Source organism: Cydia splendana, chromosome 4, assembly GCF_910591565.1.
Source record: "Cydia splendana chromosome 4, ilCydSple1.2, whole genome shotgun sequence".
NCBI lineage: Eukaryota > Metazoa > Arthropoda > Insecta > Lepidoptera > Tortricidae > Cydia > Cydia splendana.
The window spans coordinates 18182930-18387039 of record NC_085963.1 but is presented as its reverse complement, the minus strand read 5'-3'; the positions used below and the strand labels follow the sequence as shown (position 1 = coordinate 18387039).

At 38.3% G+C, this 204110-nt stretch overlaps 8 protein-coding genes and 1 non-coding gene across 10 annotated transcripts; 4 read left to right on the top strand and 5 right to left on the bottom strand.

Moving 5' to 3' along the window:
* Positions 1-5128: 5128 nt before the first annotated feature.
* LOC134790079 (lipid scramblase CLPTM1L) lies at positions 5129-25304 on the bottom strand. Its single transcript, XM_063760842.1, has 8 exons — positions 24947-25304; positions 22874-23063; positions 22255-22391; positions 21183-21465; positions 20431-20619; positions 12510-12709; positions 7901-8152; positions 5129-6983 (listed from the first exon to the last, which is right to left on the bottom strand). The coding sequence occupies exons 1-8, from the start codon at positions 25213-25215 to the stop codon at positions 6890-6892; spliced, it is 1614 nt and encodes a 537-aa protein (XP_063616912.1). The 5' UTR covers positions 25216-25304; the 3' UTR covers positions 5129-6889.
* A 792-nt stretch (positions 25305-26096) lies between these two features.
* On the top strand, positions 26097-36975 carry LOC134790146 (uncharacterized). Its single transcript, XM_063760939.1, has 2 exons — positions 26097-26203; positions 26361-36975. Exon 2 carries the CDS (start codon positions 26479-26481, stop codon positions 34246-34248), a length of 7770 nt encoding a protein of 2589 aa, XP_063617009.1. The 5' UTR covers positions 26097-26203; positions 26361-26478; the 3' UTR covers positions 34249-36975.
* An 8-nt stretch (positions 36976-36983) lies between these two features.
* LOC134790179 (microspherule protein 1) lies at positions 36984-66791 on the bottom strand. The gene is made up of 8 exons (XM_063760999.1): positions 66609-66791; positions 66197-66527; positions 64829-65047; positions 64280-64436; positions 63351-63462; positions 62638-62788; positions 37716-37931; positions 36984-37106 (listed from the first exon to the last, which is right to left on the bottom strand). Exons 1-8 carry the CDS (start codon positions 66701-66703, stop codon positions 37017-37019), a joined length of 1371 nt encoding a protein of 456 aa, XP_063617069.1. The 5' UTR covers positions 66704-66791; the 3' UTR covers positions 36984-37016.
* Positions 66792-67184: 393 nt separating this feature from the next.
* Positions 67185-67590, top strand: LOC134790215 (large ribosomal subunit protein mL42). Its single transcript, XM_063761050.1, has one exon. The coding sequence runs from the start codon at positions 67234-67236 to the stop codon at positions 67573-67575; it is 342 nt and encodes a 113-aa protein (XP_063617120.1). The 5' UTR covers positions 67185-67233; the 3' UTR covers positions 67576-67590.
* Positions 67591-67700: 110 nt separating this feature from the next.
* On the bottom strand, positions 67701-83456 carry LOC134790204 (dual specificity protein phosphatase 13B-like). Of its 2 annotated transcripts, XM_063761038.1 has the most exons (5): positions 83298-83452; positions 82862-82948; positions 79213-79343; positions 71737-71963; positions 67701-71237 (listed from the first exon to the last, which is right to left on the bottom strand). In XM_063761038.1, the coding sequence occupies exons 1-5, from the start codon at positions 83313-83315 to the stop codon at positions 71041-71043; spliced, it is 660 nt and encodes a 219-aa protein (XP_063617108.1). In that variant the 5' UTR covers positions 83316-83452; the 3' UTR covers positions 67701-71040. The 2 variants fall into 2 exon arrangements, with proteins under 2 accessions (XP_063617108.1, XP_063617109.1); XM_063761039.1 differs by lacking the exon at positions 82862-82948 and having other exon boundaries at positions 83298-83456.
* A 316-nt stretch (positions 83457-83772) lies between these two features.
* LOC134790153 (lysine-specific demethylase 6A) lies at positions 83773-125377 on the top strand. Its single transcript, XM_063760953.1, has 12 exons — positions 83773-83961; positions 84320-84425; positions 86702-86810; positions 88529-88637; positions 111653-111960; positions 113176-113401; positions 114383-114640; positions 115252-115447; positions 116587-116646; positions 116792-116906; positions 120538-120679; positions 122119-125377. The coding sequence occupies exons 1-12, from the start codon at positions 83897-83899 to the stop codon at positions 123647-123649; spliced, it is 3225 nt and encodes a 1074-aa protein (XP_063617023.1). The 5' UTR covers positions 83773-83896; the 3' UTR covers positions 123650-125377.
* A 4404-nt stretch (positions 125378-129781) lies between these two features.
* LOC134790078 (SHC-transforming protein 1) lies at positions 129782-143203 on the bottom strand. The gene is made up of 8 exons (XM_063760841.1): positions 142798-143203; positions 142603-142673; positions 141976-142374; positions 139880-140014; positions 137637-137737; positions 136767-136924; positions 134784-134906; positions 129782-129936 (listed from the first exon to the last, which is right to left on the bottom strand). Exons 1-8 carry the CDS (start codon positions 142891-142893, stop codon positions 129805-129807), a joined length of 1215 nt encoding a protein of 404 aa, XP_063616911.1. The 5' UTR covers positions 142894-143203; the 3' UTR covers positions 129782-129804.
* Positions 143204-161558: 18355 nt separating this feature from the next.
* On the top strand, positions 161559-203221 carry LOC134790077 (serine/arginine repetitive matrix protein 1-like). The gene is made up of 7 exons (XM_063760840.1): positions 161559-161997; positions 190524-190798; positions 197182-197423; positions 198029-198285; positions 199099-199304; positions 200997-201212; positions 203024-203221. Exons 2-7 carry the CDS (start codon positions 190538-190540, stop codon positions 203111-203113), a joined length of 1272 nt encoding a protein of 423 aa, XP_063616910.1. The 5' UTR covers positions 161559-161997; positions 190524-190537; the 3' UTR covers positions 203114-203221.
* On the bottom strand, positions 196300-196503 carry LOC134790239 (small nucleolar RNA U3). The gene has a single exon (XR_010144171.1). It is a non-coding gene; the product is annotated as a small nucleolar RNA U3 (small nucleolar RNA).
* Positions 203222-204110: the final 889 nt, after the last annotated feature.

The following is a 204110-nucleotide window of genomic DNA, read 5'->3' as shown; positions in this document are numbered from 1 at the left end:
GTAGTAACTAATACGATAAAATATTAGGTAGGTAGGTACTTAGGTACCTAATATGTATTTATTTTGGGTAGATGGGTATTAGATACTTGTGGGTACATCCCATCCTACGTCAAGAAAACTTTACTTATTTTAAAAGATAAAGAAAACTGAAACAATAAAGACGCATTTACATTGGAAAGCGCAAACGAGTTCCATACAGATTTCTTTCAACAGATGCGTTTCAACCAATGAACGGAACTGTGGTTTCAAGGTATGTACCTATAAGATACGAGATTTTTTATTTTACCCACGGGTACAATATACGAAATAAGAAGTCTATAAATACATTCAATATCCTTGGATGATAAAGACTGGAGTAAAACTGCAAGTAAATAATATTCGGGCATTTTTTTACAAAATCAAGAACATTTTAATACAGTCATGTAAGTATTTTGGTTACGATTAAATAAATATAAATCCAGCAGAATATATTATAATACGTTCTAACAATCTAACATCAATGTTACAAAGCAAGTTTATAATTACATAAGTAAATTAATTCGTTTATTACTCCTAAGTTGGGTAGGCACATCAATCAACTAAAGCGACGCTAAGCCACCGTAGGACAATGTTAAAATCACGTGTTATAACTAAAACAGAAAATCTTTCTTTCTGTTTATTTGTAGGTGTTCCATTAGTTCAGTTTACCCGGGTTCAGTGACCCTGAAATACAGTAACATTAATTAGAAAACATTGTCTTATAAATTATAAATTACTTTGAGTTATTTTTCAATATAAAAGGTGGCTTTTCAAACTCGCCACCTATAAAACTCGACATTCAGTCCTCGTTCAAGGTGTTGTGGCACCTAAAGGATGTTCAAAAACATGGGACATTCTCTTCTGAATCAGTTAAATATTTTTGCGTGTGGACACAATAAGAGTATAATCAATTTGAGTCGTAGAAAAACTTAGCCCATATATATATAAATTGTATATAACCTTTACATTTGAAAAATATATAGGTAATATGACATTAACGCCGCTAAATAGCATCATTAATAGTGTACCTCCATTGCGTCAGGAATCGGATCTATAATATATATATATATATATATATACATCTATAAGTTAGGTATATATACCTAACTTTCTAAACATTACAACATCTATAACTAGCATTCGATTCATCCAACTTTATAAGAAATTATTGGTTGTATTTTTCGAACACATTTGAGGACTACCTACAGCGCATCAGCCGGCCTAGCCAAGGTTACAATCGCTATCGCTTCGACAACGAAAAGCATTATGTCTCTCTATCACTCTTCCATATTAGCGCGACAGTGACAGTTGCGTTTCGATCGCTACGGAGCGTAAGCGATTGGCATCATGGCTACGCGGCCTGTACAGTCGGCATTAAGTAGGTACCTATAGTGACGGCCTAAGTGCCCAAATATGTGGTTTTCCATCACAGAAGAGTCCTTATGCTTCAAGTGCAATAAGGACGTTTCCATCTGAAATTCCAATAGAAATTCTGATTCATAAGATCCTTCTCTAATGGAAAGCCTTATATATCGGTACACGTCCTTATTTCTATGGTAAAAAACGTGTGTTAATGGTAAAAAACGTGTGTTAGCTACTACGATATATTGGGCCACTTTGGCCTTCACTATTTGATGCTGACTGTACATACTTACAAAAAATATATAATATGCGGAGTTATCAAAATATACATATAAAATATATGAACAAGAATCTTACATCAAAGTAACATTTAAGCGCGTGGTTGTTTTATGCGATAAACGCAGCGTTGAACTGAGCGTATGTGCGTCAATGGAATGTAGGAAAAATGTCAATGCGCTTGCCAATGAAAAATGGCATTGCGTTTAAAAACGCTACGTTTATCGCATAAAACAACCGCGCGCCTGCACAATACCTGTATAAATAAATAAAATAAACAATTTTACTCTCAGAATCTTGGAGGATATCACCAAATGGAGACCCTTGTCTGTAATTTTCTGTACAAAACAGTCTGCCGAATTTTGCGGGGAAGGGCCACGTCAAATGTATACGTAAAGTAAAAATAGCCATGTCAGATAAACGTCAGTTCATACAATGTGTATGACCATTGGTCATAGAGTTTCGACAGAGGGGAACGCCTGTTAATGTCCACTCCGTTTGGTTATTTCCTCCAAGCTCAGAATAAATAACTTACCTGCTTGCCGTTTACTACTACTACTAATTCCATTTCAATTTAGAAAAATCTGATATACTGAATCCAGATGGTGAAGTTAACTATTTTTTTTTTTGATATATCCAGAATAAGATAGAGTAGGTAAGCTGACGGCACTTTGACTTTTTTACAAGAGGCCCAATTAAAAGTAAATTACTTAGTTTCTAGTTTTCCCTTCAATGGACTGGTTAAGGAAAAAATACAAAGAGAGGGTCAAAGTTATGTCCAGTATTTTGAACTTTGCCGAATTAAGTGTTAATTATACGATTTACAGTTACACAATAACGCAGTAATGTCATGAACCACACGCCCACAACTGTACGTTTATACGGAATATACTATTAGAATTTTGAATTGACGCTAAGTCGCAAATTTATCCATTAGTTAACAACTGGGCCATTCCATCTGAAATCGACAAATGGGGTGCGCCGTGTGATTATTAATATGAATAAAAAACGAAAACATAAGCCACCACCATTTTATTTTTTTTACCTTTTAATTTTAGAGTAGTGCCCATTCGAAAGAAAAAATCGGGTCAAATTCCTGCGTGTACATAATGTGCTCTAACTTTTGATGTAGAATAGGTAACCAAATAAGTCTTTCTTTATTTGATTAGGTATGAAATGAGCATTTAATATTGTATAACAAAAGTTAGCTAAACTAACTACAAACAAAATGGTGGCCATCTAAAATGTTCACGCTTTCGGTCCATTTTTACGATTTTCAAACATTTTCTATGGCAACCCTATTTCACATCAAGAGTTACTTTTTTCTAAAATATAATGTCCTTGCCTTTCTTAAACTGGTAAATAAATTTCAGCATCACAGAATAATATCTTCAATTAGAAAAGTAGTTGTGAATATTAAGAATTTCGCAAAATGGTCAACCCTTAAAAAACCCATGTGGCGGAAAAAATAAAAATCTGAAATTTTCTGAAAATATAGTCTACGTCTTCGTAATTACAAACATTTAGTGTTATTCTGTTATTTTCACTCATTTGGGAAATATGATTTTTTTAAACTGCTCACCTCATACAATAATCGTATTCATATAATTACTAATTATACTTTAGAAACTCTTCTATTTATGGCAACTGTTGAAAGAAAAACATTAAATATAAGCCAAAAGTTTCTAATTCACTATATTTATTAAAAAATATGACACTATTTGGCAACTTTTGCTTTTTCGAAGTTTTCTGAGGTTGAAAAACGTCGCACTTTCAATTCATTTTTTAGAGATGGGGACGAAACTACATACAGTGAAACCTGGTTAATTGGCACCTGGATAAATGGAAAACCTCAATAATTGCAATCAAAAGTCCCGTCCCGGTCCCTTGAGACCAAAAGGCCTCTATAATTGAAATTTAGGAACCTCTATAATTGCAATTTAGATTTTAGTGATTTTCGTAATTTTGCCTCTGTAATTGACCACATCGCAACCAATTTTTTCCGCCACATGGGTTTTTTAAGGGTCAAAGTTGACCATTTTTCGAAATTCTCAATTTTCACAACTACTTTTCTAATTGAAGATATTATTCTGTGATGCTGAAATTTATTTACCAGTTTAAGAAACGCAAGGACATTATATTTTAGAAAAAAGTAACTCTTGATGTGAAATAGGGTTGCCATAGAAAATGTTTGAAAATTGCAAAAATTTGCCGAAAGCGTGAACATTTTAGATGGCCACCATTTTGTTTGTAGTTAGTTTAGCTAACTTTTGTTATACGATATAAAATGCTCATTTCATACCTAATCAAATAAATAAAGACGAATGTGGTTACCTATATTCTACATCAAAAGTTAGAGCACATTATGTACAAGCAGGAATTTTACCCAATTTTTTCCTTTGAATGGGCACTGCTCGGAAATTAACCTTTTAACCGCCAGCAATTTTTGATCGAGCGTGCTCGTGTCGCCACCGACAGTAATTGTACCACGCAGAGTAAGGTTGGCATAGTTACGGAAGTTATAAATGGGCTGTAAAAACCAAATCAGATCTTTGTCTTATTTATCAGACTGTGGCGAAATGAGCTGGATATGTAATGTCTTATATATCAGACTCTCGCGGTTAAAGGGTTAAAAGATAAAAAAAATAAACAGTGGTGGTGTAACACTTCTGGTATCATAAAGGTTATCCTCAATTTTTTTAATTAAATCAAAAATCATGCGGCACAGTTTTTGTTCCAAATTTGTCGATTTCAGATGGAATGGCCCAACTACGAATAATATTTCACAACAAAATATTGTTACTTACTTTTTAATTTTATATATTAATTACATAAAAAAACAAAAGGATTTTTAGCCGTTTCACATAAAACAAAAAAGTCGAGTCGGACTCGCGCCCGAAGGTTTCAAGTACCATCGTACAATTTTTTTCCTTGACCTACTCGCACTGGGCCAGTTTTTACTGTTTGTTGTTATGAATTACTTATATAGTTGCAACCCACAGACAGACAAACGGACGACCAGCCGGACAGTGGATGCTTAGTAATGGAATTTTGTTTGTCTCCCTTCGGGCCCGGAACCCTATCAACAGCTAGCTAAAGTAAGGACGCTAAGCACGCAGAATTTCATACATTGACCTGACATTGATCTCTATCGCACGCGCATAGGTGCTGTCCCGCCGATGATACCAGCGGTCACTGTGTGAGCGGTACAGCAATATCATAATGCGCGTGCGATAGAGACAGGAAATGGCCGAACAATGTACTAAATTCTTCGTCCTTATAGCGTTCGCGCCCTTAAGCCCCGTCTCCATATCGCGCGGCAAACTATCGAACATTGGCTCGCGAGGCAGCCGCGCGCAATGGATATACCGGGCTGCCGCGCGAGCCAACTCGATCTGATCGAGCCAATGTTCGATAGTTTGCCGCGCGATATGGAGACGGGGCTTTATATAGTGAATATTAAACTCTAGGCTACTGGACAGCATATGCTATAACAACTTAAATTTCAATTAAAATTTCAGGTATTCTATGCATTTATAATAATAATAAGTAAGTTATATCGTTGCGCTATTTACTAAAAATACACATTAGGCATTTCAATAAATTATTTTTACCATATATTTAACATAGTTTAGCAATTTACTTCCTAATTTTCTTTATACACTCAGACGCTAGTTCAAATTATTGCTCCGAAGATATTTCTAAATACTATTAGGGCTTATTCTAACGTTATGTTTACAGGAGTTTTGCGAATGATCAAGTAAGTATAACATATGCGTTAATCATATTAAACAAATAGTAATGGTGCAAATCTTTTTAGCACCTTAGACAGCCTCATTCACAGTTCATTGGAGAAATAAAGCTAATCTAAGCATAACCTTAATTAATAATTTCATTTTTCCAATCGTTTTTAGTTCATTGCACAAACTCAAAAAGTTTTCCTCTGGCACCATAAAATGTACAGTCAGAAACAAAAGCAGTTACAAAAAATGCTCGAAATATGTGCAGATTTACATTGTCAAGAGAACCCACTAATTCATAAAACTTAACAAGCCTCTATTACTTAGTTTAAAGTACCTTATTGTCTCTTTCTAACAAACACAAATGTTAAAGTGACAGACACAAGAACCAACTAACTATAGCTATTCGAGGTTTGCAAGGCGTTTATGAATAAAAACACTTTTTTTATACCACGTCGGTGGCAAACAAGCATACGGCCCGCCTAATGGTAAGCAGTCACCGTAGCCTACAACTTCAGACTCAAGACTTGTGCTATTAATTTTGAGCATATTTGAGTTATATTGCGTACCAATTTTGTTTGGTGACAGAACACGTACCGTAAATACAGCAAATAAATAACATTAAAACAATACAGTTTCGCTTATTCAATATTCATATAAACAAGCAGCCGTCTCCAATATTATAGGAATAACCAAATAACTAGCTCCTCTACTAAATTACATATTACCCAAGTCCGTGAGATGTTCAAAAAGCCATGGACGGCGTTCTTGAGTAAAAGGATCATTGCATGAAATTGTCTACCGTTTGTCCCGTACAAACGCAAATTTTCTGAGGATTTGCATGTATAAGAGTTTTCTTTTCTATGACAAATGGCCAAAAATATGCACAGAAAAATAATCGCCTGCTTTAAATGCCGAAAAAAAAGTCGCAACACGGGAAATAAAATGCGTTTGTACGGGACAGCCCGTGGAATGCTCCAAAAGAAAATTAATTTAACCACAAAGATAGTATTATAATTACCATAATTGACGCAGTTATATGACTACCTACCTTATTGCAATTAAATAAGGTCTACTCCGTCAGTCAAGTGTGCTGCTGTTAGTGCGAGAGAGCGTGAACGTCTTCAACAAGGGAGCTGAAACAGTCGCCGTTACCGAAACTGGCCGAGAGAGACAGAGTATAAACTTTAGCCATTCGAACACTTGATTTTTTGAACTCTATTACCTAGGTAATAAGATTGAAAATTGGTACCGGTACCGCCCATGATGCCGGCTGTCAATGTGCGAGCGTGATAGCAATCTAAATGCGCGTGCAATAGAGATAGCAACAAGCAGGTCAATGTACGAAAAGCCTTGTGGGAAGCGTCTTTTCTATAATATTATTATATTCTGTTCTGTGACTTAAACGTGTAAAGTGCGCCATGCTCAAAATGGTTTCACCAAATTCAAAATGATTTTTTGAACATCTCATGGACTATTTGGACTAATAAACCTTATTCGGCTTTTTCTTTCAGCGGCTCCAACTCTTCCGGGTTCTCGTCCATACTGACAGCCGAGTCTGTTCGCGATTTGTCCACCGGGTATAACCTAAAAACAACACAATGTCAAGCGAATACTTAAAACAGGCGTAGCTTATTGATGGAATGGCGTGATGAGGGATTTTTTAGCTTAGTACGAGTGCGCCGCGACAATCTCGCGGCAGAGATTGACTACCTGTTTTTTTATCTGTAGTTAGTAGAGGACGGGTAGTCGTTTCCCTCGCACGAAACTTGCGTTTGAAGGAATAACCATCGCGCGAATGGACCCTTGCAAATATCGTCGTGTTTCTGTGTGATTTTTTATGGCATTTCACCTTAATTAAAACTTGTGAAAATTCAATAAAAGGGTCGTTCTTAAATTATATGACTGCCGTCTGCCTCAACTCCGTCAAACTTTTCATACATTTAGTATGATTTGATGGAGTGTAGACGCAGGCATAAATCTGGAGAATGACCCAAAAAACATAATTCTCGCAAGCGTCCTCTTAAAGGGCTTGTACATGAAGGCGCGCCAAGGTAGGGCCACCACGGAGCTTAGATAGAGTATACATAGACTACATAGAGTAATATTTCAACCTACTTACCATCGTTGGTACAAGTACACGAGAAACACCAAGTCATCTCTAAAGCAAGCCACTCTATGCGCGGTCGGCATAGTGATGATGAACGCAAACACATCATCTATGAACGTGTTGAACGCCTTGTACATGAAGGCGCGCCACGGTAGCGCGGCCACAGAGCTTAGATAGAGTAATATTTCAACTTAGGTACTTACCATCGTTGGTATAGATACACGAGGAACACCAAGTCATCTCTAAAGCAAGCCACTCTATGCGCGGTTGGCATAGTGATGATAAACGCAAACACATCATCTATGAACGTGTTGAACGCCTTGTACATGAAGGCGCGCCACGGTAGCGCGGCCACAGAGCTTAGATAGAGTAATATTTCAACATAGGTACTTACCATCGTTGGTATAGATACACGAGGAACACCAAGTCATCTCTAAAGCAAGCCACTCTATGCGCGGTCGGCATAGTGATGATAAACGCAAACACATCATCTATGAACGTGTTGAACGCCTTGTACATGAAGGCGCGCCACGGTAGCGCCGCCACGGAGCGCAGTCGGTAGTTCACGAAGAGTTGGGGAAGCATGAAGAGGAAGCCGAACGCGTACACGCCGTTCACGACGCTGTGGAGCGCCCAGGAGTACCAACTGAAACAAGACGAATAAGTATGTGAGAAGTTTTTCTTTATACCACGACGGTGGCTAATAAGCGTACGGCCTGCCTGATGTTAAGCAGCCTCCGCAGTCTATGGGCGCTTGTAACTCCAGTGGATTCAAACTTCATGGCCTAGGCCGCATCCGGCACGCCGAGGCTGCACTCACCTCTTATGGGGCTCGTAAAGCAGCGAATAAACGGCGCCGGCGAGACAGCGGGTACAGCAGCATGGACGGGAACTTCACACGAGAGCGCGTCCGTCACGTTGTACCTTAACCCTCTACTAACTAATCTACTTTAATAAACTCAACCAGAATGGATTATAAATTAAGAAAAATAGATTAATTTGGCCATGTGATCGTCTAGTGAAATGAACCTTAGTACCCCTCGTCTTTTATGTGCAGACTGATTAGATTTGGATTCAAAATATTACCCCTAAAATACCCTATGTAATTGTAAATATTGCTACTGTAATTTATATATTATAATACGGTAGTGACCGTATGAAAAACAAAATCATATGAAGAATAAATAATAAATTATATTTTTTAGATTTTATCTCCTACCGAGCCCTACCGTGACCAGTTACCATGAACAGTAGTATAAGCCCTTGTTGTTTGTAATTATATTTTCCTTTTATATCCATTCGCTAACCTAGCTAGCTAAAGGAAAATATTTATATGTAAATGATGCAAATATTAATACGTACAAACACGCTTTATCTACTGTCACGCCTCGGATGAAGACGGGTCTCTAAACTAAATAATACCTATTTTATTTCGTTTTGTTTTGAATAGGTATTTCTAAGCACTATGTAATATTTACTTTTATCTGCGTTTCGGAACCTATTTTCAGACAACAAGAAACGCCAAGAAACTCATCTGGATATTCTTACTATAAATGTATGGAATATTGAAGCAATCGTCTATTAAACATGATTTAATACCCTTAGTTACCCCGATATAGAAAAGCTCAAATTGTCACTAGTGAACTGCTTCGCCTGTCACTAGCTCCCTATAACAAAATTATTTAGTATGTCCTCAAATAACTTTGTTCCCCTATCTCACCCAATATAATAATGTATTACCTTTAAATCATATCTAATGTACGAGCCTCAGTAACCCATCCATATGCTACTGAAACTAGACTTTAATTTTATTCTGTATTTTAAAACAGTTAACACTCTAATGATTTTAACACTGTGTGTAACCAAAATATATGTGAGAGAATAAATAATAATAAAGAAATAAATAATAAATAACCCTAACTCCCAAATAATGACTCTACCCTAACTCTACCCCAATGTCCCTATTCTAATGTGTAAATCTAGAGGCGAACCTCTATCTTTACAGGGAGGAGTGTGTGTAAGAGGGACCCTAATTTAAGCTGTAAACGTTCGGCCGACAAAACCGAGGTATTGCAAACCCTAGTGTCTGTGTGATTGCCTCCCTCCGCAGTGTAGGCCGTAGCCAAGGGTACTGACGAATAAGGCGCCCTATTCCAAATATAAAATGTGAATATATAAATATATATAACAAGACCACGCTTCTTCAATTACCAACAGATTTCAGTGAGTAAAGATTACTCTTAATGATCCACACGTGAGATCCTCACATCCCTCTGTCAGACCTTGAAGAGAACGTAAGAGGTATAATCGTCACCTGTGTAGGTAAAAAGGTTGACGCCAGGCCCCTCTCGCGACCTGGACCTAACACTCTACTGGATTCCCGGAAAAGCCTGTTTATCACCGCTAGGTTAGGCGTTTCCGGTTGATTGACCGTGCAATCAGACACTAATCTGGCTCTAAAACACAAAAAACACCAAAACACACGTAAGTATTTACACTGAACTAACAATTGAACAGTCTGACAAAAAGCAGCATAGTAGCTACGTAAAGTCAAACATCCAATCGTCAAAATAACACCTTTGTTTTAACGTCTACGGGCGAGCCAGAGATCGTGACAATCCGACGGACAAAAATAGAATAACCAGTTCCCAGCTTGGCGTGGGGGTATTTATAACCATAAAAGACATTAACGAAACGCGTTTGACGCATTTGACGCGTTAGGCGCACTTCAATATAAGATCTTTGTTATTTATTTCCTTTAAACTCGAGTACCAATCTTGAGTAGTTTTAGCAAAGAGATGTGCTTTCCATAAGACAAGTAAAGTCAAAAGAAACCCCTTGCCTCGGAAATCAAGACAAAGTTACTCTCTAACAGATGGCGCCACTCCCTTGATATTAAACAATTCTAACTCACATCAATGTAAAAAAACACGGATCAAAGCACATGACGATCCAAAATTAATAAAAATCATTTATGTCTATATGTAAATATACAGGGTGGAAAGGCACGACGATCCTTCCCGGAAGTATTAGGTCGTTTAAGTGATACAGAGACGATTGGTAATGGTAAGAATCGTTAATTGAGTAAAAAATAAAAATAGCAAATTTACTACTTTTTAACTGTGGTGACAACCCTATAGCATGTGCACATCACGGCTATAGATTAAGGATCTCCGTCGGGAAAGCTCGGGACTTTACACTTTTTTCCGATCGTTGACAGAATCGCAATGATGTATGAATGTCGCATAAATGTCAAATAAATCAAATGAATGCAAAAATATTATAAACAATTTTATTACTTTCTTAGATAATTATTTTTTGCCAATATTTAACACTATCTTCTCTTCACATACGGTGTTCAAATGTACCTCCGTGTCTTACAAGGCCGCCGCAGCCCGTTCCCGAGTATGTCGATGCACATGCGATAGTGTATGCTCTTCGTCATTTTTCCTCCGCAGATTGTCCTCCGCAGAAAGCACCAATTAGCCTTTGTCTCATTTCGTCCGCAGTTTCACATTCCGTTTGGTACACCATATCTTTTACACAGCCCCACAAATTTAAATAGCCACGAGCGTCTAACAACGGCATTTTTATTTGAAAAATATGACATTAAATAAGTAAAGTTCAATGAAAATTTAATTTCAAACTGATGTTTGTTTGACGTCTGATGACGTCTTGTCTTTTTCCTACCACGCAAGAAGGTTTGTTAGTTTGGTATTGAAGAGTATTTATTCTTGATTTATTCTAATGTTCTGTTTTGCACTCGGGTTTTGCATGTACATTTGGTGCATCAAACACAACCTACTTATAATAAAAAAAATTTTTTTTATTATTTTAGACAGTTTCTATTTATTCGATAATAATTTTGTGAAACGTGTTAAGAAACTAAAACCTTTTTATCAGTCAAGGAAACCAGAGATATTTATAAGACGATTGCGTACTTTTGAGTGGTTGTCAATGTCACCATTTGAACTGTCGTTGTAAACAATGTTGTGGTTAGTATTATTAATATTAAGGAATAACATAACTACTTCATTCAAGTATTGAACAAGTGGAACCACTAAGAAATCGAAAATCCTGCAACGATTCTTACCGTGTTGTAAGCAGACCTAAAAATGGTTAGATGGCAACAAATTAGCATAATTTCCTGTCGTATACTGATTGTTTACAAGTAAGTTCATTGACCCTGTCACCTGTTAGGGTTAGAACAAAGTAGTTTTTTGCATGGATGTTTAAAAGGCCATATTTATAAACGGTTGCCCATATTAAAATAGTTTCTATGGAGAAAATATAGAGCTTAGGCTAAACTATCTCCCATTTCCGGAAAGGATCGTCGTGCCTTTCCACCCTGTATAAGTTTTATGGATATTTTTATACATTTTCATCTTTAGTTTCAATACTGCGTCAACAGATGGCAGCATAACCTTCGCGACTACAAAATTCACCGACAGTAATTCTCTATACACATTCCATTCTCTTTGGTTTCAGCGAATCACTTTTTCTGATTAATGGCCCACTACGAAACTTGACTCTGTTAAGTTTTTTGTTTGTTGTTTCGGATTTCTCGTGAGAATGTTTTGTTTTTATTTAAAATTAATTTACTGAATGCATACATTATAGTTACTTACATGTATTTATTTTAATTAACATTTGTACATAATAATTGAGGTTTTAAAGTTTATGAAAATATTATCGATTGATCAGCTGTGTCAATCATTATTTATGTTAACTAGATCAGCTAGTGCGTCTAGTTACAACGTCGAGGCCGCACTCACCTCTTGTGGGGCTCGTAAAGCAGCGAGTAAACGGCGCCGGCGAGACACAGCGGGTACAGCAGCATGGACAGGTACTCCATGAGGCCGCGTCCAGCACGTCGAGTCCGCACTCACCTCTTGTGGGGCTCGTAGAGCAGCGAGTAGACCGCGCCGGCCAGACACAGCGGGTACAGCAGCATGGACAGGTACTTCATGAGGCCGCGTCCGGCACGTCAAGGCCGCACTCACCTCTTGTGGGGCTCGTAGAGCAGCGAGTAGACCGCGCCGGCCAGACACAGCGGGTACAGCAGCATGGACAGGTACTTCATGGCCTCGGCGTCGGCGGCGGCGGTGCTGCGCTCTGCCGCGTCCGGAACGTCGCGCCATACGCGAGGCCGCCAGCCCGACCAGGAGACACGCACGTGGAGGATCTTCGTCACCTTCCATAGCTGGAAATGCAAACAGTGCCGGATTAAGACATTTTGATGCAATAAGCATTACTAACCACACAATTTACACACACAACAGTTACAGGGATCATTCATTTCATTCTAAAGTTTTTGGTAGATCATATATGTGGTGCCATAATCAACTATGTACTTAATTTGCTTATTTATGAATCTGGCAATCATTGGAAGTATTGAAACCAGAATTAATGTGCGATTGCATAAATTATTTGCTTTTCTAACAGTATATTCCTTAACCGTCAGCATCATTCTAGCTCTGCGATATTAAGTAGTCTTACTTTTACCTATCATTTCATTCATTCATTGACTACAGCAAAGCTTTCGATTCTCTACTACATAATAACATCTGGGAAGCATTAGTAGATCAAGGGATTGAACATAAATACATTCGACTGATCAGGAACGTATATAGGAATAGTACAGCTAGAATCCAATTAGAAAAGAAAGGCAATCCATTCAAAATAGGAAAAGGCGTCAGACAGGGAGACCCCCTATCTCCAAAACTATTCTCGGCGGTACTAGAATCAATTTTCAGACGACTTAATTGGCAAAATCTCGGGATTAATGTGAATGGTGCATTGCTGACGCATTTAAGATTTGCTGACGATATATTCGCTGAAACACCTGACGTCATCAATCGAATGATAAAAGATCTTACGTTAGAAAGTGGAAAAGTAGGGTTAAAGCTAAATCCCGAAAAGACTAAGATGATGACAAATGGAAACAAAATTACGATACAGTTAGACAACACCGAAATCAAGTACACCGATGAATACATATATCTGGGGCAGCTCATAACACAAGAAGAACCTATGCGCAAAGAAGTAGAGCGAAGAGTGACGAACGCCTGGAAAAGATACTGGAGCTTAAAAGAGGCTATGAAAGACAAAAATCTGCACATAAACATCAAAAGTCAACTATTTAACACGTGTATACTACCCGTCTTTATATATGGCTGCCAATCATGGAATTTAAATCAGGAAATGACCAGAAAACTCGCAACCTGCCAATACGCTATGGAAAGGAGTATGCTAAGTGTCAAGAAATCAGATAGACTGGGAAATCATGTCATCAGAAATAAAACAAAAACCATAGATGTAACACGGGAAATGAGAAGACTCAAATGGAAATGGGCAGGGCACATGATTAGAGGTAATGATAAATGGAGTAAGAAACTGACAGGATGGTACCCCAGGAACAGCAAAAGGAAGAGATGTAGACCACGGAAAAGGTGGGACGATGATATTAGAAAAGTGGCAGGAGTAACATGGAACAGAGTGGCTCAAGATAGATCGGAATGGAAAAGGTTGGAGGAGGCCTTTGCCGATTGGCAAACAGATCTACAAAAAATAAGCAAGAAGCAAATACTAGAATAAGTTTTTATGTTTATCTTTTGTTTGAATCAGTTTAATGTTATTAGGTTAAGTGGATCTGAATAAAAGGCTATATTATATAATTATTATATTCTCTTTATTCAATTAGGGTCTTAGGTTAGGGTTTTACAATGTGAGTATAAAAGTAAAATATAAAAACACTTACAAAACATAACAAAAATATATAAACACATTATAAAAAACCTAACCTAGGGTGCCGCCGGCAGCGGGGCAGGGTCCAAGCTGCCGGTGGTCAGGGCCGCAGAGTGAGAAATCGACGTACTATACGCGCCGTGTCCAAAATTACCGCCTTCTGCATCTAACCCTTGATCCAACCACCCAGCGAGAGTCTCTCTAGGTGTTGGTCGAGACTCTTCGCTATGAGACCGTTCGCTGACACGACTATAGGAACAATGATCGTCGAGTCAACATCCCACATAGCGGTTATAAGTCTAGGTCTAGGTACTTGCTGGACTTGTCCTTCTCGGCCTTCACGAGATTCTCATCATGGGGGATGGTGACGTCGACGAGCACGGTCCGGCGCTGCGATCGATCTATCAGCACGATGTCAGGCTTATTGGCTACAATAGTCCTGTCAGTGATGATAGATCGATCCCAATAGAGCGTGGCACGACCATTTTCGAGAACTGGCGCAGGTGAGTACTTGTAGTACGGCACTTCGCGGTCCACAAGGCCGTATAGGAGGGCAAGCTGCTGGTGAATAATTCTGGCTACGAGGTTATGTCTGTGCAAGTACTCGCCGTTAGCAAGATGAGAACAACCGGAGATAATATGCCTGAGTGACTCTCCGGGACGGCGGCATGCCCGACAAATGTCGACCGTACCGTCCTTCAGGATATATCTCCGGTAGTTATTCGTCATGATAACTTCGTCCGCAAAAGCACAGGCAAAACCCTCGGTTTCTCCGAAGAGGTCCCCGAATCGTAGCCAGTTCACCGACGCGGGTAGGTCTACATCGGGTCCCATGAGGGCCTTGTAGAACCGCCCGTGTAGCTGCTTATCCTTCCATACCGCCTTGCGGTCCTCGGTGCTTAGTACTACTGCTTATTATATTATTATTATACTTTTACCTTTTTATTATTATATTTTTTTTTATAGGTTCAAAATAATGCGTGTGTAACCAGGCGGTTAGCATAAGTTGCGTTCTCACGCGCGAGTCCATACCTACTTGAAGTTGCGTTAGATGTATGGAGTCGCGCGCGAGAACGCAACTTATGCTAGACCGACAGGGAAGACTAATAGGAAGGGAACGGGGAAAATAAAAGTTTCTTGGGTGAAATACCTATCTTTGTTATCTTTGTTACCTATCTTTGCCCGGTGTAGAGAAAAAACTTACCTATTAACTACAGCAGACTATACCTACTAACTACAGTCAGTAGCAGAAGTAGCTAAGCAGGCTGCAGGGTGCACAATAGTAGATTGTTAACCAAGGGATGAAAGGCACTCAATTACTGCCGAGGTAGTTTGGCGCTCGAACGCAGTGAGAACGCCAATAGTCCGAGGCTGAAATGATGCCTTTCACCCGAGTTAAACACTCTACTTTTCATTTCGAATACGAGGAAAGTAAAATGCATGTGTTTTATTAATAACATGACTAAGTATAAATTTTTATAGTATTTTTGAGGGTATTTTCAATTAACAATTTAGGCAAAAGTATCGTTATTAATGGAATGGAGAGTCAAATATCAGAATGGAAATTGTATAACAAATCCATTTATACCCAAATTTCAATTGCTTATCGTAAAAAAAATTATAAAATCATACTTGGAACCTAAAATGCTCTAGTGCAGAAACGTATCATTTTCTGCACACCTTTTAGAACAACAATGACCCTCTTGAGTCAACAATGACGCATGAGAAATGAAAAATAAATAGAATACAACTTTCTTTTTAAGATAATAAGAGCGCGATTGCCGATTAATTACTTGTACGGCAGACTGTATTTTTTCTATATTACCAGCACGTCTGTATTTGATTTAGTTGCACATGTAGAGCAGCGACAGAGTTGATTCATACAGAGTAATCCATCTTCAAACTAAGACGCGAATTATACGAGTACGATGCACGCTACTCTCCGCTGACTTGGATTTGTGACTGCTAGACTTATATCGACCAGGATATGGACCGTGATTACCTTTTGTATTGTTATTGAAATATCGGGACCTCGAAAACAATACAAAAGGTAATCACGGTCCATATCCCGGTCGATATAAGTCTAGTGAATCATTCAAAACTATTTGTGACTGCTCGTAGGAACCAGGTGCGTTCGTATGTGACGTGACGATTCTTAAACAGCCTGAGATATGTTACTGCAATTGTTCCTATACTATACAGTGGCAGCGACAACTGATGCGTGACGTATATGACACGTCGGCCTGAGAAAACGGTTTTCATGGTGGGTAGCGATGTAGGTCATATCCCATATAGGTAGGTTGTTCTATACGTGAGGTTTAAACAAAACAAAACATTGGAATAACCCTTTGTATTGAATATATCGCTCCTTGAGAAACATAACGTCATTATCCGAAAAATGGGGTTTTTGAGTTAGTAACGCCATCTAGTTCATATAATCGTAACGCACGCAATACGAAGACACCTATCGCCCTAGCTCTATTAGAACCGCCAGAGGACGGTAATGTCGTTATGGCGAATAGAGGGAATACCTATGCGCCTGCCTCATAGGAACAATGTCATTAAAAGGAAGAAATTTGTGGAAATTTGTAATTTTTTGCTTAGTGACGGTTTGCTATGAGATTCAATGGTAAGTACGTCAATTTTCATAAGAAATAGTGTATCTATACGTACTATGTCACTTTGAACTTATAATATGGTATCAAAATCAAAACTCAATTTTAAGCAATATTGTACTTTTCCCTTTAAGGACACTTGTACTTTTGCATTTTTTAACGTTTTGAAATAAGTAAAGTGACATTATACCTATAATGACAGTATTGCTTAAAACTCAAAGCCATAATGCTAACTAAAAATAAAAACGTACTGTTCTTTTTCTTTAAGTGACATTGTGATTTTAAGAAACTGACGGGAGTTTTAGCAGGTCGTTCGTCATTATCTGTGTAGTGTCAATTTGCTAGCTTAGTTTACCATAGCGACACTTGGTGTGCTTAAGTGAAAAATGTCGTTTTAAGCTTAAAGCCACTACAACTGGTACAAAACGCTTATAACGGTGTGGTTAATGAATGTCACTCGTTGTTTAATGTCACTGTGTTGTATTTGTTCAATAAGGTTCATAATGGGGTTGTATTATGGGTACCTACTAGACGATTATTTATAATTAGATAGATATAGCCACATTACGAGCCCTATTGAACTAACTGTGTATGTGTAAGATTCCCATATTTATTTATCCCATACAATATTATTTATGTGTTGTGTGATACTTTTTCATTAATCAAAAATAGCAAGTTATTTTTGAGATGTCTATTATGTTCCAATTTTATTTCTGACAAGGTGTCACAAAACACACATTAATTATTATTATCACTACCTATTAATTACCCATAAAACTATTGTTCTGTTACAGTAGAAAATGTCTCAACGCAATTCAAGACAAAAAGGTTTAAAGCTATTTTAATAAAGTTAAAACTACTCTTTTAGTTGATACTGTTAATAAAGTTAATTATACAGACGATTACGAAGAATTCGTACCCCCTTCAGAAGAGCTAGTTCTAATAATGTAATGTGTCGCTTGTGAGTTTTTTTGTTGTTGTTTTTCCGGGTTGGTTTCATTTTTCTACTGGCTGTTTCTAAAATATTTATAATATTGTTATTTTGAATTTGAACTTCTGAACAGGGCCGTCTTAAACTGTGTTGGGGCAAGAATTTCTTTGGAAACTAAAGAAAGCGAATTAAACTAACATTTCTCTACCATGCTCTCCTATTTTTTATAGGTAATCAAATAAATATGTTAATGTCTTTCCTTCGAGGCCCCCTGAGGATAGGGCCATCCTACGTCGGCCCCGTGTGCCCTTATGGTAAAGACGGTACCGCTTCTGAATGTGTATTTGTGGTATATTCTTAGAAGGTGTCAAAATTACTTCTTAATTCTAAGTTAAACTGATCGTGATTACAAATAAGAGTGTGTCTCTGTTTAGGTGTTTTACTTTTAAGTCTTAAACTTTATTTTTGCTCTCACGGGTCTGTGATCGGAACTAAATTTAAACCTATTGATTGTACGTACCTACCTACATAAATAAATCTCTATTCAAACTTTTGTTAATAAACTTGTGTAATTAAATTTTATAAGTAGTCAATTTCGTGTGTGATATTCCGCCAGGTGAAGCCCAGGTCCAGCGACTTTGAGGTTTTTTGAGAAAGAAGGAATTACTTACGTTCATGTTTTGACCGAAAGCAAATGGAATAGGCCGAGAACTACGGTCGTTTCTGCTGCCAAGGCCATATGTGGTCCAACTATGTCGGCATTATCCAATCTGTGCTTGATCTGACTTTAGCGTTGAAATCACCAAGGACAATGGTCCATGTTTCCAGCTTTTCGTCGCTAGATTTAATTAGAGGGTCATAATATCGTAATGCTCTTCAATCTTATCATGGCAATGTGTAGATGTTGATGCGTAGGTTTTGATTGGGGTTAATGTAGACTTTGGGATTTGGGATATACTTAACGTCACACTGCAGCCACCTTGTCGGAGTAATTTGATAATCCGACAATGTTGTCCTTCCACTTCTTTTTGATGTTTTCGGGGGCCCTTGCGGATACACTTCGACCCATAGGGATCTTTTTGATGACAAACCCTACTCCATATTGTCCGCTGGCTGTTCCAAAATGGTAAACGGTTCACGCCCTCTCGTCGAACTTCTGACAACCCCACAACGTCCCATTAATTTCTTTTATGCCGTGTTTCAGTTCAGGGAGACGCTCTTCGTTTATCAAAGTGCGGCCTTTATAGGTGTTGGAGTTCTTTTTTCTTGCATGGGTTATTAAAATCTTTTTGTGGGTAGGATCTTCCGTCCGGGGATTCTTAGCACCACTTTTACAGGGCACTTAGCGCCGTAACGAGGAGTCGTACATGTCAAATGAGATTGGACCATAAGCCCATCATGCTGGTCCAGTGCGGGTTGGTGGATCGCCAAAGGCTCGTTTGTTATTCAACAGGGTGACCACGAGCAGGAGAGGCTGGCTTGGGATCCGTAACATGTCATTACAGCCCCTTACATCCCATCCCCCGATTATCATCCTCCCCTTTGTTTATTTACTTTGGTAATTTTTGATCGTAAAAATATGCCCAAACAAAACAAGCTAAGAATACTATAGTTTTAAAGAAAAAATAGTCTGGTTTTCTTATTTTTTTGGGACTGAAAGTCGCTTACTGTAATAAATATTAATTGGCATCTATGTAAAATGGTTCTACTTGCGCTTTTTCATTGAAATAAAGGTTAAGTTACTTCAAATAACTGGATATAGTGTCACTTTTCCAGAAATTTAATTAATATTGCGAAGCGGTCATGTGACATTAAGCAAAAATAAACGGAAAAGTGACATTACAATTTTCTTTTAATTGAATTATCTCAGAAATTAAACAAAAAAACCACAGTTTACTCTAATGGCTAACAAGCTTAGTTAAAAATCTAACAAAACATAACAAAATAATCTTACTTTTATCACTAATACGGCAGTTTTAGACGTTTGAAGATTTCGAAAATTTTAAAGCTCTGTACCCAAAAAACACGTTTTTCGCTTAATGACACTGTGTGTTTCTCAAGGAGCTATATGTTATATCAATTTAATTAATGTAAATAAATACTTCGCCGTTTTATTTTTTCGTACAGTCTCGGACTTAAATTATTTGAACCATTTAGGATTTACGCTACTTTGGTAGTTTTATAATTACTTAGGTACCGACATACGCCATGAAATGCCCAATATAAAGAAAACCCTAAAAGGCTTAACAATTTGTTGTATGTATAGCTACTACTTATGTAACTGGTGGTCTAATTTTGAAAGGATTTTAATAATTCGTGACTGTACGTACCTACTCTTAACATCGCATACCGATTTACGTAACTTATACTTACAACAGTGATTGAATATCCAATATCCTCCTGACCCCAGCTAGCACCAACAATACCATCAGCAGCAGGTGTGTTCTTCTACTTCTTCTAGAAGGTAGAAAATGAGGAGCTGCGAGAACGGCAAGCTGGATCAGACTCACCTCAAAGACCGCGCTGAATTCAGCCGGCACCAGCACCAGCAGCGACGTCTGCTCGTCCAGCAGATAGAAGATGACTAGCTGCGACACCACGCCAGAACACAGCGAGCTTCAGTAGTCTCACCTCAATGACTGCGCTGACGCCGGCCGGCACCAGCACCAGCAGCGACGTCTGCTCGTCCAGCAGATAGAAGAAGATGACCAGCTGCGAGAACGCGCGCCATAGCACGGTGCGAGTTGAGAGCCCGCCCAGGGAGCGCTTGCTTCGCCAGAATGACACATCGTTCTTGAATGACAGGAAGTCGAACAGTAACTGCAGGGAGACGTAGTCTGTTATATAAATTTCGTCATCTTAAGATAACGAGTATAAGATATACGAGTATATACATATATGTTAATTGGGTGGACATAAAAACATCTAGAACAGCATATCAAAGTCAAAGGGAAATATTTTATTGCATGCATGTATCGGGTCCAATTTAGAGTGTTGGTTGTTGGTGTTGGTGAAAAACGCCTTTAGTTGTCCTTCATTCATGAAGGTAAGACAAGAAAAAAAGTGTCAAGGCGTCGGTCCAACACATGGTGAAAAGTATATCAAGGTGATAAAGTTGTGGTTTTCATTATTATGAACGCATAATTAAACCATGAGTAATGAAATGACGTCAATTAAAATTATTTGATCAACTGATCCATATTACTCAAGTATATTTTTCAATAAACACATCCTATGTTTGCATATTATTAGGGACGTAAAGAGGCATCTGAATAAGCAACTATCATCTGCAAAGATGCTGTGGCCAATGATGAAAGTGGCATCTGAATAAACATAAGATAATAACAATGTTACAAACAATACTAATGTCACAATGTACTTACATGACAACTAGCAATCAAAAGTGTTGCAGACAGCAGGTACAGGTTGGTATCAGCGAAGATCCCCTTAACATCATCAACATCTTTGTCAGTAAATCCTAGGTTATGTAGTTGTTCCAAAGCCAGGCGGACATGTAGGGCCAAACGTAAGGAGCCATATGAGGACGGTGACACAGTGACAGTTATGTTCACTTCAGAACTGCTGCTGTTTAATGGCTGAAGGTTTGACAGTCGAGATTTCAGTACGTTGTGCTGAATAATCGGCAAGAACTTACGGTTGCGTAACCTGAAAGAAATGTGAGATTAAGGGTCGGTTGCACCAAACCATCTGTCACCGTTAAAGCGTTTGCTAATATTATTGTAGTGTTTCATAGTTGACTGCTGAGTGATGTTAATCAGTCCGCTAAATGTGGTTGGTGCAACTGGGCCTAAGTTGATGATATTTCACACTTTGTTTACCTTAAAAGTAATTGTATAAAATACCTTTTAGATTGTTGATAATTCCTGACATAATTTATATTTCTAGTGGATTAAGCCTAGTCATGAGATAAATAAATAAATGATGGACAATCTTACACAAATCATCACTAGTCCCACAGTAAGCTCAATAAGGCTTGTAAGGGTACTAGATTATTAATTACTAAATAAATATTAAACAAAAATCAACCTTATTTAGGTATTAATATGGTACTATGGCTATTAACTTGTGGTAGTAATTAGCCAGTTTTGCTTGTCACCTGACGATATATGATATATAGATACATATAGACACTTATACACATAGAAAACACCCATATCTCAGGAAGAAATATTGGTAATAAACAAACACACAAATAAATGCCTTCTCCAGAATTCAAATTGGGGACCTCCACCTCTGTAGGCAGGGTCACTATGGACTAGGTTAGGTTAGAAGTCAGATACCTACTGAGATATTACTAAATATGTTACTTAGTTACTTACTCATTTACTTAGTTCGTTACTTACTCATTTACTTAGTTAGTTACTTACTCATTTACTTACTTAGTTAGTTACTTACTCATTTACTTACTTAGTTAGTTACTTAGTTACCACTTACCTTATGTAAGAGTACAATTCCCCAGGTATTTTGTTAGCTGGAAGATTTAAGTTGTCTGTAAGAACAGACAGAGGAACTATGGTGTTTATATGAGCTATGGGCTTCACATTTTGAACCTTTGGTTTTTTCTCTTCAGTCTGAAAATTGAAATATAATCAGTATTTTACAAAAGCGAATGTCGGAAAATATTTTTACAATGAATACAAACATAACTATAACATACATACAAGCAAACCTAAAAAATATTGTAGCTCACTGGCTGAACTACCAAGTTACAAGGTTTTTTTTTTCAAACTTTAACTTTCAAAGATTTTAATGAATTAGGTACTTAATAGAGAGAAATAAGTAAAAAATTAACTAAAGCCACTCTTGTAATTAGTAGTCAAGTGTTACGATAGACATTCCATATTTGGTAATATAATGCAAATTGTAATAAAATAAGCAAAATTAGTTATCAATGTCAATTCATTCACTACATACAATTTTGTCAACTTTACACATCTACATTCAAGAGTGGAATTACTATTTTACTTATACTCAAGAGTTTTTAAGAATGATTCAAATCTATCAAGCTATCTATTCAAGCCTTCTAAGAAAGCTGTATGCTTAAGTCTCTTACATTTTTGTTTAATAAATTAAATGTGGCAGCTTGTGGTTCAATAAATGTGATCAGTGGCAAGGTATGCAATGTTTCTGTTCTAACGATGTCATCAAACTGCTTGTACAACCGGTCTTCATCAAGGAGAACCGCATGCATGAACAATGTGCCATTATTACGGGTTCTGCGAGGAATTATCAATGTGACATCACTGTAAAACAAACAATGTTTTGTTAGTTAACAGAGGGCAGTTATTCCACTTTCCATTAAAATTTTGTATAAGAATTTTGCTGAAAGTAGTTAGGTATCTTTGTAGGCTCTAGTGGAATATGCAAAACTTAATTGGTTAATAATGAGCTATAATTTATGTACAACTAGCAACCCGCCCTGGTTTCACACGGTTTAACAAATTATACACCTAAAGTACCTAAACCTTCCTCAAGAAACACTCTATTGATAGGTGAAAACCGCATGAAAATCCGTTAAGTAGTTTTTGAGTTTATACAAAGAGAGGGACTTTATTTTATGTGTGTACAATCAGGGCCGGATTAACCCTAAGTCAAAGTAGGCAACTGCCTAGGGGCCCCGCCTCGGCTAGGGGGCCCCGGCGGCTCAGCGCACACCAAATAAAATTTTGTACCATAGGGTCAAAATTCATGACTAAATGTTTTATTCTTATAATAATGAGTATGCTTTGTTATTGTTTTTTTCGATGCATTCTTTAAATTAATGAAATACTGTAATAAAATTGAAGCAATACGTTACAGTTTACGGTACTGTTGTAAAGTTGTAATAATAGGGGTTTTCAGGAAAAATGGTTCACTTTTTTTCGAACAACTAACAACTTTTGGGTTATTTTGACTCAGAATCACGAGGACTATTGATTAAAACAAAGAAAAATAAAGAAGACGAAAGTGTCCCCAGTTTTTCATAGGAATGCTCGACCAGCCTCGCTTTTTACCTAAAATTACCATTGGTTTGTGTTCCACATCTCCTCTACTTCAGCTTAGCCTTTGGTCTCGCTTTTTAATACAATGGACATTGGTTCGTGTCTGTACTCAACTATTTATCCTAAAGCCTGATGAAGCACGGCTTTGACTTCGCATGAAAGCTCGCCTCACTGGGGAACTTCGGACTTTTAGGCTCAGATGAAGATCGGTACCCGGCCTTTTAACACGCTTTCACAATATGCGATATTGTTAACAAAAAATTTCGCGCTCGCTGCGCTCGCGATTGTTTTTGGTTCTTTAATTGACCCTGTATCTACATGTTAGCTTGACTGGTGAATGAATAGAATTTGACCAAGAAAAGTCCGCAATGATTTTGATAGCATACGCAGTGCAAGTGTTATTTACAGTTTAAATTCGATTGTTATTTATACATCATAATTTTCTTAGAAGTTTTGACGTTTCGCGAGTGCTATCAAAATTGTTGCAGGCTTATCTTGGTCTAACTCTAGTACTTAATTTAAGTAATTTTAACATATGGGAATTCTTTATTATTAGGTTGATTCTAATCATGTGGCTCGGCGTTTGGTCTTATGGTCGCACAATCGCTGTTCAGTCTCGCAAAATATTAACTATTGATAAAATCAACTTTGCGGCACCAGTTGAGCTTAGCCTTTAGCCTCGCTTAAAATTTGCCATTAGAGGTAGGTAGGAAAGTGACGCTGAAGCTTACATCTTTGGTATTCCACTGGGAATTGGCCTTAAGCCTAAAGGGCTATCCCCACACTTGACGCGACGCGGAATCCGCAAAAACCAATAGAATAAAGCTTTATGTCCACGCAATAAGAGCGAAAAAGACATCGTTCGATTTGGATCGGCTCGGCCGACGCCTGAATATTGAAATTAAAAACGCAAATATATTTCCCTGTACTGAATATGCTGTGTGCAGAATTGACTGTAGGGGGCCCCGAGCATCGCACTGCCTAGGGGCCCCGGCATGCTTAATCCGGCCCTGTGTACAATAATTATTGGTTCCATTATCCGTAAATATATTTATACAAAATTGTTTATTAAAAAAAAATTGGTTTCTCTAACTTAAGGTTAAAAACAAACGAATAACGATGATTAAGGATGTTTAAACACTCACATAGAAGCCGAATTCCGGTAGTCGAAATTCACCGAAGTATGCACCTTTGTCACCGCTTCTGTGGCGGGATCACCCGCGTGCGGATGTTCTCTAACAGAGGTGTAAAGAACTAAATGCTGTACTGGATCTGAAGCTAAATAGGAACTAAAACATCGTTCGCCACGACTACATTCGGGCGGTATGAATATTTCGGCTAGAGTCCATATCGTATTAATAACATATCCAGCAAATATTAAAGTTAATATCAAACTAACTGAGATGTATTTCATCACGAAATAATTTATAAAACTATTACTATACAATTGAATTTAATTTAGCAGCCTCTCGCTTTCTGTATGGATTTGTCAAGTTGAATTGAAAAAATTGACATGACATTATTGACGATTGAATTGACGTTGGTTGAATGACAGCTTTAGTTTGACATTTCGGGTACGTTCGCAATGTTCGCATATCAAAAAAAGTGTTATTTAAGGGTGAGTTATACTTTCTTTAATTTAGCATTTATTATAATATTTATAATTTTTACAATAAACCTGTTTAGAAAGTGATATGAATTATGGATTTTACCATTATTATGTTAGTTCGTAAAATCTGAAAGTATAACGCTTAATTTATTTATTTTTAGTGTATCTTAAAATTGTGGTCGCCCTATTTCAAGTCTAAACAAATATCCAAGGAATAGTCAGAGAATCGCGAGAATCTAAAATTATAGTTCTTTATCGTTTGAATATGCAAGAGCGCTAGAGAGGCAGGCAACGAGCAACGAGTAGTATAATATATGAGGCAGGTACCGAAACTTCGATTTCATTTTTTGCGGTACGCCCTCAGTGGCCTATTTTATAAAGCTACAAGTTACAATTTACAAGCGGAAGTCTCGTTCTAACACATAGGGTTAGAAAGAGACTTCCGCTTGTAAATTGTAACTTGTAGCTTTATAAAATAGGTCACAGGAGTCGCGCGTACAATTAAATAACAAACGCAATTGTGAAAGAAAATTCAATATTTTTTTCTTTAAAATTTAAATATTGTTTTGTCATAAATACATTATAAATTTTATTTATAATATGGATTCACTTTGGATACTTTTTTTGAATTACTAATGTAGATGTATAATATGGTACACTGATCACATCCTTATTATTGTTTTGGTGACAAGCAACACTCAACTCAACTCTTGTCTGTGCATGGACGACAAACGTAGGAACGTAATAAATCGGTGTCTCCTAGGAAATATTATTGATGTCTTAGGAACTTCAGGTAAACTAAATGTGTACTATAGCATTTTCATTGTAAAATTGTGCTTTAATTATTTATTGAATCCAAATTTACAAGGGGTATGTGGCACTGTGTTTTGACAGTTGCCAAAGTAGTTAGGTATCTGTGATATTGACTGGTATTTTGTTTATATTTTCAGGACGAGCACTATATTCATATTCATTATGTTGAGAGTGTGAAATAGAAGTAACGACGTGCAATAAAGTATACGTAAAAGATGTTATCAAGTAAGGTCCATTGTGGAATTCGGGTTGGCCATGGATGCTAAGGACTCGCGGGCTGAGGCAGCGCTGACGGAACGTAGCAACGATGGCGGCGCGAAGTTCACGCTCCAGTACGACAGGAGCAAGAGTCACGACGCCGGAGCGAGCGCATTCAAGGGGGACACGGCGGGTGTGCGCCCGTGCGCCGTCATAGGCCCCGACCGCGTCGTGCCACCCTCGCGGGACGGCCCCAAGAAGACGCCAAGCGAGCCATGGCTCGCCCCCGACCCCATCTACCGGCGCATGCCTGATTACCCTTACAAGATGCCCGACCACAAGGATCCCACCAGAAACATATCACCACGACAAACATTCCAAGAAAATATGCAGCGCATTATCATGCCACCTGGATATAATTCTACTAAACTGCATGAAGATTCCCCGTTTGCATCCAAGAATACAAAGTTGAATGTGCCCACTGAGGTAAAGTATTGTGAAGTGCCTTATAATATTAATCAAGTAAGTAGTGACCAAAAACATAATAGGAATGCTGATCATAGTGCATCAAATGTAAACCCATTGCTTATGAGAGGAGTACCTCATGGGTGGCCTGCGGGTAGTGTACATGTACGCCCACTGAGGACATATGGTGCTCCGGAAGTGCTGCCATATCCAGATTACGCCAACTGTACTGGTCCCCGGCCAGTGCTTACCAGGACTCATGAAGAACCACTGTATCCGGATTCCTATTACCATGAGAGCAACATCCGCTTCAAACCCTATCCCAACATCAAGGAGAGATACCCACAGAGCAGGTATGAATATCTAGGAAATTATCCAAGTCCTTACCATCCCCCCAATCCCTTTGCTCATAAATATGAATTACCAAAGACAATGCCGCCTCACTCATATCCTGGCTATCCCCAAGTACCTAAATATACTGAGAGGATATCTGAGCCTCTTATGGATGGTTACCAAAGAGCCCTCAGTCAACAAGGCAATTATGGTGTTCCCATGCGTAACCCTGTTATTCATTCTTCTTATAGACCTGTGCCTGGGAACCATATGCAAAATAAATTGAACCCATACCCACTAGATGCGCAACATAAACCAGTTCCAAACAAACTGCCTTATGACCCTGCAAGTAAGATGTACCTTGATTATGATACCCGTTCAAAGGCCATGCCTATGCCTGATAATTATTACCTTAATGATGTGCCTAGGCCATATCATGCTAAAAACACTATTGTTGTACCAAATTTTGCTTCTTCAAGCATGCACGGAGTAAATGCTCATCCATATTATATTAAAGAGAATATGTCATTGAAAAATTTTGAATATCCTCGATATAAAAACATGGATCCATCTATGATAAATCATCCTCTAACAAAACTACCACCTCAGTTTTCCCCCAGTACCTTAGCAATATCACCAGCAGATTCAAATGCTAGCAATGAAACAGCACTGACTCATGGAACTTCTCAAGAAGACTGTGGATATGTAAGCCAATCCTCACTGACAAGTGTGAGAAGTATAGAGAGTCTAAACAGAATTCCAATGGATCCTTATGGTAGATATGACTACAGATATGGTCCAATAGTAAGAGCTTCCCCACCAACCAAACCAGATCCCAGCAGTAATCAAGGGTCAAAATCTAAAAAAGATATAAGACAATTTATATCATCCTGGAGTGAAGGAGATGATGAAAATGCTGAAAACAGTGCTAAAAGAGATGGTGTTAAGAACATTACTGATGATAAACATACTTTTAGTAGGCAGTGTGTTAGCAATCAGGAACAACTCTATGTCCTTGGATTAGTCAATGTCCCAAGTGAAGAGCTCAGCAAATATGAACACATTCAAAAAGTATCTAAATTACCCGAAAATATTAAAGGCTATAACAGTCTTGAATTGCTCAATCAATTTGAAGAAGCTATAGAATCTTCAAATATTTCCAGTGTTAAACCTCCTACGCCAAGGACAATACAAATGCCGTTAAAAAGCGTTTCACACAAACATGAGCCAATACCTCGTGCTTTGTCACCATTAGATGTTGAAGCTAAAATCAGTCAATCTGTTATTCATAAAGAAGTTGGCTGTAATTTCGAAATTAAGCCATGTAGCCCGAAAATGTTGAATGTCGAGGTGGCCACACCCATGCAGATGCTCAATGAAAGAGTTATTGAAAAAGTGGCTAATCCACATAATGTAAAGTCACCTATAATAATACAAGCAGTGGATGACAACTTAGACCACACTTTACTAAATAAAACAATAAAATGTCCCATACCAAACACAGCATCAAGTTGCAAAATGATAAGCAGTCAACATCTATCTAATTCACCTACCATTGATCATTTAAAAACAGGTTATACTTTACAAGATTTAGAAAGTAATTCAGGTGTATGTTTAGCTTCTTTACCCAGACTAGACACAGATATAGAATTGAATTTCCCTGAAGTAAATCAACAATTTATTAACGCAAACAAAACAGATTCGGTCATAACTACATCTTTCACTAAAGATCTTCCTACCTTGGATATGGACCGGTCTGCTATTGCCACTACTGAATGTGATATGAATTATCAATATTCTCCTAAAACTGAAACTGAAACAGATTTTTCTCGATTGAGCAAATACAGAAAATTAAAAAAATGTGTTGCAGATGAGAATGATACAGAACCAGCAAAAGTTCAAGCTACAAGAGTAGATAGTGTAATTATAAAAAATCCCGATAACACAAGAAGTCTTGAAGAAAGCAATGATAATTCTGGGAGCGGTTTTAAAGATGACCTTCAAGAATTTGCTATGAATTTAGTGTCTCAAACTAAAAATACAAAACAACAAAATGATGTGGATAAAATGTTTGACCCTTCCACCAACTCCACTATCACCGGTAGATATGATGATGTTAAGACTAATTTACCTGGCACTTTTATCCATCAAACAAGTAATTTATCAAACAAACATTTTAACGTGAATGAAGATACCAACCGTAATAATTCTGTTCACGCACAAACAGAAGATTGTAATATGCACAGTAGAGATATTTCAAACCAATATTTAGAAAAGGCTGCTTTGGACATACCAATGAATCTGTCACCACAGGCAAGATATTCGATGGTTGAGGTAGACGAAGAATGCAGAAATACTGAAAAGGGTGATAAAACCTCTGTTTTAGAAGAGAAGCATCAGTTTGCTGTAGGTAATATTTGCGCGAAGAAACAAATAAATATCGAAGAAAATTGTATTAGTGGTGTTAGTGTAGAAAAACCCGACGACATTTTAATGGATTCACAAAACGATACATCTGATAAGCAATATTTTAATACTCGTGAGAAGCCGCTTACGACTCCAAATAACCATAGCAATAGTCTTACTACTGGGTTAAGCAAAGAATGCGACATACAAAAAGATGAAAAAGGTAATTCAGTTTCGCATATAGAAAATCAAACTTCATATTCTCCAAAAATGGAAACTGAAACAAATAATTTCGTTTCGCATATTGTAAATCAGACTTCATATTCTCCAAAAATTGAAATTGAAACCGATCATTCAGTTTCGCATAGGGAAAATCAAACTTTCCACACAACAAATGTAGATTACAATAAAGAGAAAAAAACGATTTTTGAAAAAGAAGAAAAGGTTGCTTTGAATGAAAAAGCACTAGTTAACAATACAATAAGCATAATAGACCGCGTGGAAGACATTTCGGAAAATAAAAATGAACCCAAAACCATGTGCGATAAAGTAAACAATAAAGATACGCTTTATTTGTTGCAAGAGGAAAATAATATCATTTCAGAGCAGTATCGCAAAACCTACGACAGTATAACGTATGTTCCCAAACTAAAGAGAAAGAAATTTAGGGGTGAGGCCAGTCATCGAAAACGAAGTTACGAAAATAAGCCCGTAGACATTGTAGAACAGAATGTTGTAAACAATAATGAAAAACAGCATTTTTTGTTTTCTTCCGATAAAAAAGAATCTGGAGGACAACTAATACAAAAACAAGCCCAGATTATACCAGGAAACGTTATAGCAGAAGAAAATATCAAAACACGGGCTCATTTGATGAATATAAAATGTACGAACGTTAATAAAAATGGGCCTACAGAAACTGTAGCATATAATGACATTATGGAGAAAATTTCGAATAATTTACAAGACGATATAAATACCAATAAGCCAGTTTCATCTTCGCCTATCATAGGCAATTGTTTCGAAGAAATATGCGAATCTGAGACGAAATCACTACAAAATAATTTGTCTTTGGATACTGATAGTGACACCAAAAAATGTATTAAAAACTCTGATTCGACAGTGAAAAATAATCCAATTTCGGATAATCCAGTAGAAAGTCAAAGTAAGTCATACAAAGTTGTTGACAACGATGCGTTAGAGATTTCCAGTGATTTAATTGAACAAAAAGAAAAGTCTTTGGAGCACGCAAACGCGAGTATTAATCATGAAGCAAAAGAATTAAAGACGCTGGTAATGTACCATCAAGATGAAACTCAATCTCCAAATCAATCAATAGACATTAATTTTAAGAACAAAGATTTCAATCCACTGGTTAATTCTGATATAAAAGAAGAAGAACTCGAAGAAACAATAAAAGATTACACTATGAGCTCTGTTACCAAGAAACTGGATCCGCTCAATGTCACTGATCAATGTGTAGAACACGGCGTAGAATTGAATGTAATTAAAAGTACTTATTTTGAAAATGAAAACATAAATACTTCCACTAATGTACAAAAAACTGAATATCAATCGCAAAAACTAGAAAATGTTGAATGTAAAAACGAAGGCCAACATCATGATGTCCAAATGCGTATTAATAGAGATAATCTCGTCTTGACAGACTTCGAACATGATATTCAAAAGAACTTTTGTCAAGACGAAACAAAAACTAAAAACGTCCCGGCGTGTCATGCATTCGTAAATAAAGAGCTTTTTTCTTCTCGTTTTCAGAACTTACTTTTTTATAATGAAAATTTTGACACCTGTTCTAATACTGGTGAATACAAGGTAATTGATAAACAACCTACAATGCATAATAGTTTATGTGATCATATGGCCAATAGTCCAAAAACTGACGACGTTGATATAAATATTGAAAATAAAATTAGTAGTGATCAAAATATTAGGGATTTGGATTCGTCTGATCGAATCGAAACAATGGATGAAGCCGCTACGAATGAGGAATGTGGTAACGGAAATCTTGGTGAAGAAATATTTGACGCCACTTCTTCGGAAAATAATAACATAAGCAATGGTCCAAAAAACGAGGATAATGTTAACAAAAATTGTATTAAAAACGATAAAGAAAGTAGTATGCCATCGCCAGAAACTCAAATAAAAAGTTTTGATAAAAATGTAATACATACTGTCACAGATACTGTTGAAAAATCGGTGGGTAGTTCGGTTTCTAAGTCTTCTTGCCAAGAAATAGATATAGCATGGAGAAAAGATTTAGAAAACAATAGTGGTAAATGCGGATCAGATATACAATACACAAATATAGAAACTTTTTCAAAATCGGTGGACAACTCCGGTTATAAGTCATCTGGCATAGAAATCGTTGATGAATGTGTAAAAAATTTAGAAAACGACAATGCCGCATGCACAAATAAAGATACGTTTCCAAAATCAGTTGACGATTCTGGTTATAAGTCACCTAGCCAAGAAATGGACGATGAATGTGTTAAGGATTTAGAAAACAATAACGGTGACTCAGATTTACAATTAATTAATAATGTCGAAAGTGATGCTTGTCCCACTAATATTATAGTAATTGAAAATTCTATAAGTGTGACACCAGAACACTGTAACGAGTATAGTAAAATTGGCACACCTGTCGAGAATGAGTTGGATAAAAAAATAGAATCTTTCGTTGAACATTTAAGCACTCGACCACGTTTTTCCCTCAAAAGATCATTATCTGACTCTGCTTTAAATGCATATGATGATGACGTAGACGAGTGTTCATCAAAAAGATGTATCTTGCCCAAAAGACGGAAAAAAATCTGTGACATCAGCAAAATAGACGAATCCCATTTGCTGAACATAATTCAAAGTAGTAGAAGAAATTCTGTGTCAACACTTAGCAACGAAAATTTTTCGTTTTGTATACTGATAGATGATCATTGTATTGTCTCTGATGAAAATTATGAACAAGAAAATTATATGCAGTTTGAAAACAATTTCTCAAACCATTCGCTTAAAGATCCTGTAGTGGATGAAAAGAGTGTATCTCCAGCGTATAACTTAGAAGACCAGAACGAAAATACTTCTGACACATACATAAGCAAATATGATGAAGAAAAAATTTGGGTCGAAGACGTTGGCTGTGAAGAAACTATTGAAACCGAGGACATCGCAGAAAATATCGTTATTGGTGATCCAGCTTCTCCAAAGGATACGGATTTAACCGATTATGAATCGGACGATGAAGACATGGATACCTTAAGTAATGAAGACGCAGATCACACGAGCAAAGTTAAACACATATATGGCGATAACATGTGCACAAATGATGCTCAATTAGTTGACGCGTTGTACAGAACGCCTCAAATGGATGTTAATAAAAAACTAATGGATAAAGAATCTCATACAACCGAGAAAGGTAGTAAATATTATGATAGCGATTCATTAGAAATGTTATTAGCTGAACCTGTTGACAATATCCCTCGTGCGGTTACAGAGTCAAATATAAATTCTATCAGCCTACCGATCCGGCAGGGACCTGAGGCAGGCACTATGAACAAAGAAAACCTGAATTCAAAGTGTTTACAAGTTCCCTCACCTCTTATGAATAATATAAAAAATATACTGATGATTGACGCTATCCCAAATGAGAAGTATATAGAATCGATAAATAATGATACGGAGCCACCTGCTGATAATAATTGTACTGATACTCAGGACGGTACAATACACTCATGTGAGTCAAGTTTAGACAATGTATTCTCTTACGTTGATAAAAGGAACGGTATACATAAAACTTCTAGTTCACCCGAAGTTTCGTCTACTACATCTGAAGAAAAAAATTCAAGTATATTACTTAAAATTTCTAACTTCAAAGGTTCACGAATATCTGAAGTAAAAAACTTAAGTTCCGATAAGCAAGAACACAGTAGCTGTAAACGTACTACCACCGAATTTTTTAAACCTGATTACAGCCATGGTACCACTTCAAAGCGACCATTGCTCACGAAAGCTGCTCAAAAATATATTCCCCCGCTTAGAGAGTCTATTCCTGATCTAAAAGTAAAATTGGCTTTACCACAACAAAGTCTACTGAAGTTGCAAAAGAACAAAGTAGCCAAAGAAGAACCAAAGTTTAGCACTCGGAATATTTATAGTGATATTAACAATATTAAGCTAAAAAAAGAAATCCCAAAGAAAATTAAACCTAAATTTGAAGATGTTCTTAAAAATATTGATGAAGCTCAGTTTCAAATGCACAAAGCAAAGACTAAAAAATCAAAAAAGTACATTCCTAAGGTGGTTATAAAAAAGTCCGAAAATGGGTCACATTATGCCAGTAGTTGCGCAAAAGAAGCATTCAATCCAGATTTGACTGGGAGGAAATGGCAGCCATGGGTATTTATTGAAAAAAATAAATTTATTGACAACATGGCACTCAGAAACAAGACAAGGGCTGTGTTCAGTCACAGAAGGAAGTCCTATGTCTTGGCTGAGAAATTTTGCAAGTACAAATCAATTAGTACTGCAAAATTTGTCATATCCCAACCCAAATTAAATGATTTTTCTACAGGAAATCTAAAATACACAATAAAATTGAAACATAGGTAGCTACTAAAGTAAGAATGTTTGGAACTGGTTTTTTAGGATCTGCATTACAAATGTATCTGCACATCCAAGACTGGAGCCCACCCAAATTAACATTCCTTCGATTCCAAATAATTTTATTTAGTTAGGATGTTAACCGTTTAGTTCACTACCTTGTGACAAAGCCAAATTTTCTACAGTGTGATATGAGAAATAAAATTATTTAGGTACTGTATAATAAACTAGTGCAATTTGATCTGATCTGTAATTTGTTACTGTATTACAAAGTTTATTAAAATTGTTTTTCTTAAAGTCATTCCATTTTATAGCAGAATTATAAAAAATATATATATCTGCACTTAGCACTTTATAATAAGCCATAAATTAGTATTAATTGTTTATTTATTGTCATAATTTAATATTGTTTTTATTAAAATTTAGTAAGTTATATTTATATGTATAAAGGTTTAGGTTTGTTAATAAGTACTGTTTTATGATTGTTTAGTGTTGCAGGGAGTAGTTTCATAAACATTAAATAACACTTAGTGCAATATAAACCTTAAGGTTGCACACAGATAATAACCTGTATGTACCTACACAGTCATAAACTACATTGCAATGTTGTTTTTTTTTAATAATTTCGTTATGACGGTACTGTCTACATGAAATCGTAATTTTAATATCTACTTGTTATTTCTACTAGAAATATTAAGTTACTGTTGCACGTATTTATATTTTAACTTCTACTAGTACGTTGGACACTAAACTTTTGCCAGCGGTTTGCGATATAACTTCGAACCGTATGATTTGGAAGTAGAGGGCCTACAGATCATTGGGCCTACCGCGAACCACGTTCGACATGTTGCCTCCCTGTCACACTTAAGTAAGAATTTACAAGTGCGACAGATAGGCAACACGTCTAACGTGATTCGCGATAGGCCCTCAGGTCCTATAGCCAGGGCAATGGATACCGCCGGCGAACGTATTATACGAAACGGGCTCGCAGAAAATGGGGTTTTAATTTTATAACAAACTGGTCGTTTTCATGAGATCATGAGACACCGGTAAACAAATAATTAATTATATACTAAGATTGGTTAATTGTAAATGAAATGTGAACCTATCTACTACTGTTTATAAAAATTAGGATGTAATTATTTATAAGACCAAACAACCCTTGTTGATATGGTTAACAATTGCTCACGTAAATTCTAAGCACCATTATAATATATGTGTATTGCGAGAAATAGGTGTTACTTTAGGCTCAAGTACAAAGAGTGCGTACTGCTGTTATTGATGTCCTATACTGTATTGTGTATTTATAAACATTATGCTTGTTGTCGCTTAATGTTGTCTGCAATGTTGATTTAAACGATGTAGTACAACGGCATAGTGTAATGAACTTTCTGCGTGAAGCAAGCAGAACCAATACTCAGACGTTATATATATATATATTGGAAAAATAACTAGCTTTTCTATGTAATATTTTTATATTGCTCTGTTTTACGCTCTTCGACTTGCGATGTTACGAGCGGTGTATTTAAATATTTGATGGGTCTTGCTTGACCCGTAATTTCCTAATGTTGTCCTTATTAGAACCAAGTGCCTGATATATTTCGTTTGCAGTAACGTAATATCATATATTATATATTTCGAAAATACCGTATACTCGCATACATATGCTACAGTGCCTTTAGCGTTTGAGCTAAAATTTTACACCACCGTAAAATGCGGAGTACCTAATATTGTAATGTAATTACAGTATGTGTAATTGTGTATTTATACACAGACACTTCAGAAAATGGTGTATTTACTGATCTCATAATCAAGGCACTCGCCATTAAACGTTTTAGCCTGATTGTGCCTAAACCGTATTAAAATAAAATAATACACTATTTTTATACTATGTACAGGGTGTTAAATAAATATATACCAAATAAAGTGCTTTTATTAGAGTCCTGCATACATTTTAGTAGCAACCGCCGTCTCGTATATTGTAGAAATTAGTTGTTAAGTATGTATATGTAACTTAAAATTAATTTTCCTTGTATTGAGTGAGTGATGCTCATAATTGTATAGTGGTTTGAAACGGTTTTATATAATATAAATATATTTATAATAACATATTTTAGGCTAAATGTTGCATAACTGGGGTAATTTTATGAATACTTACGAAATGTACAAAATAAATAAGTATGGATATGAATGATGTGCTATAAATATCTGCATAATTTACAAGATGTTTTGATAGTTTTGAGGCTGTTCTATTTAAAAGCAAATTCATGGTTCCTTTGGGACAGTCCGACTGATTACGCATGTTTGTTATTTTACTAATTGCTATGTTGCGTACGTTGTTGAGTTTTGTATATTTTTTTCTATATCCTAAAAAAAATCTTTGTAGTTTCGCACTATTGAGTACTGTTTGAGAGTTTTATTTTACAGCACTGTTGGTAATTGTTATATTTTAAGCGCATAGTAAGTTTTATTGCATTAAGGGTTATGGAATAAGTTATAAGAGATCGTAAAATATATGTTTTGCGTTTAATGTTAAATGCATATCGTTTAATGCCAGTAACGCACGTGATAGTGTTTCGTGATAGATGTAAACCAAAAGGCGCGCGCTCGCTCCGCGGGGCGGTCTGTCGCAGGGAGCAGTGCGCTATTTGTTAAAGGGAATATTAAGTTTTCGAGTGAAACCTAGTTTTGAGAATTGTTCTAATATTGACCAAATAAATGTGTTCTAAATAAAAATCCTTGAGTATGTATTAATTAATCCCCTTTATTGAAAACTTTTATACAGGAATATTAACTTTAACGGCTTCTTGGCGAATGGCGCTAATGAGGTCTTGGTTAATGAGAAACACGAAGCAGAGGCCCGCAATCTGTGAATACAAATATATGAATAAAATATACATATATCGGACCGCTAGCAAAGGGAAAAAAACTTTTACATTTTAGCTCATTAACAAAAACGTAAAGATATACAAAGGTAAGTATATTGTAAGCTGATCGAATGGGTTGTGGCAACACTGGACTTGCTGGTATCCGGTCCATAGTGGATCGTGACTTAGCTTGAACAATGGTCTCTGGCGTCAGCATTAGAAACAACATACCAATTTAACTTGGACGAAACAGTGTTTGCTAACATATTAATATCGCACATCGTCTACCCTTTCTCATTTATCTTTATGAGTATCTAAGATTTACAATCGATTGCCATTTTTAACTGAAATTTATTATAGGTACCTACTGAACGGCTTTCCGAACGTCAGAAGCGGTTAACTATTTTTAATTTAGGAAGGTAAGCATCAAATCAATGGAAGGTAATGATTGTTTTTAAAACAAGTCATATGGCAAACTTTAGGTACAATTTAGAAATTCTGTCCCGAGCATAACTAGGTAGATTGGCTAAAAACCCAGCGTTAACGAGAAACAAACGATAAATGCTAACTTGACAATTTCGATAATTTTTAAACTGAGTGTATTCTCACCTCAATAACACTGTTATGATTGAGCTTCACTTTATTCCCCTGAAGAACGGGCCGCCCGTCGACGAAGATCGGCCGCTTGCCCTCCGAGGACATGAAGAAGTCACCCGTGTTCCTCAAACGGATCGTTGCCTGCTTGCGGGACACTTTGGCGGCGGGGCCTTCCAGCGTCAGGTCCACGTCGATCGTGTGGTCGCGGGTACTGCGTCCCACTGCGATCTGCCGACCAAAACACTAATCAATACACAATATTTTTTTTATCAAAACTGGTAAGGATTCACGACTTGTTGCAGGTATATTTCATTCGTTTTGGAGTTATGATGCCACGATACACATCTGCTATTATTATCCCTTTGCATCCAGGTTCCGATGACCCAGAACAGTTGACACAATTATTAAACAAGTCCCTAGATCCTTTAAAGTTGCTGCGTTGTTCGACGGGCTCGATATTGAACTAATTAATGCCAGTGTAGGCACAGCTGTTAATTAATACGCTTAATTAAACCACCTAGTTGGATAACGAAGGCGATAGCAACCTTGCATGGTTAAGTATGCAACACACAAGGTCGGGGAAAGAATCCTTTTTACGCTGACAACAGAAACAATATATGTACCTACATATATTTGGTAGTCATGTTTAAGACCTGCAGAGTACGTGCCGTATCAACACAGCTAAAATAATATAAAACGAAAACGTGCTCAGATACTTAAAGTATTAGAAAGACGACAAACGCACGACTAAACAAAATAATAGAAAATAAGCCTGTGCGCATAAAATTGAGATTCGTGTTAAACGTAACTACGTCGCAATTAAAACTGCTGAAATCGGAAATTATATTGTTATCCACTTAAATACGATTAGATACGATTCCAATTTGTACCTATTATGTGCAGTGAGTACCCACGTACCTACGTACTTAATTTATAAATAGTGTTTTAGACTGTGCAAGTACCCTCGCAAATAGAACGATATAAGTTCCTACCGTCAGCGCAATAGAAATGCAAGTTCCTATGTCGGGCGACCCGTGTTATTCAGGTAACTTCAAAGAACTAAATGTGTGACCTTATAAGACCACATTTTTTTTAACAAGACTAACATAACTGAGGTTAGCGAAACCCAAGTTTGTCGTTACTTATAACATAAACTAGAAAAAAGGAGGATTGAGGATATCATTATTGTGTACCTAGTAATGTCACTTCACATTTTCCCGGAAAAACGAAGAGTATAATATGGAACAGTTAGGTAATTTATTATTTTATAATTAATGCGTAAATATGAATAATAAATTAAATAGGTGCTTTACAAAAACATAATCATAACCTACCAATATCAACGACAGAAATTAAACACTATATTTTTTTCCGACCGTATTGTAAAATATCTCGTTATTGTACCTAATAACTATTGTAACAAGCAAGATAGTGTTGTTGACATGACAATTCCTCGATAACGCTATCAGTACTGCTATTCCTGCTTGCTGAGCGAGTAGCCTCAGGCCAACATTTAAAAAGAGACCTCTAAATTTGTAACAGCTAAGCGTAATCGGAGGTCAAACTTATTATTGATGCATTTGAGGCAACGTGGTTGGTGAGCAAAGGAAGTAGTCTGGTTGTGTGTGTGGTGCGCTCTGTACCACCAGTACCCAGTACCCTTTGCACAGCGTTACCTAGCTATTAGCTATAGTACGTACTGTATCTCAACAAGCTACTGTTTGCACACCATTTTAACGTTTAACATTCGAGGCCGTGAGTTTGCACGATGCATCGGAAGGATTTAATGGTTAAAATTGTTTCACCGATGCAAGTTAGGTAGGGTGGTAGGTAGGTAACTAATATAAGCAGTGGTAAATATGTAATTATTGTTGTCCGGTACTAGTTGTACCTATAATACGCTAATTGAACGCATTTTTTTGCAATAATTGCATCGTAAAAATAGACATGCAAGTGATTTACCTAGCAGCGAATTGTAAATAGCAGAAGGCTACCGCTACACTCGTGTCAATTTGTTATTTTGAGTTCCCGATATTTCTGCACTATTGCAAATGCCATTGTAGAGTTTAGTCACGGAGTACCTAACACCTAACAGAGTCCCGACTTGGTAGGCTATAAGAGTGCAAGTAAAAGTCTTGTAGAGTAACTATCTTACAATCTGTCCGATTAGGCGGTAAGTTAGAGTTAGATTTTGATAGCAGTGCAAGTGTTAATTATACGTCATAATTTCATAGAAGCTTGACGTTTAATATAACTCTTGCACTGCGTGGGCTAAATGTACCTATATCAAAATCGCTGCAGACTTTTCTTGGTCTAACTCTAAAAAGAGGTTTACCCTTGAATTGCCGACAGACATTTCATCGAATGTTATTTCGAAGACAACGTTTCAAGTATTTTCATTTCATCGACATGTTATTGCGTCGAAGAATCGACACTAGTAAATTTAAATCGGGGACTTTTAATTGGTACTTGAGTTATTTTGCATATAGTTTATATCGTGGTATTTCTTTACGGGTTTTCTTATTTCATATTGTATTTAATAAAATTTATTTCGCGTAAAATTATTTCAATTTGTAATATTTCGTTATCGAAACTAAAAGCAGTCACGTCAGTCGGCTCACTCTGCGCGACTATAGGTATGTGGGTAGTTTAAGATATAAAATTGTTTTTCTGGACATACATAATTTTGAGAAAGCGGCAATTTTAAGTTTGCGCTCTAATTTTGAAGATATAATTTTACACGGCTGCCATTTTCATTTTGGGTAAATTATAAATAGGTTGGTAACAATAATATAAGCCGTTCATTTATGTGCAGGGTCGCAGTTCTAACCTAACCTAAACCTACTTTGAAAGCCGTTCGTTTCTGAATGGGGTCGCAGTTCTAACCTAACCTAAACCTACTTTGAAAGCGGTTCGTTTCTGTGTGGGTCGCAGTTCTAACCTAACCTAAACCTACTTTGATAGCCCTTCGTTTCTGTGTGGGGTCACAGGTCGCAGTTCTAACCTAACCTAAACCTACTTTGAAAGCCGTTTGTTTCTGTGTGGGGTTGCAGATCTAACCTAACCTAAACCTACTTTGAAAGCCGTTCGTTTGTGTGGGGTCGCAGTTCTAACCTAACCTAAACCTACTTTGAAAGCCGTTCGTGTCTGTGTGGGGTCGCAATTCTAACCTAACCTAAACCTACTTTGAAAGCCGTTCGTTTCTGTGTGGGGTCGCAGTTCTAACCTAACTTAAACCTACTTTGAAAGCCGTTCGTTTCTGTGTGGGGTCGCAGTTCTAACCTAACCTAAACCGACTTTGATAGCCGTTCATTTCTGTATGGGGTCGCAGTTCTAACCTAACCTAAATCTAAAATTCTTACAACAGAAAAATGTATAAACGTGTAGTACGACATATAAAAATGTATTAAAGTAATACGTCGAACAAATGAATTGCAATGTTTAGTAGTTGTGCCAATTAAAATAATTTGAAACGAATTAGCGATCAAGTAATATTCGTAGAATAGTATTTCTACGTAGTAAGAAAAATTGAAATAAATTGTATATGAAACAAAATAACGCCAAACAATATTACTAGTACTAACGTTTCGATGAATCGTTGTAGATGAAATAATATTCGATGAAAAGTTTGTCGGCAGAACAAGGGTACACCCTAAAAAGAATCGACTACGCGGCGTGGCCAATCAACCAATGAGGAAATACCACATGTGCAAAAGATAATGTGATTGGCTAAATGATGTAGCAAGTTAAAAACATTTTAACCCAGTTATTCTGATTTAACTTAAATATAGGGTTTTAAGAATTTATTTCTCATAAGAATTGTACAATTCTCTTACATGAGAATTAGAAGTTAGTTAACATTGTTCGGGTGAGCGCATGCATGCGTACTTACATTCACACAACACAACACAGTTAAATTAACTAAAAACATACACTTAACTTAACTAAAAACATAAAAACATACTCATAGCACCTTTAGTGGGATGTATCTGAGTGGTAAGAAAATGTGTGTGGTGGTATTGGGCGTAATTAATTTTATTACCAGTAAGCGTTTCTAAAAAAAGTTAAGAATCACGTCTGAAAATGTCTAATTAGGTACAACTTCGTCTCGATATAAGTTTTCGAGAAATAATAATTAATGATCACTATCCTCACTACCTACCTATAACTTTTCCCACAGGTCACTTGGATGAAAAATACTAGTGCCGAGCGATTTGACACGCCACTTAATACGAGTATCTACTATCTACCATATAATTTAACTCAAATAATTACCAATTCAAATCGCTCATATCTACACCTATGTATTTATCAGGGTTTAATAATATATACCCTTAACATTCATAGGTACCTACTAAAGTACCTCATGTTCTTTTTAAAGAACTTTCGAAAAAGCTTGCCGATACTACCGGTGACCAGAGAGCTGGCAGCTTTCTCTCGCAACGCATTAGTATTGCCATTCAGCGAGGGAATGCTGCCAGCATCTTTGGCACAATGCCGCTGGGGCCTTTTTTAGATTTATTTTAATTTAGATTAGTTTAGTTTGTAATCTTAGTTTTAAATTTTAGGTAGTTTTTAATGTTAGGTAGTTTTTAATTTTAGGTAGTTTTTAATTTTAGTTTTTAATCTTATTGAATACCAATGTTATTATACTGAATACATATTAAAAATAGTTCAAATATATGAATAAAAAATATATTTTATTACTCTAATAAATAATTAAATATGTAAAAAAAAAAGTACTAATATTATAACTGTGCAAGTACGACTTTTTACGACTACACCTACCTAACTACAGTAATATTAAAATTTGACATGCAAAAATACATACTTCGGGCACTGACACAGGGCAGTTTATTTTGAACATAAGAGGGGGAAATTATACGGATCGACTCTAACACGGGTGAAGTCGCGAGCACGCTAGTATAGGTATGCCTAATAATAAGAAATTAAACGCATCGAATTATAATGACCTACCTCTTTTATCGTACATAGTATACATTGTACATATTTATACTACAAGAGAAACGGTTCTTATCAACAATTTATCGAGTTAATTAAACATTTAGCTATCATTGCCAGTGTAAGGTAAGGGTCTGAGGAAGCGGGAGGGTCTACACTGCCAGCATTTGTACAAGTGGAGATTCAATTCGTCTCCTCGAACCTAGTGCGCCAACTCTACCTAAGTACCTACCTACTTGCGTGCACAATGCACATGTACAAACTCAAACACATCGAAACATATCTAGCCCTGGCATCACGTGGCACACGATTTGTTTTATTGCGATACTTTAGTGAGTAATAATTAAGTTTAATGTCAATAACACACATTTTTCTGTAATATCACTACTTAGTTGTTTATTTTTGTCACCAACTTTACGAACGTACCACCGATCAATATGTTCAGTAAGTCAATTATTTTGATGAACAATTAGATTCATAAATATATTAGTGAACACTTGAACAAGTTATGAGGACACGTATATTTACGCAATTTGACTGGCTCAAAATACCTATAGGTAGGTACACTACAAAGTAATGCAACTGCAAACTACAATGTCAGTTTTAGCACGAATTGTTTTCAGATTAGTGTTCTTTTTTTTTGTTCTAAAATAATATAAATTCAAACTTGCAACACTTTACTTAAACCAAGTATTTTTACTCAAAATTGTTTACACTTAGAGATCAGATTGGGCCGCGTTAAGGACAATGTCAGGCGTGGCTCACTCCGCGATTTCGTCGCTTTGCCACAGAATAAATAAAGGTCAAAAGGCATAACATTTAACATAACTACAAAAAATATATGTATATTTGGCGACATTGTCACAGAATAAATAATAGTACTAGGTACAGAAGACTCACTCTAACAAAACGCGTCTGTTACGATCAGCACAGATATGGCCGCTAGGTGGCGACAGCGTCAATGACAATGTCGCCAAATATACATATATTTTTTGTAGTTATGTTTAATGTTATACCTTTTGACCTGAACAAAAAACGGATTCGCCGAAAACGTTATCAAAATAACTTGATAATATTTCACATCTGTTCTATCCTGACACATATAATATATAGGCATTGAAAATTTAATCACAAATTGCGTAATATAGGTAGGTACATTACGGATTGAGTATTGTCACAAATATCGACAACGCATATCTACTAAAAATTTACTGTAGAGCTCGACGTTGTTATGGAAATGACAAAAGTATGTAAGGCGGGTTGAAGAAACTTCAGAAATTTCCTGTGTTTGGAGATAACGGTGGCATCAATTATCATACGGGTGAAAATTCTACGAATTCGAGTACTGTCAATATGGTGCGCTACAGTTAGCTGCCATTCGTCAGTCATACCAAAGCATAGCACATTGGAATTGGACAGAAGTTAAAGCTTAAAATGAACCAAATATGTAAAAATTAACAAACCATTTTCGAAAACAAACTACTAAAGCCCTCTAAAGATCGCGATTCAAATCCGCAAACAATAAAATAAGGAAAACAAAAATAAATAAAAAATGCAATATAAATTAAAAATATTTCCTGTAAAAAAAAACATTGTTAATATACGAGTAGGTACCTATGCTAATATTGCCGATTCAAGGAAAATAGGAAAGATTTCAAAAATCTGCGTGTTATCAGCTAAATACCCTACGATATTAATATTAACAACAAAGCTTTGTTTCACCTTGTTGCGGCATTGTTGCCACGTTGCATCTTTCGGTATTTTTAGTGTTCCGTACAAAACTTTGTTCACGGAACACTTACGGGATCACCTCGGTCTTGAAATCAGTATTTTTGTATTATAAAGTTTTTAATCTTACTTGCAATGTGCCCCGTACTCTGGATTTTTTTATCTGGCACTTCTGGCAGTGCATTTCTTTTCTAATACGTACAGTCTTGTAGGTAAGTAGATGTATGATGGTAGAACAGGTACATGTTCTGCTTGCATATTTTATGATATTTGACAATTATACCTAAACTGCTCATAAAGATAAGGCAAGCAAAGTTTGCTCTGCCTTAAAATGCCCATGCATCTCATCTCTAATCAGTGATCACAATAACTTGTAGCTTGGGGCTTCAGTATGAATTTAACTGAAAACCCAAATAAAAACGTAGAATGTAAATAGGGTGCCGCTATTTGATTTTTATTATAGTCAGACCGTAAAAAGTCTGCAGCGATTTTGATAGCCCACGCAGTGCAAGTGTCATTTTAAAAGTCAAACTTCTATGAAATTATGACTTATACATAACACTTACACTGCGTGGGCTATCAAATCCGCTGCAGACTTTGTTTGGTGCGACTATAGAGGTTTTAAGGGTTCCGTACCCAAAGGGTAAAAACGGGACCCTATTTCTAAGACTCCGCTGTCCGTCTGTCTGTCACCAGGCTGTAAGTCATGAACCGTGATAGATAGACAGTTGAAATTTTCACAGATGATGTATTTCTGTTGGCGCTATAACAACAAATACTAAAACCAAAATAAAATAAATATTTAAGTGGGGCTCCCATACAACAAACGTGATTTCTTCCGTTTTTTGCGTAATGGTACGGAACCCTTCGGGCGCGAGGCCGACTCGCACGTGGCCGGTTTTTAAAGTCTTTAATTCTAGTAGTTTTGTACAATTTATCTAAATTTGGTATAACCATATACCGTTTTTATCAACAACAAAGACTTATTTGTTTTGCGTCTGGTTAAATAACGTTTAATTGTATGTCGAAGGATAAACGATAATAGTTATTTTCAGACTCTGACTAACACTGATTTCCCTATTAATTACTGTTATAATATACCTACCATTAAACTGTTTCCTCAAACTTCGTGTTGTTCCTGGATTTAATATATTTTATTGGACATTCTGTTCTGTTCTGTTTGTTGTTGGTCTGGTCAACCGTGAGTAGTAGGAGTGCTAGGATTAGTCGGTGTGTTGTGTACCTAATAGTTACGTACCTATACTTTCAGTTGTACTGAATTATGTTATGTTTTGTTACATAGACATAAGCTTTGTGTTACCATGCCATCGTTCTATTATTTGTAAGCCTGTTCTATAAAACGTTTCCAATGGCTTACAAAGACGAAAAATTGCTTTATACAGGCTCGGTTACAATTATATATTCGTCTGATATAAAATCAGAGTCTATTTAGTTTTTCCCTTTTATTCAAGGTCACTAAGATATTTTACAATATTATAACTTATAACAACAATAATGTCACGTGGTCGAGTTCAACAAATTCAGATCTAATTACGGTCCAAATCAACTCGGGCCATTCCCAAGTAGCACAGATTAGCTGTATAGCAGCCGCATAATGAAGTACGAATACGCTTGAAGCTGGAATATAAAAGCTGCATAAGAGCTGTATAAGCGTCTTTTCAGCTTTTATAACTCTTAAATGGGCACAAATTAGGCAGCCTTAAGTTCACATAGCTACTTAAGAGCGTTGTAGCAGCAATTTAACGGAATTATAAGGGGTAACAAGAGTTATAAGAGGTGTATATTGGCTGGGTAAGAGACCACCAGTTACCCTTTATTCAGCTAATATGTCACATGTGCGCCCTAATACCGGGAAAGATTGACGTTAGGCTGAATAAAAGATAATTAATAACATACTTTTACACCTCTGCCTTAAAAATCAGCTATTATATTTAGTATAGTGACGACGAACGCAGAGGTGAATATATTTATATTGAAGCAAAAACGTTAAGCGCAACGACACCATAAGTCATTTTGTTAAAGTGTTTAGTTAAATGTTTGTACATGATCTTTTATATATTAATGCGAGAAATATGTTTGGGAATGCAAGTTTATTGACATTATATATATATATTATCTAAGAAAATTTCAGTGCGCCACGAAAATAATCAGTATTTATTTAAATTAATGATATAAATAAGCTATGTGTAAAAACTATTTCAGTGGTTTGGACAGAGTTATGAGATAAAAAGTTAATAATACGTTATAGGAAGTACTAAACTAATGATTTAGGTTAAGAACTCAGGCACAAAACCATATTGTTACCCTTAAAAGTTGGAAAAGTAATTTCAATTTTGTAGGTTATATACAATAAAATGGCGGTCAATGTTAAAAAGCAACGTGAACCGTTAAAATTCTTATATGCAGCATACGACTGTTATATATCTGATAAAGATACTTAAGTGAACCACTATAAAGTCCAAGCCGTTATTTCGAAACACTAGTTAACCTCTAAACAGTTATAAGGCATCTTATGAACGTTTTAAAAGCCGCTATGCAGACAGTCCCAATGGTAGTATAATAGGCTGCTTAGCGGTAAACATGTTCAGCGCTAAGCCGTATTATGCGCCACATGTGTTCGATTATACGTCTATTGGTTTCATAATAGTTCACTCGTTCTCCCTTATAATAAGTCAGCGAAATAAAAGCTGCTTTAGCGGTAAACATGTTCAGCGATAAGCTGTATTATGCGCTCCATGTGTTCCATTATACGTCTATTGGCTTCATAATAGTTCATTCGTGCTTCCTCAAAAAGTCAGAATAATAAAAGCTGCTTAGCGGTAAACATGTTCAGCTATAAGCTGTATTATGCGCCCCATGTGTTCCATTTATACGTCTATTAGCTTCATATTAGTTCACTCGTGCCCCCTTAAAAGTCAGCGTAATAAAAGCTGCTTAGTGGTAAACATGTTCAGCGATAAGCTGTATTATGCGCCACGTGTGTTCCATTATACATCTATTGGCTTCATAATAGTTCATTCGTGCTTCCTTAAAAAGTCAGCGTAATAAAAGCTGCTTAGCGGTAAACACGTTCAGCGATAAGCTGTATTATGCGCCACATGTGTTCCATTATACGCCTATTGGCTTCATATTAGTTCACTCGTGCTCCCTTAAAAGTCAGTGTAATAAAAGCTGCTTAGTGGTAAACATGTTAAGCGACAAGCTGTATTATGTGCCACATGTGTTCCATTATACGTCTATTAGCTTCATAATAGTTCACTTGTGCTCCCTTAATAAGTCAACGTAATAAAAGTCCACAATTACCTCCTTATACAGCACATGGCGTAATTTTATCCACTAAACAGACCTTATAACGGTTAAAGCATTTGATAACCCTTAAAGCTGTATAGGGTCGTAGCAAATATACCTTTATATCACTCTTTGCGTATTAATGGTAGTTTTCAGAGCCGTAATGCAGCTTTTAATCAGCCCTAAGCTATATAAATATCACTGAGATCTATTATACAGCTGTAGGACCACGAGTGTGCTCTTATAAGTGTCTTATTACGCACAGAGCGTTAGATAGAACTAAAAGTGAGTAGTTATAGAGCTATCTGTGCTACTTGGGTTGTTAGTCGCTAACGACGCGTGCAAACATTGGATATATTATAATGATATTAGTTTATGTTTCGAGCAAACAACAAGTCTGATGTGTTTGGCCATTATAAAAATGTAAATAAATAAGGAACTTAGTTCCAAAAAAAAAAGCCTCGGCTTCACTTTATTCAGGTTGTATAGGTTTGATTGAAAGTTAGGTGAGGGGGTGTCAGTATTTTGTGACTTTTGGAGCAATCATTTCCGATATTATTTACGGTACTCAACAATATAAATAAATATTTTAAAACCTTTAAAATTAGTATGTTCGACAGCCACACTAAACTAATGATGTGCCACGCCATCTATATGTTAATGAACGTTATTTCACCTATATTATTTTCAGCTGTCTTTTCCTGATTGACTACCAAACATCCAAACTCCAATATATACACTCTTTTACATACATAATACTAATATGATTTTAATTATAATTACAAACTGGCTATGAGCCGCTAGAGAGACAACATATCAATGGACATAGTTGTAATTCAAAGGTTATATTCGGATATTTAATTGCCTTTTCAGTTTCCACAATCGACCTTCAGCCAAAGCTGATCTAAACAGGCGTATAATGCAAGTTCTCTTATCAGGACAATAAAAACCGCATGTGCAGGATTCGACAATTTCGAAATGGCAAATTGATTGAATTTGAGTAACCTTCGGTAATAAACTTGGTAGGTATGTGTATAAAACAAGCAGGTAAATTATGTCTATGTACATTTCAGTCACCATTATGCTACCTTGTTCATATCGAAATGGTTCAGCCATCACCATCAGGTTGATAAATAGTACGTAGGTAGGTACTTATGGAAGCAGAATTTTAGAAGGGACTTCAAGCCTGATAAATATTCCTATTTAATCCGACAACATAAATATTTTCAGATTTTTTAAGTTTACAAACTTGCAAGGGTCTGAAGCTATTATGCAGTACTTAAGAGGAAAGGGGACGGCCGCTTCTCCATACAAATGTAGTCCCTATTTTCCTCTCAGGATATACATCAGTCAAATCTTACAATAAAAAAACAATGCGTGATGTAGTTCTGTATTTTTTGTATATTGTTTGGAGTCCTTGGAGGAATGTGAGACTATGTTTTGCAAGCAAAAAAAAGTTGTGCTCTCTGCGTAATTTGCGAAAAACTCCAAAAATTTCGGACTTTTTTCAGATTTTACGGTTTCATTATAAAACTATGGGTTTTTGGTCAAAACTTGCTGTGTAATGTTGAAAGTATATTAAATTTGGAACAACTTAATACACTTCGCATAGCAGGTTTACACATTTTTAACCGAATGATACTTTTGCATAATTGTATAATTAGCATAACTGCCCAAGTAACATTTTAGTCCTATAATTTTAGTTTTTATCGCTAAAAGCTTGTATAGACGTCGTATTAAGGTTTCAGAGATGACCACCTGTCGTATAAAAGCGCTTGGCAACACCTTTTTGCTCTATAGGCTTATACAGCTAATATATTCTATAAGCAATTGATGTAAAGGTTTACTTCATCATTTTATAGAGCCGTTATAGGCGTATACTATAACAGGTTCAAATATAATCACTATAGAGCAATATTACTGTATAATAGTATTTGGAATCACTTTTATGCAACTAATTTGCGCTATTAAGGTTCCCTGCCAAGCCGCTATAGTTTTGTGTTTTAACAGTGACACAAACCCAACTATACAACGATTTTAGGATATAGTGGCTTTAGAGATGACTGCTATAGTACATAATACTTTATTAGTTTGCGCTATTAAGGTTCCCTGCAAGCCGCTATAGTTTTGTGTTTTAACAGTGAGAAAAACCCAACTATACAATGATTTTAGGATATAGTGGCTTTAGAGATCACTGCTATAGTACATAATACTTTAGTAGTTTGCGCTATTAAGGTTCCCTGCAAGCCGCTATAGTTTTGTGTTTAAACAGTGACAAAAACCCAACTATACAACGATTATAGGATATAGTGGCTTTAGAGATCACTGCTATAGTACATAATACTATAGTAGTCATATGAACACTATTATAGAACTGTTTTGCTCTATAGTAGTGTTTTTGGGACATATTTATAGCGTTAAAAAGCGCTTTAGTATTTTTTAAATCCCTATTATATCTCATCGCTGTAAACGTCACAATGACTCTTTTATATCACAAAACTGTTGTATAGTGGTTTTGTTTTTTCTTTTAAAAGACAACAGCGTTGTAGCTGAGTTTTTATGTCTTTTATAAACCGAGTTAGATACATAAAGGTAGACAACGACTACTTGTAAATGATAAATTTGATCTGTAATGGCTACTTATATCTTGCTTATATAAGTTCAGGCCTAAGCCACATAATGTGGTTCCGTACAAAATATTTTTATATTTTAATGAATTGATAAAAAAGACCCCAGTGATATTAGTGATTGTAGGTGAGATTTATCATCAATGATTTAATACAAGCATAAAATCGTGACGGTTTAGATATTTATCGACATCCATTATTAGCACATTTTTTTTACCAATCACATTGAAAAAGGAAACAACAGTAATGACTACATCTAAATTAAAAAAAAAACCTATATCTTTCTAAAGAGTTTGTAGGTGCAACTGGGTCACAGCAAAATTCTTTTGGAACCCTAATTTTAATCTGATGGCGGTGAATATTTCGTCGTAAGTTGTATAGTTAGCCTATAAAAGCGTCGGATTTACTTCTTGGCTGTATAGTAGTAACTATGGTGAATATCATAATATTTTATTAAATTATTTTATTAAAAACATAAATAAATCGAGGGGGCATTCCTCATTAACCTAATACTATTCTAACGGTAAAACTTCCGTCCCATATACTTTTTGCACTAAGGACCGAATTATTCGACATCTAAATGGCGCATATTAATATAACGTCTTTACTTATCACCATTTTACTTAGTACCGTTTTTGTGAAGTAAACACATAACAAAACCACTCACAACAGTTGATGGAAAACTTGATAGCAAATTTCTATAGTATACTATAGTATAAAACAAGCACTATAATGGAATCTCAAATGCTACTATAGTATAAATTAATACTATAATGGCGTTACTGACAACAAATTAGCACAAAAGTGATCATCACATCACTTTTATAGACCTAAAACGTCACGACTGATACTGCTACAGGTCTACTATATCACTGAATGGCACATAAGATGCGCCATTTCGGCTTTATACAATCTTCTTAGGTATTTTATAGGACCTTAGGTGGTATTTGGGAAACGTTCTATCGACTACTATAGAACCACAAATTGTTACTTGGGTGTCATGTCGCATAACATTCATTTGGCAGAATTTTGAATAGCAGAATACTAATATTGTCGATTTTACATACGCAGAATTGTATGAAGCATAAATTACATTCCACCGAATTTCTTATGGCATATTGCTCATATTGCAGACTTGAATTTCGCAGAATAATACTCATGTCGCTAACTGAACCTACACAAAAGGAATTGCTGCCAGAAATACAGAATAGGTTAGGTTAGAACTGCGACCCCTACATAAAAGGGATTGCTGCCAGAACTATAGGTTAGGTTAGAACTGCGACCCCTACACAAAAGGAATTGCTGCCAGAACTATAGGTTAGGTTAGAACTGCGACCCCTACACAAAAGGAACTGCTTCCAGAAGTGTAGGTTAGGTTAGTACTGCGACCCCAACATAAAAGGAACTGCTTCCAGAACTGAAGGTTAGGTTAGGTTAGAAGTGCGACCCCTACTCAAAAGAAACTGCTTCCAGAACTGTAGGTTAGGTTAGGTTAGAACTGCGACCCGTACATAAAAGGAATTGCTTCCAGAACTACAGGTTAGGTTAGAACGGCGACCCCTACATAAAAATAATTGCTGCCAGAACTATAGGTTAGGTTAGAACTGCGACCCCTACACAAAATAAATTATTGCCAGAACTGTAAGTTAGGTTAGGTTAGAACTGCGACCCCTACACAAAAGAAATTGTTGCCGGAACTGTGGGTTAGGTTAGGTTAGAACTGCGACCCCAACACAAAAGGAACTGCTTCCAGAACTGTAGGTTAGGTTAGGTTAGAACTGCGACCCCTACTCAAAAGAAACTGCTTCCAGAACTGTAGGTTAGGTTAGGTTAGAACTGCGACCCCTACATAAAAGGAATTGCTGCCAGAACTACAGGTTAGGTTAGGTTAGAACGGCGACCCCTACATAAAAGGAATTGCTGCCAGAACTATAGGTTAGGTTAAGTTAGAACTGCGACCCCTACACAAAATAAATTATTGCCAGAACTGTAAGTTAGGTTAGGTTAGAACTGCGACCCCTACACAAAAGAAAATGTTGCCAGAACTGTAGGTTAAGTTAGGTTAGAACTGCGACCCCTACACAAAAGGTACTGCTGCCAGAACTACAGGTTAGGTTAGGTTAGAACGGCGACCCCTACTCAAAAGAAACTGCTTCCAGAACTATAGGTTAGGTTAGGTTAGAACTGCGACCCCTACATAAAAGGAATTGCTGCCAGAACTACAGGTTAGGTTAGGTTAGAACGGCGACCCCTACATAAAAGGAATTGCTGCCAGAACTATAGGTTAGGTTAGAACTGCGACCCCAACACAAAATAAATTATTGCCAGAACTGTAAGTTAGGTTAGGTTAGAACTGCGGCCCCTACACAAAAGAAATTGTTGCCAGAACCGTAGGTTAGGTTAGAACTGCGACCCCTACACAAAAGGAACTGCTTCCAGAACTGTAGGTTAGGTTAGGTTAGAACTGCGACCCCTACTCAAAAGAAACTGCTCCCAGAACTATAGGTTAGGTTAGAACTGCGACCCCTACACAAAAGGAACTGCTTCCAGAACTGTAGGTTAGGTTAGAACTGCGACCCCTACACAAAATAAATTATTGCCAGAACTGTAAGTTAGGTTAGGTTAGAACTGCGACCCCTACACAAAAGAAATTGTTGCCAGAACTGTAGGTTAAGTTAGGTTAGAACTGCGACCCCTACACAAAAAGTACTGCTTCCAGAACTGGAGGTTAGGTTAGAACTGCGACCCCTACATAAAAGGAATTGCTGCCAGAACTACAGGTTAGGTTAGGTTAGAACGGCGACCCCTACATAAAAGGAATTGCTGCCAGAACTATAGGTTAGGTTAGGTTAGAACTGCGACCCCAACACAAAATAAATTATTGCCAGAACTGTAAGTTAGGTTAGGTTAGAACTGCGGCCCCTACACAAAAGAAATTGTTGCCAGAACCGTAGGTTAGGTTAGAACTGCGACCCCTACACAAAAGGAACTGCTTCCAGAACTGTAGGTTAGGTTAGGTTAGAACTGCGACCCCTACTCAAAAGAAACTGCTCCCAGAACTATAGGTTAGGTTAGAACTGCGACCCCTGCTCAATAGGAACTGTTGGAGTAGGTGTTCATTGGTGGAGTAGGGTACGGAAAATATTATTCTCATCAACACTATGCCAATGAATTATTCTGCCAAGGAAATTGTGCGAAAAGACAGTATGCCAAGTAAATATTATGCGACGCAATTTTTGGCAAAACAATTATTCGATTATAGGATTATTCTTCTAATTGACATTATGCCATTGCATTATTCAGCTTTACAAAATTGTGCGAAACAACAGTATGCCATGAAACTTATGCAAAAAGTAATTCTGCGAAATGATGATTCTGCCAAGGGTTGCTATGCGAAAGTAAAATATGACAATAAATTTTATGCAACATATTAGTAATCCGTCGGTCTTAGGTCAATCAATCAATCAGGTCCGTAATTTTAACATATTAGCTGATTTCAATAGTAACTTTGTAATAAATTTATCTGCCTGCACCTACCTAAGAACCTAGGCTCCGAAGCAGAAGCTGAGATAGTATGTGATAAACGCTAAGATGATAGAGAATAAGAGAACACACTTGTCTACAAAGGTGTTTAAATATATTTGTTACTTTAAAATTCCAAATTATTTGAATATCTAAGTATGCTTGTAATACACCTGACAATATCCTAAATAATTCAATAAGTGGTAAATCTAAACCATATTACAATGCGACAACGATACTCTGTGCTCTCCTCATTGCAGAATAGGTAATACATATTAATATAACAATAAAATAAACACCCCATTTAATTTATTGGTATTGATTATTTTGAACTAACACCATTAAGGAAATTGAGGAAAAACTACTGGCTATGTAGGTATCTCTCGCTAGAATATGGCTTTATGAAATATTAGAAAATTGTATTTTTGCTAACCACTATCGCTTATTTTCGCATCGTCAAATCTCGTTATTAGCCTGGTAATCCAAACTACGTACCTACATTTTTTAATGTAGCAAATAGGAGAAGGTATGTAATATAGTATTATAATACTCGTATTAATGTACGGAACAACATACAAAATGTAGGTAATTAGTTTGAACTGCCAGTCAGATCTCTCCACCTTTGCTACTATTGCTTTAAAAATATTTTATTATTGCACCCATCATACTTTCCGACTAAGATACACATTACACCATGCAAGAGAATGGATTATGCTCGACCAGCAACTTCACTCAAACTGACACCGACTGATTCCCCGAATATGACGATATTCTCCGAACAGTAACGAAAGACTTCTTATCGGTACATTAGCAAACATTTACCTCACTTAAGCACTAAGTAATCAACGAAGAAATTACAGCATCACTCAAACCTGGCACGGCAGATCCACCGGACATGAACCAATTTCCTCCAGTATTCCTTTCAGGCTACTCGAAATGTTTTGAATCAATGCGCGGGCTATAGCAAAACAATGGTCGTGTTTTAAGTGGTATTGTGTAAACATGCTACGTTTAGCACTCCGGCTCGCAAAACATTGACACAATGGAATTACCTGTCGTCAATAACCACTGCATACTGTGCTCAGTCATTTTTGTCGCAAGCGGTTCGAATCTTACAAGACTTAGCGGTATGGAAAATAGGTGCAGATTGTTAATTTGATATCATATATTCAAGTGATAATAGCTGATAAAAACCCATAGGGTATTACGAAGTCTTAGATAAAGGCACGGTGTCACAATCAGAATATATATTTAAGCAACTGGTCTTAGAATAGATGAATGGGAACGAGGGCAATCAATACGTATATTGTATCGATGCGACTGATAGTGAGCGACAAATCATACGGCAGAACCATTAGGGCTGCGGCCTTGAGCCGGGTGTCAGGGGTAGCACGAATGTAGGTACATTAAAAAGCTGTACCACTTTTTCATTATTGTCCACGCGAAGCATTGATCGTGAGGGTTTAACGGCATACTGGAGCGAAATTGTTTTCATGAAATGCCTAACACAGTACCTAAAACCTAGGTAACACGATTGAGTGATACAGGGCAAGAATGACAAAACTAGCACATGAGTTATTACAGGTCAAACCTACTAGTTTCAATTTAAAGAATGAAAAATTGTATTTAAATACTTACTGGAATCGACGCTAATAACAATTTTGGTAGAATTTTTATTTATTTATTTTAGTTTTGTTTTGAGTTTCGTAAGGCTCAAAATGTCATGTTATTCAATTTTTTAACAAATTTTTTCTCATAATGTGTATATTCCTTATGTCGGTTATATTCTTAATATTGTTTAGATATCATAATGTTAAGATACGATAAGAAACATAGGTACAGTCACCTGCAATAATATGTTACTCTTCGAAGGCCGCAAAAATATGAGACACGCTTTTATGGCTCTACAAATAAGATCGTGTCAGATATTTTTGCGGCCTTCGTTGTGTAACATATTATTGCAGGTGACTGTACAACAACTAAGCTTTAAATTATCAAATAATGCATTAGTTTATCAAAATGGAGTAGATTACAAGAAAGTACATGCCTTACGTTCATTAGGAAATTGTTAATTAAGGTTTAGCAGATAAACACTTACTGTCGGATAATGATACTAACTGATTATCAACAAGATAAGAAACCTGTTTTGTTGGTTTTCTATATCAATGGTACGTTTTTAATATTGAATATAATTTAAATATTACAATTAAATAGTATTACACTCAAAAGTACTACTAAACGCACCCGTTGTTAATGTACATTTCAAGTTATTGATTAGGTAGATACTATAGAAAACATAAATACGAACATTTGTTATAAGTACCATATGTACCTATTGTATGTTAATGTTATGTAAATTTTCTTAACTGTATTATTTACCATTGACCTAATGTAATAAGCCAGTTTTTTTTACCACAAGCACGTGTATTCAAATTTGAGATTTATATTTCAGATGTCACATACGTGTTGCTCATACTTATTAAGGTTTGCTTTATTGACAGCTGAGGGTCTACCGCGAACATCGAAAATCGAAGTTTCGTTTATTTGCATCTCTATCACTCCAATATGCAAGAACGATAGAGGCAAATAGACAAACGAATGAACTAAGTGGTTCACGGTAATAACCCTGGTCTCTCACCCTCAATTATTCTTCGGGAGCGCTGGTATTACCATTATTATTTGAAAGAACAAAATAAGTAAGTAATTACGATGTGGTCTCTCCTGTAAGGTTGAGCATGGTAAATGCGTACTTAACTTAAGAGCTATGATCTTTTCGGTGAAGTAATGGCCAATCTTTATTGCCAGTCTCTTGACTTCCTAGTAGGACGTGGCAGCAACTGGCGGCCTAAACAATCGCTTGCGCTTCGCTATCGAATCGCTTTGTGTCTCTCTATCACTCTTCCATATTAGTGCGACAGTGACAGTTGCGTTCCGTTGCGGAGCGTTAGATTGGCATGTTGTTGATGTTGTCTACGGGGCCTGATGACGACCGGTTCAGCCTCTTGTTACTGCACTCGCAGCTCGCAGCACTCATCGCCACGGCATTTTCTTGCCCGATGACAATAACAGTTAAAGAATTGTTTGGCATTTTCTTTACTCCGAATTTGTGGACAGTTTAATGTGGTAGTATCTTCACTTGCTTTCCACGCCACAGTTCAGAAGCTAGGTGTCCTTATGATGTCTATATACCTTTTACCACGCTGACATTTAAAAAATGACAATCGAATGTCAGTCTTACTCATCGAAAATAGAACACATGTTTGAAGTGCCGTATGTGGGAAAAATATATCCCTTGGACAGGTAAAGGGATAAATGGCCTTCCATCAGAATCCATTTCTTCGGTCTTCTCTGCTAGTACTAGTATCACTGCTGGTGCTGCCTAATACTAGGGAAATGCTTAGTTACTGGTGGCATTTCCTCGCCATGTCACAGGGCGTTCGAAGGACCATTTCTGGATTTTTAATGTACCGCACAAAACTTTGTTCGCGGTACACTTATGGGATCACTTCGGTCTTGTTTATGGTAAGGTTGTCTGGGTAAAGGCGTATCCAGATTAGTAAATTTTTCGCCAATCTGATTAAATTGCCCGATTGAATCAGGAGGTGCGGACGCAAACGGCAATTTGGCTCGCTGATTCGATTGCCCGATCAAATCAGGAGGTGCGGACACAAAAATGCCAATTTTCGAAGTTAGTATCTATGGAATGCTAGGATCTGTACGTGCGTTTGTTTATGGTTCTAAAATTGGTGATTAAATTGTGTACGTGTGGACGCTAGATGAGATTGGCGCCAATTATTTTCCTGATCAAATCGACCGATATGATCAGACCCGTCTGGATACCACTTAAGATTGAGTTAGGTACTTTATAGGTCACCAGGAGCGTTGAGCACCTATTCATGTTACTTTTATTTAGGTCGATAAGTAATGTTGCTTAAATATCTTAAAACAGGTAAGCACCTGATAGGAATCCGGTTTCACCGAAACTCGTCGGTGTTATTTTTGGATATCGGAATCAATACCTATGTAGAGGACGAAAATAAAACAATCATACAATCAACGTTCTAATGGTAACTCATTATAGTTACTATAGTTTTATTACAAGAAAAGTCACTGAGGTCAGCGTGGAGAAGACCGGCTTAAAAATAAAATAAATAAATAAATATTATAGGGACACACAAATTGACTAAGTCCCACGGTAAGCTCAAGAAGGCTTGTGTTGTGGGTACCCAGACAAAAATATATGTAATATACAAATGCTTAAATACATAGAAAACATCCATGACTCAGGAACAAATATCTGCGCTCATCACACGAATAAATGCCCTTACCGGGATTTGAACCCAGGACCATCCGCTTCACAGGCAGGGTCACTACCCACTAGGCCAGACCGGTCGTCAAACATATATGTATAACATTTTTGTGAAAAACATCATAGGGAATTCTCTCGTATTTGAATACGTACTTCGCTCAGACACGATCAGAAAGGCAGAGCTGCTCCTTCTGCTCTACCGACCTTCTGTGAGTGAAGTAAGTATGTGTACTAACGCAAGAGTTAGATGCGACCAAAGAGCTTGTACACGGCCTTCGCCACATTGACTTCATTTAAGCACCTAAATGTATAGCTTTTCCTGCAATACCAAAGTATGGTAGTTTTTTTTTACTTTTTGACCGATTTCTAAAAAAAATTCTATCCTTAATCCAGAGCAAAGCAATTGACATCAACATTTTTTTTGCAAAAAAAAATGAGATTTTTTTTACGTGACTTTTCCATTTACATACTGTTTCATTTTTATTTATTCTTAGAAAGAATGGAATAGTATTTCCTTTTAACCTAAAAATAAGCTATCTCAACGTTTTCATGTACTTCATTCTTCAAGGTCAAACGTACCACAGATATTTCTATCCTGCAATTCGTGCAAGTGCATGCAACATTAGTGATCAAGATCACTAGTTCACAAATATGGTCACGGTCCCGCCCTAGTGGCATACTAACACTGTTCATTGACCATATATGACCCTTATGTCTTTACAAGAAGGTATACTATATGTCAGTCAACCAGGTGGGGTACCGCCATGGCAACTACCCCACAACAGACAGGCGATGTCAGGCCTTGACGTGACGCGTGATTAATTGCTTCAACTATTTTAATTTACATTATCTTTGAAAAATATTGACAATCATCAGCTTGATTGGGGCGGATCCGAGTATGTGATGGCAATGTGTTTATCTAGAACTTTCTACGGTATGTTATTCCGTGGGAGAAGCATGCCAATGCAATGAGAAATAAATTGATACCTGATAATACTTATTAAATCCAATTGTTTTTATTTGTCTACCTACAGTTTGTTAAAAAATTAGATTTTCACTCCTTATAGGTTTAATCCGAAAACCGTACAATAATAAGATACAAGCCCATCGGAAAGAGTTTTGTCTTTAAATGAAACTACTGTAAGTTTTTTCTTATTTGTCGTATCCCCATGGCTGAGGGACGTGACGACTGTGGACACTCATTACCAGTGCTCTCCTAGCCGCTCTATCATGGGCCCGGTGTACACCTGTAGCCTATGTTTCTTTGGTTGAACTATGTAAGTACTGTCCACGCCGTACTCTTAAGCACAGGCTTCATAATAATCAAAATTATATTTTATTATGTACGTTGGTACACCCATCTCGTCCCAGTCAGGTAGGTATAAGGGTCCAGGTTTGAACTCTGCTAAGTAATTTTTAGGTTTCTGAACCCGATAGGTAACAACTAGATTCAGTTAAGGGGCCCACTGGTTAACAGTCCGCCGGACGGTATCGGCCTGTCAGTTGTTCGGAACTGTCAAAATTTTGTTCTAACTGACAGGCCGATACCGTCCGGCGGACTGTTAATCAGTGGGCCCCTTAACAGATTCCTAAATACATATTCAGTAATGAGAACATTATTTTGCTGGTTGACATCTATTTTGAGGTAAGTAGGTACTACATAGCTATCATCATCTTGATCTTGCAAGTTGCTAAGGGCATTTTTTGCACTTTGCAATGCCAGCGGAGGTGAGTGAGTGACACTGGTCGAGCATGTTTTATTGAGAAGGGTAAACAAAATCGCAAACACCTAGTTACCGCCACCTAGCATGAAATTGAGTCAGTTTTTAAAATACCGCATGTCGTGTTTAGATTGACACGTTTTAGACAGATGGCGCTGTAAATTATAATGGAGTCTGCGAATAACAAAATTTTTGTTACAGGTTTTAATTTTTTTGATATTTTTTGGACCGACGTTTATAGTTCGTTTTTTTTAGCATTAGAAAGAACTTGAAAGAAGGTCAGCGATCTTGACATGTCTTTTAATTGAAAAACGCTTTTTAAAAATCAATAACTATTACTTATGAAAGCAGAAGAATATAAATGATCGTATTAGATTCATAATTGTTACATATTTGCCGTAAGTTATTTTTAAAATGTGTTTTTCAATTAAAAGACACATCAAGATTGTTTACCTTATTTCTAATGCTAAAAAAAACGAACTATAGGTCAGACGACGGACATTTTTTTCGACTTTTAGAACAATTAATAAAAGAAACTGACTAACCTCTAAAATCTAGCTTAAGAAACTTGTTAAATTTAGATTGTTTTTAAACGTGACAAGAGACCACGTACGTTACCCTTTTGTTTTGCTGCGACGCACACAGCATTCCATTTGTTTGAATCAATATTTATAGGCTGCTATTTAACTGATCACCAGATATAGTAAAATTTAACACCAAAAAAATCTATTTTACCACCCTAAAATAATAAATGATCACCAAAATGATACCTCCATTTTAATGTGAAATGATTGCCAATTTTATTACATTTTGCTATCCTATTAAAGGAAATGACACCAAACTAATCATTATTAACCCAAAAATAGTAAATGATTACCAAATTTCAAACCCCATTTTAATGTGAAATGATAACCAAATTTTTACCTCTTGCTATCCTATTAAAAGAAAATGACACCAAAATAATCATTGTGAACCCAAAAATAGTAAATAACCACCAAAATTAGAACTCCAGTTTAATGTAAATGTACATATAACCTAATTTTTAAATATTGCTATCCTATTAAAGCAAATGACTCCAAAATAATCATTGTAAACCCAAAAATAGTAAATGACCACCAAAATTGTAATCACATTTTAATTAAAAATGTGCAAATATTTAATATATCTTTATCTTATTAAATTAATTAATCCACTTATCCACTTCGTCACCTTTTTCTAGTAGCATTTAATTTCTGTAACAGTCGCAGTTCTAACCTAACACACTTTTCTAGTAGCATTTCGTTTCAGTAAGGGTCGCAGTTCAAACCTAACCTGACCCACTTTTCTAGTAGCATTTCTTTTCTGTAAGGGTCGCAGTTCAAACCTAACCTAATCCACTTTTCTAGTAGCATTTCTTTTCTGTAAGGGTCGCAGTTCAAACCTAACCTAACCCACTTTTCTAGAAGCATTTCGTTTCTGTAAGGGTCGCAGTTTAAACCTAACCTAACCCACTTTTCTAGTAGCATTTCGTTTCTGTAAGTGTCGCAGTTCAAACCTAACCTAACCCACTTTTCTAGTAGCATTTCGTTTCTGTAAGGGTTGGAGTTCTAACCTAACCTAACCCACTTTTCTAGTAGCATTTCGTTTCTGTAAGGGTCGGAGTTCTAACCTAACCTAACCCACTTTTCTAGTAGCATTTCGTTTTTGTAAGAGTCGCAGTTCCAACCTAACCTAACCCACTTTTTAGTAGCATTTCCTTTCTGTAAGGGTCGCAGTTCTAACGTAACCTAACCCACTTATCTGATAGCAGTTCGGTTCTGTGAGGATCGCAGTTCTAACCTAACCTAACCCACTTTTATATTAGACTATGACTATGCGGTGCAGTGTACGGGGGGTTGAGCGGGAGGGGCTAGTAAGTTTGGCATCATTTTACTTTATTTGGTAATATTTATACATTTTTTGATAATCGTAGTGGTTTATTTAGGTGAAAATATCGCATTAATTTGGTCTTCAAGATTTGGTGATCATTAATGATTTATGGTGATCATTCAATATATTTGGTATTTGAATACAATTTGAAGTGCAGTCGTTATTAATATGGTGGTACTTTTGTAATTTTAGGCCTTACTTTTTTGGTGTTCAGTAATTTTTTTTGGTACGACAGATTTCTTTATTTAGGGTACCAAAGTATTTATAAAGTATTTGTAAAGTATTTTTTCTTTCTTTTTCTATTTTTGTAAAAATCTGTCAGACTCTTATTTGTGTTTGTATTTTCTGTTTTTTCTATTGATTGTCTTTTTTCTCTTCTGTCATTTTTGTATTTGAATAATCTGTGTGTATTGTGGCAAACAAATAAACAGATTATCTATCTATCTTACGTTGTACACGTACCTGTGATAGTCTGATGAGATGAAAAAGTCTAAGATGAAAATTGTGCCATACGTCATGCTACGTTTTTTGGGATTTGGTATCTATGATAGGCAACAGACACGATTAATAGTGAGACATCGAGGTGATTTGGTCCAGCAGTTAAACCATGAAAAGGTAACAATTAGACGGAGCTCTCGAAATTATAATATAAATACGAATGGTGACATGTATGCATGTGACGTCCCCGCGCCTCAATCCGCGCGTCCGCTGTATCCTGGCCTGCGCACCAGTAATAAACGAGCTTCCATCGTACGCACTTGTTTTATTGTTAAGTACACCTATCAGTCGCGACTGGCGACGAGGATGGGATCAAAGACGAAGTAATTTTTTTATTATTTTTTACTAACCTCCCTGGAGCGCATGAGGTAGCGCACGCGGCGGCCGCGCAGCACGGCCAGCGTGTGCTTGTCCAGCTCCCCGCCGCCCGCCACCGACTGCACCAGCACCTGCCAGCGGCTCAGTGATGTTTCTAGCAGGCGGATGTCTTTCTTCTGTATCCTATAAGGTATGACATCGGGTCATTCACGAAATACGCGTGCCTTGACTCGTATTGTCATGTTATTAAAGGTAAGATTTGACAAATCTGCGCGTCATCGTGAATGACACGAACTATAAAGCGCTTGGCACGGGACACCTATAAAGACCGCGTGAATTACATACTGTGTAATACCATGTATGTAATTAGGTCGCTCACATCACAACTCACAAATCTAATGTGGGAATTGAATACAATAATACAGTTGTCAGTCTCAAGTCATTAATATGTTAATATAGATGCAAATGTTTTTTTTTGTAAATAAATGCTGTCATGTGTAAGCCTAGGATAACATTTTTTTATAGGAAAAAAAAACTATTCATACAAGCGGAACTTTGATCCACAACCTTAGTTTCTCGAAGGTTAATATTCTTGATCTTGACTATAAATTATAATATAATGAACCATTACAAAATTTAATGGCAATGGCGAGCATCCAATATCATAATGGAGCAAGAGTACAAATTTCCTTTATAAAGATAGTCAAGATAGTCATAAATAAAATTAATAAAACACGTGATTTACCTGTCTGCTAGCTGCATTTCGACGTCAATACCATCTTCCTTGTAATCTGGTAATTCTGAGTCATTCATTGTATCTTCCGCGTCAGAAAATGTCAAAATATTCTCATCAGTGCCTGAAATTAATAAAGGTAAAAACAGAATGAGAGAGCACGTGTCTTATCTCGTCTTGTGTAAAATTAATTTTCATAAGAGGTAACTTCTGTTAAATGCATTCCAGAGAGGTATAAATGTATAAAACAATGTGGGAACATCTGTGTTAGTGTTAGAAGTTAAGCGTCGAGACTTAAAGGCATTTACAACAACACAAGCATTCAGTAGTAGTATCAAAGCTAATTTCCTCATCTGTCAAAATGTATTATTGAATCAGTGACCTTGATTTTTAAATTAATGTCCAAAGGGTTGCATCGAGAGTTGTATTACGTGGCAATCAGAATAGATCAGGGATGGTCGCAGTGATACATAAGCTGTGGAGCCTTATATAGCCCCTAAGAAGAAGAAGAAAGGGTTGCTATGGATACACACACTAATCTGGGATTTGTACCTAATAACTAATAAACTTATTCCAAACAGCAGACCATTAAAGCGTATCCAGATTAGTCAATTTTTCGCCAATCTGATTCAATTGCCCGATCGAATCAGGAGGTGCGTACGCAAATACCAATTTGGCTCGCTGAATTCAACCGCCGATAATTACCGATATTACCGATAAAATGAGGTGCGGACGCAAGAATACCAATTTGTGAGGCCAGTATTTTCGTACTGGGGCATTTTTTCAATTTAGAGGGCTCTAATATCACCATAAATCTAAAATTGGAGATTGACGCCAATTTCATTTCTGATCACATCAACTGATTTGATCAGTCCCGTCTGGATACCACTTTATTGTGACAGTTCATAAAAAATCCACATTCAATAAAAATCCAAACATACCTTTAGGCAGTGGTGTCACAACTTGGTCAGGCAGCAGTTGGTACTGCTTGAGAAGTTGCCAGTGTGCCATCAGTGACTTGGCAGTCCTCGACGGGTAGAACACATGCGGGTTCTGTTCTAAGAGCTCCTGGAATCGCTCCACTGTAGGTTGAGAGCTCTGGAAGAAGAGATATGGATGTTATAAGACAGTGTGAACATTTGGGTAATCATAGCAACATGATAAATAAATTAAATAATTATAATACAAAGATTTTAATATGAGTGACAAAGTTTGTCTCCAGTTTTGGTATTAACTGACCTTTTTCTGTAAGACCAAAAACAGTTTGTTAACATCCTAAATCTATCATTACCCAGTGTTCATAGGATTGTCAAAGCTGTTCATTGTTATATAATTAAATGTGCCAAGTTAGACCAAAATCTGTAATATACACATTTTTATAGCAAATAATTAACCATTATTTGCAGTATTCTAACCTTCACATTGTTAATAAATTATTTTCATTTTGCCTAAAACCTCGTCTCTACTTTTTTACAACATTTAAAGCTTACACTATTCAATGTGCCAAGTAGATCTTCCTCAGCAGTTGAATACAAAGCCTGCTGCTGTACAGCAGACACCAGGTCAGGGTGAAGGTTCCTCATAGCTGCTACAGCCACTCGGGAGATCTCGGTGTTGTACAGCAGAGCATACCAGCGGGACTGCAGCTCTCCTAGGGTGAAGCGGCAGGAGAACTTGATGCCTCGGTGGACTATGCGCAGGTCGTTGGTCTGCAATAAAATAGTGTTTTGTGGTTTTTTTACTTTAGCGATTGTCAATTATTTGCTTGTTGTCATCCCCATATAGCAACAGGGGGAGAGGGGGTCATGCCAAATGTGACAGAATGTATTAAACATGGTCTAATAAAACATGGTCTTCTATTCCCAGAGTGACACGGGCCTACGTCACAATAACATTGCCACTTTATTTCAACATAACATGTTACATGGGTACATTATACCTATCGTTAATAAGTTAAAATATTTCTTTATAATTTTATAATTTTCATTTATATGTATTTTATCTTAAATTTTACAATAACACGTCATTTTTAATTATTCGTTAGCAATATCTTCCGATTCACGACAGAAATTTCAGACGTTCGGGTAATTCTGTTTACACTACTGACAACACAGGATAGCGCTGTCACATTTGACAATTCGGATCTAGATAACTTCATGCCCTGACCGTCATCCTTGTTGAATGCGTGTTAATTGTTATTTCCTTCTCGCTCAGTGTCAGCAGTCGCAGTGTTTTCCAAACTTTTCACGCCGTAAGCTTGGTAATTAATGTGTAACTGTGAATTAGTTTTTCAAATGTTTGTCTTGTATAGATAAATAAAGTTTAATTTAATACATTAGATTTGTTTTATTTTACTATGTTTCTACATGAATAACTTAAAATTAATGCCATTAACATAATTTTCACCGTTGGTTAAAATTCTCCCACATTTTAAAGTTTGAGAACCTGTAAACAGCATGATGACGTAGGCCCGTGTCAGTTAGGCCATACGCGAATCTCGGAATAGAGTACCAGGCGGAGTATATTATTATACCATGGTATTAAAGAGATAGGGAAAAAGAGTGACATGGGGTCCAAAAAATCAATTCTTTTTTGTGATGTAATAATATGGATGACACCATATTAGAAACATTTTTGGTAACAAATATAACAATTTAGTAGTAATCTGGCCCTAGCCTGCCTCAATTTAAATAAGTTAATTGAAAAACACTTAGTTAGGGTTCTGTTATCCTCTGAGTTACCTACTCACTAATTCATTCATATAATGTGTGTTTTATTAGATTAATTGCACATTATATTAATAGAAATTTATTTAATATAAAGTAGTTAAATATGACAAGACTGTGGCCAAGTAGTACCTGTTGCACTCCCAATATCAGTGCCAGATCGTCCGTAGGTTTCCATCTTCCAAGATCCTTTGTAGACAACTGACTCAGCTGTCCCTTACGCCTCGACTTTTTAGATACACCCGGGCCCAAAGACAGTTTTCCCGAGCCACGCCGGCGGTCTGGCGGCGTCGGCACAACGGGCGTGGGGGGCGCACTCACTAACGGGAACTCCGGCAAGTGACTGGTGTAGGATTGTGTACGCATTCGCTTCTCACTTTTGCCTATCGAAGCCCCTGGAATGCCGAGACTATATTCCACCAACTCATCGTCGAAGCGTCGACGCTTTATCGATCGAGATGAACTGAAACAAATAAAACTTGAATAATCTGACACTGATATCAAAGTAAAAACGGAACATTGTGGAACCATAATCGTAACCTACCTTCGTCGCTTAGTATTGTCTTGTGCGTCAAAAGAAGGCGGAATTCCAGGATAGTCATTGCTATCTGAAGGAGACGGTGTTGGTGGGAAATCCATATCAATAAATCAGTGTTTTGAGAAGCATTTATCAATTTAATTAATTTCACCACACCAATGCTGCGTTACAAAATAAAAATATGCATTGGATTTGACAGTATTGTTTCATTATAAGCAGAAGTTAATTGTAATACTCTAAACCGCAATGTCGTCGTTAGTATACTAACGTGAAATGGAACGTAAAATACCATAGAGGGGCTACCGCGAAAACCGAAATTCGCAAATTGCGGGGATCTTACTCTTTTACTCCAATGAAGGCGTAATTAGAGTGACAGAGAAAAATGCCCGCAATTGACGATTTTCGGTATTGGCGGTAGCCCTACAGTTGCTTCGAAAGCTTGTTCGAGCTCAAGTTTTTGACGCCATGTTGATAATGTTTTTATTAATTTCTATAAGGATCGTGTATAAGCATCCTTATAGTTTGACATTTTTACAATTCTTGTCAATGTCAAATTGTCAAAGCAAATATGCTTTGAGGTTACGTTGTTTCTTTGGAAAATTCAATAAAATAAGAAAAGTATAAGAAAGCAATGGCTCATTTGATACGTGCGGTAGGATTCAAACCTGTTGGTGTGATAACTAGGAACTTTAACAAAATCGTAATTACGGACGACGGATCTACGATAGTTGCACTTCACAGAGACCAAGAATTCCCATACGAACATTCAAGACCTCTTCCTGATGAAGTTAAGGACGAATCTATCCTGAGAATGTCTGATTACAAGGAGGTGAAGAGAGTTTTCCATAATGTTAAACCGGAGATAGCGAGGCAACATTTATCTGCAATGACACTGACTACGAAGCACCGCTGGTTCCCGAGAGCGAGAGACAAAAAAGCTAAGAATACTGAAATGGACAGGCCATACTTGTAATTAAAGAAAAATAAACAAACATGAGTTCTAGTATAGATTCACTTAATAGAAAATACTTTAAGCTTTGAGAAGCATGCATTGTAAGGGAAGTAGCGGTAACATTATTTTAGGTGAATAAAAACTGCTTCCGAAATAAAATACTTTTATTTTCAGTACATATACATCATCTTGAATATATCATATCCTAAAATGTTAAGAATATATCCATCAACCTCAATGATAAACAGAGTATTATAGAATTATTCCTTTTACAGTTAAAACTCAGGTCCCTACTCTTAATGATATTAGTAGAATTTACAATAGATCAAACAGTTTACAAGACTAGACCCAACACAGGTAGTATTGTCACCAATTAAAACAAGTTATAGAAATGACATCACTCACAATTATCAATTCCTGATTTTCTGGGTTGATCAATTATTCCTTGTTATTCCATCCTGGCAGCCAGGTGATCACAGTAAGATTCTTAGAGAAATGTTTTAAGACAAAACTTTGCTTAGTAGCTCGTCCATAATTGAAGGGACTTATAACTGCCACAAAATATCATGTTTTTTAAATTATGACTTTTATTAAAGTACATCATAACAAGGGCATCACATGACAAGAAAATGTTGATTAGCCCAGTTTTAGACTTAAAGCCCTTTAAAATGTTAATTGAAATTTTCGATCTTAGAAAGCAAAGGAGGTAGCTTGCTATGAACAAAATCTACCTCTCGTTCCAACCCTTGTTCAAGAGGCTTTCTTATTGTTTTAGTTTAAAAATAAATAAAATTATATTGTATTTAACAAGCTCTCTTAGCTGTTTACAAGGCTGACATTTCAAAAATGACAATTGAATGTCAGTCTTACTCATTGGAAATAGAACATATGTTTGAAGTGCCATATGTGGGAAATATAATATAACCCTTCCTTAGCCTGGTAATGGTAGCCTACATAATTGGGTTAAGTTACCTACATAATCATAGCTACACCCCAGGGAAAAATTGTGATAGACAAAATACTAGCAAAGGCACCTTGGAAGTGGCACTTTTACTATAAATCTCAATCATTTATGCTTTAGCCTCTCCATTTTATGCAATTGTGATGCTGATGAGATGTAAAATGTTTGAAATTTTAACTCTATCCTCGTGAGTCCCCTTTGTCATTATTGCAGTTTTGAATTTGGAACCTTATTATATTCCATTTAGATTAAATACTTTATAAAGGCCTCAGGGACTCAGGAGGCCCACATAAAGTTCCACTCAGTTCCTATTTCTGATGCAAAACGGTTTTTGATCACAATTTGGTATATAGATCACAATGGCCCAACTTTTCAAATTTCACCTACAGAACTTGAGATCAGTGTATTTTATTAGGCTTTTATTAATGTCCATTACCACTTCCTAAGTATTTCCTCCATAACATTATAACGAGCCATAAAATATAATGTAAGAAGTGCCCTTATAAAATATCTTTTAACTAGGCTATGAGAAGTGTGTCGAACATTACTATAATATGGGTAAGACTTAAACCATTAAAGCAACCCACTTCCAGCTACAATACAATGTTTATCACAGTAACAAGCAAACTGCTTAACACTATCATACATCTATATTGTTCTGACACATCTTCGGCAAGATAAATAAATGTGTTAACAAAAATATTAGTCTGTGATTATAATCTTTATAAACATAGAAGTACCTATATATTTTCAAAATATACTGTTAAATTATTCTTATCAACTATCACATATTAGCTTCCCTTGGTGCTTTTGTAATGTAATATTGCACTGAAACTCAGTTTCATATTATAGAATCTAATGATAAAATTTCGTAAATAGGTTAAATAAGCAAGACAAAATAGCTTCAGTTAAAACTTAACAATTCAACAATGTAAGTTACAAATAATTAAACTTTGCACAAAAGACCAAATTGTACAATAAAACGCGGGCTTAAAATTTAAAATGTCTCACAGCATGCTATTAAGTGCTAACAGCATTGCCTATTACCGAATATTCATTAATTAATAATTATATTAAGATATATAAAGTCTAAAAAAATTATGCCTCCTGGCCTCGAGTATGGCGCTGTACCTGCATTTTTCAAACGTCAACGTTTAACAACCGGTATTACCGGATATTGTACGAAGCTGTATAGCGCTATCTATATTACCCGTTAAATTCGAAGCATGAATTTGTCTTAGACTTTACACATCTAATACAATGAATGAATCTTTGCTATTATTTATTCATAGGGCCAACAATATCCACGGGCCAACCATAGTGCAAAGATCTTGATTATGATCTGTTTCGTGGGATCTAAAATAGAGCTTTAACGACACGAATGTGCAGCCAACTGTCACGCTGGCAGCGGACAATGTGCCCGCGCGCCGTGACACTCGCCGAGACAATGACACGCTGAACTAAATACTGTTAAACACGTCCATTACTTTAGACAGCTATTGTGTTGCACAAGTGCCCAGTTCCAATATGTCCCGGCTTCACAATTTATGGTTGGGTCTTCTTGTTTTTCTATATACACTCTTTCCCTGATGTCACTACCATGGATGGAAATTATTCCTATTTTCATGAACACCTGCGTGTCACTTCCATTTGAGCAAGTTGAGTTCTATAACTTCTCATCTAATCCATAGCTTGTCATGAAATTATTTGTATGTCTTTTCAAATCATTGCAAAAACAGAGAGCGGCATTGGCAGCGCCCAATAACCCTTTTATTGGCAACGTATCTTACAAGATACATAATTTTCCTTTTGCGTTTTTTTCGTAATGCATTTTTTTGGTCTATCAGCGAGGTTGATTGCCCACGTGTTTTTTTTTAATTTGCCAAGAAAAAGGTAGATTACATAGGTGTTTATATGTATACAATGACATGAGCACATTCAATGCGAAGACGGGACAAATAAGATAGGCCCCTCAATACCCAGTCTTGGAGCAATAATTTAGTGCTATAAAAAGAAACTTGCCCTTAACAAGCGCATATATATTTTCCATACAACATATAAGAGTCATTTTATGACTTAAGGCTAGAAGACTTGTACTATTTTGTTGAATAAATATCATTTATATTATAATTTACTCAAATTTAAAGAAGCTTTAACATCTTATATAATTTACTGATACTGGACATAACTTTACTTATACTACAACAGATCATACTATAAAAATAATTACCTTTGGCTCAAAAATAAAATGGCATACGATATCAATGCTGACTCTAAAAATCACAATTCAACTCTAAAAATAGAGTGCACGGTTCCCTAACATGGACTATGTTAATTCGAATTTATGAAACTGATAAGATAACAGTTTAAATCTCCATTAAATATCTCACAATCACTGGTAAAATCTCGAAGTCCAGTCAAAATTCGCGTTAATAGTGATGGCTGTAGGAGCGGTCGAGGCTCCGGACGCGATGAGGCAGCCTCAGGTCGCAGGAGAGGCTGTGGTAGGCGAATGGGGTTCTGGGTCAGCGGAGGCGGAGGCGAAGGTCGCGGTCAAGCGCCTGGAGTTGGCGCAGGAAGCCCTCGTTGGGGTGGATGTCACGGCGCGCGCGCACGGTGGCCAGCGCCTCCGTGAGCGACATGTTGCGCTTGATCATGAGGAACGCGATGGCGCAGGTCGCCGACCGGGACACGCCCATGAAGCAGTGAACGAGCACGCGACCTGCACACACGGGTTGATTACTTTCGCTGCCAAATCGTTAGGCATTTAAAGAATCTTGGCTCTGAGATCTGAGACATACATTTTATATGATTTCCCACTCAAATTGTACACGTTTTCACTCTTCAATTTCAAGTTTAAAAGTGAGCAGGTTTGGAAAAGGTACAGTGCGCGAAGTATAGGCAAAAATGTCTCGTACAAAACGTTAAACGATTTTTCCTCAAGGCACCTAGTGTAGGTACGAGTACCTGTAACTTCTAGCAGCATAGAGAACATTCTATTTGGAAACAACAGTTCTAGCAGGGAAGCACGTTGTGCTCGTGTGTCGACTACTTAATTGCGATCTCCATCAACATAGGTACCTATCTACAAAAACGACAGATTATAATTGCAGTTAGGTAGCAAAACCATATTACGGTAGGTGAATCTACCTACTCTTCTGTTACAATTAGCATATTACGCTAGGAATGGGGATTATCTCATAATATAATAATGAACTCACCTCCTCTAGAAAGGCCCTCGTCAATAAAGTTGGCAGCGATGTGGAAATACTTGGATATGTCTGTGGTGGGCAAGTCCATCATCGGGAAGCCCTTGTACCGCAAGCCGGGGCAGTCACGGTAGTAGAGGTGGTCGGTGTCGACCTGTGTGTACCGCTTGCCCTCGGCAGTGTTCAGTACGTAGGTGATGCCCATCCGGCGGAGGAACGCCTTGTCTTTTGCGGCCACCCTGTATACAAGGATATTTTAAACGAGGAATTTGAGAAGCGCCGATAGCATTTACGGTTGGAGAATTACACTTTTACTATGAAAGCATTTACATACTGTTCGAGAGATTAGGATTCCTATCGAGCAGGCAGGCAGCAGGTATACCTGCTGCCTGCCTGCTCGATGTCGTTTTATCGCCGCCGTAGGAATCCTACCACTACGTACCTAACCTTTATCTAGGTGTAATATCTGGGAGACCGAGCTTTGCTCGGAAAACACATAAAAACTCAAAAATTCAGAGATAAGACCTAGCTAAGTAGATCGATTTTTCACCCCCGAAAACCCCCATATAGCAAATTTCATCGAAATCTATACATACAATACTTACAGTTACCTATTTGAAAATATGTTGATTAAGAGCCCATCAACGTGCACACTAGCGCCACTGCTATATAATCGTAATTTTTTAAATTTAACGAAAGATATTGAAAAAAGGGGGCCGCTACGTACTGTATTGTGTATTTAAATTTAAGTACCTTTTGAATACATCAAACTAGTTTTTATGTTGCTGGATTCGTCAATCTGTGCGTCCAAAGTTAAAACGGCCGTTTTTGTATTGAGTTCCTAGATCGACGAAGCCAGCAACATAAAAACTAGTTCGATGTATTCAAAAGGTACTTAAATACACAATACAGTACGTAGCGGCCCCCTTTTTTTCAATATCTTTCGTTAAATTTAAATAATCACGATTATTTAGCTGTGGCGCTAGTGTGCACGTTGATGGGCTCTTAAATTCGGAAATTGTATCTAATATCGTACCTATACAATAATGATGATGTAAACGTTTCTGCTGTTTCATTCATTGAATTTCGGTAGATTCCGTAGCTTAAATGACATTAGAATCTGAATTTTAATCAATATTGAAACCTAAATGTTGTCGCAACTCGATAAGTATTTTGGGAATGCATTGCGACAGTGGTCTGGTATTCAGGGTGGCAGTTATTTCGGGAATCTGCTTTCACGATTACGATTAAAATTAGTAAAGGAATTAGTAAGCGGAATAAGAAACGCTGGAATATCTTTTCACTAATTGAGTTCCGTTAGACTGGGGTAAAATTGATTAACAATTTTTAAATTAAACTAGGTATAAGAAATAAAACGAATGAAACGGATTATATCGCGTACCTATATTTAATTCATACTACATCAATACACGCGATATAATCCGTTTCAATAGTTTTATTTAAACTGGGTATAAGAAATAAAACTAATGAAACGGATTATATCGCGTACCTATATTGAATTCATACTCATCATCATCATCATCATCATCTCCTAGCCGTTTTCGGCTACAGCGACTGCTTTGCTACAGCTGAGAGCGTCGCTGGTGCGCTCTCAGGTGACTGACGTAGCCAATCTTTGCAGCAAATGTGCGGCCACATTCGCTGCATGTCAGCACCCCTCCGACGTAATTATACGTGATGGCCACAGGTGGTCTGGCCTTTAGCTCGTCACGCTTAACGTCGAGCTCTGTGCGTCGCCTGGCTTCAAATTCACGCACCTGCGTCTGCACAATATGTCTCCACTGTGGACGGTCACCAGCTAGTGTCTCCCATGTTAATGGCTGTATATGAGCTCTTTTCATATGCCGCTTCAACACATCTTTGAACCGCAGAAACTGAATTCATACTACATCAATATACGCGATATAATCCGTTTCAATAGTTTTATTTCATGAGTAACTATCGCAGTAACCGAAGACAATATTAGGTACAGTCGCCATCAGATATATCGGAGCGGCCAAGGTGCTCACAAATATCGGAACACGCCTCTATTGTCAGGGCGTTAGAGCGCGTGTTCAGATATTGTGAACACCTTGGCCGCTCCTATTTATCTGATGGCGACTGTACCTATAAGAAGTTTTTAAGAATTTATTCTTATAACCATAAGATAAGGTTGCTAACAGAAATACATTATTAACGCGTTCAGAAACAAATCTCTTAGTTAAAAACTCGATGAAAAAAGTGAGTGAAGTACTGATTCGAATACTATGGGTTTCTGTAAAAATGCTTGTGATATCAATAAATAACAATGAGCTGAACAAGTTGTACTAAATATAAAGGAGTTTGTTATTTCTACCTATGTACCAATTATCATGTTATATCTAAGATCAAGCCACCTTTGTAACCAAAAATTTAGTAAAAAATACGCCCATCTTTTTGGAGGCTGTACCGCGAACAGACGCAAAAATTAGCACTAGCCCCAGCAAAGTTAAGTTACGCATTACGCACTAAGTATTACGCCCGTATGACGCAATATAATTTTCCGGCTGTCTAACGGTAGAGTAGTTTATTATTTGCGCAGCGGGAAACGTGCGTGGGCCGACTAATCCGACTATACGTGGATGGTGAGCTATATCAGCAATATTGAATACTTTATAAGGAATGCCTCTGGGGATGCATATTAGAACAATAGAATTACGAGTACCTAATGCATGGATTAGGAGAGGATGTATAATCTTTGAGTCATCACCATACATAATTATTACCTACATTGGCTTTTACGGTTCGTCCATACTACATACCTTAAAAGGAAAAAAATACAGTAAAATTGGTCTTCCATAGATCACAAGAAAACCTATAAAATGGACAAGCGTGAATTGAAATTACGAAAAAAATATTATACATAGGTACCACGCTACTTCTAAAATCCGAACTGTGATTTCCGTGTTTTCTAATTGTCATCTAACAAACATGAAAATCCCCTAGTTGGCCCTAAGGCCTCTCTTCGCTCGGTCGATAAAATCTAATGGTCAGTCCGATGAGGACGCACTTACTTAGATACCTAATGCTGAACGGTTAAGGCAAACTAACAATTTAATTTAATTAACGATCTACAGGTCCCCCGGTTATCGTTATCTTGTTAATTACCGTAATTGCCTCGGCCTGAGACTTGGCTTTGTTTTCAGTCGTGCACACAGTACACTATGACTAAAGCTACGTGGGCAGCCACCTACTGACAGATTCATCACGAGATTTATTTATATTACAACGAGTTTTAGCACGTGGACAATGGTTAAGTACTTACAAAACCATGCACTGCTAATTGCGTTGACCAGCTTAAATTTGACCTACGGTTATATTTAATTATTAATTGTTACGAATCTAGCGGCCAAATTACAACTGTGACTGGATGAAGATATGTATGAATATAGGGGAAAATCTATTGTTAGTCGCACAGTAACAGAGACAAAAATATTAAATCTGCCTCTGCCATTACCTAAGTATATTTCAGTCAACAGTTCGGGCGATTGTGACGTCATATCCTAGACTAGACGCGCATAATACCTAGGCATCGTTTTATGATCGACCTCAGTATTTTCTAACTACAGAACTATTCAGAATGAGATTGAGTAAAACGACGTTTTTGCCGAGAATTTATATAATATAATAATATGAATACCATATTATTAAACTTGCACTACTTGCATTTCTAACACTTTTTAAGTGACTTCAAAAATATAAGAAAATGGGGATTTGTTTTTTTACGTATGTCCTAATCTCCTAATCCTACCGAAAATACCGCCTTAGCCATTCAAGGTTCAAGTTAAAAATATATATTATAAAAGTTTCTTATTCATAAACTTCATAAAACTTTAGAAGCCTCAATTAATTAATTAATGTTTTATAGCTTACTTACAAAAATACATTAAGGCGACGGTAGCGGTGGGTAAAATTTCAGATTCTGTCAATTTACCCCATTTCACACACAAGCGCACTTCACGCACACTACCTCACTTTACTGGGACAGGTCAGTGACCCATCATGTTTTTTTAAGATTGGACTTTTAGTTTAGTATTGACCACTAGCCTCCTTTGAGGGTAAAAGCGTTCCATTTAAAGATGAAAGAGAAACAATGCATTTAATCTTGCTTTCCTTGTCTGTTCATGTCACACGTGACGTACCTATAATTCATTTGATTGTTGACTGTTTTACTACCTAATATTGCTTTGTCGAGATACGCGTTTTGTACAATTAAAGCGAATAAAACAAGATGTCATTAAGTCAGATGTAAAATGTTATTTACTACTCTATACGGTTTTTCATAAGGTGCAATATCCATTCAATGGGAATTTAAATAAAGGCGGATAAAGCGAAACAGAGTAGTTCTAATCAGTTGAGAAATGTGATCTGCAAAGGAGAACATACAAAAGCATTTTTGCCCAAGCTGAAACGGAGACCTTTGCTAACGCTCGGCCAATGATGGTTTAGGTACACCTATAAAAAATGGTTGTCCCTGCTGTAATTTTAATATCTTTATATTTCAACCGGTATAGTTTTACCTTCAAAAATAATCGGTATCGCTAAACAATAGCGGTACCTTACTACTTATACGTTCACGAAATCGGTATCTGCATAACTTGATTGTTAGTAAACTAACCTGAAAAATAATCACAAAATCACCGAAACATTTATGTACAGTCACCTGCAATAATATGTTACGTCATTAGCGCCAACTTTGCCTCCAGGGAAACTTTGCCCAAAACGACAATTTTAAACAAATTCGTTAATGTAGAAAAAATTATAATAGTTATGGCCACCCTGCTATTTTTAGTAGAAAATAGGTTATATTTCTGACAAAACTATATACCAAACTTGTGCATAACTTGACTTGGGAATTTAGAGTTTGAGCGAGTTGTCTAATATAGGGTATATTTCGGCGGGCAAAAAATTGATAAATAATGAATGCAAGTAGAAAAAATTGAGAACCCTTTGACAAATATTTCCGGGTTTGAGTTATAACACATGAAGCATAGATTATGTCTATTGAGATTTAAACTAAAAAGGCCTAAATACACAAAAGTTTTAGCGGTGGGCAAAGTAATCCGGTAATTTGGCATCTATACCAACATTGCCCACCACCAAAAACGGATTAGCGTTGTCACTTTCATCTAATTTACCCAACTTCGCAAGTAAAAGAAGGGTATGTTTGTACACTAAAATAAATTTATAAATATATACTGTATTTAATTTGTCTTATTATCCTTTATTTAGATGTTTTATCCCGTTAACGAATGAAAAACACAACAAAAATCATATTTTTGGCCATTAAACTATTGTAACAGATTTTCTCAAAAGTGACAACCCTAGCTTTTGTAAAATGCTTAGGCGAGCCTTATTTGGAAATGGGCAAAAACGGGTAGGCAACATTGCCCAGCAAATTTATTTTAAAGTTTTTACACTTATCGCTAAGTTATTAACAATGGTAGGATTGCCCAAAACCTTTAAGTGATCCTTAGACATCATCATCATACGAGCTGTATTTGAATACCAAATTGACGTGGGCAATGTTGGCGAAAACCCCGGATATCTTTGCCCGCCCTCTAAAACGCAAAAAAATGAGTAAAAACACGATAAAATTTTTTTTTTTTTCAAATAAACTGATGCGTTTGATCACAATGGACGTGCTGAGCAAAAAAAGTCATATGATGTGATGTTTTTTGAGAAATTCGTTTTAAAAAATAAGCGGGCAAAGTTGGTGATAATGACGGTACCTACTCTTCGAAGGCCGCAAAAATATGTGACATGGTCTTATGGTTCTACAAATAAGATCGTGTCAGATATTTTTGCGGCCTTCGTTGTGTAACATAAATTGCAGGCGACTGTACATTTGGAATAATTATTTTATTTAGTTTTAACGAAAGTTTCAAGTTTAGTACGAAAATACTTCAGATATGCAATATGCACAAAATGTAGACCTAATCGAAATAAAACATTGCTTTTTATAGGTAATTTATAAAACATTCGATACATAGGTATACATAACAATAACTAGAGCGCTATTGGCCTGTAAGCTTCATCTCGGTCTCCAAAGCCGCAAAAACTCGCTAGTACTTAGTGCTGGTCTAGCCGTTATTTTTTCTTGAAGAATTTCAGAGAACAGCACGTACACGCATTATACATATAGACGGAACGAACCGCATAATCATTATCATTTATTCGTCGCAATCCATGGTATTACAGATCTAGGTACAAGACTTTCAGGTATTACTTATACGAATAACATAACTCTTCCTGTTAATAGGCATTATTTTAAGATAAAAGTTCTATAATATAATACAAGATTACAATTGTCATCAAAATTCATTGACGTACAGAAGTCAAATACGTTTTTAAACTGACGCAAAATGATACCAGCATAATAAAAATTGATCCCAATCAGTAAAGATGAGTCTTTAAACTTTTTTAATTTTAAGCGAGTTTTGAAGGAACATAATACTTAAATCGATGTAATCGTATTGTTTTAAGATAGTTTACTGCGGTTTTCAACCATTATAACAGCAAATCAAATTTAAATGAGACGCGAGCTGATATTTATGTACCCTATTTTATGAAATACAATTTATCTACTGGTATACTTTCTCGTGTGCGTATATGATTTAATGTCAATATAATTGTCAAAAGCAAGAAAATCAAGATGTCATTTTCATTTGAAGAAGTACACGTGTGCTCCGGTGTAGCCCCAACGGGCATCTGACTTGAAGAAGAATTTTGAGTGATGTCGTCAATGTATGGAAATTGTTCGAAAGTTTACATTTGAGATTGAATTTCTGTGTTGTCTTTGTGAGTAAAAATATAAATCGATAATAAATTGGTAGCTGAATTATCTAGCTTTCAGAATCATACAATAATTCAATTACTGTCAAAGACAAATTTGTTTTGCTTCCGTCTCAAACGGAACTCCATATTTTGATTTTTTGATACTTTTAGTGTCGATTTGTAGAGAATAACAGCAAATTAAAAATACAATGGCATGAAGAGTCGGTACACGGTTTCTTCGTGAACAAATTTACGTGTAATTTTATGCAATTATTAAACATTTATTGAACAAATTATGGTTACAAAGTGAGGTCTAAATCGAAAACGTCATATACCGGCCCCTTAAGTCAAAATGACAGAATTTTAATAAAAACATTTTTATTAACTAATTGAGGATCGTACCGCGTTTATGAATAACGCAAAAAATCTGTTGATAAATGACAGATTTTTTGAGGTAAACTGCAATATTATTATACCTGCCTTTTGGCTATTGTAGAATAAAATTCCCATCGCTTACCGAGTGTAGATGAGTCTAATGCTAAACCAATTGGCTTTTGATATACGAATCCCGAATCAGTTCCTACACAGGATCTCTTGAGCTGAGCATTCCACGCGCCTGTGTTATCAATGTTAGGTAGGTAGGACGCTAAACTATAAATGTTGAATACTCACCCATCCCCCACGTAGAGTCCAGGATACACCTCATTAACGTCCGGCGTGGGACTGTAGGAGTGCACGTCCATCGGCCGCCGGTACGCGCTCAGCGAGCTCAGCATGGACATCGACGAAGACGAGCCGAAACTCTGCACACGGGAGCCGCACGTCACACAACACAGAAGCTGACCCATCCCCGAAAGTGTGTCACGGACGTGAACGTTTGGACGTCGTTTAGCTAAAAGGACCCGCAAGACCGCTTGTATAACGTCCTGTTATCGCCGGACAATTGACCGTGTCAGGCGACGATGTCTTGTTTTCATGGGTGTAACTATCGGTATCCACATACGAAACTGGACGTAGTCGCTTAACACTGTCGTTTGTCCGGCGAAAACACAAGCGGCCTTAAACGCTTGACACACCTTACTTAATTCAGTAACTGACGACACGCGACAGGGAAGCAGCAATACGTAGAAGTGTCAACGTATAGCTGTCAGTTACTGAATTAAGTAGGGTCTGTGAAGCGCTTAACATGTTGCAATTTTATTGAAACCTTAAGTACCTTATGTTTAAAACAAAAGTATTCAATTGCAAATTCTTGCGGGTTAGATCCTTTTTGCGAAATTACGTCCTTTGGATTAAGAGGAAACGCGGTGGCGCCTGGCCATTTAAAGACTATATCTAAAATTCTAAATAACGTTTTGTAGTCTTCTGTTTCCATTTCTAAGGGTTTAATAAATAACGTCCTTTATTTAGGTAACTATGTAGTCTGAAAATGCCGACCAAGTAGAAAAAAATCTTAGTTTTCTTATGACAATAAACTGTGAGAAACATTTAAAAAATCCACAAACTTTAGCTTACGTACCTTTTCATAAAAGTTAGCTCTCTTCAAATACTCAGTGATCCTTTCACGGAGGTTCGCGAGATCAAGGTTGATCATGGGTTTTTTGACTAGGCATTCCAAATTATCGGTCTGATCATGAATTTTGTGACCGGGCCCAGACTCATATTGATAAATTGCGGTAAACAGAAGAGACATGGACGTGGTAATTAGAGACAATAGAGACGGCATTTAACAGCCGCCGCCTTTCCTCTTAAAAGACACCTTTCGGATCCGTCACAACACCAACGATAAATTATCTTTTACAACCACAATATAGGTACACGCTATCTTCCTAAATATTATTTACACAACACTTATGATTAGTTATGATGTTAAGAACGTGAAAAGCAAAATACTTGTGACGTTAATAAGCAGTATCGTACGATTTTGCTAGTAAATATTTACTTCTCTAAATATAAACAGTTTGTATCAATGATAAGAGGGTAAACGTTCATGTCATTGCACCGATCAATAATAAATATTGCGGGTAGGTAGGTACTTTCATTCAATATAAAAGTCTGTCCATGATAAAATCGATGCAAATACTGAGTTTATGGCTAGTCATGAATTAGATTATCGTATTAGAATAGAATAGGTATTTAATTAACGACTTAAAGTCGTAAATTATTGTAATGTAGGTAGATAATTGAAAATAAAACATGAATCACTAAATGACATCCGTTTATAAATAAGATTACCAGTTGACAGTCTGCTACCTACATACACTTATATACCTACAAGTGCCGGTAGGTACCATCATCGTCCACACTGTTAAGAGGAGGCTAATGCAAAATTGTAGTTTGTGTATAGGCTACATTCCTACTAGTCAAATCAGCTTCTTTTTTAGAACTGTCAAAACGATTTGCTAATATGGAATTTATGTGAAAACGAATGTAGTGACGTCACGGTAAACTCACCTACTTTTTATATTTCGATCCGATTTATTAAATACAAATTGTGTTTAAAAATAGCTGCTATCTATGTTTTTCTAATAATTATCTGGTGCTTTATTTCGTGCAAGGTTTTAAATAATTTATTTTAAGTACAGGAAACATCCCTATTGTACTGTTATACATTTTAAGTAAGGCCTTGAAAAACATCACTCGGAAACTAGATTATATCTATTAGCAAGGGTAGACTCTAACCAAAATCTAATAACTAGGTTAAAGTTGGCTGTATAGAAAAAAAAACAAGAAAATATGTCTAATTTAATTTCAGTTGTAGACCTTGCATATCACAGGATCACAGCAGTATAATTTTAGTATAAAATAACTAGTGAAGATTTTTTTCAGAGTCACTGAGGTATGGCGTTAAAACCCGCGCAATAGCCATATTATCCGCCGCAGGTAACGCAGGTTTCTACTAATTTCCAGGCTTTACGCTCCCTCTTAACTGGCATTTACTTATTTTAAACCATATTGCAAAAATATAAATAAGATCCACCAATGGTTGCATAAGTTATAAATTATTGACACACTTAAGTTGAAATTAGTTCATGTATAAATAAACCATTAATAAATACCACAGGTGTTTGAGTGGCAGGTATTATTTCAAACAGCAAACAGGGCCAGGCATAAAACCATTAATTATAGTTGCCAAACAGTCAATCAAGTCAGGTATGGTTCAATTAATTAATATTGAGTTCATATTGACATTCTTGACAGCCTAACAAGTTAGTCACACATTTTTCAGGCAATAATTTTTGATACATTTCATGTATTTTCGTGTATTTTCTGAATACCTTTTTTAGGGTTCCGTGCCCAAAGGGTAAAACGGGACCCTATTACTAAGACTCCGCTGTCCGTTCGTCCGTCCGTCCGTCTGTCACCAGGCTGTATCTCACGAACCGTGATAGCTAGACAGTTGAAATTTTCACAGATGATGTATTTCTGTTGCCGCTATAACAACAAATACTAAAAACAAAATAAAATGAAGATTTAAGTGGGGCTCCCATACAACAAACGTGATTTTTGACCGAAGTTAAGCAACGTCGGGCAGGGTTTTTTTTGCCATTTTTTGCATTATGGTACCTTCGACGCGAGTCCGACTCGCACTTGCCCGGTTTTTTATTAATTTAGGATGGATGACCTCTTGTGACCACACTACAACTGCCCATTGCCATGCTTTTAGAAAGCATACCATTAATTTTATCAATGTTAATAGGTATATGTATAAAAAATTTATTGCACAGTAACTAAAGGCTGGTACTGTAACATGCTGACTTATTTTAAAATAGTGATTTTTTCCAGACAACCTTTGGAATATTTTGTCATAAATTGAATTGTAAAGGCGATACCATGGCAATACATAAAAATAACTTAATAAAAATTGAATTAGATTATTACATTTGTCAAATCAATCTTGCACATCTGGATTCATGTTAGTGTGATGTTATGCACTCTGGGATGGCATAGTTTTCAATAATAATAAAAGGGCAATTATCTTAGGAATGGTGTTATTTACAGTGCTGGTGGTACATCAAATTGAATGCTAAGCATCACAGATGGAAAAAATATTTTGTTGTGTGTCAGAAGTACACTGCTTTTTTAGTTTTTTACACACAAACAGCTGATAAATTTGAATATGTTTATCATGTCCATCTTTAATGTAAAAAACGTTTCTATTATTTTGGTATTCACAAATCACAGACACCACAAAATTTGGCTTCATTTATGACAGCCAAAATCCAATCCAAAGTAAAATCAAATGGATAAAATAAAATCAAATTGATCAGCTACACTTAGAGAACACAAGGGACACACAAATAAACCAATTGATAAATACCATTAATGTTCGCAGGTAGGATCCTACCCGTTGTTCATTAGCAGCACAGTATTTGTGTCTCGGAAACAATGTGCACTGCTGAACAGCCTGAACACACCATCACTTTATTATTTAAGCCAGTTATTGCAGCCGGCAGAATCCGATTAGTATCAAGTCCAATAATAATTAAAAAAAAAAGCCAGACTCCCAAATTCAGCCAACTTAGGCAAACATCTTGAAAGCGACATATTATGGACGATTGCACATTTGTTATGAAAGCTGATATCCCGTAAGTTCGCATGAAATGAGGCGACCTTGAGTCCATGACTAATACTTTTGTATTAAAAATAGCACTTGTGTTGCTGACAACACTATCCCTGCCTTTATTATATTGTACTTTTCCAGTTAACACACAAGTAATAGTGAATATACGAAAATAAACAGTGCGCGTACTTACCGTATCCCTGTAGCTCATTTTTGTAGGAGTTATAATTTAATTTAATAGCTGAATGCCTTTTTATTTCCACAAGCGTCGACAGCGCGGAATTATGTATTACTTTATGAGAAAAAACTGAATATACTATTAAACTGATGGCAAATAATGTAAATTATCAATTACGGTGTGATAACTACGCTCCACACATACGTTGTGTACAATACAGCGTCTTCACTTCAATTCAATACATTGTAATAAAATAAATTAGGATGAATGAATGGTCAACGGTGGTTGGTGGGGGTGTACTATGACGTAAAACGAATGAATGAAATTATATGATGGTGCGTCCACACCGCGGTACAATATTGCCAACGTGACAAGAAGATGGATTTTTCTTATGTTGGGTGCAATGATTTCTTTTTCTTTTCTCAACTTTGACTAAAGTGTCTATGGTTTAAGTCTCCCGCTCTTTGTGTGTTCCTTATCTGGGGATAGTAAATGACATCAAACTTTGGAAAAAAGTCTTATTCTACTTTCCTCATAATTTCTAACATAATAATGTCTTCAGTGTGATAAAAACCGCGTTAAAACTATATTATTGATGATAAGCTTTCGGTAAGATGGACGAGAAGGAAGAGTTACATCTAACCTCTCAAGAGCTACAAGTTTTATCGGAGCTTGATAGGTAAGCAAGCTTTGAATGTTTTTCAGAGTTCTTAACATTGTAATTACTACACTGTTGTAGTTATTTGTAAAGTGTAACATGAGTTTTACACAGAACTACGTAGCGTACATTTGTGTACATAATACATCTACTGTGCGTCTACTCTTTCAAAATACGTCGGCTGTTGACATGCAGTGGCTCGTATTTTCATAATTTTAGTTAAAGGTTTACAGTAGGACGAGATTCATGAAGAAAAATGGTTTATTGAAGTAAACTTGTGACAAATAAATAAATACAATAACAATAGAGCTATAACTAACCTAACAAGAACAAACATACAGTGAACATCAATCATAATATTCTTTTCTCCAAATTTCAGTCGCCAGTTTGGCTTCCTAAAGCTTCGTGGCAGTGAACATGTTCGGACCAGAGCTCTTATTCTCAAAGCTGTCAAATATTTGGAGGGAATGTTGGTACAAGTTAAGGTAATGTTACATTTGCATACATACAGAAAGCTTACTGGTTCTATCATACTAAATTAATATTATCGTAGATAGCAGTTACTTTTAGATACAATTTCTATTTTTAAACCCATACAAAACTATAAAGAGTAGGTAATTTCCCATTTTGACAGACAAACTTGACGTGTCATTAAATGGAGCTGTCATAGATGTAGTAGACCAGGTAAAATGTCTCGGTGTGCGCATTGACTCCCATCTAAATTGGAAACATGAGCTGGAGGTTGTCGAGAGCTCTATTGCATCAGCATGCTATGCCTTACGGTGTCTCAGGGAGGTCATGGGAATTGATCAGCTCAAGACAGTCTATTACGCTTTGATAGAATCTAAGCTAAGATATAGCATTAAACTCTGGGGAAACAGCTACCAGTATAATATTAACAGGGCTCTTATAATACAAAAGAGAGCAGTTCGTACTATGTTTCGCATACCTCCTTGGGTTTCATGTAGACATTTTTTTAAAGAATTAGGAATTCTCACGGTACCTAGCTTGTATGTCTTGCTGCTGCTCACAAAGCTTCTTAAGAACGAGTCTTGTGAAGAGCAATATGAACGCTTACTTACGCGCACCAAAAATATGAAAGTTATGTTCTGTCCTAGACTCGAGGTTGCTGCGCATTCCGTTGCTCATCAAGCCATAAGCCTTTATAACAGATTGCCTACTGAACTAAAAATCATTACGGATCACTCGCTGTTTCATAGGGAATTGAAAAGATTTTTATTGAGAAGTTGCTTTTACACAGTGGATGAAATTTATGATAATGTTTAAGATTTAGGATTATCTTTACCTTTTATTAAGTGTTTAATAATTTTAGTTTTAAGCCATGTATTTCAAACACAATACCTGTATTGTTTTATTGAATAAATATATGACTATGACTATGACTATTGTGACGTCACATGCTAGTGTTTCATATAAGTAATTTCCATAGTAGCAAAATTGCTTTGACGGTTCGAAAAAAGAAACTGATCTGACTAGTGGTCAAATACCCTATTCCCATTCCCATTTTATTAATTTTGTGTGTTTTTATGTTTTAATTTTAATATTAGCTGCATGTTTGTTTGTTGTTGTTGTTCTTGTAGTTTTAAGTTATTTATAACATAATTCAAACACAATGTAAAATTGTTTTAGGGGTCATCCATTAATTACGTCACACGTTTAGGGGGAGGGAGGGGGTCAAGAAAATGTGACATATTGTGACATGGGGGAGGGGGGAGACACAAACTTTGTGACGTCACTTTAACTTCATCAGTAACCGAAATTTTTTTTTTTAATTATTTTATCGCTGTACATTTAAATAACAAGTTTTTAAAACGATAATCGTATTAATTCTTTTAATTTTCTTTCCTAAGCAGTTTTGGGTTATAAAATTACTAATATTTATATCGTCAAAAATATTTTGATAAAATATTAATAATACTTAGGTACTTACTTAATTGGATTTGGCGATTTCGTAGAAAAAATGTGACGTCACACTAGGGGGGAGGGGTTTGCCAAATGTGACCAAATGTGACAAGTGGGGGGGAGGGGTCAAAAAACCTAGAAATTCGTGTGACGTAATTAATGGATGACCCCTTATGAATAAATAAATGAAATGAATAATGAATATACCAGTAGAAATTTTATCAGTGAGGTTATTAACACTTTTACTGTTGCTAATTAACCTGCTTAGTTGGATTGATTTAAAAAAACTAGTAACATAAAACTGTTGTTGCGCTTCAAAATTCCACTATACAATCTGTAATTTTTTTTGAAAAGAAGACCTTATGTATAGTTTTCGTGGTTTAATTGTGATTTTCATAAATCAAGCCCATGTCGGAATTTACAAGCGCAGCAATAGCTTGGTTAATAGTCCAAGCCGGCTTGCACATTAGAGAAGGTGTGTGCCCAGCAGAGCTTAAGTCCCATATAGGCTGAAATATTTATTATATGTATATGCCAGTAAGTCGGGTTTTGGTTAGACTCTCAAATATATAAGCCTACAATTGGAGGGATGTTTACAAAAACAACATAACTGACTACACTGGTTGACACCTGAAATGATTAACAATGTTCTTAAAAAAGTGTTAACCGCTCTAAGCAGTCATGTTGTTTTTGTAAACATCCCTTCCATTGGCTCCCAAAATTATTATTAGTATTTAAAGATCATTAGTAACTGACACTCTTGTGGGATAATCCTCTACTATTCACAACATAATTACATACCTCTAACCTAAAACATACATATGTGTATTATCTTCAGGAGGAGGACAGAGCTAGCTCACCCGGAGCCCGAAGGGATATCTGCATAGATCCCAAGACGTACTGCAAGTTGGGACACTTCCATCTACTCCTAGAGGACTATGCTAAAGGTTAATATTTTTTTTTATAACGGGATGATGTGCAACCTATACTTAAAAATAATGTAGTAGGTAATACTACACTACTACATTATTACTATAGAGCTCATTATGGGGGTGACATTGTCACTGCGTGACGAACCCCATCCTTTAAAAAAACATATATATAAAAAAAGAGTTTATTCTGAACATTAGTGAAATATAGCCATCTTGCACACAACCTATATTTTAAGTAGTAGAAATAGATGTACTCACCACTCAACATTGGGTGAAATAGAAACTTATAATTGGTGTAGGATAATATAAGCAGATACTGAGATGGAGTAAAATTACAGATTACTATTACAAAATTAAATGTACATATCAACGCTTAAGAATCAATACTGTCTAAGTAACAAAAATACAATTTTACAAAATAGACTTTAATTTCATACAAAATTGTATTTTTGTTACTTAGACAGTATATTGATTCTTAAGCGTCGATATATTAATTATCTAGTCTCTAACAAAGTTGAGAACTGCAATTTCAAATGAATCCCATGTCCATCTGTGGCCAGGGCCGTCTTAAACTGTGCTGGGGCCCTTGGGCACAAGAATTCGGGCCCCTTTGGAAAGTAAAGAAAGCGAATTAAACTAACGTTTTTCTACAATGATTTTCTATTTATTATGGGTAATCTAATATACTGTTACTGTCTGTCCATCGAGGCCCCCTGAGGATGGGGGCCCTGGGCACGGGCCCCGTGTGCCCTTATGGTAAAGATGGTACTGTCTATGCCTGTAATTTTTTTTTCTAACTGGTGTAGCAATAGATAGTAGCTTGAAAGGATATGAATATCATTTGGTCTGCCCAAACGTATTCTGTTTCACATAAATTCCATGGTGGCTAGCTATAATCTAATCATTTTGACAGTTTGAAAACATAAAATAGAATCAGGGGTCTCTAAAACTATGGTCCAGCGCAGCGCCAAGCCGGCCGGCGATAAGAGCCCTATTCCATACAATCGGGCCCCCAAAAAAGGAAGCATGCGTGACCGTAGGCTTTAGAGCATTTAGTAACTGGAGACGTCATGGCTGTCATTTTCTGTACAAAAAAGTCTGCCGATTATGGCGGGGGAGGGGACGTCAAATGTATTGCTATTTCTACATGATTTCTACGTAACGTACAAATAGCCATGTCAGTCCATACAAAACATTGCACAATCGTGCATGGTTTTCGGCAGAGGGGTAAGCTCTTAAAGGCGACTCCAGTTATTAAATGCTCTAAGCCGTAGGTCTGGGGTCAAAAAGACAAAATGTTTGGGAGGTTAAATAAATAAATAAAACCCTCCAGAAAGTAAAATACCTCATGTACAATAGCGTTCAAAAGTGCATGGATAGATGTCGACCGTAATTCCTTAATATTACGGTTGAAACATCTCCATGCACTTTTGAACGCCAGTGTACATAAAAAGTATTAAAACTAAAAACAATATGAAATAAATCCAAGAAACAAAAAAGTAACTACATTTATATTGCAACTTTTAATGAGAACAGAAGAATCTTTAATACAGTTAAAGGAAAGAAATAAATGGAAAGCTATGGAGGAGGCCTGCATCAAAGGACGAGTTGAATGAATTAATATTTTCTATGTAACTGCAAACTTCTTCAATTATAAAAGCTATTTACAAATAAATGAATTGTCTCTGGTTCAACTACTTACCAGTTTTTAATAAATATTTGTTTTCCACCAGCCATGTCAGCATACCAGAAGTTCTACGCGCTGGAGCAGGACAACTGGAAGGACCCTTTGTTTCTGTACGGGCTGGGGCTCTGTTACTACCACTATAACGCCTTCGAATGGTAAGTTCATAATTTTTATTAAAAAAAAAACTACGGGTTGCACTCCGGGAGTGCCGGCAGAAGTGAAAACTCAATGACATTGTAACAGTTACATTGTACAGTTAGTTGCGTCTTACGTCAAAATATTAATAACAGCGCCATCTAGTGCAAAATGTCTGTAGCACTATGTATAATTGAGGTTACCGCCATCTAGCGTTATTTCGTCGCATTACTTGAAACCCCTAAGCACATCACTGTTAGTACTCAAGTTATATTAGTACCAGTTAGAGGTAAACTCACTAGATGGCATTTAAATCACGTAACGTTTGTTACGTGTCCGTCACACGTGACGTCACGTCTTACGCTCTCGCGAGTTTAATTTTTTTTCCCCATCACAAAAAGTGCACAGCGCGCCGCTAAAGAAGTTTTCACTTCAAAAAATACTTTCTGTAAACTCAGGCAAAGAGAATTTGAAATAGAGAGTTACTGTCATGGTAAATTATGTAGCTACAGTACATTTACTGCCATCTTTCGACAGACGATTAAAACTGTTAGAACGCCATTTGACTTTGATCATTATTCTTTCACTGATATGTGTTAACTTGTATTTAACAATATTGTGTATTTAATATTAACGCCATCTACTCCAGAGTAGGCTGAAGGTCGCTCGAAAAGATTGCACCATACCTTTGACCTATAGTCAAGTAGTTGGCGGTAATATTAATATTTAATAAGTTAACACATATCAGTGAAAGAATAAGGATCGAAGTCAAATGGCGTTCTAATAGTTTTATGTTCTGTCGAAAGATGGCAGTAAATTTACAGTGGCTACATAATTTACTTGGACATTCCGTCTCTATACGCTCTATTCTCTTTGACTCAGGTTACAGATGTAGTGCATAATTATTTTCCTTCGCATTTTCACGGAAACGTACGAACGTGTCTTGCTATTTCAGTCAGTCTCTGTACAAAAAGTACTGAGGTTGATTGAAGTAGCATGACAAATACGAACGTTTCCGAGAAAATACGAAGGAAATCAATTAATATCATACATTTATGGTCTAAATTCTCAAGCTCTTTCGTCCCTTCTAACTCTTGCGGTTATACTCACTTCACTTACAGAAGGTCAGTGGCGTAGCGTGAACTAATCTAGCCGTGGGCGAAGTCGCGTCTGCGAGGCCCTTTTCTTTCAATGTGTATTCCCAAGATAATAAAAACGGTTGGCTTACACAAGGCCCCTTTAAGTGCGAGACCGTGGGCAAGGGCCCACCGGCCCACGCCTAGCTACGCCACTGCAGAAGGTCGGTAGAGCAGCAGGAGTGAAGCCCTTCCTTTCTGACTGTGTCTGAGCGAAATACGTATACAAATATGAGAGTTCTAGGATGGTCTTCCAACCAAAAATTATATATGTCTTCTCCACATAATGTTAAAAATTATAAGTCGAATCCCAGGGATTTCCAAACTGGTGTGGTGAAAAGAAAGTTTATTTAAATGACTTGTTAATAATCTATGTTGGACTATAGTCGTAGTATAGGACTATGGTTACCTGAGTTTAGGGTTATTATTATTAAATAGATAGAACCGCAATTAGGTATGGGCACCAGATTTGATTTGAGGTCACACAAAAACTTATATCGGGATTTTTAAATGAGTGATTTTTAGGGTTCCGTACCCAAAGGGTAAAAACGGGACCCTATTACTAAGACTCCGCTGTCCGACTGTCCGTCTATCTGTACGTCCGTCTGTCTGTCTGTCACCAAGCTGTATCTCATGAACCGTGCGACGACAGTAGGTTATCTTTACCTTTACCCTTCCTATAAAATGATTGTTGATTATTTTTAGGATGAGAAGTTAAAATCTCGTACAAAAACCTCACCGCGGCGCATATCTTAAAATTTAAAAATTGCATTTTTTAACAATTAAAATTATATTTAAATGTGAAATTGTGTATGTTTTTTAAGTAAGTAATCACACAAAAACTAGGTAGTGGCTCTTGAGTTGTAGACCTCGCGAGCATAACTTAAAACTGAATGAATTTTGAAATGCCATTTTGAAAAAATCCAAAAATGAACGGACAAAAAAATCTGTTATACATCGAACTTGCTCACAAAATTTGACGAAAATCGGTCGACAATTGCGACCTGTACGGTTACCATCAGTTTGTCACTGACGTAAACGCCGTCGAGAACGTAATTTACTTTCTATACATCCCGTTTGCACTAATATGCGAGTGCGAGCGAGATGTATAGAAAGTAAATTACGTTCTCGACGGCGTTTATGTCAGTGACAAACTAATGGTAACCGTACAGTAGGGAGAACATCCAGTTCAGACATACGAAAGCATTTTTGCCTAAACCGGACTAACACACCATCCTTTTTGCCTTTATAAACTGAAATCAATATCATACACCAAAGAAAATGTGACCAAATCCACCGGTAGCCGAGGCGGGAATGGATGGATTTGGTCACATTTGCTTTGGTGTTTGTCTATTTCAGTTTATATTTTAAATATAGTAGTGTGTATCTACTTAAAAAACAAATCAAAATATTTTCATAAAATAATTCGCGATAAACTCAAAAACTACTGAACGGATTTTCATGCGGTTTTCCCCTATCAATAGAGTAATTCTTGAGGTAGGTTTAGGTGTATAATTTGTTAAGGTTTACTCGTGCGAAGCCGGGGCGGGTCGCTAGTAAGAAATAAACGCCATTTATTTTAAAACGTCTCACAATACTTTCACATCCAAAGTATCGATTCGTAACACGATATCCTCTTTCTATTAAATATGTATGCAGGAATAAACGTTCGAGGAAACCGTCCGGAAGGCAACCGGTACAAGTGGTATTTATAGAAAAGAAATGCAAGGGGAACCAACATCAGTTAATTATTTTAATGAAAGACTTGCGCGTTTCTGACTTGTTTTTGACTCGAAGTAATATTTTCTAATTAATCTCAGTGAAATGTCCCCTCGCGTATAAATCCCTAACAGGTGGTTAAGTCCCTTAAAGTTATGGGATGCATAAAGCTGGGGTGGATTTTATTGTATGCAGATTTTTCCGGAGTTCGCACATAATAAACTACTGCGCAGTACGCAACTACGCAGTGGGTTAAACGTTATTCAACTTCGAGCTTAATGTGATAAACTAAATTTTCACCTCAGCAACTCGAACAAGGGTACTTTGCTTCTTAAAAACAGTGAGCAAAATGCGATTTTGCTCACTGAGTCATTTTGTCTCACTCAGTGAGCAAAATCGCATTTTGCTCACTGAGTGTGTCTCAGTCAGTGAGCAAAATCTCATTTTGCTGAGTGAGACAAAATTACATTCAAGTTACCTTTATAGTCAAATGTCATTTCAACATGCGGGGTCTAATACAAGTTCGATATACTGGGGTTCTATTATCTCTGTCCCTCTAGGTATGTTCTCACTGCTTAGGGTGAAAAATTTTGTGTACTACACGAGATCAAAGTTATTTACATCTCGTGCGCTTTTGAATCCCTTACTACGCTCAAGATTCTAAATTAGATTCACTCGCTACGCTCGTGAATCTATTATAGAATCTTTCGCTTGCACGGGACTCAAAATAAGCACTCGAAGAAATATCAAACTTTGATCTCTTGTTGTACAAATAACTATTTAAATTTTTTATTTCTCTGCTGAAACAAAAATCTTCATGTAAGGAACACGAGATGTTCTTCCTAAAATATAGGATATTGGTTGTTGCAGTTCGTTGTACTTATTTTATAATTGTTGATGTACATATTATTATAATTTTTGCTTGTATGTAAATTCAATGTTGCCGTGTAAAAGTGCCCTTGTGGCCTATTTGATGAAAAAGATGTTGAAGTTTATTACTTATTAGGGTTTTACCTACATCTCATAGTACAATTTTGAGTTATGATTTTTTTAATGGAAGTAATGAGTTCCTTGCTCGCATTATGTTTGGGTCCTGTTTGTTTTTGTTGTTGGGTTTGGTGTCGGCACATCGGTCGCGCGGTCGCGCGGGCGATCCTAGGTCCTAGTCCTCGGTGCTCGGTCCTCGGTCGTCGGTCGACATTCGTGATTCACCGGACGTAGGACGCGCGGCGCGGGCGCGAGGGGCGTAGGGCCGCGGGCGGGCGGCGGGGCGCGGGGAGGTGCACGCTGCAGCGAGGTCGTCGCTCGCGAGCGCCGCGCGAGCCAGTCGGGAGCGGGATGCGGTGACGTAAGCTGCACCGGCGCGGGCCGCGAGCGTAGTGTAGATCGGGATTTGTCGTGATCGTATGTGACGAGTGCTGAACCATCCTGTGTGATCTGAGTCTGACCGAGTGCTTGTGCTGAATAACGACGACCCCGCTCGACACTACCTGGGCCGCTGCGGCCATTGCCACCTCCGGACCCCAGGATCCCCGAAATGGTGAGTGCGGTCGAAGCCACCGCTAGTTTGTTTACGTCGCTTCGTGACATCTCTTTCTCTCTCGCACGACCTGCCGCCCGTATCCCGACGTCGCGCTCGCTCACACGCGACTCCTTTCTATTGTTTTGTTTCTTCCGAAATACAGAGAGCAGACACCTACGTCGAGTCGGCTGCACGAAGCCTGATCCGACGAGAGGTCGCGTTTTTGTGCATGTGTGCATATTTTTTTGGGTGTATTTTCGCAGGTAGCCGGAGCCCTCAGTCATTCATCCCTACATGTGTTGGTACAAGGGAAGGGCAATGTGATTAAAGTTATGTACAGTTTTATTTTTATACACAATGAGGGTGATAGGGCGATCGTAGTCGTTTGTTTTTAGTTTCAATATTACATAACTTAGTACCTACCATTAAGATTGGAAATCCAGGGGTAGTGAACATGTGAGGGTGCGTGTGGCTAGTAAACAATAAAGCGGCACCGCATAAAATATAGGTCGGTAGTGTGGTCGGAACGGCACGCGATACTTGGCTTGCTAACTCGCCCTTCTAACACTCAAGTTATTGCACTATTGCATTATACTTCATTGTTCCCCGAGCTAACGGTCCCGGGCCCAACGGAGTAGCCGAACGGAGTAACCGGACATTCTTGCAAGGTTTAGCAACAGACTGAGCTAGCTTGATGAAAGTTAACTACGTGCCCATTTCTAGTACGGATGTGCATATTTGCACTCATTCTTGGCGATCTAAAAAGTTTTCTATGTCCTGACGTTAGTGGTTATTATTTGCTAATTAGCTACAGCTTACTAATATAACGTTAAATTTATAAATATCAGTCTAAAATCGTATGATCATCGCATAAACAAACATTACTATGTTGTCAAATTGCAACATTTTGTAGCCCGCGAAACTCTGTACTATTTATGACTTAAGCGTCATTCATTAATTCGACTTACTCATACATACAATGCGTGGTTTCTGCGTACTACGGACTAGATAACGATGAGTAAACCATACAAGGAGGACAATCCTTACAATTTGTACGTCAGCGTAACTCAGTGAGTCATGACCGTTCGCTAAGTTTTCGCGCACTTTTTCTTACGTCACTGCTCTGTTGACCGCGCGATGCAATATGGAAATCCATTATAGCTTAATTAAACCGTTCGGCACGTAATTCCCCGTTAAGGGAAAACCACAGTAATTCCAAAAAAATATCACAATGGAATCTGTGGGAAAACTTAGCGATTCACTTGTTTCATGGAACTAGAGTCAGATGTAGTGCATAATTGATTTCCATCGTATTTTCTCGGAAACTTCTTCAGTCAACCTCAGTACTTTTTGTACCGACTGACTGAATTAGCATGACACGTTCGTGCGTTTCCGTGAAAAAACGATGGAAAATTATTATTCACTACCTCTTGTACTTGTACCTACCTATTTCGTAAAATGAACGTCACAACCGTTTCGTTAGATTAGCTTTATCTTGTTCCTATGTTGTATCTAATATTACATTATATTATTATATTTATACCTGTATCGTTATCACGGTTCGCAACCGGTTTCCGCATTATCCACGCAACGCCGCGGCCACTAACGGTATCCTATTCCTACTCCGAAGCACTCCTATACCAGTATAGCAGCCAGATGGTGCTAGTTTTAGCGGAACTATTCTATAGCTATACTAGGCTAGTTTCCTTTAGGCTGTTTCACAGTAATCATGGAATTAATAGTAGAATGTTCGGAAAACAGGTCAAACTAAGCGCTTTCGACAATTTTTAAATTAGCGAAACTTATTTAAATGAGATGCCTTGTCCATAGCAAATTGGTACGTCATCGTATGTCTTTACTCTCTTAGTAGTAAATTGGTTCACCGATGTTTTATTCAAAAGAGGCTATTAGATTCATTATTCATTAAACCCTGACGTGGTTACATTAAAATATTTTATGCTTATACATTTCTTGTGTCAAGTTAGAAAAACTGTAAAACGATGTTCCGATTAGTCTAAACACGATAAATATTTTTCTTCGTATTATTATTTATTATTCATGTATTCGGTTCCTCTTCCTTGTAACATTATAGCTTCAGTATTCCCACATCGTCGTCAACGTCAATACTACATTTAGAATTCTACATACATAAACGTTGAATCCACGTACAAAAAGTTTTAGAATGCTGACAAGTACCTAATTAAAATTTCTACGCTCCATTTGGCTCGTAATATTGATGGTATACTCATTTCTTACATACCCATTTCTTGGGTTTATATAATATACAGTACCTATAAATAATATGCGTCTCAATCCCGTCTCACTCATGTCTGAGGATGGTGATTCATGACCATATTATTTGTGAGTGGATCGCCTCTTAGAGACTGCATGCACTCAGGATTGGGTCGCTTCAGCCCAGTGGCATTTTTTCATCGCGTTTGCCCTCCACAGATCCAAGTAGGTATAATTCGTTGATTCAGACAATGCTTAGGTCCATGACCGCACGATATATCCAAAGAAACAACCACATTAACCACAACGACCTATCACTTGACAGGGATCCCCAACTCGTTTGGAAATGCCGAGTTCCTTTAAATTAGGAAATAATACCTAACAGTCCTAGATACGATAGGTATATATAGAACACAAGATATGGCTGATTTAATGGATATTTTAGAGAATATCCATGAGAACGTGATTGTTTTTTCTGGCACTGCACACTTTCTGGGCGTCACATTGCTCGTATCACTAATGGCCTTACCGGTTACTTTATAGGCTTATTTATGACTTCCCAAGTCATTATTCAGCGTAAATTGCCACTATATTCTAGCAGCAGTTCATTAGCATCGTATAATTTAAAGTCCTGTGTGACATTTGCCAGTCAGCTGCTAGTATTAAAACGTAGACTGACCATAGGCATAGGATATGTAATAGCAAGTACATGGTTTAGCAGCTTGTGTGTAGCGCGTGCCACGGGCAGGTGTCTTGCCGGCTGCTTCCCCACCTGTCACTACAAGCTGCTTACTAGTCTTTGTTTCTACTTTACCACCCCGCCACCCCTGAGAAATCATGACCCTTCAAAGCGCATCTGTCCTCTTAAACCAGTTTCATAGTTTAAAGGATCTTCCGGAAGCAGTTATTTACCCGCATCGTGTTACAATTCCAAACTTGAATAATTAAAAAAAAAACGGATAATGAGTCCGACGGTCACTGGCTAGACGGGCTAGCTCGCATCATGCAGGCTCAAATGACATTTAATTAACTTATCGGTCAATGCTTGCTGTATCTACATGAGACAGAAATATACATAGTATAATTGCATACGTTACTACGCAGTGTAGTAAATAAACAGAGACGTAGAAAGCGATAAAATTTCCCGACGGCGCACGCTCGTTGGCGGTTTAATTGCATTTGGTGGGTAATTTCACCATTACCGGCGAACTTTTCCGGTGATCTGTGCCGTGTTTAACTCGTGCGCCGGTTTCTCTCAAATATTTGCTCGTCGGTCATGTTAAATTTGTGTTCCCCACGTGTTACAGTAACGCTCAACAAAATACATTGTATGTTGCCGTCGTATAGTTTTATTTTAATCCTTTTTGAAACGCGTTGATGCTCTATCAGGTGTGTGAAGCTTGTGTACAACTTGAAAAAGATCTGGGCCGTGTATTAACAATGGATATTTCAGAAATTTTCCCGGATCTGCGAGACATAGAGATGATGCTACATATTTTATTCCTGACGGTTATGTTGGGGATGTAAATAGGTAGGTGCTTTATATTCTCGAAGGTTTTTATGTCAGTAAAAGTATAGGTACTTTGTTTGGATAAATAATGTGACATTAAAATTGTAAATGTTAGGGACGGCTCGGCACGGGACGGTCTGGTATTTTTATGCGATTCGCGAATGGCAAGTTTAATGCACTTTTTGTTGGCGACGGCGCGTGCCACATTAGCGCGTGCAATTAACAGGATGATGCACTTTGCTGTTTACAAGTTTAACAACAGTCCCCAGGCCAGTTTTCTCGAGCAAACCGGTATAAGTGTGGTCTCCGGTTATCAATATTTCCTACGTATTTCGACTCCAATGTTAAACTGGAGACGTTCTTACAGTCGAAAAAAAAAAATGCTTAGGAATTAGGTAACTAGTGGCAGCTCATTTTGCAAATCAATGTCATTCTCGTTGTTTGTTCTCGAACTGTTTCTATATGTAGAAAATCTCAAATTTATGCCTATAAATAAAACATGCTTACAATATGGCCTCGAAATACCTTATAAATAGGAAACTATTGACGATAAAGATAAAAATATGTATGTGACATGTGTTGATCTGACAGCCCCTCGCTTACATAAGTTATATAGGTACCTATGTATCAGGTGCTCAAATATATTTTTTTCCCATTTCAAAACAATAATAAAGTATTTTAACTATTATTCTTATTCGATCATACTATGAAAAGTTTGAAGTATGAACTCTTCGTGTGACAAGTTACATAACATAACAAACCATAGATTTACACAAGGCAAAGTCAGTCAGTTAGCAACAGAGTAGCGGCAAAACCGGAATTTAATTACGGAGCATCTAACTCCGCCGGTATGCGAAAAACCATAACGCAACTATTATAGCGGTGCGCGAGTTCAATCTGTAGATGTAAATTAGCTTGGTGTAGTAGCTTTAGGGGGCCAGTGCATCTCGCGCGGGTGTGGCGGGCTCTTCGATCGGGCCTGGGCCAAGTCACGTACGCACTCGACGCACAAACCTGCGCGGGCCCGCTCGCGCACCGCTCACAGCCCTCGAAGGGCGTATGCATTATTAGCTAGGTCGCTGTTCTAATCGCTTGCAAAACCAGCATAACTACGCGCTATTTTCACACATTTCATAGTTACAGTTACACTGGTTAGTAAGAGTGTTTGGTTCGCCAGCGCTCGTCAAACATTAGAGAACAGGAACACACAGCCCGGCCCCTTCCACTCGGCCCGAATCTCCCTTCGCCCTTCGCGTTCGAGCTTAGCTCGACGTTCCCACACCCCGGTGTGAGGGGCGCATTTCTTCGACTATTACAAAACTCTAGTCCTGTGACGTAATTTGCGTTTTATTAAGAAGTGGGTCAGAGGAGGGCAGGCGTGCGGTCGTCGACACTAACGGCTCGCTATTTATACCTGCCGCGTAGTGCACCGGAACTCTGTGCACTCGCTGCATCCGAGCCGAGCGAGGCGCCCTGTCAATGACCTTACCACGAACGCGAGCTTCCTACATCACCGAAATAAAGCTCTCCTTGTTATAAGCTCGCTTAAACCCTTATGATATCCACGGTTACCTGATATATTCGACAAATATTTTGTATTTTCCTCTCTCTGAGTATATTTGCCACGGGATTTCAATATTAAGACAAAATCTTTGAGGAAAATTGAATTTGGGGTTTTTCATTATGAGATTATAGCGAATATAGCGGTTTATATAAGGATAAAGTAATATCTCATCCACGCGGTTCTACTTTCAAACTGAGTCAAAGTTGCCTATTATTCTCCTACACAAACGATATCGTAGCTGGTAGGGCGTCCATTGCGAAAGGGCATGCCGCAACCGGCTGCCCTTCGGCTTGGTTTACGTAAGAAAACTAAGCCCACATTGCTAGGCTGGCTGTATTCTCATTACTTTTCGAGTGCAGGCTTTTCGAGCTCTTGGGAAAACCATTGTAACAGGGTTCTCATGATCCATACCAAATTTGCATTATAAAGAGAGGACTCACACTGGTTTTTCTGAGCGGTGGACTTGACTAGCGGGTGTAATAGCACCCCTGAAGCCACCCACGCAGGGCGTGACCTCTGCGACCCACTTGCCCTAGTTTTTACACGTGCTAGGCAAACACGAGCCCTTTTTGTCTTTATAACGAGAATATTTCAGCTCCGAGCTTCCATGCCTATATTTGAAGACAGGAAATGTTTGCTAAGCCGACGATGACGTGCGATTAGGAATTCATTGTCAATTCATTGCAGGTGTGGCCACGATTATGACTACACCCGTGGCATTCATTAAAAAAGTAGTTCGTTGTGACTAAGCTAAGCTCCGCTTTCGTCACGTCGGTATGCTGAGAGCAACACTTAACTAAGAGTAACCCATCGAGAGCCATCGATATTTTCTAATGATTCTCTTTTAGCGTTTACTCCGGTTATATCCTCAGCAACTTTTCGACATTATCTTCTTCTTTAATATCATCATTTGTGAAACTATTCTGCCATTTATCGGGACATTGCGAAGGTAACAACCAAGCTATCGTTTCCCCAGTTTACATTGCTTCTTCGTGCTCATCTTCGCCAATGCTTGTATTTGTAAGTATAGTTTATATTTGGTATTTATTGCTGGAACAAACTTTTGAAGATTGTTTCCCAACTAACCTAACTTTAACAATTTTCCCCGACAAAATATGAACAACCGTACAAGCGCGAAACGCAGACGTTACGCAAGCGCGGTCAAATTCGCCAATTGTCTGAACGGTGTGCGTCCGCATTGCTAGGTCGCAATTCGGTCGCAAGTGCCTGCCGCGCTGGAATTTCCGCGAAATGTTGCATACGTCACGAGTCACGTGGTCGCGGGCGCGCCGGTACGTCACGCACAAGGCCGACTGACGACCGGCTAAATACGGTCATGACCATTAGGTACCTATGTATTATACTAATTAATTAGCATCACTTTCAATATTTAGAGCCCTGCTTCCTACAATTTTATTTTATTTATGCAATTATGGATGGATATTAGGGAACCCTTTTATTACGCTTAAACTGGTGGACAAATTAGGATAAAATTTGACATACCTATTTTATTAATTTAGATGGTAAACCATTATGGTTTACCAATTAAGATGGTAAACCATTATGGTTTACCATCTTAATTAATACATACGATCCTATTCATCTCGGGAAACATCATCTAAAGGGGTTTAACGGGTAATATGGAGGTGATGGAAATGTGCATGGGTGTGCTAAAGAGCGACTCGGACGAAATCGAGAGGAAAAGCTAATAAACAATATTACGCAAATAGGAGGTATGGGCACCTTTGCAAGTCAATTTGCAAAATAGGACGCTGAGAAGCGAGGGAACGCCGCAATAATACTTGAGCTGCAACACTTTCAACTTACCTGAAGTTTTGACACAAAATCGTGTTGCGTTTGGACTTCAGAGGCGTGTACGGAGGCCCTAATACGTAAAACAATCTCTGTTCCAAAGTGTTGGTCCGCAGTACGAACGCTGCACGAAAGGATCAATATTTCGCCCCATTATGCTAGGCTAGGATTCTGCAATTCATGCTGCAGACAAGTAAAATAAATGAAGCATGAATTTTCGTCGAACCATCAAATATTTACGAATTCCATTTACAGCACTTTACGCTATTAACTATTCTCTCGATGTTCCCATGGAAACTTCGCGGTAATATACGGCCAGCAAGTTTTCTTAGTAAAGTAGAATTGATTGTCGACTACTTAGCAACAGATTCACGTGCCAATAGTGTCTCTTATCCGGTTTTACGTAATACCGTATAATACTTAGTGACGTTTTTGCGTTTATCTGAAATGTACCTAATAAGTACATACAAAGATTTGTATAATTCATCAGTTTCATCAGCCTAAAGTGCAAATACCTACCACAAATATAATTACTATAGATTCTACTTCACCTTGAAACGTATTTTCTATGATAATGAAATGCCGAAATTGTAAAATGTCTGTGTCAATTATAATGAGTGTCTGACATTGTACCAACCCCTATTGTATTATGCTTCTGGGACTCATTGCTTTCAAAACTGAATATGGAATTATTGATTTGCGTTTACAAATTGTGCAAATTGACGCAGATGTGTGAGTCTTGTTTTAAATGTTTTCTGAAAAGTGTACTGTGTCTATTAATAATGCAAATAGAACGATTACATGCACGAATCGGAAATCAGTCATGTGAAACTGACGTTCATAATAAAAATTTAATCTGTTTCGTCACTGTAATTCACTACTATAAAGTTAAATTACCTAAGTAGGACTTTTAATGAGTCTTGCGTAGTTCTGACGCCGACTAGGGAAATACCTGAAAGATAACATGTAATGTAATAAATAACTTTCAAGTAAAAACTCGCGTTTACTTTTTTTTTTACAACCATGAATGGCTAAAACAATGCGATAACGCGTGTAGTAAAAAACGCTAAACGCATGCGATAAGCGAAAGATTGAGTTTTAGTGAATATTCCCAACTACTGCAGATACTGCAGTGCGTACGTGATCTCAGAAAGTTCTCACGGATGTCGATCCGTACTTACCATCTTACCGTCACGTTGTACGCACAATAGGCATTAGAAAGCGGCTTGTGACCGCAAAAAGGGAGCAAATGGAAAGGGCTCAGTGCCGCGCGAGTCGAAACATCGCCGTATTGCGAGATGAGGTTACGTCAGTATCGAGCGGCCCCGCCCCCGCGAGCCCCGCGAAGGGCTCTGCAACATTACCACTGTCTACCGAGTTGAATGTTCTGGATCACCAGTGTAACGATGACCTCAACCTACAATACAGCTACGCGTAATTAATCAGGGCTTTTATGCTGGTTTTTCTAAGCACGGTAGCGTTTAGAATAAGATCCATGCACGCACGATATGCGTGTGACTCTACTATCGTATGCTACTGCCCCGGCTTTTGTTTGATGAACAATCTATGACGTAAACCTAAAATTGTCGTCTACAAAGGGTTGAACCCTTCCGATGCCGTAGGGATGGGGCAGAGCTTTTAATTCAGCTGCATGTAAATAAGTATTGGACTTGTTACGACACTTGTGAACCGGGAATCGTATGGGGTAGTTATCAAGGGCACTCCGCCGTTGTAATGTAATAATAGCGCAGAATGTTCAGTTCTTTTGGTGTAAGGGGAAGTTCATTTTGCATAATTTCAAGCGCGCTTGCAGCAAACACTAATAAACTAATTCACGCATCGTTTATTAGGTAAAATACTGGCGTGAACTCATTAACGCAAACGGCATTCAAGTAATTAACAGTACGTACTGTCCACGCATTTCCTTAATTCATACTTGCTGTATCATTTAGTAATCATAATCACACAAAAACTGTAGTCGTTCAGGTTGTTTATCTATTATCCAACGTCGTGTGGCGCAGCTCCCATGGAACCTGTTCGTCGGTACCGTGGTCCGCATAATGTTGCGGTTTTTATTAGTGTCATATCATGCTGCGATGCATGTGCAGCTGTCGTCGCTTCCGCATAGCCGCCTCAAGGCGAGCACTCGAGAGTCGAGACGTTTGCTACTATTATTAAACTAACTAAATTTACACTATTTACTAGCTACTAGCGTACTAGCCAATGGATTGGAAAGATTGCTAAAACCCTTGTCAATCAAACAAGGAGTTTAAGAGTGTCCTCACAAACATGAATGAGATAATTTGGCATATCTACATAGAAGAATGAACATATAACGGATGCAGAAACATCTTAACACATCTTTCCACAACATCTTTCCTCCGTTGCAATTTTGTCATGGTTTCTACTAGTGTTGGTTTCAACTACATGACACGTATCCTATTCTCCTTTGATAGCTTCCTTGTGCGTTCGTTTAGCATATCGTCTGTCTTCAACTTTCCTTTGTCCTCAAGTCGCTCTATCTATTACTATATGTATTTTTATTCCTAGCTTATATCTGTGTCAGCTAGGTGTCAGCCAGTATAAAAATTCACGGACTCTTCAATTTATTTAGTATTATTACTTAAACTAAAACCCACCTTTCTACTCAAGATTACTCATTGTACCTATCTAATCTAAGTAGGTACGGTACATAACTGCTCTCTAAGGAACTAGGTACGTCTCATTCCATGCCTGACCTAGATGCTAAAATAGATAAGTTTAATACAATAGCTATACTCGGCTCAGGCATCTAGTACCGTAAGGATGGCCTCTGCAAGCTGCAGCTAAGACGCAAGGCTGCACTTATACAGGTTGACGATAACTAGCTTGTCTTGTTAGGTAGTGTTTCCTTACTTTGACGCTTCATTTCACAACGCTATAGCTATAGCTATGTTTCACATTCACATAATACGTATTTACAGTATTCGTAATTGTTCTACAAGTTACTACAAACAATAACACAATGCGCTAGGCAATTGGTTATCTGTAATGTTTAAATTATAGTCTGTATCTTTAGTTATTTAAAAAAGAGTAAACAAAATCTACCTTCAAATGGCTTCTTAAGCCGGTTGAGGGTAGATGAAAACATTACATGATCAAATAATGTAGGTTAAAGTCAGGTCGTTCAGTGACAGATCCAGGTAATTTTATATTTGGTTGGTTAGTCAATAAATGTTATAACTACCCGAAAATGTACAAATTATTTGTTTACTTTTATTTAAGTACCTAAAGATACAGAGTATAGAGATAGACATGAATAGCCTTTAAATGTGTCACCGCGGCTAGACTGAAATGAATAGGCCAAGTTTTTCTCAAATTAACCACTTCGTTTCAAAATAAACTGTGCCAATATTGAAAATAGCTGCACACATACATTGCATATTAGAGTTAGGTACTCTGTAAGTCGAATCGCACGAAAGTGGGTCAACTGGTATGACGCCAGCCGATAAACGAGCCCTCGCCCGACCATTATCAATTTTGTTCGAAGTACCGTGTGTTAGTCGTGTTTGCTTTCAGTTTGCAATCGCTTTAGTTTGCAAAATAAACATTGATATCTACTACGATCGAATCCAACTGTCTCTATGCCGGCTTGTTTCACATTCGTTTTATCCTTCACTATCTTTATAGTTTTTTTTACGTTATGAAAGCTACTCTTACAAACTATTTTTGAACTAGATGTGAAAGACAAGCATTGAAATACAAGCATTTTTATGACGCGTATGTGCTCGAAAAACGTTGCCAACGTGCTAAAATTATGAAACGTTTTCATTTATGATTAAGTAGCTAACACAATCCGTAAAATCGAATTTTACGCATATTTCATCAATTGCCTTGAAGAAACACATTCACATGATGCATGAATAGTAGGTAACTCTAACTAGGTACTACTTATAGTATACATGTTGTAGTAGCGGTACGTGTATCGTATAGAATGGCATTGCGTTTGTGGTGCATACAATTTGCGTTGCACTGTTGCCGTGGAGCCAAGGCCGTGATGCAATATGGTCAGGTGAATTGTGAGTTGCTGAGTGCATCGTATAATTGCATTGTACGAGACGGCGCTCTACTTTAGTTTTAGAATGTTTACTAACAAAGTTTAGTTTATTTTGGGTCACAGATAAACATATATTTCTTAATTTTATTCTAAAACAGCTCTTCTAACGTCGAAAAATTTGCACGATATCTATGGAATGCCTTTAGTGCTCTCGATGCTCTCATAATCTTGGGCACGCCAAATATTCGTGTTTGGGTGATCTATTCAGATTCATATAATTTATATTTATGTATTTAAATCGTTGTCTGGACTTCCTCGCAAGGATTCGTTCGCAATTCGCTAATTGTGTTAGTGTGTTCCAGTTTCGAGCGTCCTTGTTAATAGGGAAGTGGGTTATTAAGTGTCGCGTTGATTCGCTGGCGTGGGAATGTCTCGTGCGGATCCCCGTGTTATTGTGAGGCGTCACGTACTGGTACACTCAATACATAACGGGCGCAGGTGAATCTCTCAAGCAAACCAGTGTCTTGAAATTATTGAAAACTATATGCGACGTTAGACGGCCCAATGATGTGCTGATACGCCTGCGTTGATTGTCAATGGGAATACACCTGGGCGCAGCAGTACCTAGTGACAGCTTCAGTTATGTAAAGTGAATGCGATGTGATGACGACGGAACTATAAATAGCGGCCCGTCCTTGAGCCGCGGCGAGTGCAGAACTAGGTCAGGCCAGTGGGTTGCCATTGCTCACCCATCGATCGTAGAGCCAGTCTAACTGCAGCCGCGATATCCGCAACTGCTAGCGTATTCGGAACTCGCGCTTATATTGGATTTCTCAGACTGCGGTTGTTACGCCATAGGAATAACATCCCAGCTGCACCCCTCACCCCGATCCGCTCCGCTAAACAGCTGTACTTCTGCTTATATGTCTCCTTTCACATCAACATTTCTTATGCTCCACGTCTTACAAATTGTACATATCCCAGCCCTACATCTTACAAACCGAGCACGGAAACATAAGTTTACTTAAGAGCCAACGGGAGTGGTCATTTCTCCATACAAACGTACTCCTCGTTTTCCTCCGTGGTTTTTGAAGCTAGAGCAATGATTTTTTCAACACAGATTAATATTGTCAATATCTGTGTCGGACCGTTTTGCTTTTTTTGATATTTTTGTTTTTTAAGGCGCTAGAGCCCTTCAAAAATGGCCAAAATGGCCTAATTGACTATGCCGCAATGAGACGCGTGGCGTTCAAAACTGATATCAATTAGCCAAAAAAGCAAAACGGTCCGACACAGATAATTTCATAATCATTTAGATTTCCAAATTTGGTTACGATTGGTTAAGTTTTGGAGGAGGAAACAGAGGAGTACGAAACCCCGATTTTTGAGATTTTTACGCAGGATTTTTCGCCTTGTCCTTATCGCACTACTTTTAGGTGCCGCTTCCGTTAGCGAGACGGGTATATTTACCTAAAATATTTAAAACTCAGCTCCTGTTTCGTCTTAATGTTCATTCATGCCTTGAGCTCGACGTACCTAATCGATTCTTTTACGCTCCGCATTTGAATAGCAACGAGCGATGGAGAGCATTTCGGATGTATAAATAGCTGATAAATAGGGTACTGACTGTATACATAATTCGTTACCTGAGCGATAATGGCCGGGCAGGTAGCTTGGATTATAATCGATCCCTCTGCGTGTATGTATGCGGCTGTTTATACCTCATGTTATTCAAGAGCTTCGTTTTAGGGTTACGTAGGCAACCCTTATTTTACCAGTTCCGTCTGTCGGCGGCTTAGCTCAGTGACCACCAGTCACTAGTAAATACTAGAAATCTGTAATAAATTAAAAAATTGTGGAGTATTTGTATCTGCTAAAGAAATTAAGGGATTTTGACTGAGTTGACGTGAAAAGAAACTACTTATGCCCCTATCTCTAAAGTGTAATTTTATTAATATGCAGTGTTAAAGTCGAGGGCCTGATAATGACAAGTTTAACGATGAGCGTTTAACCGCATTCAATTACACCTTATTAATATGCATTGTTGCTCATTCGTTCTTCATTAGCCCGGGCCGAGTTCCTTGTGCATTCACATTGCATTTGTATGCAACTGGTGCCTGCTGCCTTTGTGTGCGTCAGGTGTTAGCACAATGACAAAGTTCTTTACACGTAATATCTGTTTAGTTTTGTTTACGTACCACCTAACTACAGTCCAAATGGACTAATTTATAACTTGAAGAGAAATGTACGGGTACGGGGTATCGTGATGTGTGATACCTAAAAAATACAATAACGATTTTAGATACGAAAGTGTTTTTTTTAGACAGAAGTAAGAAAGTTTTAACGTGTAATTTATATTAATCAAATTAAAACACAATTAGGGATTGGTTAGGCAAGTAAGAAGTTTTAATTTTGTTTCAATTACAAGAGTCAAACACGTAAGCGTTAGCTAAGCATCCTGATGAAAATATACGTAATTAGAGGAAATTTCCAATCTCGCCCAACAGCGTTTTGAACAAAGAAAGTATTTTCCACTTTTCGATTTTTGTGGCTTCCTCCGGTTTGTAAGTTGAAAATTACTTTTGAATGTTGCGTGACAGGACGCAATCATAAGTTATTACCGAGGAACAATGAATGCGAATAAGAAGCGAGCTGGAGTGTATGTCGAGCAGGGTCTGTATTCCCGTTGTTATTCGAATATACACGACATAGGTGAACCAGTACATGTGTGGTCTTCGATTCCGCGTACTTGTTACGAACCACAAGGTCATGCCTATAATGGATCGCCCGAGGTGATATAGTCGGTAAGAAATGGGGAAGATCAACCCAGCGCTGCGGGCGCGCGGTGAAAGCCCGGGCTCGTGTGTGTGTGTGTGTGTACGGTAATGATCATTTAATTTTAGTCATCGGTATCGGCGGCCACCGGATGCCATGCCTCCACCTGCCTTCTTTGTTTCTACATGCAAATGTCAGCGGAGGTCATCTAAATAAAGGCGATGTAGGCGCTACGACGGATTCGGCCGCGGTCTGTCTAGACGTTGCGTTGCATCGTCCGATCGATTGCACGGACGAGCCTCAGACGGTCACTGACCCCGCGCATCGGTGACGTTACGCTCCGCTGATGCGCTCCTAAATAACCTCACGGATGTTACCACCGCTCCAATTGATTGCATTCCTTTTCGACCCACCCTCGCGCGCTCTCCCCGGACGATGACTTACTTCATATAAATTTATCCGTAAGATGCCAAGCGTCTCACTTTATGCCTTATACACAACACCATGACCATGACAGATCAATTCAATTCAGACGTGCTTTTAGCTCACCTATCTTGAGCATTTTATTTTTTACTTTGCTTTAGTAGGTACAATAATCCAAGAGCAATACAATAAATCCTCAGCCGTAATGCAATCTCTTTCAATACCTCACAAAGCCGACCGGTTTAGGTTTTGGGTAGGATAGAAAGAAATCGTAAAAGTTTTTGCTTGAGCATTGTACAGCGTCCGCTTTCTTTAAAGGCTTCTCGGGAATAAGGAGAGCAAAAAAAGCAAAGTAAAGTTTTATTATCGAGCCGGAGTGTTATATGACCGTGTTGCAGTGAGCGTTTATTATGACAACAGATCGCCTGCCTCTTATTTACGTGTTGTCTAACCTTGGCGCGGTCAAGTTCAGCTGTTACTTTGACATTGTTTCATTTGTTTTGTTTCTCGACTTGCATTGTATTATGGATATTATGGACAAATGAACCACTTTACTGCAAACTATGCTTTCTTTCATACTTTGTCAGGAACAATATTGCTAAACAATCAATTTTCTTAGACAATTTGCGGTTTTTGATGCGCTTCTGTAGTAAATATTCTAACGTTGAATATATCTACAAAGTAATGAACAAATATGTACCATGTTTTAAATCGCCTAACAAGACATATTAACCATCAAAATAACAGTAGTGCCAGTAGAAGAGACTGGGTGTTGCTACTTAAACTTATGGTTGCCGGTCATGAATGTCATGATCATCACGTAGGTTATCGAGAAGGCCCAATTTATTGAAAGCGGAATAAGTTTGTAATTAACTAGTGGCTCTGTGAGCTGTAGACCTCGCGAGCAGAGTTTAAAACTGAATAAATGTATGGCTCCGTTGTTAAAAACTTAAGTGGCTAAAAACTTAACTATCAATTGCTTACAAAATTCGGGAATTGGTTTAGATATGCGACCTGTAGAGTAGAACATATGAACATACGAAACAATTTTTGGCTAACAGGCCAATTCAAACTTACACTGATATCAGAAAGACATCTAACTGATGTCATTTAGTTAACGTGCATTTCACTCGTTCTTGTCCGTACATGTATTGGCGCAAGCGAGACGCACGATGACTACTAAATAACATGATAAAAATATCATCCCGATGTCAGTGTACGGTCGATGCCCCTTAAGTATACACGTCGCCATACTAATTGTATAGAAAAGTGGATAGAGTTAGACCAAGAAAAGTCTGCAGAGATTTTGACAGCACACGCAGTGCCAATGTTATTTGTGCCAGTGTCAAAATCTCTGCAGACTTTTCTTGGTCTAACTCTACCTATGTTAGGAAACCAACATTACCTTTGAATTAACCTGTAAACTGCAACTAAGAAGCTTCGTGCGCGAGTATGGCCCATAATTTCCGAAAATCATTTTTTCTTCGAGGCAATTACTCCGTTCTCATATTTTGCGTTGCCCATAATTTCCCGAAATCATTCATTCTCGGTAGCAATTACTCCGTTCCCATATTTTCCCAATGGTTTTCTTCCGCAATCGCCTATTTTTAATATTTTTAAATTAATCTTTTCCTTATAGTTTTCAGTCTTTTAAATATCTAGGATAATATTTTCTTGTTACTGTATGTTAATGGTGTAGTAATTATATTTGTTACTTGTAGGCATTTCACATACAACAAATATCAAAAACACTAAAATTAAAACATAATCTAAAAAACTACAAGTAAAAAACCAAACGCTGTCAGCCAATAACTCTAACCATACCTATCTCTGGGAGCAGATTCGTTTTAGGGTCATCAAAAAAAAAATAACCCTAACCTACCTATCTCTGGGAGCAGTTTCGTTTTTAGGGTCATCAAAAAAAAATAAGCCTAACCTACCTATCTCTGGGAGCAGTTTCGTTTATAGGGTCATCAAAAAAAAAATCCTAACCTACCTATTTGAAAAAAACCTGGTTATTTTTACCACTAGCATTAAAAAAAAGAGAAAATGTGGAGATAGAGAATATTTAGTTAGTGAAAAAAAAACCTACTGGTTATTTTAACTACTGGGATTAAAAAGGAAAGGGAATAAATTGAGAAAAGGAAAATTTCGTTTATGAAAAAATGTACACGAAAAATTAAATAAAGCGAAGAAATTCCACTGGGAAAAAATGAGAACGGAGTAATTGTCTCGAAGAAAAAAATATTTGCGGAAATTATGGGCCATTTTAGCGAGGCGATCCAAATTAAAAGGCTCAAAGTCTAACTAACATTATTGTTAGTTAGACTTTGAGCCCGGGAAAGCGCAACGTACGAGCAACCTACAGCTAGTTCCCTGAGCCCAAGGTCGACCACTACCCTAGGCAATGTTAACCCCTGCGATTTATGGATGGTGACCGCCCATGCTATAAACGTAAGTGGAAATTGACTCCTGGAACAGCCATACCCTTGAACTAAAACCGCTAAAAAAATATTCAAACAAAAACTCAAACGAATACGCTTACCTCGCGCTTCGCGCTCGCTTGATCAATCAGCAATACGATGTTTAAGTGCAAAAACTAAATAAAAAAATTGCATTTATTGGGGATCGAACCGGGTACCTATTCCCATATCCTTGCTTGTAAGCGTCTTTCCAACTGCGCTATGATAGCATTTAGATGAGCTGACGAAATTTGGTTACTTGTTCTCGAGTAAGAATTTAAATATCTAATCTAAAGAGAATAAAGTGTATAGGGGACGTGCATGAACTATAGGGGGCAGCACAGGAGCCGTCAGATCTTTGGCGCGAAGCGTAGATGTGTAGTTTATGATTCGATGTAGCCCACGAGATGGCAGAACCTACTATGCACAAGGAAACGTACTTACGAGAACGGTAGATGGTAGCACTTGCTTTGGCAATGTACATGTGCACATATGTTTCCGATTCAGGCCACAAGATGGCAGGCCCTCCAACGCGCACGGTCCCTATAGTGGGCGTGCGTGAACTATAGAGGGTAGCATAGGAGCCGTCAGATTTTTGGCGTGAGGCGTAAATGTGACGTTTATGCTTCCGATGTAGCCCACAAGATGACAGAACCTACTATGCATAAGGAAATGTACCTACAAGAACGGTAGATGGTAGAACTTGTTTTGGCAATGTACATGTTTCCGATTCAGGCCACAAGATGGCAGACCCTCCAACGCGCACGGTCCCTATATGTAGTAGAGGGTTATTGTCATACTAAATTTTGTAGTCACAGTAAATTTACTGCCATCTTTCGATACAGGATTAAAATGAAAATGAAAAAAAAAAAATCAATAAATGTATATATGTATGGATAAATGATTTTTTTTATTTTTAGAACGCCATATGATTTTGACCCATGTTCTTTTACTGATATGAGTAAAAATTGTTAAATATAAAATGGTGTCGCCAGCTAGACGAGCATAGGCCAAAGGTATGGCGCCGTATATTCAAGAATCAAATTTTATTTAAAGCGCAAAAAGCCATCATCTGTTGCAAAAAATAAACGAATGCGCTTAGCCCGCGCTTGATAAATAAAAAATACGATTTTTTTCATTTTTTCAAAATAAAAAAATAAAATAAAAAACAACAAATGATACGAAATTTAAGTATAAAAAAATACAAAAAGTTATGTAGCAGCATACAATTACTGGGGATGGAACCAGGGACCTCCCTATTCAAACAAAAAAGCGAACGTTTGCAAAATGCGCCATGATAGTTCTTACTAAAGCTGACGAAATTTAGCTACTCATTCTCAAGTAAAAACTAAATATCTAAATACCGCCGAAACCAGTGATACAAATTTTCTGAATTTTTGGCCATTTAATCTATAAACATATATCAAAAAGAAAAAACTCTTATGATATCGATACGACTATTTGTTTAGGCGACAGGTATCACAACTCCGCCATTTTTAAAAATTTCCAAAAACTGGATTGACAAAAAAATTTTATTTAGTCATACAATTCGGTCACAAAATTTCACGAAAATCGGTTAAGAATTGCGACCTGTAGAGGAGAACATCCGGACATACGAAAGCAAAATGCCCGAGTCAAAACGTAGACCTTCGCTTCGCTTCGGTCAATTAATTAATCTGAGTCAAAACGGGGAAAAATATTCAAAACATATGTTGAACTACTAGATTAAATTATTTCTAGATGGAATATGTTGTCTTTTTATGCCTGGTTCGGACGAAAACACTGTCCTCGGACCACATGTAGTCAACGCTAACGCTAACCTTGCCCACCCTTAACACGTGTAGGGCGACCAAAGCGCTGCAGATGTCTCTGTACGTGTCGCCGGGGTTCTCCCGCGCCGCGGACGCGCACCTGCGGCTCGCGCTCATGTTCAAGGCGCGCCGCTACTGGGGCGCCGCGGCGGCCCACTTCCGCCGCGCCAAGCTTGCCCCCCATCAAGACGCTACCTTCACCCGCCTCGAGCTCAGCTTCCACGCCGCGCATCTCCTAGAAGCCAGAGGACTGAGGAAAGCGGCCAGAGACGCGTACACCAAACTCCTCAACGAGCCGCAACTCGCCCTCACGCTGAAAGCCGATATCTGTCGGCAACTTGGTAAGTCAAACTTTGTTTTCCTTTCTTGTTTACTTGAACAAAGCAATAGTTTTATGGGTCGGCAGCTCAAAGATGCTTCGGTTGCACTGTTAAGTAATATTTATGTCAGTTCAATAAAAACAAAACTACTTGACATTGAACGTGACTCAAAGGCCTATAAAAGAGTCTTGAGACAAAGAGGCACCCCATACTTGCTAAACAAAAGAGCAGACTCCATTGCATAAATGAATAGCGGCTCTAAAACGTGAGACGATACCGTGCATTTGTTTATTTTTGTTTTATGGGCAAAATATGTTCGCCTATTACTTTAGTACTTTAGTTGTACGGACATAAAGTGTTGAAAAGCTAATTTTCCATTTTACAGAGGTGATAAAAGTAGTTTAATAAGATGTGCAATAATGTATTGTTGTGGCCGTTTACCGCAGGCCGGCTATCTCTAAACGGACCGAGCGTAATGGTCAGTGCCTCGGCCAAACAATAAATAACGTTGAAACTTAATGCGAATGGAAATGAGGTTATAACCAGTTTCCCGAGGTTTGCACTTTGAATTTCTGTCCGAATGAAAATTCACAGAAATACTGATGTATTTCTATGAAGCTCAGGTTCACAGAAATACCGATGTATTTCTGTGAACCTTGGCCTATCAGATTTGCGTATTGTTATTGACATTGCTGTATGTACCTACCTTTCAATTGCGAGTTCTATTTTCTGTGTCCTTTGTTGTGCATTGCGTTGTACAGAGTCTATTGGAGCTATTGTTTTGTTAGTTCAATATTAAATGCAATAGACAGCTTTTACTTTCTGAAAATAGCTTTAGCCACAAATATTGATGTTTTAGCTCGATGGAAACCTTAGGATTGGACCTTAAGCTTTGTTATATTTTGGGTAGAGTTTTTGTATTGGGTTCGAATCCCTAATATGTATTTTTTTTAAATAGTTACAGTAGGTATAGTCGACTACAAAGAGATGTATCCACTGCATTGTAATAAAGTGAAATAATGGATACATCTCTTTGTAGTCGACTGTACTAGGTACCTGGTCAAATCAGCACGATGATCCAAAAGTGTTCTTCTCCGCGGGTTTCCTTGTAGAAATGAATCGACCAATAGGTTGTCGCAACTGCTGAGCATCTTTTCAGCCATTTGATGAAACGCTAATTTGGCACCCGAACTTCGCTTCGTGTTTCGTGTCCACTTTTAACCAAGAAGTTTCCAGGTTGGCTGTACCACCGCTGCGCGTCCCTGGGCGAGCCGGCCGCGCGGGCCCGCGCCGCCATCTGGTGCCTGAACCGCGCGGTGAAGGCCGAGCCCGAGTCCGGCGCGGGGCTCTATCTGCTCGGGCGCTGCTTCGCGGCCCAGGGCAAAGTGCATGACGCCTTCGTAGCCTACAGGAACTCGGTTGAGAAGTCGGAGGGCAACGCGGACACATGGTGCTCTATCGGGTGAGAGGAACTTTTATGTACCCTTTCTACCATCGCATAAATAACATGGGGCAATTTTAAAAGGAATTGATCTTGTTAATTAAATACATAAAAAGACACATGAAAACGTAGATCTAGGCACAATATTTGTGCTTACATCAAGCAAATTACCGAGTTAATTATGAACCAAAAGCTTACCAGAGTTGCTTCTAAGTAAACGCGTTGTCAAAATCTGATAGTTTTTTTTTCCCATAGTAGCGAATTAGCGAGGTTAGACTGGCAATGTCGCTGGTGTTTTCTGATCGCCGAGATTAAAAGTGAAAACGCATAACAAAAACGAACGCTTATATTTGTTGACTTTTTCTGATTTTCTATGTATTGTTCTAATTACTGTTTTATTATCAATAATGAGAATTCCCATGAAATTCCGCCGGATGTTTCTTTAGAGATAAACATATATAATTATTGTCCAATTTCCTGTGTTAAAAGGACAATGCTCTAGGAAAATCCATTGTATTAATTAGTAAAGCGAACTGCAATTATTTTGTGTTAATTAATAGGTAAAAGGCTAACGAGCTATAGTGAAAAGGTCATGGGAAAGTCAATACCAATTCACGGAAAATCCAACGCTCGATAATACGGTACCAATTAATTTACTTACTCAACTTACTGAGTAAAATACGAATAGAAGCGCCGTTCGAAGTACACGCAACGAAGCGCTTAACCATCGTAGTGAAACTCCTAACAAAGTTATTACTTCACATTAATCTTCACAGCTTCTAATCTTCACTTCAACATAAGATAGTTGCTATGATATGTGTACTTGGAAAGGTTTCCTTTTAGTCGTACCGTAAGAGACCAAGTTTTGTCAAGGCGACTTACCTCAAGATTTGGTGTGGGCACCTCACGATGTTTTCCTTCTATTGCAGACTCAGTTCTTGACCATTACTTGTTAAAAATTTACTGCTCGACTACCGTCACTCATCGAATATCCTTCTACAGGGTGCTTTACCAGCAACAGAACCAGCCTATGGACGCCCTCCAAGCGTACATCTGTGCAGTCCAACTAGACAAGGGACACTCAGCGGCGTGGACCAACCTCGGAAGTTTGTACGAGAGCTGTCAGATGCCGCGCGACGCGTTCGCGTGCTATAACAATGGCGGGGCCGCGGCTACAGCGTCGCATTCTGCTCTGAGGCAGCGTTTGGCGTTCTTGAAGGCACATTTGGCCCATGCGCCCCTACCTTCTGTGACTGGCAAGTGAGTATGCCGAATGTATCATTTTTATTTTCCTCATAGGTGGCTGATAGTGGTAGCAGAGATTTAAATACTTCCTTTCCTGATTTTGCTAGTTGGGGTATTACAAGGGTCTCTATTGTTTCCCATAATGTTTTAAGTCATATTGTATTGTTTGTCCACATTTTCGTTAGTCATAATTTGGTTTTTCTCAGAATTACCTTTTCAGGATTGCCATAAAACAAACCTAACCTAACCTATCTATAGGATAACCCTACGAAAATCCTGAAAAGTTAACGATTTCAGAATTATGACTAATGATAATCTGACAATCATTACATTATGACTTTTAATAATTATGTCCTACAAAGGGACCAATAAGTATTACAAATATAGTGAATAATCCTTTACCATCGTATTTTCACGGAAACGCACGAACGTGTTATGCTATTTCAACCAGTCTCAATACAAAAAGTACTGAGGTTGACTGAAGTAGCATGACATACGATAGTTTACGATAAAATACGATGGCAAAGACTTGTTCACTGTATACGTCGCTCTCATATATGGTTATGTCGCAGCTTTATAAAGTAATAGTTTATAGCTCACTAATATTCTCTTGATTTTTTTCCCAGACGACGGCAGCTCCCATCCATCGAAGAAGCGTGGAACCTACCAATCTCCGCGGAGATGTCGTCTCGCGCGCCCAAGTCCGCGCCGCCGCCGTACCCCGGCAAGAGGCCGGACGAGCCGCCGCCGCTCACGCAGCACCAGCTACAGACGCTGCAGTACTTGCAGAGGAACTCGCATAATCTGTCGCCGCAGCAACAAGTACGATTCTTGCGGTATATTTGTGGAAACTGGGGGTTGCGTTGAAAAAAGGGAAACTAATCCTTGGCGCCATCAGGAAATTTCCACGACCATCAACTTATTGACCATCAAGAACATTAAGTAGCTACTAAAGAAGAAGTGACAAAGCCAGTGGCAGAGGCCGACTTTTTTCTTTAGTGTATTACATCATTTTACATCTATTTCAGTTTATAATTTATATTTTATATATAACTACCTAGTAGTGTCACCTTAAAAAACACAAATCAAATTATTTGATAAATTAATTAGATCTGTTCCCATAAAGTTGCAACAACAACTTCCTATTCATAAGATACCTATTTAAAATTGTAAACAAAAAAAATATAGTTCTAAAAATGCACAGCTTTTCAAATAGCATACACACTGTGAGATCTTGCAAATACTCAACAGCATCTAAATACATATTATTTCCGCTGTTCTAATACCAGCCTTGATTTAAATAAACATTATATTTTCAATTACAATACCTGTTCACTAACGCACAAGGGTACAAACCAAAGTCCTCGAAATTAAGTTAAAACCATTATGAACAGGCGATCCCGAGGGGTCCGAAACCCGTTCCGCTGTGGGAAAAAAACTCCACTCAAATTGATGCAAATCGGAAAATATACACGAACGCATCCTCTGATAACGCTGCGCTGTACGGCTCGACGAGTATCCAAGGTTTTAGCGACATTGAAATATGTACATACTTGTATTGATCGCTGTTTTATATATGTCGGCGTGATTATAAATTATATACATGTTTGTGGCATGTGTACGTTATCAAATTATGAGACATAGTTGACAGAGCAATTATTTAATCAACGATTCTTTGTTTTAGGAAAAAATATTATATTTATATAAGTAATTTTGGTTACTAAGATGTGACTTGGTATGATAATGATTTTATTAACATTTACGTTTTTTTTACTTATTGATTATGTAGTTGGAATGTTGCACAACCTACTAAATTGACCAAGTAATATTTTATAGTCGCGTTCACAATAAGCAGGGTCCATTTTAACCTGTTAAAAAACAGTTTTATTACCCAATAGTTTTTAATTGGACAGTCGGAAGCATAAATAACTTGCACTTAATGTTCCTTTATTTTGTTTCAGGCATTGATGCAGCAGCTACTCTCCCAATACCGACTTTCACAAGCAGCGCGGGCGCGAGCGGTTCGTACTAGATTTAAACTCTTTTACCCCATTCCTATTCTCCTTTCGGCGGCAGGTCATAATATATCACTATTTTCCCAACCCTATTGGGTATTAGGCAAAATAATTTAAAACTAAAGGCTAATGTTTTTTTTTTAATTTGCAGGTGACGAAAAGTGAAGGCAACGCGAACGGCGGCGAGACCGCCGAGTCGCTCGCCGAGGACTTACTGAAGAGATTCTCCGATAATCCGCCTGAAATTAAAAAGGAACCCGTGTCAGGTAATGTTTCTGTTTCACTATTTTTTTACTTGGAAGTTGAAATAAAAAAACCGTTCAAGTGCGAGTCGGACTCGCGTTGAATAGGGAATATTAGGCAAAGCTCTGCGTAGATGGCACCTTTGTGGCACATACACATACAGTAAACAAACCACATTGTCACATCACACGTCACGTCAATCACATGGCCTACCGCGAAACAAGAAAATCTAAATTTCGTTATGTCACTCTTGCATATTCGAGCGATAAAGAGGCAGATAACTAAATTTAGATTTTCGCGTTTACCGGTAGGCCCAAGGGTTAACAAACCGCCTTGATGCATCAATGTCATATTTTATTGTCTGTGAAAGCTTGTCAAAAAACAGTTTAAGGCACAGTATGTATAAGTTAGTCTATGAATTTACTGAGTCGGTAGTGCTGCACTCTGGCGGCAGAACATTGCAGTAATATCCCCTATTACTAAATTTTTAACAATGTATTTTTTAATGTGGAACTTGAATGAAATTTCTTTAAAAAACCGGTAGGGGTCGGACCAAAAACTAAGTAATTAAGTCCGACTCACGCTTTACTGCACATTTCTAATAGGTGTTCTTATCATATAAAGTACTATTTTGTGTATATTTTTCAATATTTTGGACTCAGTAGCCAGAACTTTCGGAGATAAAGGGAAGAATGGTCGGACAGACAGACAGACAGACAGACGCACGAAGTGATCCTATAAGGGTTCGGTTTTTCCTTTTGAGGTACGGAACCCTAAAAATGGTTAACGTAATAGTACTCGGTTTTAATTTATCGCCACTCGTTGAGAATTTCCTACTTTACGCACTTGTATAATATACTATTTTGGAACGTTGTCTTAAGTATAAAGATGTTAATAAGTACAGACACTAGAGTTAGACCAAGAAAAGCCTGCAACGATTTTGACGTAACGTCAAACTTCTATGAAATTATGACGTATAAATTTGCACTTGCACTGCGTGTGCTATCAATATCGTTGCAGAATTCTCTTGGTCTAACTTTAGATACATTTCGTCTTTATAGGAACTCCAGGGGTCGTTCAAGTCTCACCCAAGACAGTAATTTTTCCACTTTTAAATTTATTCTAAGCTTAATAGCATCGTTCAGTCAACGGTAAAAATATGGGTGTACAAATCATCTCAAAAATATGTCCCATAACTCTTATGTCAGTGAATTAAGAACTATGGGACATATTTTTGAGTAAGTTGTCTACACCCATATTTTTACCGTTGACTGTTCGCAGACGTTTCTGCTTGTTAAAAATTAAAATTTATAGGTACATGTTTTTTTTAGAAAATAAGTTAGGACGGATATACAGAGAGTGCGTAGTATAGATAGAACCGTAAAATAGAATTTCAATTCATAACGTTGAAATGTGTAGAATGATTTCATGAGGTTCGTATGACCATTTAACTATCCATCAACCTTCATATCATTCGACCTTCATAAGGTTTGTTATCTAATAATTCCTTTATAAATAAATTGTCAATATGTCATGTGACTGAACATACATATGTCACCGTCAAATGTGAATGTTATAATTATTATAGCAAAAGTATTATTATAAGTTATAAAATGGTTAAGTACAAGAGGTATAAGGATAAATTGTTGATGATGACCCGGGCAATGGACACTGAAAAAAGTTAGTTTAGACAATGCTCATAAGCCATATTATAAGATTTAATCAATGCAGGGAAAATAATCTTCATATGCTATGATGAAAATATCATTTAAAAGATAAGATAGAGTCAGTGCGGAAAGAGAAGAGTCGTAGAATGTATTGCGCACATACTCTATATACAGTGGTACTACTAAACGATCTTAATAACTAGCTTAAATCTAAAATAGGCGCCCTTGAGGCATTGTACCAAGGATGCTGGCAGCATTTCCTCGCTGTATCGCAATGCTATTAATGTTGCTTGTAGAATATGATAAAGGACTAATCAAATTTGCTAAATCCTATTGAAGGTTTTGCTGTTTACGTGATGCTCTGATGCTTAAAGAAGCTTCCCTAGGGGGGGTATTCCATCTGTCCAATATTTTTGTCCAATGTGTATTGCGTCTCACATTTTGCTTTAATGAGAGTGTGAGACGCTATGACATTGGACAAATAAATTGGACAGGTGAAATACCACCCTAATGCAAATACATTACATACTTATACAATAATACAATTTTATAAAACACTGACATATTTGACTCATGAAATATAGAGCCTGCTACTTGCGTTTAGTATATGAACCCGCATTTAACACTTAACATCAAGAATTTTTTTTTTTTCATTAAGGTGTGTTCGGGAAATCCCAATCACTTTCCTATTGTCGGCTAATTCCGAAAATGGTTTTAGATATGATAGAATTATGGGTGATTTTCCTAATGGTCTAATATTCCGACGTGATTTGGAGTTACCCGCGTATACCTTAATATCCAAAGAATATCAACACATGGCTGACACTTTCGCTGAAATGCTCCAAAAAGAAACGTATTGCTCACTCCTACTTACGCATAACCAGATATGCAAGAGCAAGACGCATAACAGCTGGGGACATAGTATTAGTGGGAACAAATTTAGCTGTTCTTTCTCTTTTATCTTACGCGAGGGGCTCTTACGGGGCACTTAGACTCAGCAGGGCAATTAGTGCAAATACTCCACTTGCTCACACCCCAATCTTCATCCAAGTGTATGATGGGACGCAATTATTTTATACTACCTTGCCTACGAAAACTTTCTCAGTTTATTATGGTGCATTTTTATTTGAACTAGGTATAAAAAAATTAAAGCATCCTTTTGATATTCCAATTACTTTAAAGTACGATTCTTAATCTTTCAAAATGGAATTAAAATGGCTACCATCCATTTATATTTCAGCGAAAAAAAAGTGACTAAGTATAATCTATACGATTATTTCATGGTCAAACAAGTAATTTAGTTTCCCATACATTTATTGTCTGATAGGAAGTGACGTGAGCTGTTGTCACCATTTGGCATAGGGCGTAGGGGCGTTTCGAGCGCGTTCAACGAATACACGTATGATATATTTTGTACTGTTTTGACGCAGTAATGTAGTTTCATAGATAATTCCTCATAAAAAATGACACTAATTATACTGCTATAAATGGTAAAATCATAACCCTTCTCGTTGTCAAGTAAAAATACTTGGTTTAATTTTATTGTATTTTAGTACATACATGAAAAACCAACAGATATACATAGTATATCGTCGTTGAGAATGCCAAATCCGTTATGTGCACGATTTTTGATTGACAAATAGTTACCTAGCAACAAAATACATAAGGTATTAATTAATTTGATTAAAATCGCGCACATACCGGATTTGGCATTCTCAACGACGATATAGCATAATTACAATAGAATTACAAAGCCAATTACATGTTGTAATTTCTGGTCTTAGTCAACATGCAAATTTATAGGTCTACCACTTATTTTATCGCAGGCAGTTGTATACGCAATTGCTGGGTGATTTTCTAGTCGAAGGTAGCTGAGCTTTCGGATGCGTCGTCGTGTACCTTGCCGGAACGAAGGTTGATATTAGGCCGTGCGACTATCAGTTGACATCCTTGGCGGTCAAAAGGTTAACAAACCTTTTGTTTTCAGAATGCCCCGCCCCTAGCAGCAACGAGGCGATGCTGGGTGGGCGGCAGCCCGTGGTCAAGCTGGAGCCGCTGAAGGCCGAGCCGCTCAAGCCCGTCTCCTTCCACATCGGCATGAGCGCCAAGCAGATCCTAGAAGCTTGCAAGTGAGTCACACTTTACTTTACCTAGTACGAAGTAGTAAGAACAATCGCTGAAAGGAACACTTCAGACAAATAAAAAATTGTCAATAATCTTCTCGGTAAATATCAAATTTGAACAAATTAGACTTACAAACAATAATTTATGGTAACTACATTCAGAATTTCTGCGTTTCATTTTTGAACAGCAGTAGGTATGAGTATGAGACGTAAGATTTTTTCAAAGGAGTGACGATATTTAGTCCAGACTAAAATTAAAAGTGCGGAAGGATTGTTGAATATCCTTGTATTTGCTGAAATTTGTGTCTCGAGTGTTCTTTTTGGTTCCACTGCACACTGCACCGGACAAGCATGTGAATCAAACAACCAGGGAGCTCTGAGAAAATGTTGTTAGATTTTTTTTACTTGGTACGCTGAAAGATTATAATAATGCGGGAATGATTACATTAAACTTTTTTTTTTCCTCTGAAATAGTTGTGCGGTTGTTTGGTCCCCATATATAGGCATAGTTGCTTGTAAAAGTATTGATTAGAAATTGATCGTACTTTGCGGAACGTGATATTTACTAGTTTCTTCCTATAATCCAGTTTTTATGGTATCAAAGTTATTTTCCAAATTAAATGTAACCTTAATGGTGAATACATGCAAGTTTGAAGTTATTTGTAAATGTTGTTATTCTAAATATGTTTCTAAAGTTTTTCTGACGAGTTAAGTTTCCATTCTCCCACTTCCGTGTAATACGAAAGATTTCGAACAAAATGCTTTTAGAAGTAGTTATGCAATCCTGTATTTAACCTGCGTTAGATTTAGAAGTGAATGAGAAATAATTTCGTTTGGAATAATACAGCTATATAGTCTTATACGTTGCTGTACGGTCATCAAATTTCTCAATCGCTTACTTTTACCTTACCCTTGTGCACAAAATAAAAGATTTGTGCCAAAACAGGATCACAAGCCAGAGACCACAGCGCACCCGCGAGGCTAGCGGCGCGCCACTCGGAACGCAAGTAAATGGCCGCGGCCGGGCGCCTATTATGTGATCACCGTAGCTTTGTGCTCGTGTCAGCTGACGGCTCGGTACATTTTGGGTTTTAACCTTTAATGGAAGACAGCTTGTCAAATATTAATTGGAACTATTCGAAGGGAGAGATGATGAGTCGTCGGGAAAGATAAAGTACCGTTTCGTAAAAATAGTTTGCGAAAATCGTAAAAGTTTAAATATTTTAAATCAAAGTGGTAATGTTCGATTCCTCAATCTAGTATCGGGTTTTGTACTTTAATATTCTGGTATCTTACTAAGTATCTGCGTATGTAAAAACTAAGTCGACGTAACAACTGTATCGAGGTGACAGCCGACACGGGCACTAATTTACTGTGCTAATAGGCCGCTCGGTCTCGGCGCAAGTCCCCGAGCCGGTGGAGTAATGCGTGTTGTTATGTTGCAGACACGACGCCGGCAGCCCCTCGGCGTGGTCGGTGCTGGGCCCGGGGCTGGGCCCGCCGGAGCCGCCGCCGGTGCCGCCGCCGCGCCTCAGCGCCGAGCAGCTGGCGCCGCCCGCGCCCTTCGTCTACGTCGAGTCCAAGCGCGACGCCTTCAGCCCGCAGCTGCAGGACTTCTGCCTCAAGCACCCCATCGCCGTGGTGCGCGGCCTCACCGCCGCGCTCAAGCTCGACCTCGGCCTCTTCTCCACCAAGACGCTCGTCGAGGCCTGGCCCGACCACGCGGTCGAGGTGCGCACGCAGCTGATGCAGTCCGCCGACGAGAACTGGGACCCGACCGGCCGCCGCCGCGTGTGGGCGTGCGCCTCGCACCGCTCGCACACCACCGTGCGCAAGTACGCGCAGTACCAGGCCGGCTCCTTCCAGGAGTCCCTGCGCGAGGAGCGCGAGCGCGGCGGCGCGCCCGCGCCTGCGCACGGCGCGCTGTCGGACTCGGACGGCCGCGAGTCCGGCCCGGCCAAGCGCCGCCGCCAGGCGCGCATGCTGCGCTTCGGCACCAACGTGGACCTCTCCGACGAGCGCAAGTGGCGCGCGCAGCTCACCGAGCTGCAGAAGCTGCCCGCGTTCGCGCGCGTCGCCTCCGCCGCCAACATGCTGTCGCACGTCGGCCACGTCATCCTCGGCATGAACACCGTGCAGCTGTACATGAAGGTGCCCGGCTCGCGCACGCCCGGCCACCAGGAGAACAACAACTTCTGCTCGATCAACATCAACATCGGCCCCGGCGACTGCGAGTGGTTCGGCGTGCCCGACGCGTACTGGGGCGGCGTGCGCGAGCTGTGCGAGCGGCACCAGCTGTCGTACCTGCACGGCTCGTGGTGGCCCGACCCGGCCGAGCTGCGCGCGCACGGCGTGCCCGTGTACCGCTTCACGCAGCGGCCCGGCGACCTCGTGTGGGTGAACGCCGGCTGCGTGCACTGGGTGCAGGCCACCGGCTGGTGCAACAACATCGCGTGGAACGTCGGCCCGCTCACCGCGCGCCAGTACGGCCTCGCGCTCGACCGCTACGAGTGGAACAAGGTGCAGAACTTCAAGTCAATTGTGCCGATGGTGCACCTCACTTGGAATCTGGCTCGGAACATCCGCGTGTCGGACCCGCGCCTGCACAAGGCCATGCGCACGTGCCTGATGCAGACGCTGCGCGCGGCGCTGGGCACGCTGGCCGCCGTGCGCGCGCGCGGCGTGGGCGTGCGCTTCCACGGCCGCGCGCGCGGCGAGGCCTCGCACTACTGCGGCGTGTGCGAGCGAGAGGTGTGGCACGCGCTGCTGGTGCGCGAGCACGAGCGCCGCCACGTGGTGCACTGCCTGGCGTGCGCGCGCAAGGCCGAGCCGCAGCTCACCGGCTTCCTGTGCCTGGAGGAACACCACCTGGACGAGCTGGTGCAGGTGTACGACGCGTTCACGCTGCACCGGCCGGCGCCGCCGCCGGGCGCGCCGCACGCGGCCGTGCCTGCGCTGCCGGCGGTGCCGGACTGAGCCGGCACGGTCCGGCGCCGGGTTCCGTTTAGTTAGGCGGCGCCGGCCCGGCCGGCCGGCGTCGCCGCGCCTGTATTTATTTCGTGTGCGAGTGTATGGTAGTTCGGTCCGGTCCGCTTTCGTCGTTTCGTGGACGTGTTCCGATGCTAGTGTTGCGCGTGTTAGAGACCGTAAGATTCGTCGTTCGTCGGCCCCTCGTAATTTTGTTACTATGTTAGTCGGGTCGTTTTTATTATTATCTGAGACCATTTAAATTTAAAACGCGATGTAAATGTTCACGATCTATTTTTACTACGCCGTGTGAGTATAGAGAGTTGTTGACGCGACTATTTTTGGTGATATAAATGTAATTTTGTAAAAGATAAATTTTACAAGCTCCTCGATCACTTTTGTAATTGTGAGAGATATCGATTATAATCCGAAGTCAATTTGAGGGTATCGTGAGATAGCGGATTAGGTTAGTGTTCGTACAGTTTGTACTCTGACGTAGCGTAGCGAGGTACTCCTCGTGCTCAGGTGTTCACCGCGATATAAATGTGTTATTTTTGTATAGAGGCATATTTATTTATTTTACTGTGACTTAGTTTGATTTTCTAGTACATCTCTTAGCGAATAGTAGTGTAAGCGATCGCACGGAGTGGGGTCCTGCGTTTTAGCAGGGCCCGTTGAATAGTGCTGCAATGTCCCAAAGAATGTTATACTCGTGTAGGCAAGAGGATATCGAAGTCCTGATACATCGCATTTCTATGTTAAGTGCCTGAATCCTGTAATATTGGGAACTGACAATTTTCCTCTTATTGGCATTATTTAAAGAATTATTTGTTTACAAAATTGACATGACTGTGTTCTTAAATTCGAATTGGACTGTTTAAATTAGTGGTAATGAAATTGATTCCTCGGATTGATGTATAGTAGGATGGATTAGTGGAGTAAGCTCAGTGTGGCAGCGAGGCGGGCGCTCGCTGGTTGTTGTTCTCTTGGAGTTTATTCGTGTTGAGTGTCGACGGAGTGTTATGGCTGGCTTACGTTTTGAGAAGTAATAAGTGCGAGAATACCTGTGGCTCTAGTGAAAAAGTACAAGTCTCGTAGCTCAGATGAAAAAGGGTGTAAGTGATTGTAACCTATGCCCTTTTTCACCGCGAGACTTATGCCCCTTTTCACTAGAGCAACAAGTTTGTTACAAAACAAATGTATTTATTAGATCATTCTTTGAGCGTTTCATGATTGAAAAGCATTGCGTAGACACGTTTTAATGGTGACTGTCTCGACATTATGACATGACATTTCCGGTTTTCTAGTAGTCTCTGACTACTACCAAAGAACCAAAAATATCATCGAAATATATAGACGCTCTGTCATAAAATCATCCAAAGAAATGAGGCGACCGAAACACTTGTGATAATGACCCCTTTGATGACTTGCTGTAGATGTTTTTTTTTTTTCGTTATTGCTCATGTACCAGACAAATGGAGACGCCGTCAAAATAAATGGATAATTATAAAAATGTCGTCATTGATTCGAAAGAAACGCTGAAAGAATGGCCCAACTCGTGCTTTCACTTCTCAAAACGTAAATGAGTCTTTAGAGCGCCTCGCCTCGCCCGAGAGTCGGGTGTCGGTGGATGTAATGCCGATATTTATAATTAATATAAGAAAACATCACTGCCATGTATGACCTTACTGTTTATACTATAATATTAAATTTTTAATAAACAAATAATGTACCTAATTTCTTTGTTTTTCTTCGACATTTCTACCTTTCTAGAAATGAGGGAGCGAGGTGCGCGTTTACGCTTGTAGCTGATGTATTTTTTCCGCTTTGTAGTGAAAAGCGCCTACGAATAGAGAACCAAAAGTATATAAACATTCCAATTTTTTAGGGTTCCGTACCTCAAAAGGAAAAAACGGAACCCTTATAGGATCACTCGTGCGTCTGTCTGTCTGTCCGACCATTCCCCCCCTTTATCTCTGAAACTACTGGGCCTAAAATTTTGAAAAAAATACGCATAATAGTACTTTACCTATAGATGACAGGAAAACCTATTAGAAATGTGCAGTCAAGCGTGAGTCGGACTTATGTACGGAACCCTTGGAACGCGAGTCCGACTCGCACTTGACCGGTTTTTTTTTATTTAGAATAGGGTAAACAATCTAGACATGTCTTATTGAACCAAAATAATGTAAATATATATCCTTATTAAGTATTATAATTGTTAAATATTTTCTGTAACTTATTCTTCAACTGTTTCTACAATACAAAAACACGTCAAGATCGTTTACCCTTTTTCGAACGCTAAAGTCTAGTAATAGCGGGTCGCTGGTAGTGAATGTGATAGACGAGATAAATTCATATTTCAGAGGATGGCATTCCGTTGTTTAGGTTGGTATTCCACCTGCCCAATACCTTGGTCCAATGTGCATTGTGTCTCACTCTCTCACTGAGCAAAATCTGAGAAGTAAAAATAAATTGGACATGTGGAATACCACACTTACTCGTTGATGTTCTTACGCAAAAATGACAAAACAAATAAGATGGTTTAACGAATTATTTATTAAATCACATTCATATAATATATCTTCACATAAACATAATTTATATGAAGCCCAAGTATTTCTCAGAGCTAATCTTTGTGCGCTTGTAATAATACAATATAATTAATATTATTCACTAAATATTGAAAAGGGATAAAGAATTTTACGATAAAAATCATATTTATTTAAACTTAGAGAAAATTTAGTTTAAAGCATTGCGAATGACACATTTTATCACTTTAAATGGAAAAGATTTTTTTAGTCTTAAATAATACTACATAATATAATAGTAGTGTGATGGTTTATGTACAACTACCTATACTATACGCATAAATATACAACTAGGTTATTAAAATTGTTAACATCCATCCATAGTCATGTTGATGAGATAGATGGCGTTGCCGTCACTAGAGTGGTCTCGGAGTAAAAATACCTAAGGGTAATTCCATCTGTCCAATGTGTATTTTGTCTCACATTTTGCTTAATGACATAGTGAGATACATTGACATTGGACAGGTGGAATTCCAACCTAAAAAACACACAAACAGACCCACCATGTCAGTAGAAAACGGTGCGTAATTTAAATTTCCTATGGAAAGTCAACTCGTACTTTTTAATTTTGTCGCCTTTTACTACTGCCAAAATGGGTATGCCAGAGTTTAGCTTGCTGCTGCTTTCTGAACGTGTTAAAATATGTTGCGTTTTACCTCTTAAGAGCCCATCAACGTGCGCACTAGCGCCACTGCTAAATAATCGTGATTATTTAAATTTAACGACAGGTATTTAAAAAAGGGGGCCGTTGCGTACTGTATTTTGTATTTAAGTACCTTTTGAATACATCAGACTAGTTTTTTTGTTGCTCGATTGTGTGTCCTAAGTTAAAACGGCCGTTTGTGTTTTGCGTTCATAGATCGACGAATCCAGCAACATAAAAACTAGTTTGATGTATTCAAAAGGTACTTAAATGCAAAATACAGTACGTAGCGGCCCCCGTTTTTAAATACCTGTCGTTAAATTTAAATAATCACGATTATTTAGCAGTGGCGCTAGTGTGCACGTTGATGGGCTCATTTTTATACAGATTAACAATTCTAATTATATAAAGCTTAAAACTAAGTTCACATTCAATTTTAAGTAAGCCTTAATAGCACCTATGTTATATATTTTCGTTAAAATATAATATTACTTAATCGTAAAACATCGATCCAACTTATTGCACCGTATGTTTGGTAAAGGCGCACCTAAATTACTAACATTAAAAATAACATACAAAAATAGTTGTTTCGTAAAAACACAGAATATAAAAATCAAAGAGAATTTAGAATAGAGGAATATTGTCAAAGTAAATTATGTTGTCAGTACATTTACTGCCATCTTTCGACACTAATGATTAACACTTTTAGAACGTCATTTGACTTTGATCCTTGTTATTCATTTGTGTCGATAGATGGCAGTAAATGTACTGACTACATAATTTAGTTTGACAATATTCCTCTATTTCAAATTCGAGAGAGCGAATGACAATTAAAGGAAATAACAATCACAATCAACGAGCAACATATGAAGATTTCATTAGACTACAATAGATAATAAATGTCACAATGACATTTAACACACAAAACGTAATAAACAATTAAAGATCATTGCAGAGAGTCTGTTTACTAATATTGTCTAATGCTCTGGTTTCCTATGATAGCGGTGCCGTCATATAGCGGCCGTCTCCATACAAATACTACGACATCCATATTTAGCCGTATTATTTAGTATGGAGACGGCCGCTATATGACGGCACCGCTATCCTAGGAAAACCGATCTTAAGTGTTTACGTATTCAAAACAATTACCTTTTAAAGCCTAAAGCATACTAAATATATCTAGGACAAACGAATTATTGTACTTATGATATTTTCAGTGTCGATTATATTTTATATTCCACAACACCTAGTTACAATAGTACAATATTGTGTAATACAGTGCCATCTAGTGACGCATTGTGATAAGACATATGCTAAGTTTCAACAGTGGAACTAGAAGTGTGTAATTTTATTGTAATGTAGGTGCGTTAAGTTATATTATAATAGTGTTCAATACAGTCAATCAATACTTATATCAAACGGGGTTATTTAAATTAACAATTACGTTTTCGGTTCTAGGTTTTCCCTCTTTATCCCAGTGGCATTCATATTAGTATTAGAATAAAACAATCCATCCACGCATAGATTTACTGCACTGTAAAATATATGGACAAATAAAATAATTCAAGTTGCGTTGCGAACCTTCGACATGAGGTATCACTAGCGACATCTAGTATGTTTGACTGAACAACTTTACATTATTTTCGTGCAACTATTACACACAAGGATAAAGACAATTTTAATAAGCATGAATAGCATGATGATATAAAAAAGCAAATAAATAAATAATTTTGACAAATATAATTTACAGCTTTTAGGTAACAATGCTGACTTCGAGTATTAAAATTAAATGACTAAGTCGTCTGTCTTTGCGGAAAATCACAATTGGTCCAATTTGAATATCTGTAAATTTTATCATCATTCAGCGTCAATAATGTATACGCATCTCATTTTTTTATTCATATATTAACTATTGATGACATATACATAGAACTTTAGTGCCGTGTAAACTTACTAGTAAAATTTATTTGGAATAAATCAGTGGAACTTCCATGCACTGGCATTGTAAAATAATACCTAAATAATGTAGTTTAAAATTAACGTTAAAATGCATATCATAAATTTGCAGATCATTTTAGAAACTTTAACTCTCAGTCTAATATATTTCGTGTAAAAGTTGTTCGTAATGTAGTCATTACAGTGATTTATGTCAGAATTTTAAAGCAATTGCTTTAAAATTTAGACATAAATCACTCGTAGCACGTGTTCCTGCTATTACTCCTCGCGTAAGTATCAAGGTGATATCAACTCGGCTGCAGACTTTTCATTTTCTATATTCAAACATTGACTTACAATATTACTTCGTAGTGACGGGCCTCACAGGCGAAACGAAGTGGGTCAGTACATGTATTGGCCCACTTCGTACCGTTCGTAAGGCCATAGAGAAATATAGTAAGACAAGAGTGCTGACGCCATGCATCAGTTTTGGTACCAAAAAGACTATTATTTTCATAGTCGACATCGCATCGAGCATCGAGTAGCGGAATTATCAGTACTGCTGTACGGCTACCACCAGTTTTGACATTGACATAACGCTCACGTTTACGTAACTTACTTTCTATGCATCTCGCTCGTACTCGCATATGCGAGCAATAGTGGAAGCGAGATGTACAGAAAGTAAATTACGTAGACGTGAGCGTTATGTCAATGTTAAAACTGATGGTAGAGGCTCTGCAATTGTCAAGTAGCAGTACTGATAATTTCGCTACTCGATGCCAGATGTCGACTGTGAAAATAATAGTCTTTTTGGTACCAAAACTGATGTAAGGAGTGAGCAATCTATGTTTTTTTTTTCTCTATGGTAAGGCCCATCTTTTATACAAGTCAATGTATTCAAACGTTTGCATTCGGTAGTACATTTCCGTCGCTGGCCGTCGGGTGACGCGTCACACGTTGACCTGGTGGTCGGGCCGGCTGGGAGTGCGCCGGCCTCAGGAGTCTGGGCGCGGCACGGGGCGGCGCAGCAGCAGCGCGGAGTCGGCGGACACGATGGGCAGCTCGTTGGCGCAGTGGTACTTGATCAGGTGCGGCACGCTCTCGAACACGCGGTCTTTTGTTCGCACCTGAAATTGTAATAGAAAAGTTAAGCCCGGTACAGCTCTGGTTTTCTAGGATAGCGGTGCCGTCATATAGCGGCCGTCTCCATACGAAATACTACTCATCCTTATTTAGTCGAATTATTTTGGAGACGGCCGCTATATGACGGCACCGCTATCCTAGGAAAACCGAGCTTAAGTCTGTAAAATTCTGTATTAGGGTGGTATTCCATCTGTCCAATATACAGGGTGCAATCTTTTACGTGATACAAAATTAGTGTTTCATATACTTCTTCCCACAACTAAGAGGTCTTACAAAGGTCTCGATTGCTAACTTGCTTTATTCAGTTTTAATTTCAGTTGCAAGATATCCTCTTTTTTTTCCATATGAATGGTCATCCTACTTCTTTACAAATGAACAAAAAGTTTAGTATCAGTTTTACAGTAAATACTCTAGAGTGATAGGTACCATAATAATTTAAAACAAGTAATTTCGACAACTGTCGACGTGACATGACTTGTCAAAATAATCATCTAACTCAAAAAATGTACCAAGTTTTAAAAATGCCTCCTCCCTATCCTTTTACGCATATTGAGCGTTCGGATATGGTGTCGGTTTATTTTACGACCCATAGTACGGTGCAAACTCAGATATTGTTCCATGAAAAATATCCGGAACTTCCAATCCCGACACGTCGTCTTATAAACAGTACTGTCCATAATTTAAGGACTTATGGCCAGTTTACGGTCCCAGAACATGCCCGAGGCAGAGGACAACGAGCACGTTACGCGGAACCGTTCCGTACTCGAGTACTGGAGTACTTTCACCGCCACCCACAAGCCAGCACAAGGCAAGCCGCGGCTCGATTTGGAACATCCCATTTTTTATGTGGAAACTGTTGAATTCCCAAGGGAAACATCCCTTCCACTTTCAGCGTGTACAGGATATTGTTCTCGCGGATTACGGTAAAAGGACACAGTTTTGCCAATGGCTACTAGGTCACTTACATCTCAACATCTTGTGGTCAGATGAAGCGACCTTTACAAGAATAGGATTGTTCAACGTCCACAATGAACACTGGTGGAGTGATGTAAACCCACGTGTCACACGCAGAGATGCATTCCAAACTCGCTTTTCGCTTAATGTGTGGGCAGGCATTCTAAATAACTGCGTAATAGGGCCGCATTTTATTGAAGGTACACTAAATGGGCCTAAATACGAGGATCAGCTAAGAAACGTTTTACCAAGATTATTGATGGGAGTTCCTGATGAAAATCTAGAAAACTTACACTTTCAGCAAGACTCCTGCACACTTTTCACTACGGGTTCGAAACTACTTAAATCAGGAGTTCCCCGACCGATGGATTGGACGCAATGGCCCCATCGCTTGGCCACCTCGTAGCCCTGATCGCACCCCACTAGACTTCTTTTTATGGGGTGAGATTAAAAGGCAAGTTTACGAGCGAGAATCGCATACTGTCGCAGAGCTTCGCCAAAAAATTATACAGGCGTTTGATGTTGGTGGTTGATGAGAGCCAAGGAGTATGTACTTCGCAAACTTAGAGACAATTTAAGACGGCGTGCGGAGTTATGCCAGCAGGAAGGTGGTGGACATTTTGAACAGTTATTAAAATACGTTTGAAGTAAACTAGTTTTCGTTTTGTAAATAAATTTTGTCTACTTACTTCGTTTATTATTAACAGTCTTTATGTAGAAGTACAATCACCACACGGTAATGTAGAGCCACTCGCAAATGTTGATAACTTGGCCGTGTAATGCAATCAGGCATTATCGGTAACTTTTGTGTGTAATCGAGAACGACCGATGGTCCCATGATGTGAAATTTTGACGCTGAAAAACTGATTTACGTAAAAAAATGTCTTTCTCTACGTGAATCTCTAGGTGACAGATTTGTTTGTTAAACGCTAGATGTCGCTGTCCCCAGCGGAAACTGGGTAACGCTAGTCCCTCCAAGATTTCTTAAGAGAAAATTATTCAAATTGATAAGGCTTTCTTCGAATCGGTAATTAGGTACGGAACTTATCAATCATCAATAACAGTGATAAGATAATTGATAAAACTCGTGAAGTGTCATTGTCATAGAATGTAGGGTGTCCATACTTTGAGTTTGTGATTAAATTATTTGTTAGAAAAATATGAAGTTTTAAATAAGACTAATTTAAACAATTGAATAAATGCATTATATTCTCCAGCATCAGCGGAACTAGATACACTATTTTTGTATCACGTAAAAGATTGCACCCTGTATTGGTCCAATGTCATTGCGTCTTTCTTTCATTAAGCAAAATGTGAGACAAAGTACACATTGGACAAAGAATTGGACAGGAGGAATACCACCCTTACTTACTTTTGATTGTAAAAGAAATGAGGAATGCGAATATTTGAAGAAAAAATATTAGTTTTCAGAGCAATATTCTCGTTAGTGATTACCACTAGCGCCATCTAGTACGAAAGGAAGGAACTCTGACTTATGCAGCTATCAGTATTAATAATCAAATTACAATCGTGTTTAATTATTTCAGGCATATGTACAATGCGCTTATGAATGTAACAAAACGAATAACAGTTTAAAGCAAAAAAATCTTATGACCCCCCTATCCGGTGTAAAAATGCGGCGGAACTTGTGACGACTACCACTAGTGACATCTAGTAGGAAAATAGTGGACTACTTAATATAATCGACCAAAAGCATATCAAAAGAGCCATTTTTATTACACTTTTGGTTTTTGATATTTTTATGTAACTTCTACTTAGAATCAGCAACTCTGTAGATCCTAACATTCCTAGGTGGTATTCCATATGTCCAATATCATAGTCTAATGTATATTAACGTCTCACATTTTGCTTAATGAGAGAGTGAGACGCAATGCACCAAGTTGGACAGGTGGAATAGCACCCTTATGTGTAGCAATGGAGGGAGCATTCCATGAAATTGTCGTTTGTCCCGTACAAACGCGAATTTTCTGAAGATATGTAGGTATATGAGTTTCTTTTTCAGTGACAAAACAACAAATTTATTTTTATTTATTTATTTAGAAATTTAATTCAGGCAACAAGGCCCATATTACAAATACCTTACAGACTAACATACATATGTATTTTATAAACTTAAAACTAAACACTATTTAGTCGACAAAACGGCGTGGCTCCGTTGCATCGGCTGCTCTTGTGTCGGATTCGGCAGTTTGCCCCGGAACCTCCGAAACACGACACCTTTCGGCCAGAAGTCGACGCACTCGATGGTTCCCTGCAACGGTCGCGGCACGCGCACCACAAAAGAGTTGAAGTGCACGTAGTGGCGCGATCGAAGCTGGAACACCCTCAGCGTGTAGCCGGTCTTCTGGTGTACATACTCCACCACTTCAGCAGCCGTGGCGGTGTAATGCAGGCGCGATACGTACAGCGCCTTACTCGGTGTAGCAACCCGCAAGCCAGAATTAGCCGGTTCGGCGGTACCACACTGAGTCTTACGAGGCGCCGTGCGCGCCTTCTTCTTTCTTGATACCACTGTGAAATCCTCTTCATCCACACTGGTAACAGGGAGCTTCTCCTTGGGAGCCGCTCAATCTTCAGTACCCTTTACAGGTACACTAACCCGGTTCGGTGCGACTTTCGGACCGGCGACGACATCCGCGTAAACACGATGACGTGATTTGGAGGAGGCGGGGGGAGGGCGCGCGCGCGGGAGGCTCGCGGGCGGCGACACGGCTGATGCGACACATGTTACAGTGTCAGCAACTCGCAAACTGACCGACTCGGCGCTCGTGGCTTGCCGGTCATCGCACTTGAAATTCGACGCCGCCGACCGAGTAAGGGCACTGTTTCGCAAACTGATGACTTCGTTGCGTAACTCGGTTATAGTGACCTGGGCTGCATCAAACTTCGAAATGACATCTGCTAGACTTGTTTTTAGGGCCACGATTTCCTTCAACAAGCAGCTAACGTCGACATGATCCGGAATATAGGACGGCAGGCTGGAGGCACCCGTCGTCGTAAACTCTGGAATCCGATCTTCATTCTCCCTTAGAACGTTTATGATGTTCCGGAGGGTCTTCTTCCCGGTTTCATCTCCTCTCCGGTGAGGTACATACGTGCCGGCGCTCCCGAGGGACTCGTGCAGCACCTTCTTTGCTGTACAGATATCTTCGACGGAAAAACTCGACGAACAGATCTGGACAGCAGACACCGTGTCCATCACTCCTTCCAGCAGCAGCTTCTGTTGCAGAAAGGCGAGGAGCTCGTTCACGATCGGTGCACTCTGTCCGGAGGCACTCATCGCGTCACTTCGCTAGCTGCGGCCGAGCCGCGCTAATTTCGCAATTAATTAAATTAATTGATCATCTATGCGTCTATATCGCTGCGCGCATTGGACACGACTGACAAAAATATGCACAGAAAAATAACCGTCGGCTTTAATAGCCGAAGAAAAAGTTGTAATATCTTCTTCTTCCTCGCGTTATCCCGGCATTTTGCCACGGCTCATGGGGTCAGCTTGACAACTAATCTCATGATTTGACGTAGGCACTAGTTTTTAAGCGACTGCCATATGACCTTCCAACCCAGAGGGAAACTAGGCCTTATTGGGATTAGTCCGGTTTCCTCACGATGTTTTTCCTTCACCGAAAAGCGACTGGCAAATATCAAATGATATTTCGTACATAAGTTCCGAAAAACTCATTGGTACGAGCCGGGGTTTGAACCCGCGACCTCCGGATTGAAAGTCGCACGCTCTTACCGCTAGGCTACCAGCAGAAAAAGTTGTAATATATGAAATAAAATGCGTTTGTACGGGACAGCCCGTGGAATGGTCGTGAGGTGGTCCGCCGGTGCGGGGTGGGGTGCTCATGCTCACCACGCCGTGGGGGTCGACGAGCAGCAGGTGCTTGTGCGCGCCGCGCCGCGCGCCCGTCAGCACGAGCTGCCCCGCGCTGCCCGCCGACTCCCGCACCAGGAACTCGCCGTCCGCCGTCACCAGCTGGAAAATATAACCATTATTCATATTGCTATATAGATTTACCGCTTAAAGGTAACGGTTCGAGCAGAGTTTTGAACTCTGCAGAAGGAAACACAGCCACATCAAATATTTCTCCTCCATCCCTCTGCTAGGCTTTCGACGATATCAACTTGCCACTTAGTTAATTGGCTGGCGACGCCCTTGAATGCTTGTTGAGGTTATTTCATTATATTACTTCTACGAACTTTTTGCTAATGAAGAAAAAATACAGGGCCAAGATTTTTATATTTGAACTGACTTTATATGATTTATCTCAAACTTGACAGTAGTAGTGGTTCGTGCCTACAAATAATAGAATCACCAATAGATGTCGCTAGTAGTCATACGCATCCTAATGAAACCAAAATACATTATGTAAATGACATTGCCTATTTATCAACAAAAGTTTATTAGATCACAAATCTGATGAAGATTGTGAAATTCCAAACTTCTTTTACATTCACAGTAAAGTTAACATACTTTCTGTTTTCCAAAGTGTAATATTGTTACGATAGATGTCGCTAGGCGCCACCCAAAGACAAATATAAGGATATGGTGGAAATATTTACCAATTACTACTTACCGACGAGTAGGTCTCAGTACTATATTTTTATTATGGGGGTTAGTACCCCAAAGTCTTAAGACACACCCAAAGTGTGTAATCTACTTTTTCTCAAAAATGGACGGCAAAGTCGACTTTGCCGTTTAAAAAATAGGTCGCGAAGCGCGTAGTTTATGGTCAGTCAAAAATTAAAAAGGTAAAAACATTGCAGTCTCGATTTTGGGACTGCAATGTTGCATACAAATTCCATTATTTGTCGAGTTCCAAACTTTTTAAAAGTTGAAATGGCCATATCAAATGAAGGCACAGGCCCATTAAACAGCCAAACAGATGATTAGTACCGCGACTATTTAGCTGTCTCAAATAGGTTGGCGTATTTTCGGCAGAAAAATACACTTCTATTTTTTTATTAAAAAAATAAAAAGGCGGCAAAGCTAATTTTTCAATTGTTTCTACTTTTTTCTGTGAAAATATATACGTAAGAAAGTTGCTTTTGTAAAATATTTCTATGATATTTATATTTCTTGCACCATTTTTGAGAAAAGCACTATATATGACTCGGCTGGAAGGCTACTTGCTGGCTTCGGATTCAATTAAACGGACTCCCAAGGTCGTCCGTTTAAAACGAATCCTCAGCCTGCAAGTAGCTACTTCCGAGCCTCGACAATAATGTACTATTTCTCAAAAATGGACGGCAAAGTCGACTTTGCCGTTTAAAAAATAGGTTGCGAAGCGCGTAGTTTATGGTCAGTCAAAAATTAAAAAGTTTAAAACATTGCAGTCTCGATTTTGGGACTGCAATGTTGCATACAAATTCCATTATTTGTCGAGTTCCAAACTTTTTAAAAGTTGAAATGGCCATATCAAATGAAGGCACAGGCCCATTAAACAGCCAAACAGATGATTAGTACCGCGACTATTTAGCTGTCTCAAATAGGTTGGCGTATTTTTGGCAGAAAAATACACTTCTATTTAATAAAAAGGCGGCAAAGCTAATTTTTTCAATTGTTTCTACTTTTTTCTGTGAAAAAATTTAGTTAAGAAAGTTGCTTTTGTAAAATATTTCTATGATATTTATATTTCTTGCACCATTTTTGAGAAAAGCACTATATATGACTCGGCTGGAAGGCTACTTGCTGGCTTCGGATTCAATTAAACGGACTCCCAAGGTCGTCCGTTTAAAACGAATCCTCAGCCTGCAAGTAGCTACTTCCGAGCCTCGACAATAATGTACTATTCCTTTATTAGGCTCTAAAGTTACTTAGGTTCACTGTAGGTACCTTTTCAGCGGTGCTCCGTGCTATAGGTCCGTGGAACCAAGGCTCGCGCGCCAGCAACGCGGCCTGCTCGGCCGCTGAGAGAGGCTCGGGCTCCGCTGACGAGCTGGAGGTCGCCGAGGCGGTCGCCGGCGACGTTACTGGCGCCGCGGTGAACGGTTCTGAAACACGCAGTATCCATTTATCGTTACAGAATGCGTTAACAGTTGGTGTAATTATTTTAGAATGGAATACAAGGCGAAGAATTATTAATCGAATCTCCTTTTATTTTCTGGATGCCCCCTTGTTTTTAAGAAGTTAAATAACACAATAACTGGTCGCCCGCAAAATAAGGCTCACCCTAAGAAATTAGTGTGTCCGTGTATAGAATTCAGCTATTTTCGCGGGTGGATCCTTTATAAAAGAGGAATAGAGTGTATAGAGAATTACTGTTATGGTAAATTATGTAGCCACAGTACATTTACTGCCATCTTTCAACAGAAGATTAAAACTGTTAGAACGCTATTTGACTTTGATCCTTATTCTTTCACTGATATGTGTAAATTTGTTAAATATTGAAATTAACGCCATCTACTCGACAGTAGGCCAAATGTTATGGCGCCATCGCCTGAAAAGATTGCACCATACCTTTGGTCTACTTTACTTTGACAATCCGCCTCTATTTCAAATTCTCTTTGCCTTTACTAAGTTGTATGCGATTTGGATTTCTCTAGAACCTCCCATGCATATTAGGAAATTTTCTGAATATTTCACATCTAGATGTATAGCTTATAGCCTATAGGTCATATTGCCAAGTCACATCATGGTAAATTCTGCTAGTACAGGTCATGTTCACGCATGTGTAGAATATGCACTTGCTTAGCAGGTACTCACGCATGTCGAAGATGTCGGTGTGATGGTTGGGCAGCAGCGCCGTCGGCGGCGTGCGCGGCGGCGGCGTCTGGTTCACGTAGTGCCGGACACTCTCCTCGCACCTGTTACAACATACATATTTATAATATGTTTAAAACTAAGTTGATCACTGTAAACGTAATTTGGGGAAAAGGTTCCAATGTGACATGTTGTCTTGTCTGAAAGTCTATTTTTAGGGTACCATACTCAAAGGATAAAATGGGACCCCATTACTAAGACTCCGCTGTTCGTCCGTCCGTCCGACCGTCCGTCCGTCCGTCCATCCGTCCGTCCGTCCGTCCGTCCGTCCGTCCGTCACCAGGCTGTATCTCACGAACCGTGATAGCTAGACAGTTGACATTTTCACAGATGATGTATTTCTGTTGCCTCTATAACAACAAATACTAAAAAGTACGGATCCCTCGGTGGGCGAGTCCGACTCGCACTTGTCCGGTTATTTTTAAGAGCCTATATAGTGTCCCACTGCTGCTGCTGGGCAAAGGCCTCCCCCCTAGACTTCCAATCTTCCAGATTAACTGCAGCATCCGTCCAGTTGCTACACAGAACACCGCCTCTAGAAACCTAATATTGGCCATTTTGTTCCCGACGCAAATCACCAAACTGTGAGGTGCGGGAGGGGTGCTCACGGCGTTGTGATTGGTCGTTTTAAACATGGCGCGCTGACACGTGTAAATGTAGGGATGGGACATGTTCATTACAGGTAGTGGGTACTGCTACCAGTGACATCGAAATTTATTGTGGTAAAATTGTTACCAATTTAGTATACTTAGAGTAAACTTACTTAATAATTATACTTATTGATTAATTTAATATTTCATTAAGTAATTTAACAATGTACCTGAAATTTTTACTTAACATATTAGGGCATTTCTGTTTAAAGTACCCAGAACTTGAATTTTAAAGTTTAGAATTTTTATATTATTTCCACTCAGAATCGCAATCTCTTTCGATACGAGAAAAAAGTGTCGCCAAAATCTCATACAATTATTTTCTTTTGTCCGTTTTATTAAGGTCATAGAAGGTTGTATTGAAAACATATTCAAATGGACCAATAACATATGCCTATTACAAATCAACTGCGAGTTCTCTCGCACTTCTTTGAAGTTCATCATTAGGTCCATCTCGTGACATGAGACCTAACTGCTCACCTAGAGGATTCTAAAAAACCCATACAACATATGTCTATCACAAACCAACACCGAGTTCCCTCGCACTTCTTTGAAGTTCATCATCAGGTCCAAAATCAGGTCTAAAATGGTACAATACGGTATGACGAAGCACGAAGTTTCCGCAACTGAAAAACCATCATCGTCACATCACTAGTCGAAAGGGAAAGGGATAGCGCATTGCATTTTCAAGTTGACGAAAAGGGACGGACATACTTCGCCTCTGCTTACTGACCAGTATAAAATGAACCCCGCGGACAAGAAACATTATTCAATGAAATAATGAATTTCGCTTTCCTGTGGGATGTTATTCCATCTGTTTTGTAAGTAGAAGTCTTAGATGACTTGCCACACCATTTTACGCTGCAATATCCCATGATTTCCCAATGAATTCAATAGTTTACGATTTATTTTCTTAGACTCGTGCACACTGCTAACAGGTCGTAACCTTGGGCGCAACTGATCGGAGCGGCGCGCGAACAATCTTATATTTGACCTATACACCATACGGGCGGTGACCGCGAGTCGTCCTATAAGCTCGGTCTATAGGGGTTGGTCTGTGAGTTGCTATTATATTAAGAAAAATTTGAGGGTAACTTTTCTGCTTAGGCTGGTAAAAAGTTCACCTGATGCTCAGAGCTCATGCTCAATATACTAGGCCACTAGGAAACTACCCCGCAAGTACCACACAAAACTGTAACGAATAATGCTTCGGCCACGGAATGCGAAGTCTGAGCGTAGACCTCGCCGACCTCCATATATTTGTGGCATTAGAATTAAGCGTGCACGCTCCTGACGCTCTGAGTGTACATTTTGTGGCCCTCAAGTAAGTTAGGTGGAATATAGCAATATTATTAACTTACGAGGACATTGGCGGAATCGGCTGTAGTGGCGGCGGCGGCGGGTGGCGGTGGGACGGAGGCTCCGGCGGCATCTTGTCCGGCATGTCGTTGTAGTACTCGCGATCATCTAGCGGCCGGGAGCCGTTTAGATTCAGGCTGTGAAGAGTATGGGCATAGTCGGTAACATACTACTTACGAAGACATTGGCGGAATCGGCTGTAGTGGCGGCGGCGGCGGGTGGCGGTGGGACGGAGGCTCCGGCGGCATCTTGTCCGGCATGTCGTTGTAGTACTCGCGATCATCTAGCGGCCGGGAGCCGTTTAGGTTTAGGCTGTGGACAGGAGTGAGAACACAGTCGGTAACAAGGTCGAAGCATATTAATCATATATAATTTAACAGCCTCCTAGCCTAGTTGGTAGTGACCCTACCTACAAAGCAGGAGATTCAAATCCTGGTAAGGAAATTTATTTGTGTGTTCTTCACAAATATTTGTCCCTGAGACATGGTTTTTTTCTATGTATTTAAGTATTTATCTATCTGTTTATCTATACATATTTATGAATGTTTGTATGTATCGTCGTCTATAGTAGCCACATAACAAGCCTTATTGAGCTTACTGTGGAACTAGGACGATTTGTGTAAGGTTGTCCCATACTCTTTATCTTTATTTATTTATTTATATATTATAGTTAACAACCCAGTAGTCCAGTGACCACTATATATTAGAACAATCAAACAGTTTTGTTAGCATTACAGCTTTTATCTAAACTAGTATTATACAATTTTATGTATATTGTATTGTAGGAGCACATATGAATGGATTTCCTGAGGCAGCAAAGGAAAATATCCTCTTTGTGTATATATAACAATAGGGACATACATAGTAGATAAGACATAATAGTTCTAGGAAAAGTTATTAGATGACATAATTTCATTGCCTATATGAACAATTCTAAGTATTAACAATATAGCCATACATTGACTGTTATATTTATGAAACATCCACTTTAGCAGACCATTCTTTCCTTTTGATAAAGCTTATCTAGCTAACAGTCTAGCAATGTAACTTAATAAGTTTGAATTCTGGGCGAAAATAAATATGGTTTTCATTAGCATCAAAGTAGCTCAACTTCACGTGTTCGTGTTGTTACACAACTCCACATGCCTTGTTTCATTTTGGACTGTAATTTCCATATGCTCAAAAAAACTAACCCACTGAAGTCGCGCGACTAACGAGAGGTCATAAATGTTGATTTTAAGTCTAAGGGTACATATGTATTGTTTTAGTTAAGAAGCCGCCTCTGCAATCAAGTTTCAATTATAAATCAACCTCATTAACCACCTACAATATGGCATAAACCTTAATAATGTCTGTTAATTAAGTGGTCTTGCACATATATATTATTAAAACTCATAAAACATATTGCTACTACATGTATATTACCAAATCAGCTTTCTCAAGTCAATGCAATGCAAGGTTTTAGAAAGTGTTATTGAAAACTGCACCTTATTATAACTGTATGATATAGTCCAATCTGCATTGACAAAATACTACATGAATGCAATAAAAATATGCAAAATGCAAGAGCCATTGAATTCAGTATAAAAGCAACAAGGTCTGAGTCATCCTTATTTATTAGCAGTACACAGCAGACCAGTTAATTGATAGCTTTATCTGTGCAATGAATCAGCTTAGCAAACATTGTGTATGTTTGATGTATTGATTTGGCAACAATTTTAGAAGGGGTACCTTTATCATATTTGTGGAATTTGTAATATGGTGATCTCATTTGAGGAAAAAATATAAAACTATATAAGTATATGTTATTTTCAGTTTAACTTTGGCAGGAAGGGTTTAATTCATTTGTTTGTTATGAATTAAAAGGCCAAAAATAATCTACTTACACATGAAAGTCATTAAAAAAAAAAATATTTCAATCGTCAAAACCAGCGGTCAGCAACCTTTTAGCAGCCAAGGGCCAAATAGTAGTTACCGAAGTTGACGCGGGCCGCACTTTGTTAATATTTATGACTTTATCACACATTGTCATTTGTCAATATTACATACAAAATAGCCAGAGGCTCGCGGGCCGCAAGTGAGAGGTTCGCGTGCCGCATGCGGCCCGCGGGCCGCTTGTTGCCGACCTGTCTAAAGCTCAACATAGGAAAATCTACCTTGCTTAAATGGGCTAGAAGTAATAACAATAGGCAGGAAATCAATGGCCACTAGGGGCATCAGGTTTAGGGGCATAGTTTAGGTTAAAGAACAGAATAGATACATGTTTTACTTACGAGGAAGGTTTTGTTAAAAATTCCTTGAAGCGGAGTTCAAAGGCTTGTCCAATGGTAGCAATGACATCCTGGGCTAGCCTCCCCCCACACTCTAACACATAGCATGCCCTCCATTCTGAAGGTGGTGCTGATTTGGCTACATATGCTACAAAGTCTAAAGAGTCTGCGTCACCGCCAGATGCAAATGATACTCTTGGCATGTCATGTCGGGCTACTGTCTCGTGGCCTTCAAGTGCTGCTAGAGTTATGGCTTTGGATGAGATGGTGAGGGCCACATTGGCTCCGGAATGTGCCATGCGCGGCTTTGCCGCTAAAGCTCGTGCTGCAGCTTGGCCGACACGGCGCTTTTTGTCTGCTGATCTTAAGCCCGCTGCTGCACAAACTCGAGCTATGCATTCTCTGTGAATGTAATGTATGGGTTCATGTTTTCATCAATTTATTTTACTCATTTTATTTAAAAAAGAACATAGTACAATGCTTGTTATTAACACAGAAAACCGCCTTGGTCTGTGTGTTATTAAGAAACAATTCAACAATTTTCCTCTTACTGATTTTATAAGCCATTTTGAATAATGTAGGTATGTTTTTCAAATGTACGTCTAAACAGCCAAAACTTGAGTTACTTACTTTGCTACTTGAGATCTGGTTTCAAAATCCAGCTTTTTCATGGAAGTCAGCACCTCCATACACCCAATGTACTGCAAAATACATACAAGCCTATAAATTTAGAATGTGCATAACTTAAGGCATATTTGCGTCACAGGGGACTTCCTGTTGTGATCGCAATGTTCGAGGTGCGCTAGGAATGTCGCAGTTTCTTACCCTGACCGCATATGTTATGCCGTCGCTCGCCAGCACGGAGTCCGGGTGGATCCAACCACGGACCGGCTTGGCCACAAACGCCCCGTTCTCCGCCATCTCCAACACAATTTCAAAACACTAACACCAGCCACAACAAACTCTCTTCACACTTCGCCTACTCTAAGTTATTTTAAATACGCTTTCATTATGATTCAAATCATTAATTCACAGACGGCGCTGCAATTGTCGCTGGCGAAACACCTCACGCATAACAATTTAAATTCAATACTTTATTAGGAAATTGCAATGTTCAATTTTGCAAAAGCGTGTTTCATTGTACAATGTAACAATAGTGTTTAAAAAATAAATTCTACACAATCACAAAAGTTACAACTTTTTTGACAGAATTCATAACCAGGCACAGATAAACAAAATAAATCATTTAAAAGGGAGGGAAGACATTACATTGATTCATATAAACGCGTAATGTTGGCTAAACGTTTTATAGTGGTAATTCATTTCGTGGTGGTTTCGTTTCTCTAGTCTAGTGTGGTTGTGTCACTTTTGATTGCCATATTAAAGAATGAGATGACAATAGAATATAAATATAATGGAGTAAAATCTAAAATATGATTGAAATATACTTGGTCAAGCAGTTCTTGTCAGTAGAAAAAGGCGGCAAATTTGAAAAATGTAGGCGCGAAGTGATAACGTCCCATAGAAAATTTGAATTTCGCGCCTTTTTTTACTGACAAGATTTGCTTGACCATCTATAGTTTCAAACAAAGGATTTTTCATCAAAATAAGGTCAGGATGTTTTTTTTGTCAACTCTGTAAAGTGTAGGGAATCAGCAAATCAAAAATGACACTGTTCTCTCTGTGCGGAAAGAGAAGAATCGTGAAATGTATTAGCCGGTTTAGACTCGTGGCTCGCCTCGACACACTCGCGTTCGGCTTGTCATTCGGTTATAAACCTTATGCCGTGCCGTTAATGTTTAAATTATATTAGCTCAACGAGCTTGCGAGCCATGAGACGAGCGCGCGAGAATGTACATCGCTTGTATGAGATCCAATTCATTCTATATACGACTTTTCTCTTTCCGCACCTTCGAGCAACACCGGCTTCCGACACATCGGAAGGGAGGGGCCCAAGCGATATCTCACCGTACAAATCTTTCTGCCATTTTTCGCGGGGGGAAAGGTGCACACAGTCGCACTTCTCACACACTTACATACAAAATCCAATCTGTAATGACGACACAAATACATAGAAAATGACACACGTCAAAGACAAATCTTGCAAACCTCGATCTCTTTTTGTGTACGGACGAGTGACAAGTGTCACAACACGCACACTATCACATTTTCGTTGAAGTATGTTATTGTATTCTGAGAGATGAGAAGTCGGATTTGTCGCTCGACCGATCCGCAATTTGTACTGAGCGAGCAAACTCGATAAATCCAACAATTACATGAGACTAAAATATAATAATTGTGTTTGAATGTAATTAAACGTATGATATGTAAAAAAAATATTACATGTGAAATGTAACACTTTCTTTTTGTAAATTTGATGTCCCCGACCTCTTTTTATAACAAAAAACCGAGCAAACAGGCATTTTTGTGCAGCAGTGTTCACGCGCGCGTCTGGACTCGGTCTAGTGAAAAATCCAAGTGCAACTAGTTTTATTACCCGCGCTAGATTAGATTGACGCGCTAATCTTGTACCTCGGCAGAGGGGAAATAGTGCGAATGCCGCCTCCCTTCCGTGTTGCTCGAAGTTCCGCACAGACATGAAAATCCTAAATCACGCCAAAATCACGCTATCAAGAGTCTTCTTGAAAGACAGGTTGTTGTAGGTCGATCATAGTTTTTGTTTGGTAACCAAATTGCACGTTAGATGGCGCTGCTCGTTTAACTAAAAATCCTGAATCGCGCTATTATACTGCGTCAAGCAAATCTTGTCAGTAGAAAAAGGCGGCAAATTTGAAAAATCGCGGGCTAGCAACACTATGTTCGAATAATTCCAAATTCGCGTGTCGTCTGTGTTTTATCTGTGGCCAACTTGTTTGTTGACATTCTGAATCGTTTTTATTTCAAGAGATATTTCTGCTGTGACCTGTGATATTTTCTGATATTTAATAAGATTGTGCATTACCTTAAGCAAAGCTAAGCCTGCAATGTATAATCATACTCGTTCATAGTAAACATTACTAACATTTTAGGTTATGACAAGTACTGGAAGAACATGGGAAGAACTTGGGAACTTGTAAGATTATGTGCAGTTTTTTTGTTTTAGGGTTAAAAGGCATAAATAAAATTAAAACGTATGCCTAAATCTATCCAATAAGACCACACATTGTGTCCTGGAAACCGTCCATAGGCCCACATATCTTACTATTTTCAGCGACTGATTCGACTACATAATTTACAAAGGTAAACTTTTAAAACAGTATTAAGAACTTTGATTATATCGCCGTTCTTTCGCAACATTACCTAATCCTTACATATGTTTGTTGCAGGATTAAATCTCGCTCAATATGAGGCGTTCGTAGTAGGTAGTTTCTCTTCAGAAGTTCAGTCAGACAATACTTACCTACGGCGGTTTGTATACGTGTACAGCGCAACCAAGACGAAAAATAAATTTATTATTTAAAAATGTAACAAAAATATTGAGAGCTTAAATATTGATGGAATAGATTATTCTTGTATAAGTTGTCCTTATGTTAGTCATCAAGAAAGTATATTATTTAGGCTAATTTGTTTCATGCTCTCAGCTACTGCACATATATACCTATGGGAAATCCTAGTTTATACTTGCTGAAACAGGTACAGTCAGCAGCAAAAGTTACTAAGCGGGCCAGGTGTTCAAAATTATCTTGACGCGACTTTATTATTAAGAGAATAAGAGTGTGTCAAGGTAATTTTGAATACCTGGCCCGCTTAGTAACTTTTGCTGCTGACTGTACCTATGTATCTTTTTAAAAGAAGTTTTAAGTCGCTTTACATACCTGTTTGTTCAATAAAAGAAAATAATGTAGTCAGCATTCATATGGAGCACTAGACGCAGTGTAGGTATCATTTTAGAAAAGTATTTTCACATTTCCAAAATGACAAGTCTTGAATAGCCTAATGTACAAGTAGACGTGCGAAAAATTCGCGCCGAATATTTTTTTATAAGACAGTATTATGCAGCGTTAAAATATGTAATAGGTTATAGACCGATAAGAAATAGATGAAAATTATTGCGGGCGCCACTTCCTACGTAACTCTCACATTTTTGATGTAAAATACTTACTTACTTGGCAATAATTTAGTACGGAATTTTATTGGTTATTGTATAATTTATTTTCTACAATTTTATGTCGCACCAACACAATACTAACTATTTCTTATGTGGCAGTATGATTTACATAAAAATGTGTTGTATGTATGGGTAAAACACATTTACAAAGTATAATGTCCAGTGTTTTAACCGTTGTCGATAACACGGCACTTTTGCTAAGTCCAGTATGTTGGACATTGCCAAGTATGCGAAGAGTAAAATTATCAAATTTTCTGGTAGTTCTTATGGTAAATAAATTAAACAGAGGTATGTTAGGTGTTTCAAAACGTTTTAAAAATTAATTACTTGTCGGTTTACAACGTAATGAATGAATGAACCAAATATATAAAAAAATATTTTTACGGATTTTTTTTCCTGTGCGTTTATCAAGACATCAAGAGACAGACCCGATTTCATTTGAGAAATTTCTTACGAAAATATTGATAAAATTGCATGCATTATTGTAAGAACCATTGCTCAGATGTTGCTGCCTCCTAGTCCTCCTACGATACCCCGCTAAGTTTGATAAATGACGGTAAAATTTTACCACCTACGAGCTATAAAGTTTTTGGAAAAATATAAAAATAATAGGTTTGAAATTAATTCATAACATAAGTTGACATTATCAGTAAGTGTATTTGTAATTAAAAAATGCAATTATTCTATATTTATTAAAAAAACATGAATTTGAAAGAAAAAAAACCTTATGCACATAAAGTACTGTATGTATCCAAAATACTGGACGTCTTTTCATTATGCGGCGTATCTTTTTATTTACACCGAACCTGGCAACATCCAACATATTTAACATACGTATGTTTTTTTCGAAACTATTATAAATATATTTTTTTCATGTTTTTTTTTACAATAAGCAACCACATAATAAGATAATAACACCAAAAAAAATATACTAACACAGTTTTTTGAGATTTTTTTTCCCTTGTCGAGGGGCTACCCGAGGTTTTCATCGATTTTTGACAAGTTTTGAATCGTATCTCCTTTTTTTGCACTACAGATACAATTATAAGACAAACGGTTATCGGTTTTTCAATCTTTTATCTCCAGTTTTGTCCACCGGATTTTGAAAAAAATGAATAAGTACTTATTTTTTTATGAATTTTTTAAACATTGTCTAAAAAACACTTTTTTCGTATCTAGTTTGCGGTGATCTTACATGTACGAAATCTACATATTTGGGTTCGTCTTTGACGTCTCGAAAAAGATGTCCAGGGTTTTAATTTTAAACTAATTAACACAAAAGTTATGGCCAGCAAACCAGTTTTTTAGCCTAAAATTGTTCAACTTAGATGCCAAATATCTCGAAGACAATGAACTTTGAAGTAAATATGGGATACTATATTGTTTAAAGCCTTGCTATTAATATAATAAGGTACAAAAAACATTAGAAAACTAAGGGATACAGATCGAAGGTCATTGGCGTGGAGTAGCCCCTTAAGGGTTAAGCGTAACTTTTCATTATACGTCTTAATATTGAAAAGTTGAAAAATCCCACGCCGCCGGCGTTACGCCGCCGCCGTGGATTTTTACGTGGCGCGCCGCCGCCTGATTTTTTTCGACCGGCGCGCACGTCTATGTACAAGTTAATAAAATTTCCTAACAGTATTTTTTATTTTTATTATACAATATTATAATTGTGTTATATTTCTCAAACATATTTCCTAAACTTTAGCCGGGCAAACACAACTAGCCAGTCAGATCCAAGAAAATTATACTCATAGCTTTAGCATAAGAAAAAGAGTATGATTCCCTCTGTCTTTAGACAGTCAGTCCTGGGCCAAACTACATAAAGAATCTTTTTTATGCCTGCCACAGAACCCTACAAATTATAAATTGAATAGAAGAATAGTATTTCTTAGACCATGAAATAAAATAGGTACCAAGGGTTAAATTAGACAAATTATTGTTAAACTAAACTAAAAATATTTAGTTTACCCAAGAAATGTTTATTGTAAGTTAATTAAAGTTATATAGGGAAGATAAAAGGACTCCTTATGTTTGGAAACTGAAATTACACATTTTGTAACAAATCTGTTTTATGCTTAAGATGCAATAGATGACTACAGAGTATTATGATGCTTGGTTGAAGTGACCAGGTAACCTTGGTAACTTCATATTTTTTCAATGAATGCCCTGAATTAAAGTGTAGGTAGGTTAAAGTGACCCTTATCTTCTCTTACATTTAAATTAAATAAGCACCCAAATATCATTTGTTTTATTTTTATTATGTATATTGTACAATATAATCACCAATCAAAATATTACACAGGTAGGTATGTGATATTGATCCAGAAAAGTACACTAATTTACATTAACAAGTAGCATATTATATTGTAAGTATCAAATATTCCACAATTTCCATTTTGCTATGATTAAAATTGAATTCCAACTGAGAAATCTAATAAAATATTAAAATTCAGTAGGACATCTACCTGCGGAAGCAATGATTTTATTCATACATTCTAGTTTAATGGCATCTCTTCTTCTTTGTCGTTCCCTTCATGACTGAGGATCGTGACCAATAACTATGTCCCTCCATTTATCGCGAACAAGGGCTATTTGGGCTGCCCTCTGCATGGAACCACATGCTTGTTTTATGGAATCCGACAATCTTGCAGGGGCTCTTCCTCTAGCGCGCTTGCCTTCAACTTGCCCCGGTATGATGTCACGTTCGAGGCTGTGGTGTGGCGACCGCAGTATGTGCCCAAAGAATCTAAGAGCCCTATCCTGGCAGATTGTTGAGAGTCGTTTGGTGATTTTGAGTTCTCTCAGAATGGTTTAATGGCATAGTCCGTTTCTAATTGTAATTTGATATCTTCAAATTTGTTAATCATTTTGACTAACATGGCTTTTAAATTGTCCGTCCATATTAAATAACAATTTCTAAAATTTTCAATAAGCCGCAAGTGACAATTTGAATTGACGTACGTAGGGCGCGCTCAGCGGAAAAAAAATCATATTCGTTTTGGTTCGACGTACATTGCTGCTTTTCTTAACGCAATACTGAGGGGCTACCGCGAATGTTTTTATAACAAAAATATGCGAACGTACGTCGTAGAATTCGCAAATTGCGGGGATCTTACTCTTTTACTCCAATGCAGGCATAATTAGAGTGACAGAGAAAAATGCCCGCAATTGACGATTTTCGGTATTGGCGGTAGCCCTACTGCTCTTTGAGTGTTGCCCTACTTTAGTTTGCTTTACATTGCTACTGACAAGATTTGCTTGACGCACTATAGTATTTTCTTGGGATGCCTAATGAATAAAGTAATGACTCCAGACGCGTATTGGTCTGGTTTAAAACATGGTATAATAATATACTCCGCCTGGTACTCTCTTCCCAGTCTTCCCGTCTTTTCTAGGTCACCTAACTGACACAAGCCTACGTCATCATGCGACAGCGCTATATGATAATATGCGATAGCGCTATATATAGCGGCCATGTTATTGTGACGTAGACCTGTGTCACTCTGGGAAGAGAAGACCATGTTTTAGACTATGGTTTAAAATACAAAAGATTTAAGATAGATCTTTAATATACGATAATGATATAAAATTCCGTTGACAAGATATTTTTTTAATTAATTAAAAGGGACGGCGTCACGTGACTGCTTCACCTTAAAAACATAGTCCCCGTTTTTCTGCCTGGATTACTTATTGACATTATGGAAAATATATTTTTAGAGTCTGTGCGGAAAGAGAAGAGTCGTAGAATGTTTTGGTTCCCATATATTCCACGACTCTTCTCTTTCCACACAGACTACCTATGGGCTATGGAGCTTTTAAAAATGTATAGTGTTAAATCTGCGATAAAATGGAGCTTTTAAAAATGTATAGTGTTAAATATGCGATAAATTGTAGGGGAAAAAATGGGGACTACGTTTGTATGGAGATGCGGTCGTCCACTATGGGCTTGAGTTGACGCCACTATTAGATTATTCCAGTTTTTGACAGAGATGGGTCAGATGGGTAATCTTGACTGTTTACGCGGGTGATTTGATTACCAAGTGAAAAACACCGCGTTCGGTGTTACGTATCGGTACCAAGTGTACCAACTCCGCTAATCGAATCTTCGACTCCTTTGAATTCTTAATAACAAGTAATTGTAAAAAAAATGCTAAGTGGTCTGGTCGAATAGCATGAAAGGTATCTTATGGATGCGTAACCAATAAATTTCATCGTAATCCCAAAAGCCACTCGGAAGTGGAGTAGAAGGCGGAGTTTTCAGAATCGTTGCGTAATTTATGGCTTTTAGCTAAGTAAAAAAGTTGCTGGGAATCGAGCAAGGCTTCGGATCGCGATAATTTAACGATCATTCTGTTCTTTCCTAATACTTTGGGATTCGAAGCTAGGGTTGAGAAATAAATTAATGCATGCAATAGGTTTAGGTACTCGTAACATTCTAAAAGTTGTAGCAGAAAATGTAGACGGGTCATATGGCCATGCTTTCGAGGATTTTGCGTCTAAATAAACGAACAAATGAAAACGAACCTGCTGTAAAATGCGATTTTGACTGTGGGCAACTTAAACGGCTGCATGTGTAGTAATATAAATTCCGCTGGTATTACAGAATACAAGCCTTTATAACGTTTATGACGGCACTTCCACACTCTGTCACTTTAAAATCTGTGCAGAGTTAGCTTAGACCGACTTTACATAAGGATAATAAATATTTTGAAGCTTACCCTAATCACTGCCTTTAAAGCTTCGTACCTACAGCATTAAAAATGGGTGTATTTTTAGACAGTGCCCACCTAATTTAAATTAGGGCCAGGTAATTGAATCGAGCCGGGGGTGTGCCAAAAGGTCGACCCTTGTGCGTTTCGACGCAAATTATTCTCACTTAGCATTAGCATAGGTACTTTACTAACCTGCATTCTATGTTTTTTACATTTACACACCAGCTGTTTTATTAAATTGTTATTTTCCGGATTTTCTGTTAAACTTTCTAATGTCTTTTGATCTCAGAGAAAAATGCGCGTGTTGCACATGAAGTACATATGTAGGTATTAACAAATTGATACCGGGATAATGATACGGCTATTCGCGTGTAGATATGAGATCATTACAAATTCCACAAATATGATAAAGGTAACTGTAGGTATACCCCTTCTAAAATTGTTGCCAAATCAATTCAATACATCAAACATACACAATGTTTGCTAAGTTGATTCACTGCACATCTTGTGGGTATCAAATGCGAGGAGGTGAGCTAAGTATTTATAATTATTTGCTATTGGCGGTTTTATGAACCCGCAATGAACGAAGACTATATTTTCGATGTTGTTACTTTGTAATGCATCTTCATGCGACGTTACGTGTTCTTTAGACAATCATATCAAAACTTCAATCATAGTTGAGCCTGATGGATAAAAGAGCGAGTGAAAATTTCAACTGTCTAGCTATCACGGTTCGTGAGATACAGCCTGGTGACAGACGGACGGACGGACGGACGGACAGCGAAGTCTTAGTAATAGGGTCCCGTTTTACCCTTTGGGTACGGAACCCTAAAAAAACGACGCAATTAATATTAAACAAGAGCAAAACATATTTCTAGGCTAGATGATGATTGATTGAGCCTTAAAACAACTATACTCATCAACACTAACTAAATAAAAACATACCTAGTTAGAATCTGATTAGACATATTTACGTGTCCAAGTCATGAGTGCCAAAATTTTCACCAGTATTAGTGGTAGGAAGAGTAAACAGATAGAGCTAGCGTCGCAGACGGCGGGTAAGCGTGGGATCTTTTCACCTGAGGCCGCGCGAGCACACGCGTCGCATATCTCGTCCGTATTCTTTTTATAACAAAAAACCGAGCAAACAGGCATTTTTGTGCAGCAGTGTTCACGCGCGCGTCTGGACTCGGTCTAGTGAAAAATCCAAGTGCAACTAGTTTTATTACCCGCGCTAGATTAGATTGACGCGCTAATCTTGTACCTCGGCAGAGGGGAAATAGTGCGAATGCCGCCTCCCTTCCGTGTTGCTCGAAGTTCCGCACAGACATGAAAATCCTAAATCACGCCAAAATCACGCTATCAAGAGTCTTCTTGAAAGACAGGTTGTTGTAGGTCGATCATAGTTTTTGTTTGGTAACCAAATTGCACGTTAGATGGCGCTGCTCGTTTAACTAAAAATCCTGAATCGCGCTATTATACTGCGTCAAGCAAATCTTGTCAGTAGAAAAAGGCGGCAAATTTGAAAAATCGCGGGCTAGCAACACTATGTTCGAATAATTCCAAATTCGCGTGTCGTCTGTGTTTTATCTGTGGCCAACTTGTTTGTTGACATTCTGAATCGTTTTTATTTCAAGAGATATTTCTGCTGTGACCTGTGATATTTTCTGATATTTAATAAGATTGTGCATTACCTTAAGCAAAGCTAAGCCTGCAATGTATAATCATACTCGTTCATAGTAAACATTACTAACATTTTAGGTTATGACAAGTACTGGAAGAACATGGGAAGAACTTGGGAACTTGTAAGATTATGTGCAGTTTTTTTGTTTTAGGGTTAAAAGGCATAAATAAAATTAAAACGTATGCCTAAATCTATCCAATAAGACCACACATTGTGTCCTGGAAACCGTCCATAGGCCCACATATCTTACTATTTTCAGCGACTGATTCGACTACATAATTTACAAAGGTAAACTTTTAAAACAGTATTAAGAACTTTGATTATATCGCCGTTCTTTCGCAACATTACCTAATCCTTACATATGTTTGTTGCAGGATTAAATCTCGCTCAATATGAGGCGTTCGTAGTAGGTAGTTTCTCTTCAGAAGTTCAGTCAGACAATACTTACCTACGGCGGTTTGTATACGTGTACAGCGCAACCAAGACGAAAAATAAATTTATTATTTAAAAATGTAACAAAAATATTGAGAGCTTAAATATTGATGGAATAGATTATTCTTGTATAAGTTGTCCTTATGTTAGTCATCAAGAAAGTATATTATTTAGGCTAATTTGTTTCATGCTCTCAGCTACTGCACATATATACCTATGGGAAATCCTAGTTTATACTTGCTGAAACAGGTACAGTCAGCAGCAAAAGTTACTAAGCGGGCCAGGTGTTCAAAATTATCTTGACGCGACTTTATTATTAAGAGAATAAGAGTGTGTCAAGGTAATTTTGAATACCTGGCCCGCTTAGTAACTTTTGCTGCTGACTGTACCTATGTATCTTTTTAAAAGAAGTTTTAAGTCGCTTTACATACCTGTTTGTTCAATAAAAGAAAATAATGTAGTCAGCATTCATATGGAGCACTAGACGCAGTGTAGGTATCATTTTAGAAAAGTATTTTCACATTTCCAAAATGACAAGTCTTGAATAGCCTAATGTACAAGTAGACGTGCGCGCCGCCGCGGCGCGCCGCCGCCATAGAGAGTAAGCGCGCCGCCGCCGCCGCCGGTAGTCTAAAATTCGCGCCGAATATTTTTTTATAAAACAGTATTATGCAGCGTTAAAATATGTAATAGGTTATAGACCGATAAGAAATAGATGAAAATTATTGCGGGCGCCACTTCCTACGTAACTCTCACATTTTTGATGTAAAATACTTACTTACTTGGCAATAATTTAGTACGGAATTTTTTTGGTTATTGTATAATTTATTTTCTACAATTTTATGTCGCACCAACACAATACTAACTATTTCTTATGTGGCAGTATGATTTACATAAAAATGTGTTGTATGTATGGGTAAAACACATTTACAAAGTATAATGTCCAGTGTTTTAACCGTTGTCGATAACACGGCACTTTTGCTAAGTCCAGTATGTTGGACATTGCCAAGTATGCGAAGAGTAAAATTATCAAATTTTCTGGTAGTTCTTATGGTAAATAAATTAAACAGAGGTATGTTAGGTGTTTCAAAACGTTTTAAAAATTAATTACTTGTCGGTTTACAACGTAATGAATGAATGAACCAAATATATAAAAAAATATTTTTACGGATTTTTTTTCCTGTGCGTTTATCAAGACATCAAGAGACAGACCCGATTTCATTTGAGAAATTTCTTACGAAAATATTGATAAAATTGCATGCATTATTGTAAGAACCATTGCTCAGATGTTGCTGCCTCCTAGTCCTCCTACGATACCCCGCTAAGTTTGATAAATGACGGTAAAATTTTACCACCTACGAGCTATAAAGTTTTTGGAAAAATATAAAAATAATAGGTTTGAAATTAATTCATAACATAAGTTGACATTATCAGTAAGTGTATTTGTAATTAAAAAATGCAATTATTCTATATTTATTAAAAAAACATGAATTTGAAAGAAAAAAAACCTTATGCACATAAAGTACTGTATGTATCCAAAATACTGGACGTCTTTTCATTATGCGGCGTATCTTTTTATTTACACCGAACCTGGCAACATCCAACATATTTAACATACGTATGTTTTTTTCGAAACTATTATAAATATATTTTTTTCATGTTTTTTTTTACAATAAGCAACCACATAATAAGATAATAACACCAAAAAAAATATACTAACACAGTTTTTTGAGATTTTTTTTCCCTTGTCGAGGGGCTACCCGAGGTTTTCATCGATTTTTGACAAGTTTTGAATCGTATCTCCTTTTTTTGCACTACAGATACAATTATAAGACAAACGGTTATCGGTTTTTCAATCTTTTATCTCCAGTTTTGTCCACCGGATTTTGAAAAAAATGAATAAGTACTTATTTTTTTATGAATTTTTTAAACATTGTCTAAAAAACACTTTTTTCGTATCTAGTTTGCGGTGATCTTACATGTACGAAATCTACATATTTGGGTTCGTCTTTGACGTCTCGAAAAAGATGTCCAGGGTTTTAATTTTAAACTAATTAACACAAAAGTTATGGCCAGCAAACCAGTTTTTTAGCCTAAAATTGTTCAACTTAGATGCCAAATATCTCGAAGACAATGAACTTTGAAGTAAATATGGGATACTATATTGTTTAAAGCCTTGCTGTTAATATAATAAGGTACAAAAAACATTAGAAAACTAAGGGATACAGATCGAAGGTCATTGGCGTGGAGTAGCCCCTTAAGGGTTAAGCGTAACTTTTCATTATACGTCTTAATATTGAAAAGTTGAAAAATCCCACGCCGCCGGCGTTACGCCGCCGCCGTGGATTTTTACGTGGCGCGCCGCCGCCTGATTTTTTTCGACCGGCGCGCACGTCTATGTACAAGTTAATAAAATTTCCTAACAGTATTTTTTATTTTTATTATACAATATTATAATTGTGTTATATTTCTCAAACATATTTCCTAAACTTTAGCCGGGCAAACACAACTAGCCAGTCAGATCCAAGAAAATTATACTCATAGCTTTAGCATAAGAAAAAGAGTATGATTCCCTCTGTCTTTAGACAGTCAGTCCTGGGCCAAACTACATAAAGAATCTTTTTTATGCCTGCCACAGAACCCTACAAATTATAAATTGAATAGAAGAATAGTATTTCTTAGACCATGAAATAAAATAGGTACCAAGGGTTAAATTAGACAAATTATTGTTAAACTAAACTAAAAATATTTAGTTTACCCAAGAAATGTTTATTGTAAGTTAATTAAAGTTATATAGGGAAGATAAAAGGACTCCTTATGTTTGGAAACTGAAATTACACATTTTGTAACAAATCTGTTTTATGCTTAAGATGCAATAGATGACTACAGAGTATTATGATGCTTGGTTGAAGTGACCAGGTAACCTTGGTAACTTCATATTTTTTCAATGAATGCCCTGAATTAAAGTGTAGGTAGGTTAAAGTGACCCTTATCTTCTCTTACATTTAAATTAAATAAGCACCCAAATATCATTTGTTTTATTTTTATTATGTATATTGTACAATATAATCACCAATCAAAATATTACACAGGTAGGTATGTGATATTGATCCAGAAAAGTACACTAATTTACATTAACAAGTAGCATATTATATTGTAAGTATCAAATATTCCACAATTTCCATTTTGCTATGATTAAAATTGAATTCCAACTGAGAAATCTAATAAAATATTAAAATTCAGTAGGACATCTACCTGCGGAAGCAATGATTTTATTCATACATTCTAGTTTAATGGCATCTCTTCTTCTTTGTCGTTCCCTTCATGACTGAGGATCGTGACCAATAACTATGTCCCTCCATTTATCGCGAACAAGGGCTATTTGGGCTGCCCTCTGCATGGAACCACATGCTTGTTTTATGGAATCCGACAATCTTGCAGGGGCTCTTCCTCTAGCGCGCTTGCCTTCAACTTGCCCCGGTATGATGTCACGTTCGAGGCTGTGGTGTGGCGACCGCAGTATGTGCCCAAAGAATCTAAGAGCCCTATCCTGGCAGATTGTTGAGAGTCGTTTGGTGATTTTGAGTTCTCTCAGAATGGTTTAATGGCATAGTCCGTTTCTAATTGTAATTTGATATCTTCAAATTTGTTAATCATTTTGACTAACATGGCTTTTAAATTGTCCGTCCATATTAAATAACAATTTCTAAAATTTTCAATAAGCCGCAAGTGACAATTTGAATTGACGTACGTAGGGCGCGCTCAGCGGAAAAAAAATCATATTCGTTTTGGTTCGACGTACATTGCTGCTTTTCTTAACGCAATACTGAGGGGCTACCGCGAAAACCGAAATTCGCAAATTGCGGGGATCTTACTCTTTTACTCCAATGCAGGCATAATTAGAGTGACAGAGAAAAATGCCCGCAATTGACGATTTTCGGTATTGGGGGTAGCCCTACTGCTCTTTGAGTGTTGCCCTACTTTAGTTTGCTTTACATTGCTACTGACAAGATTTGCTTGACGCACTATAGTATTTTCTTGGGATGCCTAATGAATAAAGTAATGACTCCAGACGCGTATTGGTCTGGTTTAAAACATGGTATAATAATATACTCCGCCTGGTACTCTCTTCCCAGTCTTCCCGTCTTTTCTAGGTCACCTAACTGACACAAGCCTACGTCATCATGCGACAGCGCTATATGATAATATGCGATAGCGCTATATATAGCGGCCATGTTATTGTGACGTAGACCTGTGTCACTCTGGGAAGAGAAGACCATGTTTTAGACTATGGTTTAAAATACAAAAGATTTAAGATAGATCTTTAATATACGATAATGATATAAAATTCCGTTGACAAGATATTTTTTTAATTAATTAAAAGGGACGGCGTCACGTGACTGCTTCACCTTAAAAACATAGTCCCCGTTTTTCTGCCTGGATTACTTATTGACATTATGGAAAATATATTTTTAGAGTCTGTGCGGAAAGAGAAGAGTCGTAGAATGTTTTGGTTCCCATATATTCCACGACTCTTCTCTTTCCACACAGACTACCTATGGGCTATGGAGCTTTTAAAAATGTATAGTGTTAAATCTGCGATAAAATGGAGCTTTTAAAAATGTATAGTGTTAAATATGCGATAAATTGTAGGGGAAAAAATGGGGACTACGTTTGTATGGAGATGCGGTCGTCCACTATGGGCTTGAGTTGACGCCACTATTAGATTATTCCAGTTTTTGACAGAGATGGGTCAGATGGGTAATCTTGACTGTTTACGCGGGTGATTTGATTACCAAGTGAAAAACACCGCGTTCGGTGTTACGTATCGGTACCAAGTGTACCAACTCCGCTAATCGAATCTTCGACTCCTTTGAATTCTTAATAACAAGTAATTGTAAAAAAAATGCTAAGTGGTCTGGTCGAATAGCATGAAAGGTATCTTATGGATGCGTAACCAATAAATTTCATCGTAATCCCAAAAGCCACTCGGAAGTGGAGTAGAAGGCGGAGTTTTCAGAATCGTTGCGTAATTTATGGCTTTTAGCTAAGTAAAAAAGTTGCTGGGAATCGAGCAAGGCTTCGGATCGCGATAATTTAACGATCATTCTGTTCTTTCCTAATACTTTGGGATTCGAAGCTAGGGTTGAGAAATAAATTAATGCATGCAATAGGTTTAGGTACTCGTAACATTCTAAAAGTTGTAGCAGAAAATGTAGACGGGTCATATGGCCATGCTTTCGAGGATTTTGCGTCTAAATAAACGAACAAATGAAAACGAACCTGCTGTAAAATGCGATTTTGACTGTGGGCAACTTAAACGGCTGCATGTGTAGTAATATAAATTCCGCTGGTATTACAGAATACAAGCCTTTATAACGTTTATGACGGCACTTCCACACTCTGTCACTTTAAAATCTGTGCAGAGTTAGCTTAGACCGACTTTACATAAGGATAATAAATATTTTGAAGCTTACCCTAATCACTGCCTTTAAAGCTTCGTACCTACAGCATTAAAAATGGGTGTATTTTTAGACAGTGCCCACCTAATTTAAATTAGGGCCAGGTAATTGAATCGAGCCGGGGGTGTGCCAAAAGGTCGACCCTTGTGCGTTTCGACGCAAATTATTCTCACTTAGCATTAGCATAGGTACTTTACTAACCTGCATTCTATGTTTTTTACATTTACACACCAGCTGTTTTATTAAATTGTTATTTTCCGGATTTTCTGTTAAACTTTCTAATGTCTTTTGATCTCAGAGAAAAATGCGCGTGTTGCACATGAAGTACATATGTAGGTATTAACAAATTGATACCGGGATAATGATACGGCTATTCGCGTGTAGATATGAGATCATTACAAATTCCACAAATATGATAAAGGTAACTGTAGGTATACCCCTTCTAAAATTGTTGCCAAATCAATTCAATACATCAAACATACACAATGTTTGCTAAGTTGATTCACTGCACATCTTGTGGGTATCAAATGCGAGGAGGTGAGCTAAGTATTTATAATTATTTGCTATTGGCGGTTTTATGAACCCGCAATGAACGAAGACTATATTTTCGATGTTGTTACTTTGTAATGCATCTTCATGCGACGTTACGTGTTCTTTAGACAATCATATCAAAACTTCAATCATAGTTGAGCCTGATGGATAAAAGAGCGAGTGAAAATTTCAACTGTCTAGCTATCACGGTTCGTGAGATACAGCCTGGTGACAGACGGACGGACGGACGGACGGACAGCGAAGTCTTAGTAATAGGGTCCCGTTTTACCCTTTGGGTACGGAACCCTAAAAAAACGACGCAATTAATATTAAACAAGAGCAAAACATATTTCTAGGCTAGATGATGATTGATTGAGCCTTAAAACAACTATACTCATCAACACTAACTAAATAAAAACATACCTAGTTAGAATCTGATTAGACATATTTACGTGTCCAAGTCATGAGTGCCAAAATTTTCACCAGTATTAGTGGTAGGAAGAGTAAACAGATAGAGCTAGCGTCGCAGACGGCGGGTAAGCGTGGGATCTTTTCACCTGAGGCCGCGCGAGCACACGATGGCGCAATCACCGGTATACGCTCATGCAGAGAAGATATTACCCCCACTATAGTTATTATTTTATTAATTTATAATAATCTAAATCATTTATTTAAATGTTATATTATCTCCACAAGACTATAAAACATTGAGATTGGCGGTGGAAGAATGTACTTGCCTCTAAAAATGTTGCGCAAATGCTGATTGTAGACACTCTGGCACTTTAAAATCTGTGCAGAGTTAGCTTAGACCGACTTTACATAAGGATAATAAATATTTTGAAGCTTACCCTAATCACTGCCTTTAAAGCTTCGTACCTACAGCATTAAAAATGGGTGTATTTTTAGACAGTGCACACCTAATTTAAATTAGGGCCAGGTAATTGAATCGAGCCGGGGGTGTGCCAAAAGGTCGACCCTTGTGCGTTTCGACGCAAATTATTCTCACTTAGCATTAGCATAGGTACTTTACTAACCTGCATTCTATGTTTTTTACATTTACACACCAGCTGTTTTACTAAATTGTTATTTTCCGGATTTTCTGTTAAACTTTCTAATGTCTTTTGATCTCAGAGAAAAATGCGCGTGTTGCACATGAAGTACATATGTAGGTATTAACAAATTGATACCGGGATAATGATACGGCTATTCGCGTGTAGATATGAGATCATTACAAATTCCACAAATATGATAAAGGTAACTGTAGGTATACCCCTTCTAAAATTGTTGCCAAATCAATTCAATACATCAAACATACACAATGTTTGCTAAGTTGATTCACTGCACATCCTGTGGGTATCAAATGCGAGGAGGTGAGCTAAGTATTTATAATTATTTGCTATTGGCGGTTTTATGAACCCGCAATGAACGAAGACTATATTTTCGATGTTGTTACTTTGTAATGCATCTTCATGCGACGTTACGTGTTCTTTAGACAATCATATCAAAACTTCAATCATAGGTGAGCCTGATGGATAAAAGAGCGAGTGATTAAAGTTGTAAGATTTTGATTGGCTTACTTGTATTAGCGGGAGGCTCCCAGCCTTCATCAGTGCCTGATACTCTTAAAACAAATAACTTCGCTAGCATTAACTCACCCAGTAATTTGAGTACTTATATTTTACCATTCAAAAAATACGAATCACTTCCCGCAGTCTCCGTTGAAAAAGCCACAAATTCCCTGTGAAGGAACGTATTATTTCCGGGTCCACGGTTGACCAACTACTGGCCGAGACAGCGCTATTCGGCCATTCCAAAAGTCCCCGCCAAAGAGTAGTATAATAGTCCCTGCGCTCCCATTACCAGTAAGTTATTGGTTTGTGGAACAGTTTTTAGATGACCGTAACCGCCGAACTATTTACTCAGTGGTGTTTTATTGTGGTTTTATTACAAAAATAAGATTTTACCTAGGAAAAGCTGCTGAGCTTAGGTATAGGTTCTGCCTATTTGACTAAAAATGTTGACATACGAGTAAACATAATCATAGCACGCATTAAATCGAAATTTAAAAACTGATACGTATTGCTATACTGTAGCTCTGGGTATCTAACTATCTACACACATATCTACCTATTCACTTGTTTTATGCACTATGGTAAGCATTTTAAATAAAAAATGCTGGTTGAACGTAAAATAAATTATGTAAGTACTTAAACAAAACATGTCACAATATTCGACTGTATCCAACTGTAATAGACTACACTAATACAGTAATTATGCTGGACATGAGCGAACTTTGTCCTAACTTCGCCCCAAGCTGCAAAAAACATTTCACGAGATCAAACCTAAGACTTTTATTATTGTTTGCGCCAACTTTCAACGCGAAAAATCTGTTGTTTTACCGTAACATGAATAACGAAGTTATGTCGTTTAGGAGTTATGTCCCAGCGGCTTGAAACGTTTACTTTTATTGTCCAAATCTACCCCCGGACGTTAGCGTAATCACCGTCTCGGGATTGAGCTACGACCGGACACTTTTACACGGAAATGAAAAATAATTAAAGGTTTTTAAAAGTAGAAGTAAATAATCGTACCTAGCTCTATAACTTGGCTTTCAAGTTGGCAGCGAAACTAGAAAGTCGACAGTTAAAGCGACACGCACATCATTATTTTGAAAAGAATACGTTTCCCCATTCGCGACAGCGTTTCATAGAAGGCTGTAAGCTGCCCGTGTGTTCGCATTGTTCACCGAGCGCAGCCGAGACGCATCACGACAAACGCTTAGCTGAACTTGTGTAAGTGTGACTGCGAAATCCGTACCAATATGAGTGGACGGGAAGAGCAGTTATACTGGTTCGCTAAAAGTTTCGACTCTACTGCTACTCGAGACTAAAATTCACCCCCTAACGATGCAAAAGGCACCCTTCGTAGCTTCGGTGCAAAGGCGCCCTCGTAGCTGTAGCGCGTAGCGTCCTTGCGAGGCGCGTGCGTGCGTCAGTCGGCCGCAGCCGCGCGACGCCGCACCACGCCCGGCATGCTACGCGCCCGGCGCTGCCAACCTCACAGAATCACCACACAACACCGCGCGCCCCTGTAAGTAAACACTAATTCTTAAAAAAAAATTAAATGTGTTTTTATCTGTGTAAATGTTTTGTTTTTAATTCATAAATCGGCGCTACACGTGGATGTTTGGCTGCCTCTGCCGGCGACGCACTAACAAATGAGCGGTTCGTTCGATAGCCCACTGCCCCTGTGAAAGGTTCACAAGTACGCCCTCCTGAAGGGTTGTGTTGAACTCAGATTAATAGGCTTTGTATCGGTATGCTCGAAGATTTATGTGCGGCAGTTAGGCTTCCACTGGTGAATTTGTACCGGCTCCGGAGATTGCCCGTACGTGGTGCACGTGAATCGTTTGCGTGCATTTTAAAGTGTTGTTTATGGTTCTGCTCCCAAATTATAGACTCGGAATAAGATCGAACATCAATGGTAGGCAAATTACGTTAAGTATTTATTTGCAGGAGAAGACATGAGAATAATTAAATATTAAATTTAAGTTTTTTTAATAGGAACTCTGACTTTTAGGAATATTTACTTTCTATAATAAGGTCAACGTTATTCATAATTTTCAATTACTTATTCTATTCATTATTCATTTTTAATACTATCTCGGAAGATTTTTTATTACTAATTAAGACACTAACTTATAGGTTAACGTGAAATTATGACTAATGTGTGACTACTTATATTCTATAGTTCGTTTTTTGACATTGGAAATGTCTTTTCGTTCGCTCCAGTATACGGTCCGATTTCACGAAAAAGTGCGATCCCCTTATATCTCGGAAAGTTGTGTTATACATTATCGGGATTATGACGGCAGAATAACACTCTCACTGAGAGGGAGAGGGAGAGGGAGAGGGAGAGGGAGAGGGAGAGGGAGAGGGAGAGGGAGAGGGAGAGGGAGAGGGAGAGGGAGAGGGAGAGGGAGAGGGAGAGGGAGAGGGAGAGGGAGAGGGAGAGGGAGAGGGAGAGGGAGAGGGAGAGGAGAGGGAGAGGGAGAGGGAGAGGGAGAGGGAGAGGGAGAGGGAGAGGGAGAGGGAGAGGGAGAGGGAGAGGGAGAGGGAGAGGGAGAGGGAGAGGAGAGGGAGAGGGAGAGGGAGAGGGAGAGGGAGAGGGAGAGGGAGAGGGAGAGGGAGAGGGAGAGGGAGAGGGAGAGGGAGAGGGAGAGGGAGAGGGAGAGGGAGAGGGAGAGGGAGAGGGAGAGGGAGAGGGAGAGGGAGAGGGAGAGGGAGAGGGAGAGGGAGAGGGAGAGGGAGAGGGAGAGGGAGAGGGAGAGGGAGAGGGAGAGGGAGAGGGAGAGGGAGAGGGAGAGGGAGAGGGAGAGGGAGAGGGAGAGGGAGAGGGAGAGGGAGAGGGAGAGGGAGAGGGAGAGGGAGAGGGAGAGGGAGAGGGAGAGGGAGAGGGAGAGGGAGAGGGAGAGGGAGAGGGAGAGGGAGAGGGAGAGGAGAGGGAGAGGGAGAGGGAGAGGGAGAGGGAGAGGGAGAGGGAGAGGGAGAGGGAGAGGGAGAGGGAGAGGGAGAGGGAGAGGGAGAGGGAGAGGGAGAGGGAGAGGGAGAGGAGAGGGAGAGGGAGAGGGAGAGGGAGAGGGAGAGGGAGAGGGAGAGGGAGAGGGAGAGGGAGAGGGAGAGGGAGAGGGAGAGGGAGGGGAGGGGAGGGGAGGGAGAGGAGAGGGAGAGGGAGAGGGAGAGGGAGAGGGAGAGGGAGAGGGAGAGGGAGAGGGAGAGGGAGAGGGAGAGGGAGAGGGAGAGGGAGAGGGAGAGGGAGAGGGAGAGGGAGAGGGAGAGGGAGAGGGAGAGGGAGAGGGAGAGGGAGAGGGAGAGGGAGAGGGAGAGGGAGAGGGAGAGGGAGAGGGAGAGGGAGAGGGAGAGGGAGAGGGAGAGGGAGAGGGAGAGGGAGAGGGAGAGGGAGAGGGAGAGGGAGAGGGAGAGGGAGAGGGAGAGGGAGAGGGAGAGGGAGAGGGAGAGGGAGAGGGAGAGGGAGAGGGAGAGGGAGAGGGAGAGGGAGAGGGAGAGGGAGAGGGAGAGGGAGAGGGAGAGGGAGAGGGAGAGGGAGAGGGAGAGGGAGAGGGAGAGGGAGAGGGAGAGGAGAGGGAGAGGGAGAGGGAGAGGGAGAGGGAGAGGGAGAGGGAGAGGGAGAGGGGGAGAGGGAGAGGGAGAGGGAGAGGGAGAGGGAGAGGGAGAGGGAGAGGGAGAGGGAGAGGGAGAGGGAGAGGGAGAGGGGAGGGAGAGGGAGAGGGAGAGGGAGAGGGAGAGGGAGAGGGAGAGGGAGAGGGAGAGGGAGAGGGAGAGGGAGAGGGAGAGGGAGAGGGAGAGGGAGAGGGAGAGGGAGAGGGAGAGGGAGAGGGAGAGGGAGAGGGAGAGGGAGAAACACAAAATAAAAACTTATACAGAGAAACATAAAAAAGAAAAAGTGCCACGAAATGGTCTCACCTCAGCATGTTGCTGGCGGCTGCTAGCAGATAGCTGATGCTGAACCCTGGCAGTACCTAGTGGAGCTCGGGTTTAATACAACATAAACACACGCTGTTTTGGTCATCGGACTCGTCTCGATGAGCACTTAGGAGAGTAGTACCCAAGATAGAGCTGATGCTGAACCTTGGTTGTACCTAGCGGAACTCAGGTTTGGTGCAACATAGGCACACGCTGTTTTGGACACCCGATTCGTCATGATGAGCACATGGTAGAGCATTACCCAAGATAGCTGATGCTGAACCCTGGTAGTACCTATTGGAACTCAGGTTTGGTGCAACATAGACAAACGCTGTTATGGTCATCTCTCGTCGCGTCAAACTGCTGTCAAGAAAATTTCATATCTTGCAGCAAATGGGCCGCTGCCGATCTTCGGCTTCGACTTCTCGAGTTGACTACGGATTTGCCGTGTAATAATTTTCTTGTACTTTGAACATTAATATATCCTGCTTATTAATCGAAAAATGAAATATGTACCTATACTTATGCGCCACGGCGACAATTATTCAAACTTGGATACGCGTGTGGAAATTTTGCAATTTGTTTGTTCACATGCGTTATGTCCAGGATACTTGTGTTAGTCTAAGAATAAAATAATTATCATTCAACGTTGTAGTTTTATTATGTAACTTTTTCCTTATCCAGACTTTCTCGTCGCTCAGCTACAATATTTTTTCGAATTCCGTAGATTCATTTCCAATGTGCTCGATAGTCGTGTGAGGCACGAAATCTGTGAATTTTTTTACCATTAGAAAGAAGGTAAACAATCTTAACGTGTCTTTTTATTAAAAAATATTGAAAAACGCTTTAAAAAATTAGTTTATGTTACTTATGAAAGCAAAAGAATGTAAAAGATCGTATATGATTTATAATTCTAACATATTTGCTGTGACTTATTTTTCAATGGTGATTTTTAATAAAAAATAAATGACTTGTCAAGATCGATTACCTTCTTTCTAATGCTAAAAAAAACGAACTATAGGTATTCTTCATGTGAACAATGTTATCATTCAAAATTGTCAAGATAGCAGCGGTATCTTTCGAAGAATATTATAAAATGCAACATTCTGCTCAACGGTGATCTACTTCCAATAATTTACAGCTTGGCAAAAAAGAGTAGAAATTAAAAAGTGGCAACACTGTATAGTGTCGTCCCGTTTTCTTATATATGTATATTGGTTTGAACCCTTTCAAACCAATATATAAGAACGACACTACAATGTTGCCACTTTTTAATTTCTACTCTTTTTTGCCAAGCTGTAGTCACCCTAGTCACCTTATCAAGACTTAAGGGGAAGTTGAAATTTCTTAATAAAGCATCTAAATTTTTAAGGACTTCTGAAATTCGTGTCCAATATTAGATAAGCGCTTCCCCTAAGGTGCGAAGTGCCTAATTTAATTTTGCAGCTCTCTCCTTATAAACCGCAGTCTTAAAGTTTTGGCGAAGTGAAGAAGTATGCACACTTTCGGAAATTAAATTCTGGTATCTAAAGCAATCTCGAAGGGATAAGGGATACGTCGACGGATGAGGGTAGAAAAGTCCACAAACGGTCCCGGATTATCCTGAGCATATTTTATCTACCGGATAATGATAAAATATTGAGTGGCCGTCTTAATATTTTATCACATACTGAGAATACCTACTAACCTATAGTTAAATAATTTTGATAGTTTGATAAGCATAATGTATCTACTAGTGAAACACTAGTAGCAGGTACCGTATCACGTATACCTGTCCTATATTAATTATGTCTTAATTGGGTATTATAATAGGTTACGATTTTTTTAAATAGCCTATATTGAGTCCCACTGCTTGGCAAAGGCCTCCCCTGTCTATCATCGCCACTCGTCACGGCTTTGTGCATGCTCCTGCCATTCGCCACAGAAGTCCAGGAACGAATTAGTAGGTATTAATTTTTATTATGAACCCGTTCAGCGCCGATATTAACGACACATTGTCGTCACACATTATCTAAAGCCGTCATATTCTTGCTACAAAGCAGGATGCACCTGCTACGGGCTACGACGTAACTCTACGCAATTGTGGCTTAGCAGTGAATCAAATACAAAACAAAAATAATTAATTTTAACGTTTTACTCCGTTTATATTCACAAACATTGCTGGGTCTGTAGGTATCTGTTCTTGTTGCTTATAATTACTTTCCAAAGCTGTTAGGGAAAGCTGTCGAAACTTCCCTAATTACTAACTGTACCGAATTCACAGGTTGTTCCGTTTACGTTATAACTTACAATAATTGATGTCGCCACTAATTCTTTAACTAAACTTGAAGCTGAAATGAAACTTGTAAATCTTTAGCGCAGTTACGTGGGTATTCCAAATTCTTGTGGCATAAACTTCTTGTAAGTACCCGTAACCACGGGTTAGAATGGTTAGATAGGCTTGTACATGCCTTTTCTGAAACGTTCGTTTGTGTATACTTAGGTTCGCGAACTATTTACTATACTTACCTATTACGAAGAACAAACTTCTGACTCCAAACGCATGCCCATTAGCATCTCCGTTTCGTGTAAAAATAAATATCTCTAAAATTTTCGCATTTAAATCTTACTACGTTAATACTCTGACTTAATCACACGTTTCCTAATTCCTCATGCAGACAACATTCAGCGATGGGGTGTAATTTCAATCACTTACGGAGTTGACGGCTCAGGAGAACCAGTACTTATAAGTGCTTCATCTTATTTCCTCATAGAGTCTGATGTATAAGCCAATTTTGCACCGACTTGATTAAAACAAACTGAGAGTGTCATAAACGTCATATGTTCATAGAAATTAGACATTACTGATGACATTGCCACACTTTGTCACTGCTAAAGCTATGCAGAAATATCTTGGACCGACTCTAATTACGGATCTCGTAGTCTTGTTATACAGGGTCCTCAGAGTAGGTAGTCCGTGTTCGCAGCACAAATGGGAATATACAGCAAGCTCACAATCGCAGGCCGTCTGGCGCTTTTCAGCTTGCAGTCTTTTAGCTCAGTTTGTATAGCCTAGCTGAGCTAGACTGAAAGCGGCCCGCAATTAGCCCGTCTGACTCGGCTGAGTCGGGCTGGCGCTCTGGCAGCTTTTCGATACTTGCAACTTGCAATCGCATGAGCGCGAGTGATAGTTTTAGCGAGTTTCACTGCATTTCCGCTTCGGACTAATCTAAGCGGTTTTAGAAGGACTTATTTGAGTCTCGGTTTCGTTTTAACTTGTATATTATAGTTTATCAGTATACTCGTATAGCTTCCTAGCTATATACAAAGCCTATACGAAGTCCTCTTCGTATACCTAGGTCTATTATAATTTTTATCGGCTCTTTGTGACCATTAGCTACGAAAGTTTAATTCAAAGGTCATACACCACAAAAGTTCCCATTAATTGTAAAGGATGCCATGGAAACAAACATGGGATATTGGATATGATAATACGTTTCCATCTAATTGGGTTCACATTGCAGGGAAAATGGTGGGCTTATTTACCTAATTCTCCAGTAAAGATACGGTTACGTTAAACATTAATTAGTAATAGGCAATTTTTTTTTATTCCTGTTCTTTAGATCATTTTAAGATACTTTATTTTCGAATCCAACAAACTTTCTGTCCGGAAGTAGGTAAAAAAAAATAGTTAAAAAAAAGAGCCGTTCTTGTTTGTTAAAAATAGTAATAGTATTTTTAGTTCGTAAACGTGACTAAAATAATATTTATAATGAGTCGACAATGGAATCAGTCAAAATATTAACACGGAAAATAACTAATTCAATAAATGGCGGGGCCTCACGGATATACGTCGTAACTTGATATAAAAAAAAGTAATAATTAGGTCTTTGATTGAATTACCATAAAACTACCTCATTAAGCTATTTATCCGAGAATCTGACATGAATATTATTTGTATCACTTGTATATATATTTACGCCTTAAACATTCTAGAAAAAATGGTTATAGATATAATTTCTTGCAGACTTTGTTCTGATAACGTTCAAAGTGATATTCAATACATAATCACACAAAAATATGGTCAATGTAATAAATATGTGCATTTTAACAAATTCGCTAAATGAAACTACCAAATTTGAACTCTTTGCGCTAATGCTAAGGATTACATTTCCTTGCGGCGCGCGGGGACAGTTTCAATGCGGGCGGTGGCGGGAGTTCGTGCCAAGGACGCGTGGATAGTATGTAGGTAAGTATGTACTTACCTACAAGTTGCTACAAGTGACAGGCCAATTCGAACGTGCGCGGGCGTCTCGCTCACACCAAATATTTGTGCGGCCAAGTTTGAGCAAAATGAACGCGCGCGTGAATGATAGCTGATTAAAAATAACTGATATCATTTCCAATATTATTGGTTGATGTTCAAATTATATTCGTAATTATATACGTCAATTATGACCCACTACAAAAATAAAAATTGCGCATGACTATCTATCGTTCTTATTCAGAATGGCATAGTGTGGAGTGGCATTATAAAAGGAATACTTATTATCGTAGTCATTTGACAGTTTTGGTGACACTTTCACATTCTGTCACAGCGAAGTGTGTAGGCCCACTCTTTAATTTGATATTAACGTCTATCCAACAACTTTGTCAGTAGAAAAAGGCGCGAAATTCAAATTTTCTATGAGACAATAACCCTTCGCGCCTAAGCGTCTGTAGCCTTTTTTTTTTCAACAAACGTGTTATATTGACTATTTCGTGCTCTTTCAATTCATAGTTTACGTTCCATAATAAGTATAACATAGTAAGTTCCATAATAAGTATAACACGACGAGAGTCGACGTGAAATATATGATTACACTTTTGCACCTTACTCCTTTGCAATAAGGCGAAAAGTACGGCTTTAAAATGACAGCGTTTTACACAAAAATAAAACGCTAATTAAATAACTTACCATATTCGGAACCTAAGAATAAATAATATTGAGAGTGGCAACACTGTCGTAGGGGGCTATTCATAAATTTAAGTCATTTCAAATTTGGGGGGGGGGGGTCTGGACATCGGACGATGTTAGCATGACGCAGGAGGAAACGGTGTCATTCGAAGCATGATTTTTTGATGAATTTAGGGGGGGGGGGGGGGGGGGGGGGCGACAAAAATCGTCAAAAATAGATGACGTCATGTATGGACAGCCCCTAGGTCGTATTGTCTTTTTCTAGCATATACCTCCCTCTCTCCCCCACACTCCTACCACACAGGCAGGTTGCTTTGTCAGTTATACAAGACAAATTTTCAAGTCATTGTCTCAAAATTATACACATTTGCACCATGCAGGATTAAAACTTTAGGTTCCGAATAGAGATGCACCGGATATTCGGTTACTATCCGGTATCCTATCTCGCCCTTATTTTAATATACGGACGGATACCGGATACTAAAATAAGGGTACTAAATAAAATAACTATGCTTGATATCGGAATAAAATCGTACTCGGTTATTATTTTAAAACAATTTAAACGTTCGATTCACTAGCTCGCGCACTAATTTCGTACCTAGTGATAGACCTATATACCGCGCGAAAGTTCATTACGAAACAGGCCAAAACTTCCACAATGCGCACCTGAAAAATCTGAATATTTCCGTCGGCCGAATATTCGGCGGCTGAATACCGAATATTCGGCCTATGGTCAGGCCGTACATCCGGTATCCTGTATGCGGCCAAACAACTATCCGTTGCATCTGTAGTAATTAGCGTTTTATTTTTGTGTAAATGCTGTCATTAAACAGCTGTACCGATATTCGGAACCTAAGAATAATATTGAAACATGTTTGTTATCGCCTGGTGGTGGGAAGACGCCAAACCAATGTGATTATACATATCCTATGATATAGTTATTATGTGTATGTAATATAATTATATTATGAGTGTTTAATTAATTATGTAGTACGTACACCCTTTATTGTAACACCTGTGAGGAGAGAGATATTTAGTAAAGTATACAATTTGATAGGTACATTTTGTAAAATTAACATTTATTGTATTTATTTATTTATTTCAAATAACAAATTGCACCTTACAGCTAATGCCAAAGCGGCACAATTTGGAACACATTAACAACATAAAGCATTTTTAACATTATTTATAACAATACAATATACAGCTAAGACACATGTATTCATTATGGTATGCTACTCTTAGGCATCTCTCTTTCTAATATCCTCTTGCACTTTCACATCACTATTCCGGATCGTTTTTATTTGCTAGATAATTTAACGGACAACTATAGTACATTGTAGGAGAGGACGGAAAACCGCTAAAAGATGGACGAGTGAGTTTGAGGGCCGACACGTTGGTGGAGGCCCTCGAATAATACGACTCCATCTTTAGCGTTTCCGGCCGAGGCATTACATAGTGCTTTTCACGACTACTGCGAGGAAATAAGGAAACATTTGGATAACTATAAGTACTAGCCCGCGATTTCTCTGGTAGCAAATCACTAGCCACTGCCTGTGCTGTCTCTTGAATTTCGGTAGGCGTCAGCGTAAGAATATAATTTTCTTCACTAGAAGAACTCATTTTTATAGCGAGCGTAGATACGTGTTTCTTATATTTTATAGTACTATCCAATTCAGTGAGAATTTTCCGATCCCGCCTTTTTTCTTTTTTATTACATTTAAGAGGCGTTTTTATGTTGTTTGCTTCAAACCGACTCTAAACTTAGAAGCGTTTTTGCTAAAAAACCACAAACAGCTACAAAAGTAAAAAACGCCTTAAGCGTGAATCGAATGAACTGACTGAATGAATGAATAGTTTGACATTTCGTGTTTTTATTAAACAAGAAATTGGTCCTATAAATAACCTAAATTTATTTTTGAAGGAAAAAGTTGCGCCAAAAAAGACCTTTTATTGATTTTTATGTTTTAAATTATACTCATTGCTGTAGCGAACTGTCACCAATGACAGATGATGATAATAATGAAACATTGTAGTAGTGGTGGTTCAGGTGCTACAGCTATTGCCTACTTTCCAGCTTGGTTTTAGACCATCTATTGCCACATTTCCGAACAGTGGCGTGAAAAATTTAATTATTTATTTCACACCAGCTCGGAAAGGCTTACTTTGCACTTCAAAAACTGAGAGCAAAGTTTCATTTTATTCACAAGTGAGGCAAAGGAATCAAATGCAAATTTTGAGTTGTTTTCTTATGTTTGCTGGTAGAATTGACTTTTAAATCATAAATATTTAATAAAATTCATTTGTATTTGATTTTGTATGATATTTTTACATTTAATATTTGCTTTGGGTTGGTGTGGTGAAACATTTTGTGTTTCACTTGGGGCAAATTTTGTTTAACCCTCGTGCTTTGAAACCCTCGCAACGCTCAAGATTCCATGTTTCGAATGTTTTACTTACTCAAGTATCAATATTAGCACGAGCGGTTAAACAACAACTTTGCCCCCTTGTAAAATAAATAACTATTTCAATATAGTCAGCTAAACTGAGGTACAAATTCAAAAACTCACCAGCAGTTTAGCTTCACGACCTTCCAGATGGAAAAACAGCAAGCCAATGACTTGAAAATTTGCCTTGTATAACTGACCATGGTATAATAATATACTCCGCCTGGTACTCCATTCCGAGATTCGCGTATGACCTAACTGACACGCGCCTACGTCATCATGCTGTTTACAGGTTCTCAAACTTTGAAATGTGGGAGAATTTTAACCAACGGTGAAAATTATTTTAAGGGCATTAATTTTAAGTTATTCATGTAGAAACATAGTAAAATAAAACAAATCTAATGTATTAAATTAAACTTTATTTATCTATACAAGACAAACGTTTGAAAAACTAATTCACAGTTACACATTAATTACCAAGCTTACGGCGTGAAAAGTTTGGAAAACACTGCGACTGCTGACACTGAGCGAGAAGGAAATAACAATTAACACGCGTTCGACAAGGATGACGGTCAGGGCATGAAGTTATCTAGATCCGAATTGTCAAATGTGCACAGCGCTATCCTGTGTTGCCAGTAGTATAAACAGAATTACCCGAAAGTCTGAAATTTCTTTCGTGAATCGGAAGATATTGCTAACGAGTAATTAAAAATGACGTGTTATTGTAAAATTTAAGCTAAAATACATATAAATGAAAATTATAAAATTATAAAGAAATATTTTAACTTATTAACCATAGGTATAATGTACCCATGTAACATGTTATGTTGAAATAAAGTGGCAATGTTATTGTGACGTAGGCCCGTGTCACTCTGGGAATGGAAGACCATGTTTTATTAGACCATGCACGGCCTTACGTTTTATGACACTGAGTCGCGTCAGGGGAGCGACACGGTTCGGTGCGCTTGCGTTCAGTCGAGTTTTGGAATATTACTGCAAATTTTTGTTGTTTGTTAATTTGTTGGTTATTGTTGTTTGTTAATTTGTTGGTTATGGTGTCGCCTTTTATTGCCCTAGTCGCCAAATGATGTTACTAGTGAAATTTTAACCGACACCACACGGTAAAAATAAGTTTAACAATAATTACTTAATTAAAAATCGAATAAAAACGGTATTTCTAATACATAACTTATATTTTTTGCTATTCAATTAAAGAGTACTAACAAAATCCTAACTCAATTAATTAGTGCAAATATTTTAAGGTTTGCGATTCCTGCTCGGCCTTGCGTCGCAAGGTGCCCGGTACCACTGTATTGCAGCAATAACTAGAAATGCTTACTTTGGGGAACATTAGCAACTGTCGTTTTTGATAATTACATTTTAGTGGTGAGGGGTGGTACTTAAATGACCTCTATTGAAACCTTAAATGGTTTAAACTTATAGGCGCGAAGATTTGATTTCCCTAAGAAAATTTTAATTTCGCGTCTTTTTCTGCTATCAAATTGGGTGTGTGTCAGTATAATAGCCCTATATAATTGGCCTATTATTGTATTAAATTTAACGCGCACGCAAAGACGGAAAGCCTGCAATTACGTAAAATTTACTTTCTTATTTACAGCACTCTTGCTCAGATTAAAGCTGATAATTAGTTCGAATCTAGTCTCCCATATTTTTTACGTTCACTGGTACATATGTTTTGATATTCGCGCTCGGGGCGATGGAAGTTTCATCGTTCCGTCGCCCCGCTCCATGCAATGACCAATCGCGTTAGCTCGCTGGCTCGTGCGCGGCAACTTTAAAGCAACGATAACGTTTTTGATGGTTTTTTGTGTTACGAATCATATTTCAAGCCGATTTTTACAGTATTCGACGAAAGAGAACTCATAATAAAAATCCCATATGATATTGATCTATTACCATTTTTAACCAGGCAATTAATGCACAACCCCATAAAACCTACCATACGGTATTATTTAGTGTACGATTAAATTGCAACGCTTGTACTTATTGTAATTTGGAAATAATGAGAGAAAAAATAGCCTATTACCATTTTTGAGGACGGAAATATACTGAATTTAATAATAACCGTAGGTTACTTACTTTAAATGTAGGATACAGAATTATTTTTTGTGTGATTCATGCTTAATGTCATAAAGCAAATATTTCTCTATGAGTATAAATTTAAAAAATGTTATTAATATTTATTACAAACTTTCTGTGATTTTTTATATATTTACATTTTTTTTTAAATACCTAAATGTAATATATTTATTTGGATTATGTGTCGACGTAATCACTAGATTTATTATCTGTCCCATACACCGAAAATTTCAGCTATTACTAATTATTTCCATACCGCCATACTAGCCGAGCGTACCTTTCTTGGCCTATAACCCATTTCATCAAATGCTAAACAAGCATTAACGTTCAAGTTTCAACAGTTAAAAGGTCCCTAAGGCGTCCCGGTAGCATTAAATAATCAATGGAAGTCTCTAGTCTATGAAATGAGAAGCAAATCGCAATTAGTTATACTAACAACACCCGCCAAACCCTTGTAGGCAGATTTACAGAACAAACAAGAAGCGAGGCTCAAAGCGGATTATTCAAAGTATTCAGCGAAATTCTCCCGATTCTCCGAAAGCCAGCCGAATTCGCTTTATTTTTTGCAACGAATGCTGACCTAAAAATAAATTATGCACTCATTTATTTAAGGACCCTTGAATCCGTCACTGGATGTGCTCATAAGTGTTTTAATTTAGATGCTACAATTGTTATTTACCTGCTTTATACTGGCCTGTAACATTTTATGCCCTCGTAACGTTCACCAAAATTGCTCGGCCCAATGACACCCATTGCGATAAAAAGGGTTTTCTCCAAAGACTTGCGTATTTCAAATATCCTGTTCTATTTGGAAAGAATAACTCTTGCGTATTGAGAGGGAAAAGTCCGCATGAATGGACAAAGGCACATGAATTTGGGGTGAAACTATTTCTAACTAGGCTGTACGTGAACTACTTATCTATTGAACCAGAGTAAAGTTTCTGAAAGACATAAAAGGAAAAAGTTCCCAGCGGATAATTCACATCAATTCACATACTTTAGACATGTTAATACTGGACGGAAGCATTTTGATCCCTTGCAGAAACGTCGTTGTACGTTTTCATAATTAGAAGATAAATATTCCGACTAACACGATTAACACGAGAGGCAAGCGCAAAATTCATCTTTCATCCTCAAAGTTGACGATAATTTGTCAGAACTTGTTTTGGAGATCGCGGGGATCGCTGGTAATGAGACGGAGTGGATAAAGACAGAATTAAATACACGTTCTGTGATCCTTGGTATTTGCCACTGCGATTTCCGCTTTGATATACGGAATGTTCATACTTAAGATTCCATTATTACGGGGTGTAAATCTTCTTTGAAGTTATGAGGCGGTATGAAAAAGTAATATGTTGTATCATTGCTTGTGTTCTTGTTGTAGGTACACTTTATATGTATGCCGAGAAACGGCTACATGCGGACTGACATTCAGAAGGCGGATTTCCCTAGAGAAATATACGCCAGCTGAAATCTTTTTCTGAACAAGCCTACACTCTACAGGTTCCGGAGTACGACTGCCAGCGATGTTTTTCTGCGTTTGACAAAAAAAGGTTAACAGTTTTCTCAAGCGAACCTACGTATCAATTATTCAGAGAGCGGATTTCGGCATTTTTTCAGTTCAGTAGTTAGACAGAATTTCAAGGAGGTTAATGAAATTCCTAGCATTTTAAATTTTAATTAAATTCAGGTGCTCCCAACTGAATTATTGAGGACCTTTTGGCATAGTCCCAAGACGTTGGCAGCCTACCTCGGAATACGACCGCTTTACCGGAAAACTTGCCAGATGGGTTCAACCACCCTTTCTATCATACCTACACAATAGGAAATATTTGTGTATATCTTCAAAAGGAGGGTAGGTAAATGGAAAAAAGAATATGACTGCTTATCGCATATATACCTACACCTACATACGATTGTGATTCAACAGTTTATTTTGTGAGATAAATTATGCACCAATTAGATAATTGCACATCACAGCTAGGTATAACAACTAAATGTTGCTATGCCTCTATGAAACAATTTACATATTTCTTACGAGAAATTGAAACATACTTACCAGTTTTATAATGTACTTACCTCTTATTTACTTCTGTTAAATATATAACTACCTAGGGAACATTACGTAACGAATTTGGGGGGAGGGGGAGGGGGGTCTTGTAAAACGTTACGATGCGTTACAGGGGCGGGAGGGGGGGGGTTTGAACTACGCGTTACGTAACATTGTTTTTTAACCCTTCAGAACGGTCGCGTAGAGAGATACTCTCACGCATTTTTTAAAACGTGTTTTTTCCCAAAATTATAGACATTTCTAATGTTAATTAATAATATTAACGCGATTAAAACAATAACAAAGGTATTTTAGCGACTTTCCGGTACTTTACGCCATATAATTGTGACCTTTAGGTAAAAAAAATGGTCACTTGGTGGTTACGTAACGTTTTACTAGGGGGGGGGGGGGGGCAGAAATTTTCGAGTTGTTTAGTAATTTTGTTCATGCAAGATGTCACAAGTTAAAATTACATTTCCAGCTTGTAATTCACGAAATGTTCGCCTTCGAAGCCTTCGCCATGTGCCGTTCGTAATTAATATGAGCGTACACGTTCTGAATTTTGATCCCGACGCTGAGCCGTGTTTGGATGTAATATGTGGGATGAAGAGCTAATGCAATGTTGACCCATTTGTCGCACACCCGTATCGATTGACTTTATAAATAGCTGCCGGCTGTTTTCTTTCCTTCTCTGCTATTTAGTGATGTGCTGTTACCGGGAACCGGGAACTCAAAAGTTCTCTGGCCTGTTTTTAAGAATACTTTTTGCTTGCTCACGAAAATATTCAACTGGCAATGAAACAATGATAATTAAAAAAAATTAGGTACTTACACATAAAATCGACATTGATCGAAAACATCTTTAAATGGAATCCGATTTAAAAAATATGTAGTAATCGAAAAACACACTGCTTTTATATTCTTTTTCCGTAATTATAACATAATATGTAACAGATAATTTATTAACGGGTATGTTTGTTAGGCAATGTTGGTGTGGTATTTAAAAGCCACAAAATGTTCATTCCAGTTCGCCCCGTAGGACAATTTTTTTAATGCCACGATTTTGAGGTGACACCGTTAGCTAAATATTCCATAAAAAACCTGAAATAAAAATAATTATTTAATCTGGATCAGAATGACCAAAGATTCTGAATTTCTGACTAAGAAAACCCTTAAAAAAATAAAAATTGCTATCAAATTTTATATCTGCAACAATTTGTAAATCGACGAGACGAGATTTTAAGACGTTCGGACGAAATAAAGTGTAGCCATAATTAAAAAATAAGTTTAGCGTTAAGTAATATAGATGGCGCTATTTTTTTTCGAATAAAGGGCTTTATATACGACTGCCCCTCCTGAGCTTGGGATGGGCACATCACTAGCCTCGCATTAGAGACGTCCTGCATAAATGAATGCCTGATTTATTAATCAACCGCCCTGCAGGTGTTTGCGCGACTTATTTGCGGCGGGATCGTAATGGTTGTTTACGGAACTTGTTTTCGGTTCCCGTTCTTTATTATTCATGTTGGACTGGCTTTTAGGTTTTAAGAACGCATCCGGACCGGAGTCGAAAATGTGAAATTTTAATGACATGAAAGGCTGCGATCACCTACTGGTTTATATCCAAATTAGGTAGATACCTACACAACGATACATAATTAATCGACTACCTATTTCGACAGTAGGTAGTGACTGGGTTTTCGATTTATCTAATTTAAAGTTTACAGATGTCGCGGAAAGATTTTTTTTTATTCTCACAAATCTAGCAAATTTCCTTTATTTTTTATGACATCTTCCAGATTTGTGAGAACCTTTAAATTTTTTGGAAACTTTCTTCAATTTGTACTTATTAATTAAGTTAGATCTGTGACTATTTTTTTACTTATTGCGTAAAAGCCAAGTGCAACAATTTCTTCCTCCTCTTAAATTGCATTAGTCCGTGTTGCAGTTCGTGTTTTGCTACACAGCATTCTAGCTACAATAGATGCCATTACCTGTTCCATTTTCTATAACAACATTTTTAACGCAACAATGAAAACGTGTCGTATTGTCGCTGGTGCAGACACTGTACAAAAGCTCATAGCACTTTCAGAACTACATATACGAGTATGTGTAATGGACATGGAAGTATTATATTATTTTATGTTTTAGATTAAACAGATAATCAATGATCCGTCCATCCGAATAGAATGAGCTTTCTAAGCTGTGAGCCCTTTTGTTAAAACACACAAGCAAAACTACCATTAGTTGTTTTATGATGCTTATTTTTTTTAATCTAAAATCTACATTAGTCTTAAATTTCATTATAGACCATACTGTGTCTTGTTGCAGCAATATAAAAACGTTTTATCTATAAAAGAAAACGGAAATCTGAAAAGGCCATAGGTATATGTGACGTTCCACGGGAAAAGGTACCTTATGAGGGTTTCTAGTTTCGGAGATATTAAATGTTTTGTAAAGAGGTGAAAAAATGCTCAATTTTTTTTTATTGTGTGATCTGAAACCTTAATGCGTAACGTTTGTTTACCTGTTTTTATTTTTGTTATAAGTTAGTTATAAGCCTAGTAATGTCGTCTCAGAGTTTAGTAGAAAAGGTACCTTATGGAAAAAAGATTGAAAATTCCCAAAAAAACTAGTCAATACGGGAAAAGAAGTTTGGTAGAGAACTGTATTAGCATTCTGCAAAACTAATTTCATAATTTCAGTTCTGGTTGGGGCGCCTCGCAAATATTATAACCGTACATAGACCGACATCACAAATCCAAGTAGACTGCTATTATACCAAAGTTACTCTCGTCAAGTCTTTCTTAACTAGAATAATCTTCATTTGGTTTGGTCGCATGCAGTAAATCAGCCATTGGTTTGCTGAAAAATGCCAATACCCGACGCATTACCTTATGGAATATCTGAGGTCATTGAACCTCAATGCCGCTTATCTTCAATAGCAACCGAAATATATTATTGATAAGAAATAGACGATTTATACCATCTTAACCCCAAAATATTATTAGTTTATCCTAACTGTTCCATCATCATCATGCCTCATCATGTAACTTGACCACAAGGTACCTTTTCATTACATACAAATTATTGGTCTTTTTTAAGATTATTATGACGAAGAACTAATTAAATTGGGGGCAGTTTAATGTAAATTAATATTTTCTATTCATAAAAGATAAACTATAATATGATTGATATTTTGTAGTGATGTATTATTAGATTTATTTCCATAAGGTACCTTTTCGTAAATGTATGGAGCAAATACTGTTATTGTTATGTAAGTTTAAAGTGGCATAAGGGGTTAAATATAGTATTTAGTTGGGGTTTTAGGATTTATTTCATTTGAATGACAGAATTTCTTTCATATGTGCTCAGAAAAATTGATTGTGTGTCACATTAAAAGTAAAAATATTCAATTTTGTGATTTTATATGAAAAAGTCAGAAAATACATTTTCACCTCTAAATCGGTATTGTTTTTTGCTTAAACTGTCTGTCAGTGTCGTTTTCTAATAGATAAAATTTAAATCTTGAGAGCTCATTGCAATCAATCGTGAAAATGAAATAAAACTTTATTTTCAAGAGATTGGTTAGTATACACATAAATCAGTCGATATCAAAAGTTTCTATTTGCATTACAGAACAAGTCGCAATATTTTTTTAATCTCAGATATATAAGGCATTATTATTTGTAGTCAACTATGTAACTTACTTCAGGAACATAGTTTTTTAGGCGGCTAAACTTAAAACTTCTCTATCGTAAAGTTGCTCATTTCACAACATTATTTTCAAAAAATCATATCTCTGTAACTACGCAACCTAGAAGGTTGATCTTTTGTGTTATCGATAGGTTATTTATTGTAGATTACTGGGGTATGCATAACTCCATACCCGCCATAAGGTACCTTTGACCGTGGGACGTCACATATTAGGTATTATAAGGTAAACGTACTGGTGCTCGACGCGGTCCCAGTACATGTCATCTTGAAACTTAAGTCATTGTCAATAGAGGTGAAAGCAAGGTGTCATCTATTGGGCATTAGCATATCGAGGCACTAGTAAGTTTACCTTATTATAGGTGTAATTTCAAATAAAATTACCAAGAAACTGCGAGTAGGTACATACCTGTTGAAAATACAAATCACCAAAATCTCAGTCCCATTTTTTCGTAAGGAATGAACGCCATTTCAACCGAAAGAGAGTCACTAATCAAATTGTCCCTATAGATAAAGGTGTAGCGGTATTAAGTGAAACAATTTGTTCTGCTTTCAGGTGCTATTAGCACATTGTGTTGTGTGAGACTCGTATTTCGGTTCTTCTCACAACAATGTAGACTATTATCTGTTCCATTTTCTGTAACAATATCAATGGCATTTGTTACTTGTACATATTTTCAATCGTGATTTTCTTCAATGTACGTTTCGTTTCAGTAGATTGAGTTTTGTAATATGTGCTATTACTTATTTGTGTGTGTGAGAGAGGATATGAGAAAGAAAGGAGTGACTGCTGAGGTGACGAAAGGCAGAGGAGAATGGAAGAGAAAAACATGTTGTGCCGACCCCACATAACGTGGGATATACAGGGTGATTCAGGAGACGTGAGCAGGACTAATACTGTGCATTTCGTAGATTATAAGCAACACTTTCGTATCAGTATTAGTGAGGTTAACGTTAATTTTCTAGTCGTGTTGAAAAAAAAAAGTTATTAATTTATTTACGACATGCGTGGTCACCCTAAAATTAGAATACTAAACTACCGATATTCTGTGTCAAATTGAATGTCACCACTGTCATCGCGGTCTGGTTACCTTTGAAAACTCGTATCTCACTCAAGTTTGACAGTTTATTTTCTTCGTAATCAAAAATTAAAGAGGTTTTATGCTTATTAATTAGGTCTTGTAGAGTGACCATGATTGTAGAGGATTAAATTTGCCCTCACCAAAAAGTTAAAAAATAGGAAAAAATCTGGCTGTTTCACCTAAATACGACGGTGATCGATCAATTATCAGTTACTGAGTGTGCAGGATTAGTCCTGCTCACGTCTCATGAATCACCCTGTATAAGGGCAGGGAAAAGAAGAAGACTTATTTATATATGTTTTATCAGGAAGTGCTTTGTAGGTGTATTACTTTGTAGGTATTTAATACAAAATGTACCTTGTACGTACTTAAATAGTACCTATTTATACAGTTTTAGTTTTCTCAAAAGATATCCATATCAATTTCCTAACTTCCCTTGGGAGTGCGCAGTGTCTCGTTTGTATAGTCGTATTTATTTATTTATTTATTTATATAAATTTATTATATAAATAAATAAATAAATATTAAGGACATTTTACACAAATTGCCTAAGCCCCACGGTAAGCTCAAGAAAGCTTGTGTTGTGGGTACTCAGACAACGATATATATAATATATAAATACTTAAATACATAGAAAACAACCATGACTCAGATTCCATATCCCACTGACCAAAAAACCGGGCTTCATAATACTTCAGTGGAAATAAAACAAAGCATCTGGTAGGGAAAGGGCAATTCTCAAAAATAAAACGGCCTGAAAACGGAAGCTTTCGTTTTGACGCGACGTTGACCACCGTGTTATTTATGTGTTTATGAAGAAAAAACCATACGTGTTTAGGTACACTGTTTACCTATTTGTAACGCAGTAGACGGCTCGGTATTTTTTAGTATGATTTAAGGATGACTCACGCTAGACCGAGCCGTGCCCGGGCCGAGGCATTCGACATGTCATTTTTTATGACGGCTGATCGGTGATCACGTGGTGCTTTCCATAGAAAAGAAGAAGCGCCCTTAGCTCCGGCCCGGCCCCGGCCCGGTCTAGCGTGAGTCATCCTTTAAGGTTATACCTACGGTTATGCGTCTTTAATGGGGTCATCATTGATAAATAAAATCCTCACGCTGCAGCTGGGGACCTTACGGGCATGTTCAAAGTTCAAACCTCTATTTCTTAAAAGCTGTAAGATGAAAGGAATGATAAATTGTACTCAAATCGCTATGATCCTTTCCACTGGAAAGACGCCCGTTATCCCAAATGTTTTTGACCAGCTTATATATAAATAAATACCGTAAAATGGGGTGAGTAGGGACAAAACTGACATTCAAACCTGGATAACGTTTAATTTTTACTCACATTTATAGACGGGCTAGACCCCTATTAATGTGTTCAAAACGCGAAAGTTTTAAATATTATATTTTATTTTTACATTTTATGCAAACTTAATTTTATTAATAAATGTTCCGGCTGTTTGTATTTTAGTTTTTTATGATTTTAGGTAGTGCCATTTCATAACTTTAACGATAAACACAAAATCCCTCCCCACCCCGTAGTCCCTCGTAGTTGGGGTGAGATGGGATTTCATACAAAAGGTGATTTTGAAACGTTGTTGAATAGATTTTTTTTATTATGAATATTACTATAGCTCCATTTGTAATAGGAATACATTATTTAGGTAGCAGTAGCCTTTAAAACCATCTCACCCCCCTGTCATCCCTTCTCTCCCCATTCATAACCCGACTCTCCTCGCAATCCCTACTCACCCCATTTTACGGTACCTATAGTGTTTAATGTTTACAGCAGTAGCGACCCAAACAGAATACAAATAGGTATGTATGTTTTGCAAAAACAACAGGAAATAGGACACAAAGCTGGGATAGGTACAAAGGTTGGCATCAAGCAAATAACGTTAGGCTTGTTAACGCGAGGCCAAAGTTATTTTAGCTTAGTCGCTCACTAAAAGCTCGCGTTACGTGATTGAAAATGTATGTAAAGCCATTTGGTGAAAAATGGATTGAAAAGTTAATTTTCCAGGGCTCTCGTTCTAATTCCATTTTTAATCATTCATACATTGATCAAACCGGTGCAAGTAATACGTTGTGGCATCGTTTTCGCGTATGCGGTTTTAGTTTTCGGTTGACGGTTACAGCGTCACATTGTAGCGGAAGACGGAAAAAATTTCTTCCCAGACCGACTCTGTACGCTGCGTATGCATGGCGTCTACCGGAACCCAAAATCTAACAAATCACTAAACGTATATAAGACTGTCACTGCGTCACGCCACGCCACGTCTCGTCCACGTCCACGCGCGCGGTTAGCATTGAGGGAGAGGAGAAGTTTCCGAAGTTGCCAAATTTCTATAGGAAAAGTTCTCAGAAATGTATATTTAGCAAACAATGAAAACAGTCAATACCTTAATGGACTGGATTCGACAGGCTTTGGTAGATATTCCTTCTGCCTGTCTAATTAATATTCTTCTTCTTCTTCGTATTCTTCATTACTGAAGGTCGTGCCTGTCTTGAAATGCCTTCACCGAGGCCTCGACGAGGTGCTTCCATTTCACCCTGTCTTCGGCTTGTCTAAGGGCAGTAGTGACAGTAAGTCCTGTAATGTTCCTTACTTGATCGGACCAACGGGTGGGTGACCGTCCTCTCGGCCTCTTGCCATCCACTTTTCCACAAACAACCAGTTTCTCCAGGTTATCTGGCTGCCTTCGAGCAATATGTCCAAAATAGCCCAGGACTCGTTGGTAACAGATTGTGGATAGTCTGGATTTGATCCTGAGTTGGTTGAGAATGGATTTGTTGGTTCGTTTTGCTGTCCACGGTATGCGCAATTTTCTCCTCCAACACCACATCTCAAATGCCTCAATTCTTTTCCTGTCTATTGCCCGTATTGACCATGACTCCGAGCCGTAGAGAAAAATTGAAAACACTAAAGACCGCACAAGTCTCATCTTGGTGTCATTGGAGACGTTTCTGTTCCGCCAAATTGTGTTCAATTTGCTCATGGCGCCTTTTGCCATCTGTGCGCGTCTTCATTGCTGATGAGTGAGCCCAGGTAGACAAACTCTTGTACACATTCGAGGTCCAATTAATATTAGACACATAAAATTATTAATAATACTTTTTTTTTAATTCCCACAAGTAGTTATCTGAATGGAATTGCTTTAAATCCTAGTGTAAGTTTCCAGAAACTTCAACAATGTTCTGTCTGCAACTTGCACATTGCTATCTAGTTCCGGTGTAGTCTGTCCTTTATTCGTTTTCCACAATTCCCTACGTCAGCTTCCTCACTTGACATGTTTTTCTCGGGGCTTTATTTGGGTACGCGTATCTTTAATTACAAATCTCCCTGCGGATAACAAAGTATACGTGGCTATATAATTATATTCCTGGGAAAGTTTGTAAATTCGTTTTTTTTTTTAATCGTATGGCAAGTTTCGAGTCGCTTAGAGTATTAGAAAGTAATAAAGAATTAAAGAACTATATCCAATGTCTTGGCCCATAGGGCTGCGTCTTCACTAGGAGCGAGCAAGTCTTCATGGTTACCAATAAACTTTCTCTTAGGGCAGTCGACTGTTATGTGGTGGATAGTCTGCTTTGGAGCTCCGCAGTCACACTCTGGCGAGTCTCGCCACCCGCACTTGAACATATAATCGGCACAGCGTCCATGCTCAGTTCGAAGTCGGTTGATCTGGCACCATTCCTTTCTGGGAGCCGAAAAACATCCTGGCTTTTTTGTAGGGTCGAAGTTCGATAGGGACTGTCTAGGCGGATCTGACATCCAGTCCTTTCTCCATTCTTCATTTATATTAAACCCACATTCCCGCAGGGCTTTTGCTGTTTCGTATGGTGGGTTCCGAGATTTCAGGCGGTGCTTTGGTGGGTGTAGGAACTCTTGATAGACGGGTAGGTTTGGGTGCTGGACTATTTTCTCGCTTTCCCTTACCAAGGCGTGCTGTCTTCTGAGGTGAGGAGGTGGAATGTGGCTCAAAGCTGGCAGCCAACGAATAGGCGTCGACTTGACCGTCCCCGTTATACACCTCATGGTATTTCGCAGTTGGACATCGATCTTTTCAGTGTGTGCGCTGTTTAGCCAAACTGGAGCGCAGTACTCCCCTGCCGAGTAGACCAGGCTGAGTCCAGTCGTGCGCAGAACATCCGCTGAGGCTCCCCAAGATGTGCCGGTTAATCTGTGCAGCATGTTATTTCGGGTGCCCAGTTTCTTACCTAGCTTGCTTAGGTGGGGGTTGAACGTAAGGGAGCGGTCCAGTGTAACACCTAGATATTTAGGGTGTGGGTTGTAGCAAAGAGCTTTCCCTTCAAAAATAACGTTGGGTTTGTATGCAGCCAGCTTATTGTTTAAGTGGAACGCAGACACTTCCGTTTTGTTAGCATTAGGCCGCAGGCGCCATATATTGAAGTAGTTGGTTAGCTCTTCTAGGTCTTTGCTAAGGGCTTGTTCCGACTCCTGAAATCCCACGTGTTGGTGTGCAACGGCGATGTCGTCGGCATAAAAAAACTTCCTGGACACGGTATCGGGAAGATCGTAGGTGTACAAATTAAAGAGCAGGGGCGCTAATGTTGAACCTTGGGGTAGACCGTTCTTTAGCTTCCTGGTGCGGCTTTTCTTACCTCCCAAGTGCACAATAAATTCCCTGTTACCGAGCATGTTTATTATTAGGCTGGTAGTCCGCCGGCATGGGATTGTCTTCATGAGTTTGTAAAACAAGCCCTCTCTCCACACCGTGTCATACGCGGCTGAAAGATCCACAAAAACGGCCACGGTCTTAAGTCGCTCCTGGAAACCCGCCTCTATGTGTGTGGTGAGGGAGAGCACTTGGTCCGAGCAGTTCCGACCTCTCCTGAATCCAGCCTGCTCAACGGGTACCACATTGTCGATTAAGGGGGTGATCCTATTTGACAGAAGCTTCTCCAATAATTTGTACAGTGAGCTGAGCAAGGCAATGGGTCTATAACTTTTCGGATCGTTCACTTCCTTTCCTGGCTTAAATATGGCAATTACTTTAGAAAAGTTGAAGCCATCAGGTATTTTGTTTCTTTCCAGTATGTCGGAATATAATTCAGCCAGCCACTTTTTACTTCTGTGTCCCAAGTTCTTTAAGAATTCGTTAAAGATACCGTCTTGCCCAGCAGCTTTACCGAGGGCGAGCTGTTTAATTGCAGAGTTAATTTCATCAGTGGTAAATGGTTTGGAAAGTTTATCGTCAACTGGGAGTTGCTTCTGCAGGTTAAGAACTGCTCTTCTGATACTCGCAGTATGTTTTCGATCACCCTTTACTCGCGAGGTTTCCACAATTTTGGCTGCTATAGACTCGGTAAGCTTCTGGCTCTCAGTGTGGTTGTTTGACTTAAAGTTGCCTGTCAGTTTATTCAGTACCTTCCATGCCTTTCTGCTCGAACGCTTAAAGTCCATCTGTTCGACCGTGGTGACCCATTTGTTTTTTCGCTGAGCATCTAAGGATTGCAGTAAGTCCTGACCAATTTCCTGGTCGCCTGTTTGTTGGTATTGCTTATGTAGGCGTTCGCTATCCTCATTCCAGCAAGGTATGTACGTTTTCCTGAAACCTCGTGGTACATGTTTTTTGGCTGAGGCAATAATCATACCGACAAATCTATGGTAGTTTTCTGATTTTGGTGGAATCCATCTGACAGTATAGCGTCCGTGTCAGCTGCAAAGGGGGCCCACTTTGCTTTCTGGAAGTTCCATCGTGGGGTGGGAATTGAGTTGACTACTGGTATTTGAATTCCTACTTCCATCAGGACCGGTCGGTGTTGGCTGTTTGGGAAGTTAGACAGTACTCTTCGTGTTATTGGCAGAATAGTACCGGAGTTTTCTGACACAAACGTAAGATCCGGGTTATAATCTTTTTGCCATCGAGCAGACCTAAAGGAGCCAGCGTCCTTGGCATTGAAGATAAGGTGGTAATTATTGCTTTCTGCCCATTGGGACAGCTGCTCTCCATTACGGTCGGTGCAGCTATACCTCCATGAGGTATGGTGACTGTTAAAATCACCCGCATAGACACATGGATGAGGAAAGACTGGAAGGCCGTGGTCCCACGTACAGGCTGGAGGTTTATAGATGTTTGTTATGGTGAGCTCCTGCAGTTTAATACTGGAGAAGAAGTAGTTTGGACATGGAGTTTGTGGTAAAATTTCGATATTAGAGATGCCTTCTCTTGCGTAAGTTGCGATCCCATATTTAGAGTGGTGTAGAGCGTGTACTATATTGTATCCCACAATTTTACCTCTGGATTCTAAGTCCTGCTCGTCCTTGGTATGAGTCTCTTGTACTAGCAAAATATCGACTTTGTGTTTCGTCAAAACCTTATAAAGAAATTCACATTTAGCCTGGCTTATACCCTCGATGTTTAGTTGGCATATTCGTAAACTGGGCCCTACATTAATAGTAGTGGGGCATTGGGAGGGGTCTTTTTTCGACATTGGATTCGCATTCATTCTCATTATAGAGCGACTCGGGATCAGGGCTGTGAGGTTCTCTCAGTAACAGGTACAGCCGCCGATAGGCTGTTGCTCGTTTAGCGCCACCCGGAGGACACGTGCAGGGTAATAGTGGCAATTCCTGCGGACGTGAGCAACTTCATCCTCCATTAAATAATTAATTGTAATTTCGTTTAAATTGTAATAAGACATTTTTGTATTATCCGTTACGTATCCCTTGTGGTTTGTGGTTTGTTTTGTACGCGAGTATTTTACATTTTCCGTTGGGTTTAGTCGCTCTACATAATGAGTATAGTAGTTAAAATAACTGCTTTCTAATATGTACGTTCTTCAATTTAGTTGTTAATTTGTCTCTAAAATTGGGGGTGGGAAGCTCGCTACGTTTGCTCAATAATTAATTAGTTTATCTACACACATGTCATTAGTGCTCTATAATGCGTTCAGAAACCGTAGGAAATGACAAGCTTTATTACAACCAATTTTACTATGAGAACTTTCTTATCTGTGGTAGTAGGAAAATTTGTACTTTAATGTACATAACGTTATAGATTTTTGTAGGTTATGAGTTTAAATTTGGAACAGCAGTCAAAACTCAAGTAAGTAGGTCTCTATTCTAGTATCCATAGATATTAAAACAGTTATCGATACGAAACGTCAATTTAGTACCTATGTTTTTTAAATATAAACCGCACAATATTTGATCTCGAGTGACATGAGAATAGGGACTTCATTCTTTTGTCTAGGAATTTAAAAAAAAACTATACGGATGTGTGACATGCGTGAAAAAAGTTTTCATTCAACGCCATTTGACGTACAGTTTATCTTTTAGTTAGTTTTAAGTATGTGTTTAGATAAAGTAGTGTATGTAACTGTACACAATGAGGCATTAAAACACTCGTGTGATCCTATTAATAAACTCACTAACGTTCGTTTCTTAAAACCCACACTCGTATTTTAATGCCTCTCATTATGTAGCAGTTACATAAACTACTATGGCAATGCACTTGGTAGATGATCTCTTTTAAACGCTATAAAGTAGATATATTATGTAGGTACCACGTTTACTGTATAGGTACTCGCGCCCACTTAGTTACTTGGCTCGGGTCGGATTTCCCGAAAATCTTTGAAAGCGGATACGAGCATAAGAACCCAAACAAAATCCTTCCAAGTTTCACATGATGGATAGACGTTTTCATCTTTACTTACCAAATATTTTCCATATTGACACAGTATGATTTATTTCGTTTACGTGTGATATGAACCACATGTTCAAATGATCAGACATTGCGATTTAAACTTTATACCATCTGAGTTGGGTCGAGATCATAGAATCTTGTAGAATCTCGATATTCCATCAATAAGTTGACAGGCTACCGCAAGCGGTGGATAATGGATTGCTAATATTGGCTGAGTCGCGTAGGTCTACACCCTCTGGATAAGCTGCTATCATCCGTCTTTTCGTCGGTAGATTCCCGTAGAGCCAGGGGGTGTCGACACATTACTTAAAGTACTGGGTGTGTAAGGTAGGGTGCCGCATAGCCGTGGCGTGTCAGGAAATGAACGAAATTGAAAAGCTTTTCCGAATTTACCTACATTAAAATTTACTGATTGAATTTCATCTATTTTTGTGAATATATACCTACCTACGAAATATGGAAGTGCTGGGTTAAGTTTACCTACTTGTACTTATGATAAAATTATTATTAACAACACAATCACGGTATAAGCAAAGCTCCTAAAATGTTGGCAATGAATATAATATTTAAATGATGAAACGTTTTCGATTGTTGCCAAGAGTTTGGCCAACAGCTTTAAAAGCCTACCTGGTAAACAAATGAACCAAAAGCTTTCTTTTGTCTCCCCTATTTTTGTGAAAGTTGTGAAACCCCTGAAACTCCAAATATTTTAATTTCACTTGAGAAGCTCAACAGAAGCCAATAAACGTTTTTTATTTAGTAACTGTAAGACGTTATTCGCTGATGGAAATGAAGAGGGTGCGGGCTCCGACTTTTTACGAGCAACGGTTAGAATTTCTGAGATATGACTCGTCTGCACTACACAGACAACCTACTTTAGGTGTGAATCAAGCAATAACGACCTTTCTTTCAACGTCTTAAGAACGTATACGTGTCCTAGTTAAGTTGGTTGGTATAGCGCACTGTCTATCGGCGAACCATTCATTTCCCCGCGTCGAATAAAATGACGCCGCGATAAAAACATTTTATGTCACTACTGTTGTTTATACTTCAAACATTTTGGAATAATATATAGCGAGAGCGCAATTGTTTCTGTTAAACGCAAGAGTTTCCCACCTTTGTTTATTATGTTGAAGAGTTTATGCCGGAAGGTGTGACATATGAAAACGTGGAATGGTGCGGGAGATTTTCATGTTACATTTTGTAATAACCGTTGAATGAGGGTCGGGTGCGGTGGAGGGCATTCAAGTTCCGAAATGACTCGGAGAAAGATGTTTGAGCCGACTAATGGCTACATTTAAAATTCGAGAGCTTAGAGTTAAACGCTGTTGCTTGGAAATTGTTTCTAAAATGTGGCGATCTTCCCAGTGAAAGGTCTCGAGTCGAGGTTTTTGATTTCTCCTTTAATTGAGATTTGAGGCGCGCTCCCGTTGCGATTGTCAGGTTCGAGAGCGAAGGCTTTTGTGACGCTAATGAGAAATTTCATGGCCTATTTAGGTCCACTTGCGTTAACGAGCGGATCTATTTTATTAAAGATCTACCTAATTGCTTATCTTTTAGATGAAACCTTTGTCGGTCTTACTACAGCAGATGTTTATGCTAAAATGGATAGATAATATGCGCTAAAGGATAAGTACTACTTTTCAGAACAAGAAATATCTAATTACTAAGCATTTTTGTAACATTTATTTCAATTTTTAATAACAAATATACTTCTTATATACCTCTCTCAAAGTTTAAGAACCATTATTATCTTCCTTTCGCATTGATACCATTTTATATTTTATCATTCCTTGAGCCAGCGCAATGAAGATAAAATGCAACGCAGTCGCTTATATAGAGATTTACCTCTAGTGTTAAGTTTTTATTTCAAAATGAAAGAGATAGGGTAATTGCGTCAGTTTACCGTCCGGTTTCCGTCCACTTGACGGATTAGCAACTAATACATTCATTTATAATTTGCTACTTGCGAAATTTAATTTTTATGTAGATAGATAAATTGTTTAGATATTAAGTATGTATTGCAATAAGTCCAAATTTGTGCAGCAAGGAAAGTTACGACGAAAACTAGAGCCGGACGAAAACTAGCACAATTTGACCCTATTTAATTCCATGGTGTTCTCAGGTGCCGACGGCGGCATGTTGGGCGCGCGGCTGAAGTCTTGGATGGAAGCGCAGCTGGGGCGCGCCAAGAAGCGCAAGCAGAAACAGCGGCTGCCCGCCACAACCGGCCCGCTGCCCCCGCCCCACCTCTCCTCCCCCGAGAGCGCCTACAGCACCGGCTACTCCACCGATGGCACGTCGCCCGGCGCGCCGCCCGCTACGCTCGCCGCTCCGCTTGTCGCTCCGCCGCCGCCGCCTGCGCCGCCGACTACACACCTTTACCATGAGCCAGCTAAGGTATGTTTAAATACTCACTGTTTATTAATAACTAGAATAGAATAATAGGTACCATTGTGTGCCTTTACAGGGTGTCATGATCTGACTTTACGAGTATATAATGTATCTAATGTAAGCAAGTACATGACAATACAAAAGATAGATACTCTCATATATATGCTTAAAAAGCCTGTTTGAAATGGTACCTGGTTTATTTTTATTAGTGTTATGATTCGGTGATTCGAAAACGACTACAACCGTTTTAAAATTAGCATCCATAGATGCAGGGTAAAGGATGACTCACGTTAGACCGGGCCGTGTCCGCACCGGAGCTTCCGGCGCATCGTTTTCTATGGAAAGCATCACGTGATCGCCTGTCATGTCATAGAAAAGTAAGCGCCGGAAGCTCCGGCCCGGACACGGCCCGGTCTAACGTGAGTCATCCTTTAGGCCGATCAACGCATTACGATTTATTACATTGAATTTTTATTTCAAAATATATTTTTATAAATAGGTACCTGCAGTCGATTGGCGGGTTTTAGTACTACATTCCTACTACGTCACTTGAAATCACAAGAAAACTAGCTCATCAAAACCAGAGTGAAAATTTGGTTGTGTAACGAACGAATTATAAAAATATTTTGTAGCGTAAAATATCATGCAGGTTTCTGAGTGCAAGGATGCGCGAATATCAGGCAAATTGAAGCAGCCAGCATATGTAGCTCTTTGAAAACATTCAAAAACCTTCATAAAACACTCTCATCATAAACTCTCGCATGCTAAATCATATTCAAAACACGGAAACAGCGCATAACTTGCTGGAAATGAAATAAATAAAATCCAGCTTGGAGCTGCGGGTTTCGCATTGTGCTCACGTAGAACTAGCGAACTGGGCTGGGATCTCTATTTACTCGTATCCGCGAGAGTCGTTCTCGACTCGCGAACTATACGTGTCTGATAAAAGGAGATATGAACTATAGGTAGGTATAGTTCGAACAAGACCGAGCAACGTGCGACGGTTCAAATATATAGCAATCTCTACTGTGTACCTATGCAATTGTAATATAAGCTGAGCACTCGTTCTTGTAATTTAGCTAAAATACTTAACCCGTGGAGCGCCCTACTGTCACAGGAGTTCCATACTACGGTAATAATGGGGTGCTCCACGGGTTAAGGCAAAAAATATCTTACCGGTTAAACCTGGAGTTACTACGGTTACCAGTACAATTTGGTTTAACGGGTTAACCCCGGGTTAGTGGGATAGTGCAAGTGGTGCTAAGTAGTGTAGAGTCGGACCAAGAAAAGATTGCATCGAATTTGATAGCCCACGCAGTGCAAGTGTCATTTATACGTCATAATTTCATAGAAGTTTGACGTTTAAAATAACACGTGCACTGCGTGGGCTATCAAATCCGCTGCAGACTTTTCATGGACTGACTATACCTAAGTAGTTATTCCTCCGGATTTACACGCAATTTATCTACACAATACAGATATTTAGAAGGTCGCTAAAGTAACTATACAGATTACAATCTGTGGCCACATAAATCCCTACTACCTACTCGTAAGTATTATTTAGAACCTTTGTTTCGTCACGAGAGGTCTGAAGTGCTTTCTTACCGGAAAAGGCGTATATATTCCGGGAAAAGGCTCTAAATAATAATGAAGCGCCCTCTTCTCGGGTTGTCGGCTCCTCAAGCACGCACACACGTAAACTGGTCCTTTTTTGGCAAAGATAGATAGAACGAATACTAGTATAAATTAGGGCCCGATTCGGATTTTGAAATAGACATCTATTAGACGTCTTTTAGACATCACCAAGATACGATAACGATATGTTTAAGATCTAACCTGTCAAATATGACATTTGCGCGATTCTGGAGATACTGTTGAATGATTTCCACAGGATATGACTTAGAGATCCAATTCACATCTAATAGATATCTTACTCTATCTAACGTAAAAGTGACATTGGTTGCCCGAATTGCACTGCAAAAGAGAACTAGTTGATATCTAAACTATAACGTATCTAGAATGGATCTAGTACGTGTCGTCTCTTGTGAATATTTTGAAGTTCGAATACGGCAGTTAGACTGTCAATTTACAGTACCGTAAAACGGGGTCAACAGAAATCGCGGGGTGAATAGAGAAATTTTGAACTTTTTCTTTCAAGTTATTATATTTAAAAACGTACATCTCTAATATTTGATTTTTTGGAATGCGTATATAGTAGACTATTTATTCTCTAAATTGATACCAAAAGAACTTAATCAAACTGCCTAAAAGTTACATTTTTTTTACTCTAAAGTAAGGTCTCGCCGAGGTACGAAATGAAGCCTGTCTGAACTTTGTTCTAGCGGTAAATGTTTTGACATTAACTAAGTAAAAGTTAGCTAACCTGGTAATATAGTATCTGTAGTACCTAAATAATAAATAATATCACTAATTTTCTCTATAAAGAAGCATTTTTTTTGCAAAAAACTAATAACAAGCAATTTTACGTGATAAAGGGGTCAGTGGACACGCATATGGGGTGAATAGTTTCGCCATAGGGGGTGATTAGATACAAAAGGGGTGTAAAGACAAAGAGACTTGGGAGTTAAAAGACACGAAAAAATAATTTTGTGTGAAATAGCTGTTTAACAGATATATATACCATTTGCCAATAGAGTATCAGCATAATAATGACCAAATTCGATGCCTATGACAACTAAAACTTAATATTTCTATTCACCCCTTTCTTGTGTCTATCGACCCCGTTTTAAGGATATGGAGAAAACAGGTAGTTTTCTTTGATTTTCTCTGAATTGGGTAGGTAAAAATTTATATCACAAATGCAAAATTGAAGAACTAACCAAGACTCAAAAACTGATATCAAAATTTTTCCTTTTATCATTTGGATTATTGGCGAAAATCGTCCTTGAAGTTGAAGATCGTGTCTTTTCACCCCGTTTTACGGTACCAATACTGTTAGCTATTTGAAAAAACAGATGTAGGTAGTTGCTGCGTTAGGCAGAAACTAAACTTACAAACCTTATCAAACATAATAAAAAATAGACATGAGTATAATGAACCGCTACAATTGCTACAAATAATAACGAACGCGACTTTGTATGGACTACTGAAGGTTGATGGTCTATTTTTAACTCGGGCTAGTAAATGGAACCATTTTAATCAAAGTCTCTGACGCGAGTTTAATTATTATGGAATAAATTGTCCCACACAAAGTTCGTGATAGCACATTTATAATAAGTTTACATTAAATCCCCGTTTTGCATTAATTGGGTTATAGTTCATACATATAGTTACTCTACTTCGCTCGCTTTATATGCGGAGTACGCTCCGCGCAACTTCGTTAATTAAGTAGAGCAGATAAATTGACGAGGGTGGTCTTTCATCTAAGCCACACAAAGCCTCATGGGCGTATATTTTCATTGCTTAACAAGCGTGAATCGAACAATCACCAGTGTAATCGTTATCAAGAGATCTAGGTATTTATAGATCTGCACGAAATCAGGGAGCTCATTACACTAGTTCTACAAGGCTTGCATTTGGAATAACAACACCGAACGTCCATTATGTTAATACAGAATGATGTTACAGTTAAAGATAGGCTTCCGATCTTCTTTTGTTCCTTTACCGTTTTGTAGGGGAAAAATGACTTGCCTAATTGATTGATTATCTTTGTTGGTGCCCGAACTTTTACGCGTTTCATTTTGCTCGTAGCGTGTACAAATTAAAAGGATCAAGCGTTGAACCCTTGTGTGATTAATTCAAGTCGTAAATTTTAACATATCTCCCTGTTTTTTTGGAAATTAAGCCCCTGGGTGAGGTAATGAGTCGAGCATGCTGTGTTACTGGCATCGTCGTGTTTATATTCATTGCATGCATTCAGGTTTTTCATTTCGTATAAGTTAGTTAAAGTCGACTTGTTTATAAGCTGACTAGGGGCGATGTACTGGGTGCGGGATGTTATTATTAAATCGGATATAATTTATTTATTTTGATATGTAGCGGACTAGCACGCGATGTAAACTTTGAGATGTAAAAAACCTATAAAATCAAATGACTATCGTAAAGGAGAACCGACATGACTTATTCAAATAAAGAGCTCGTTCCACGCACGGTAGTTGTTAGCTGATTTTACTCCCAAAGGAATAAAGGTAATTTGTAAGATTATTGCTAGTAAAGTCATGCGAACTGTGGAAATAATTTAGCTTCATATATTTTGTAAAAAATATTATTATTATTTTACTCTAAACATGTAAGTAATATAACCTACCTATAACTATAATAATGATACATTTTAATAACACTAAATCTGAGTTAAGATTTTGTTTGTGATAATAATTTTATGTTATATCGATCGCGGCGGTGTCAACGTCGTGAGCTACGAGTAAGTGGTGCCTAGCGACATCTAGCGAGAGATATTGTCGATTTTTTGTCATAAGTACAATTTTTTTCTATTAATCATCTTATAGTATGCTGAAAATATTAAAGGCTAAGAATAGGTAACATTTTCACCAGGTTATTTTTAATAATTTTTCTAGTATGTAAAAGTAATATATATAGAAACTGATAGAATTTTTATTTATAATAATTTATACTTTAATTTAGTATATTTACTATTTATTTATTGGCTACCGGCTCTAAGCAGCATTACACCACCAGGAATACGCAGACAAAAATGCCTATCAAGAGAGATCACCAAAATGTCTGGAAACTTATTGCTGCCCATCCATCAAGACCTGGACAACCTAAAAAATAGCCGACTCAAGTCCCGAAATCCACCAGCCAAAACCTTCCATACACATGACCTAGCATGGAATGATAGGCAAGCATGGGAAAAAGATTGGGAATCCCAGCAGCACAATGTAGACAACTCCATCTTTGAGTTTACCACACAGGAACGGCCCAAAGGATTTAACGAAAGCCGACAAATATGGTGTGCACTGAACCGTCTAAGGACTGGTATCGGCAACTGTGCGTACCTCTGGCACAAGTGGGGGTGGAGCGAGTCGGCGGCGTGCGAGTGTGGAGACCCAGAACAGACCATACATCACATGGTATTTCAGTGCCCTGTTACCAGATATAATGGCCCAGTTGAGGATTTTAAAAACCTGACAATAAACGCGAGTTTGTATCTGCGGAATTGTAAATTTTGATGTTAAGTGTAAATTTAATAAGTGTGTGTACCTATTGCCATACGATAAATAAATAAGTATATTTACTGATATTTAGTATTCGAAATAATGCTTGTAGCGTATTTGGTTGTTTTTTTTAATGTAAAATATAATAAAATATCTAAATATTATGTGTCCCTCTAACTTATTTTGAAATTAAATTTCCTAAAGTCTGTTAAAAATAATAATATCTAAATAATGTGAATACTGTAGAAACCGTGGCATCTGAAGTAGGTGCAAAATATGAAACTTGTTGGTTGTATTTGTACGAGACAAATGCTGTGCATTGATGCGATAGTATATATAGTTTTCATTATTATAAAAGGTGTTAAAAAACCAGCCACTCAGACAGCGACAGTACCCCACGCCTCTCTCCGAAGAGAGAGGTGAACGATCATCGATGGCTGATGACCAAACAGTCATCGCCTTCCTCACGCTCAGGGCACCGCGCCACATCTCATCTTCGCGGATGGGGTCAGCTCACGTATTGTGATAGCCTGGTGAAAAGCTTACTATAGAAATGATCCTATGAAGTAAGGTCTTGCCTCAACAATTTCAAGCGGGGAGGGTCATGATCTCGAGAAAAATCTTAACACCGCGAAGTAGGATTCGTCGCGGACGGAACAGCGACATCTTCCATGAAATTGGGTAAACGTAAACGCGGCCACCACGTGGACTTTATATTTAGTTCGTGGTGATGTCAGCACGCGTACGCGCATGTGTCCACGCCTTGCCGATAAAGGCTGACACACAGCTGTTTGAGCATTTATAAAAATATGGCGCACACAATAGAGCGTATCTTTATAGGCTATTCCTGACACATACGCCCTTTTTTACGGTAGGTTAGTTTTATAAACCGGTTCCGACACTTCGGACCCCTTAGTCAAAATCTTAAGGTATTTTATAGAAGCACTATTTTAATAATTATTAAATTAATATTTAACTTGTAAGTACTTACTGTTTGTTTTCATACCCAAATGTAAGTTATTAAATATTATTTATTGCACCAGTTATATTACATTTTTACATGTAAGTACCTAACAAGAAAGAAATGAGTAAATAATAAGAAAAATATAACTATGTACTTACTTAAAATAAAATAAAAAAAGACTGGGTATTTTACTGATGTCTTATTGTCTATATACTTAATGCATAGAGGTTGAATTTAAGAGTCAGTTAAACGCCCTAGCCACATAAAAATAACTAAAAAACAATTTCCAGCGTCGATCGAGCGTGGGAGTCCGGCGCCCGGTACCCGAGCCGCCCGTGGTGTGCATGACCCCGTCGCCCCGGCCTCGCTGCCGGATCCGCACCAACCCCTGGCTCGGAGCCACGTCGCCCAACCCCCGGCGGCGACCCCCGCACTTACTACATCAGCAGTCGCTCCAGTGTCCGCAGCAGGCGCCTCAGTTACACCACGCGCCGTACTCTTTGGACTCCCACCCTGCTAAGTTTAGCAACAGGTGGGTTACATATTCTCTTGTTGGTTTCCGGTTCAGACTAATGACTTATTATTGTTTAATAATCTCAGTAAATTTATGGCAGCCTTAATTTAGTTTGATTGCTAAAGTTTTCGGAATCCTTTGCTTCACGCAAACGGGTGCTGTCCTTAAGAGTAAGAAGGAATATTCACCAAATTACCCGATTTAAGTAAATTACGTAACTCTCGACATTACAAAATATGTACTAATAATACTGGGCAACGACTTGAAGGATTATGTCGCAAAGGATTACTCAACCTCGAACAGTTCAACGTCCTTCTTAAAGAAGCCCTACTCTAACTACTATTCGAGGCAGCCATTAGAATAAGTAAAAGACTAAGCTGATCGATTTGTGCCAATGGCCCCTGTGCACAATACTTATGTGCTTATGTCATCGGTAACGAAAAGAATTAAAAACTTAAATATGCCACTGATCATTACAAAAACGGTCTGTAAATTTTAGTTTTAACCCCAGAACAGTTATTAAATACTTTGATTGTCATATCCATTACCCACTTGGTCTTCCACCTCAACCACAAGACGTATCACAGCTCATCTCGTATAACAAGATCTTGTGCCTATTTCAGGTCACCGCACCTGTCGCCCCACATGTCACCACAACCTCGCTCTCCGTACTACCGCGAGGGAGCGAGCAGCGACGAGGAGTGCAGGGGCATGCGCACGAGGGGGAGAGAGACGGCTATACTGTCGGATGCCGATATAGATTCTGATGGGGATACAGGGCTGGATGGTGGGGATGAGGATGAGCCTGATGAGACTGCTTCGCCGGGACGAAGACGGGCGAGGAGGAGACGACCGCCTCGACGACCACCGCGATCAGCTGGTGAGTGACATATAGGTGGCCGAGCAAATTTTGTCAGTAGAAATAAGTTTTTGGCAAAAATTTCATTTTTGGTACAAGCTTTTATCGCTGACTGTACTTTTCTTACGACAGACAACTAATACTCATCGAGACAATTCTAAAAACCCCTAACACAATTAGGTTGCGTTGTTTCATCACTGAGTTCCTATGGCCACCTCCTGTCTCCATCATCAGATCAGCTCGATGGTGGTGCATTGTCATCCGATTTATACATGCATGCAAAATTTCAGCTCAATCGGAAACCGGAAAGTGGATCAAATTTAACTTGCAAGATTTGATTACAGACCGACAGACAGACAACGGGACAGGTGAAACTATATATGTAAATAATAAAAAGCTTGTAAAAGACGCGACATTAAAATTTTCTATGAGACGATATCCCTTCGAGCCTACATTTTTCAAATTTGCCGCCTTTTTCTACTGACAAGATCTGCTTGACCAACTATATATATTATTCAAATAAATACTTATTGGATATGGTAGGAACTTGATGAAGAGGATGGGGAATATAAGATCTAAGGATCTTACAGTTTAAAGTTAAGGAGTTTGGCCATCTTTGGCATGCCATCGTGCCAATAGATCGTACGTTGAGTACAACGTAATTTTTGTGTAGGTAGTAGGTACTTAACGTAAGGGATTAATGGGAATAATCTACCTACGGCTTCATGGGAAATTCAGGGATCAATGACTATGGGACAGCTATTGATTGTGAATACTTGACATTGACATTTAGGTAAACAACATGTGTACTGATTTATTCAAATTACATTTCAGGAGCGACACCACCACGAGCTCGACGCCGGCACGCTCCATCAGCGCCACCGGTCCGCGAGCGCGACCCGTTATTGGAGGCCGACCGCGAGGCCGAACGCAAGTACCGCGAGCTCATCCGCGAAGCCGAAAAGCTGCTAGTCACCGTGTCGCGGGCTCCGCTCGAACCACCGCACAATCCTAGAGTTCGTGAGCTTAGGGCTACGGAGGTAAGTGAACAAATAAGTAGGGAAACTGACACAAAAGTTAGTTCTACTCGAGCTCGAGACGTGTTGCTTGAGCAACCGGGAAGCCGAGAAGCTGGTACTCATCGACTCCCCATAATCTGAGAGTTCACAACAAACTGGTGGAAAATTCTTACAATCGGTTGTATCGTGGGTTTAATGCCACCTGCTGCTGGGGGTTGAAGGTGTTTGAATATGAGGAATAAATATGTAGGTATAAGAAGCTCACTCACAAGACCGCAAAGCTGCTTTTTGTTACGAGGACGAGGCCCTGAGAGTCCAAGCTCGAGGGCTACGGATGTAAGTGTAAACATAGGTCCGCGATCTCCTATTAGAAGCCACGCGTTGTCAGCGACGATGCTTGGGTTACCGCACTGCGCACCATCTCATTTGGATAGGAATTATCTTTGTTAAATAACCGTATAAAATACCCATTGTTATCAATCATTGTCATCATTGTGATCGGCTCCATCTTTAGGCGGAAACTTCGCTTTTTTAACCATTTAAACGTCATTTCATTACAATCATTACTGTTGCCTATACAAAACATAGCTGCAATCCATAATTCCAACAACATTAAAGTTGATAAACATTGGCATTCTTAGAGAAGTCATTTTACAGACAAGTTCACGCTCTTATCAATGATTCATTATTCATTTGTGTATGTGATTCATACTAATCAGAATTCATTTTTTTCAGCATTTTCCTAGACGTATCACCCAACATCTTAGCCCAAACCTGTCTGTGTTTTATAATACTGTTGATATTTACTAAAAGTCAAACTAGATGGCGCTAGTAGTCTTCAAATTACGTACTTTTAAATTCCAGTTTTGGACAGTTTGACGCAGTAAAACCAATAGGATTCTTCTTTCGTTGTGTAATTGTTACATCCATTTAATAGAGCAAGCATTATCATTATATATTATTTCACTCCTTGTAATAGTCAATGAGATTGAGCTTATAATTATAGTGGTAACATAACATAAGCTCTTGTTATGTCGGATATTTGTATAACATGGCAAACTACCTATTATGCCAAATATGGAATAAGTCCATGATGCCAAATATGGAATAAGTCCATCAGGTCCATGATGCCATACAAATAAGTACCTCTTAATAAACCTAGGTACCACTTATGTATCTGTAGCCTTAGGTATATCAATAATGAAGCAACCCCCACTCCTGACATGAGGGCCGATGAGCTCGAGGACCCCTATACCTAACCTGTATGCCGCACCCTTACTAGGGTTGGAACCGGTAACTTTTATCATATAATGAATCGGTTTATAATTTACCTTATAATGTTTCGGGAGGGAAAAAACAGAAAGAACTTGCATTTATCCGAGAAGAAATTCAAAGAATGTAAAGTGTCCAACCTGCTTTGGGCCAGTATGGGGATTAATCCCCATACAAAGCGCAATCCTGCTCGTGTATGAGAGCTTATAAGGTCAGCGCAAGGCGCGAAGTCGGTGGAGGGAGAAGTGGGGCTGATTGTCACAAATACACGTTATTGCCGCTGGAACTAATTTTAAGTACTAATAAAAAAGGAGGGCAGCACTATAGTCGTGCATCTAGCGAATATAATCAGTTTTGTTACATATATAGAAGTGAAAAAAAAACCGGTTCCGGTTCCGGTCCCAGATTCGCACCTCATAATGTCCCTATGTCCCCCCAAAGGTGGAAGCCCCCCGCCGCAGTCCCGAGCGCACGCACCTGACCAACTTCATGCGCGCCAACTCGCCCGAGCCGCGGCGCCAGCCCCCCACCCCCGCGCGCCGCTCCCCGCTCGCCGCGCCGCCCCCGCCCCCGCCCCCGCCCGCGCCCCGCGTCGCCACCAGCCCCGACCGACCTCACTCCGAGCCGCCGAAGAGGAAGGCCTACCAGAGGGATGAGGTGAGAAACTTTCCGGTGTGGTTATACGAACATGTAGTGCGGAGCGACGAAATTAAGTCGTGACGAGAAAGGTATCAGGGATGAATATGAAAGAATGTACGAGGAAAGGCAAACCAAGGAGAAGAATCCACGTTTTTCCTGCCACTATTAGCCACCCCCGCGCAAGTGAATAAGGAGATGACTGGAGACAGAGTGCTAAAGCTATAGCAATTACATTATTTTATCTAAAAATCATAGACTATATCCGGGGTATCGTCCCAGAGTACGAGAAACTAAATAGGTATGTATAATAAATATTTTGTATGTAATTAATTAATTATCTCTGTCTAGGTTGCTCCAATGTGATAATGGCCAGTATAGGTACCTACCTAAGTAAAAAATATGTCATAGAGGCCAGTCATGGGGACGCCACGGTCATATACATAGGCAAGGCAAAAGTTCCCAACCAATATGAGTGTTACTAAACCGGACACACAACGGGGCTATACCTATTAACGTTCTGACAGTCGCTAGACATATTTACAACCGCAAATTATCCAGTAACACCAGTAACAGTAACCGGTTTCACGGATTTTGGAAAATCTTAGCAAGTCATCGTAAAATGTTTTTACTATCGTGATAGTCATCAAAAATAACTCTTATCTTGTTCTGTCAATCAAGAGAAATATGTGGTAACTATGTATGAGATGCTTACAGAGTTACTGCGTTTTAACTTTGAGAAGCAGTGCGAGGTACGAGGTTTTTTCAGTGACGATATGTATGATGACTTTACGTTTTATAGTATTGACGTCAATTTCTATGCCTACATAAAGTATTAGTTAATTAATCGTCTATCTATCTATACCTACCTACAATACGAGTAGGTATGTCAGAGGTTTATAGTAAACAAAGATGTAAAACTATAAAACATACATTAAAAACCAATTATCGGGAATTTTTAATTAATATTTTGATCTAGAATTTTAAGTTTTTACGTAATATAATAGCCATAATCCGGTTCGATTAATAGATCTGACGTCAAAAACAAGTTTCTTAATTTGGAAGATTTTTCTAAGACCCTGGAATGAAACCACAATAATTTCTATCACACTGATATATTTTTGTTTGAATTATCTTGTCCTTATATGCTACTACCTATTGTAAGAATAAATAGCCGACTTTGCATAATTTGTTACGCTACATTTGCCGTTTTCATGGAAACTAATCCTTAATTAAAATTATTTGTGAGTAGTAAATAAGCTCGAAAGCGTAATTTCGCGTAAGTTGAAAACAACTAATAGGGGATATTACTGCAATGTTCTGCCGCTAGAGTGCAGCACTACCGACTCAGTAAATTCATAGACTAACTTATACATATATACTGTGCCTTAAACTGTTTTTTGACAAGTTTTCACAGGCAATAAAATATGACATTGATGCATCAAGGCGGTTTGTTAACAAGGGCCTACCGGGAAACGCGAAAATCGAAATTTAGTTATCTGCCTCTTTATCGCTCGAATATGCAAGAGTTATAGAAAGATTAGTTAACGAAATTTCGATTTTCCTGTTTCGCGGTAGGCCATGTGATTGACGTGACGTGTGATGTGTCAATGTGGTTTGTTTACTGTATGTGCCACAAAGGTGCCACCTACGCAGAGTTTTGCCTAATATTCCCTATTGCCCTCTGAAAATAAGTGCTAGTTACACTAATCAGTCAGTCAAGTATGACAGCTTTCTGCGTTATGTCAGTTGCCGCTGGCATATTGTCGTTCAGCGATTGTGCGTGTTGCAACCCATAATATTCACGTTACCTACCAATATTTGTTCCACAGGTCCTCCAAACACTAGAAGGCCTGCGCAAGAGTCTCCAGCAACAATCAGCCCTACTGGCTGTACAGCGAACCCGCCTCGACTCTCTATAGCCTGCAATGGTTGTAACATGTTAACGTTTCTTCCCGTCCCTGCCAAACCTATTGTAGACCTCTGTGTAGCCATGTAGCCAAATAGGCCGTTTACTTGTCACATTCAACTTTTAAACTGTTCTTTTATGAAAGCGTTACGTTTGATGTCAATGGTCTCAGTGTCTTTATAGCTACGGATCAATGCTATGGGGCTATTCATAAATTACGTCATTTCAAATTAGGGGGGGGGGGGGTCTGGACATCGGATGACGGTAGCATGTCGTAGGAGGAAACGGGGTCATTTGAAGCATGATTTTTGGATGATTTTAGGGGGGGGGGGGGGGGTCAAAAATCGTCAAAAAGCCATGACGTAATTTATGGACAGCCCCTATGCTTTGTCTTCCTAGTGGGAGATACTTAAGTTCGGGGCAGGATTTCCACCTAGGGTCACAAGGCCCGGGCTTAGGGGCCCCGGCAACCTAGCAATGGTTTTGGTTTTGAGCTGGAGAACCCCCCCTAAATTTCAAGTGCCCTACTAAGTGCCTAGGGGCCTTATATATATCTCTCAATCCGGGCCTGCTTAAGGTTTGATGGTTTCCTACTCTTCAGGCCATCAGGCCAGGACAGGGTGTGTTGGCACCGCCTGTGCAGCTTATAGGATAATGATTTAACTAACCTGGGAGTATCTTGTGATATACCTACACTTTGGCATTTTTGTAACTAGAATAGGGCTTCCAAATACCGGACTTCTTTCAATACCGGTATTAATACCGAAACTGTCTTCATCAATACCGGGATCCCGGGATCCCGGTATTGACTATGAATCGCTTAAATGTTTTGAATTTTATTTAAAAAAGGCTCACTGTAACACCAGATATGTATGTCCTTAGCTTAGGATATTAAACAATAATCGCCATCTGCAATAATTATCATTTCATCCTCCAGGTTGGCAATCATTTTATCCGCCTTGTTGACTTCATCAATCACATTTTTAGTTCAACCTAATAAACCAGCCAAT

What these genes read in the sequence shown, in the direction of transcription:
- LOC134790153 (XM_063760953.1), top strand. Translation starts at nt 83,897, where the DNA reads ATGGACGAGAAGGAAGAGTTACATCTAACCTCTCAAGAGCTACAAGTT. An exon ending in GTTTTATCGGAGCTTGATAG is followed by an intron (nt 83,962 to 84,319) that starts GTAAGCAAGCTT and finishes TCCAAATTTCAG; the next exon opens with TCGCCAGTTTGGCTTCCTAA. An exon ending in ATCTGTCGCCGCAGCAACAA is followed by an intron (nt 115,448 to 116,586) that starts GTACGATTCTTG and finishes ATTTTGTTTCAG; the next exon opens with GCATTGATGCAGCAGCTACT.
- LOC134790079 (XM_063760842.1), bottom strand. Translation starts at nt 25,215, where the DNA reads ATGAAATACATCTCAGTTAGTTTGATATTAACTTTAATATTTGCTGGA. An exon ending in GAATTGTACTCTTACATAAG is followed by an intron (nt 21,466 to 22,254) that starts GTAAGTGGTAAC and finishes CATTTCTTTCAG; the next exon opens with GTTACGCAACCGTAAGTTCT. An exon ending in GTGTATCTATACCAACGATG is followed by an intron (nt 6,984 to 7,900) that starts GTAAGTACCTAT and finishes TGTTGTTTTTAG; the next exon opens with GTTATACCCGGTGGACAAAT.
- LOC134790078 (XM_063760841.1), bottom strand. Translation starts at nt 142,893, where the DNA reads ATGGCGGAGAACGGGGCGTTTGTGGCCAAGCCGGTCCGTGGTTGGATC. An exon ending in GCATAACATATGCGGTCAGG is followed by an intron (nt 142,674 to 142,797) that starts GTAAGAAACTGC and finishes TGTATTTTGCAG; the next exon opens with TACATTGGGTGTATGGAGGT. An exon ending in TCGTCGACCCCCACGGCGTG is followed by an intron (nt 129,937 to 134,783) that starts GTGAGCATGAGC and finishes TTACAATTTCAG; the next exon opens with GTGCGAACAAAAGACCGCGT.
- LOC134790146 (XM_063760939.1), top strand. Translation starts at nt 26,479, where the DNA reads ATGGATGCTAAGGACTCGCGGGCTGAGGCAGCGCTGACGGAACGTAGC.
- LOC134790077 (XM_063760840.1), top strand. Translation starts at nt 190,538, where the DNA reads ATGTTGGGCGCGCGGCTGAAGTCTTGGATGGAAGCGCAGCTGGGGCGC. An exon ending in ACGACCACCGCGATCAGCTG is followed by an intron (nt 198,286 to 199,098) that starts GTGAGTGACATA and finishes ATTACATTTCAG; the next exon opens with GAGCGACACCACCACGAGCT. An exon ending in AGGCCTACCAGAGGGATGAG is followed by an intron (nt 201,213 to 203,023) that starts GTGAGAAACTTT and finishes TTTGTTCCACAG; the next exon opens with GTCCTCCAAACACTAGAAGG.
- LOC134790179 (XM_063760999.1), bottom strand. Translation starts at nt 66,703, where the DNA reads ATGGATTTCCCACCAACACCGTCTCCTTCAGATAGCAATGACTATCCT. An exon ending in TACTTGGCACATTGAATAGT is followed by an intron (nt 64,437 to 64,828) that starts GTAAGCTTTAAA and finishes CTCTTCTTCCAG; the next exon opens with AGCTCTCAACCTACAGTGGA. An exon ending in GAAATGCAGCTAGCAGACAG is followed by an intron (nt 62,789 to 63,350) that starts GTAAATCACGTG and finishes CATACCTTATAG; the next exon opens with GATACAGAAGAAAGACATCC.
- LOC134790215 (XM_063761050.1), top strand. Translation starts at nt 67,234, where the DNA reads ATGGCTCATTTGATACGTGCGGTAGGATTCAAACCTGTTGGTGTGATA.
- LOC134790204 (XM_063761038.1), bottom strand. An exon ending in CCTACCTGCGAACATTAATG is followed by an intron (nt 79,344 to 82,861) that starts GTATTTATCAAT and finishes TCCCGTGTGCAG; the next exon opens with AGTTTCGGCTCGTCTTCGTC. An exon ending in GGACTCTACGTGGGGGATGG is followed by an intron (nt 71,964 to 79,212) that starts GTGAGTATTCAA and finishes CCTTGTATACAG; the next exon opens with GGTGGCCGCAAAAGACAAGG.